We start from the raw sequence: 271,318 nt of genomic DNA, 5'->3' as shown, positions 1-271,318 counted from the left end.
GCTAGTGTGGAGGCAACTGGGGCTTTGGCACCAGGGTGACAAAACTGAGACAGTGTTAACAGCACTTGTGTTTATGCAACTTGGAATTGAGTTTAGCACCCAGCTGGCTGGCAGTCTAAAATGTCTAGAGTTTGGGACTTGGAGTAAGGAACACCTGATTTTAAATCCCATGCTGGTCCTCATTCTGTGACCATGGGCAAGTCAATTACTCAATCTCTCATCCTCAGGATCCTCACTAAAATAGGGAATAATACCTGTAGTGCCTTTTAAAAAAAAAAAGTTTATTTATTTATTTTTGGTTTTCAGCATTCATTTCCACAAAATTTTGAGTTCCAAATTTTCTCCCCATCTCTCCCCTCCCCCACCCCATAACACCTTGCATTCTGATTACCCCTTCCCTCAATATGCCCTCCCTTCTATCACATCCCCCCCTTCTTTCATCCCCATCTTCTCTCTTTTCTTGTAGGGCAAAATAGATTTCTATACCACATTACCTGTATTTCTTATTTCCCAGTTGTATGCAAAACGTTTCTCAACATTCGTTCCTAATACTTTGAATTCCAGCTTCTCTCCCTTCCTCCCTCCCCACTCATCCCCACTGAGAAGGCAAACAATTCAATATAGGCTGTATATGTGTAGTTTTGCAAAAGACTTCCTTAATAGTCATGTTGTGTAAGACTATATTTCCCTCCATCCTATCCTGCTCCCCATTTATTCTTTTCTCTTTTTTGACCTTGTCCCTCCCCATAAGGGTTTACTTCTAATTACTCCCTTCTCCCATTTGCCCTCCCTTTTATCATCCCCCTCACCCTACTTGTCCCCTTCTCCCCTACTTTCCTGTAGTGTAATATAGATTTTCATATCAAATTGAGTGAGCATGTTATTCCCTCCTTTAGTCAAATGTGAAGAGATTAAGCTTCACTTTTTCCCTCTCACCTCCTCCCTTTTCTCCTCCATTGAATAAGCTTATTCTTGCCTCTTTTATGAGTGATAATTTGCCCCATTCCACTTCTCCCTTTCTCCTCCCAATATATTCCTCTCTCACTCCTTAATTTTATTTTTTAGATATCATCCCTTTTTATTCAGCTCACCCTGTGCTCTCTCTCTATGTGTGTGTGTGTGTGTATACATATGTATGTGTGTGTGTGTGTGTGTGTATAATCCCTCCAACTACCCAAATACTGAAAAAAGTCTCAAAAGTTTCAAATAGTATCTTTCCATATAGAAATATAAGCAGTTCAACTTTAGAAAGTCCTTTATGATTTCTCTTTCCTGTTTTACCTTTTCATGATTCTCTTGATTCTTGTGTTTGAAAGTCAGATTTTCTTTTCAGGTCTGGTCTTTTCATCAAGAATGCTTGAAAGTTTTGCTGGGTAGGTGATTCTTGGTTTTAGTCCTAGTTCCTTTGACTTCTGGAATAACATTTTCCAAGCCCTTCGATCCCTTAATGTAGAAGCTGCCAGATCCTGTGTTATCCTGATTGTATTTCCACAATATTCAAATTGTTTCTTTCTGGTTGCTTGCAATATTTTCTCCTTGACCTGGTAACTCTGAAATTTGACTACAATATTCCTAGGAGTTTTTCTTTTTGGATCTCTTTCAGAAGATGATTGATGGATTCTTTCAATATTTATTTTACCCTTTGGTTCTAGAATATCAGGGCAGTTTTCCTTGATAATTTCATGAAAGATGATATCTAGGCTCTTTTTTTTTTTTTAAATTTAACTTTTAACATTCATTTTCACAAAATTTTGGGTTACAAATTTTCTCCCTTTTTATCCCCTCCCCCCCCAAACACCAAGCATTCTAATTGCCCCTATGACCAATCTGCTCTCTCTTCTATCATCCCTCTCTGCCCTTGTCTCCGTCTTCTCTTTTGTCCTGTAGGGCCAGATAGCTTTCTATACCCTTTTACCTGTATTTCTTATTTCCTAGTGGCAAGAACATTACTCGACAGTTGTTCCTAACACTTTGAGTTCCAACTTCTTTACCTCCCTCCCTCTCCACCCCTTCTCTTTGGAAGGCAAGCAATTCAATATAGGCCAAATCTGTGTAGTTTTGCAAATGACTTCCATAATAGTTGTGTTGTATAGGACTAACTATATTTCCCTCCATCCTATCCTGTTCCCCATTACTTCTATTCTCTTTTGATCCTATCCCTCCCCATGAGTGTTGACCTCAAATTGCACTCTCCTCCCCATGCCCTCCCTTCTATCATCCCCCCCACCCTGCTTATCCCCTTATCCCCCACTTTCCTGTATTGTAAGATAGGTTTTCATACCAAAATGAGTGTGCATTTTATTCTTTCCTTTAGTGGAATGTGATGAGAGTAGACTTCATGTTTTTCTCTCACCTCCCCTCTTTATCCCTCCACTAATGAGTCTTTTGCTTGCCTCTTTTATGAGAGATAATCTGCCCCATTCAATTTCTCCCTTTCTCCTTCCAATATCTTTCTCTCTCACTGCTTGATTTCATTTTTTTTTTAAGATATGATCCCATCCTCTTCAATTCACTCTGTGCACTCTTTCTCTATGTATGTGCGCGTGTGTGCGTGTAATCCCACCCAGTACCCAGATACTGAAATGTTTCAAGAGTTACAAATATTGTCTTTCCATGTAGGAATGTAAACAGTTCAACTTTAGTAAGTCCCTTATGACTTCTCCTTGCTGTTCACCTTTTCATGGTTCTCTTCATTCTTTTGTTTGGAAGTCAAATTTTCTTTTCAGCTCTGGTCTTTTCATCAAGAATGCTTGAAAATCCTCTATTTCATTGAAAGACCAATTTTTCCCCTGAAGTATTATACTCAGTTTTGCTGGGTAGGTGATTCTTGGTTTTAGTCCTAGTTCCTTTGACTTCTGGAACATCCTATTCCATGCCCTTCGATCCCTTAGTGTAGAAGCTGCTAGGTCTTGTGTTATCCTGATTGTATTTCCACAATACTTGAATTGTTTCTTTCTAGCTGCTTGCAATATTTTCTCCTTGACCTGGGAACTCTGGAATTTGGCCACAATGTTCCTAGGAGTTTCTCTTTTTGGATCTCTTTCAGGCAGTGTTCTGTGGATTCCTTGAATATTTATTTTGCCCTCTGGTTCTAGAATCTCAGGGCAGTTTTCCTTGATAATTTCATGAAAGATGATGTCTAGGCTCTTCTTTTGATCATGGCTTTCAGGTAGTCCCATAATTTTTAAATTGTCTCTCCTGGATCTATTTTCCAGGTCAGTTGTTTTTCCAGTGAGATATTTCACATTATCTTCCATTTTTCCATTCTTCTGGCTTTGTTCTGTGATTTCTTGCTTTCTCATAAAGTCATTAGCCTCCATCTGTGCCATTCTAATTTTGAAAGAACTATTTTCTTCAGTGAGCTTTTGAATCTCCTTTTCCATTTGGCTAATTCTGCTTTTGAAAGCATTCTTCTCCTCATTGGCTTTTTGCACCTCTTTTGCCAATTGAGTTAGGCTAGTTTTCAAGGTGTTATTTTCTTCAACATTTTTTGGGGTCTCCTTTAGTAGGGAGCTGATTTGCTGTTCATGCTTTGACTTCATGTCTCTCATTTCTCTTCCCAGCTTTTCCTCCACCTCTCTAACTTGATTTTCAAAATTCTTTTTGAGCTCTTCCATGGCCTGAGCCCATTGGGTGGGCTGGGACACAGAAGCCTTGATTTCTGTGTCTTTGCCTGATGGTAAGCGTTGTTCTTCCTCATCAGAAAGGAAGGGAGGAAATGCCTGTTCACCAAGAAAGTAACCTTCTATAGTCTTATTTCTTTTCCCTTTTCTGGGCATTTTCCCAGCCTAGTGACTTGACCTCTGAATATTTTCCTCACACCCACCTCGCCTCCTGATCCTCCCAGCCAGCGTTTGGGGTCTGAGATTCAAATGCTGCTTCCAGCCTCAGGGCTTTGGGCGGGGGCAGGGCTGCTATTCAGTGTGAGATTAAGTTCAGATGGTCAGGTCGGGGCAGGGCCACCTCTCAGGCTCAGTTCCCTCAGGGAGTTTATGCACAGACCTTCAACAATGGATCCAGGCTCCTGCATGCTTGGAGAGCCCCGGTCTGCCGCCCCTCAGCTTCTGTCTCCCGAGGGGGCCCGAGCCATGGGGGCACCCCACTCCCCCCTTGACACGCCAAAGAGACTCTCTCACCAACCCCCGTCGCCTGTGGGTGGAGGGACTTGTGCGGCCGCTGGAGATCCCGTCCCTGAAGCCTGCTCGGATCTGTTCCTCTTGGTGCCGCGGCCGCGGCAGGGCTGTACTCAGCTCCCAGTCCCGGCGCCCAGTCCGCAGCGCGAAGGACCTTTTGCGAGAGGTTTGCAGGTCTCTCCGGAACAGAAATCTCCCTTGCTCCAATGTTCTGTGGCCTCTGGGTGCAGAATTCACCGTGAGTTACTTCTTTGTATTTGTTCTATGGGTTGTGGGTTCGGAGCTATGTGTATGTGCATCTTTCTACTCCGCCATCTTCTAGGCTCTTTTTTTGATCATGGCTTTCAGGTAGTCCCATAATTTTTTAATTGTCTCTCCTGGATCTGTTTTCCAGGTCAGTTGTTTTTCCAATGAGGTATTTCACATTATCTTCTATTTTTTCATTCTTTTGGTTTTGTTTTGTAATTTCTTGGTTTCTTATAAAGTCATTAGCCTCCATCTTCTGTGTTCTAATTTTTAAAGAACTATTTTCTTCAATGAGCTTTTGAATCTCCTTTTCCATTTGGCTAATTCTGCTCTTTAAAGTATTCTTCTCTTCATTGGCTTTTTGGGTCTCTTTTGCCATTGAAGTTAGTCTATTTTTAAAGGTGTTAATTTCTTCAGCATGTTTTTGAGTCTCCTTTGGCAAGCTGTTGACTCACTTTTCATGATTTTCTTGCATCTCTCTCATTTTTCTTCCCAATTTTTCCTCCACCTCTCTTACTTGATTTTCAAAATCTTTTTTTTAGCTCTTCCATGGCCTGAGACCACTGCATATTTATACTGGAGGTTTTGCATGCAGAAGCCTTGACTTTTAGGTCTTCCTCTGAAGACCTAAATTGTTCCTCCTCATCTGAAAGGATGGAAGAAAATACCTGCTCACCAAGAAAGTAACCTTCTATGGTCTTATTCTTTTTCCTTTTGGGGGCACTTTCCCAGCCAGTTGGTTGACTTTTGAGTTCTTTGTCAGGGCATAGCTCAGGGCTGAGATTCAGATCAGCTGCTCAATTCCCCCACGGACTCTAAGAGGAGGGCTCCAAAAATGGAAGCTGCAGCTGCAGTGGCTACTACCAGGGTCCAGACCCCACGCTCCCCTCTCCTGGTTAACTGTGCCCTCCTACTGACCTTTGAAGCTATCTGTGGCATGTGTAGGTTGCACAATCTGGGAACTGCTGCTGCTGGTGGTTCCCCGAAGTCTGTTCAGGGTCCTGCCCCTGCCTCATCAGGCTGCAGTCAATGCTTTCTGGGCTGCACTGCGTACACTCCACCCTGTAGTGCCTCTCTTGAGTAGTTGTGAGGCAAAATAAGCTAAAGTACTTTGCAAATCATAAAATGCCATCTAAAATTGAGTGGTTAAAACTAGAACTCTACCAAGTAGTATCTTTCCTTCTCAGCTTCTTGAGAGCTAGAGCTTTTTTTTGGTACTCTAAACAAGCACTTAGCACAAGGCCTGGAACAGAGTAGGTGTTTTAAAAATGCTGAGTAACTGCCCCTGAGTCTCCTTTATTTCCCCAGTTTTCTTGAGTGCTAAAGTTGCTATTTATTGCTCTGTTAATTTATATTCATATGGCACTTAAAAGTTTTAAACTTAAAAGCTTTAAAAATATGCACAAAGCTATGATCTTCCTGGTTGTTAATCTTCAGATTCGTGACTTTAAGCCATAAGGATTGTTGTTTGTTTGACCTTTCTTCTGGAAGTCTTGACTTGCATGTGAATTGGATTTAAGTGAAGCAGAACTGTACAAAGTTATCTGCCTCACTCCCCCAAGGCATCCGAGTCAAGTGGCAAGATATATAGGTCATGACTACTGGTGATGCAGAATGCAGTGTTAGACCTTGGCCTTTTTAGCCAAGGTCTTTCGCAGATCTCAGTTTGAGACTCACCCATTCGATAATTTAAAAAAGCCATAAGGAAAATGGAAAAGATGAAGGGAAGGGATCCATAAGCCTTAACGAGCACTAATTACACACATATTCAGTGCCAGGCTTTGTGCTACACACAAAGGAGGCACAAAAGACAAGTGCCCTTGAGGGGCTTTCTATCTAGAGACCTAAGTATACCAAACATATGAGGTAAGTGGAGGACAAGGTAAGGTGAATTGCAGAGCTGATATGTTAAGGGGAGGTGTACAAAGCTAGAGGTCATTTGAAAGAGACTCAAAGAAGCAGAACCCTGAAGTTCTCATCAGACCAACTAATAAAAAATCCAATGGAAAACTACAGTGATTTCTTTCACCAATAGAACTGCATAAGGAGGAAGATAAAGGGTCTGTGAAGTGAGAGGATCTCTTCTTGGAGTAGTTGGGAAGATAACGAGAGAGAAAGCAGAGCGATTTGATTCTAATTTTGGAAGTGACAACACAAAAGATAACCTCAAGATCAATAAGGAGATAGTAAAGCATCTAGCTGCCCTTCACTAGTGGCAAGCATCCCACAGTTCTGAGTGCCGTTGTTGGAAAGCCACAGCCCCCCAGAGGCTGAGGGAAAGTGGGTAGGATGGAGAGACTGATCTGATTGATCAGGGAGTAAGTAAGCATTTAGAAGTGGGGTATTTCCTCCTAAACTTTCTTTCCCCCCTTTCTCCAACATGGCATGTGAAATGAAATGTCTCTTCTGGCTTCTCTTTTAAGTACCAAGTCATTAAAAAAATGTCATTAAAGTTGTAAACTTTGTGACTGACCATTTCTAGAATCTAACATCTCTCTGGCAGTGTTCTCCAGTTCAGGAATTGAACGTTCATACATAGAAATGTTTCAATCTCTTGCAAAGATCAGGGTATGAAATTTGCAATTATATAACACATACTCCAAAAGAAACATCACTTTCAGATAACAGGGGAATGCTATGTCTCATTTTCATTCTTTTAGATTCACAATTTATCATTGTGTTGATCCAAGTTCTAAAATCTTTCAAAATGTTTTCTTTATAATGTTACCATTGTATAGATTGTTCCAGTTCTGTTCATGTCTCTCTGCATCATTTCATAGAGGTCTTCAGTTTTCTCTGAAATTAACTGTTTCACCATTTCTTATGGCATGATAATATTCTCTTACACTTACATGTTACGATTTGCTTAGCCATTCCTCAATAGGAAGACAGACCCTTAGTTTCCAGTTTTTGACTACCGAGAAAAGAGTTGCTATACACATTTTTGTGTATGTGCATCCTTTTCCTCTTTCTCTGATTTCTTTGGGAGTATAGTAAGTCGTAGTAGCCTGCTTAACATGTTAACTTTCACAGTTTCTGCTTTGGTCATAGAGAACTCTGGCAAGAAAATTATATGCAGTGCAAAGCAATGTTTGACCCACAACATCTTGGCAACTCTAAAAGTTTTCTATCGAGTCCTTATGCCCTTTGGGTGAAGTGGTTACCCCTAAAATGTTGCTTATATTTTTCCTTTCTCGTTCAAGATAGAAGAAATCTATAGACAAACTCCAGTGACTTGCTGGTATGACTGTTCTGTCACAGCTTTTGTTCTAATTTGATTAGGGAAGAGTTCTTGGAAATGGGAAGTTTATAAATTGTGGATTGAGCTAAGTTATTTCTAAGTACCATAAAGAGGGAAGTAACTAACCAGAACACTCTGTTAAGGGGTCAAGGATACTATATATGGATGCATAATCAGACCCAAAGAAGGGAAGAGTGGTTTGTCCTGGAATCAATCAAATCAATCAATCAATCCACAGATATTTACTAAGCACCTACTATGTTCCAAAGAATAAGATGAGCACTGGGGAAATGAAATAATCTCTGCTCTCAAGAGATTTACATCTAATAGGAGATATGTATACATGTAAGTATATGTACATGTGATTAAAGAAGAGGCATTACCTTCAGTGCTCAGTGTGCAGTGACCTAAGGACATGGGACCTAACCATTTGACTTGTAGCTAAAACTTTCCATATGTATTATCTCCCCCATTTCAGTAGGCACTGTCTTACTTTTTGTATCCCCAGGACTTTGCACATAGTAAGTGCTTAATTAATTCAAGCTTATAAAAATTATATAAAAATAAATATATAGTGTTGAGAAGATAGGGAAGCATTAAAAGTCAGGAGTTTTAAAGGAAGTGACCGTTGGGTTAAGCTTTGAAGGACACTTGAAATTCTAAGAGGGGACATGAGATGATGTGTTATATGAGGAACAGCCAAGTCAGTTACCCTGGCAGGAGGAGTGTGTGAGATAATAATGCTGGAAAAGGAGGTTAGAGATAGGAAGGAAAAATCTTTAAATGTCAAAGGAGTTGGTATCTGATCCCAGAAGGAGTAGAGAACTACTGGACCTTTGGGAGCTGGCTGTTGATATAAGACCTATACATTAGGAATAACATTTTAGTGATCATGTGGAAGATTGATTGGAGTGGGTAGAGGCAGGAAGACCTATTAGGAGGCTAATTAATCTAATAGTCCAGGGGAGAGGTGATGAGCTACTGAGCTAATGCTGGATACCTTCAACTGATATCATTTCCCACCTATGTGCCTTTGCAGAGGTCATGTACCCTGCAAACATTCCCTCTTCACCTCTACTTTTTAGAATCCTTAGCTTCTTTCAGCTGATCAACTCAGGTGATGTTTCCTGCAGGAAGTCTTTCTTGCGCCATTAGTGTTTTCTCCCTCTTCAAGTCATCCTGTATTTTTTTCCACTTATAGTTAAGTGATTTGCCAAGATTCACACAACTAATAAGGCAGGATTTGAACTCAGGTTTTCTTAGTTCCAGGCCCGATGCTTTATGTACTGCATCACCTCGCTTCCCAAAGGGTAAGTAGAGTTGAAAAAAAAAAGGTTTTGAAAGCCGCCCAATTGTTGTTGTGTTTGTCCTTCGTGTTCAAAGATGACCATGACATCAGAGAAATGATGACATGACTTGCACTTGACTTTATTTAGAGTGAGGGAGGGCTGTGCAGGTCACCAGCCTCACTTTTACCTCCTAAGCCATCTGGATTCAGGTGATCAGATATTCATCAGGGTGACTGGAGATGACTCAGGGTGCAATGGGAGAGCTGAGCCTTTTAGGATAAGGCCTGTTCAGGTACTCACTTAAAGTGAGGTAATGCCCATTCAGTGAATAGACCTCTTTAAGAAATAGCCAGGGGTTGGCCCCTTTAAATAGAAAAGAAAAATAAATAAATAAATCAAGTTGGGAGGGACCTTAGGATCCTCAGGGCTGTTGTTTCAAAGAGAAACAGTTACTACTGACATTCACTCTAAGCTAGGAGGGTCCAAAAAACAGCCACTGAGTGGAGCTTGGGCAGGGACCCATTGTTCAGTCTATGGGCTTCAGAGAGAACTGGGTATAAGACAAGAAAAAAAGAAAGAATGAAAGAAAGGAAAAAAGGAAGGAAGGAAGGAAGAAAGAAAGAAAAAAGGAAAGACGGAGAAAGGAAGAAAGAAAGAGAAAGGAAGGAAGAAAGAAAGAAAAGAAATTTAGGTAGTAAACCCCAAGTTAACTGGACAACTTCTGCCCATCAAAATTTACCTTCTTTTGGAGAGGAGAAGGAAGGGGAGAGGAAGAGGGTTGAGAGAGAGGAAAAGCTGAGTTATCCAGTTAGTTGGGTCCCCATTCAGATAACTTGGTCTACTCACAGGTTGTGTTCCTCCTTCATTTTCAAAGAGGACCATGACATCAGAGAAATGATGACATGACTTGCACTTGACTTTGTTTTGCTGTGCAAGGTCACCAGCAAGTCCTTTTGTATATACAACATGGCCATGGGCCTAACATTGAAAATGTACTGATTGGTCCCAGGTTTTCTCGCTGGACAAAAATCATAAAAGAATAGCATTTCTGTTGAAGAAGAACCATTCTTGCCCTCTCTCTCCTTGCCCCCTCTTTTCTCTCATCTCCAGCAGATGGCAGCAGCAGCTTGGGTTTTGTAGACTGAGGAGTGGAGGGGGAGGAGGAGCAGCAGGGAGGCCAGTGGCTAAAACCTAACAGTTGTAAAGAAATGTTTTCAGTAGGAATGTTGTCCTAGGAATAGGAGTTCTCTAGGAAGTGTTTGCTTTCTTATAATTTGTGTGTTGAATCAGTTCAGTGAGAGATTGTACCCATTGGTATAAGGGTGATATTTTCCCCTTTTTACTTGCTTTGTTAATATATCTTAGTTTAACCTGATTTCTGGTTGTTCTTCTCTTGGGAGAGAATTGCGGTGCTTGAGGCTTGAGCCGTAGCTGTGTAACAGGAGACTGGCCAATAAGCCTAGTACTTGGGAGCCTGATATGATTCTCTTGTGGACTTTGGACGCTGGACTTTGGAGCGCAGGGTCTGCTGTACATATGGTAAAGAGGAACCTCTTGGATTGGCCATAGTTAAATATAGTTGCAGCTAGGTGGTGTGGTAGGTAGATAGAGCACTGGGCTTGGAATCAGGAAGACTCATCTTCCCATGAGTTTAAATCTAGCCTCAGACTGTTACTAGCTCTGTGACCCTGGGCAAGTGACTTAACCTTATGTGCTTCAGATTCCTCATTTATAAAATGAGTTGGAAAAGGAAATGACAAACCCACTCTAGTATCTTTGCCAAAATAACCCCAAATGAGGTCATAAAGAGTCGAACACAACTGAAAACAATTGAACAGCAAAAATAGTTATGTAGCCAAAACTAGGGTGCTTTCAAAAGGAACTAGTCAAATAGAAGCTGATCCTTCTTTCGGTTTAGTCCTTCCTGCCTGGTGGTATTCCAATAAGAAAAGAGACACAGTGCTCTAAGGTCATTTACCAGTTAACAAAAGGAGATTTATTTAACTGTAGCAGGATAATGATATCCAACAGGGTTAGACTTTAAGGACACATGAAGTTGATTCAGTTCCCTTGCCTGGGTCGCTCATCCTTTCCCACCAGCCAAAGCGTCAGAGAGTGAGCCTAGAGCACTTTGAATCTGTTTTGTCCACAGGCAACCAAGAAGTGATATCAACAGTCTGAACTTTTAATCCCCTGAGCCAACCAAGTTGAGAATGGTCATCCTTTTAAGGAAAAACTAGCCTAACTTACATGGGGGCAGGGGTTAGGATATCACTCCTATTATACTTGATCAAACTTCATAATTTTTCTTGCATCATTCAAAATGGTAGGACCAATTCACAGCTCCACTACCAAGGCAACAGTGTGTCTCTCACTCTTCTCTCCTCCCCCATATCCCCAAGATCATTGAATTTTGAAAATATTTTATCATCTTTTCAATTAAATGGGTGTGAAATGATATGTTAGTATTGTTTTCATGTGCATTTCCCCCATTATTAGCAATTTCAAGTACTTTTAAGATGTTGATAGATTTAATTTTCCCTTTTGAGAACCATTCCCCCCCTCCAAAAAAAAATCCTTTGACTACTTATCTATTGGGAATGAGCCTTTAATTTCACATATTTCACATCTTTATGTAAATTTTCTGTAGTTTTTTAGCCTTTCTTTCAGAGACATTTTATTCAAAGACCAAATGTACATCTCAAGCTCCAACCTTTCTTCTCTGTTCCAGATCTTTATTTCCAATACCTACCAGACATTTCCATCTGGATAGCCTGTCTAGGTATCCCATCTGTACCTAGAACTTAATACTATCTAAACCTAAACTCATTTTTTTTGGGTCAAACCTGTGATTTCATTATTGTCCAGAGCTTCCATTCTACAAACTCTGTCCATGGTTGCAGACCAGTAATTCTTCTGTAGCTTCTAGTATTACTGAGTTGCCTACAGCACTTGAAAACAAAACAAAAGGAGATTTATTTAAGTATAGCAGGATAATGATATTCAACAAGGTTAGGCTTTAAGGACATTTGAATAGATTCAGTTCCCTTGTCTGAGTTGCTTCACATGTTGAAAATTCTGAAGATATCATGTGTCAAAAGTAAAACTTGATCCCAGGGCTTCTTGAGTTTAAGGCCAACTGATTTACTACTTTGCCATGCTACCTCTCAAAATTATCATCTTACTCCAAACTATATCCTAACCCTCCATGTTTTGGTTAATGGCTATTCATTAACTTAACCCTCCCTCACTCAAAACAAAGTCAAGTGCAAGTCATTTCATCATTTCTCTGATAGCATGGTCTTCAGCAACAAAGGATGAACACACACACACACACATTCATTAAGTATTGAATCAAATAGTCAATTGTCACTACTTGACAAAGCTTCTGGAAAAAAGTGGCAATAAAATATATACTACCAAAAAAAAAGAAAAGAAAAAGAAAAACTAGATAACAGTCTGATATAAATCTCTAAAAGATTCCAAGCATCCCTTTGTGGATTCCTGGGTTGGGCCTATGAGTCTAGTGATGATTCTTTCTAACTCTTAGTAGTGATTCATCTCTAGTAGACCCCAAGTGAATGTTTGGGAGAGATTTGGTCAAAGTCATAGCCCATGATCATCTTCCCACAATTCCCACAAGTTGTTTCTTATGTTTCTCCTTCTCCACCTGTTGATATCCTTCTCATCCTTAAGGCCTGGTTCCCATCCACATCCTTCATAAAGCCTTTCTCTATCTCTGCAATCAATCAAGTATTTACCAAGCACCTTCTATGTGTGTGCCAGGCATTGGGAATACAAGATAGGAATGAAATTGTCCAGTAGGGAGATATATAGGTAGGTGTGTGTACTTGTGTGATATCTGTATATCTATCTGTATCAATAGGTAATCTCCACATTATCCATCAAGTTTATTTATGTATTATTTCCCTTTATTAGAGTGGGAACTTCTCGTAAGCAGAAAAGTGTCTCAAATTTTCTCTTTGTATGCTCAGCATGTAATATAGTGCTTGGCACATAGTAAGCACTTACGACATTTTCCGATCAGAGTATTTTCTATTATATTCATTTAACAGAATTTGTTTAGCCATTTCCCAATGGATATTTACAGTTCTTTAGTACTATATTTATTTATTTATTTATAGTTCTTTCTTTAGTGCTATAATGGGGACCCCATCCTCAGAGCATGCACAGAGTTCTCTGCCTATTGCTAGACCTATATGAGAAGTTTGGAAAAGAGGAACATGGTGATGTGTGATGGAGGGTTCCTGCTTTATTCAGAGCATGGACAGGTATTCTGTGACTCTAGTTTGCTTACTCCATGGTAGAGAAATGCTCTTTAACTGACTGATGAGCTGGACCTGAGAATATACAAAAGGCTCTGATGGAGAAACTTCATCTTTCTTTCCTGGTAGAGATCAAGGCAAGTTGTATGCTAAACTTCTAGGTTGGGAGAGAGAGAGGCCTTGGGCCCTTATGTATGCCATGAACCCATGGCTTGCTACTTTTTCTACCCTTGTTGTGTTTATTCCTTCCTTGTATAAAACGGGGTATGGAGACCCAATGTTCCTTCAGTCTTGTGAGCTTGGAAGAGCTGAAAGGAATCAACCCAGAGGAGTGGCCTGTTTGGCCCAACCCAGCCTGGATCAGCCCAGCAACCAAGACACTGTGGTCTGCAGATGAGGGAATAACTAGCAAATTTGGTGGTGAGAGGGATATTTTCAATAACTTTCTTAAAGTTTGAATCCATTCTCCCCAAGGTGAAAGTAGGGGAGGATGTACTCCCAGTTCATGCTTTGTTTTCATCTTCTGTTCTTAGATGAGCCTGACTCAACCCTGGGATTTTAGGTCCAATACTGAAAAAAATAAGACAATGGCACATAGTTGGCACTTACTAAATGTTTATTGCCTGAAGTTGTAGGTCACTTACAGTTAGCAGAAGGAGATCATTTAGCCATAGCAAGAGAAGGATATTCAATGAAGAAGTCATCTAGAACCTCTTGAGTTGACTGAGCTGAGGGAATCTCCCCTGCCTGAATCATGCATCACAATCCAATAACCAAACCTTTGAGCATTCCTGGAGTTCCTCATGCTATTTCACAACCAGGCAACTAGGAAATGATGTCAATAGTCTGAGCCCTCAGTCCTCTGAGCCAACTAAGTCTGGAGGAAAGTCTTAATACCATTTAAGGACAAATTCGCCTAGCCTGCAATGGGGGGGAAGGGAGAGGTTTAAGATATTGCTCCTACTCTATCTTTTCAGTAAATAATTCTTTTAATTGATATTAGTTGGTTATCAATTATATTGAAAAAGATACCAGCACATTAAATGATATTGAGGTGCTGCTCACTAATGATGGCAGTGGGAGGAACACACTGGTTGGAGGCTTGAGCCAATAGCATTAGAAGATTCTGTTGCCCTTGAGGGTTACCCCTTGTACTCTAAAGGGGAAATGCAGCCAGATGCATTGTAGAGACCTAACTTGCTATCGCACATGTGGTTTGAGAGTGGAAGTCCAGAATCTTACTACATTACCATGAGGAATATTTTAAAGCTGAGTTCCTGCCACTCATCCAGAGCTCTTTCTACTGAGCCGTGCTATCTTTATCACTCAGAACTTAAAGATCATATAAAGTCTTTCTCCTGTTTGATCTGAAATATAAAGAAATCCCAGATCTGATGCAATTTTCTTAGAGCTATGTGCTGGGCTGCGAAGAACTGTAACACCTAGGGTACCCAGAGACAGTGATGCATCTCTAAGTGACTAACAGAAGATACTTGGGGGGAAATGTGGTCTGTGAGAGATAGCTGGTGATTGGTTTCTTCTGCAAGTCACTTCCTTCAGTTTTCCTCATTGGTTAAATGAAGAGGTTGAACTAAACAATTTCTAAGATCCCTTTCAGTTTTAAATCCTATGAATAATCAGTTCGGGGACTGAGGTTTGAGTCTTCTTTCTCTATTAAGAAAAAAAGCACCTTCCTTTTGAAATATTACAGCCTGTGTACTGAGTGAAATTGATGCCAGGACATAAGAGTTACTTAGTTCTGAGAATTCCCACAAGTTCTTTGGGTGAAAGCTTGAGCCAAAAGAAGTAAATACCTTTCAACATTCACCTCTTTCTCTCCAAGACATCTCGACACAGGACATCTCATTTATATTTTTTACAATGATAGCTGTATACACAGTGTCCTACAGTCAATGAATCAACCAGTATTTATGAAGCACCTAACATGTGTCAGACACTATGCTGAGCATTTGGAATATAAATACAGAAGTCAAATAGTTTTATACTTGAGAAGGGAATGGTTGAAAGAGTTAATGGGATTCTCAAAACTTCCCTTGCTAAATTCTCTGATGAGCTAGGTATCTGTGGCCTAAAGCCCTTGCTTTAGCCCTGCTAAGCCTTAGTTCTAAATTGTTTGGTTCCCACAGGCTCAGTCCCTATGAGACAGTAACAAGATGCCCAATGCTACTGGACCTGTGCGTAGGAAGCATAACAGCCAAAGGCTCCCTCCTACAATTACTATATTGACTCACAAAATATCAGAGACTTACCAACTTGTCTCATACTCTCATTCTTAAGAAATTCCACCTGGGACTCAGCCCCTGATGCAACCCAGTGACTGGGTCTACTGGAAATGTCATCTCTGAAAATACTCCTTGGAGCCACAGGGGATAGGTCCCATTGAAGTCCTGCTCACCACACCCACTGCAGCGGAGCTCAGGGGAGTGGAGTCCTGGATCCAACTATGAGACCTCAAAAGGGCAGTACCACCTACCTAGAATGTGGATCCCACAAGTGACTTGATCCTAAAGATTGAACAGAGTCCGAAGCAGAGATATCTGAGGTGGACAGCTCTTCCAAGACCCCAGGATAGGAAGAAGATGACATCTGGTGCAGATCACCAACCCAAGACATGACATGGGCTGAGGTAACTTCCTCTAGGAACTAAGCCTTTTTTTCTCTTTGTTACTGTCCCTTCAATCTCTCAGTGTTCATGGAAGTAGCAGTTGTTGTTTTCTTTCTTTCCATTTTATGTTGTATTAATCTTGCTAAGTTGTGATTAATGAAAACTTTGCTATTTAAGGTAAAAAATTCCTGGGATTGTCATTTGTTTTGAGCTTTGATTGCAGAGATAGTCGTCTGAATGACCACAAAGCCAACAACAGAAAATAGCATGTGTGACAGTCTGAGGACTGCTAGGGTAGATATCTGTGCCTGGCTGTGGGGATACCCTAAGATGCAGCCTGGGTAGGATGCCCCTGTTTTTATTTCCCCCATTGTGTTATTTCCTTTCTGGAAAAGAAAAATTCCCACTTGGTTAATCCTGAGCCTTGCCTTTAATACTTTGTAACTATATGATTGGCTGTCAGATGCAACTCATGCCTGGAATCAAACAGAGCTAAGAAAGTTTTCCTCCTATTATATGATAGCTACGTCCCTTTTTTCCTTTTATAGCAAATTTCTATAATCAATGTATTTTTCAAAATCATGTTTCAAATGAATATTCCTCATCAGGCTTCAAGGGTCGTGATGACTTTTATGGCTGAAAGAAGGGAATGAGAATGGAATTATGATTTTTTATATTAATCTATATGATATATGTAATGAATGTATTAATAATTTAGAATTCTCAAGAATTTCCTTTTCCAGCTTGTGAGTCAGAATTAACAATGCAGTTTGAAATGATCAATCAAACCTTTAACAATCACTGACATCCTTGTGCCTGTATACCTGAAGTTAAGCGATTCAAAGATTGCAGAACCAGTTCCCATCACAGAACTCCAATTCTGTGCCCTGAGGAGGGGAATTATGACCCCCAAAGACTTGACTCTAGATTTCTTGTTGTATTGTGAACTTGTGGGCTGGTTGTGTGAGACAACACTGGTACTAGAAATGATTGTTTGTAATCTATATTCCCCTCTACCTTCCCATTTGTGATTTATGTATATAATCTCTGTCTTCGCTACAGCAAAGTTGAATTCTGATCAGGAGAATTCCTAATTTACAAATCTGTTCCTCATAATGAAACTAATTAATTAAATGACTATCTGATTACTGGCACTTTGTCTCTGGCCTGCTGTTTTGTCATTCTCAGGTTAGAGACTGGTTAAATAAAAAGCCTATTAAAACACTCAAGGAGATCACATTCAATTGGGGAAAACAATTTGTATGCACATAGGTAAGATATAAAATATAGACTAACTTTGGTGAGTCAGTACTACCAGATTGTAGGGAGGGAATCAAAAATATCTCATATGTAGAAGGGGAATTGATTTCATCTTCCAAAGAAGCTAGTGAATCTAAGTGGTAAAGCTGAAAATAAAATGCATTCCAAGCCTAGGCAAAAACATAGAGATGGTAAATAGGATGTTTCATCTGAGACTCAGCAAGAAAGGCTGACTGGATTGAAGATATGTTGAAAAGACAGGTTGGAGCCAGAGATTGTAGAGATTTAAATGCCAGGTAGAGGAGTTTTTATTGGACCCTCGAATCAAGAGAGAGTCACTAAAGCTTTTCTGGGTCAGGGACATGACGTGCCTGTCTTTAGAAATATCACTGACAACTATGTGAAGGATAGTTGGAGGGGAGATGCTTGAGACAGGACGACCAATTAGAGGGCTATTGCAATAATACAAGTAAGAGGCGTGACAGTCTGAACCAGGTGGTATCCAGGTGAGTGGACAGAATGGGGCAAATGAGAGATGTTGTGGAGGTATAATGGACAAGCCTGGGCACCTGAGTCAATATGTGGAGTGAAGGAGACTGAGGAGCTGAAGGTGACTTACGGACTGTAAATCTGAGAAAATGGTGGAGTCCTTAACAGAAATAGGGACTTTTAGAAGACAGGTGGGTGTGAATAGAAAGAAAATAAGTTTTCTTTTGGACATGTTGATTTTGAGATAGCTCAAGAGCATCTTCAAGAGTTAGGTAGCATAGTAGATAGAGTACCAGGCCTGGAGAGGGGAAGACATCATCCTGAGTTCAAATCTGGCCTCAGACACTTACTTGCTGGGTAACCCTGGGCAAATCACATATCCTGTTTGCCTCAGTTTCTTCATCTGCAAGCAGGAGAAGAAAATGGCAAACTACTTCATCAAAAAAACTTCAAATGAGATCATAAAGAATCAGGCATGACTGAAAAAGACTAAACATCATCACAGGGCATCCAATGAGAAATGTTTGCTAGGTTGCTCTAGTGAACAAACACTAGAGGGTCCTTCCTATTTTTAGCTATGATAGCCTAATTTGTTAATGTTTGCTAGGTTGGTGATGCAGAACGGCAGCTCAGGAGAGGAACTTGGGCCTGGAAGATTTTTCACCGGGGGCCATGCACGTTGGGATGCCAATGGAATCCATATGATGAATCTCACAGAGAGGACAGAGAGCTAGAACATAAGATCCTGGTTAGTGAAAGGAGACTGGGGAAGGAACAACTGGACAGGTAAAAGAAGCGTCCATAAGGAATGATGTCACATAAAAACCAGAGAGAAGAGATTATTCAGGAAGTGTCTAATGGTGCAGAGGGGTCAAAAAAGAGGAGAACACCATATTTGGCAATTAAGGATCATTGATTCCTTTGGAAAGGGAGGTTTCAGTTAAGTAGTGAGCTAGGGAGACAGATTGCAAGGTCTTAAGAAGCAAGAGCAAATGGAGTGAAAGCCATAATGGTATACATTTGTTAGGAGTTTGGCTGTGCAAGAAAGGACAAAAGAATTTTTGTTTGTGGGGATGATTGGGTCCAATGAAGGTTTCTTAAGTGGAGGCACCTGCACATTAAAGAAGGAACCATTACACAGAGAGAGCTCGGCTGTTACATAGAGAATGGGAATGATACTGGGTGTTTACTTCCAGAGGAGACAGGAAGGGAAGGGATTAACTGACAAAGGGTTAATGAGGTATAGAATATGGGAGAAGAGTGAGCTCATGGCACCTCTGTTCTCAATATGAGGAAAGTTCCTCTGCCAAGAGGGAGAGGAGAAAAGCGATGATGAGGAAGACTTGAGGAGACAACAACAGAATAGAAGACAATGTGAGTTGAACCCAGGAATTAGGGTCAGAACAGGAAGAGGGTTCCAGGGAGAGGAAAGCAAGAGAGAGAAGGATACAGTGCGAGTGATGAAAGTGAATAAACACTAGAACAAACAAACCCTTCCTATTTTTATCTATGACAGCCTAATTTGTTAATGGTGTATCACCCTATTATCTTCCCAGCTAAGAGTTATGTCCTTACTGTGATTCTGGGGAAGTCACAGAGTCAGCAATGAGTTGCTTTTGGGATAACTTACCATGGGGAGGAAGGGACCCCAGGAGTGGCTTCCTTCCTGAGCTACCCCAAGCCATTGCTTGGATTGCGGCTACCACACCGAGGACCTCACGGTCATCTGGCTATTTCACTATTTCAGCTCCCAGCTAATCTCTTGTCCCTTCATCCTCTGGGGGCCCCTCAGCTACTAATCAGTTTATGAGTGTATATGTGGGAGATTATGGAGATAGCACCCGGGGCTCTGTGCTATCTGTGTCTTTTCTTCCCCAACTGGGGGGCCAGTTGGTAGAGGAGAGAGGCGAGGATCTGAAGGGGAACTCAGGGCTGTAATCTCCACTTCCTACACCCCCCAGGAAGAGGCTAAGTCCTTGGGAGCCACTGGTGAGTGGAAAAGGTCCCATAGAAAGAACTGGAAAGAAGTTAGAGGCATTCGGAGGTCAGATTCTAGCCTGGGATAAACCCTTATTATTTTAGATTGGGGGAAAGGTAGCTGTTGTTGGAAAGGACTGGCTTTCCAAGAGAAGTACTGGGAGAAAAGGGATACAAATAGAGAAAAAGAAAGTTATACCAAGGATAGGAGCAGTGTGGGTAGATGGGTGGGGGGTGGAGGGGAAATTTTGCCAGTTTTTTTTTTTTTAATTTTCATCTTGCTTCTCATTTTTTCTTCAGATTCCTTGTTGGGTGTATGTGTGTGGCGGCAGGGGGTGGGAGTGTGTGGGGTGGGGAAGAGTGTGCTGGTGAACTTCCATAGGGGGTGGCAAAGGACTAGCCTGGCCTTGAAACACCAAGGGATTAAGGGAAGTAAGAAGATGGGAGAGTGGGAGGGGGGTGGAAGGTATCAGTGGTGGTAGGGAATGGTTTGGGTGGAAAAGGGTCCAAACTGGATCTTTTGTGATGGTTTTGTCCCTTCCTTTTTCTCTCCTACTGCATAACCTTTTCCTTTGATTTTTATCTTTTCTGTCTGTCTCTCAAGTTGTCCCACCATGGCTCCCTCACCGTCTTCTCCCTTGTCTCCTTGACCCTATTACCCTTTTGTCCCATCATGCTGGTCCCCCCCATAAATGGTCTCTCCTATCACCCACCATGGTGCTTTCCTCCTCTCCCTCTTCCGCTTTTCTTTTTATTTCTCCTCTTCCTCCCGGCACCAATCTTCCCTGCCACCTTCACAGTGGGTGTCCTGGGCCCCTGGACCTGTGACTCTATCTTTTCCCGGGCCCGCCCAGATCTGGCTGCCCGCCTGGCTGCAACCCGCCTGAACCGTGATAAAGCCCTGAAAGGTGGTCCCTGGTTTGAGGTCGTCCTGCTTGCAGAGCCCTGCCATACTTCAGGTTCCCTGGGGGCCCTGTCTCCTTCATTAGCTCGTGTCTCTGGCCTTGTGGGCCCTGTGAACCCAGCTTCATGCCACCCTGCTGAACTGCTGGCCCAAGAAGCTGGCATCCCCCTGGTGCCCTGGGGCTGTCCCCAGGGGGAAGCTCGAACCACAGCCCCTGCCCTGCCCCTAGCCCCTGATGCCCTCTATGCTCTGTTGAGAGCATTCCGCTGGGCCAAGGTAGCCCTAGTCACTGCCCCACAGGACCTGTGGGTGGAGGCTGGCCAGGCCCTTGCTGGGGTGCTCCGGAGCAGGGGCCTACCTGTAACCATGGTGATCTCCTTGGAGACTACAGACCTGGAAAGTGCCAAGAACACTCTAAAAAGGGTCAGAGATGGTCCCAAGGTCAAAGGTATGGAGAGATCTACAACTAAAATTTTTACAAGCAGGGACAATTCTTGGACCTGGGGAAGCTTGGATAACTTTGTACAGGCATCATTTCACTGACAATGGGATATGGCCTGTCCCCCAAGGAGTCTATACAGAACCACTGCATCATGGCAAACACTCCTTGAACTCCTAACCCCTGAGAAGAGCTGGGGATGGGGGCAAGTGGTCGTGAGAGAAGATAGGCAAGCCCTAGCAGAGGAGCAGTGCAGCCACAGGGTCGTGGAGGTGATACCCTGGGGCTGAGTGAGGGAGCTTGTAGATGGAGGACCTTCAGGCATGGGAATGGTGGGTCCTCCCTCAGTTATGGCTCTGGGTATGGTTATCTAGGAGGGGAAGGTAGTTGAGAAGATGAAGTTGAGCCAGGGGCCAAGGATGGGGGAACTCCTGAGTCAAATAGAAAGAATTCAAATTCTGATGCCTAAGCCCCTCTCTACCCTGTCCTGGCCTGCCTCCACAGTGGTGATCATGGTGATGCATTCGGTTCTACTGGGTGGGGAAGAGCAGTGGCTGCTGTTGGAGGCTGCTGAGGACCTGGGCCTAGTAGAAGGCGAGATGGTGTTCCTTCCCTTCGACACCCTACACTATGCCCTGCCCCCTGGCCCTGAGGCCCTAAAGCCCCTCACCAACAACTCCAGACTCCGAAAAGCTCATGATGCTGTGCTCACTCTAACCCGCTACTGCCCTCAGGGGAGTGTGTCAGCTAGCTTACGCCAGGCTCAGGAGTACCAGGAGTTACCACAGGACCTTAAACCCCAACAGGTAAGGAGAGATGTGGGGACTCAGAGGGTATAGACAAGGTAGAGGGTGGGCTGGGATCTCTAATCAGGAAGACAGGGTCCTGGAACAATGGGTAGAAGAAATGGGGTAGATGTAGAAGCAGAGAGGTGATGAAATGAGAGAGCATGAGTATAAGGAGGTAAAGGAAAGAGCAGTAAGAAACTGAGAATGGATGTCTAGCGATCAACAGGAAGACAGGATTAAGCCTCAGTCCCGGCAGAGGTCAATAGGGAAGATGGATTCCTGGTTGGAGAGATAGGCATGGCTCTGGTCCAGTCTTTCTCTTCCCTTCTTCCCTTCCATCAATGACTTACTCAAATGCATGCTTATCAAACTTCTGGATGATACATACTTAGAAACTGGGATGTCCTCCAAATTGTCAATGTCCTTCTTGAAATGTGGTAGCCAGACTTGAGCACAATACTCCAGATGTCAGATTAGACTTGAATGCATTAGGATCATCCCCTCCCTCATTTGGAGCATTGGGTCCAATTTCAAGGCTAGGTAATGCTTTGGATAACAGCACCGGGAATCTAAAAGGACCCTAATGGATTAGAACAATGGGCCATTGTTAACAAAATGGAATGTAATTGGGGGAAAATGTAATGTCTTGCACTTTGCAAAGACCAAAACAGTTACATAAAGACTAGGGGTTGGGGAAAGCATCTCATGTGAAAAGAACCTGGGGGTTTTAGTGGACCCCAGAGTTTAAAATGAGTTTGCCCTGTGACCCACCTGGAAAAAAAAAACTCCCAAAATGCCTGTAGGCTAAGTATGGCAAAGTACAGCATCTACCAGGAAGGAGTTCATTGTCCTGCTGTGTTCTGCTTTGGTCAGAATCCTATCTGGAGTGTTTTAAGAAGGACATTGGTGAAGCGGTGGGCATGCAAAGGAAGGTCATTGGAATGGTGAGGGACATGACTATCTGACCATATCTGAAGGATTATATATAGATGAGGAATTAGGCTTGTTCTTTTGGGTTTCAGAGAACAGAACTAGGGATGTTAATTGGAAATTAGATAATGAAGAAAAATGTCCTAACCATAAAAGCTGTCTCAAAAGGGATATGGGTGACCTTGAGTTCCCCATTACTGGAGGACTTCAAACAGACTGGATGACTACTTGTTAGGGATGGTGCAAAGGCTTGGTCTAGATGGCCTCTGCTTCTGTCATTCTTCAGGTATCTCCGCTCTTTGGCACAATCTACGATGCTATCTACCTGTTGGCAGGGGCTGTGGCTGGAGCACAAGTAGCTGGGGGTGGCGGATGGGTCTCTGGGGCAGCAGTGGCCCGCCACATCCCCAAAACTGAGGTTCCTGGCTTCTGTGGACACTTGGGAGGAGCAAAGGAGCCTCCTTTTGTACTACTGGATACAGATGGGGTGGGGGACCAGCTACGCCCCACTTATACACTGGACCCAGCCCAGGGTGTCCTCAGCTATGCTGGTAATCCCATCCACTTCCCTCATGGTGGCCAGGGACCTGGTCTTGACCCTCCTTGCTGGTTTGACCCCAACGTGATCTGCAGTGGAGGTGAGGTTCTTTCCCATTCTCCATCCCTAAGACTATATATAGCCTATGTAATTCTTCCTGGGATTCTCCAGTTTCTCCTCAGCTGACTGTCCCACCCGTCACTTTAAAATATCTCTCTGAACTCCCCTTCAGACCTCCTAGAAACCCCAAGTATCTCTCTCCTAAAAATATGCTAGGACCCCCTGATTCCTTATAAAGACCCCTCCCTTATGACCATCTCAAAAGTTCCTTCCCAGGCCCACCAGACCAGAGATCCTACCTTGGCACTGCCCCTTTGAGTTTATTTCTTCCATTGGAGTATCACATTTTCAGATTCTCTTTCCCTCTCTGCCCCTCTCCCCCAATAAACGCTGCCACCCTCAGCTTCTCTCCATTTTTCTCTTGCCCTCAGGAGTAGAGCCCAGCTTCATCCTTCTTGTCATCCTCATCATTGTGGCTATGGGGCTGGTGGTTGCCACACTGGCCTATTACATTAGGTAAGCTGAAGGTTGGAAAACAGGAGAAACAGGATGGAAAAGGGGAGCAGGACTTACAAGGAGTAGGGGGTAGTTCTAGAAACTGATTATAGGGATTCAATGATGAGCCAACTCTCCTCTCTGCACCTGGCTCTGGGAACCATGTATTTGGATAGCCTGGTTCTACCTTCCATTACTGAGAGTGTAGAGAAAAGAAAATGTTCATCAGACCAAGGACAGTGGATCAGTGTTGGGGTTGTAGTCAGTCCCCAGTCAAGTGGTGTGGTAGAAGAGGTGCTAGAAGGAATTGGGAGCTCGTCCACCATCACACTCTATTACACAGGAATAAACCTCCCTCGTTTCCTATCCTGTACATGGGGTGGTCCTTTCCTTCTCCCCATCACTCTCTCCCCAAGTTCCCCTTTTCAAAATGACTCCTCTGCTTCTGGACTCTCAGACGCCACCTCCTCCATGCTCAAATGATGTCTGGTCCCAACAAGATGATCCTGACTCTGGAGGACATCACTTTCCTTCCTCGACAAGGCAGCAGCTCCCGAAAGGTATGGGAGTCTAGCTATGTGTGGGGAGGGGGAAAGATCTGGGTAACAATCTAGTTCCAAGAGACTGGGAAAAAAGGTGGGAGACTCTAAAAGATTTTTTGGGTATGATTTCAGCCCCTGGCTGCTATGTCCTGATTCTCCTGGCTCTTTGCCTCAGTCTATTATTTCCCCCATTGTTTTATGAGAAGTAGCATGGGGTAATGGCCAGAGCTCTGGGGTCCTAGAATCCCATGTGGTCACTGCTACTAAATTATTGTGTGACTTTATGGGAAATACACTCCATTTACCATTCTGGACTTCAGTTTCCTCCTCTGTAAAATAGGGATAACAATATTATTACCTGAGGACTAATTATCTCAAAGTAGTAAAGATATAATAGGGGAAAGGATGTGAAAGGGTTTTACCTTATAAATAGCTATACATATGGAAGAGTGATTATTTTCTCCCTCAATACCTGGCCCCTACCCTCCTCCTTCCTTAATGCTCAACCCCTACCTGATTTCAATCACAGCCCAAAGTTGCTGCCCCTTCCCCTCAATTACTACCCTGTCATCTTATACTTCCTCTGACTCTTTCTCTGCCCAGGTAACAGAGGGGAGCCGGTCAAGCCTGGCTGCCTACAGCATATCTGACATGCGTAGCATCCCTGGCCAGCCCCAAGAGAATTCCAACATTGGCATGTATGAAGTGAGTACCCTGCCAAGATCCTTCCTCATAGAGCCAGCTTTCCTCTAGCTATAGATACGTGTTTAAAAATAATATCAGCTGAACAATGGCCTGAGGGAAAAGTGCATGAAAATTCCGTTTTATCTGTCAGTTACATTAAACTGTGTTTTGGATGATCTAGAATGATAGTGTCAAACTCCAGCAGAAACGAGGGACTACTAAACCATAGTAGGCAGCTAGGTGGCACAGCAGATAAAGTGCCAGGCCTGGAATCAGGAGTTCAAATCTGGCCTCAGACACTTCATAGCTGTGTGACTCTGGGCAAGTCACTTAACTCTGTTTAATGTGCCTCACCTGTAAAATGAGCTGGAAAAGGAAATGGCAGTAACTTTGCAAAGAAAACCCCAAAATGGGTTTAGGAGGAGTTGGAAACAACTGAACCACCACAACAAACCATACATAAGGATCCCTGGGGCTGCATACTGACTGATTTGTAAATGTAATGTTATCTATATTTTGTAATATACTTGTTCTGATAGCTATTTAATTTGATTCTGGTACACTATGGAGTATTGCAGGCAGTAGGTAGCTGCTTGGTACCTCTGATCTAGAGTATGACTTTAAGGGAAAGATGTCTTTTCTTATTATCATGAAAAGAAATCTCTCCAGCAAATCAATCATGATGAACTAGAGGATCTTGAAGGTGGACTTGGCAGATTGCCTGGCCAACAGCCTCAGGCAAACACCCCTCTCCATCCGTGAACCTATAATGATTGTAAGCCCATGTGGAAAAAAAAAAGAGTAGATTCATTTTCTGAAAAAGGCTGAATACCTTGATGCAAAATGTGGTTTATCTGGATTGTTGTCAGTGATGCAAAATGTGGTTTATCTGGAATCCTGTGCAAGTATTTACAGTGAGAATATACCCGCCAGGGGACTGTTGTGGGTTGTGCAGGATGGGAGGTTTCTACATCAAGTGGTCCCTAGGGCAGTAATCTTCACTTACACGACCAAAATGGCAATTGTGGATCCTGGCTTAGGGTTTGTGAATGTTGGGCAGGTGTTTTCTGTGGTGTGCCTTTATGAAAGTTAACAGAGTAAGGTAGGAAGAAAGTCATGAAACCTAGGTTTCTAAAGGGGCTCCAACACTCAATACATGTGTTTAATTAAGTTACTTCATCTTTCATCTCTGTGACCACTAACGCCCGTTATGTGACTACTCAGACCACTGTGGAGTAATGACTAGAGCTCAATTCAATTTTAATCCCCATGGGCAGTACTGAATATTACTCCAGCTCTCAGAAAACTGGCTACTTCTTTGACTTTTCTTCAGCTTCTTCTTTTTTTTAATATATAATTTATTTTTTCAGTTTTCAACATTCACTTCCACAAGAATTTGAATTCCAAATTTTCTCCCCATCTCTCCCCACCTCCCACTCCTGGACATTGTGTACCTTATCTACCCCTAAATGAGTCAAGATGGGGAAGGGAGGAAAATGTAGCCAGTGCAGTAGGTAATAGTAACTTGGGAAAGAGCTGAGGGGTAGAGGAATTGGAAGTTGTGGTGAGAAAGAGTAGGGTTTGAAATAGCAAGGCAGAGGGAGAAGTGAAATGACAAATCTATGACTAGATAAGGGAATTTCAGGGTCAATGAATATGAAAATAGAACAATGGTGAGTGTTGGTGAGATCAAAGGATGATCATCTCTGTGTGTAGCTACAGTAGGAGTTAAGGGATAGTCTAAAGATTTGTGTGGATTTATTCAATCAGATTCCAGGGAAAAAAAATACCCTTCTCATTCCCCAGTTTACACATAATTTATTCAACTCTAACTCTGTTGTAATAAGCATTTAATCTGCAGCAGGCAAAGGAACATTAAAACAGAGGCATTAATCAGTATGTAACAAAGACAAAGATTATACATTCCATTTGATCTCTGGATCATAACCCCTCCCAAAGCAGAAATGTGTTGGGACTGAAATCCACCTTCTCTTCTCTCTCATTGCCTAGGGGTAAGGGCTAACCTTGGGTAAAGACTAACCTGGAAGTTGAGTTCTTAATTGCTCCCAACAGGCAGCTTAGTGACAAGAATTTTCCACTGTACATTTGGTATCAGGAATGAGACTTACTATTGGTGGGAGGTAGAAACTTAAACAGCCTCTTGGTCCAGTTTGAGCAAGGAGGTGGTACCACAATTACCTGAACAGTCACTAAGCCCTCATTCTGGTGACTCTGTCCTCATTCCTAATTTCATAAGACCACCTGACATCTTCAAGGCTTCTCCAAGTGACTGGAGAGGAAAAATTGGCATCCTCCTCCTAGCTAGTTATCATTTGCCCCAAGTCTCTCACTATGTTCAATTCCTCTTTTTAAAATCAACTGCCTTTCAATTTTCCCCATAATCTTCCATATGTATAGTTTTTGTGTGTGGAAGGAGAAGCAATACACAACAAAATTAGAAATAGATTTTGGCCAGGTTTTGTAGGAGGCTGTTGTAATAATCTAGGTGCAAAGTGGTTGTTTTGTACGTCCTTTGTTTTCGAAGAAGACCATGATGTCAGAGAAATAATGACATGACTTGCACTTGACTTTGTTTTGAGTGAGGAAGGGCTGTGCAACGTCACCAGCCTCACTTTCTCCTCCTGAGCCATCTGGATCCAGTGACCAGACATATATCAGGATGACTGAAGATGGGAGACCTTAGCCTTTTTAGATTAGGCCTTTTCATGTACTCACTTAGAAAGAGGTAACGCCCATAGGATGTGACTGAATATGATAGCTGTGTGAGAGGAGAGAAGGGGTCAGCTGCAAAGGATGTTATTAAGGTAAAAATGTCAAAAATTAGCAACTAGGGGAAACTAGGTGGTGCAGTAGATACAGCACTGGCCCTGGAGTCAGGAAGACCTGAGTTCAAATGTGACCTCAGATACTTATTTACCCTGGGCAAGTCACCTAACCCTGATTGCCTCCCTCTGCACCCCCCTCCCCCCCAAAATAATTGGCAACTGATGGGATATGTAGAGTAAGGGAAAATGAATAGTCCAGGAGAATACCAATTTTACAAATCTGAGACACAAAAAAAGGATGGTAGTATTTTCTTTTTTAAAAAGTATAATTTATTTTCAGTTTTCAACATTCACTTCCACAAGATTTTGAATTCCAAATTTTTCCCCATTTTTCCTCTTCTCTCACCCCAGGACAATGTGTACCCCAACCATCCCTTTCCCTGATCTGCCCTCTCTTTTATTACCCCCCTTCTCCCATCCTCCTCCCCTCTATTTTCCTGTAGAGCAAGATAGATTTCTATACCCCATTGACTGTACAACTTATTTCCCAGTTGCATGCAAAAACAATTTTTAACATTTATTTTTTAAAGCTTTGAGTTCCACATTCTCTCCCTTCCTCCCTCCCCACCCACCTTCATTGAGACAGCAAGCAATTAGATATAGGTCAATACTTCCACAGTCATGTTGTGAAAGACTAACCATATTTCCCTCTATTCTGTCCTGCCCTCCATTTATTCCATTCTCTCCCTTGACCTTGACCTTTCCCCCCACAATAAAGTTTGCTTCTGATTACCCCTTCCCCCAATCTGCTGTCCCCTCTATTATCCTCCCTCTCCTATTCCTTTCCCCCCTGCTTTCCTGTGAGATAAGATAGATTTCAATACTCAGTTGAATGTGTGTTATTCCTTCCTTAAGCCAAATTCAATGACAGTAAGACTCACTTATTCCCTCTTACCTCCCTTCTTTTCCCTTCCATTGTAAAAGCTTTTTCTGGCCTCTTTTATGTGAGATGATTTACTACATTCTACCTCTCTCTTCCTCTTTCTCCCAGTACATTCCTCTCAACATTTAATTTTATTTTTTAGGTATCCTCCCTTCATATTCAGCTAGCCCTATGCCTTCTCTCTCTTTCTCTCTCTCTCTCTCTCCCTCCATATATATATGTATACATACATACATATATATGTATATACATGCATATATACATAAATACATACATATATACCTACACATATATAATATACACACATATATATATTGCCTCTACCCTAATACTGGGAATGATCTCATGAGTTACAAATATCAACTTTCCATGTAGGAATGTAAACATTTCAACTCTAATGAGTTCCTTAGGGCTTCTCTTTTCTGTTCACCTTTTCATGTTTCTCTTGATTCTTGTATTTGAAAGTCACATTTGCTATTCAACTCTGGTCTTTTCAACAAGAATACTTGGAAGTCCTGTATTTCATTGATATTAGGATGGTAGTATTTTTGACAAAGAATAGGGAAGTTTGGAAGGGGGTATGTGACTTATGAGACAATGAGTTTAGTTTTAGACACATTGAGTTTAAGATGTCTCTAGGATATCCAGTTTCAAAAACCTAGTGAGCAATTTGTGATTCAGGACTGAAACGCAAGGGGAGAAATTGGGACTAGATATATGGATCCTAGGGATAATCTGAATAAAGATGATAGTTAAGTATATAGGGACTGACAAGGAGAGAGTAAGGGGGAAGAGAAGAAAAGAAAGGAAGAGAAGGAGAGGAAGGAAGAGAGGGAGAGAGAAGAAAACAGAGAAGCAGAGAGAGGGGACAGAGGGAGAGAACAGAGGGAGAAGAGAAGAGGGTCCGGGGCAGAACATTGTTAAGCATTCACGGTTAGGTGATGGTTGGGTACTTGGTGTGCCAGCAAAGAAGACTGAGAAAAGGAGCAGTCAGACAGTGAGGAGGCAGGGGGTAGCATCATAAAAACTTAGGGAAGAAAGAGTATCCAGGAAGACAGGGTGGTTAACAGTATCAAATGCAGCAGACAGATGAGAAGGATTCGGACTGAGAAAAGATCATCAAATTTGGCAATTAGAACATTGGTAACTTTGGAGGGAGCGGTTTTAGTTGTGATGAGGTAGGAAGCAGGATTGCAAAGGGCTAAGGAGTGAGTGAAAGGGAAGGAAGCAAAAACAATGAGTATAGAGGACTTTTTCAAGGAATTTGACTGAAGAATGGAGGAGAGATATAGAACAATCTGTTGAGGGGATGGTAGGGTCTAAGGAAGCTATTGTTTTTAAAGATTTGTAGTGATTTGGGCATGCTTAAAGAGAAGGAAAGAACCAGGTAATAGGGAAAGGTTAAAGTTTCAAGAGATTAGGGATGCAATCTGCTGAAGAAGACAAGAGGGGATGAGATCAAGTGCCAATGTAGAGGACTTGACCTTGGCAAGGAAACAGTCCTCTTTGCCAGAGGCTGAGGGAAAGGAGAGAGTGGGAGATGATGTCATAGGGTTTTGAGATGAAGAGAATGGGCAAAGAGGTTACTCCAGTTGAATGATCTTAATTTTTTAGGTTAAATAAGAGGCAAAATCCTCAGCTGGAAGAGAGATGGGGAGAAGTTGTTGAGAAAGCAAGAAAAAGTTGTAGCTTCTGTTGAGCTTGAGATGGGAATCAACTAAAAGGACTTAAAAAGGATAAAAGGACTGTCTTGCTACAGTGAGGACCCAGTTGAGGTTGGATAACATGAATTTGTAATGGGTATGTTATAATCCAGGGGTGAGGAAACTGTGCCACATGTGACCTCGAGGCCACAGACCCTGTTATAGTCAGTATAAGTTGTGGATTTTCCTCCAGCTTCATTCAGCTTCTCATGAGTAAAAGGAAGAGGAGGAAGGTGAGAGTGACGGGACTGAGTATAACGTTGCTATCACCCTCTAATATGTGAAGCTATTAATGATTTTAAAGCGTTATATAAATGCTAGCTGTTATGATCATTAACCCAATAAAACATTTTTTTTAATGTTGCCATATTATGCTGCTGGCATCACATTACATTATATTGGCATTTTAGTCCACCAAAATCCCCAAATCATCCAACCGCTTCTGCGTCAATCTAATTCTATTCTCCTCTTCTACAAGAATAGTATATTTTATAAAAAAAACTTTGCTAAAATATAGATAAACCAATTCTACAGTTCCCTGCTTATCAACCAGCTTAGTAATTATGTCCAGAAAAAGAAATGAGGTTAGTTTTAGATGACCTATTCTTGATGAAGCAAATGCTGACTCTCTATAATCAAAATGGTTCAACGACCAAGTTGGTTCATCTCTTTAATTATCGGTTATAGAATTTCCACCATAATTCATCACATCATCACCACTGGTGATTCACCAATCAAGCTGGTTCATCTCTTTAATGACCCATTACCGAACTTTCCTGGTAACTAAAATCAAACTTCTTGGTCTATAGTTTGTAGACACTTTTCTTTTCTTTTTTATTTTTAAATGATGACAATGTTTGCCAGTCTCCATCTTTCCCATTTTCCATGGTCTTTCAAGTGTCATTGACAGTGGTTCAGCAATCGTACCTGCAAGTTCTCTCAATACCAGATAATATAATTTATCTGGAGCAGGTAACTTTCCTCTGATGAGAATGGGTGATCAGGACTCTGGTATCAGGTATCAACTCTCTATTTTGCTTTTTAGACTTTAAAGTGTCACATGAATATTTGCAGTTATTAGTATATTTTGTTCTCTCATCTCCAGTACGAATGCCATTTTCTTTGTTGTGGGAAAAGCAGAAGTAAAATAACAATAAACAGTTCTGCTTTCTTTCTGTTGTCAGTCGTCATCCTGTCTACCCCAACATCCTTTTCTTTGATTCTCTCTTTTCTCCCGGAATAGATTAAAAAAAAAAAAGACCATTTTTGATTGCCTTTAGATTCTTGCTACCTTCCAAAGTTTAACATAGATATTATAGGAAGGTACTACATTCTTATATTCAAGGTCACAAATGACAATATCTTCCTTTACCCTCTCCCTCCACCCCAACCTGAGGAGTTGATGGAAAGGAGCAGCCCATGTCCTATTGCTACTAAAGAGTCCTCTCCTCTTTCCCATTTCAGGGACTCTTCACATGAAGGAGAGAAAAACTGAAAATTATAGGATAGTCCAACTCCCATTTTCTCTCCTTCACCCTCCCTGTTCCCCCCACCCCAAATTCTTCCCCTCTAAGACATTGGGAAAATCAGAGTAGTTCTTCATGAGGAAAAGGTTGAGTTTCCTACCTAAGATTCTCTCTGTCTCTTGACCCTGCATATGGAATTCTACCATCTTTCTTTCTTTGGCTATTCTCTCTCTTCCATTTTGTCTGTTTCTTCACCTTTCATCTCGTTCTCTTGATAACACATGTTCTTTAGCTCTTTCCAGCTGCATTCTGTAGGTTTCATTCATCCTCCTAGTTCAGTTAAGCTCCCTCCCACCTCCTCAACCTACTTATACAATTCTCTTTTACAATAACAGTGGTACCTCTTCACAATACAGTGCAGAGCCAGGAAGGATCTTGACAGGGATATGTTGGAACTAGCTCAAACAGGCTTGGGAGCTGATTGAGAAATTTTCAATGATTTTATATTTATACCTCAGAAATGATGCAAATTAAGGTTTAATTTATTATTTCATTCATTGTCTAAACTGTTAATAATACAGATTAAACGTAAAAGCATATGTGCATAGATTCCCCTCTCCCCCCATTAAACATTTCCCAGTTCATTCTTGTATTGCTTTATGAACATTTCATGAACTTCGTAGAAGGGCAGTAGAAGGCTCAGGGAATGAAGTCATCACCAGACTGGAGCCCTGACGATGACTATAATGATGATAAGTTGCAAATGACTTTATATTCATTTGAGCCTTACATCACCCCTGGATCACTTTATAGAAGAGGAAGCAGAGGCCCAAACTTAAAAACTTTGGGGATAAAAGTTATATAGGAGATTATAGAGATCTATAAATCTGATAAATCCTAAAGGACATCATAAAAGTAGGGTCACATCACAAAAATGCCATTGAGTACTATCAAATGCCAAACCATGTGTAAAATGGAAAGGGGACCCTACATGGATTGTTGACCCATTCTGGTTACAAAGAACTGTCTAATGCCTGACAAGCAGCAAATGTCAATTAGACAAAACTGCACTAACCCCCTTTTCCTCTCCACAAGTTTGTTTCCTTGTTAAGTTTCTCTCCAGGTTCAAAAAGGCAGTCTGTGATATATACTGTAACATGACTAAAATTGTAGAAACTCTATTCCTCTGTCTCTAGTCACATTATCCTTACCCTAAGCTGAACTATGGAAAATTTCTCCCTTTTGGGTAGCTTCCTCTCTCTTAATCAAACTTTAATAGAATCATCGTATATCACAAAAATGCAGATATACATTAAATGAGGTATATAAGGCTACAATATGATAGGCAGCTGATCCATTCATCCCTCCACTCAGGTTGGAAGGGAAAATAGGGAGACAAATAGTGGTCAGATTCAGCAATCTGAGGTTACAAGGGCAGGAGAGGGCCAAGAAATGAGCTGAATTTTACTCTCAACATCCACTATAACTTCTTCTCCTGGTCTGGCCAGGCCTTGCTTCTGTTGTACTTGCTTTTGGTGTCAGGAGTGCTGGTGGGTTGTCTTTAGCTCCCTAATAGACTTGGCAAGATGAGTAACCCCTGGCAGGACCATTCTTCCTCCTCCAAGATGCCATCTGGTTTTTCTCCAAAAGGAAGCTCCATTAAGGTAAAAAACAAACCCAACCCGCAATGAAGGGAACTCTGGCCACCAGCATGCCTGCATCCCTACAAACCAAGTTTCTGCGGCAATGTCTACATAGAAGGGTCAATATCCCACAGGGAACTTGGACTCCATACAGAATAAAGAATTGTAATGGCCTTCAGAGGTCAACTCAGATACCTGGATTTTGTATGAATTCTAGTTTTACCATTTATTAGCTATATGATACTTGAGTAATCCCTTCTCTACTTTGGGATTTAGTTTCTTCACTTGTGAAATGAGGAAGTGAGACTAGATGGTGTGTACAGCCTTTTCCAACTATTAACTTCTGAGCCAGAACAATTAAACAAGCATTTGGAAGTCAATCCTCCCTAAGGGGAGTGGTTCTAATATTTACTCAGTTAGAAAAAGGACAAATCTGGAGGAGTATGATAGTCATACCTCACTTAGGCTAAATTAGTTCCAGATCCTAGAAGAAAGAAAATGATTTCCTCTGCCCCTAAAATTTCCAGGAATAGGCTTCTAGAATTTAACCAGCCTAGTCTCAATGATTGTCCCTGAAAGAATACAGGACAAGTCTGCCAGAAACAATTTTTATTAATTTAACATTTCTCTAAATCCAAGTCATTTCTAGTTTAAAGCGGTGTCCAAATTGATATGAATCCCTCTCCCTCCCACCCTACTACCCCAGAGGCACATGCCTTTCTACCCCAAAGATGATTTGAAGTAATATTTAGAGTAATCTTTAACAAAGAAAATGTCATAATGTATTAAAATACATTTTGGGATTAATATTCTACTGCAGCAAATAGAATAATATTCACTTAATAACTATTCAAGTCCTTCCTTGACTACCATCCTCAAGAATGGAAAGGGTGTCCTTCCCTGTGACCTTATCCAGAATCCATTCTGAATAAGAAATAGAATACTGCCCTTTGAATGGAGAAGAGAGCTCTTCTTTTAAGTAGGCAGCAAGACAATCATTCCAGGGGTTGGGAAAGCCAATGAATTTAACAAGATAAGGTTTGTTCAAGGTTTGCTTTCTAACCTTAATCCATTTGCCTAAAGAAAAGTATTCTGTTCTTAGATTACATGTTTTCAAACAGAAAAAAGTCTGAAAAGAGTTTTTAGACTAGAAAAATATTAATTTCTTGATTTATAGAGAAATTCAAAAGGAAGTGTTTCATGTGCTTTGCCAGAACCTTTGAATCAACCTTAGGGGCCCTCTAGTCTAGTCCAACCCCCTCATATGAAACCTAGGGAATGTAAGTACCCAAGGTCATGCTACTATTGAACAGCAGAATGAAGACTTGAACTTGAATTCCAAATCCAGTTCCCCTTGGTAAGGTGAAGGTCATGTATCAATCCTTCTTCTCCTTTATTATCTCAAAGAGTCTAAAGCTGGTATATTTTCAGAAAAACTTTAAGGATGGATATAGTATGATTTCAGGAGTCTTTTGCTTGATGATAATGGAGATTCTTTAATGAAAGATATTTCTAAAATTAAGCATATCTGTGAAGAAAGTAATATGTTGTTGGAAATTCAATCACATTTAAGTGTAGTCAGTTAGTATAAATGATAGGGATAGAGATTGGCTCTATGATGTTCGTGGTACAGGGAAACCTCTAATCATGCAGGTCTCCTTACAATTAGAAAGTTGCCTAGGGCAGAGGCGACAAACATGCAGTTAGCTGCCCCTGTGCAACCTACAACATCCAGGAGAGAGCAGACCCAGATTGAAATGTAATTGAGAAATAGTTAAGAAAATAAATAAAAATACAACAGAACATAGATAATATTAACATGTGATATTCTAAGTCAGTATGGTCCTTATAGGGATGGTTCATTGCTGTTCAGTTGTTTCAGACCCTTTGTGACTCCATTTGATGTTTTCTTGGCAAAGGTACTGGAGTGGTTTGCCATTCTCTTCTCCAGTTCATTTTTGCAGATTAGGAACCCGAGCAAACAGGGTTAAGTGACTTGCCCAGGGTCACACAGCTAGTAAATGTCAGGTCAGATTTGAAGTCAAAAAGATTAGTCTCCCTGACTGCAAGCTTGGCACTCTACCCGACCAAGAGTTAACCTTTCATTTATTTATTTTTTAACTTTGAATTACATAAAGGTAAGAAGATACAGGATTATTTTTCCATGTGACCATGGTGACATTGAGCCATGTGACACATGGCAGTGCTGCTTTTCATGATTCATGAAGATCATAGGATCACAGATTTGAAAATGGAAGAAATCTTGCTTCCATTAACTTCCTTCCAAACTAGAAATCATCTAGTCTTCCTCTTACAGTGACTTAGGTTAAGTAATTTGCCCAGGGTCACACAAGTAGTAGGTAACAGAACTGGGATTTGAACTGGGAACCTATAATTCCACATTCAGTTCTTTCCATTGTACTATGGTTAAGTTTATGGGCCAACTTTTCTATAAAGGAGTTGCTTCATAGTAGTACCCCAGGGTCCTAATGCATGATAGACTGATACGTTCACATTAACCCTCACTGACTTTAGGATACCTTATGTTTTAAATACAAACCCCTCTGGCCCCACAATATATAACCACTTTTATGAAGGTGAATGGCTGTTTGCCAAAAACCAACTAAGGGTTCATTCCATGAATCCAGATAAGATATGATATGGCTAAGGAACAAGTTCCTTATATGTTGGGGTCATCTAGACATAGGGACTGACTGTATAACAATAACAATTTTTTTTCAATCTAGATCTGTGATCAGTATAGGGAACTCCTGATGAAGAAAAGCCCTCTAATTCTGGCACCTGCTGGGCAACTTACAGCCTTAGAGATGTCTCATTGGACAGAGTGTTAGACTTGTAGCAAGGGAGACCCAACTTCAAATTCAGTCTCAGGCAATCACTAACAGAGTGACTCTGGGCAAATCATTTAAGCTCTGTTACCTGACTTCGTAAAGTGGGGTTAACACTATTATTGGAGAGTTGTTTGTTCAGGACATGGAGAAGCCTCTCAAGGAGTCTCAGCTGTTCTCAAGGATACTGTATTTCAGAGGCAGGACTCGAACTCCAATTTTCTTAACTCTGAAGCTAATTATTGTTGATGTTAATAAACACAACAGCAAATTGGTGGTTAGAATTATACTTTCCAGAAACCAATGTCTTTCATGGTCTAAAAGACAACAAATTCCTTTCACTACAAATACAGACCTCAAAATATCCTTGGTCAATCAATATACTGTACTGAACCTGGAGTGTTATCACAGGATGAACTGTTGCCCATTGTTACCCAGACATAGCATTAATCCGTAAAATCTTAAGAACAAACAGTCATTGTTCTTAAGGAGAAAATATTTTAAAACATGTTGTCATACCAAAGACTCCTATGTCCAAAATGTGTGGAATGAAAAACTTTCAAAATGCAGGGACTTAGATGAAGAAATAAAAATCATTTAGGAACAGGTTAAAGAACATATCACCCCTATGATTCTATTACTGGGGTTGTCCCAAGGATTCGTTCACTGATCCTACAAAGATGAACTTACATGCTAATTCTAGCTAGAAAAAGCAGTGCAATAGCCCATAGAACAGTAGATATAAAAGAATACCAGTAGAATACTGACTTTTCTTTCTTTAATTTAATTAAATTTTATTTCCATTTTCAAGCATTTCTTTTTTTCCCCTTCCATCTCCCTCAAACCACTAAGGGGAAAAGGAAGAGAAAGAAAAAGAAAACAAAACCCTTGTAACAAAAAGCACAATCAAACAAAACAAATTCCCACGTTGGAGCTTAATGATTTTTCCCAGAACTGTTTCTGTCTGAATTCCATTGAACACAATGAAAGCAATTTTTCTATGACTCTAATAATAATTGCTTACATTTATATGGATAAACACTGGACCTGTGATTTCATTAGTATAGGAAACTCCCAGATGAGGAATTTCCCCCTACTAATGCAGGTCAGCACCTCCTCTTCAACAAAGAGGCTTAGAAATCTGCCTAGACCACTAAGAGATTTAGTGACTTGACCAGGGACACACAGTCAATATCTGTCAGGTTAGAAACTGACATTTATACAGGGCAATGTGTTTTACATAAATGATTTAATTTGAATCTCACAACAGCCTTGTGAGGTTGATACTACAAGTACTATTTTATAGATGAGGAAACTAAGGCTCAGGGACATTAAGTGATTTTTCCACAGTAACCCAAGTAACACAGGCAGGGTTTGAACCCAAATCCTTCTGACTCTAATATAAATTCATGAAGGAGAAGAGAAGCCTCAGAGATAATTTACTGGCCTTTTATAAGAGCATAGAAATGGAGAGGAAAGCTCCATTTTATAAGGGGGGGAAAGGGTACAGTTAAAATGCTGCTGAGCTCAGTTTTAAGTTAGAGATGCTTGCAGAATGGACATACATGTGGAGCTCACAGGGGAATATAATGAAGGCTGGAAAGAAACGTTAGTTTTCTTCCCTTTCCACTTGTTTTGATTTTTCTGCCCATAGTTTTAACCCACAGATTCAGAACCAACAAGTGGAATAAATCAGTATGTAATAGAACAATTTTCATGTGGCTACGTCTTCAGACTTTGATTGCCAATAGCCCAGGAGTTTTAGGAAAGACACAATTCTGATGTTTAGTCCCTCTGACTGCTCCTCCTCTCCCTCCTTCCATCAGGAGGGAGCAAAGGGGACCAAACCCCTTAACTTTTTGATGAAGAAATTAAGGCCCAGAGAGGTCAAAGGTAAAGGCATGAAGGATTCAACTTTAGATTCTCTGATTCCAAGTCTGGCATTCTTTCCCCTTTTATTATTGTTCAGTTGTTTCATCATGTCTAAATCCTTTTGACCCCATTTGGGGTTTCCTTGACAAGGATACTAGAATGGTTTACCATATCCTTCTCCAGCTCATTTTACAGATGAGGAAACTGAGGCAAGCAGGATTAAGTGACTTGCCCAGGGTCACGAAGCTAGTAAGTATGTGAGGCCAGATTTGAACTCAGGAAGATGAGAATTCCTGCCTCCAGACCTCTCACTCTATCCACCACACCATCTAACCTCCGATCCCATGTACCATAATACATCTCAGTAGCTGGACATATGGATCTGGGGGTTATCCACACAGAAGGAATAATTTGATGAAGTTGCAGGAAAGGATGGGATTGCAAAGGGAGAGAGCACAGGGAGAAGGTCGGAGGGTTGAAGGGGGAAGGAGATAGGGGAAGTCCAGAATAGCACGCTTCAGCACCACAGAATTAGAAGTCATTTAGGTCCAATTCTTCATTTTACAGAGGGTGTGGCTGATGAGTGGGGCAGTGACTTAGACATGATCATAGAGCTAATCAGTGGCATAGTCAGGATCAGCATCTAGGTCTAGAACTCCTTCAGAGTTCTTTCTGCTGGGGTAATGAGCACAAGATAATGATGATGATGATTCAGTAAGGTGATGATTAGGATGAATTATAAAGGTTAAGTGATGGGCAGTGTCAGAGACGGCCGAACACAAAACTCTCTTCTTCTAGGCTGCCTCTAGACTGACGATGATTGATAACTCAGTAATAATCAAGTAGCCCACAGATGATAATGATGTGAAAATTATGGTGATGATTACTATGATGATGTGTGAATCCAGTTCCCAGTAATCTGTGTAATGAATGTGTTCCAGACAAGTTAGTTGGTTGTAAAGCAAAATTTTAGATATGGAGCCCCATTTTCCCAGGGCACAGGAGGGAATGGGGAAGATAATAGAAGAATCATCATATTATTAATTCCTATTATTAAATAAACAACTAGGTGGTGCAGTGGATAGAGTGACAGATCTGGAATTAAGAAGATTCATCTTTCTGAGTTCAAATCTGTATGACCCAAGTCACTTAACCCTATGTGCCTCAGTTCCTCACCTGCAAAATGATCTGGAGAAGGAAATGACAAATCACTCCAGTATCTTTACCAAGATGACCCCAAGTAGGGTCATGAAGAGTCAGACACTACTGAAAATGACTAAACAATAACACCTACATAATGGAATGCTATTGTCCATAAGAAATGATGAAAGGGACAGTTTCAGAAAAGTCTGGGAAGATTTGTATAAAATAGTACAGCAAGAAACCAGTAGAACCAGGAGAATAATTTCTACAATAACCACACTATAAAGACAAACATGTTGGAAAGACATAAGAACTCTGATCACTGCAATGAGTAACCCTGATTTCAGAGGAACAATTGTATGGCTAACCCTCTCCTGACATAAAGGCCTTGGCCAATGATGGTTTTGGTTTTTTGTTTTTTTGCTTGACTACACATTTGTTACAAGGAGAAAAGAGGGAGAGAAAACATATTTTCAATCACTGAAAAAAAATGAAAAAAATTAAAGAGATTCCAAGGAAAAATGTGGAAATTTTGCATCTCTGTCCTTTGGCAGAAGGGTGCTTAAATACTGATCCCCTCTTCTCCACTTCCTCTGCTCCAGGGAGACTGGGTTTGGCTGAAGAAGTTTCCAGGTGATCAACATACTGAAATTCGTCCTGCAACCAAGACGGCCTTCTCCAAGGTGAGGAAAGGTTAGGGAAGTAGGAGAGAGATCCAATGTTCCCAAGGCATCATTGAATGAACTAATGAATGGATGGATGCCCTGTGCCCTGAAGGAGTTTACAATCTAGTAAAATAGGTTTAACTGTCTAATAACACAACATCTTCTGCTGAATTAGCAAAATCTAAGATTAGAAGGTAGGAAAGAGTTCTACCTTCACCTTCTGTCCCAAGCCTCCCTTTATTTGCCCTTCCCCCCTATAAACCCAATAGCATCCTGATGGTCCTCCTTCCTCCTTCCCCTCTCATCGGGACTTTCACAGAAAGCTTTCTCTCTTTGGAAAAGGAATCTGTAGTGAGAGACTTCCCACACATCTCTCTCCCTTTTTCCTTTTCCCTAAGGCAGAAAGTCCTTTGGCAGTCTCATTCTCCCCTCCCTAGCCCCATCCCTAATCAGAAAATCCCCCCTCCCCTAAAGTCTAATTGCCTTTTTTCTTTCCAACTCTCAAATCTCATAGCTACGGGAGCTCCGCCATGAGAATGTAGCTCTCTATATGGGGCTTTTCCTGGCTGGGAATATGGAAGGGACTGGATCAGGAGGTCCTGGAGGGGGCATCCTAGCTGTGGTTTCTGAGTACTGCTCTCGAGGATCCCTCCAAGATCTGCTCACTCAGAGGGACATAAAACTTGACTGGATGTTCAAATCCTCTCTTCTGCTCGATCTCATTAAGGTATGGGAGTAGGAAGGAGAGGTGTTCTGGGAGGATGCAGAGGAAGGGACTTAAGGGAAACCAGAACAGTCAGGCAGTGGTGATCCTGAGTTGGGAACTAGGGGCTGTGGTTATATCCACCCCACTCTCAGTGAACCTCTAATGCTTGCTGCTTCTAAGGGCATACGCTATTTGCACCATCGTGGGGTTGCCCACGGGAGACTCAAGTCCCGGAACTGTGTGGTGGATGGGAGATTCGTGCTCAAGATCACAGATCATGGTCATGGACGGTTGCTGGAGGCTCAGAGAGTGTCCTTGGAGCCTCCCCAAGCTGAGGGTACAGGCCCTTCCCAAATGTCCCCATATTCCTTGTTCCCTAACAATTCCCCTTCTCCTTGACCCCAGGGACCTTTTATTTGTCTGCATTTCTGTTTTCAGTCACTCTTCCAAGTGCCTTTATCCCTTCCAAGGTACTATTCATAGCTATCCCACAGCGATGTTATATTAGAAAATGCTCTGGAATTAGACTCTAAAGGTCTGGGTTTGATTTTAGTTCTGTTACTTACTGCTTGCTTACTACACTGGACAAGTCAACTTCCCTTTCTGGATCTCAGTTTTCTCATCTATAAATTAAAGAGATCAAATTGAATAATCTTTAAATTCCCTACTAGTTCTGAAACTATAATGTGTCCTTGTCACTCAACATCCTTTTGTACACCCCAAGACCACAACCAGAGAAGCCCACTGAATGGGCTTTTACTTCCAAGGACCTTTCCTCAGTTCCCTAGATCCAGGGTAGGAATTCATCTCCCCCATCTCCAAATCTCCTCAAAGCCTAACTAGAAAGTGAGAAGTCCCCAGAGTTTCTCATGCAACAGTAAAGGTGAGCTTAGTTCCAGAGCAGTTTAGGAAAAGGGGGTACTATGCTTCCCCTTATCAATCTGCAAAAAGCAAAGGTGAAAGACCCAGCTAGCCGGAAATCGGGAGATTTGGGTCCTATTCCTAGCTCTGCCACTGACCAGCTACACATTCTCAGGCAAATTAGTTTCCCTCTCTGTGCCAAGGAGAACAGTAATAACAGACATTAAAGTCATTATTGGGAAGGGGAACTAATCTGGCTGAGCAGAGATAGAGCTCAATTCAATTCTGCAAATTAAGTGTCTCCTGAGTGTAGACATCAGTGCTAGATATGGGAAGAAACTATGTGTATCTTTTGGTCTGGATTAGTGATTTGATTGATATGTGCGTTTGGAAGTCTCAGTGTAGAATCCCCCTTCACTAATGCTGACATGTAACTTTTGTAACTTAGCCTTTCACAGAGTTGCTTGAGGAAACCAAGTGGTTAAAGGGGACTTACCCCTGGGCACAGCTTATATCCTTGGAATTGAAGAACCTAGGTCTACTTGACAGTAAGGGCAGCTTCTAGCCATTACACAACACTTCCTCTAGGAAGGAGATATAATTTAGAGACAATATTGGTCATGATGGAATCTACAGTCAGGGGAAATACATATGGGATCCATATATTACTATAATATGAACTAGTACAGCTAAGCGTATCACTGAGGTACAAAAAAAAAGTCGTCTCTTTAGTCTGAGGGTAATAAGATTATTGCCCACTTTGGGGCCATGGAAAGCTTCCTTGAGAAGATAAGTTCAGTTTTTGACATGATGAGAATAAGGGGCTGGCACGCCATCTAGGTAAAAATGACCTTAGAGATCACCTAATCTACCCATTTCCCCCTCTACTCCTTTCTTTTTACAGATGAGGAAATCCTCAGAAAGGTAAAATGAGAAACTTGGAATAGATCATTAAGTTTCCTTTTTCTAACATCTTATGGTCTATGTCTAAGGGAGTGAGGACTCCCCTCCAGTGGAAGAGGCTGTTAGAGAATTTTGGTGCAAAGAACACCAAAACATTCCTTAGTTTCGACTTAGCTATGAAACATCTATGACTTTAGGCTGGGTTTTTTCCCTCTCTTGGCTTCAATTTCTTCCTCTGGAGAATCAGGGCATTGGACCTGATCATCTCTGAGGTCTCTTTCCCCAGCTCCAACTCTCTGATTCTAGGAGAAACAAGTCTCCTGACAGTAGTAAAAACTTATCATGGGACCTGGGACATTAGTGAGTTGGGGAGAAACCGGGAGTGATATCCTGGGATCCTGATTTTGACTCTCAATCCTATGTTAAGAGTTTTCCTTTCCCTCCCTATCCTGTGACCCCCCCCCCCCCTTCCCACTAAGATCGCTTGTGGACAGCTCCTGAACTCCTTCGTAATGAGGCTTTGGAACGACAGGGGACTGTGCAGGGAGATGTGTTCAGCCTGGGCATCATCATACAAGAAGTAGTATGCCGCTGTGAGCCTTATGCCATGTTGGAGCTGACTCCTGAGGGTATCTTCCCCGACCTCCATTTGGGGTTTGTTCTTTGGGGAGGAAGTCAGCAGGAAGACCTCTTCACTTACACAGGGACTTTCCCAGTCCTGCGGTCTAATTGGGCACTCCCTTTGACCTCCCTTCACTCCCAGGGATACTAACCTGGAACTCATCCCTAAAGGCATAGACACTACCCCTAACCCAATGAGCCTTTTCAAACCTTGGAGCCCCATTTTCTCACTCTTTCTGAGGCCCGTTTCCTCACACTGGAGCCTATCTCACTATTTGGGAACTTTTGGGGGGGAACTGTGCCTCCCTGGATTGCTAGGATGGGGTATAGGATCTCCATGGGGCAAAGTTAAAATGTAATCCTCACTTCTGGTTGGGGACAGGCTATCTTAGAGACATTGGGAGTGTTGGGCATTACCAGCCTCAGCTGGCACACTAAAGCATCTGAGCCTATCCTTGGCTAGACCTCCAAGGCCAAAATGACACAGTGTCCTTAGGGTCCCCACACCCTCACATACAACACACACTATTGAAACTCATCTACAAAGAAGTATCCCCCAGAACCCCAGCTCCTAGCCTTATAATGTCCATTGGTCCCTCGCTATCAACTTTCCAATCTCCCTCATTAGGCCCCTAACCTCCTCAAAATCTCAATCTCTTTTCAATGGATCTCAAAAACCCATTTCCCTTAACACCACACTCACTTCTCTATCATTGTCCCCAGCCTTTTCTCATGCATACTTCCCAGAAGTCATTCTTAGATGAGTTGGGATCAGGGATGATTTTGGACTGGTACTTAGATTTTGGATTCTATGCTCTCTTTTCCCACAGAGATTGTCCAAAAAGTGCAGAGCCCTCCACCAATGTGCCGGCCCTCAGTGTCTGTAGACCAGGCCCCTATGGAGTGTATCCAGCTCATGAAGCAGTGCTGGGCAGAGCAGCCAGACCTAAGGCCCACCATGGATAAAACCTTTGCCCTGGTCAGGGACTGGGGGGATCCCAGGAATATATAGCCCCTTATCTCATAGCCAAGGATTAGTGTAATCTTGCACTCAGCCAGTGATTGGGGGTTGAGGGAGACATTAAGGTAGATGGTTTAACAGGTGTACAGCACATGTCTAGTGCCTCAGGGGGGAGGCCCAGAAAGTTAGAGTCAAGACTAGAAGTGGATAGGTTAGGTAAGGTAGGCAGCTGCCTAAGTCACAACACATGGGTGGAACAATAGGGGATGCTTTTTAATATCCCTTTTTGTAAGTGCACATATTTTTAATGGCAGAAAATTGTGTTCTCTGTGCCCATAGGAACTTATTTTATGCTATATGTGTTGTAGTCACAGCTGCAAGCCATCAGCAGACAGTAACACAAGCAATGAAAGTGGAAGAGAGCACAATTTTCAAACAAATGCTTTATCCTGGCTAGGCTCAAAGCTTGTAGACATAAGGAAATCTGTCTGTGAGAACAGGAATTGATAGGAGAGAAAAGGAAGGTCTGACTTTACTGGTTAAACTGCTGGGGAAAGGGAAAAAGGGAGAAAAATCCTTGTTGGAGTAGGGGGTGATGGAGTAAGACGAGGAGTTTGAGGTTGGGAGAGGATTAGGGCTGCAGCCCTTGGATTGTTGGGAGACTGAGTCCCTACCTTCTACCTTCAAGTTCAAGAACATCAACAAGGGCCGAAAGACAAACATCATCGATTCCATGCTTCGGATGCTGGAACAATATTCCAGCAACCTGGAGGATCTGATTCGAGAGCGGACAGAGGAGCTAGAGCTTGAGAAACAGAAGACTGACAAACTGCTCACTCAGATGCTACCTCCGTGAGTGGCTGTGCGGGGACACTTTAGTGAATGGCTGTGGGTGGAGGACATGCCAAAGAGCAGGGTGAGGACAGGGTATGAGGGATGGGTGAGCATGAATAACAGGCACCAGGATCAAATAGACCAGATTCAATCTTGGAACTTCTCTAGCAGTTATGGATATTTGGATAATTTTGACTAGGGTTCTCTCTGAGAAGCATCAGAATTTGACTGCATAGCTGGATCCTGATTAATGCAAATAATGAATCCCATGAGGTATCAGCATGTATTTAATTTTGGGCTATTCAAAGTTATAATTATGCAAAATATGATCATTGGTTCAAGCCCAATGGAAATATGCAGTATGAATTCAAATAATGGGAATGTCTCAAGATGTATTATTGGCGCTAAATGGGACCTAGCTGGAAAGAGGCAGGAGGTTTTGAATATATTGAAGACAGCTGATCACAAGCATCCAGGGGAATGATAGGAACATGGGTAAGTGGGATGAGTTAAGGCTTGCTTATCTGAGAGTCAGTAATGCTAAAGAAAATGCTCTAGATATGAAAATTAAAAGACCTAAGTTCAAATCCTAGCTCTTCCTGTGCTTGCTACCTCTAGGATGTTGGGCAAGCCATGTCATTTTTCTTGGGTCTCACTTTCTTCAGGTGTAAAATGAAGGTGAAGGACTAGATGACCTTTAAAATCCTTTCTAACTGTGAAAATTACCATGTGATTCTCAACCATCCATCATGTGGCTTCTGCCTTGAGCCATACCAGGACAGGGGCTCAGACTTTGAGGACAGGGATTCTATCTATATTCCTCACCTCAAGTCAGTGGCCAAGTCCTTGAGGATAGATCACCCCTTGCGCTTTCTTTGAACCATAGAATATCTTGAGCTAGAAGGCACCTTGGAGATAATTTAATCCAACTCTTTCCTTTTTCTTATTGTCCTCTCCCATGGAGATGACTGAGGTCCTAGATACAACAACACTCTGCCTTAACCGTCCCACACAGATACAAGCTATGTATAATTCCCTCCTCCCTCAGGCAAACTAGATTATTAGTTGCTCCTTAAACATATCCCACATCTGTCATGCTGTTTCCTGTGACAGGTAGGTGCTCCCTGAGATCTAGCTCAGATGCTACATCCTCCATGAAGCCTTCCTTGATCTTCCCCATTAGGGATGATCTCTGACCCTTCTGAATTCCCATAGCACTTTGTATGACATCTTGTCTACCCTGTTCTCATGGTGAGCTCTTTGAGGGCAGGGGCTATGTTTCCCAGCACTTACCAACAATGGTGTTTGCTGAATGGACCCCTCCAGCTCTGTACTCACTGTGCTCTCTTCCCCAGGTCTGTGGCTGAGGCTCTGAAGCTAGGAATCCCAGTAGAGCCTGAATATTTTGAAGAGGTCACTCTGTACTTCAGTGACATTGTTGGTTTCACCACTATCTCAGCCATGAGTGAGCCCATTGAAGTTGTCGATCTGCTCAATGACCTCTACACACTTTTTGATGCCATTATTGGTTCCCATGATGTCTACAAGGTTGGGAACATGGAGCGATAGAGATGGGGAGTGAAGGCCTTAGAGAAAAGGACCAGAGGGATGCTACATACTCAGGAGACCCAGTTTTCTTTTTGATTCCATAGCAGTTGTGGGGGGAGTGAGTGAGAACTTCAACTTAAGCAGGGGAGTGGGATCAATATTGACTATTTGGGCCTGGAAGGACCTATGGGATGGAAGAAACCAGAATAGAATGGAAGATTCTATGGAAATCAGCCACTAAGCAGGGAGTTGGGGATTGCTCATTGTTGGCTGTCTTGTTCCCTGAAGGTGGAGACAATTGGTGATGCCTATATGGTAGCTTCAGGGTTACCCAAGCGGAATGGGCAGAGGCATGCAGCAGAGATTGCCAACATGTCACTGGATATCCTCAGCTCTGTGGGCTCCTTCCGCATGCGCCATATGCCTGAAGTTCCTGTACGCATCCGCATAGGCCTGCATTCTGGTAATCACCTCACCCACCAAGAACTCCCACCCATTGCTAATAAACTTTTTTTCATCTCCAGAGCTCCCCAAACTATCTTATTGGGTTCCACACCAGGAATAACCTTTCTACCTTAGCCTCTCCCAAATCCCCTTAAAATCCACTGGTTCTGTTTGCTAACAACACACCTTCTGTTCTCTCTCTGTTCCATGTCTCTATGAATTTCTATGACCTTGTGCCACCCTGTGTCTATAATCAGGCCCATGTGTGGCTGGAGTGGTGGGCCTCACCATGCCTCGCTACTGCCTCTTTGGAGATACTGTCAATACGGCCTCTCGAATGGAGTCCACAGGGCTACGTGAGCTGGGACCAGGGTGGAGGCTTGGACATCTTGGGGGTGGGAAGCGAAATAAGGAAGGCTTGCTGTAATCAGGGAAGGGGTAGAACTAAGAGAAGTGTTTTAAAAAACCAGCTTTGGGAGAAGCAGGAAATAATGGGATACTAAGGAGGAGTTTGGGGTTAGGGATTTTGGAGTGCGTTCTGCACTCTTAATCTGCTTTCCCCTCAGCCTATCGAATCCATGTGAACATGAGCACAGTGAATATTCTTCAAGGTTTGAATGAGGGATTCCAGGTAGAAGTCAGAGGCAGAACAGAACTCAAGGTAATGCCTTACAGAAGTAACTAGTGGTACAGTGGAGAGTGCTGGACTTGGTCAGGAAGCTCTGAGTTCAAATCTTCCCTCCTCCTCCTCCTCATCATAACTAACACTTATATAGTACTTACTGTGTGCTAGGCATTGTACACTAGTTGTGTGACCTTGGACAAGTTACCTACCTTCCATCTGCTTGTTTCCTCTACTATAAAATGGGGATAAGAATAGTACCCACTTCCCAGGTTATAAGGATTAAATTAGATAATATTTGTAAAGTGCCTGTAATAGGTGCTTAATAAATGCTTGTTCCCTTTCCCTACTATAGAATTGCTCCCATAATGGGACTGCCCCCTCTGAAAACCTTTGGCCTGACTGCTACATCTTCCCTAGAGTTCATGTCCCCTCCACCTCTTCTCTCTCTGTGTCTAGCTATCTCTCTGTCTCTCTTGTCTCTGTCTCTCTTTCTCTCTCTCCAGAAAAGCAAACAATATTCTTTTATTTTTTTAAAACTCTGATGAAAGAATGAGCCTCTACATGAAAACCCATTTTAAAAAAGAATTGTACATTAACCTGCTTCTGAGTTAGTCATATTATGCAGACTGCATCCTAATTTTTAAAGATGCCTAAATAGTTCATGGAGTGTTTGCAAACATATCAGGTAGTATAGTTTCATTACAATCTTTCTAACTTTTTCCCTAGTATTCTCAATAAATATCCAATCTTCTTCCTATCCCAGGTACATTCCCCAGGTTACCAGACCACTCTTGCTCCCTCCCCTCTCCCCCAACACCTCTCACATCCTAGACCACGAGTGGGGAACCTGAGGCCTTGAGGTCACATGTGGCCCTCTAGGTCCTCAAGTATGGCCCTTTGAATCCCCTTAGGATTTGTCCTGTGAAGTTTGGAGTCAAAGGGCCGCACTTGAGGACTAGACAGTCACACGTGACCTTGAGACTGAAGGTTCCCCAGCCCTGCTTTAGACTAATGTAAAGTCATCTTCAACCTTTGCTTCAAGATAACACCCCCGTTGGTCTTTGGGCTAGCCTTGCCCCCTGGTCTGAGACTCCTCCCTGGCTACTACTCTCCACTTCACTGGAACCCACTCTCCCCTATTCCTACTGGCTTGGAACTTCCTCCCCAGATCCAGCCTCTTTCACTGTTGTCCTCAGAACACTGTGCTAACCTTCCACCTAATCCCAGACCTACTCTGATTGCCTTCCCACAGGGAAAAGGCGTAGAGAATACCTACTGGCTTGTGGGAAGAAAAGGATTTGACAAACCTATTCCTACCCCTCCTGACCTGCAGCCAGGGTGAGTGGGCTTGGGCCACGGAAAGGGTGGTTGGGTTGGGACCCACAGAGATGTCAGGATTGTAAGTGCAAAAGCTTGAGGGAGGATTTGATGGTCCCCTCTCACTATTACCATCCTCTCTGATTTCTCTACATCTCTCTTAGAGGTCCCTGAGCATAAATGTTGGGAAATAAAAGAACTAGATAATCTTCGGGGCCCATGATCTTATGGACAGAGGCTACTGCCTTTGTACTTCCTGTTCCCTCTGCTCCACTCCATCTCTATCTCCCTTCACCTTCTGATACTTCTACTTCTCCTCTACCCCAACCACTGAACTAGGAGTCAGGAGACCTGGGTTCTAATCTAAATTGTGTCCTTGGACCAATTATTTTTCTCTCAGTCTCAATTTTACCATCTGTAAAATAGAGATAATAAGTTACCTCATTAGTGTGTCATGAGAAACAAAAGAGATAGTGTATGTGGAGGTGTTTAGAAAGTGTAAAGTAAAAAATAAAATAAATAAATAAAATTTTAAAATAATTTAAAAAGTATTAAGCCCTCTCTATGGATGTAAGAGATTATTCTTTTTGTTATTTTAATTTCCCTAGGGCCAGTAACCATGGTATTAGTTTGCAAGAGATCCCTGCAGAAAGAAGGAAGAAGCTGGAGAAGGCACGCCCAGGGCAATTATTGGGAAAATGAGGCCATGGCCCCAAGAACAGGTGACCCCCTCTTTCCTAAATCCCATGATTCTCCCTCTATGGCATCCCCTGCTATGAGTCCTCTCCACAAATGCCTCCTTTGTGGACACCGGGAATTCATTTCATGACTACTCCTCTATGACACCATTTGATGGCCTTTGCCGTCACTTTATTTTATTTTTAACTTATGGAATAAAATAAGCATTTACATAATACAATACAATAAAAAGATGATTGCACATGAAGCTGCAAATCTACTGTGCACAACCCTCTATTCCTTTCAAATATACAACAAAAATATTATATAAATTTATATATTATATAATTTATATATTTATATATAAATATATTATTATATTATATTATATAATTATATATAATTTATATTATATAAATTTCTTTTTTTCTCTCCATCATCTTATTAGACACAAATAGGTGTGTGTATGTGTGTGTGTGTGTGTGTGTGTATAAAATTATATATATATACTTTTATTTATCAGTTCTTTCTCTGGATGCAGATAGCATCTTCCTTCATATGTCCTTTACAGTTAATTTGGGTATTTATAATAGACAAAATAACTTAATCACTTAAAGTCATTCTTAAAACAATATCGCTGTTACTGTATACAGTGTTCTCTTCATTCTGCTCATTTGCTCTTTGTTGAAGCTTTTGAAAATAATATTCAGTAACATTCTAAGTTATAATTGCTATTTGTGAAATCCCCTCCATCTTATTTTTACTCATTATTTTCCTTCTCAGTCTCTTTTCATCCTATTCCTATTATCTTTTTATCCCATTATTCCTTATTTTACCCTTCCCTCTAAAGATCCCTTCCTTTTCTATTTAACCCCACCCTCCTCGGCTTAATCAATATACCCTTCTAAAAGCCCCTCCCCTACCTCATCCCCCAGTTTTCTCACCTCTCTAGACATATGCTACTCCTCTTCAGATATATTCTTTGTTCCCTCCAGTGTTACTAGCCCTCCACCCCTACCTGTTTCCTCAGTATTAGTCACACCCAGTTTACTTTCTAATACCTCTCTCTCTCTCTCTCTCTCTCTCTCTCTCTCTCTCTCTCTCTCTCTCTCTCTCTCTCTCTCCTCCCCCGGCCCTTAAAGAGGAATATGGTTTATACTGCTCCTGGATGTCACACTCCTGTGGTTCCCTGGAGTCACTGAAGAGGCATACTTTATGCCAGAACCAAAAGATTCTCAGGCTGGAGAATACCTGACTACAAGTTTGTTTTGTGACTTTTGACAAGTAATTTTCCTTCTCTATAAAATAAGAAAGTCAGACTGGACAACTTTTAAGGTCCCATTTGTACTCTGACCTTCTAATGCTCTGTGTTTTTGTGATCTCAATCCTGAAACATTAGAACATTCATTCCTGTTGGATTTCTGGAACTCTAGAACGTCCTACTCTGAAGGCTCTTCCAACTACAGAAATTTCTGGGGCTTCAAATCAACTAGCCACCAAGGGCCTTAGACCCTATTCAAACTGAGGATTTTAGCCATTTGAATTTTCACCTTCAAACAGTTCTGGAACATGGGAGGTCCCAGGAATTCAAGAGGATTTTGGGATATCAGAACCCACAGCCCCAAATGATTCAAGGACTTTGGAACTTTAAGCATCAGAAGATCCCAGAGGTTTGGAAGGGTAGCATGGATGGACCTTCCAGGGAGTGCCAGTCCTTGGAGTGAACTTCAAAGGTTTCCTTCCTGGTTGCAATCCAAGTGACCATGTTAAGACCATATCTCAGTCTGGAGAAAGCTATTTTCTGGTCACTCGGGACCAAGGCCTGGTGCCGTGGGTTGGGAAAAAAATGTCTTCTACTAGACTGTGGAGCCAGAAGAACTGATGACTCAGTGGTTACTGAACTGGGACTGAGAGTGTATAAAAATGGAAGCAGCCTCCCTCACTCTTGCAATCATGACTTGCAACCATGTAAATGATTGCAATCATGAGTGATCTAAGAACATAAATCATAATATACAATTTGATCTTGAAAAATGATTCCAATTGTAGACATTCTTCATGTTATTTTGCCATCTTTAATGATCACCATAGCTGTCCAAAGATCATTCCAAGCTTGGTGTAACATTTGGAGACAATTGTTATTCAACAAATTTAATACATCTTATCGATGAGATGCTCAGCAACTGCTTCCCTCAGTCCAGTGGGGAGCTCTTCACCATGTTTATGTGAAACCATTGTCTGTTCAACTCCTCAAAATTCAAACCACTGTTATTCTCATGCTGGCTCTCCTTGAATTGCATTTTTGAGGAGATCCCAAATACTCTTTAAAGGTTTCTCATCCAGAGTCATCAGAAAGGTCCAGATCTACATCTTAGTGTTAGATTCCACATGATTCTCCTCTCCTTTTTCTCCAGACTGAGAGTATGTCAGCTCAGGTCTCAGGGGAGAGAAAGATGCCAGCTATCACTCCACAATGTCTCCAGACCTAGCAATATTCGCAAAGTCAATGCCTGGGCATATCCATCTCAAGTTTGCTGCTCTATCACTTAATTGGGGAAGCAAATATGAGACAGCGGTGGTAGTCATGAGCTCACAGCCATCATTGTCAGGGTAAGAGATAGGGAAGCCCTTCCCCCATCCAGCTCCTGAGAGGTAACTCAAAAGTTGCCTTATTATAGGCACAAAAGAAAAAGAAAGGAGTATAGTTCTGTCTCTGCAACTCCTGAGTCATCCATTTTTCTGGCTTCTCAATTATAAGACTTTTAGTCACTTCATAGTATCAGCCTGTTGGTCCTAGATGGTTAGAAACCAACTCCCCCCAAATGTCCACATGGTTACTTGAACTAAAATCAGGCAGACACTATCTGAACATATTTCTAGGACTGAGCATCACAGGCCAATGAACCCATGCTACACAAGCATTGGGATCTCTGAGAATCTGGGGAGTCAATGCCTTCTGCTTCCTTCCAACTATCACCCCCAATACAATCTACCCACCCAGGGATCCTGGGATTTGAGCTCAAGCCAAATTACAGAAGATAATGTGATTAGGTGCTGTGACCTCAGAGGATTCTAAGACTAAAGTCCTCTACTTCCCACCTTGCTGGGAACATTGACTGTCGAGAGGTGCTGAGGTCATTGCTCTCCAAAGACAGAGGATAAGCTACTGAATAGGATTCCCTTCAACACCCCAGGTCGGGGGTGGACAGTGGGGGTTGGGGGGAAGTGTAAGTGTTTTGGGGTGTGTGTGTATGTGTATGTGTGTATATGCATGTGTACGTGGTGGGAGTGGTGAGGGGTTTGGGTTTGTCACTCAGGGCTTAAAAGATACCTAAGTGCACACTTTAGGGAATATCTTAAGCCACTATTTAGAAACTGATCCTTTTGCACATGGGAGAGAGGCAGTGTGGTAGTGAGCAAAGAGCACAGGACTGGGCATCCTGAAACATGAAGTCAAGTTCTGTCTCTGCTGCTTTCTTAGCTGTGTGACTCTGGGCAAGTCCCTTTACCTCTCTGAGCCTCAGTTTCCTCAACTGTAAAACGGGGATAATGATACTTGCACTACCTCCCTCATAGGGCTGTTCTGAGGAACATAGCTTATAAGCTGGAAAACACTATAAGTTTCAGTTTAAGGGCAAAAGATGACCTGCCTAAGGACACAAAACTTCAGAGCTGGAAGGAACAATCCAACTTGTAACTGAGCAGAATTCGCCTCTTCAATGTCCCCAACAGCTTCTGAATAAAGTCCTCCAGTGAAAGGGACCCACTCCCTCCCATTCCATAACTGGACAACTTCACTTGTTAAAAAGTTTTTCCTTTATTAGAAAGCCATTCTACTGAATGATATCTGCCTCTCTGCAATTTCTATCTATTTTGTTCCTTTTGGTGCAAGAAGAAAAAATCTTATCTCTTTTCTACCAGTATATATTTGAAGACTGCTTTCATGTCCTCCATCCTCAGTCCCCTTTTCTTCTGTCTAAACATTTGTAATTGTTTCAGCTGGTTCCTGTATGGGATGGTCTCCCTCTTACCCTCTTGGACATCCTCTTCTGTAATTGTCCTTCCGAAATAATGATGTCCCAAACTGAACACAATACTTGAGACTTAGGTTGACTAGAGAACAGTACAGCAAGATGCTCACCTGCCTCTTTCTGACCACTTTCCTTCTCAGTGAACCCTAAGGTCACATTTGCTCTTTGACTTTCATTTTGCCCTGCTGACACATTCAGCTTGGATTCAAAGAGGCTGGTTCAGGGCTTTAGAAAACAAAATGGAGTTCATAATGAGAAATTACCGTGAATCTATAGTGAACCAGAATGCTTGGGGAACAGAATGTTCTATTTAAATTTCTTCTTAACCAGAGGGTGTAAAATTCAAGGCCACCTTCTTGCTTATCTGATTCAGAGCCTCATAATTTTCTATGAGGGTGGTCATTCTGAGCAGTAGCTCCCAGGATGTAGTATTACTTAACTCAGCTAAATAAATTCTTATTAAAATGAACAAAGAACTCTACTGGGCAATTAGAACATAAATATAAAAAATGAATCAATCCTTGTACTCAAGGAGTCTAATTATGCAAAATATGTATATAGTCCCTTAAACACAATAGAAGCTCACTGTTTGTTGAATGTGAATAAGCATATTACAAGATAAAGAGTGATAGGGGCACAGGAAAAATACAAAGTACTTTATAAAGATTTGAGGAAGGAGAGATCACTTTTGGTTGAAAGGACCAGGGAAGACTCCATGGAGGAGGTAGCAGTTGGACCTTGAAGAAAGAGAAAAGTCTTTAACAATCAGACCTAAGGGTGGACTATATTCCATGTTGGAGAGGCTAAGTTAAATTTGGGAACAGTGAGCCATTCATTTTGAAAAATAAAGTACATGAAAGCAAATAGTATGAAATAAGACTGGAAAGATAGTCCAGTTGTGGAAGGCCTTAAAATACCAGGCTAAGGAATGTTACATTTCATCCTGTCATCAGTGAGAGCCCATTGGTAATTTTTGAGCAAGGCAATGATGATCAGAGACCTGTGCCTTAGAATCACTTAGAGTTAACAAGGATATGTGCTGGTGATTGTCTAGTCTACTCATCCCCCAAAGCTCCAGTACCTTTGGATACTGAACCACTCCAGTATCTTTGGATACTGGTCACATAGCTAGTAAGCAGCAAAGTTGGGATCCAAGTCCAGATCCTCTGACTTAAAACCCAGGATTCTTTCTGCTATACTGGATTGGAGAGGGGGAAGACTGGAGGCAAGGATGCAAGTCCAAAGGTTTTTATAATTGGCATATAAGACTGGAAGTAGGTTGTGGCAAGATCAGTGTCAGGACAAATTGGAAAGATTTTTTGAAGAAAAAATTGATAGGATTTTGGCAATTTACTGGATGTGTGGGTAAGGAGTGAGATAGAAGGAAGGGTCCAAGGTTACTTCTAGATTTCAAACCTGGATGATTAACTAGAAGGACTGTGGTACCATTGAAAGAAACAAGAGAGTTGAGAAAGGGGAAAGGAGATGAATTTGGTTTTGTTGAATTTGTAGTGCTACTGGAACTTCTATAGGGAGAGGTAATATGGAGTTGGAAAAAGGGCTCTGGATTTGAAATCAGAGGACCTGGATTTGAATTCTGGTTCTGTTACTGACTGTGTAACCTGAGGCAAATTATTTTACCCCATTGAACTGAACTCTAAGGCCACTTCTAATTCTAGAACCTCTAGAACCGTGGATATTTGAAAATGTGGGACCCATTGCTCAGGGTTGTGTCTTGGAAATTATCCATGTACAGGTGATAATTGAAATCTTGAGATCACCAAGGGAGAGAAAGAAGAGAGCAAAGGACAGAGCAATGGGGGATTAGAAAGATGATCTTGCCAGAGAAGTCATCGTCAGTCTTTTAGGATAATGAGCAGAGAGCAAAGTCCTGGAAGCCAGTACTCTAATGTGGATGCTGAAAGAACTTTTCAACAACTAGAGCTGCTGAACAATGAAGTGACTTGCTTGGGGAGATGGTGAATTCTCCACCACTGGGAGAAGTCATAGAGGGGATTCCTGCATTGAATGGAAGGTTGGACTAGAAAACCTATTAGAGGTCCTTTCCAACTCAGTTCTAAGATGCTATAATTCTGTAGAAAAGGTAAAAAAAAACAATGGGCCAAAGCTGTATGTTGAGTATTAGTGTTTCTGGGATTAATCAGATCTCCAGGCCTCAGAAAGAAATGGCTGAAGATGATTATGGGTGTTTCAGTGAGTTTGTTGCCAATTCTCTTAACTCAATATACCAGAACAGAGCACAATATCCCTCCTGACTGGGATGGGGAATAAAGCTGGTGTCTAGAGATTCTACTGTTAAATATACTTACATTCCTTTACTCTATACCCCTCCCAAGTAATCTAGCTTCTCTCTCATTCTCAATTTCTCCTTCTTAGTCTCTTTATTTTAGAAAACATCCTAAAGCAAGGCACTATCTTATCTGGGAGAAATAGCTTAATGTTTGGCAAGAACACTAGATTTAAAGACAGGGGATCTAGGATTCCAGTCAAAGCTCTGCCAGTGACTCATTGTCACTTTGATAATACCACTTTCCTCTGTGGACCTCAGTTAACTGTAAAATGAAGGAGCTGAATTTTGTTCAGTTATTTTCAACTCTTCATGACCCCATTTGGGATTTTCTTGGCAAAGATACTGGAGTGGTTCGCCATTTCTTTCTCCAACTCATTTTACAGATAAGAAAATGGAGGCAAACAGGTGTTTTCCACAGGGTCACACGGCTAGTAAAGGTCTTAAGCAGAAATTGAACTCTGAAAGATAAGTCTCCAGGCCAAGCACTCTATCCATTGTACCACCAACTTGCCTGTGGAACCTGGGTTAGACGGTCTTTAAGGTTCCATCTGGATCTAGAATTCTATGACCTGTGATCTTGGGAGGGTATTTGAGGGTTAAAGAATATAATGTATGCCTACTCTGGGTCTCCTCTTGACTCTCATTCTACACATCTGGGGTAGAATTGAAACTAGCTGACAGAGCAGGGAAAACACAGGTTAAAGACATTAAAGGCAAACCCTTTCCTAACACTCAGGAAATTCCTTTAGTTTATGTATGGTGTTATTAGCTAAATTCCTGCTAGCAGCTTTTTTTCTGATGTCTTTCTGTATTCAATTCAACAAACGTAGAATCATGTATCTGCTATGTGCAGAGCACCATGCTGGGAGCTTAGGTGAGATACAAAACCCAGAGAAGCCTTCCTTTACAGGGCTTATAGTCTAGCAGGGGAATATGATGTTCTGGCCTACAGAATCATAAACAGGTAACAAAGATGCATAATAAGTAATACTTGGCAAGTGCGTATAAGAAATACATCACAGTGCTCATTCTGCTAAGAGGGGCAGATGGAGGAGTGGGGTAGGTAAAAAAAAAAAAAAAGCCCCAGCCTCCAATAGAAGAAAACACAGTAAATTGAGCTTTGCTGTATTGAGCTGCTACCTGACCCTGAACTCATGACCCCTCCTCTGTGATATTCTACAAGGAAATCTTTTTAAAAATTGAGGTAAGAGGTGCTGAGCTAATTAAAATAAAATAAACTTCATTTTAACTCAATATAAAGTCATTTTAGCTGAGTTGGTATTTAGCTCCCTTGGTTTGTAAATTCAATAAAAATGTGAGATGAAAACATAACTTGTTTTTTGTTTCTGCTGTTTTTGCAAAATCTCCTTTTATATTTGCATGTAGCTTCATGTCACCCAACAATTTTGCGGCTGGACTGGGCTGGACTCGACTCTGACATACATACTGTGCATACATACTCTGTTTCATTACAGGACTGTTACAGGTTGGACTCAACCTGTCACAGTTGTGATCAGGGAGCTCTAAGCCCATCCTTTACAACTGTCCCCAATGAGTGACCTTCTGTTCCTTGCAGAAGGTGTCCCGAGACAAAAAGGGAAGGGAAGGGAAGGGAAGGGAAGGGAAGGGAAGGGAAGGGAAGGGAAGGGAAGGGAAGGGAAGGGAAGGGAAGGGAAAGGAAGGGAAGGGAAGGGAAAGGAAGGAGAAAGGAAGGAAAAAGGCAAGGAAAAAGGAAAGGAAAGGTAGACATGCTTCTACCACTTGAAGCATTTCATACTATACTCTCCATTGCTCAAGGATTTAAAAGAACAACTAACCAATTTTTATTCTTTTTCTTTCCTCTCTCCACTCAGTTTGTCCTTTATTTCTTCCTTGGCTCTCTCATCCTTTAAATTTCTATTGCTATCACCCCAGTCCAGGCCTTCACCATTAAGCCCCCTGCCATCACAGAATATCCAAATTGGAAGGTACCTCAGGGACCACCTTGTCCAACCTGTCCAAGAATGTCTCCTATTATTTCCCTTAAAAGTAAGTATACACTTTGCTTGAGGACTTCCAATAAGGAAAAACTCACTATCCCCTGGGATAGTCCATTTTGCTCATGGTTAGCTCTAATTTTGAGTAATATTTTTCTGGACATGAAGCCTAAAGATGCATCTGCAAGTTTCCTCTGCTGTGCCTCATTCTGCCCTCTGTGGGGAACTCTAATCTTTCCTTTATCTGCCAGCCCTTCAAATACTTGAGTGTAGTTTTTCTGTCCCTACTAAATTGACTCTTCTCCATGCTAAATTATCCTCAGTTCCTTTGATCAAGTTTCCAGTCATATGAAAATGTGACTGTTAACAAGCCTATTTTGTAGCTCCCCAAATTGAATATCCTTTCTCTTTTTTCCATGCCTTTACCCAGTCTGTCTTTCATTTCTGGAATATTCCCTTTTCACCTTCCAGTTTCCTTTAAGACTGAGCTAAGGTGCCATTTCCAGTGGGAAGTGGTCCCCTCAGTTGTCAGGTTTCTCTCCTCTCAAATTATCTTTATTTGTGTATGTGTACATGCTAACTTCCCTCAGTTAATAGATGCTTAATACATGTTGGTCGCATGAACTGATGGTAAAATCTTTCACCATTTTGATCACCCTCCTCTGGTGAAATTTCTAGCTTATCAATATCCTTCCTAAAATACGTCACTCAGAATTTAGCACAATATTCCAGATGTAGTCTGACCAAGTCAAAGTACTTATGACTGCACTGTCATCTCCCTTATCCTGGAGACTCTTCTAGGACAGCCCAAGCTCTGGTTGGCATTTCTGTCTACCAAGTACCATTACTGACATGTAGGCTTGCAGTCAATTAAAATCACCATCTCTTTTTCAAGCAAATTGCAGGCTAGCCCTGTATTTGTCCTTTTGAAGTTAATTTTTTTTTGTACCTGTGTAGCACTTTACAATTTTTTCTTCATTTTATTTTATTTTTTATTAATTAATTGATTTAGTTTTAGTTTTCAACATTCACTTCCACAAGATTTTGAGTTCCAAATTTTCTCCCCATCTCTCCCCTCTGCCCACTCCAAAACAGAGTGCATTCTTTTCCTAATCTGCCCTCCCTTCTATCACACCCCTCCCTTCTCTTATCCCCTTCCCCTCTATTTTCATGCAGGACAAGATAGATTTCTACACTCCATTGCCTGTATGTCTTATTTCCCAATTGCTTGTAAAAAGAATTTTTAACATTCATTTTTAAAACTTTGAGTTCCAACTTCTGTCCCTTTCTCCCTCCCTACCCACCCCCATTAAGAAAGCAAGCAATTCAATATAGGTTACACATGTGTAGTCCTGCAAAATGCTTCCATAACAGTCATGTTGTGAAAGACTAACTATATTTCCCTCCATCCTATCGTGCCCCCCATTTACAGTTTTTCCTGTTAAACTTCATTGTACATTTGGCTCAATTTTTTTAGTCTATTGAGGGTTGGTTTTGTTTTGGTTTTTTGATCCTAGTTCTGTAAAAGTGAAGCTTTAGCTATCCTGTGACCTATGACACTATACTGTTGTTGTCTTTGGTGGGGGGAACCATCTGTCCTTTTATATTCCCAATATATTAAGAAAAGTCATTTGTGTCAAGAAGTTGTTGGGAACAGAGACTAGCTAAAAAGATAGTATTAGAAGGGGATGACTCAAGTTCTGAACCTCTGGGTGGGAACACTCCTAAGAAATGGAAAAGGGGAGGGGAAACAGAGAAGAGAACTGTATTCTTGGGTCTCAGTTTACATAATTATGCAACCCTAGTATCCTGAATCAATTTTGGAGGGAGAGAGTATTGATAGTAACTTAATAATGTGAGGAGCTAGGACAGAACCTTCCTATGTAGGTGAAGAACATTTAAACACCACCCTCTGTTTACTCTCCAGTGACTTCAGGCTCTAGACTGATCAGTCTGTATCAGAGGCAGGACTTTGATCCAAGGTCTTCCTGTCTTCCTTAGGTCTTTACTATTACATTGCTTTTCTAATTCTAATCAATGACAAGGTTAAATTTCATGCATTTCTGTAACCTTCATGACCTTGTTTTAGGATAATATGTATGCGTAAACAAGTTCATGTTACTTTCTTAAAAATTTCCCCATTTTTCCCCTTTATAGTGACTCTACACTAATCTTAAAGTTAAACTTCTAGCTGGCTTAATCTGGATCCAGAAATAGCCATTTGTCATTTTAATAGAATAGGAAGATCTTCCCTGCCCATTAATAGGTCAAACACATGGAGCCTGGGTCACATGGAGCTCAGACTAAGAGGAGCTTATCCAAGGAGAGAGAGAGAGAGAGAGAGAGAGAGAGAGAGAGAGAGAGAGAGAGAGAGAGAGAGAGAGAGAGAGAGAGAGCAGAGAGTGAGAGCAGTCAGAGCAGAGAGAGAGAAGCAAGTTGTGAAAGGGGTAGAGGGAGAAGTTTGTCTAAGGGAACTTCATTTTTTGTGGGGAAGCCTGAGAGAAAGAAGGTTTAAAATGTCTCACCCCCTAGATTAGTGATAAGTACCCTCTTAAATCTTACCTCCTGGTGTTCTAATGATGTCCCAAATAAACATTTTGGTTTTGCCTTTGAGGAAGAGAGTTTATTATATTTTGTGAATCTGCCCTGGAAATATGCAGGCATATTCATAAGGGCTACTATGGGTATTGCATTGGCATTACACCATCAAAGACATCCTCCTCTTCCTTTTACTCATAAGGCCTTATTGAACCCTTAGTTTCTTAACAATAATTTGGTTTTCTAGCCTATGGATGAAAATAGAAAAATAGTAAACTGAAATTTGAAGAACCAAATGAGAACGGAAAAAAGCAACAGCTAAGCTCAAATATTGAGATAGAAACTAAAAAAGACTAAAAATTATGTATTATAAAGATGGATGTTCAGATCATAACCCCGAGTTATCAAAAAAAGGCTAGCTAATATTCCATTTCATAAAGCAAATAAATCTGTAAATGTTTGTAATGATGGTTAATCAAAAGTTTTGGCACTTCATAAATTTCATTGAAAACTACTTACCTTTTCCAAGGGGTTCCTAACTTTTTTCTTATACCTAACTAGTTTTCTTACACCTTACTCCCCTCTGGGACCAGTAACACTGACCTCCATATTGTTCCTCAAACAAGATTTTAATGAGGGGAATTATGATTTTCATATGTGTAATGAATATATTAATAATGTAGGTTTTCCAGAATTGCCTCTTCTGGTTTGTCAATCAAAAGCTTACAATGCAACTTGAAATGATCAATCAAACCCTTGACAACATTCTCATAATCACTGTACCTGTGTACCTTAAATCAATATAAGAATTGTAGAACCTGTTGCTCTCATAGAACTCTGGTTCTATGCCCTGGGGGGCACAGAAAAATTTGAAATAATCCAAGAGTTGTTTCGTCCTCCACCTGTAAGCTTGTAGTGGGAAACCTCTCAGGCCCTGAAAAGGATTGTTTGTAATTCACCTTCCCCTACTCCTTCCCCACCTGTGATTTATGTATATAAGCTATCTATCCTAGAGATCATTCCTTACACTGAAATTGATCAGTTACTTCATAACTGGCACTCCTGTCTCTAAGTCTGCTTTGTGCAACTCCGAGAATTCCCAGGTTAAAGACTGGCTCAGTAAAATCCTGTTAACACATTCTATCTTTTGATTTGGGACAATTTTTCTGGCTGGCTTTCCTCACTTCCATTTCCTGCTCTGCGTGGTTTCCTTTAAGTCCCAGATAAAACCCCACCTTCTACAAGAAGCCTTTTCTCCATCCCATTTAATACCATTGTCTTCCTTCTGTTGATTATCTGCATTTTTTTCTGTACATATCTTGTTTGTACATAGCTATTTGCATATTGTTTCTCCCATCAGAAGGTGAGCTTCTCGAAAACAGGGACTGTGTTTTGTCTGTTTTGCATCCCCATCCCTTAGCTGGCACACAGTAGGTGCTTAATAAATGTTTGTTGACTGGTATAGAATGAGTTTTAGTTCAAATACAAAGCAGATGGCCTTTGAGATCCCTTTACAACTAAGATTTTATGATTCTGTGAATTATGTCCCCTTTGACATCTGTGGTTATGAAAATACAGTATAGCTTTAGCAGTAATATCCTAAAATAGCTATCCTCCAAGAAAGTCTGTCTCTGCGTCCTCATTCTGTCGGGGTACCTTTGTGCATCTTGATTTCTTCTTTGTTTCTGTCTCTATTTCACCCTGCCCATTTTTATTTCACACATTCATCCAAGAGATATTGTCCTCGTGCTGGGCACCATGGGGGATCCCATGAAAACTGTAGGTCTCAGTCGTTATAGTTTTACTGAAGAGATACTCACAGAAGTACACACACACACACACACACACACACACACACACACACACACACACACACGCACACACACACACACCAGTTAAGCAATAAGACAAAACATAATATGATAAAATTTTCTCCTTCTCTCTCCTTCCCTCCACCTCCACCTCCCTCCAATCTAAGCCTAAATTTAAATTTGGATTCAGAAGACCTTGGCCAAGTTATTTCTCATTTCCTGGCCTTCGTTTTCTCCCTTGTAAAATAAGGGAGTTGGAGGTGATGATTTCGAAGGTCTTTCCAATTCTGACGTTCTGTTCTATAATTCTGCTATAATAACACAGAGCTAAACTTCTTTTCTTACTTGTGGTCATGGACTAGATTTCTTTCCCCTATTCTTTTTTCTTAATCTTAAAATTTTTATATATGCTATTTTTGCTTTTACATTGTTTTCATTTCTTTGATCCCCAAACCCTTCATGAGACCATTGGACCAATGACTGTCAGAGTTGGAAGGAATTTTAGAAACTATCTAATCCAATCAATCCTTTTTAACATGTGAAGGGTTAAGGAAGAAAAGTAATTCAGGACATAACAGAAAGCTTTTTACATCATTTCCTTTAAAACCACTAATTAAATTATAACTTTGTCTACCTCCAATTGAATACTAGTTGACAAATTGGGTGCAGGGTGACACTTTGTGGTATAGCAGAAAAAGAGGCTCAAGATTTAGAGTCAGAAGATCAGGGTTTAAATTTGGATTTAGCTCAATGTGTGACCTTGGTGAAGTCATTCCTCCTCTCCATGCCTCAGTTTCCTCAAATGCAAAATGAAGAGTCTGAACTAAATAATCTCTAAAATATCTTCCAGCTTTAAAGCATGTGACCCTGTAACCCAATCAGAGAATTAAATGCCTTAGATGCTTAAGAAACATATGTTGAATTAAATCAAGTACAATATTCTCCTCTTGGTTTACTCAGTGATGTGACATTTAGAGAGGGAGTCAGGAAAACCACAAGTATTCTTGGGCAAAACTTGTCACATTGCCAGAAGACAAGGATCCAAATATATTTTAGAATTATAGAAGTTTGGAAAGAACTTAGGGCTGATCTAGTCCAATCCCCTCATTTTACAAGTGAGAAAAATGAGGCCCATTAAGGATGTACAATATTCACACTTCCCAAAAGGCATACAAATATTAAATGCCGAAGCCAGAATTCAAGCTCATGTCTTCTAACTAAAAATCCAGTACTTCTCCCCTGTTACCACACTGCCTCTCCTGCCTCAATCTTCCCAGTAGGAGCCCAAAGCTTGGAAGTGGTAATATAGAATGACAGGGCTCTAGAATGCACAAAAGATCAGGTACCAGTTGACAAGACAATGATGGGGTTACTGTATAGTTCTCTGTGTGGGAAAGTCATTCGAGAACTTCTAAACCACACAGACTAGCTGAGGGCAACAGCTGGGATATACTTTGACTCTGTGGTCCTAAACTTGCGCCTGTTTTGTCTCTGCTGACTCTGCAAGTTCCCACAGGAGCAATAGGCTGTTGACCTGGGAGCCAAAAATATTTGCAACCTCTGCGTGTCCAAAAAAGGTAAAGGCTGGTGTTTAGAGGATGCTTGACTTTATTTTTCATCTTTCAAGGAAAATAAATTGATATACTTTGTTTTCTCCAACAAATACCCAAACACAGGCATTAATAAGACTTCTCAAGTTTTTCCCTAACAAGTTAGTTTATTAATTGTTAACAGAAAGGAGTGCTGTATCAGGATGGCACTAACATTGGGTGTGATACTTGACCAGATTTTTGTTGCTTTCCAATGTTTATTTTATACCCATCATTATTGTCATTGTGTATATTATTAGTCAGTCTCACCTTTCTGAATTCTCCCTGCCTTGATTTGTCTCCACATGTTTTTTTTACTGAATTCTTCATATTCATCATTTCTTCCAATAGTCATAACATTCCGGTGTATTTCTATGCCACAGGTTGTTCAGTCATTCCCCAATCTTTGGGACATTTTGTTTCTACTTTTTAAAAAATCATAAATAATGCCATTATGAGCATTTTTGTATATGTTATATTGAAACGGGCTTTTATGACGACCACTATCACCATCACTCAGACTTTTGCAGTGGCTTACAAATGTATTTCTTTGACTTTAATCTTTCTCTAATCAGATCCTCTTTTTAAAAGACATTCTCTCTCTCTCTCTCTCTCTCTCTCTCTCTCTCTCTCTCTCTCTCTCTCTCTCTCTCTCTCTCCCCCACCCCTCTCTCTCAAGTCTTATGGAGAGTCTTCTTGACATTGCTCTCCCAAAGAACCAAAACAAAAGCCAATATCCACATTTGACAATATATGTCTCATTCTGCACAGACAGCCTACCACTTCTCTACTGAGAAGAGGTAAGCATAATTTTACCAACTGCCTCTGAAGTCATGATGGTCCCTAAGATTGGAAATCTCAGCTTTTTGATATTTCTTTCTTTTGGAGTAGAGTGGCCATGTTGCATGTCCTTCATTAGGCACCAAGGCAAAATAGTGAATGGAGTCCTGACCTTGTAGTTCAAATCCCATCTCAGACTCTTACCAGATGTGTGACCCTTGGCAAGTCACTTAATCTGTTCCGGCCCTAGTTTTTCTATTTGAAAAATGAAGATAATATTTCTTTCTCTGGCTCATTTTTACAGATGAAGAAATAGAGGCAAGCAGGGTTACGTGACTTGGCCTGGGTCATGTAGTTAGTAAATGTCTGAGGCCAGATTTGAACTCAGGGAGAAGAGTCTTCCTACCTTCAGGCCCAGCATCCTATCTACCTAGCTGCCCCAATGAATAATAATAATAATAGGTCATATTTAAATATTACTAAGTTGCCTAAGATGCAGGCGCAGAGACACAATGAAAGAAGAAGAAATAGAGGCAGAAATAAGATAGAAAGACTGAGTAAGGGAGATGGCTATACATAAACTGTAAAGGAGAAGAGAGACAGAAGTAGGTGGGACTGTGATGACATGGTGATGGAATTTGGCAGGGCTTGGAAGGGGGAATGTGGGAACTTCAGGACCAGCTCTTCTTAGTCTTTGCTGAGGCTCTGTCTGGGTATAGGCTGAGCAGGGCAGTGATGACTAGAATGCAATATCTTTCTGTTCTGACACTTCCAGAGCTGAAGTCTAGAGAAAATTTAGAGGAGCTTTGTTATCCTCCAGTCTTCTGTTTCAATAAGATCTGAGCAGAAACTAAGGTGAGGGTGTGAACTGGGGTGAGCCAGAGTAGCTAGAGGTGGTTTTTTAACCAGAAAGCATTCTTATAAGCCTTCTATTTCCATGGGAGCTTTGTGGATGGGAGGCCCAACTATCTGGTACTTTCCGTCCTATGGCTGGTAATCTCCCTGTTCAATCAAGCGAGCAAAGCAAGTATTTGAAATTACGCTTCTCTGCTCATAGGTTCTTCTTTCTACTGGAAACTTGCCTAGGGACATGATATAAGCATGCCTCCCTTGGCTGGGGGATCTCCATGCAGCATTAGTCCCCATTCTTCTTTACTTACCTCAGGCCACACTAAATCAGAGATGTGCCTCTCATCTCTAAAGGAATTAAAGCTTCTTCCTGAATATCTGGTGTTGGCATTAATCATACCAGACAGATATTCGGTGTTTGATTTTCTTTATCCATAACTGAATAGAGGACATACATGACAAACCAAGTTGGGCTAGAGGCTGGGGGTATCATAGCACCCAACTTGATACTAAACTGAATAAATGAGCCCTGGGATGCTTTGGCCACAGATGGGAGGGAAGAGAGGGGGAAGAGATGTGCAGACTTTTGTCTCTCCAGTTTCTACATTAACTAAGCTGGAAGCAGAATGGGGTTAGCAGTGAGTGCCATGTCCAGCCAGAGTCCTGGAGCAGAGAAGGAAAGCTGGCATTTTGAAATCAGCCTTGGCTCAACCTTCCCAGTAGCACTTCCTTCTACATGGTACACGAGGGAGAAAGAATTCTTCTCTTTGGACTTCTTCCTCCTAAAAGCTATCAAAGCCAAGTCTGAAGATGTCATCAAACGGGTGAAGTCTGGGATAAGGTCTGCTTGATCTTGCAGCCCAGGTGTTACATATAGTTACCTGTATATATGTGGTATCACTTCTTCTTTCCCCCAGTAGAGCTCCTTGATTGTCTTTATTTTGCCACTTTATTCCCAGTCACTAGCACAATGTCTTAGATATAAAAGGTGCTTAATAAATATGGATAAGCTTAGATTGGACTGGAAATGAGGCAAAGTGATGACTCAGACTGAAGGGGGAGAGGCTGATTCATTGTTTGAGAGGAGGGAGAAAGGGGTGGGTAAAAGGCAGGAATCAGCAATTCTGAGCTAAAGAAAGAACAGTCACAAACATATGAACTGGGGCTGGCTGGGTTTGGGAGAAGTAAGGGATCTTTGATGTTTGCTAGGGCAGTCAGAAATAGGACTTGTTTATTGAGAGTGGAGAGGGAAATGGAGATGTTTATCTCCTTTTCGAAAGAAAGCACTGACAGGACTGGTCTGGTCTGGTGTTAAGGCTAGATATGAGACAGGCTGACCTTAAGAGGGACTTAACCCAAGTTTCAAACCTGGAACATATTTGCTTAAGACTCTCTCCACTGTTGGAGAGAATGATGACTCAAAATCTCTAAGGTAGCGAGCTGGAAATCAAGGACATGTTGAGGAGCAGGATATCCCCTACATGTCTGTTTTCCAAAGAAAGTTTTCTTTCTCACAAGGTCTCTCCCAGAAGAGAATCTGGAACCACATATGATTTTTCTCTAGAAGCAGAAGGAAAGATTCTCCCTTCTCCCAAGCTCTAGTCCCAACTATCCTCCCTACCCCCATGCAATCATGTTGAATCATCCTTCTCTTCAACAATGATTAAAATCTTGAGCCTATGATCCATGAGCCCTGAGTTACACTCCAATTCTTACTTGACATCTTGACTTTCTTAGTTTATGATCCCTCCTGGGACGGTTAGCTAAGATCAGAGAGAACCTAGACAGGTGGGGCTGTCTAGGTTCCAGCCCCTCTACTTTCTTTATAAATGGAACAAGAGGCATGAAACTGAGGCAGAGGCAGAGAAGACCACAGCAAGGTCTAAGAGGACCCCTCAAACTTCCAACCCTACCTGTTATCTGATCCCAACTCTGGACTGACCTTCATACTCATTCTTCAGTCTTAACCTTGAACCCATTCTCATTTGATCTCAAATATAGCATTTCAACACCATCTCAACTAGCCCCCTTGCCCTGATTCCTTGGCCCCTACTTTCCTTTGCCTTCTTCCCTGTCCTTATTCCCATTATCAGTTAGAGTAGCCACAGGGTCCTTTCTGGGAGTAGCATCCTGGGACAATATCTCAATCAGTTTGGTGGGGATAGTAGGGGAAAGCCTTCCCATGCAGCTGAGCAACTTTGGGAAAGAGTTCAACCAAGAGTTGGTAAGTAAAAAAAAAAAGCCTGATTCTGATCTCACTCCTAACTCTTGATCCTAAGGTTCCTGTCTTGCTCCCTCTACCCCTAACAAACCCTTGTATTCTCTGCCTCCAGGAGGAGGATTTTAAAGTGAAGATCCTCCAGGATGTGGGTTCTAAATTGCTGTTGTGACTTCACAAGGCATCCCCAGAACAGCCCAAGTCCTTGCCCTCTTTGGATCCTGATGCCTGCTTCTATCAATGGCTTCAACTCATTTCCACTAAAGGTCCTTCTTTCCATTTCCTCTGTTACCAGTGCCCAGAGGGCACAGAGAGCCTGGTGCTTCAGGATTGAGCAGGCAAGGATACCCCTCCTCACAAAGAGACTGGGAACTCAGACATCTGTGCACCTAACGTTTAGGAGGGAGACAGAGAGACAGACATGTAGAACAGACACATAGCACAATGCCAGATAAACAGAAGGCACAAATGTTGAGAGACAGAAATGGGGATGCTCATGGAAGGAAAGACACATGAACAATTGGCTGAGGATCTCTGGGATCAGGGATAGGTTAGGGTCAGACAGTGGCACTAAGGCTTTCTTCAGTGTAATCATATTTTAGAAGGAATCTAAGTGTTCTTTCAGTTTTAACATTCTTTGATTTCTGATTCAGGTTGAAGTTTTGAGTCAGGATCAGTTTTTAGTCAAGGTCACTGTGGGACTGAGGTTAGGGGTATTAAGGTAAGGTTTAGGGTCAAGGTTGAGTATGATATTAGGGTCAAGTTTAGGGGTAGAAGGGAGGTTTCCTTTCTCCTCTCACTGCCCATTTTCCCCCATTCTCCCTTAGCCAAAGTGATCTGGACTGACTTTCCCAATCTTCCTCGAGTAGCATGGTTTGGAGCTCATAGAAAGACAACAGAAGTACAGGTGAGAATAGGGAATCTGGAGATACTGTGGCTGAATACTATATTTGTTGAGGTTTAGACCCAGGGACACCAAAAACTGTTGAGGTTTCAACTCTGGGACACCAAAAACTGTTGTGGTTTCAAGATGTGTTGTGGTGGAACCATCTCAAAGAATTCAGAATCAGACCACCTCTAATTCAAGTATAGGCATTTATTGAGATTGTTACCTCTCATAAAGCAGGCTAAGTTCCAAAAGGAACCAACAACTTTAGAGAGAGCAGGATGGATTTTTACAGGGTAAAGATGCAATTACATAACATAAATTTACATAGAATATAGGAATATGATTAATATTATAAAGGCAGGAGGAGTTTGTTAAAGGATTAGGTAATGGAGGAGGGGTTGCATCTATGGTTTGATGGTTAAACATTCTGGCCATGATGCCCTCCAATTGTCTAGCTATTATGGTCCTATCTGGTCCAGATAGATAGGTATTGTGATCTTGTAGTGTAGATGGATGATATGTTTGTGATTGACTACAAGAACACACCTGTTCAAATATGTGGGAATGAATCTGGGGCAGTAGCTAGGTAGAGGCAGTGTCTGGGTTCCCATCACATGGGCAACACCTGCTGTCTCTGTGGGAACTAAAAGTTTAGGGACACACCTGTTGTTCTAGTGAGCAGTAAGGCATATATGAAGAAGTTAGGACATTGGTGGGGGAGCTAGGTAGGTACAGTGGGACTATAATGAAGTTGGAATATCAGGACTGTGGACAGTTCTGTTAGGACTCCATCACATTGACTTCTCATCTTGAGGATGGGCTGACCCCTATGTATTTAGAACCCTCCCAAATCTATTAACTGGGTATAGTCACAAATTTATGTGCTCATACTTTTCTGATTCACTACTGCACTCACCCATAGCTCTGGAATTTGGGGCAAGAGCCCTGTTTGTGGAGGAGATTCAGTATTATCTGAGAGGAACACACATTGGCTGTATGACTCTGGGCCATTTACTTAACCTCTTGGTGACTCAGGTAATTCTGTAAGACTACAAATTATAAACAGCTGCCATTTGCTTTGGTTTAGGTAATTTCCTCCTCAGGGATTCCTTTTTACCAATGAAATCACAGGCCTAGTCTAAAAGCAAACAAACAGAACAAGAACTGCACTATTGGAGAGGTGTCTGGTCCTCCTATATGTGTGCAGGCCCATGGGTACTTTGGGGGCCTCACTAGGGGAATGTGGACCCTCCATAGCCACAGAGAATGTCAGTGAGTATTGAAAGGGGATACATTTAACCTTTCAGCATCCTTCCTCCCCAGCCTTTCTTTTGCCCTTATTCCTCTTCCATGTACATTTTCTCAGTCCTTTAGTTTTTATTTTCTCTCTCCCTCGAGTTTCTCTTCTCTCTGTCCTTCAGTCTTGCCTCTCTGCCTCAGCAGGCAGTTAGTGGTACAGGACCAGAACCAGATGGAATTCAGGGGAGAGATTAGGGATGGATGTATAGATTTGTAGGTCATCTGCACAGTGATCATAATTGAACCTGTAGAAGATGATGTGAACCCAAAGGAAGAGACAAGGCTGATGGTAGGACAAGGGGGCCAAGGGATTCCAAGGTAGCTGATACTCTATGGTTCAACCATAGGGTACATTGATGTACCACAGAGTCATGACTATCAAGGGAGAGGAGGAAAATCAGTACATGGGTAATGGACCAGGAGAACAGGGAGGAATACAGGAGCCTGATTTTGTGGTAAAATCAAAGAATATATTTAGGAGAGGGACAGATGGAAGGATAGGACACTATACTCAAATAAAAGAATTTCAGAATTCTAGATAATGGAGGTAAAAAAATTGGGGGTGATGGGATTAAAGGTGTGATCAATTCTGTGTGTGTGTGTGCCTGAGGTGAAGTAAAACTAGAAGTCACAGGAGTTGAGGGAGATCAGGGCTTCTAAGGAATATCACAATGTTTTATTAAAGTCCCTTAAGCTTGAAGAGAAGAAGACTGTAAGCCAGGTACTAAATTCTTTGAGAAAGGAAAGAGGAGTTTTGGAGATTGATACATGCCCATCACAAGGAGATAGAATGGGTGCTTTAAATGTACAGCATAAACATCAAAGAAGAGGATGCTGAATGATAATGGCAAAGAGAGAATCTGGAAGTGAAATGAGAAATCAAAAGTATGTTTACCTCCTCTTCCTGTCAAAGTGCTTGAGGATGAGAGGATCATCATTGGCATGAGAGAGTGGTCAGGAATTCAGTACCTTTGGGACAGACTCATGTTTTTGATTACCCAAGATGACAGAAAGAACATGAAGTGAAGAAATCTAGGTTAAAGGAAAGTTAATAAAAGAGCAAGGGTTCCAAGGGGCACAATGGAATAAAAAGGCTGAAGCCTGTGGAGTGACAGGGTTGAGATGGATTGAGATGAGAATATAGGGAGAAAGAATATGATCACACGTATTGCTGTTCAGTCATGTCTGACTCTTCATGACTCTAAGGATCATAGCACAGCAGTACTGTCTATGGGCTTTTCTTGGCAAAGATACGGGACTGGTTTGCCATTTTCTTCTCCAGTGGATTAAGTCAAACAGAGGTTAAGTGACTTGTCCTGGGTCACATGGCTAGTAAGTGTCTGAGGTCACATTTGAACTCAGGTCTTCCTGACTCCAAGTCCGGTGCTCTATCCACCTAGCTCATACATCAATCATACATATGGGACTTGCCCAATTTCAAAGAGTGTATTATTAGCAAAGCTTTGCAAAGAAATGTCAAACCCCGTTCTTGACTTTTGTTTTGAGAAATATTGTCATAATATTTCCACCTGTCATTCTCTTCCTGTCCCAAATGCTCATTATTTTTTGTCTCCAATACTCCTCTTACTTCTGTCCCTGCCATACTGACTTTCATCTCCATATCTGTCACAAACATGGGACCTGGAATGGACCAGTCGTCTTCTCTCCTTTCTCAATCTCCTCTGGCTCCAGGTAGAGTGAGTATTTCTCAGGGTTGCCTCACTGTCTGGATGCTGATAATCTGAAGGAGCTGCACCCAAATCTTCGATCCTTCACCAGCAAGAATGTCGTCCTCAAGCTTTGCACCATACCCCTGGGAGACTGCTTTCCTATCTCCATCCTCATTCCCATGCCCCATCCAGCTGTCCCCCTCCTCCAGCTTTCTTTCATGAATTTGTTCATTCTTTCTCTTCCTTCCTTCCTTCTTTCCTTCTTTCCTTCCTTCCTTCCTTTCTCCCTTCCTTCCTTTTGTTAGAAACATGCTTGACACTAAAAAAGTATCAAGTAAAATTTATTGCAGCAGAATTCAGAGGAACTGAACACTTTGGCTAAAGCAGGCCCCCACCCTCTTTTCAGGAGCAGGGAGCACTGAATACAAAAGTGAGATGAGCTATATACCCTTACTCCAAGACAGATCTTCCCACCAGGAGACAGATTGGTCCATTCTCCATTAGGTCACTGCTCGGCCTAATTGCCGTGGGCTACCTGAGTCTTCTTACCTTAGTCCAGGTCTTCAGTGGCCAGCTGGATAAACGTATTGAGAGAAGAGACTTTCCAGAGTCAAACAAGCGTTAGGCTTTATTCAGGGTCTTAGTTACATATCCATATGCAGGGCGAGTTCTTCCCCAGGAGAAAGGGACCCCCCTCCTCCTTAAGGAGCAAGGATCATGCAGCGAGAGGACGGACGTGGAAGAGGGGAGGGACCCCCAGAGGGGACCCCACAGCAAAAAGGGGCCCCTCAGGCTTTCCTGTCCCTACATAAGCTCTCCCAGCCGCATAGTTTGCACATGAATACCATGCGTGCTCTCAGCCCCTAGCTAATTAACAACAGGTGTGCTCAGACCACGGACCAATCTCAAGGGTGTGATGCTCTCCCCAGCAAGTTTCCACTGAGAAGAGGTGGAAAAACAAGAAAGCTCGTGTTTCACTCCTCAATTCCCAGTTGTTCCCTGGGGGGCCTCGTGAGAGATCTGAGGTTTAGAAGCCCTCACTTTTACCTGCCCAAAACCATTCACGTGAGAACTGAGCTTACACCCCAACAGGTCACCATCTTCTCTACATGCCCATTATTTAACCACCCTTGGTATGATCCCCCTCCCAAACATGCTTTAACATAGGACTCATGATAGAAAATGGAGGGATAATTTTATATGGGGTGTGTCTGTTTATATACACAAGGTTCACTAATCAAGCACGGTGAAGAAAAGTCTTCTCCAGGTAACTTTAGGTTATTTTTCTTGGCTAGTTCCAGTTAACTGTAGATTTGGTTCCTTTATCAAAAACTTTGTAATTTTCTGAAGGTCACTGTCTGTCTTTTGATTGGTTGAGTTCACCTGCAGTCTGCTGGCCTTCTTATTACCTAACTTATTCTCAGTGACTTCATCAATTAACAATAACTTACTGTGGAAACTTAACTTTTGTTGTCTCTCACATTTTCTTCCTTCCTTCCTTCCTTCCTTCCTTCCTTCCTTCCTTCCTTCCTTCCTTCCTTCCTTCCTTCCTTCCTTCCTTCTCTTCTTTTTTTCAGACAAATGAGATTGAAAATGAAGGAGATGATGGATCACAAAGATCCCTGGAAGAATCTGGATGAAATCCATGAAATCTTCATGTTCTTGAAGTCCAAAGTTTCAGGTCTGCCACCCTGAGTATGGTGGAGGGGACAAGGACATATAGATGGAGCAAAGCCTCAGTCCCATAGATCTGAGGAGCAGCTCTGGCCTCCAACAACCATGGCCAGCCTACAAATCTGCCTTCCATTCTAAAGGAAATCACTTTCCGTATTCAGTGGCTTACTTCCTGTCCAATATAAACTCACATCCTGCTGCCTTCGTTTACCCCCTTTCCCCTCTGGGCTAATTTTATATCCTATATACACCACTCTTCCTATCTTGTACAAACTTATTTCCTGATGTGACCAAGAGCATTTCCAATGGGTTTTAAATTACTTCCTGTCCAATATAAACTCCAAAGTTCTCCCTCGGGTCTAGTTTCCACTATCAATTGTTTTTTGAGGCATACAGAAAGATAGCCTTGTTCCTTCTTCCTCATCCCCCCAACCTGGCCCTCATCTCTCATAGGTCTGTTAATTGAAAGGTTCCTGGCAAAAATTCTGTAATACAAATGCACAAAAAAGGCACAAAGTGTTGAAACTGACTTGAGCAAGAAAAGATTGCTTTGATCTGTGGGCATAGGAAAGGATCCATAGTATGGGATCTGGGTCTTCAAAGATGTTTAAGCCTCTAACAGTGAGATATTAGATATTAGAGATGGGGGTAGGGAGACAGTGCAGGGCAGGAGTTTATTCTAGACATAGAAGATTTGGGTGAGCACAGAGGCAGGAAAACATGGGGTTAATAGAGAGAATAGTTGAGTATTTCAGTTTGGTTTGTACTATGGACAAAGGATAGTATAGCAGTATAAAGTAAAAATGGAAAAGTAGATTGAAACTAGATTGTGGGGGGCCTTATATGCTAAACTTTCAGGAGTCTGGGCTTTAGTCAATAGTTAATGAAGTTTGAAGGTTTTAGAGCAGGGGGAATGGTGTGATCAGACATACATTAGGAAGATCATCTCTGTAGGGGATCTATTGGGGAAAGAATAAGACAGGAGTCAGAGAGCAATTAAGGGACCTTCAGACTATTTCTATTGCAATAACTCCTAGAGAGGAGGTAAGGAAAGCCTGAGAGATTGGTAACCACATGACTGGACAGAACAGATGGATGAAATGTAGAGGTAAAATTGATAGAATTGGTAACATTATATGGGGGAGGAAAAGGGAAGATAATTTAGAGGTTTCAAGCCTAAGTAACTCAAAGAACAGTGGTGCTATTCACAGAGCCAGAGTAGTTAGGACAAGGAGCAGGTTTGGGAACACAATAATGAGTTCAATTTTATAAACTGGATGATAGAATGTCAGAGCTGGAAGGGATCACTTCTACTGGAGGAAACTAGGACTTAGAGACATTACAAGGACAGAATCATATGTTGAGTTTGAAGGGACACTAAGTCATCCAAGAAGAGATGTTTAGTCTGAAGACTGAAGTTCAAGGGAAATATAAAGACCAGGGTTTATGTGCTGTTTACATAAGAGTGATATCAAATCATGAAAGTTTATGAGATAACCAAGAGATAATGTATAAGTAGATAACATGTAGATAATGTAAAATATGGGTATCAAATCCAAGATAGACTTTATTTCACTACCACCAAAAATGGTTTGGTTGTTATCCTTCATTCTCAAAGAGAGCCAAAATGGCATCACTATGCTAGAGTCAAGTTACAGTGTGTCCGATTATGCCTGATCAGACCAATACAAACTCGGAATGCTCTACCACAGGTCAGACACAAATAGTCCTTGTGAACATTTGGGATACCTGCTCTAAATCTGAGCATCTTGAGTCTTTTTTGAGCTATTTCAATTCTGCTTCACTTGTAGAATATAACACCTTCTCTGATGTGGGCACGTCATACTGAGCGTATGTCTCCCATGTCTCCCATGTCACAGACCACCAAAAATGCATAAGATGCAAAGGATTCATAAAAGCCCATTGACCAAATGCAGCACAATAAAGCACTCAGTCCATTAATTGAAAGAAATTTGTATGTTTAGCACAGAAAAGAGAAGATTTAGTAGACTTACTACTTGTCTTCGGGAATTTGAAAGTTTGTTATGTGGAATCAAGATCAGACTCTGAATTAGGAGCAGTGAATTGCAGAGACTCCAACTTAGGCACTAAAGAATGGAAATCACAGACTCAAGTTCATAAAACCAATGAGTGGCAGGGCCAGGAGGGAAGCCTGGGTCTTCAAACTCCCACTCCCCTTCTCACCTCCTTCTTCTCCCTACTTTTGCCAGTAACTCTCTCCTTTTTAGTTTTCTGATAAGGTCACTTCCTTTCCTATTATGACTGAATTTGAAATCTCTTCAAATTCTCTACCATCTCCCTTCTTCCTCATCCTAATTTAACGTTCTAGTCAATAAGACTGAGTTTGCCTCAGAAGCCATGATTTTACATCATGGATCAATCAATCAGCAAACATATATTAAGAACCTACCTTGTGCTGAGCCAAATGCTGGAGTTTCAAACACAAAAATGAAACAGTTGAAGCCTCAAGCAGCTTCTATTCTCTTAGGATAGCTGGGAACGCCTGGATTTCAGAAAAACAGGTAGAGACTGGGTTCCTTAGAACAGTCAGAAAGACTCAAATCCTTTATTTTTCCAGGGAAATCAGCAACCTATTAAGCTGTATGGAAAGAAACCTTGTCTTTTTGTCCTGCTAGGAAGCCAGGAACTTGGGTCCCTAAGAAGGTTGGGTGGTGACTCTGGTGCTTTCTAGCTCCCAAAATACATAGCTGAACATTGGCAAGAAGACACTTTTTTGGCCTCCCAGTTCCTGAATGGCCTCAGTCCTGTCTTGATCCATTGCTGCCATAGCCTTCCAAACAACTTCCCTGTCACTAATGACATGGTGGCCCTTATATTATATGAGGACCAGATACCAGCCTGCAGGAGGAGTTGGAGGTGAGGGACTCAATCATCCAGATCCTTAGGTCTTCTTAGGTTCTTATCCCTTTCTCCAGCCACAACTCTCTAAGAATATGGGCATCCAGTCCTCAGCTAAATTTGCCAATTCTCTTCTCACAGAGAATATCTGTGTTGTTTACATAAGAGTGATATCAAATCATGGAAGTTTATGAGATAACCAATATAATAATAATATAATAACCAGTATAAATAAATAACATATCAATTATGTAAAATATGGGTATCAAATAGAAGATAGACCTTATTTCACTACCTAATGGGCATTTTTAATCTGTGACACTAAAAGCAGAGAGGACAGCACCAGGTTGTCCAGGAGTTCATATGTAATCCCCCTTTAGACAATTTGTGATTTTTGTCCTGGGAATGACCTTTGTAAGATGACGAATCAGTTCACAAACTCATTCAAGACGCCTTAGCCATTTGTCATCAGTTTTGAGCTGGAGAAGTATTTCTTGATGTCCATAGTTAGGCTAACAAATGGTTTGTTTGAGAAATTTGCAATAGGGTAAAAAGCTGATTTGGAGATCCTATGAGAGACAGCATACATAGTAGGATGAGGAGAGGGTTAGCCTTAGAATTAAGAAGTCTAGGGTTCAAATCTTGTTCCTCATACATATTAGCTAGGTAGCCATAGTCTAGTCACTTTTGCCTTACTGCCTCCAGGCAACTCTGTAGGATAAGTTGCAAATTGTGGATCTGCATCCAAGGAGGGATCTCCATATTTGTGAGTCACAACTCTGGCTCTCCCTATATACTCCTATTGACGTAGCCTGGGGCTACCCCTCTAAAAGTTCACCATAGGCTAGTTAGTTTGTGGGAAATGTAGGAGAACTGGTCTCTAGTCCTGACTCTAATTAGATATGTGACTTCAGGCAAGTTCTATTCCATTCTGAACCTGTTTCCTCCTCTGTAAAATGAGAATCACCCCAAAAGTCCTTTCTAGCTCTGCCACTCTGTGATATAAATCTATGACTAAGATGACTTTAATAACAGTGATAATAATTGTTGTTGCTGTTTGGTCATGTCTGACTCTTTGTGACCCCATGGACCATGGGATTTTCTTGGCAAAGATACTAAAGTGGTTTGCCATTTTCCTCTCCTGTGGAATAAAAAAAACAGAAGTTAGCTGGCTTGCCCAGCTAATAAGTATCTAAGGCTGGATTTGAACTCAGGTTTTCCTGACTCCTTGCCTAGTCTTCTGTCCATGAAACCATTTAGATACCTTGTGATAAAAATAGTAAACACTTATATCATATTTGCTATATGCCTGGTGGTACTCTAAGTGTTTTACAATTATTATCTCATATCTTATAACTCTGGGAGGTAGGTGCTATTATTCTCTCCATTTTACAGCTGAGGAAATTGAAACAAATGGGTTAAGTGTCTTTCCCAAGGTCACACAACTATTAAGTGTCTGAGGTCAGATTTCAACTCATTTCTTCCCAACTCCAGGTCCACTATACCTCCTTGTTCCCAGTCATACTTACCCCTTCCTTCTGAGTTTCCTGGAATCAGACTTCATACAGTTTGAAGGCCTATCCTTAGCCCTTTGCTTCCTTTTAGAAGGGTTCTCTGTACCTGGTGGATCATAGCCTTCTCTCAAGTCTGTCTCCTGGTCTCATTGATGGAAGATCCCAATTTGTGGCTGCCCCGGTGACTCTGCTACACCAGAGACCAGATGGTGGGCCACTCCTCCCTCTTGCCATCCAGATGAGAGGAGTCATAGAGGTGAAGAGATGTGTCACGGGGTGGACTGGGAGAAGATGATGCATGTAAATGCATTATATAAATGTGTTATGATAATTTCTACCACTGAAATCCTTTAGAGGCATGGATTTGACGTCGGAATCTCAAAGACTATGCAAGTGGAACACGAGTGGTATATCTATGCTGGGCTAGCTAAGCTTGAATAGACTTAGTACCAGGGACCATCAGGTGACAATTTGGGGGAGGGAAGTGCACAGCAACTCTTAAAAAACTGCTTAGTAAGGCACTGAGAGGCATTGTAATGGGAATGTCCACATAGATGACATCACAGATCTTTTGAAAGATCAAAGCACTTAAAAGAACTTTGTAAAAGATAGTAAACTATCTTTTGGAATTCTTTGCTATGAGGAGTGACTTTCCTGGGGAAATATTAGAAGTGAACATTTTATCGAGAAGTTATTTTAAACATGTTTTTAAAAGGAAGAAGATGGTGATGACTTTTTTTTTGGTACTTTATGGAGCGCTGAACTGGAAGCCAGAAGGCGTGAGTCCTATTCCTGACTTTACCACTAATTACTTCCCCTCCCCTGGTCTCTATCCGCTGTTCCATCAGGGGGCTGGATTAGAGGATCTTTGAGATTTCTCCCAGTTCTGAATATCATGTAGATTTATGACTCAGGAAATGTCTTTGTTGACCTCTTGTGATGATCAAAGGCTTAGAAAACATTTCTTCCATCTGTCTTTGTCTCTCTGGCATCCCCTTTGCTCTTTGCTCAACCAGACTCCAAGCCCCAACAATCCCCTCTTCTTGCCAACTGATTTAGAGGAGGACTGGCTTTTGGCCAAGATCTGGGTCCAAAATTCAGAGTTCCTCATCCATTAGATGGTCACTCACCTGCTCTGCACTCACTTCACTTCTGAGGTTTTTGCTATAACCACCATGTGTCAGCTGCCCATGTGCCATCCAATCTTCAAAGCCAGGATTATAATAGATCCTTGCACATTCCCTCCAAGCCCCAGTCATCTGATTCTCTCCCCAATATATTAGGGACCTTCATGAGGGTTCAAATATTTAGAACTAGAAGGGACTTCTGAAATCATCTAGTCCAAATCCCTCATTTTACAGATGAGAAAACTGAGTCCCAGAGAGGTTTAGTGATTAGTCCAAGATCACCCAGATAGAAATGATCTAAGCCAAGATGTGAACCCTAGTCTTCTGACTCCAAATCCAATACACTTTCTACTGTATCACATGACTGAGACCTGGTGTAGAAAGGCATCCCCACCATCTTTCACTTTTCCTTCCCACACCTGCTCATCCCTTATTTTCACTCTGCATTTCACATCAATACTATAGGACAAATGGACCTCTTTGAATCCGGGGGCCTCATGGATAAGGTATGAGAAAGGAGAATGGTAGGGACTGGGGATAGGGAGGGGAGGATTTTTAGGATCTAGGCCTAGGCTGTGGGATTGATGAAGAGATTGGAGACATTAGAAGGGAGGGCAAATCAGGTGACTAAGAGTCTCTAAAGGTGACTAAAGAATCTGAAGTGGAATGGGGGAAGCTGGGGCAGGGTTCAAGGATAAGACAGAATCTAGGATTTTGGAGGTAAAATGGAGGTATGGCTAAGAATTGGAGGCCTTCCTGGAGAAAAAGTTTGAAGTGGGACTCTCTGAAGCTGAAAATAAGGAAACTGAGAGAGCATTGTCAATTGGAGTATAGAATACTCATAGATCCAGAGACTAGAATAATATTCTCTGTCTCTTTCTTCAGAGAACGTTGTAGAAATCTCTTTCATAGCACCAATCAGTAGGACTATAACTAGGATGTTAGCACCCAGGGCAAGAGATAGGAAAGGCAAACCCAGATGTTGAGGCCTGAGGTGGGGTAGAGTAGGGAGGGAAGAGAAAAATCAGAGGTTTAGAAGTAATGTACCCTTGTAATCATCTGGTAGCTTACAATTTAATATAGTACAACATGCATTTATTAAATGCCTTTCTGGGCACCGGGGATTATTACTAGTATCATTTTATTTGGACCTAGATTTGCCAGAATCCCATGTGTCACACTCAGATATTGAGATCAGGTTTTCCTGGCTCCATGGCCAGCTCTCTCTCACCTCTCTACTCCATGTTACCTTTCAGGCACTGAGGATAGATACAAAGACAAATCGAAAGTCTCTGACCTTAAGGAGCTTGTATTCTATTTGGCGGTTACATTTATGCAGCTAAGCATATGCATAATCATTTGAGGAAGTAGAGAAAACTAACAATTAAGAGGTTGATAAAAAAATGTTCTAAGGGAGTGGAACATGAACTGAATTTTGATATTAAACAGATTTGTGCTGATTAATATTTATTTATAAGTGGCTCTCCAAAAAAAAATTCCATGCAACACATTTTCAAGTTTAATTTGCATTTATTAACATTTTCGTTATCACTTTCTTAAGTCTAGACAATCAATGAAACAATAAATCAAGCCTTGATTTGTAGCGTTTGCCCATTTCCAAGGTGTAAAGCTCGCTGAAAATTTAACAATCAGTTCTGGAATCTGGAAGTTTAATGAAGATGATGTTGGAATAGTCTGGGGAATATGTGATGAGGACCTGGTTGCATGGGTGGAGAGGAGAAATATCTAAGAGATATTAAGGAGATTATGCAAGATTTGAGAACTGATTGTATGTGGGAAGGGGGAAGGCAAGGAAGAGTGGATGGTATTTTGGTGATTGGAAGGCTGTAACTTGCCCTCAACAGAGAAGGAGTTTTGGAGGAGGGTTGGGTTTGGGAAGGCGGGAGAGAGAAGATATACCTAAAAAAAAGACTGAAAAGCTGTAATTAGGCAAGAAGGAAGAGTAGGCAGGAGGGTTGGTCAACAGTATCAAAGGCTGGAAAAAGGAAGGGAGACTAAGAAAAAGCCATCGAGATTTTGTCACTCCGAAACCCACTATCATCTTAAAGAAATCAGTTTCAGGCCAATGGTGATGTCAGAAGCTAGGTTACAAAGGCTCAAATAGCAAATGAGAGGAAAGGAAAGAAGAAAAGATGGAGGTGACTCTTTCTAGGAATATGTCAATGAATGCCAGGAGAGAAACCTGGAGTTTGGGTGGTCCAAACCTCCTGGTGTTGCATTCGCATTCCAGCAGCCCTCTCTATTCTCTAGCCCACCCATACAGAGCAAAACCCAGTAAGTCACTGGCCACCACACACTTTCCAGGACCTCTGCAATCAAGGTCCCCCTTCTGAAAGTAACAGCAGATTCAAAGTAATGTTTCCTTCATACACAAGAGTACAATCTCCCACCTGTGGGAGGAGACACATGACCAGGACCGCTCAGGGTGGCATCTCTACTGAAATAAAGACCTCCCTGATTCCAGCAGAGTTTGGCATGGGGGTCTGTTCTCTCTACTGTGTTGCCATCTACTGGTGTATTCATCCGCCGAACTATTCTCCAGCTGTCATTGGAGTAGTTTGTCGGTTCTTTTAGCTCAGACCTAAAGGTTATCGCAGGTCTTTTAAGATTTAGACTCCCATCCACTATACGTAATGGAGACAAGGGATTAGAGTAGATCTTAGAAGATAAAATGGACAATCTTGATTACATAAAATTGAAGAGGTTTCGCACATACAAAATCAATGGAGTTAAAATTACAAGGGAAACTGTTAACAGAGAAAAAAAACATTTTTGCTACAAATTTCTCTAAGATCGGATATACAAGGAAATGTTCCCCTCCTATTTTTAGCCACCCCGTGAAAATCTCCCTTTGATAATGTAATTTAGCAAAACTCAAAAGGAAGGGTGGGGCTAGTACTTTTTGTACTTTCAACCCCAAATTCCTTTTTCTTCTACAGGATTATTTGTCCTTATCTTATCTCCTCTTCTAGATTGTCATATCTTTGAGGGCATCTTTGTATTCTCAGTGCCTAGCTTGGTGCTTCCTGAAGGAAGCAAAGGTAGGGGGTGAGGGTGCTTGGAGTCTTGAGCAAGTAATAGGAAGAAGCAGGTCATATAGATGCCCTTTGCTCCAGATGGGGTTGGTATCTCTGCTTTCTTGTAGTCTACGAGTCTAAGACACCTGGGCTGTCTTCAGCTGGTAGCCAGAGGAATGAAAGTCCTCACCTACTATTCCCTTTGCTTGCCCCACAACTCCAGAATCTTGCCAATTATCACTATTGCGATGATGGACTACAGATGCGGGATGCTGTGGAAAGGTGAGGATAAGGACCCATGGGTACAAGATCCCCTCTCTGCACCAGCCCTCGTCCAACCCTTTATACTCTACAACTTTTAATTCCCTTTAGAGACCTAGACTTTGGCACCATTTTCTACCTTTTAAACTCACCATATGTCCTATTCTCTTCTTTGATTTGCTTTTATTGTCTATTTCTATTTGGTGGAACTATCCTCCTACTCACTCAGGTTTGGAATATCAGTTATCTTTTGATTTTTTCCTTCCCCATCACTCCCCAACATCCCATAAGACACCTAATCCATTGATTTTTCCTTCAAAATGTCTCTCATGGTGGTCTCTGCCTTTCTACTTTTTACTAGCACCCTAGTTCAAACTCTCATCCCCTCTCACCTAGCCTGTTGTAATGGCTTTGTAACTGATTTCCCTGCTGTCAGTCTTTCTCCAGTCCATCTTGTACAAAGCAGTCAGATTAATCTCCCTGAATCACTATTTTCATGTACCTGCTCAAGAGCCTACTTGTTTCCTACTACATCCAGTCAAACATCATTTGATTTTTCAAATCCCTCTGTAATCTGGTCCCAACTAAAATCCCACCATCTACAAGAAGTTTTCCCCAACCCCCTCTTCATTCTGATGCCTTTCATCTGTTAATTACTTCCTATTTATTCTGTATACAGCTTGTTTGGTATGGATTTGTTTACATGTTAGATTAAATAGAAGGCACCTTTGAAATCCCCTTGAGTGAAAGGATTGTCTTTTGGCTCTTTTTGTATCCCTAGAATTTAGCATTGTATACATAGTTGTACATAGTACACAGTAGGCTCTTAATAAATGTTGATTGATTGATTGTTCCCAACTATCCCAACCAACTCTCCCATGACTACCCAATATACATCCTGTACTCCAATTCAACAGGACCATTCTCCTCATTCAACACACGTTAGTGTTATTAACTCTAAGCCTTTCTTGTAATGCTTTTCCCTCACAACAGCTGGGCAAGTGTCCTTGGGTAAGCCATGTTGCCTCTGTTTCTTTACCTATAGAATAAGGGCTAGGCTAAATTTCTCAACACCAGCTTGCTCACTGATTAGTTGATCAACTCTCTCCTGTACTGGGTACACAGTAGGCGTGTCAGTGCTTACTAAATATTTGTTGACTGTTTCAGATTTGTCTCAGATATTATTGGCGTCTACTACCCAGAGGACAAATCTGTCCTCAAGGACTCAGAGCTCCAGGCCTGGGTCCAGGAGATCTTCATGGAAGGTTTTTTGGGCTGAGAAAACTCAGGTATAGGTTTCTGCTTCTAGTACCTCAATTCTCCCTTGTCCCCCCAGAATGGGTTCCTCTCTGAAATAGATATCCAACCCCTTAGTTCCCAGCTCCCTCCTTGCTCTACCCCTCCAGGTGTCCCTGCTTGCCTCATGACCCTGCAGGACCTGGTTCAGTATCTCACTATGATTATTTTCAACTGTTCTGCCCAGCATGCTGCAGTCTGTAAACTTCCTTTCTTTGTGTCCCTGAAAGGGCCTAGTTGCTCTTAAGCTGAGGACAATGAGTTCCTGTGAGCTCAGATCTTGGAAGAATAGGGGCATTGACTTAGGACTGGGTAAGGCCCTGGTCTTCTAAGAACTCAAGTCTAGGAGGGGTGTGGGAGTGGAAGTGGGAGTGGGAGTGGAAGAAGATTGGTGACTTGGAACTGGCAAGGGAGGCTCCCTAGGTCCCCTGAGGGGAGCTGGAAGCCTTGGGTCCTGACAACTATCTGGGGGGGCGGGGCAGGGATCAGTTTGACTTCAGTGCCTGGACACCCAATGTTCCCACTTCCATGAGGCTGCCTGCACCTGTAACCAAGGGCACTGCAAACCTTCTGGGATCCTTTGGGGACATCATCTCAGTTTGCCATGCCCTGGTACTCTTCTGGGGTGTCAGTGGCCAGGACAGAGATATGGTGAGCCATGCAGTAGAGTTGGGGATGGGACCTAATCAGAGGGATCTCAGATTCAGGGGCAGGACCAAAAGGATTGATCTTGACCTGATTTCCAGATGGGTGAGGCCAGAGTGTGGGAGAGTTGGGAGTACAAGGCTGGGGGAGGAAGGGAGAACCTCAGGTGCCTGGTCCTACCTGATTCTCCCCTGTCTTCAGAGGCTCCTGGTTACCTACCCAGATGTGCACTTCACAGAGGAGGTCCCCAGGTAAAGCCAGAGTCACCTGGTCCTGATCTCCAGGTACATCCAGGAACAGAACAAGGATTTAGACCTGCCTTACACCTACCTTGATCCTCTCCATATAGAGAACAGTGTTGCATATAACAGAGCCTTCTCTCTACTCCCATTCAAGAGTTATCAGCCTGTCCAGCATAATAGTATGATGAGCCAGAAAACCCAGAAATCCTAGTCCCTATTTACAATCTAATCTTGGACCCTTAGCATTCCAACCTTGGATCTGGGAATTCCAAACCCTTATCACTTTCTTCTCAGTCCTAAGTCCCCAAGACTCCAACTCCTCCACCCCTACAAAGTAGGTCTGTGTCTTCTTTTGTTCTATAGCTTCAAGAAATGCTCGTGATACCAGGAGATGAGGTCAAGGCCTAGCCCTGTCCCACTATGCTTTGTCCAACTCAAACCTCTATCACCCCTAAATAATACACATTGATACAACTAGAAAGTATTTGATCTGTTTGTGTGTGCATGTGTGGGTGGGGTTTGTTTTTTGGTTGTCGTTTTTGTTGTTTTAAGAGCAGAGTTCAAGGTGTGCTGGGTGGTGGGAAGCAGGAATCCACAGAGCAGGAAATAGTTTCTCCCTCTAAGAGCTAGGTCAGTGAGGGTAGGCAAATGGGTTTCCTAGCTCCTCAAGAGGAATCAGGGCTGGGGACACAGTTGTTTGGTGCCCTGAGTGGGATATGTGTTCATGTACATACATACATATGCATGCATTACAGTAGAGGACCAGAAGACATCTAGATGGAAATGCTGTTCTCAATTAAGGCAGGATCTAGATAGTTGTAGCCAATGGGAAGGTTCTTGTTCCTCTCTTTGATGTTGCAGGAAATTTGGGCCAAACGCTCTTTCAAATTCTGAATGCACTTCCATGGTGTTTCCTCTACAAAGTGAATGTCAGGAAAGTGACCCAGGGGCCGCTGTGGGTTGAAAAAAATAGAAAGAAGTTATGGGATTCAAAGGTCCAGTCTCCTAACTCGGGAGTTGGGCTAGGCTTGGTCCATGCTCTACAAAGCCCCTTAACCCTACACCCTTGTGCAGAGGCAGGATGGGAGCTAGACAAGGTAGACAGTCACCTAGAGAGTGACACCTAAAGATATGACTTTTTATAAATTCATTTTTAAAAAATATTGGACAATCTTCTTTATGGCCTTATTTCATACAGTCAGTTGGTCTATTATACTAAAGCAAAAATGAAGTAGATAGTAACACAAAGGGCATAATTTTAAAATCTGCCTGAATTCTTATTCTGCTCTACACATACACTGTACCCTACAGGTGTCTTGGCGTCACCCACCCAGCTCCCTCCTCTTCCTTCATTCCTCCCCTCCAAAACTATTCTCTGTAGGGAGCTCCTTTCATCCTTTCTCCCCAAGCTCCATCCCAAATTTCTAGCTTCCTTCAACCTGCCAGTCCTGGCCACCCTCTTCTAGGTCCAATTTAACTCCTGAAAGCCCCATGAACCTATGCATCACTTTCCCACCCAACATTCCCCCACTCAGCCTCCATCCTCCTTCCTCTGGTACCTTGTCATCAGGTTCCTTACTAAGGGTCCAGAGTACAAGGAGCACAATGCATGAGGTTTTAACATCAGGCAGTGATTCCATAAAACTCTCTTCAGTGGTCAGCCCCTTCTCCTGCATAGGTGGGCACCTCATGGATGATGGGAAATTGGGCATCCAGGATGTGTACTCTAGCTGGAGGGAAAGGGAAGAAAAGGAGATCTGCTGTTGAAATGAAAATCTAGTCTCCAAATGACCCAATTGCCAATCCCTGTGCTGGAGTAACCCTTAGCATTGTCCCCAGTTCTGGTCATAGGATTGGAAGCAGAAATAAGGCTGTGAAGGAGTAAACAAATTTTGCGGTTCTCTCCCCAATACCTGTCCTGTATTGACAGCAGCATGCTTAGCTGAGCAAGTGTAGATGACAATGGTGATGTATCGGATGAGCTCAGGCACTGTCCTTATGCAGGTGGGGAATCCTGGAGGTTGGAAAGGATATGGGGTCACTTCCATAAATCTCCATAGTCTGATGCCACCTTAACATTCTGAACCTTATTTCATATTTCCTCCCCTCCGTGCCATTTATACAGCACTCCATGTGGACTACTGCCTGTCTCTCATCAGGGTCTAGGTTCCTTTTACCTGGAATACTATCCTTTAAAACCCAGTTTGAATGTCTCCCTTTTCAGAAAGTCTTCATTGATCTCCCCTATCAGTAACAATCTTTCACCTCAGAACTCCTGTAGCACTTTGTTTTTAGCTTCCCTTATAGTCATTCACTATTGATGTCATCCCGCTACCAGACTGTGGAAATAATAATAATAGTCTTAACAATAATTAATGTAAGAGCTTTAAGGTTGGCAAAGTACTTTACACACATCATCTTATTTGAACTTTACAACAGCCTTGTAAGGTAGGTGTCATGATCTCTATTTTACAGGTAAGGAAACTGGGGCTAAGGGAAGTAGTGAATTTTAGATGAGTCACGTAGCGTGTATCCAAGGCAGGATTCAGAGCCTGGTTTTCCTGACTCTGAGACCAGCACATTCCACTCCCTCTAGTTGGAGCTTATCTGTATCTCCTCTAGGGCCCAGAACAACTCTGGTATAGCGGACAAAAAAATAAATAAAAAAACATCTGTTAAACTGAAATGCAATTAACCCCTTTGAACATCCATCCAAGGATGTTTGCACTCTGGGGAGTAGGTAGGAGTGCAAGGCTTGATTTAGGGAGGAGAAAGTTGGGAGTAGATTCTGTACCTGAGCTCTCCCGACCCAGGAAGCACTCAGTAAATATCTCCCGCACCCAGGCTTGTAGCTCGGTGTCACCTTCCACAGCGGCATCGCTCCGGTAGTAGTAATTGATGATCTCAGACACATACCTATAGGGTAGGCAGCAACTCAGTCCTGGAAGCAAAGTCCCTTCCCTGTCTCCATCCGTCCGTCCTGAGTCCGTTCCTCCCCCTGCCCCTGTCAGTAGCACCCTCATTTCTCCAGGGGCAGCCTCTCTAACTATTCCTAGGATCAACAGAAGAAAGTTGTTCCAAAATCCCAGGCCAGGTTTGAAAAGCGGATGTTACTGTCCACTAGGGGGAGGCGTTAAGCTCTTCCCAGTCTCACAACCTTGGGAACTTGCCTGCAAGAAATAAACCTCCAAGGACAGAGGGATTTCCTAGGATGAAAAAATGTCTATTTTTTAAAACATGTATATATAAACACACACACACATATACACCCCTTTTTGCATCAGTCCCCGACTGTGGGGTACCCTAGGTAGCCACTTAATTTGCTCTGCAGCGGTGGCTCTAACTAGGCTAGCAGGGGAAAGACCCTTGCATTTGGGTCCAATGGACCTGGGCTCAGTTCCCTGCTCTGATGTTTACTATCTCTGTGACCTTGACAAAACATTTAACTTCTCTGGGCCTCGGTGTCCTGCTCTATAAAATAAGGAGTCGGGAGCAGACTACAAGAATTGTGGACCCTTTCAGAGGTTCAAAATCTCCTGAGGCTATCTGGCTCCGAAAGACCAAGGCTCTTGGGATGAATGTGCATATAGCAGAGATGGACCAAGGAACTTTGTTGGAGCACGTTGGGAGAGCTGTCCAAGATTACTGCTGAGCCAAAGGTGCTCACCATGCCAACTGGTGCAAACAGATTGACACCTAGAACTTTGGAACTGGAAGTCCTCAAAGATCATCTAATCCAATTCCATCATTTTACAGATGTGGGATCAAAGGCCCAGAGAGGAGAAGGACCTTGTCCAAAGTTGCACAAGAAGTAACAGACAAGTGACTAATATTCCTGGCTTCTAGTCCAATGAGCTTCTTTCTTTCTTTTAAGACTGAGTCTGTCTATCTCACCCAGGTTAGAAGTACAAGAGCCATTGGCAAACCCAGTCCCCAATACTTACAGGCATTTGTGCTTTGAACTGCTTTCTTTCTGACCTTAGACAGCCTGGTAACTATCCCTTCCCCCTCCACCTCCTAGAGGCTTACCATAATTGTGCTGTACTTAGTACTTAGTGTACTTAAGTGCCCAGCATCAAAACTCCCTAGTAGCAGGAATTACAGATGTAGAATACCATCCCCAGAGTCTGGTGGTCTTTCTATTCTACCATAGCTCCTCTAGAATAAGGCCCAATGTATATAAATTTATGTATGAAGATGTAGACTATCATTCAATTGACTTTTCATTTCCATTACATTCTGGCAAAATAAATCAGTCTTCATTTAAAATAAAACCCACATTCAAGGTCCTTTTATGTAGTTGTGATCTTCCCCAAACTCCTGCTATATCCAACATCCCCCATTACCCACACTTCCCATCCTCTTCTGCTTCTTCTTCCTTTCAACTCCTTTCTAAATTTATTTCTGTCCCCTCAGTTCTCCATCCACTCACGTCTCAAGAGCCCCCCACACGGCCAGACAGTCATCTCGATAATAGTATCGAGGCAAGTCCTGTACGCCACGACGGATGAAGTCATTAGGAAGGTAGAGATCCTCGTATTTTGTCTCAGCTAGAGCTCTGCACATCACCTCAGCAAAACCTGCTAGTCCTAGAGACATTGCCTGGGGACAAGGAGCCCGATATGAGAATCTGACTCACACACAACAATCCCTCCCATTATTCCCACACACTCCTCCCCAGAGAAACACAGGGAAATGTGGGGAGGGAACCTTCCTAATATACCCCTTTCCCTACAGAGAAATGGACAAGTAACCTCAACTTTGGACTAAGTCAAGAACTTGCCTCCACCATGAAACTCATCATCCCTGTTTTTCTCCAGATGCTGCTCACAATCTTAACTATTCCTCTGTTTTCCCTCTACTTCTAGTTTCAGAACCTTCTCTGCATTGATCAGCCCCAGACACCCTTCCACAAAACAGGTGGAAAGTCCATCAATCTAACTTTAGTGTCTTCAACTGCTGTAGAGTTTGGGTTTGGGGACTCAAAATCAAAGAAAAGCTATCTGACCCAGGATGGTTTGGGGGACTGAGCAGAAGAAAAATAAGGAGGAAATTTAGGAAAGTCTGGACAAGAAATTCCCTCTTACCCTGTCAGACAGGCCACCCTCGTTCAGGAGGAGAGCACGACCAATGCTGTTAATCTGGATGGTGTATCGAGTGTGAGGAATGATGAGCTGAGGGGAGACAAAGTAGAGTTGATGGGACCAGAGGAAGAACTGGGAGACCAGCTATTCAGAATTATTCATCTCACCCAGGCAGAAATGACTCCATTGTTGGTGTCTCCATTGCAGACCATTAGAAAATCATACCCAGAAGCCCTTCTCTCCCTCTCTCCCTCCCTCTCTCTCTCTCTCTCTCTCTGCCAAATAATTTATCCTCAAATGGCCAGTCTTTCAGTGATGAGACTCTCTAGACTGGTCTTTGTATGGTAAACTGCTACCTAACTAGTGCTGAAATTGGGCAACGCTCACTTGGCCTCTGTTGGCATAACCATTGCGAATCTAGGGACACTTCTATGTCATGATGCATTGTCAGAGAAAAATATTAATGGAGTGTGAGTCCCAGAGCTATATATTTTGTCCCATCTCCTAGTTCACCATCTCAACTACTGTGATACCCCTCCTACTCCTGCTATATCCAGCACCCCCACTGCCCACACTCCCCATCCTCTTCTGCTTCTGTAATATTGAATATTTCAAATTGGATGCCCCATAAATGTGTCAACATACCCAACTTATTATATTTATCCTTCAAACCCAACCTCTTCAGAACTTCTAAGTTTCTGTCCAGGGCAACACCATCCTTCCAGTTTCACAGATTCACAACTTTGCTAAGATCCTCACTCCCAACAGAAACTATTTCAATTAATCTCTTCTCTCTTCAATTCTCTGCATCCCCAATCCCCCCACCTTCTCTAAAGGCACCAACTATTACTTTACTGAAAAAACTGAGGTCATTAGCTCTTTCTCTTCATCTTAAAACTCCTTCACATCATCACCCATTCTCTCCTTTCCTCTTGTCTCTAATAATGAGACGACCCTTCTCCTACCAAGATCAACCCTTCCTCTTCATGTGTTCTTGATTCCATCCCCTCCAATCTCCAGCGGATTATCCCCTCAATCATTCCTCCTGCCCTTTCTCTCTAATCTACAATCTCTGTCTTCTGGTTTCGTCTCTACCATCTTTAAACATGCCCAAATTTCCTCCATCCTTAAAAAAATATCTTCACTAGGCTCTACCATCCCCTCCTACTATTGTCCTATATGACTCATTCCTTTCTCAGTTAAACTATTAGAAAGAACTGCCCATATTCATTGCCCCCACTTTCTCTCCTCTTACTTATTCCTTAACCTTTTGCAATTGGCTTCCATTTTTATCACTCAACTGAAACTGCTCTCTCCAAAGTTACTGAAGACCTCTTTATTGTTGAATTTAATAGTCTCCTCTTAGAACTCATTGTTCTTGAGTTGATCACTTTTGATCACTACTGATCACTTTCTCCTCCTCTTCTCTGGGCTTTTGTGACACTACTCTCTCATAGTTCCCAACTCTACAGTTTTAGCTGCCTGTCTGATTGCATCTTCTCAGAGTCCTTTGCTGGTGCATCTCCCTAACTATGGGTTTTTCCCAGTCCTCTGTCCTGGGCCCTCTTGTCTCTCTTAAACTTTCTCTTAGTGACCTTATCCACTCTACTGCTTGTCCTCATCATTCTGCACCTAGACTATTGCAATTGCCAATTGAGGCCTCTCTGCCTGAAGTCTCTCCCCATTCCAGAGCAGTATCCACTTAGCTGCCAAAGTGCTTATCTTAAAGATCAGATCTGACCATGTCACCACCACCCCAACACACTCAATCACACTCTAGTGTTTCCCTATCACCTCCAGGATCAAATATAAAATCCTCTATTTGGCATTTAAAATCCTTCAAACCCATCCCCTTCCTATTTTTCCAGTCTCCCCTCCACATACTTAACCATCCAGAATCACCTGCCTTTTTTATCCTAGCACAGCACAAATATCTTGTCTCTCTTTAAAATTTGAGCTCCATGAGGGCAGGGTCTATGTTTTTGCCTGTCTTCATAACACAGCAGAGTGCCAGGCTAAGAAATGCTTGATGATTTACTGACTGATCTGACCAAATGCCCTCTCCCTCCCTACACCATGTTTATTTGTATTTATTTTACATATCTACTTAATATTTATTCTCTCCCTAAATAGAAGGTAAACTCCTTATGGATAGGAATCATTTGAATTTTTCATTTATATCCACAGTGACTGGCACATAGTAGGCATTTAATGAGTATTTGTTGATTGAGTAACTCACTCTACCTCACCCCACATAGACAATGAGTTGTCATCCAAATCTGGTAATTTCAACCTTTAACCACATCCCTCTAATCCAACCTGTTCTCATCACTCACACAACCACTCTCCTAGGTTGGTTTTCTCTCATATAGGTTATTGTAATAGTATCCTAATTGGTCTCTCTGGCTCAAGATTCCCCCCTTCATCCTTGAGACAAATGCCAAGGGGATTGTCCTTAATTCAGGTCTGACCATGTAATTCCCCTGCTCAATAATTTACTTACGATCCCAACTGCCACTACTATAAAATATAAACTCTGATTGGTCCCAATCTATATTTCCAGTCTCAGCACACAATACTCCATGGCCCAACCAAACCAGCTTTCTTAATGTTCCTCACACACAATATTGCATCTTAGATCTTTGTGTTTTTGCACTGACCAACCCCCATGCCTGGAATGGACTCCCTAATCTTAGTATTTTTTTACTTCTTTCAAATTTCAGCTCAGTACCTTCTACATGGAACATTTCCCAGTGTTCCCCGTCACTGGTGCCTCCCCTCTCCAACCACTTTGTACCTATTTTGTATGTAATCTGTACATACATACATACATCATTTTGTCTCCCCTGTGAGGCCCCTGAGGGCAAGGTCTGTTTCATTTTTATCTTTGGTTGCCACAAAGGCCAAGTGTTTCCTAATGAGCAGGAAAAACATTGAGATTTCCTCATTTTCTGACCTTGTAAAGGGGGTGACACATGGGCAGTTGCCGAATGGTGGCCAGGCTGAAGGCTTCTGCTATCAGATGAGTCTCCAGCAGGTGGGCAATGGCTTCATGGCAGTAGAATTCCGCATAACGCACCCAGGTCTTGGCGAGGAGCCAATCCCATTCAGGGTCAGTGGGCAGGAAAATGGGGCTGTCAGGGCCAGGGGTCTGACTGAGCTGGGGAGTAGGAATGAGAAGGGGGCATTAGTGATGTCCAGAAAGGTTGAGACAGAAACGGAGAGAGAGAGAGGAGAGAAAAACAGAGCTGAACCATCTACCACATATCCTTCCTATTCCCCACACCTACCCTTTCCTCCCACAGTTGTGTTTTCTCCCCATCCCCTCAAGCACCTGAATAGCAATTGGCATCATGTCCCCTTCTGGCCCACAGTGCAACAGGCAGAGTGGAGCACAGTGGTATTGCTGCTTTCCATTAAGCTGTACGGTGGGGATGCCCTCCAGTATTTTATAATCTGCCAGGTATATGTTTCCCTTCTGGTGGGAGAGAGGGGAAAGGGAAGATTAGATTAGGGGTATAAGGTATGAGTGGAGAGAGGATATCCAAAGAGAATCCAGGGTTCAGGATGGAGCCCAAGAGTCTTGAGACAAGATAGACAGGGTTCTGTCTATCTAAATGGATAAGTAGGAAAGTTTTTCTGCCTTCCATGCTGGTGATTCTTGTATTAGGGAACAGGAGGAGAAATGGGAGAGAGGGATTCTAGGAGAAGGGGAGTGACCAAAAGTGCATCAGCACAAGGAAGATTGTGAGATAAGAGGGGAGGTAACTTCCTAATGAAGCATGAAGGAATAGGATGAAGAGAAGTGATCACCTCCAACTCAGCCTGCAGGCAGGTGCCTTCACCCAAGGATGGGGCCACCATGTCATCAGTCACAGGAAATTTCTCTGGGAGGCAGAGGCAGCGTTTCAGCAGGCCAGGATTAATGCCATTGAGGAACTGATAGCCGAAGAATTGATCTTCCTTCCAGTGATTATACACATATTCTGGGGGAACAGGAGTGTGCTCAGAAGAAGGGATCCAAAGGCAGGGAAAGGCACAGAGACTGTCAGAGAGAAACATGGGACAAACAGAAAGAGGATATCCAGCAGGGAGAAACACAGAGAGACACAGAGACAAAATACAGAAGCTAAGAGAATGAGACAGAAAAAGAGAGTTCAGGACAAAGGAATTACAGGTTAAAATTGCAGAAGCAACCTTCTAATAAAGAGCTCTGACCCCTCTTCTACTGTAGCTGAGTGAAAGGATTACTGCATCTAATTAGTGCCCTCAGAACCTGGCTCCATCTGATTTCTTCCTCTGTCAAACCCCAAAACTACTGAGATTTTTGAGAGCACTTCTTCCCTGCTTATAGCCCTTCCAACATGTTACTCATTCTCTGTCTCTATCTATCTCACTGTGTCTCTGTGTGTGTGTATCTCTTTCTAACTCTGCTTTTCCTTTCTTCTTATCTCCCTGTTTCAGTCTTTTTATTCTTTCCATACCAGAGATGGCAGTCTTGGTGGCAGGGAAGATCTTGCGGATTTCCTTTAGCCTTTTCCATGACCTCTTCTCATCCAGCAATCCCCGAAGTTTCATGCCCAGGGACCTGGGAGAAGGAATGAAGAAGTAGGAGAAGATACTGGTCTTTCTCTTCAATCAGAAGGTACTCTCTCTCTCTCTCTCTCTCCCCCCCCCTCCATCCTTCCCTCCCTCCCTCCTTCCCTCACTCTCTCTTCCTCCCTCTCTCTTTCCTCTCCTCTCCTTCCCTTTCCATTCCTCTTCTCTCTGTCTCTGTCTCTCTCCTCACTCTCTTTCCATGACCCAGTATCTATAACTGTCTCTACTTTTCTCTCTCTCCCTGTCTTTGAGTCTTCTTAAAGCTGTTTCTGTGCTGGAAGGTCAAGAAGAGAGCCAAGATGACAATACAGGAGAGTAAACTTGAGGTGATTCCCTCTAGGGGTTCCCATCCTTTCCCCAGCCCAGGTTTTTCCTCTCCTTGCTCCTCTTTCCCCACTCACGCAGGCCCCAAGCGGAGGAAAAAAGAGGCTGTCTTCACAGCAGAGAATCTTAGATTTGAGCTCAGGAACTTGGTGGCTTTAATATTGATGAGAATTGGGAATCCTGGGATGTAGCCATTCCATCTATGGAGAGAAAGGAGAAAGGAGAACCAAGGACTGAAGGGATTCTGGGGTGGGGATAGGAGCCAGGGTAAATTGGGATGGGACATGGAATGTGGGGCCATATGCATAGGTCACAGGTAGAGAAAGAACTAAGGGTTGAGTGGGACAGACAAAAGGGCTCCCAAAAATGACAGAGCTGGGTTAGGGCCATGGGCCCTATATGTATGCTGGTCCTTACTCTGGCCGATCAGGATTGCAATGCCGAACAGGAGGATGATAACTGGGGATGTGCACATAGTTTGGAAGTCCAGGAACAAAAACTCTCCAGCTAAAAGGAGAAGAGAAACCTGGGGCTAAAATGCCTGAATTTTACCCCTATAAGTCAGTTTGACCATAAGGGAAGCAACCATGGGGTTTACCTACCCCTCCTCCCCCACCAGTCCCTCTTAAGTCTCCATGATGCTCTCACCGATAGAAGTCTTGTTTGGCTCTAAGCTCTTCCTGACGATGGGTCACCAGGATAGGGAGGTTTTCATCTAATACCGTCTTCCCTGTTAAGAAGATGGAAATGAGATTGTCTTATATCCAGGCATCTGACCACTCCACTGCCAATACAAGGATCTATCTCCCTTAAACTTCTGCCCCCAACATAGAGAGACCCAAGCACTGATTCCTTGGAAGAAACTTCCTGACTCTAGGGGACAGAAAATGTGGAAATAGGACAACAGAATGCACTGGGGAAGGAGGCTTGCCAACCCGTTGGCCAAATGCATTGTCCTTGAAGGGTGATTTTTGATGTTGTTCAGCCACATCTGACTGTGACCCCACTTGGGGTTTTCTTGACAAAGATATCGGAGTAGTTTACCTTTTCCTTCTCCATCTCATTTGACAGATGAGGAAACTGAAGCAAACAGGGTTAAATGACTTACCAGGGTCACCCAAGGTCAAACCCAATAAGTGTTTGAAGTGAGATTCGAATTGAAGAAAATGAGTCTCCTTGACTCTAGGCCTGGCACTTTACCCACTGCACCACCTAGCTGCCATGTTGATAGCATGTCCCATATCAATGGTAGGGACATCCTTCAAGAGAGACCATCCAGTCTATTCTCTGGAAACCCCAGGCTTTCGCTGTGGAAATTATAGACTGGATAGAAAGAGAAGACTCGAATGGGGACAGGGGTCCCCGAGAAAGAAATCTCTGTTATTCAAGACCAGGAAGGAGAAATCTGAGGCTGGAGGAGGAGGCCTCAGGGGAGGAGTGCTCTGTCTGACCTTTTTCAAATCAGATTAAGCTATCATTCTGCCACTCCCTTACTCAAGGCTAACTCCCTCTTCTAGTTTCACTGAAATCTACCAAGGCTACTTTAGCCTTTTTCCCTCCGAGAAGATGTGGGAATGAATAATGGACTTCCCTTTCTTTCTTAGGCAGTGTAGCAGTCACTCCACCCCCAGCGCAGGGGCACATCTCTACTCCCCTTGCAAATCCTCTCCCATCCCTCTCTGTCTCCTCCCTAGGGCAGGGACCAGGGTAGCCAGAGTACTCAACTGATGACTCAAGTCTCTTTGCCCTGGTATGGCAGAAGCAAGCCCTGCCAAGCCTCATTCTTTCCCTGCCACCCAGCTCCTGGACATATCCTGCCTAGTACCCTGCTTCCATGATGGACTGTTTTATCTCTAACCCTAATAGGAATCTCTGGAAAAGATGCACACGTGCTTCTCTTTTCTTTCTTAGCGTTCATTAGTGTCAGGAAGATGTCCTTTTCCTTATATTCATCAGATCCCACCCTCACCTAGTTATCTAATTCCCAGATGAGAAGGATAAAGGTTCTGGTGGGAACCAAAGATGGAACCTAGAAAAAAACTTCTTGACCTTCAGGGAAAGGGGATGTGAAGCAAGGAGATCAGGGGCCTTGCTAGTTTGCTTCCCAAATGAAGCATCTGACAGGAATGAACACGACCCTTCAGGATCTTCAGGAATTACAACCTAGCCTACCTACTGAGAGCCCCAGGGTGGCCTGTGGGAGAGCCAAGATGTATCTTGTTCCATCGTAGACCCGCCAAGAATCAGTTGCAAGGAGGTACTTAAAGGTCATCTGCTCCAATCCACACATTTTATAGAAAACTGAGCTCTAGCAGGGAAATAACTTGACCAAACTCACCCCAAGAGTAAGCTTGAGAGCCCAGTTCTTCTGATTTCCTATCCCCTTGTCACCAAAGAAACCCTTCCATAGACCACTCCCCAACAATTAAAGCTTCCTCTCTTCAATGAGCTTCCGATCAGCCAAGAGTGACAGGCAAGCTGGCAGCAATAGGGCTGAGCTGAGTTCTTGCTTGTTCTGGATTAGGCCTTGCTTTCCCAAAATTCTGAGTGGAGTAGCACAGCTTGGGCTGAAAGAGTCTGATAGAGGACCCTCTCTCCCAGGGCCATGATCTGGGATCAGCTGTCCCTGCTTGAGCTCTTCTGAGAATAGGGCAAGTAACTTTGGGAGCTAGGTTCTGAAGAGAGAGGAGGGATTATAAAGGCGTTAGCAGTGAAGGGTTCCCAATAAAGTCACTGGGGAGTCCTGGACTCCAGTACCTCGGAGGGATATATGAGAATAGCCCTGGATGGATGAAGGACAACTAGATTAGATGAATATCCCTCCAAGAACACCCGTACGTCCCAAAGGCTGGTATTTTAGCCCTAATAAGCCATACTAAATGTCCCAACTGGCTAGTCTCCTGAATAGGAAAGTGAATATTGGCAGAGAATACCAACGGGACCTTCCTCTAGGGATCTAGGATTGTTCCCTCAACTAGAGTTCTCTATATCCTAGACAGCAGCTGGGCAGTCTTAAGAAAGAGGGGCTTGTCAGGGCAGGGCCATCTGAGTAATAAGACATCCTTTAGAAGTGCTAAGGACTATGGAATAGTAAGAGGATGGCCTGTAGAAGTGTAGGGCAGTTCCTAGGACTAAATGGGTAGTAAATTCTCAAAAAGCAAAAGAGATGTTAAAAATCATCAGGTATAATCCCTCATTTTTCACAGAGGTATCTAGGTGGCATAGTAGATGGAGCACTGGGCTTTGGTGAGCTGTGTGACCCCAGGCAAATCACTTAACACTGTGTACTTCAATTTCCTTAACTGCAAAGTAGGGATGATAATACTTACCTTCCAGGGTTGTTGTGAGAAGCAAATGAGACAAGGCTGGTGAAGTGCTTAGCACAAAGACAAGCACTTATCAAGTGTTCCCCCCTCCTCCCCTTACAGGAGTATATTGAGGCCCAAAGCAGGGAAGAGATTTGCCCAAGGTAACATGGCAAATTAAGTAATTTGATTCCTTATAGCCATGAGAGCATACCCTGTAAAGAGTAACAGAGCACTCTGTTGCTCATCTCGGTATGGGAGAGTCACAGAGTGTCACAAAGGAGGGACAGTGGGTTGTCACCTTGGGTGTGGTGTCCCCCACCTGTGCCCTCTCGGAGCTCCAATGTCTCATAGCCATCTAGCCATTGGTAGACAGGAAAGTGGTAGGTGGTGCACGCAGGAGTGTAGATCTGAACATAGTTGCAGTACCAGGAGTTCTTAGGGAAAATCTTAGAACGCTCCTTATGCAGACGGATGAGAATGAGCTCCCCCAGGTCCTGATCACACTGGATAGTGTACTTGTCGATCTGGAGGGGAAGAGGCAGGGGCATGAGGCCTGCCAGACTCAGGACCTTCTTGCTCCTTCACCCACCTCTCACAGAACAGCTTCTTTGCCTTCTCTCCCCTCCTGCTGGGCCTTCAGAGACAGGAGGGGCTAAGGCTTCAGAAACCATTCAGAGTGCCCAGGAACCAAACAGGAGTTGTGTTTCATCTCAGGTTTCAAAACGAAACAAATCTATATTTAAATCATCATTGATATACCTTCTTAATATGAAGAGAGAGGAGAGGACAAAGAGAAAGAAAAGAGAGGGAAATGGCATGAGAGAAGGAAAAAGACAGGCATTGAGGAGGAATTTAAAGAAAGGAGGAAGGCTGAGGAAAGGGAAAGAAATCTGGAAAATGTAGAGGTTTAGGAAAAGTGAGAGGGAGAAGAGGAGGAAAAGGTAAAAGAAAGGGATAAAGCCAGGGGAGAGGAGAAGGCCTGGATAGATAGTTGGAGAGAGGGAAAAAAATAAAGAGATAGAGCTACTATTAGTATCAAATGACTAGTTCAAAGTTAATGTACTCCCTAATAACCCCACAGCCCTCCCCAGTCAGCTTCTAGATTCTTTTTTCTCTATTTCTCTTTCCTTCTTCCCTTCCAACCTAAGCCCCTCTCCATCCTTCACAGAGTCACTTTTATTTTCTTATACTTTCAAGCATGATCAAAAATCTATTTTAAAGGGAACATTATCTTATTATTAAAGTCCTGTCCTCACAATGCTAATTCCCTTCCTTCCTTCCTTCCTTCTTCCTTCCTTCCTTCCTTTCTTCCTTCTTTCCTTTCTTTCTCTCTTTCCTTCTTTCTTTCCTTTTCTTCCTTCCTTCCTTCCTTCCTTCCTTCCTTCCTTCCTTCTTTCCTTTCTTCTTTCCTTCCTTCCTTCCCTCCTCCACAACAGCCTCCCCACTCACTGATCCAGCAGCAAAGTCTCTCCCAAAATGATCCAGTCGTTGCTTGTTGCTCTCTCCCAGAGTTCCCACTATGGTCAGTGAGATGCAATCAAACGTCCCAGACATCAGGTCTTTGCCTGTGGACACCCTGACTTTGTAGGTGACCATAGTGAGAATGGAATCAGTAGCACGGGACAATAGAGGCAGGGGGTTGGCCTCTGTCACTTGGAAATGAAGGATCCAGGCTGGGACAAAGAGATAAGATTTCTTGGAGTAGTGTCGTCCTCAGCTCTGTCAAACCTTCTGTCTCTACAGAGAGGACTTGATGATTTTTCTGAAAGAGGCTGCAATCCAGTGAGGAGTGTGATCAGAATCCAGGGATGGTGTTGGTTGATGCCTCAGATCTGAACAGACATGAATGATCTGTCTCCTCAATGGAGGAGTCCTGGGATCTGGTGATAGTAGAGCTCTGGGTTTTGGAAGGTTTCTTCAGCTCTTTACTCTCCTTGGGACCTGTGGTTTGGAAGGAAGCTATGAGTCTTTCTGTCTGGTAGAGTCAGAGGGCGGGCAGGGATGGGTACCAGGAGCTCCTCCCTATACTGCCATGTCTTCCAGGGTGGGTGGGGAAGCCAGTTGGGCCTGAGTCTTGGGCCTTCAGGGAAATGTGTGTGTGTGTGTATGTGTGTGTGTGTGTGTGTGTGTGTGTGTGTGTGTTTGTGTGTGTTTATTGGGGGGGGAAAGCAGGGACTGGGTGGAGCACCCCGATTTTTATCAGACTAATAACCTCTTTTCTTAGTCTGCCTTAGGCAATCAAAGGAAAAGGAAGGTGTGAGGAGAGATGACCTGCATTGGCTCTGAAGTTTACCTAGGTTGCCTGAAGTATTCCTGGGTTTGAGGATACTTCAGGGGAATGGAGCAGAGAAAGGGGACAACAACTTACTATCTATAGTAACTTGGCTATCTATATACTAGCATGATGGAGATGAACACTGGGAAAGGAGATGGGAAAAACTGAGCTAAAGGTGAGAGAAGTAAGGTGGAGAAAGCATCCATAGCATCCTCTTTGCTATACTGGCTGTGCCCAGACACCTAGAAAAACCTCAGAAGATGGAAAAGGAGAAAAGGAGAAGTTAAGGGGAAGAGATGAGGTACCACATAGGGATGGAGGTGTGACCAGAATAAAGGGAATAAATTAGAATGGAAACGGGGAATAGAAGAATCAAAGGATTTAGAACAGTAAAGAACATTTGGAATCAGTCCAACCTGCTCATTATAGAAGAAGAGATGAAAACATTTGCCCAAAATCACACAACTAGTAAATAAAAGAGTCCGAATCTGAACTAGGTTCTACTGACTCCAAATCCAGGGCAGGTGCCTAAATTCCTTGGTTTTGTTTTTTGGGAGGTTTTTTGCTCTAGATCGAAATTAACCTTTGGGTCAAAGGAGGATAGAGAAACACACTGCTGTACCCTTATTGAGTCCTACTCTTGGAAGTTACCCCCTTCTTCCATCTGTGACTATTAGCCAACGCCTTGGAACTAGGAAATGCCAGAGCCAAATTGCTTTGTGAGGGACACTACTGGAGAGAGAGGCATTGCCAGTGCCCAGAGTCTCCCTAGAGTCTCCCTAGAATTTGAGTAGTTTCCCCAGTGCCATCTTGTGCTTCTCCCACTACCCATCTTGCACCAGTATTTATGTGAAGCTCAGGGAAGGGGTTAGGGTTCTGTTTAGGATTGGAGTAAGAACTGGGCTAAGATTAGGATTTAAGGGTAAAATGAAGGACAGGGATGAGATTAGTTTTAGGATTCAGGAAAGGAATGGACTTCTCTTGAGGTGACTCTTAAGATTAGGGTTATGTGGAAGTGAACGACTGAAATGGCATTAGGAGTGAGGGTGTAGTTCCAAAAGACTCACAATGAAACATGCTGTCCACCTCCATATATAAATCTGCAGGACTCAGTGTACAGATTGAAGCACATTTTTTTCTCTTTCTTTTCTTATGTTCTTTTTTTTCCCACATGGCTAACTATACATATTTGCAATGGGTTTTGTTTTTCTTGGCTTCTCAGAGGGTTGGGAGGAAGGAAGAAGGGTGAGGATCCAGTATTGAAAATAAAATAAAATTGGAAAAGAATAAAAGTATTTGGTTAGAGCAAAGGTCAGCAACAGATACAATAAATACTAGGTAAAACTAGCTTTGAGATTAAGATACTTTTAAGAATAGGGTAAGGATTTGAGATGGAGACGAGGTAGGAAGAGGTTAATATTAGGGCTCTGCTTCAGCATGAGGATTAGGACAAATCAAGGATTTGGGTCAAGATTAGGAGCAGGGCTTAGTGATAGTGAGGGATAAAGACATATGCATGCATCTTTGACCATGTACTTGGGGCTGGCTCTGGAATGTCAGGGAGAAGGAGGGAACTCAGTCATGTCAGTCATGCTCTCTATGCAGTTCTACTCACCCCATAATTGATGATGAGAGCCTGGGAATCCCCAAAAAGCCCTGTAGCACTACCAACATAGTTCACTTTTCAAGATGCAAATCCTACATAATGTGTTTGTGGTATCCTCCAGGCCTTTCCCCTGCTTTTGAAGTTTTCTCCTGACACCATATCTGCCACAGCCCTGGTGCCAACACAGAACCCCTTGTGAGGGTCAGAGCCAAGGAGGGTGTGTTCCCTATGTTTAGAATGCATTACAGATAGGCAGATCATGTAGCTCACTTCCCTCTCCCCAATATTTCTGTACATGTGAAATCCGGTTACAATAAGCTGAGGAATGCACTGTTGCAGAGTGGTAAGAGAAATATTTTGTAATTCTAGGATGTGTGTTCAAATCCCAGCTCTTCCACTTCCTATGTGACACAACCATTCTGGGCTATTTTCTTATCTGTAAAGGTCTAAGGTCTGTTTTAACTCCAAACTATGGTCCTGTTACTGCAGTACTAGGCACAAAGTACCTTCTTCATAAATTCATGTTGGCTGATTGCTTGAAGGCATCCTGGAAAGGAAAAAAGGATGCCCACAAAATGACATTGTAAAGGACATTCTGTGAAAATGCTACCCTTTTTCTTGGATGCAGGAGGGGACATTTAGAGACATCTCCAACTCTCTCAACCCTGTTGATGCCTCCTCAAAATAAAGGCCTAGCACAGGACGCAACAAGGGATAGATAGAGCCCTGGCTGACCATGTCAATATACCAGAAGCTGGGAATGTTTCTATATACAGTTAGTGCTTAGATCAGGAATAAAATTAGTATGAGGGAGAAAGAAAAGATTAGGATAGAAATAGAGTTAGAGTCAATCAATAAGCATTTATTAAGTGCTTGCTATGTTTGAGGCACTGTGCTGAGTGATGGCAATATAAGACACAAGGTCCCTGCCCTCAAGGAGTTTCTATTCTAATGGTAGAGATAACGTGCAAACAGCTATCTACAGCTAGGTGGTGCAAGGATAGAGTGCCAGGCCTAGAGTCAGAAAGATGGAGTTCAAATTTGAACCTAGACACTTACTAGCTATGGGACTCTCGGCAAGTCACTTAACCCTGTTTGCCTCAGTTTCCTCACCTGTAAAATGAGCTGGAGCAAGAAATGGCAAACCACTCCAGTATCTTTGCCAAGAAAACCCAAAATTGGGTCATGAAGTCAGATAGGACTGAAACAACTGAACAACAGCATGTACAGACAAGATATACAGTGACTAGAGGAAGATACTATCAGAGGGAAGATACCAACCCTGGGGTGGAGAATAGGGGGAACAGTGGAGGAGGGAGAAAAGTCTGTTACTAAAGGTAGGATTTGTGCTGAGTCTTGAAAGGAAGTTAGAATAGACTGATATAAGGAGGAAAGGCATTCCAAGCATGGAGTACAGTCAATGCAAATATGTAGAAATAGGAAATGGGGAGTCCTGTACTAAGAACAAGAAAGCAGGTGAGTCTGGATGGTAAAGAATGTGGAAGGGAGGAAAATGTAAAAAGACTGGAAAACTAGAAGGAAGGTGGGTTGTAAAGGACTTTAAATTCCAAACAGAAAGAGAACTTTATATTTGCTCCTGAAAGTAATAAGGAGAGAACGGTGTCTATTGCTGATATTGTCAGGGCAAATCACATAGCTCACTTCCCAGTCCCTCAGATTTTCTGTGTATGTGAAATTTGGAGTTTATTGAGTGAGTGAGTATGTGTGCATCTCTGTGTGTGTTTGTGTGTGTGTGTGTGTGTGTGTGTGTGTGTGTTGTATGTGTTGTGGTGAGGGGGGTGCCATGATCAGACCTGCTCATTAGGAAAAGCACTTTGAATGAAGAATGAACAGGAGTGGGAGAGATACCAATCAAAAAGCAATTGCTATGGTCTACATGAGAGATGATGAAGGCTTATGCTAAAGTGGTGTCTACGTGGAGAGAAGGTCAGGGTATGATATGTGAAGGTAGAGAGAGAAAGAATTGGCAACAGATGGATATGTAGAGTGAGTATGAGTGAAGAGTTGAGAATGACATCAAATTTGTGAGGCTAGGTTACTGGGAGGATGGTCGGTACCCTCAAAAGTAGTAGGGAGTTTCAGAACAGGAGTTTGGGGGTAAAAATAAAGAGTTCTGTTTGGGGCACATTGAGTTTAAGATATCTGGGGAAAATCCAGTTACAGTGGTGTGATGTGAGACTGGAGCTCAGGAGAGAGTTTAGGGCTGGATATAGATCTGGGAATCATCTGCAAAGAGACAATAATTGAACTCTTGGGAGTTGATGAGATCACCAAACAAGATAGCACAGAGGGAAAAGAGAAAACGGCTGAGGACAGATTTCTGGGATATATCTATGGCTAATGGGTGTCACCTAGATCAGAAACTAGCAAAGAAGACTAAGAAGGACTAGTCTAACAGGTAGGAGAACCAGGAGAGAAGCATGTCACAAAAACCTAGAGAGAAGGGAGTAACCAGGAGAAGAGGGTGATCAACAGAGTGAAAGATAGGTCAAGGAGAATCTCTTTCTGCCTCAAGAAGACTGAGGCTTGAGAAAAGGTCATAGAGATGGGGTTCGTGGTATGATAGGGTAAGGAATGGGATTACAGTTTATTCTGGAATTAAATTTCGGGATAGGGATAAAAGATTGGGTTAGTGTTAAACTGTTAGGCTTAGAAAGTTAAGACTGGGGATAAAATTAGAAATGGTTTGAGCAAGAGGGATAAAATTTTTAAATGGGTCTTGACAGAAAGTAAGGTCCCATATACAACAAAATATTTCTAGCAGTACTTTTTCAGATAGCAAATAACTGGAAATAAAAATAATTCCCATTAAGTGGAAAATGACTAAACAAATCGAAGTGAATATTGTGGAATATTACTGTGCCATACGAACAAAACCAGATATAAAGAATTGGAGAAGCATAGCAAAGCTTACAAGAACTGATACAGAGTAAAGTAAGTAGAACCAAGAAAACAATATACTAGCAGTGTGATCCTGGTCAAGTCACTTAACCTCTCTCTGCCTCAGTTCTCTCATCTGTCAAAAGAGAATAAAAATAACACCTCCTTCCCTCCTTGGATTGTTGTGAGAATAACACAAGATAATATTTGAAAAGTGATATGCAAACATAAATGCATATAATGCTAGCTATCGTTATATGTACAGATCTCCTTGGGTCGCTATTTGGCACAGATCACACCAAAGGGTTGGGCCCTGGTTAATCATACTTCACCATACCCTAAGGATATTTCTACATAGGGTCTTGTCCTCACGTAGAACATTGGAGTAATGGATTACTAAGATGCCATTAAGATGAACTGGTATGAGATACACAAATTAATATGGAAAGATCAATATGAAATAATGCAGAGTGGAAAAAAGTTCAGCCAAAAGAAATGGAGTCCAAATTAACTATGATCTTATAAAAAGAAAAGTGAGTAAGAAGGAAGAGGCAAAGCATCCTTTTGAGGACTTAGAGGGCATGACTAGAAAATTGTTATGAAAATTAGTGCATTGAAATTAATTCATTTAAGTGTAGATAGTTACTAAACAAGTTTAGTTGGTTATATTTAAGTTTAATGTTAAGGTTTTGGATAAAGTACTCTCAAGAAGAAAATGTAGATTCCTTTCTTCTGTAAAATTTCCTTTTTGGACTGTGCATTCCACAATCACCAATCCCAAACAATGTAAAGCATTAAGAAAAACAGGGAAGAGGAAGGAACAAAAAACTTCTGTTAGGTAGAGAATGTAAGTACAAAGGATGGTGCAGTGGATAAAACACCAGGTATAGAATCAAGAAGACCTGAGTTTAAATCTGCCCTTGAACACTTACTAGCTGAGTAACTCTGGCCAAATCACTTAATTTCTGTTTGTCTCAGTATTCTCAGTTGTAAAGTGGGGATAATAATAGCATCTCTCTCCCCATGATTGTTGTGGGGACCAAATGAATTACTCTGTAAAATGCTTAGTTACAGTGCCTGACACACAGCTGGTGCTTAATGAAAGTTTGTTCTCTTAATTCTTTTCCAATAAAAGAGATATCTAGTAATGATTAAAATTCCTTAAGCTACCAGGGTTAATCAAATCAGGGAACTCAAGGAATTGGAGGCAGGTGATGGCCCCCAGGATGGATCATGTTAAAGGACTTGAGGACCCTGGGGACATTTGGATCCTTGGGTTCCCTTATAGTAAAGATATTATTATATCCTTTTTTGTGGACCTCTTCGGCCATATGGTCCCTTTCCCAGAATAATGTTTTTCAATGCATAAATTAAAATCAATTATATTGAAATAAAGTTACCTGTCTGTATAAATGTTGCTAACTTTATTTCATCGTAATTGGTACATATGTGGTAAAAACAAATTGTGGCACATTAGTGAGTGTGTTATGTGTGTGTGTATGTGTATACATGTATATACGTATCTATATAACAAGTTCATGGACCCCTCAAGTTAAGGACCTCTGCCTTATAGGATGGTGTTATGATTAGGTATTAGTTAGGATAATTTTAAGGTTAGTAACCCTAAAGTTAGGGTAAAAGATATATAGGATTATGATTAATGTTGGAGTATTCATAGACTGGTGGACAGGAAGGTAGCTGGACATAGAGTTGGAACTCACACATGTGTGAGTTTAAATTATTCTATTGTCTCAATGTATGACCTTGGGCAAGTACTTCTCTTTTATGGATCTCAGTTTGCTCATCAGTAAAATAAAGAGTTTGGACTAGATAACGTGTAAATTCTCCTGTAGCTCTGGCAGTTTATTTTTCTCTAATTAGGGTTAAAAATATAGTCAGATGGAAGGTTGTTTGGGTCTATTTCTCCCTGTTAATGGCTCATTTCCTTATTAAGTTTCTATCCAGGTTCAAAGAAGCATGGGATATGGATATGTTCGAAATTCTCTTTCTAATAACCTTTCCCAATCCCAACTGGTTGGAGGGGAAACCAGAAGTGAAGGGGTTAAGTTGGAGATTCAGGATTTTCCCCTGGCAGTACTCCAGGGAAGACAGCCACTGTGACTAGATGCTGGTAGTTTCAGCAACATCTGTTTGATGCTGTGTCTTTTGGTAAACAATCATATCTCCTTCCATCTCTCTCCTCATATCTCATGTGCACTCTGTCAAACCACAAGGTCACCTGCTTTTCTAATTTTCTGTTACCAAGGCAGTTCCCAGAATTTAGTTCCCCAGTTTTTTAATGGCTTATCAGGAGAAGCAGGGGGATCTAGAGCTGCTCACCATCCTCCTTCTCTTTCCCTGTGTCTACTGAATGACTTCACAACAAAAAGTAATTTTTCAATTTTGGAGTCAAAAGTTCCCCAGAGACTTGGAAAACCCTGAATAAAGCGCATGGGGAACTTTGCAAAGATATTCCCTTCCACCAATATCCATATGCATAGGGACTACACAGATTTGGGGTCATAAGTTCAGGCTTGGAGCAAGAGGAGGGTTGAGACTATGGAATTGGGCCTCTTTGACCTTCATTATCATCTGATGGGCTTTATCCTGGAATTTCCACATTTTCTGCCAGCCTAGTTCCCCCTTTCTCTCCATACCTGTACTGCCTTTCCTCTTCTTCCACCTGCATGCCCCCATCTCCAGCCTTATCTTAAGTGTCAGGGCATCCTCCCATGTCACAACTGACATGTTGGCACCATAGTTCCTGAAAGAGGCCTAGCTGGACTCTGGAACAGGTTTTCATGTGCCATGGAGGTGGAATTCAGAGAAAAGGGGAGGAGAAAAGTTTAAGTGGATCTAATTTAGCCTCTGGGGAACTACCCTGAGGTCAATAGATTCCACTTGTGCTCGCATGAGGGAGGATTCATATCTCCAAATACTGGTTCTAAGGAAACCTTCCAACCGGGACAATCTAAAATCTGTCACGAGAGAGCAATGTGGTTCTCTTTTCCTCAGATCATTAGGTCCTAACAGCCATAGTTACAATTATTCCTTTAAACATTTCAGTTGCTACTAAGCACAAATGCTTATCAGTGCTAACAACTTGTACCTCAGCCATTACAGGCTTTTTGTATGCCAGTATATTCACCTGCCAACTTCCTTCTAAACAATAGCTTTGTGGCAAATGAGGATCCAAAGTTTCTTTCCAATGACCTGCATGAACTCAGTGTTGAAGACACAAGTCTGCACAAAGCATTTTCTTCAGGGTCCCTTGATAGCCAGCTTTAGTAGTAGGGACATACTGACTTGAAGGCTTTTCCTAGCCGTCCCTCACACTTGAAATGCTCTCCCTCCTCACTTCCACCTTATGGCTTCCTTCAAGACTCGGCGCTAATGCCATCTTCTGCAAGAGTCCTTTTCTGGTTCATCATCCCTCCACACTGCCCCCCTCTTTCCATCCAGTGCCTCCCATTTGTACAGTGTTTATTTTGCATTAAGACAACCTGAGAAGGGGAGAAGGAAGGGAGGAGCATAACTGGAAATAAATATAAAAGCAAAATAAATTAAGATTTGAATTTAGCAGTTAAAAATGGAACCCAAATAAAAAGTAACTCAATTCCTTTAAAATCTAGGTGATTAATTAAAAAATTAATCTTTGGAGTGTAAAGCACATTCTGAAAAAGTTTTGAAGCCAGATTCCCGAGTTTAGTTGTTCTGTGCTGGATCCATTCAAATATTTCTGAATTCAGGACACACTCTACAAAAGGTCGTAGAAGCTCAGAGTTGTAAGGCAAAGGTGTCAAAGATTCAGCTATGGGCTACATGCTGCTCACAACATTCCTATGTGGTTTAACCCAATTAAAATGTAGCTAGGAAATAATTAAGAAAAAAAATAAAAATACAGCAAACTATAGATAATATTACATTTTAAAACTAAGTCAATATCAATTCATCAACTCAAGATGAAAAATGCTATCCATGTTCAGAGAGAGAAATGATAAACTTTGAGTACAGAATGAAGCATGCTTTTTTCATTTGACTTTTATTATCTTTTTTTTTTTTTTTTTTGCAATATGGCTAATATGGAAACATATTTTCCATGACTTCATGTGTATAATTTATGTCATATTTTTTATCTTTTCAATGGGTAGAGAGAAGCTGGAGGGAGAATTTGCAACTCAGTTAAAAAAAATTAATGTTAAAATAAATTATATTTGAAAAATTAAGTCAATATGTAGCTCCCAAGGATCTTTATGTACTGTTTAATGGCCCCTATTTCTATTTGAGTTTGATACATCTGTGGTAGGGAATCATCCAACTGAATGGTTCTCAAAGTGCAGTCTGAAGATTCTCAGCTTTTCTCAGATTTTCAGAGGCTTAAAACAGGTTTTATAATAACACTAAGACATTTTCATTTACAATGGTAAATATAGATAGATATAACTCACATAAACCCAAGTTATTGGCAGGGAAAGGTCTTCATTACTTTTTAAGAGTATAAAAGGGTCCTGAGACCAGTAAGTGTGAGAACTGTTGTTCTAGTCTAACTTCTTTATTTACAAAGAAGGGAAATGAGGTTTAGGGAAATTAAATTATTTTCCCAAGGTTACCCTGTAAGTTAATAAGCAGAACCAAGGTCTCCTTACTCTCAGACTAGTACTCTAAGAAGTCTCTCAAACAAGGGTTAGAGATAGATGGTGGGATAGGCAAAAAGACAAATATTGACACAGAGGAGAGAGAGGTTTTACATATATATATATTTTAAACCCTCCTTAAACATTCTGTGTAGTCTAAAATAATCCCTCATTTGCTTGGAAAAAGAATAATCCTAATGTAATTATAGTTGTTTTGTAATTACAAATAAAAATTTGGGAGTAAAAGATCACCCCAATAAACAGAAACAGAGCAAAAAGACCACAGAGAGGACTCCAGAGCAGAAAAATGTGAACCTAAAACAAAAGGATAAGAAGGAATTAGACATAAAGTAACAGAGCTGAATGGGATTTGATCCAGGCAGAAAGGGTAGGGAGTGAAAAATGGATGACTGAGGACAAGAAGGACCTAAAATGGAGTCCTGTGGAGAGGCAATGAGGTGTCACATGACTATTAAAATAGTACTAAACACTGTATAATTATAATAACCAAGTTTGGCCACAGAACATTAATTAGAAAATGCATCTCCCTCCTTTCATTGAAAAGATAAGAGACTATAGATGTGGAATATTGCAAATACTGTTAGACATGGCTGATGCATTGGCCAATTTTGCTGAACTTTAAAAAATCTCTGTTAAAAGGGAAGACAAGCTAAGTAGGGAAGAAGTAAGGGAGGAGCATAACTGCAAATAAATATAAAAGCAAAAGATATAAATAGATTTTTTTTAATTAGAAAATTAAGACTTGAATTTAGCAGTTGAAACTTGAACCCAAATAAAAAGTACCTCAATTCCCTTAAAGTCTGGTTGGTTAAAGAAATTAATCTTTGGAAAGTAAAACACATTCTGAAAAAATTTTGAAGCCAGATTCCTGAGTTCAGCTGTGTTGTGCTGGATTCTGAGACTGAGTAGCATTCCTATCTTTTTCCTACCAAGGACATTGTTTGTATCCTGCGATTTTCACATTTTATTAAAGTAGATTTAGCACTCTAAAGAGAAAACTAAGAAAGTTTGGCCCACCCTTTCTGTCAAAAGCCATATGCCAAAACTCAAAGACCAAATGGGAGCTGATCACATTAGAGTTTATTAAATCACTTTGGCTCAGAGATTGACGGATAGGAAATCCAAAAGAATGTGGACAATGAAGAGAGATTCTGGCTGATGAGTCCTCCAGAGTCCAAATAACTGTGACCTTCCAAAGAATCCTGCGAACCAGTCAAAGCAAGATATGGGCTATCTGGTCCCTGATCTCCTCTAAAGATCCAAGGATAAAAGTGGACCTCGTGACAAAATTCCATAGAAAGACAATCCTTCTATCTTTTAGTGACAGTGACTCTAGGCACTGTCAAATATTAATTTGAGCCTCACCTGAGGAGAACAGAGCTTTGAGTGGAGGGCTATATAGGAAGACTATGGCAGGGAAAGGAGATAGAGTGTGGGAAAAGGCACAGAAAACTAACTTGGGAAAGGGAATATTTCAGGTCTGGGGGAGGGAAAGTCTCCAGGTTAGGAAATCCATTGTTCCTATTTACCTCATAGGAGCGATGATGAGGTTTTTTGACCAGGATAGAGTACTTATCTGTGTCTGTGTGTGTTTGTGTGTTTGGCGGGGTAGGGTGGGGTGTGTGTGATTGGAAGAGGCCTAGTACTGAATGGCAGAGAGGCAAGAGGATAGATCAAATGACCTTTAGAGATCTGTTAGACCTAGGGGTAGGCGATGGCTCTTGCTACACCCAAGTTAGTGTCTTTCTCTCCCAAGGGCTAGAGAAGGATGAAGACCATCATTCAGAGATCCTGTTTGCTACTACAGACATAGAAGGTGGGGTGCACTATATGGAAACACTGTTCTCAATGAGGGGAGGGTCTAGGTAAATATAAGGTAGGGCCAGGGTCTTGTTCCGATTCTGGATGTCCTGGGAAATCTGAGCCAGGCGATTTTGGAAGGCAGCAATGCTTTGCCTGGGGGCCTCTTCTGTGAAATGTTCATCTGGATAGGTGCCCAAGGGCCTCTAGGAGAAAAAAAAAACAAATAATCAGGAAAATGGACAAGGAGGAGCAGGGACAGAGACAAGGATAGGGAGATATGGAAACAGGGGAAGAAAACTCAGAAATGTTAAGGCAGGAACCAAGAAGGAGGAACAAGGACAAGGACAGGTAAGGAAGAATTAGGGACAGAAGAAGAGAAGAAGGGAGAGATGACAATGGAGTCATTGACAGGAACAAACTTGGGACCCCATTCCTCACCAAACATACATGGCTACAACCAAAACACATACCTGGTCCTTGGGTTCTTGGCTTACCAGCCAGAAAAGAAGGAGATTATTACAAGTGATGTTCACCTCAGGGATAGTATCCAAATAAGTCTTAAGGGTAGTTGTACCCTTGGTTTGGGGTGGAGGGTTCCTCATAGATGATGGAGCATTGGGCATCCAGGCTCCAAAATCATGCTGTAGAGAGATAGAAATGCCCTGAGAAGGATGGAGAAACCAGCTCTCTTCCCACTTGATGAAGAAGGAGGAGGAGGAGGAGGGAAATAAGAAGGAGGAAGAGGAGGAGGAAGAGGAGAAGAAGGAGGAGGAGGAGAAGAAGAAGAAGAAGAAGAAGAAGAAGAAGAAGAAGAAGAAAAAGAAGGAGAAAGAGAAGAAGGAGATTCTTTCCTAATCATATTGGGAGAGTAGGTCAAGAAAAGGATTAGGGAGGGAAAAGGATAGGGTAAGTGGGAGTAGTGGGTCAGGGGCCCAGTTCATACCTCCCCACTCTTCCTACCTAGCATCTACAGCTGAGTGAAGTGAGTCATTGGGTAATGAGGAGTCATCCTGACAGAAGAAGATATTGGGAAAGGTCCCAGGAATGGTCTGTCATGCAGAGGAACCAGAAGCCCCACCCAGACTCCTGTTCCTCCCCTGATGCCTAACAATAAATCTCTCAACTCAGCCTCAGCCCCTGTCACCACCCAACTCTGACCCCAGCCCTAAACCTAACCCCACCCATCCAGTCTCAAACTCCACCCCAGTCCTGACACCCCCAGAGTCTCAGCTCTCCAAACTCTAACCATAATGCCATGTCTAGCCTGGCTCGTCTCCAGGCCTCTCACCTGCCCACTGTTAACAGCAGCATGCTGGGCAGAGCAGTTAAAGATGATGGCAGTGAGGAATTTCACCAGTTCTTCAGTGGTATTCAGGCAGCTTGGGAAACCTAAGGTTGGGGTTGGAAAGGGAACAAGTGATAAAAGAGCAGGACATCAGAGTGGGAGGGACTTGTGTCTTACTCAAGGTCACTCTGATAGTGTGTGTCAAAAACAGGATTGGATCCCAGGCTTTCCTGTCTCCAGGTGTAGCCACTACAATACCTCGCCTCTTTTAGAAATCACCTGATCTCACTTTTATTTGACAGATATGAGAACTAAACCCAAGAGGGATAAATGACTTGTACAACATCTGTCCATAAGTAGGAAAAAATAGACACACAATTAGAACTCAGGTCATCAGACGCCATATTCAGGGTTCAGCAGCTGAATATATGAATATAATAATAGATGATTAAGTGAGGCCTCTAATATCATGCAGACTCAGAAGATGTAGACAGTATCATGGGCTGGAGTGATCAAGAGAGGCTTCACAGAAAAGCCCTAAGCTCTAAAGGGTGGAGAGTATTTGGAGCCACAAGAGAAAAGAAAAGGTATTTTAGTTTCAGGGGAGGGGAAGAGTTTGGAGAAGAGTGTGAACCCAAAAAGTAAAGAAGGGGAAACAAACAACAAACAAGTAAAGAAGGGGATGGAAGTGGGGGGAAGTGAGGAGACAGCCCTAACTAAGTTGCAGAGGTTGAGACACAATGATAAGGTTGGGGAGAAACAGTAGGCCCAGAGTATAGGGGACTTTGAATGCTAGGCTCCTAAGCTGATTCCATCAGCATCAGGAGATGCTAGAAGAATAAAATTTAAAGAGGGAAAGGACCTTAGAAATACTCTAGTCCAGTCCTTTTAGAGAGGAGAAAATGAGTTCTGAAGCAGTTGAGTATCTTATCCAAGGTCACACAAGTAATAAATAGTACGTTGCTGTTCAGTTGTGTCTGACTTTTCATAGACCTGTTTGGGTTCAACTCATTTTACAGAAGAGGAAAGTACCCAGGGTCACACAGCTAATAAGTTTCTGAGGCTAGATTTGAACTCAGGAAGATGAATCTTCCAGACTCCAGGTTTGACACTATGCCATGTAGCCTCCTAATAAAGTAGTATAGCCAGGATTCGAACTCAAGTTTTCTAACTCTACTAGAACATACTGCCAGGAAAATGATAAGACAGAGGAAATTTTTTAGGAGGAATAATCTAGAATTAAAAGCAACATTAAGATATCACCTCCTACCCATCCAGTTGTTAAAGGTGATAAAAGATATAGAAGATATTGTAAAAGTTATGGAAAGACAGGCTGTTTCTTGAAGACATACACTGTTAATGGAGCTATAAATTGGCCCAACCATTCTGGAAAACAATTTGGAATTACACAAGAAAAGCCAGAATCCCATTACTGGGTTAATTCCTAAAGGAAGTCAATGAGAAAAAGAAAATCCCACATGTACCAAAATATTCACAGCAGCAAAAAGTGGCAAAAAGCTTAAAAGCAATGATAAAACCATATCATTGTAACCATTACTATAACCATTGATGAGGGTTATAAAACTGAGGCATGTGAATGTGATGGAATATTATTGTGCCATGAGGAAGGGCAAGTATGAAAAGTTCAAAAAAACCTGAGAAGACTTATATGAACTAACAACATACAACAAAGAAAGTGGGGAAAAAGGGATTTAAATAAAGACAACCCTAAAGGCAAACTAATTCAGATCAAATAAAGTGGTCAATGTTGATTTCAGATGACTAAGGTTAAAACACATTTCTTTCCTTTCTGTTAAGATGTTGAAAACGATGAAAACTGAGTTATACGTGCTGTCACCACAAATATACTACATGGCTTTGCCTAACTTTTTTTTTTTAGAGGAAGATTTTATAAGGACTGGAGGGAAGAGGCTACTCATGAGGAAATAATTGCTATGTCAAAATAAAATGCATCTCCTTGTTAAAAAGAGTAATACGGCTATGGTATGAAGCCTCTTGCAACAACCTTAATTTCAAGATGATGTAATAAGGGCCTGGATTAGTGTGGTGACAGGGATACTAAAAAGGGAAGGGAACAAGGGACATTTCAAAGAAAGAATTAGTAGGGTTTGGTAACTAGTTGGAAATGATACTCAAGGAAGAGGGAGAAGGATGAATCATAGATGACTTGAGATTTCAAACCTGACCTAGTAAAAGAATAGTGGTACCACGTATGGTGACAAGGAAGTTTGAAAAGAGCTAATTTGGCAGGGAAATAAATTTGCTTTCAAACATGTTGAGATGAAGATAATGGAAATACGAAGTTTGGTAAACATCATATAGCTAGCTTCCAAGTAGTAGGGCTGGTCCTCAGGTCCTTTAAGTTCAGTGCTCTTTTACTACACCTTCTGCCTCCCAGATACAGAACTAATTTCATGGAAGTTGAATAACAGTTGAGTGGATCAGTTCTACAGAGAGTGGAAGAGGAGAGAATCATAGGCAAGAGCCTCAGTCGACCACCACAGGTTTGAGGAAGGAGAAGGAAAAGGAAGCAAAGGAGGAGACAATAGGGTGGAGAACAAGGCAAGTACTTGAAAAGTCAAGGTAGGAGACCAAGAAGGGGCAGAACAAAGAAAACACTTGAAAGGAACTTTTAAAAGGAGAGGGTAGTTGATCTTAAACTCAATAGCAGCTGAGAGATAGCCATTAGATTTTGAATTGGGAGGTCACTGGTGACTTCTGAAAAAGGTTCTGTTCAATGCTATAGATAGAAACCAGCTTGCAAAGGATTTTAGAGTTGACGAGAATATTAGAGATTGTCCATTCCATACCCTTCATTTTATAGACGAGAAAAGCTAAGGCCCAGAGAAGTAAAGTAATTTACCTATAGTCCCACAAGTAAAAAGCTAAGACTTGAACCCATGTTGACTAATTTCAAATCTGAGACTCTTTCCATTATGCCATATTGCCAATAAATAATGAGGAAATAAGAGGCAGCAGGTATAGACTCCTTATTTAAGAAGGTGTAGTCACAGAGGCAGTGAAATATCCCAGAAGGAATACTAGATAAAGATTCAGGAGATTGTCACCTCAGCAATTACATCTCAGTTAACTACATGACAAAGGATGGGTATTGTTTTGTTTTGTTTTAGGATAGGAAGATCTTGAAGCATTTGAAGGCAGGAGAAGAATCAGTGGTGAGGAAAAGGAACAGGATTTAGGGCACCAGTGGAGAGCTTAGCCTTGGCAAGTATGGCTACATCATCCTCTTAAGAGAAGAGGAGACTAAATAGAAATCTACCAGAGTGGGCTCACACTGGCAAGCCTCAACTTTAATAATGTAGGAGACAAGACTTGCAGAGACTGGGAAAGGAGTAGTGAGAGACAGGCTGGAGGAGAGAATACTTTGGGATGTCCACCAGGGAATCAAAGAATAACTGACAGAAGCAAAGTTAATTCTGCCTTACATTTTTTCTTGTTTCATGTGGGCTTTCCTTATCTCTACAGTCAGGCTGTAAGTTCCCTCTTGCACTTCTGTTTCCCCTACATCCACTAACTGTTGAAATGAACTGAAATAAAGGGACAAAGAGTTAGGGATGTGAACAGGTCATTAGGGACAAGAATGGAGTATATGAGGTATGTTAGGAATAAGGACAGAAAAAGAGTCAGAGTTTAAGACAGGAATAGGGTCAAGTTTAAAGTGAAAATAGGGTTAGGGACAGATGTGTGGCCAAATTTGGGGTTATGTTTAGCCTTCACATAAAGCCTCTGTAGGTATGGTATGATTGGGCACTACTATTAGAGATACCTGAACTTTTCCTGCCCAAGAATGCCTGGGTAAAAATTTCGCCCACCCAGGCCTGCAGCTCGGAATCCCGTTGCACAAAGATGTCACTGGGGTAGTAGAAATTCACAATTTCATTGACGAAGCTAAGGGAGAAAATAATAATAAGAGTTAGTATGTATATAGTACTCTAAGGCTTGCAAATCGCTTAATAAATATTATCTCATTTTATCTTCACAACAACTCCTGTGGGTAGGAGCTATCACTTATCCCCATTTTATAAATGAGGAAACAAAGGAAAGCAGAGGTTGAACATGATTTACCATTGATGACATAGCTAATAAGTATGTGAGGCAAGATTTGAACTGAGGTCTTCCTGACTCTAGGTTCAGAATTCTATCCACCACAATGTCCCCCTAATCCTTCCCTCTGAAATCCCTTCTTGTCCATTCTCCTACTTTCAAGGATCATCCCCCCCACCCCCAGGACAGAGGAACTGGTTCTCTGACTCTCCATTCACCTAATGGGAGAGAAAGAGTTAAAGATATTCCATCAAAATGGCCAAGACCCCTTGGTGATCTGACTATTCCCTTACTTCTCAATGGCTTCCCATATCTTCAAGCCATCATCTCGGTAGTAGTAGTTGGGGATGCACTGGACCCCCCGGGCCTTCAGGTTGTCTGGGAGGCAGAACATGGTGTAGGTGAGATGTTGTAGGCCTGTACTCATCAGGTATAGGAGGCCCGGCCTCCCAATGGATGTGACCTAAGAAGTAATCATAGGTTATCTTCCTGAATTAACCAGTACCTTCTGCCTCTGATGCAAAGCATCATCCCCTAGGTTCCCTGGATTTAGGGATAGGACTAGGAAACGATAAGTAAAAGGTTAAGATTAGAAATATCTATTGAGAAAAAGTTAGGGTTGGGGTTAGGTTTAGGGATAAGGGAACATGTAAGGAAATAGCATTGAGTTTGTAGCCAGTACCACACAACATGTGTTTGATGTTATACTGATCTTTGGGTCAGAGATGGGATTACTGCCTGGAAAGGAGCTATGATTTAGTAGAAGGGTACTCTGGGTATTTGTGAATACATGTATAGTTTCACATTTTGTTGTCAGTAACAAGGTAAGTTTAAGATTCTGTGACAGAGCTCCTGAAAATTAACCAACAGACAGTTGATTGGTGAGTTCAACAGGACTAGATACAAGGAAAAGCCTAGCCCTCTGGAAACCCAAACCCATACCTTGTCCACCAGACCCTCAGGGTTCAGCAGGGTGGCCCTGGCAATGGTGTTCACTTGGAGTGTGTATCTTGTATGAGGGAGCAGGAGCTAGGAAGGGGCATAGATTTGTAAGTGAGGTGGGTAGAATTCAAATTCACCCATCTATGCCCCAACACCTGACTTGAGTCAAGCTTGCCTCCCCCAGGCCCACCTTGTAGATCGGGTGGCAGAGGGGAAGCTGGCGCAGGGTAGCCATGGCAAAAGCCTCGCAGAGGAGATGGGTACAGAGGAAATGAGTATTGTTCTCATGGATGAGGAACTCTGAGTTTCGCACCCAGGTCTTAGCCAAGATCCAGTCCCATTCTGAGTCGCTGGGCAGGAATATGGGGCTGTCTGGACCAGGGGTCTGGCTGAGCTGGGAGGAGGGATTGGAGGGAGGGTATTAAGATGAATCAGAAACAGACATGAGGCTACATCTCCCACTTCTGTCTCCAGTTCTCTCCCATACTTTTAGTTTCCTTAATCTCTAAAGCTTTTCCTTCACCATCCAATATCACTCCCTCTGCCACTTCTTTCATGTCCCCACTTTCCCCTCCCCTTCCTTCAGCCCCTCTGGGTCCTAGACCCTTCTCATTGATTAAACCCAAGTAAGGTTCACCTGGATGGCCAAGGGCAAAAGAGCACCCTGAGGGTTGAGCCAAAGTAGGCAGAGTGGGGCAGTCACATATTGCTGTCTGCCATTCAGATGACCCACAGGAGCACCCCCAAGGATCCAGTAATCAGCCAGGAAAATTGATCCCTTCTGGTTAACACATAATACACAAGAAGAATCAGGGCAAGAGTTTTCCCTAGTCTCCCACCACTTCCCCTTCTCCCCTCTCCATCTCACTTCCTCCAAACTCCTGTCCCTAAATGCCTCCAATCTATAAACACCAACCCGAGCTGATCTACCTCTTTACTGCCTTAGCCCTAGCCATCCACTTTTTGTCTGCAAGACTTCCTGTTTCCATCAGTCTCTAGTTTCTCTGTCTTCTTTCTCTATCTCCCTGAAAGCCTCTTGAATCCCTTCCCCTGCTTGGAGCCTGAGAGATTAGTTCCCCCACAAAAAAGATCTACATTCTGATGACTTCACTCTGCCTGCAATGCCAGGAATGTGACCTCATGGATTCCCATACTCTGACTATGATTAAAGCACGTAACTATTCCAAAGGCTCCTGGATACATCTTGGCCCTACCTTGCTTCCCTACTGAGCAGTGTCTCATGATAAGGGACATGCCCACTAACCCTCTTGCTACCTCATGGTAGCAATGAGATATTCTCCCTAAAATCTCATCTCAAACTTTCCAGGTAACAACCAAGTCAACTCAAAAGAAATAACTCCAACCCTAACCCTGACTCCATCCTTATCCTCTAACTAAATTTAAGCCTTCATCTAGCTCTAACCCTCTATTCCTACCCCCTACCCTCAATACCAGTCCTTCAGTCACATCAACTTCTCATATCTTATCCTGTCTTATCTCATCCCAAACCCTAAACTTATCCTTTAATCCTACCTTAATAATAATAATGATGATAACAGCAAGTATTTCTATAGAACTTTAGCATCTCCAGAATACTTTGCATATATTATCTCACTTGATTCTCACAACAATCCTGGGAGGTAGGGGTTATTATTAACTCCATTTTACAAATAAGGAAACTGAGGCACACAGAAGTTAAATTACTTGCCCAGGGTCACAGAACTAGATTAAGCTAGATTAAAGGTTAGATTTAGTGAAGTGATAAGGACAGAGTCAGGGTTAGGGTTGGAGTTATTTCTTTTGTGTTGACTTGGCTGTTACCTGGAAAGTTTGAGATAAGATTTTGGGGAGAAGTGTCTGAGGTAGGATTATGAACTCAGGTCTTCTTGACTCCAAGTCCAATGTTCTCTCCACATAATTCTGAATCACATTTATATATCACTTTTAAAGTTAACCACAGCCTTTTCCTCAGAACCAGTCTATGAATTAGATAATTTATTATGTATCCTATTTCACAATTGATGATCAGCTAGTAAAATGAGTTTTAGGTCCAACCTACATCTCCTGACTCTCCTATCCTAACAGCTACAGCCCATCAGACTGAATCCATCTGCCTTGTTCAAGTGGCTATTTAAAAACAAAAACAAAACAAAACAAAAAACCTCTCACATTACTATTTTAGGATTTACAAAGCACATTCTTTGAGGTAGGTACTGCATGTATTATCCTCATTTTAAAGGTGAGAAAACTGGAGTTTTTGAGAGTGATCTGTCCAAGGTCCCACAGAAGTTAAGTGTCAGAGTGAGAACTTGAACTTCTCTGGCTTCAGGTCAAGTACTCTTTCCCCCTCACCAGAGGTGTCCAGCATGAGGCCAGCTGGGCACATTGGGCTGGCTGCTAACCATGTTAAACTATAAGAGAAATACTTAACAAAATAAATAAGAATACAATAGAACTTGGATGATGTTAATATGTGGTTTTTCTAAGTCAAATATGCCACCAGGGATCCTTATGTAAGGTATAGTAACTTCCTTGTGTTAAAGTTTGATATGACTCCCCTACACCCCACTGCACTCCAAGGGGCAAGAAAGGACATGGGGGGGGGGGCATCTAACAATGTTTTTTAAAAAGGGGAGAGCCCCAAACATCCCTAGTTTTACTTTCTTCTACAAATCAGATCTCTCTGGAGCCTATGAAAGTGTTTGGTCTGTGTCACCTCTTGGGATACAGAGTTCTCTAACTATTTGCTGGGTAAAGGAGATCTTCCTTAAATCTAGCTTTAGTCCCATCAGCTGTGAGGTGTCTTTCTAAAAACTATGTCCACATCCTCAATATATGTTCGCCTCTCTCTCTCTCTCTCTCTCTCTCTCTCTCTCTCTCTCTCTCTCTCTCTCTCGCTCTCTCTCTCACTCTCGCTCTCTCTCTCTCTCTCTCTCTGTCTTTTCTCCTCTCCTTTCTTTCCTCTCTCTTTAGATAGCTATTACTAAGATTGAAGGAAAAAGAAAAAAGGAATGGCAGAGGATGGGATGGATCATGTTGTATCACGGGAACAACAATCACAAACTTGGACAGATTTCAAGAGATGGTGGGAGGTAGAGTTGCCTGGTATCCATGGAGTCGTAAAGAGTCAGACATGACCAAACAACAACAATCTATTGATCTATCTAGATATCTATCTATCTCATTCTATGTAGAAATCTCTCTCTAGATAACTCTTTCTCCAACTAAATCAAGAGATCATATTTATCTTGTAGGTGTAGATGGCTTCTTTAGTGATGAAGTAGTAATATGCTATAGTGGATAAAGCACTTGACTAGAAAGACCTAAAGTTCAAATCCCACCTCAGATGCCTTCTAACTGTGTGACAAGTTACTTAATTTTTCTGCATCTCAAGTTTCCAAATACGTAAAATGACTGGGATGGACTCTAAGATCATTTCCAGTTCAAAATCTATCATCTCATAATTAAGGGATAAGGGGAACTGATGAATCTTTCTTCCTATAGGTTTTGAGCTTATTCATTTTTACCTCCCTCCTGCCCAAACCAAAAGATCCTTATTTTTCAAAGCTGCCCAGATTCCTTCCTCTGGAGTATGAGTGCCGAACTCTTTGAGGGGATTGGACTAGATGATCTCTAAGAAGCCTTCCTGTTCTAAATATGCTGATTCTATGGTTAGAAACAATCGTGTTCTTTCTTTGTCCCTATCCCAGAACCAAACCCAACTTCAATCCTTTTTTGCCCACACCTAATTCTATACCTCTTCTTCTAGATAGTCCTAATCTCTCTCTTCCTAGACTCAATACTAACTCTCACTTTACTTCCAATCCCATTGCCTGCTTTATCTGTAGCATATTTTCCCCCTCCTTTCCTCTTTCTTTGACTATTTCCATAAACCTGTCCTCACTCTCTCCATAATTCTAACTCTTTCCCTCACCCCATCTCCCCTCGGTAGCCCCAGTCCAGGCTCAGTCCTGGAGGATGGCCCTAGCCATCCCTTGCCTCCAGCTCAGCCTGCAGACAGGTGCTGGGACCTAGGGAGGGAGCCACCATGGAGTCAGTGATGGGGAAGTTGCTGGGCAGGCTGGAGAGTCGATGGATCATGACAGGATTCACGCCATTCAGGTATTGGTAGCCAAAGAAGTGGTCCTCTTTCCAATGCTCTGTCACATACTCTGTAGATTGAGAAAGGCAGGAAAATCATTTCTGTTAAATCCCTGTATGCATAGGATACCTAACTCCCCTCTACCTAATTTTCTAAGGTTGTACCCAGTTCTCCTGACTCCCAGGACAAGACCCCCTCCATTTCCATTGTCTTTCCCTTTTCTCCAGATACAATATGCATAAACTGAGAATGCTCCTCAGTCTCCCCTTCCCTCCTCTATGACTGGGAAGGGAAGGTGTCAGAGGAGGCTGTTAATGCTATACTTGGGTTTCTGAGGGTCCCATGAAGTTTGGGTGCCTTTATGAGGTCAAGTGACTGGTCAGATTAATGGAGCAAGAAGACGTGAGGGTAAGTATAAGGAGCTGGGACACCTCCCCCACTCCTTACCAAGAGGAAAGCCTGAGGAGGGAAAAGGGAGAAGGAAGTTGGCTTCTCAAGGGCCTAGAGGAGATGGAAAATGCATAATACAGAAACTAGGATCTTTCCCAGACAAAAAGAAGCAGGAGATAGAGAACAAAACCAGAGACAGAGTGAAACATAGGTAGAAATTGAGTTTGAGCACCAGACTCTCCCCAGTTTCTCTTACTCACCTGAAGTAAATGTCTTGTGGCACCAAAAGATGTTTCTGATGTCATCCAGCTTCTTCCAAGAGCCCTTCCGGTCTATGAGGCCTCGGAGCTTCAAGCCCAAGGACCTAAGAATGAGTAGATATAAGAAGAATGTGAAGGTCTAGGGGGCAGCAGAGAGGTGAGGGTGGGAAGTCATATAGTCAGCAGGAGGTAGAAGCTTTGGGGCAGTTATGCATAGACTAGAATGTGCTCCTGGTATGATCTAAGGGACATAGAAAAAGTATTCCCTGAATCATTATGTCACCCCTTCCCTGCTGTGGTATCTAAAATCCCACCGGTTTTGTTATCGTGCAGATATACTGTGGGACTGAGTACAGAAGAGACTGGGAGACAAAGAGAGGGAAGTCTGAAGGGCAGAGTGGAGAATAAGGGAGAGAGAAATGAGACTAAGGGAGAAGATTGAAGGACAGAGAAAGGAGAGAGAAAAAAGCAGAGAAGGGGAGACTGAGGAAAAGGCAGGAGATACTGAAGGAAAGAGAGAGAAAGAAAGTGAAGAAGGGAGAGAGGAGGGATATTGAGGGACAGAGAGAAGGGATACTCAGGGACAGAGGAGGAAGTATGAGGAACAGGAAGACTGAGAGATTGGGGAGGGGGGTGATAAACTGAGAAGATAGATAAGGGCATGGTTTTAATTATCAAATCTAAGTATCTGCCTCCACTGGAGGTACTGTGGTATGGTGGGAGGCATTGATTCAGGAGTTAGAGAACAAAGGTTTAAATCTCACCTATGATGCTTACTACCTGATGTGTTAGTACTATGATGCTTACTGCTTGGATCTCACTGTCCTCATCTGTAAAAGGGTAAGGTACAACGTGGCTTCCAAGTATCCTCTAGGTCTAGATTCCACGACTCTCAAATTTCTAGCTGTTATGTCTCCTACTTTTCAGTCCCAAATTTCCAAATTCTTGCTGGACAGCACCATTTGGATATCTCTGACATTTCAAAATCAGCATGCTTACTTCTCTCCTCATTCTCCAAACCTGCTCTTTCTTCTGACTTCCTTATTTCTAGGGAAGTTATTGACATTCTCCCAGTAACCCAAACTGAAAACCTTAGAGATCAAAGTCTTAACTCTTTACTTCCTTCACCTCAAACATTCAAACATTCACTAAGTCCTATAAAATTTCCCTCTGAAAATGTCTCTTGAACCTCGTCCCCCACTGCATTTCCCCTTGCCATCACATTCTTTGAGGTCCTAATTACTTCTGGCCTGGACAGTGCAAATACCCTAGTAACTATTCTTGCTGCCTCAAGTCCCTTCTTTCAATGAACCCTGTACAGCCTTGTCACAATAACCTTTGTCATCCTCACTGCATCACTCCAATTTAATTTAACTACTAAACCTGAAATGATTCTCCAGTGGATGGTATTAGGTCCACATTCCTTAGTCTGGCATTCCCCACCCTCCACAATTTCCCCCAACCTGCTTTTCCAGCTTTAAGTCTCACTTATTTCTTATGAGTAGTTGGATGGAGTAATGAAAAAAGTGGGAAGAGCTGTATGACACCCTAGACAACCTTTCTCAGTTTCTTCTTCTGTAAATTGGGGATAAATATAGCAACTCCCTCACAGGGTTGCTGTGATATGTTGAAATAATATGTGTAAAGTGCTTTTCAAATAATAAAGTGTTACAGAAATTCCAGTTATTCTTGTTACAAAAACATCCATTCAAACGGATCTCTTTCATTGACCCTTGAAAATACCTGGGCTTTCTGCCTACAATGTCACCCATGCCATTTTTTCCTTACTGCTCCTACAGTCTGGAATGTTCTCCCCTCTTTTTCCCATCTGTCTAAATTCTACCATTTTTCAAGACCCAGTTCAGATCTGACCCCACTGTAAACCCATCACATCTGAATCAATATTCTGTAGTTCCCACAGTGTTTTGTCTCTACCATCCCTTTGACCATAAATTAACTCTTTTCCCCTTCTCAAGCCTTTTCTGTGGCTTTCTGTTGCCTCCAGGATAAAATACAAACTCCTCAGCTTGGTATTTTAAAAGCCCTTCAGAGCTAGGCTCCATCCTGACTTTCCAAACTTAATTTACATTACTCCTTGGATTCAGTTCCAAAATCCTGTCTCCTTACCTTTACACAGCTTGTCCTTACCCTTCCAATGTCTGGAATGTCTCATCTCCTCCACTGGAATTCTTCCAAATCTTAGTTCCATCTCAAGTTCAACTGAGGTGCCTCCTCCTAAGAGAAGCCTTGCCAGCTCTCCTCCCTTTCACCCCCACCCCCAGCATGTAATCTCTCTCCCTCTTTAAATTATTTTGTACTTTATTATCAGTACACGTGACACCCTCCAAGTTTAAGTCCTTGAGAGCAGAGACTTTTTAATTGTGCTATTTCCCCAATGTCTGGTATGGAACCTTGCTTGGTTTAGGATTTGGTTATTTTGTTTTCTTTTGTTTTGATTTTTTTTTTAACCAGACCTTTAATTTCATTGTTACAAGGAACTCCCAATGAGAAAAGTCCCACTCCCAATGCAGACCTGCACCTGCTCTGCAATTCATGATTTCAGAGAGCTACTTGGGTCACGGAAAGATTCAGTCACCTTTCTGGGCTATACAGCCAATATGTGTCACAGTCTTGAACTAGATGTTCCTGGTTCTGAGGCCACTGTCCCATACTGCTTTGCTCCTTTCACCTACACTTAATCCATCCTTGATAAACTGAATGGAATTATGACCTCTCTTGCTGCATATATCTAAACCTTGTGCTATTAACTTTTCATGTGTGTGGGCATCCCCTACGATGTAATGACTGTGAGCTTGAGAGTAGGTCTTCAGTATTATATTCCTAAGGCCCACAAAGCACCTAGTGCATTGCTTTGCACTTAGCATGAATTCATTAATTCTCAGTTGATTTGATTTTGTTTTGGAGGAAGGGAAGGAGGACAGAGGATCAGAGGTGGAGGAGGGGCATAGAGAGACTAAAGACCTAGATTTGAATCTCTCCTCACACACTCACTAGCAAATTAGAGGTTAAGCTCTCTTCATCTGTAAAATATCAGGGTTGTGTTCAGTCTTCTGTAACCAATGTCTTGCAATTATAAATAAGGACAGAGAAAAGTGAGAGAGAGAGAGAGAGAGGGAGAGATAAGATGTCCCACAGCCAAAATGGTAAAATAGAAAGAAATAATCCAGTCAACCACAGCCCTATAGCTACTCCAGAAAGATCTAGAAAACACCAAACTGAGTCCTAATCTGAAAATGGCGAGAAAGGAAACATCATTTTGGAAGCCCAGGTCAGCATAGGGAGCTAGAGAAGTCTGGGGTCACTGATAGGGTCTACCCAGGAACAACAGCTTGAAGCATTCTAGCTCAGAAACTAAATGAGAGCCAGATAACCTATATGCATCAGAGTAAGTAGAAGTCTCACACGAAGCACGCAGGAACCTGACCTTATGCAAAGAGCAGAAAGAATTGACAGCTGTCAGGATAACACATTGCTGGGTCACAAATCCAGTGGAGGACTGAGGAAGGGACCAGTGCATCAAAGCTGATGGTCCTGGGCTCTGTACTGAGGGCGAAGTTGACGAAGCATAAAACAAATGAAAAATGAAGAGTGAGGAGCTGAACGAAGCAGCAGTATGACTGACCCAGGGAACAGAGTTTGGTGTCAGACCAGACCAGTTTGAAACCTGATGTGGAATGATCAGAACACTAAACCCAAACCAAAAGGGAGCTTGTGGTACTGTCACTCGGAACCTTCAAAGTTTCCAGCTGGCTGATGGTGGCTCAATCCAGCAGCAGTCTACTGGAGCTCCAGCCAGGCGCAAGTACTTAGTTGTGTTGCTTGGACCAAAACTAGATAAAAAATTTGCAGAGTTCAGACCAGGAGAGTCTGGATCAGACCACTATGGCCACAGTGAAAACATAGTTCTCCAACCTGAGCTGTCCCTGAGATCCTGGAATGATACAACCCTTAATACCCTAAGAAAGCCATAACAGGACTGAAGAGGACGCAATATGAGACCAAGCCTGGGCCAAGCCACAGAACCTGGCCCTAAAACAGAGTCCAAAGACAGAAAGTAAAATTGAAAAAACAAGCCAACAAACAAAAAAATTCCACTGTAAAGTGCTATTATGATGCCAGGAAGCCTCGAGATACAGCCCCAGAAGAGAATGACTCCTCTACCTCTACAAAGCCTCAAATAGAAACACAACTTAGATATAACTTCAAGCAGAATTTCTAGAAGCAAGAGGGGTTTTTTATGAGCTAAAATTAATTTTACAAATGAGAAAGCTAGATAAAATAATTGGAAAAGAAATTAGAGTGCTAGCAGAAAAAAATGGAAAACAAAGGAGTCATAGTCAGGCTCACAAGATTTAGCAGTTACCACCAGAAAGAAACAGAGAGTTTGGAATATGATATTCCAGAAGGCAAAAAGATATTGGCTTACAAGTAAAAGTAACTTACCCAAAAAAACTGAGTGTCATCCTAAAGGGGAATTTTTTTTTTTTACAAGATAGAGGACTTCTGAGTTTTCTTGATGAAAAAAAGAGAGCTGAATGGAAATTTTGAAATGCAAATAGAAGGGTAAATATGAGTGAGCATCATAAGAGACTAAACAAGAATGAACTTTGACATCCTAATATGAAGAGACGATACAGGTGCCCCTTCTATCACTATCAGAAGTCACAGAGAAAGGCTAATAAGGCTCTAATAGGACCTAGGGGCAGCTAGGTGGTGCAGTAGATAGAGCACCAGTACAGGAGTCAAGAGGACCTGAGTACAAATCTCACCTCAGACACTTGACACTCACTAGCTGTGTGACCTTGGGCAAGTCACTTAAACCCAACTGCCTCATCCTGGATCATCTCCAGTCATCCTGAAGAATATCTGGTCACTGGATTCAGATGGCCCTGGGGGAGAAGTGAGGATGGTGACCTGCATAGCCCTCCCTTACTCAAAACAAAGTCAAGTGCAAGTCATGTTGTTATTTCTCTGGAGTGGGGTTTTTAAATGTCTTGATGATCTTAGAAGAAAGGAAAGGGAGAGGAGAAGGAATACATTGGGGCAGGAAGCAGAATATGGGAGAGGAAATTTTCTTACATCTTTTGAGTGGGCAAGTAAAAACCATACAAGCAAGGAGGACTGAGTGGGTGTAGGGATGGCACTTGAACCTCACTTTCATTTTAACTGGTCAAAGGAAGGAAGATCTGATACAAACATATGCACACACCTATACACAGAAAGATGAAGAAATAAATTCATTTCACTAAATATGGGAACAGGAGGAAGGATAAGAAGGAGAGATTAGTCCTAAGTAAAAAAGAAAAAAAGAAACTACAGCCAAGGAGATCATGGGTTTTAAATAATCAGGGAGAGGGCTTTTTAATAAAGCATTAGAGACAGAAGGAAAAACGTATTGTGCTGAGCCCACTCCTCTTTCATGACCTTCCATATAAACAGTGAGGAAGAAATCCTGATAAATGTTACTTCCAACTTTTCATGATCTGTTTTGGGGTTTTCTTGACAAAGAAACTGAAATAGTTTGCTCAGATGAGGAAACTGAAGCAAACAGGGTTAAGTGACTTGCCCAGCTAATAAGTATCTGAGGCCAGATTTGAACTCAGGAAGATGAATCTTCCTGATTCTAGGCCTAGGATGCTATCAACTGCACCACCAGCTGTCCCTGATTAATGCAATGACTAACCACAGTTCCAGAGTGCTGAGTACTCAAGAGGAAACATGCTATCCACCTCCTGACAGAGGGGTGGTGTATTGGGGAGAGGGGGGGACAGATTGAGACATAATATATGAACATAAATATGTATATACAAAAATATGTATGTATATATACACATTTAAGTGGAGACATAGATGTGAACATGAATGTGCCCATATACAAATACGTGTGTATGTATATATGTATATGTATGTACATATATATGTATATATATCCAGTGGACAATGCCAATCTAAGAATTTGTTTTGTTTTACTATTTGTATTTTTAACAAGGGTTTTATGTTTTCTTTTTTCTTTTTCAATAGAGGGGAAGGTTGGAAGAGTTGGGGAGAATAAAAGGTGGATTTTTTGTTAATTAAAAAAATAAAATTAAGTTAAAAAAAGAAAGGTAACTAATAAAATAAGAAGAGGAGAGACTTCAGGACACAAAAAAATGGAGGGACAATGAGAAGACAAGTTCAAACAGAGAACACCTAAGTGGAAAAGAGAGGAAAAATTGAAGGAACAGAAAGGAAAGAGGAAAGGGCAGAAAGAAAACAGAGGGACAGAGAGAGAAATTGAGTGATGAAGTAAAGGAAAATTGAGGGAAGACTGGAAAGGGATGCCAAGGGACAGGGAGGGTGTTAACTGAAGAATGGTGAAGGGGGAACCAAACCCTCACACAGGTATAGCATTGGAGAGTAGAGATGCCGTCTTGGTGAACGAGTATCGAATATTTGGCTCCATGTGTAGCAGGGATGGGATGTCTATCTTCGAGGGGAAGCCTGGCAGGTAACGATTCCCACGGCTGTGAATGTCCCAGTATGGGAAGAGGAAGAGGAAAAGAGGTGGAAGGAGAAATGATGTCATCAGAAAGGGGTGTATCCCCAAATCCTGTTTTTCCCCTTCTCCCATTACTTCTGGAACCCCTTGTCCTCTCACTTCCATCTCTACTTAGGGTGTTTCCCTAACTTTGTATTCCCTTATTTGGAAGCCAGTGTCACATCTCTACCTGAAACATCCTACCCCCAATCTCCAATCAAAGCCATCCCTTCCCTCCTTCCCAATTTGGCTCATCTACAAATCCCTCCCTAGCTGGCCCCACCCTGCTTTCATTACTGCTTTGCTCTGAGCATTGGTTCATATCATACTCCATCATCCCACAATAATTAACTCTGTGACTTTATCTGAAACCCTGGTATGACTCCTAGCTTCTGTATTAGAGGAGTTTACTAAGGAAGATCAGGTCTCCTCCTCCTTCTGTATGCTCTAGAGAGATTCAGTTGAAGATTCAGTCCAGGACAAACCACTTGTAGATCCTCCTCTTCTATTGCCACTCTCCACCAGCCCTGCTACTGGTGCTTTCACCTGCAACCTTGGTCTGCAGAGGGTGTCATTTTTGTCAAAGCAAATTTTCTGTCTGATTCCATCTCCTCAAAGCTGTTAACGTCTATTATTCTGGGAAAGCCAGAGGCATAGATTTTCCAACTATCCAAAAAGAGAGATGAATAAGGGGAGAAGGGTCAAAGTTAGGGTAAGGAAGAGTCTTAGCATTTTAAGACTCATCCTACACCAGAACATATCAAAACCTACGTTTTGTATATTTTACTCCTAGCATTAATGAAGACCAAGGCTCCAGGGTGGTTAAGAGACTGTGGACACAATTCATAGAATGAAGACCCCATTTTCCTTCCCCTGAGCAAGTGTCCCCATGAAAGAACTGAATATTTAGGTTTTGGCTTCAACGTGCGTGCCGGGACTGTACTAGGCCTTTGTCAGGTTTGAAGTAAGGGTCAGCGTTGAGGCTGAGATTTCAGTCAAGATCTGTGTTAAGTCAGGGGTAGGTTTCAAAGTCAGAGTTGAGTTTGGGTTCAGTGAGGGCCCAAAGTTGGGATCAACATTAGGGTTAAAACTCAGGCCAAGATTTTGGGTCAGAAATGGAGATCAGAATTTAGGGCCATGTTAATGTTGGAGGAAGCCTGCTCTCACCGGTAACATTCTTGTCTGGCCCTGAGCTCCTTTTTCCGATGATCCAAGAGCAAAGGGAGGGAGTCATGGCAGATGATTTTTCCTGAAGGGAGCAGATATCAGATGTTAAGAGTTTCAAGTCAATGAAATCAACCCTAGTGCTTGAAGTTGACTTTCCTCACTTCAAACTTGAACGTGAAAACCAAACTATAGCACTTTTTCACTCAACTTCCTCTCTAATCCTAAAACTGACCAGCCCTTTCTTCAGTCTTATCTCTGACCGTAACACTGCAGCCACAGAGTCCTCAATGGCCAAACCAGGAATCAGAGTCCTGCTTAGTCCATAGAGGATCCTTACAGGGACTCTCACACAGGGGGGTGTCTGGTAAGTGAGATCTTAACAATCATGTGGTCCAAGTGCCTCTCCTTTTTTCAGGCCCAGGGAGAAATAGTAACTTCTCCAAGCTCATCTAGTATGTGTACTCTCTTGTGGCTCATCTAACAACTTGCCTGAGCTCACAGAATTCTACATAATAAGATCCACTTTGAAAATATCATAGAACTTCTCGGTGGATACACAATGCTTATGCCAACTAAACCCTCTACAAGTGGACAGGCAGTCCCTTCCTGCCAAAGATATCAAACTCAGTTTAATTCCCTATGAACCTATACTGGAAAAGCATAAAAGTCAGGGCAGACTATACCAGAGCCAGACAGAAAGAGAGATCCAGCCTTTTCCCCCACCTGCACTGATTCCTCTTTAGGAATGAATATTGCCCAACGATCAGTCCCTAACTCTGGGGAGAGAGGATTGGTAAAATTTCAGCGTAAGCCTTTACACCTCACAAATCTGCAATCCCTACAAATCAGGTTTTGGTTTAATGTTTTCTGGGTTGTCTAGACTTGAGAGTGTTAATAAAGCAGACTAAATTGACATTATTCTCTCCCATTGCGGGGAGGTTGGCTACCCACTTAGCTTTTTATTAGTAAAAAATTAAAAATATCCTTTCTGAAGATGTTTCCTCTGGGACTCAGAGTTTCTAACTGTCCTAACTCTAATCCATAATCATTTTATTAACTCTGTCCTTGCTCCTAATCCTGTCCTTAACCTAATGCCTTAACCAATCAACCAATAATCACTCATTAAAGGCCTCCCAGTGCCAGGAGATAGCTATATAAAGATGAAAATGTCCCTCCTTTCAAGGAACTGAAATTTGATCGAGAGACAACATATATGCAGATATGTGTGTGTGTGTATGTACACAGGCATGTATGTATATACCAAATATAAAATAAAACCCTTGGGGGAGGAAGGGTACTAGCAATTAAGGGAATCAGAAAATATACTATATATGTTATAAAGAAGTAAGGAAGGAATTTTACATTTTTATAATAATCAATATATGTGTAATGAATACACTAATAGATTAGATCTTGCAGAATTGCCTTTTCCAGTGAGTCAGACTCACAACGCAGCTGGAACTGATCAATCAAACCTTGACAAGGCTCCCAATCACTGTCATCCTTTTGCCTTCATATCTGAAGTGAAGCAAATCAAAGACTGTAGAACCTGTTTCCATCACAGAACTCTGGTTCTGTACTTTAGGGGAGATGGTCTCAATCTCCAAAGCCTTGACTCCAGAATTGTTGTACTGTAGGACTTATCGTAGGGTACTGTAGGGTTTATCCCGTCAGACAACTAAATGGTTGCTTGTAATCTACCTTGCCTGTAGTTGTGATTTAAGTATATAATCTGCACTTTCACTTCAGCTAAGAGAACATTCCTCACTCTGAAACTGATTAAACTACCTGATTACTGGCACTCCGGGATCTAGGCCCACTTTGTGTGGCTCCAGTTCCAAGCATTCTCAGGTTAGAGACTGGCTCAGTAAAAATCCTGTTAACAGAAGGCAGGGCTTGAGTTGAGACTTGAAAGAGAGAGGGGGTGGGTTCCAAGAGGCTGTGATGAGGAAGGACACAGCCAGTGTAGGGGAACAGAAGTAGAAGATGGAGAGTCGTGTGTAAAAGGCCTGTCTGACTTGACAATAATGTATGGGAAGAGGTATGATGTGTAATGAGGCTGGAAAGGTAGATTGGGAAGCACTCTAAAATGATCTCTTAGTTGTCAAATTCAATAGTTTCTTCTTAATTCTCCTTTACATCTCTGCAGCTTTTTGACACTGTGGATCCTCTCCTCCTGTCTTCTCTCTAGGTTTTTGGGATACCACACTCCCCTAGTTCTCCTACTACCTATATGACTAATCCTTCTCTGTCTCCTCTACTGGATTCTCATCCTGGTCAGGACTTCTAATCATATAGGTAGCATAGGATTCTGTGCTGGGCTCTTTTCTCTTCTCCCTCTTCTACTGCTTCACTTGATGATCTAATCAACCCTCATGGATTAATTACTATTTCTTTGCTGACGATTTTCAAATCTACCTATCTTGCTCCAATATCTCTGCTAACCTCCAATCTTACATCTTTAACTATCTTTTAGATATCTCAAACTGGATATCCCATGGACATCTTAAACTCAGCATGCCCAAAAAGGAATTTATTATCTTTCTCCCTAAACCCTGCCCACCTTGCTTATTATTGTAGAGGGCAATACCATCCTCCCACTCCCTCAGGCTCACATCTTAGAAGTCTTCCTGGATTCCTCACTTGCTCTCACACTTGTCTTCTATATCCAATCACATCCAATCTGTTGCTTTTGCAACATCTCTGGAAACCTACTTTCCTCTGATGGCCCTCATCACCTCATACCTGGACTATTACAATAGCCTGCTGGTGGGTCAGCATGCTTTGTCCCTCTCCACTCCAATCCATCCTCCACTCAGCATTTAAAGTGATTTTCCTAATGCTTACGTCTGACCATGTCACCCATGTGCTCAATAAACTCCGGTGGTTTCCTATCACCTCCAGGATCAAATATAAAATCCTCTGTTTGGCATTTGCAGCCTCCTACCTTTACATTCTTCTTACACCTTACTCCCTGACAGGTACTCTGATTCAATGACTGGTCTCTACGCAGTTCCAAGAACAAGACATCTCAGCTCCCTGGATTGTTTCTGGCTGCCACCCATGCCTGGAATGATTTTCCCCTTTCCTTGCCTGCTGGGTCTCTTGGCTTCAATAAAATCCAGGAGAAAATCACCAGCTTCTACAGAAAGCCTTTTCCAACCTCTCTCAATTCTAGTTCCCCCCTTCTAATTATTTCCAATTTATCCAATTTCCAGTTCATTTGGATACATTTGCTTGTTGTTTTCTCCATTCGATTGTAACTTATCTGAGAGCAGAGACAGTCTTTTGCCTATTACTGCATCCCGTAGCTTAGCAAAATACCTAGCGCATAGTAGGTACTTAATAAATGTTTACTGATTGATTGACTAAAATTAAAAGTCATACAGAGAAGGTTATATTTTATCCTGGAAACAATAGAGAGCCACTGCAGTTTTATTGGGTAGAGGAGTGATATGATGAGACTTCAGCTTAAATCTCCTGCCTCCCTCTAAGAACCCTGACCCTCCTTTCCCCTCCTTCTCCTTGCTCACCTGTGCCTGGACGAAGCTCCACAGTGCAGTAACCCTCAATCCACTGGTAGCAGGGAAAGCAGGTGACCACTCCATTGGGGTCAGTGACGGTGATGTAGCTACAATACCAAGAGTCTTTGGGGAAGAAGGCATATCGCTCTTTGTGTAGCCGAACCAGAAGGAGTTCCCCTAGCTCACAGGAGCTGTTTACCTTGTATTTATGAACCTGAGGGGAGTCGTCAGGAAAAGCAGGATCACCGACAGTGTTCAGAATAAGGGCAGGCACAGACTACAGTATAGACAGGGTTCAGGCACAGCGTCGATGTTACGGGCAAAGTAATCACAGATATGGTAGAGGATCCAAGCTAGGGGTAGTAGGATTAAAACTAGGAACAGGGTTAGGAATGGGTGCAAAGACAGACAGGGAGTAAACTTTAGAGCTAAAGACTTGAGAATTATTTCCATGGAAAATCTGATTAAAATCTTAGGGAAATTCTCCTCCCCTTTCCTCACACAACACCATCACCAGTCACACCTCCTGAGCCTTCCTTACTTACAGACCCTGGGGTGAAGTCCCTGCCAATGTGATCCAACAGCTGCTTGGGGCTCTCAGCATCTGTGCCAACCAGGGTGACAGAGATGGAATCCAGGGTCCCAGCCAAGAAGTAGGGGCCGGTGGCCACCCGGACTCGATATACCACCATGATTCAAGGAGAGCTGGGAGGCAGAAAGCAGGATAGATTATGGTTGGGTTTAGGGATAGGACTGATGCTTTGAAGTAAAGATTAAGGTTAGAATTTGAATTAAATTCCTTGGAGTGCTCGGAAAGAGGCGCACTTGGACTGTGAAGTCCGTCTGCCTCCCTGAGAGCTCTCCGGAATACTCCTCCACACCCACCCAGCCAGTTTCCTGACACCTGTTTTGCTCTCTGCCTCCCAGAGGGAGTACCCACCCCATAATGGGCCGGGTAGTGATGATTATCAGCGAAATGGCAGGGCCAAAGAGGCTGTGACTTGGTGGGAGGCATCTAGGACCTATGTGGAAGTGGGATGGGGAAAGAGACAGACAGACAGACAGAAGAGCAGAGCAGAGCAAAACAGGGGAGGGGAGAGCACAGGAGAAGAGGGGAGAGAAAAGAAAGGAGAGAGAAAAACAGACATGAAAATCAGATTAAGACACACAAGCTAGCACCTGCGTAGTGAGCAACCCTGTCCTAGAACTGTGGGTTGGAATGGAGCTCATCTGGTCCAACCCCTTCCTTTTATAAACACCCAAGGGAGCTAGGAAAGGGAACTGGATCTCCTGGTAACCCTTGTGATGCTCTAGCCAGCTCCCCAGGAGGTCCTGTCTTCTTCCCCCGCCCCATCCCCATTTCCTGGGCTCCTGCACCCTCCCCTCCCGGTCAGAGAACCCCAAATGTCATTGAAAACTCAGGACGGCAGAAATGGAAGGGACGCTAAAGATCTAGCCCAATCCTCTCGCTTCCCTGAAGCCCAGAGAGCCTAGGTCTCGGGCCCTTGTCCTCTCCGCGGGTTCTTTCCCCTACAGCCCGCCCGCATCTTGGGTGTTCTCAGTTTTAGCCTCTCCCTGGGTTCTGAAGACTGGAGATAAACGAAGATGAAAGCTGCAGGGGGAGCACTCATCGGTTTGCAGCGGCCTCTCGTGGCCGTGCTAGGAACTGCAGCCTCGCCCCCAGGACTCTATTAGGCCCTCGCCTCGGAGCTTTCCTTTGAGGGACTCAGCCCCAGTCAAGGGTGCACAGCGCCTGCGCTAGCGTGAGTTGAAGGCTGGAGAGGTCTCCCGATAGGTAGATCAGCTGCAGAGTCCTGCAGAAAGCGGCGCAGCGGGTACAAGTACAGACACAGGTCACAAGACCCAGTGCTCTGCGCAGGCGTAATTCGCTTATTCCCCCCCTCCCTCTCCACGCTTCTTTGAATAGACAGGTCGATGCAGCACAAACTCTAGTAGGTTTCTGACGAATCCATTGCATAGGGCCCGGATAGCTCAGTCGGTAGAGCATCAGACTTTTAATCTGAGGGTCCAGGGTTCAAGTCCCTGTTCGGGCGCGCTTTCTTTATTTTAATAATTCTTCTTTCCTCAACATCGGCTTTTATTTTTTCAATTATTTCGTATAGAAAATGGTAAAAATTAAAGATCAAAATTAATAATTTTTAAAATGTGAGTGTACTTTCTTTTTCCAAATTAATAAATATTCATTTTCTCTTCCGCCCTCCTACCCTCTGAAAAAATAAACAAAACTTCTGTAATATTAAACATAGTCGAGCAATCCAGATTTTCAAAGCACATTTTTTTCATTTTAGGAAAGCGGGAGAGTGGACGTCTGATGACATTTTGTCGTTCAGAGGGAAAGCTTTTTGGTCTGCCTCTGAAACAGAGAAAATGGGAAGGGAGAAGCAGAAAAAGGGGAAGGGGATAAGAGAAAAAGGAGAGGGAAAAGGATAGAGAGAAAGAACAGGAGACAAAGTATCTTTAAAAGGAGTCTAGGAACCACCGTCCTTAAGGGTGGTTCCATGGTGTAATGGTTAGCACTCTGGACTCTGAATCCAGCGATCCGAGTTCAAATCTCGGTGGAACCTAATTTTGATCTACAATTCCAGAGTTCGCTTTCAATGTGGAATAAAGATAATACAAAGAAATTTTTTCACATCCCAAATTTCAAAAAACCGTCATCCTTTCAACGTAAATCTTTCAAGTCAATTCAATGGAATTGAACTTAACTGAAATTGAAATGATTGCTTAGAAGGAACTTGGAAGAGTCCAAAAATTTGGTAATGTTTGGATTATTGGGAAGAATAGGAAACCTAAAATTTGGTTTGGGAATTTTGAGAAATTTGGAATTCATCATCTTTGCATGCAGTTAGTTCTTACAAACAAGCATTTATTAATTGCCTACTACATACCAGACCCTAGGGAATGAAACAATATTTTCAAAGAGTTTACATTCTAACCGGGAGACAAGTACATATATAAGTGCCTATAGAATACATACAAATAATACCAAACAGTTAATTTTAAGGAGTTTTGGAGGGGAAGGCACTAGCAATTGAGGGCATCGGGAAATGTAGTAGGAGAGGATTGAGCTAATTCTTGAAGGAAGATGGTGTATGAGGCAGTGGGATGTGAGCCCATTTCAGGAATGGAGGTAATCACAGAGAGAAGACCCCTTGGACCTCTCACAGAGCCCTAGAGGGAAAAAAATAATACACAAAAGCATTGGGAAAATAGGTTGAGGACAGAGTGGGACGCAAAATGGATGAGTTTAGATTTTATCGTAGAAGCCAAAGAGAATCACTGGAGGTTATTGATTCAATAAGGGAGGGTCATGATCAGATTTTCACATAGTACCTGGTCTGGGCTCCCTCTCTCAACTTGTAACTTTTACTCCATCTCCTAATCTGAGATCCCTAAAGGGTGGCTGCGACCTCCAGTCCTAGAAGTACCCCTGGGGCGCCCAGTAACTCTTTAGCCATCACCAGCATGTTTCTCTTTAACCATCTTTTGGTAGAATAAATCAACTTTTAGCAAGAAACTGATAAACAACTTTCCTCCCAAAGCCTAGGACTCTCTAGTGCGACAGACACCCTATACATGGAACCCATGTAGCAGGAAGTCTTTTCTCCTTTCACAGAATCCTTTAAAAAGTCCCCTTAGATTCAGCTCTCTGAAGTGTAGAGACAAAATAAACCAAGTAATGCCCTGGTTTTTATAGAGTTTGAAAAGGTCCAAGGAGCCATGAGAAGTGCATTGATGAGGATCTGTAGCCCACCGTTCAGGAAGCCCCAGCAGCAAAAGCTGCAGGAGAGTCAGTGCTGGTGAAAGTGATGTTTCCTTTGCTTGTAGAACACAGTGCCCCAGCTCCTGAGACACTTCCCTCCTGAGATGGCTCATGAAGGATGCTTCTCAAGGATGACTTAGCTGATGCTACCTCTGCTATGGACTTCAGTCACAGGTCATAATGTGGTCCATCCTATTTCTGTTAATATGAGGAAAGATATTTTACAACAGTGATAGAAGAAAAAGAGGTTGCTCTGTTGGAAAGATAAACCAGCTGGTAGCCATGACTGCTACCTTTCTTTGAACCCAGTGCCTTATAGCATTTTTTTCCTCATTCAAAAGCCACCTGGGAGAGGGATTTCATCTGCTAGTGACTTTTGAAGGCATCTAGTTCCAGCAGTCAATTAAAAGACTTTGTGTCACTAGGAGGTAAGCTGACCAAAAAAAGTGAACGCTTACCTTCTCTGAATAAAAGCATTCCTTTTCTTTCTTTAAAAAGCCAGGTCAAATGCCAGCTCATCGAGGAAACCTTCACTCTCAGGCCTCACAGAGCACTTTCTTTTTGTAATTCTCTGATGTCTTTGTAGCATGCCCTCTGTAATCACCCTCCCTGTCCCCACTTGCACTGACAGTTGAGGTCCCAGAGGGTGTTATATTTTTTTTTCCTGACCTTATATGAATGAGGAGCATTCCCAGATGGCAGTGCCTGAGTGCCTGGGAGACTGGAAGACCCATCAAAACCATCCAAAGTCTCATTAACAACTGGGGTCCCATAATTAGTAGCAGCAACAGCCAAAACAGCAAGCAAGTCTGATAAAGGCTCACATAATTAGGCCAGAGATGTGCTCTTCACAGATTAGCAGGAGATTGACAGCACCCCCCAAACTGCACCCCCCCCCCCATCCTGGCCCAAATATCAAATTCAAAAAGGAGTCAGCCCAGCTAAGCAAGGAAGCAAAGAATTCCTATGAAGATTCCTTTCTCTGAAGTTAACTTTATACTCTGGGAAGACAGAAAAGGTCTCCTCAGGGTTCTTGGGGTATCTTTGAGGTATTGTGGCAGCCAATATAACTGTTAATGAGTTCCTATCCCATGTGGCCATTCTCATATCAATCAATCATTTGACATCAATTAGCTTTTACAAAGGGATATTTACTAAGAAGGTACAGCAAGAACAGAAGTTACAAAATCAAGACATTTTTGCAAACCAGGATTTTCACCGTAACACAAGATCACTGTGGAGAGTATATTCAGGCTTATAGTAGTTGAAACAGACGATCTGTTCCAACTTGGAGGCACACTCTGTCCCTCCTACCCCTGCACATTGACTTTGTGTGAAGGAAAGAGAGATTATGAACTTATTATACTGGTGAGGCACATGTTTATGTAACACATTGTAAGTAAGGCAGACTTTGTCATTCTTTCTTAGAGTTAGTTTCCCAGGATCCATAGCCATAACAATCTCTTGTTTCTAGGTATTAGATTTGAGCTCTCACGATTATAGTTCAAAACGTCTCCACCACACTTGCTTAGGGTTATATAATGAAAAATAATATAAACATTTGTGCTTAAAATTGTAAATATCCCCTGCCACTGCGCAGTGAGATACAGGGATGAGGTAACATAAAATTGGAGGCTATTGCTGGCAATATGCCTTCTCTGTCTGTTGCCCTATTAAGCAGGTGGGCACTGATCAGTGAAGGGGGAACCCTTAGGGTGGAATGTACAAGCTGGAACGCTGTATGTGCCTGGACTGACCCCCATCAAGTCTTGGGGGGAATATATGTTTGCCTCAACTGGCCCCCATTGAGGCTTGAGGGGATTTAGCACAAGCTATGCCTGTCTTGATTGACCCCATTGGGACGTAGGAGTAGTTGCCCTCCAAGCCCCTCTTACCAGCTCCTGCAAGAAGGGTGATTAGGGAATGCTGTAGGAGTTGGTGCTCCCATTATCAACAACTCTTGTGAAAAGACTAGACTAGAATAAAGTAAGATTATTAATCCCTTCGAAGCTGTCTTAGTGTCTTTTCTGTCTCACCAGATCAAGAGTGAACCCAAGACAGCAGCCCTCCTGTGCGCTAGCGTTTATCTGTCTTACATACATAAGAGAGAGTAGTATCTCTAATTTCCTGGACCTGGGAGATCTTTTCTCTCTTTTCAGAGTCCCCATCAAGTTAACTTCAACGAATGGAATTTTTATAAAAATCCGTTTCTCTCTTGCTCAGCTGCACTGGCTCCTTTTGGAATTTGACATCTAATGTGTGAACAGCGGGTCTGTGGCCTGCACATGTGAGCCTTTATCAGACCTGGTTGTTGTTGTTGCCACTAACTAACTGTGGGACTCCAGTTGTTGATGGGACTTCAGATGGCTTTAATGGATCTCCTAGTCTCTCAGTCACCCAGACACGTCCATCAAAGAATACTCATTCATTTATACAAGGTCAGGAACAAAGAAACATAACAAAAATAGAGGAGTCATACACTCAAGGACACATGGTAATTAGGGAGGGGAATAAAGCTTATCACTACCCCTCCTCCATTCCTTCTAACAAAGAAAAAAATGTAAGCAAAAGCAACATATCTACCTTCTCTAAAAAGATGGACTGAATTCCAAGTCCACAGTTCCCACTTATCTGCTGAGAGAAGAAAGATTTGCTTCTAATACATTTTCTAGTACTGAGATTATTCATTAAAGTTTATCAAAGATAATTCAGTGTTAGTACTTCTAACATTTACATTCTTACAGTAATTGTGTAAGGGGTTCTTTTCGTTCTATTTTCTTCATTCCTCATTCAGGCAATAAGCATTTATTAAGTGCCTGCTGTGTACTAGGTGCAGTTACGCTAAGCACTTCGGATAAAAGAAAGGCCCTCCTCTCATGGAGAGCTCACAGACTATTGGGGGAGATGACATGCAAACAGCTGAGCACACACAAGCTATATATAGAACAAATTAGAAATAATGGAAAGAGGGAAAGCACTAGAATTTAAAGGGATTGGGAAAGGTTTCCTACAGAAAGTGAGATTGTAGTTGGGACCCGGAGGAAACCACAGAGAGCGGTAGATGGAAATTAAAAGCATCCAAGGTTTGGGGTATAGTTATGTTCAATAATACCAGCTGCAGTGAGTCAATAAGTATCTGGAAGGCTTCTAGTGCCTTCCCTCTGTTCATTATCTTGTATATAGCTTGCTTTATCTATGTTGGTTGGTTGATGCTAAGTGCCTACTATATACCAGCAGCCATAAGCAGTATTGGAGGCAGCTAGATAGGTCCATGGAGAGAGCATAGGGCCTGAAATCAGGAAGACCTGAGTTCAGATTTGATTTAACCGTTTACCTTAGTTCACTGGAGAAGGACCCATATCTTTGCCAAGAAAACCTCATGGATAGTATTGGCATGCTATAGTCCACTCAACTGAACAACAAATATGCCAGGCACTGTGCCAGCCCCTGAAGGCAAGACAATCTTTGCCCTGGAAGAGTTCACAGGCTAATGAAAAAGCGCAAGCAAAAACAATCTAACCACAAGATAAATTTGAAATAATTAAGAGAGGAAAGCAATGTATTGTGAGAGTGGAGGTGGATAGATTCAGAACTAGTGGAATGACCAGACCACCCTCAAGATAATCATAAATGGCGTTCCTCACCACCTTTGAAGTCCATTGCCACTGGAAGGCTGACCCTGGAAAGTTTGGCTCTGTGGTGTTTACTACTTTTACCTGTGACTTGAATAAAGGTACATATAGCATCCTTGTGAAATCCAGAGTTGACACTAAACTTGGATGAATAAAATTTACTTCAGATGACAAAGTTGAGATTTCCCCAATACTTGTTGTGGCCAAAATTAGTCAAATTAAATTTAAGAGAAATAAGTGTCAAAAAATATTACAAATGGCCTTAAATGGAGCTAGACTTCAAATTGTCTGATAGATGGGGCTTCAATGGACAGCTAGGTGACAACTCCAAAAGCTAATATGATATTAGGAGTAAAAGAAGATGTAGTCTCTTCCAGGACAAAGGAACAACCTATGTTCTCATCAGATCACATCTAGAAAGCTATACTTGCTCTGAGCTTAGGTTTTAGGAAGGATGGTGATAATCTGGAATATATCCAGAGGAAGGGGACCAGAATAGTGAAATGATATGAGAGTTAATAGAAGGAACTGGAAATATTTAGCCTCTAGAAGACATAGTGATGCTGAGATAGTTGCCTGTCTTCAAATATTTGAGAAAAATTCCTGGAAAAGGGATTAGATCTAGTCCCATGTGCCCTAAAGGACACACTGAGAGGTCAGAAGTGAAAATGAAGCAGATTTAAACATACTGTAAGAAAAACATTTCCCAACACTAATAGCACAGATTTCTTTTTCTCTAAATTTCGTATAAATGTTTTTTGCATATTTTCATACATTCCTGATCTAGACCTCACGAAGTCTTTATCACCTCGTGCTTGACTGCAAGCTCCCTTGATAGAAAGCGGGGGGGGTCTCTGCTCTGGGTACATCATTTTAATAAGTAGCAGATTTGTAACATATGGAGATGATCTGGTAATGGACAGAGCACCGCCTTCTGTTACCACCATGTGTCTAAAACATGGGCAGCACGATCCTGGAAGGCAGAGCCAGGAGACATGAGGTTCTGTAAAGTACCACGAACCCCAATAGTTCTCCAAGGCAGAGTAAGTAAAGGAATCTGGAGGGGCGGGGGTTGGCCGTAAAAGGGCAGCGCTAGCTAGGACGATGAAATGATCTGAATAACAAAACTATAAAGATTTTGGCAGCGGTGGGATTCGAACCCACGCCTCCGAAGAGACTGGAGCCTAAATCCAGCGCCTTAGACCGCTCGGCCACGCTACCTGCGCACCCGCCAGCGCTCCTCGCTGACTTCCTAGAGGTACCAGGAGAGTGTGCCGGGACCAATCAGTGCTTCAGGATCGTCCTTTTGTCCTTGGGGTTATATCAGTCATCTGAGTCACAGGTGTGACTAAAACGCCGGAGACCGACAAGTGGGGCCTAAGCCATCGGGAGGGAAAAAGGGAAAAGAACCAGACGTGTTCGGGAGAATTCAAAATGGAATCAGTTTATTGGAAGGGGAAAAGGGGCGGGACGCAGAGGGACAAATGGGAGGAAGGAGCTATACCGCCCCCGGATCCGGGCTGGGCAGGAGTGCAGGGAAGGAGGGGGCAGACGCGGGCAGGCCGCGCCCCGGCGAGCCTGCGTCCCCGCGTGGGGGGAAGGGAGCTTCCCACGCCGACGTCATCGGCAGCCGCACCGACCAACAGACAGGCAGACTGGGGCCCGGCCGACACGCGGACACGCTGCCGGCCACACGTAGCCACGCACAGACAGGCAGACGTGCGCAGACGCACGCACACACCACGGGCACGCAGACACGCAGACGTACGCAGCACACACGGACGCACGCTGCATGCACACAGACAGACAGGCCGCACACAGCCTACAGACACACACACACACACACCCCCTACACCTTCACCCCGAGGCACACCGGACACACACCCTTCTCAGGTCGCCGGCCCCGCCCCCCTGCCCCGCCCTGCCCTCTCTTCTTCCCGGTCTTTCTTTTCCTTCCCCTCCCTCTTGCCCATTCTCCCTTAGGCGGCGATGGTGGCGGCTGTAGGGCGCGAGCTGCAAAGGCCCGGCAGGTGGCTCTGTGGCGCAATGGATAGCGCATTGGACTTCTAGTGACGAGAAAGCAATTCAAAGGTTGTGGGTTCGAATCCCACCAGAGTCGCTTTATTTTTTTCCCCTCACGGTCTTTGGCCAGCTGGGCGAGCGAGGAACTGGGAGGCCCGTTCAGATGTTCTCCCACTCCCTCCTGCCCTCCCCGCGGCTCTCTCGGCTCACTTACCTGTCAGCTCGCGGCATGGCCCGGGGAGGGGAGAAGGGGGGGACGGAGGGGAAAGGACGCGGAGAGAAAGGGTTCGATCACCACTTTATTCCATGCACTAGGGGGCTGGGGGACGCGGGGGCGGGCGGAGAAGGGGAGGGACTTGGAGGAACGGAGGGGAAGGAGGAAAGGAACGGGGGAGGAAAGGGACAAGGGGAAAATATATATATATATATTTATATAGATACTATATATAAACAAAACTCTCGACACGACCACAGCACCTGCTATCCCCACCTCTCCCCGCCCTGCGCCCTCTCTCCCCAGACGGCATGCGTTCCCGCCCCGGGACACCCGGGTCCAGAAGAGGATGCACCCAGACACGAGCCCCTCCCCCGCCCTCCAAAGCGGAGTCTTCTCTCTTTCTCTCTCACGCCCCACCCTCCCCACCACTTCCCTGCGCCCCTCTCCTCCCGGCCCCCCTCCTCCGGCCCCCAGCGCCCTACCCCCCTCCCCAAAAAGCTCAGGGCCAAGGTCTCCAGAAGGCGGGCGGTGGGGCAGGCGGGGACTTGCCCCCCGGCGGCGCCCTCTCTTGTCTCTGTGGAGGGCGGAGTCCTGTGTGGGGCGCCCGTGCGCCCAGGTTCCTCGGCCAGGTTGTGCTGAGCGTCTGGGACCAGGCGGAGCGGGGGCTGGTGGGGGGCAGGAGAGGGTGACGGTGGGCAGGGGCAGGCATCGAGCCTGGCGGCAGGGCGGCGGGGTCCAACGTGGGGCGAGGAGGCGGGCAGCGGGGCTCCCCAGCGCCGGGCTCGGGCCGGCTCTGCTTGGGCCGGAGGTAGCTGTGGAGGGTGGAGAGGAGCTGGGCTCGCGATGCCGGGTTGGCTTCGTGGACGTAGGCTGCCAGACGGAGGAGGCACTCGCGGAAGCCGGACAGGTAGCAGCTGGTCAGCGCCTCGGAGTCCTGGGTGGGGGATCGGGGGGCGCCTGGAGCGGGGGATGGGGGGAGCAAGGGAGAGGGGGAATCAGGGCAGGGAAGTAGCGCCAGTATAGGGGGGAAGACAAGGGGGGGGACGCGTGGTGACGTGCGATGGGGAGGCAGAAGGGGAGCAAGGAAACATGGGAATGGGGAGAAGAAGGTCGACACCGCCACGGAGACAGAGATAGATGAAGGGGAGGGGTGGGGGGGCATATGGAGACAAATGGGGCGCATGCAGACAGATGTGAGGGTGCATGGAGACAGATGAGGGGCGCACGTAAATAAGACCATAAAGAGAACCGGGGGCATAGAGGCGTGGGGAGGAGGAGACAGAGGGGAGGGGTCGTAGGATCAAGGAGAAGGGAAAACCAAACGGAGAAAGGAGGGCACCAGGAGATCAGCGGATCGATGGCAGTGGAACACGTAGACAGAGACCGCGAGGGCGAGACACAGAGACAGACAGACGTGTGTGTTATTCATTATCATCACGATTACCTTCACCTTGAGGGGGGAGCCCTGGGGGACACACCATCTTCCCACCCTTCGGTCCTTACATCCCCCTCTCCGATCCCCACCGCTTATCTGCTCTCCCCTTCTCTGCTTCTCCCCCGTTCCATCCCGCTCTGCCCTCCCCGTCCCGGCAGCCCCGGCCCAGCGCGTTGTACCCGTTGTACCCGGGGGCTCGGCCCGGCTCCGGTCCCTCAAGTAGCCTACGGCGAACTCCAGGATCTCAGCCTTCTCCACTTTCGGGTTCCGCAGGTTCTAGAGGCATGATGGAGTAAGGGGAGAGAGACAGGGAGGGGGGAGAGAGGGGGGAAAGTGGGAGGGGGAAGAGAGAAGCGGGGCCCAAGAACGGGGATTCATTCCACCGGGACGATATCCACTGCAGCAGAGCAGAGGGGGGCGGGAGGGGAACGGAGGGGAGGAGAAGGAAAGGGAGTGGGAAGGGACTCGCGCGAAGGGGGCAGGGGGCCGGGGGAGGTCCGAAGATTGGGATTCCGAAACTGGGCTGGGGAGGGGCGGGGAACATGGCTTAGGTCACTGGGAGACAGATTTTTCTGGGGTGGGGGTTGGGGCAGCGAATTAAGTGGGTTCCCCAAAGGAAGAAAAGGAAAGTGGTGATATGGGGACTGTAGGGCCTAGTAGCTGGGTTACTGAGGAAACTGAGAATTGGAGGGACACAAGTGGGGGTTCCTATAGGGTCTGGGAGGACTGACTCCTGAGTCCCTAGGAGATCTTGAAGGCTGGAGAAGCAGACCTTTAGATCTTTGGAAGTCACTAAGTGCTAGGACTAAGGATCGGACACATGGGACCCTGAAGGTTCTGAGACAGGGCTAGGAACAAAACACCTGAGTCCCTGAGGATCTTGGATATTGGCATTCAGGATACCTGGGTCCCTAAGGGGATAGGAGTGGAGGAAGGGAAGGCGACTTCACTGACCTGGTCCCGGGTCCTCTCCAGCAACAGTAGCCTAAGCTCCTCTAGGCTCCGATTGATACGATCCCGGCGCCGCTTCTCCACTAGCGGTTTCAGCATCTGTGAGTGGGAAGAGGGGAGGCCGGACCGAGCCATACCCGAAACTCAGCCACAGACCTGCTGCCCCAACTACCCGCTCCGAAACTCCTCAGGGCCCAGAGGCTCTCCCACCTTATAACTAGTCCCAGCATTCTATACCCCTAGGCTCTCGGTGCCCTGTCCACCTGCCTCCCCCATTATGCAGTTCAGGATTCAGTAGTTCGTTCCCTTCTCGGCTCCCATTCCACCTACCTCAGTGTTCTGTGCTTTCACCCCACTCTTTTACTTCTCCCATCTCTCCTCCTCTTCCCCAGTCTTTACTTCCCCCCCCACTTGTCTGCCTGCCTTATTTTTGAACTTCCTTTCTATATTTTCATCTTCACGCCTCTAGTTTCCCCTTCTCTTTTGTCTGTCCCCTTCCTTTTTCTGTCCCCCCCCCCCGTTTTTCTCTGGTTCTGTCTTTTTAGTTTTCTTCCCCTCCATCTCTATTTTTTCACCGTGTCTTTCTCTGTCTCCCTGTTCCTCTCTTCCTCCGTCTGTCTTTTCCTTCCTTAAAATGGTGATATTTTTCTTCCTCTTCCTCCGTCTCTCTCTACCTCTTTCTCTACTCTATATCTCTATCAATCAGGCAACAAGCGCTTGTTCTGTGCACAACACTTTTTTTCCGTTTTTCCCTCCTGATTTATTGCCCTTAGCAAGACTCCCCCTCCGCCTTCTCCAACCTTTTCACCTCTCCTAGGTTTCTCCTTCTCTTTGATCTTTCTCTAAAACTTATTCCTAGTTTCCCTTCTCCCTGATCCCAACCCCTCTTTTCACCCGGACCCTCTACCCACCATCTCTTCCTAGCCATCGTCTCTTTCTCTCCTTCCTATCTATTCTCTGGCTTTATTCTTTCCCTTGGTCTCCCCTCACCTCAGTTCTACGGTCTTCCCTGGGATTCTCAGGTCTTACCTTGTGTTTCTTTTTCTCCCCTGTGCTCCCCCTCTTTCCTTGCTGTCTTTGTTCTCTGCCCCCTTCTTCCTCTTTTCCGCCTCCATTACTGGACCCCCAGGGCTCTATGGCCATGACCACCTTGCCTTCTCTTTTGGGTCCTTCTGGACCCTCCCTCCAAAAGTACCCCCAAAGTAGGAAACTTTTTCTCTCTGTGTCCTCCATTTGTTTTTCAAACGGCTTGGGTGCCTCCTCTTCCTTCCCCCTCTCCCTTACCTTGGGACTATCCCTGTTCTCTGCTCGATCCCGGGTCACCATCTCGCATCTGGACCTTGGAATGGAGCTGGTCAGCGCCCGCCCAGTGCTTTATATCAAGACCGAGAGTCCCTGGACACCGCCTCCCTCCAGCACCGCCTCCAGGACCCCATCCTTCTCTCCCCCTCTCCCCGCCCCTTCCAGGGCCTATAGTGCCAGGCCAGGTGTGAACAGCCAGCTCAAGACCCCCCAGATTAAGGACACGAGGCTACCGGAAAAAAAGAAAGTGTGAGGAAAAAGAGACAAAAGGAGCTGAAAGGGGAAAGGCAGCGTGCTGGAGACTGCTGTTTCCCCCAAGAGAATTTGTGAGAGTAGGGTAGGCTTGGTGTTAGAATCAGGAAGTCTTAGTTTAACAAATAGGTCCCAGGGAAGAGGTATGGTTGCAGTGAAGGATGGATACTAGCAAGTACCATTATCATCTCATCCTTTTTGGATGGAGTTCAGAGAGAAAATAACACATTCAGCTCTTATTTTTTATGCAGGATGGTTTGGATAGAGAGATACTTTTAAAGTCAGAAAGATCTGGATTCGAGTTCTGCCCATACTGGCTACAGTGATCCTAAACAGGACAACTGGATGCTGCTTTAATTTGGTAGGGGAAATTCTTAATTGGAAGCCCCCCGATACCAGTAATCTACACACATATTAATATGTAGGCATATATTTCACATAATAACACTTCACATTTCCAGAGCAATATCCTCCCAACAACCCTGTGAAGCAGGCAACTCAAGTATTCTTATATTCACTTGCAGATGAAGGAACTGAAAGTGTCTAAGTGCAGATAAAGGTGGGTGCCCCCTTCCCCAGCATGTCCACCAGGGTCCGGGAGTACAAGTAGCCACACTGACCCTGATACAAAATGAAGCCTTTCTTTTCCCATGTCCTTTATCCCAACCTTTTCTGGTACCTGTTCCCGTGTTTTGGAAAAACCTCATCCTTTCCCTGCTTCCCTTCTTTTAATATCTTTCTCTAGATTTTTTTACTTAAAAGCTCACATTTAATATAGTGCTTTATAGTTGACAAATCAGATGTCTCCAAATCACTGCTTCCCAATCTCATTCCTCAAAAATACTTCCTAGTTTTCCCACCACCAAGCCACCCTCCTCACTTCCATAGTGATTTTCACAGGACAGGAATGTATATTTGAACCAAGCTGGGTTGATGAAGACTCATGGGGGCAGAGAAGCAGTGCTCATGTCTTTACTGTGTGATAGTGTATATATAGTTACCCATGATACCCAACTGTAAGCTCCAAAGGGCAGGGATTCTCTTATCTGAACCAGAGGCTGTCTTCCCTCCTCCTGTGCTAGCTGAATTGTATTCCAAATCTTTAAGATGATAACAAAAGGAGCCACTACCTGGCCCTTTCCCCTTTCAATGCATGCATGCCACAGGTAACGACTGGGATGAATAGCAGCTAAAATGTATATACCAGGCCCTTTGCTAAGGGTTTTACAATAATTATTTCATTCAGTCCTCACAACAACCCTGGGAGATAGGTGTTATCATTATTTCCATTTTGCAGATGAGAAAACTGAGGTAACCAGAGGTTAAGTGACTTGCCTAGCATGACATAGCTAGTAAATGACTGAGGTCAGATTTGAACCCTGGGCTTCTTGACTCTATATCTGGCACTCTGTATACTGCCATAGAATATCATATAGGTATAGATATATAGCTCTATAGAGCTCATATATTTTATGTAGAGTTCCTATATATTCAAATAGAAGATCAGAGCTGAAGGAAATCTGAGAGCTTATCTAGTCTGGTTTGATCATTTTATATATGAAGAAACTAGGGTTCCCCAAAAGGGGCAGTGACATAATTTGCAAGTGCAGAACCAGTCAAACCTAGGTCTTTGGACTGTCAGTTGAAAGATCTTTCCAACCACCTTATCTTTCCCATCCAACCCAACTTGGTCCAAAAAGGAAAAATTTTATTATTCCTTTTGGAGAGATTAGAAAGATAAAGAGACAAAGACAGATACAAATAAACAGAGAAATAGAAAAACAGAAAGAGAAATGTAAGGAGAAAGTCAGTTTTCTCCAGACCCTTCCTAATACTCATAGTAATGCACAGCCTTGTAAATTCTGCAAAGAGCATAAATTTGGCCTCTTGAAAACATCTCAGCTAGTATAATCAGGGATGGGGTGCCCTCCAGACTATAGACTCAGACTCCCCAGTGAGGCCAAATGGGATCGCACAGATGTTAAGGGGGGAACCCAGTTGAAGGCTGAGACCTTCCCCACCCCCCTGGGAATTTGGGTCAGGTTTGTGGTTTCCTTTTCACCAGAGCCTGGTAGAAGAGGGAAAGGCTATTCACAACCAGGTGTGGGTCCAACCCCTGGCCATATGGGGTGGCCTTAATGACCCAGAGTAGCCTGGGTTGGGAGCAGGGGGCCAGGAAAGGGACCTTCTCCTCTCTCCCACCACACTCCATCATCAATTCCTTCCCAGACCACTTATCAAAGTGCCCCAAAGCCTCTGTCTGCAGCCTGGGATCCAGTTCTGACCTGTGCTCAGTCAGGCCCTACCTATCTGCTGGGACCAAGTTCCTCTAAAAGGGAGAAAAGACTTCAGAGTACCTACCTTCTCACCTTAATTCTAACCCTAACTTTGACATGTTACATCCCCAAACTGTGTATGTTTCCTCTGTTTGCATTTGTTTGCATGTTTTCTCCCCTATTAAATTGTGAGATCCTTAAGAGCGGGAACTGTCTTTTGCTTCCTTTTGTATCCCCAGAAATTAGCACAGTGCCTAGCACATAGTAGGCTCTTAATAAATGTTTTTTGAATAACTGAAGGAAGCACCTCTCAAACCACTAGTCCTACTGTCTCCTGGGGAACTGTGTGTCCTGGACCCAGCCCTAGCCTGTGGATCCCCTACAGCCTAGATGTCACTGGAGGAACTTTGGAATCACTTATTTATGGAAGCAGCAGGTAAACATTTGGTTCATTGGTAGGCAACTGGTTTCTATTATAAAGGAGAGCTAGCTTTGGTTCGTGTCCAGAATATAATTTTTTATCTCTTTTTTTAAAATTAGAAGTATTTTAAAAAAAAACTTTATATTTTATATGAAAGCCAGACTTCTATCTGGCTCCTGAAAAAGGAAAGGAGAATGCTCTTTTAACCAGTATGTTGTAATGGACAGAACACCAAATCTGGAGTCTGGAAGTACTGGTTAAAAATCCCATCTCAGACTCTTAAGAACTGTGTGACCCCAGGAAAAATCACTTACCCTCTCTGAGTCTCAGTCTCATTTGTTAAATGAGGATAGTAATAGCAACCAACTTTGCAGGGTTGTTGTGAGATAATAAATGGAACCTTAAAAACACTAAAATAAATATCAGCTATTATCATTAACCTCTTTCTCCCTCCATTTTTGCCCTTGGCTCTCTTTCTCTTCCATCTCTTTATTTTCCTTCCTTTTTCTACGTCAATCTCAGCTCCTCACTTCTTTCACCCTCACCCCATGCCTTCCTCAGGTGCAATTCTGAGAAAATTCCTTCTCCTCTGATCCCCAGCCAGAGGACAACTGGGTGGGAGTGGGGAGGGGTAAAGCAAGAGGGGGAGGAAGGTGATTAGGAGAATGGGCACCGGATGCAGAGGGGCAGTGAAAGAGTTTTGCGCACACAGCTGCAGGCTCTGCATTGTTTCTTTTCTAGGGATTTTTCTCCCAGTCTCTTATTTTCTCTCCTCTCCTTCCTCTCTCTCTGCTTTTCATCTCATCTCTGCATTTTTGCCTCAGTCTCCCTTCCTTTTTCTGCCTTTGTGTTCCAGGTATCTCTCATTCTCCCCTTTCTCCTCTCTCTGTTTTCTCTCCAGGTATCTATCTCTCAGGCCTCTCTCTCCCAGGCTCTCAACCCCTGGCTTCCCTGGGAAGGTTATTGACACTGGGAAGTTATTGACACCTTCCCTCCTGGCAGCTTTCCAGGCCTCTTTGATCCTGCACGCGCCTGGACCCTAGGCCCACGGGCCAGATGTATCGGCCACTTGTGAGAGCTCAGCAGGCATGCCTGTGGGGAAGAAGACAGAGTTAGGAGGATGTGGGAACAGAGGGAGACACCCCGGCCACAGAGCACCCCCCCTTTGTGTCTCTGTCTCCCTCGGCTTGTTTCTCTCTCTGTCTCTGGCGGTCTCTTTTTCTTTCCTCTGTGCTCTCTCTTTCACACAGACTATCTTCCCTGCTGCTGCTTCCCCAACTGCTCTTTCCATGCCGTGAGAACAGTTTATTTGGGCAGTAAGGTGTGAAACAGGAGGTCCTTGGCTGAGGGTGGCAGGGAGAAAGAGTGGAGGGGGAAGTCACCAAATGGGGGATAAACAAATGGGGCAAACTAGTTGGAGAGAAAGGTGTGGTAGAAAGAGAGAAAGGGAAGGAGAAGTGAAAACAGAAACAGAAAAATGGAAAGTGGACTAGGCAAGAAGAGTCGTAAGGCCTGACTGAGATTTTCTGAGAAGGAACCCACAGATTGAGGCCACAGGTAACCAAACAGGAGCTGGACCTAGAGGCTCCTCTCACTGGGACAGTGGAGGCCTGGACTCCTGGCTGCAGGCTCCAAACTCTGAGGCTGCCTTTGGTCTCTCCCAGGCTAAGATCAAAAAAAAGGTCACTGTCTTGGGGTTAGTAAAGGGCTGTGATAGGGGTAGGGATTGACTAATGGGGTCAACGATGATCTCTGACTTGCCTTTCAGGCCCTGAGACGCCGGTCCACACTTCTGAGTTTTTGCCTTAAGCAGTTTACATATGCATGGTTATATTACAGCCTCCCTGGATCCCAGACACCTGGCGGGTGTCTTTGGCAACTACGGGGGAATGGGGAATGCAGGGGAGGGTTGTAAGCTCGTGTCTTCCACGCGTAGGACACTGCAGGTCGGAAACGTAGCACAGCTGGTCAGGTGTCACCAATTTCCCCCTCCCTTGCTGTGAAGCAACTGTAGGCTAAAATTCCCAGGCCTAACTGCTCCTCCAGTTTCGGTTCTTCAAAGGAAGGGTAATGCAAGGGTGGGAGGACCTACTTTTTTTCTCTGTCCCTAGAGTCCTGGTTTCCCTGAAAGTCTTGGGAGCTAGGAGAGTGGGGGGTAGGAGTGGGAGGGGATGGGAACCTATAGATTTAGTGCCACATCCTTAAATGTGAGAAAGTGCAGAGTAAGTGCTCCTCCCTACTCTGTCCCCTGGGAATAATCCCCTACAGCTCCTTCCCCATGATCTTTCTCTCTGGCTCTCTACGATCTCCTCTAAACTCTCTGTGGCAGCCCCTTCCTGTGGGATCCCACAGGATTGAGAGGCCTAAGTGGGGAGAGAACAAGGAGATGAAAGTCCTATCCATTGGGATGAGTGGGCTGGGATGTAAGTCACAGCTCTATAGCAATTCCATTGTTTCTCATGTTGCATTTAAATGAATGAGGACACTTAGAGAGGTGAAGTGGTAACTCAGCTAGTAGGTGGCTTCGTGAAAATATTGTGGGGGCACATAAAAACACCATCACTAGAGCAGTAATGAGGGCAGAGGAAAATTCCAGCCGAGACCTAGATGTTCCCTATATGACAATTCTCCTGCCTTCCCCTTAAGCCTCCCTCCAACCCATTGCAATCCCCTACAATGCTCTAGTGTGGTCACATTTCTGGACCTGCCTTCCTTGGCTCTCCATGCCATCTCTTATATAGGTAAGGCCCTGCAAGTTAAGAGCTGGGGGATGGGAGCTTAGTATTTGGGTGCCGGAGACTTAAGAACTTGCAGGGAACAGGGAGGGGCTGGTACAGGAGGGCAAAGTTTCTTTAGGACAAAAGGAAGGAAAGGATGAAACTGAGGTGGGGGAGGGGAGCCCAGAGCTCAGTAGTTATACGAAGGGTTTCCCACGGTCTGAATGAGATCAAAGTCAAGGAGAGAGCCACACTGGTGGGGTGCAGGGAGGAAATGAGAATCTGGAAGAATGTAAGTAAAGTAATAGGATCTGAAGACAGGACACTGGACTGGAGAATACTAAGGGCTAACATAACAATAGTTTCGGAGTTTGTGTAGCACTCTACAAGTATCTCATTTTACCCTCACAACAACCCTGGGTTGTAAAGTCCTGTTATTTCCCCTATTTTATAGATGAGGAAACTGAGGCAGACCGTACTAATAAGTGACTTGCCCATGATTACACATATATTTGAGCCGTTCAGATTCAGACGGAGGTCTTTCTAACTGCAGGTCCAGCGCCCTATCAATTTCTCCACCTAAGTGCCTATAGATAAAGCTAAATATCCAGATTTTCAAAAGAGGTAGTAGGATATCATTTGGAAACTAAAAGACCTAAAAGTTTGATATTGGATTCTGGCAAAATATTAGAACATTATTAAAGTGATAGTTTACAAAGATTTAGAAACAGAAGCAGTGACCATTAAAAGCTGACTTCATTAAAGGTCAGTACCAGATTAACCTGATTGCTTTTTTCCTCTGAACAGGTTTAATACAGTGGTAGATCAGAGTTTATCTTTAATAATAACCTACTAAGGTTAGCAGCTTGGCAAAAAACTCTGGTATTTGAAAATCTCATTCCTTCTAACGCATGAGTGACTTATCTTTCTCAACCCTGTAGCTTGCAAAGACAAAGTCAGAAATCTTTTTTAAAAGAGTAGTGCCCTAACTTTGCATTTATCTGGCATGGATATAACTGTAATCAGGACATTAGGAAGGCCAAGCCAAGAGGCTGCTGGAATAAATGGAAAATATAGACAAATCATTTTTGTTGTTGTTATTGGGTTGTTTGGTTTTTTTTAATGTTCCATTTTACTCCCCAGCCATTTTCTTACCAGATGTCATGCTGCCCAGTATATACCCTCAATCCCTACCACTTCACACCTTTTCTAAATCCTGAAACATAAAAAGATCAACTCCAATCTTGAAAATGGTTTGTCATTTTACTCCCCTAAGGGGCCAGCTACCACCCCTGTAACTCCCCTCTGCCCCAAATAGCAACCTTTTCCTACCATTCTCCTATTTGTATTGCCTGCCCAATTTGAGGTCAGGGAGTGTTTTTAATTTTATATTTGAATTCCCAGTGTTTAGCACATGGCAAGTACTTAATATAATTAATTAATTAATTAGTTCTCTCATGCTATCTTTAAGAATCAGCTGGAATAATGTGGGCCAGGTTACAATTATGTGGATTCAGGTCTGATTCCCAATCAGACACCTGTCTGTATATATAGTGATGTGCCTCAGGGATCTGTCCTTGGTCCTGTGTTGTTTAATATTTTGAATAATGACTGATGTTTATCAAATTTGTAGCAGATATGAAGCTGAGACTAATACTTTTAATGACAGAATTCAGATCCAAAATTTTCTTGATAGCCTAAATCTAATAAAGTGAAATCAGACAACTCTGCAGCACTATAAACCTCAGGGCACTTGCCAATCTGCATTAGAAAAAAGGAGTTTCCTCAATGAGAGCTCTTCTGTAACAAACCCCAACCCCTCCCCACCCAAGTAGTAAAACTTGTATTCAGAAAATCAGCTACATATATTGGAACAGAAGCTGTGGGAAAGATTAGGGTGGAAGGTAGAGAGCTGTGAAAATCTGAGTCAATATTGTGACAAAAGAGACAAAAAAGCCAACACAATTTTGTATTGCATCAAGCAAGGCATACCTTCTAGAGCTGGGGAATAATCTCACTGTGCACTGCCTTGGTCAAGCCATATTTGAACTGTTGCACTCAGTTCTGGAAGTCACTTTTTAGGAAAGGGAGAAATCACTATGGTGGTACAGGAACTGATTGAAGAGACAATTTAGGTGGGACATATCTGTCTTCAAAAATCTGAAGGGCCTTCATGTGGTAAAAGGATTAGACTTGGTCACCTTATCCACAAAGGACTCCAAGTTAGGGAGGAGGGAGGGAAAGTTCCTAAGAATTACAGCTGTGTAAGAATGAAAGCAGCATTCTCAAGACCTCAAGATGGTTTCCCCCCAGTGGAAGACTTCAAGGTAAGGCTGGATAACTACTTGCAAACTTTGTAGAAGGGATCCTGTTCAGGTCCAGATTGAACTAGATTCTGAATTCTTTCCAACTCTGATATTCTAAGGTTCTGGAAAGGTGGATCAAGGAACTAGGAAAGCAGTTTCCACTTCTGTAAAATTAATGGGCTGTACAACAATATTTATAACCCCTCTTTTGTTAGTGGCAAAGAGGTAATATAAAGGGGGTGTTCCTCAACTGGGGAATGGCTGAATGAATTGTGATATGTGAATGTAACGGAATATGTGACATTTAAAAATTTGCGACAATGGAGTATTGTGACATTTTTTAAAATAAGGAAAGGGATCATTTCAGAGAAACCTGGGAAGGTTTATATGAACACATGTAGAGTGAAGTGGGCAGAAACAGGGCAATTCATGCCATTGTAAAGACAAACAATTGTGAAAAACTTAAGAACTCTGATCAATGCAATGATTAACCATGATTCCTGAGGACTGATGGTGCACCATGCTATCTACTTCTTGACAGAGAGATGATGGACTCAATTCTCAGAATGAGATATATGTATTTTTGGTCAAGACCAATTCAGGAATTTGCATTGTTTTACTGTGCGTGTTTGTTACAAGGTATTTTTTTTTCCCTTTTTGCAAGAGTACAGAGAGAGAGAGAGAGAGAGAGAGAGAGAGAGAAAGAGTTGGGAAGGAAGGAAAACAGAATTTTGTTAATTGGAAAAATTAATTTAATTTTAAAAAAACACTGGATTTGGATTCAAAAGACCTGGGTTTGAGTCTCTGTTACCTATTACCTGTATAACTTGGGCAAATCACAGAACCTTATTCCTCAGTTCTTTCTCTGTGCAAATATAAGGGTTAGACTAGATGACTCCGGAGTCCTTTCCAGGTCTGAATGAAAGATCCTTCTGGCAGAGAGGTGGGGGACTATGGGAGTAAAATATTGCATTTATTGACTCCGGAAGTTAGTTTTAATTACTTTTTTTTTCTTGTTTTAAGGGAAGGTTTAAATGCTGGAATGGGTGACAAGGATCTATCTGGAAATGACTGATGTAAAAAAAGGAAAATGATCACTAAGAGCATTTTCATCTTTAGAAAGGTTGAATTGAAGAACAAACAGTGTTCTTTCTCGACAGAAGAACTCGAGACAAGAGCTCTGCGATAAAGGTAGAGAGATGGACGTAGGGACCGGACCCCCTGACCCCTACCCGAGAAGTAGGTGTCCGAAGGCTTTAAATCACCAGCTTTAGAGAGCGTTTGAGATTACAGTATCGATATCACAAGTGAGACACATCCATCCGGGAAGCTCCTTGTTTCCCAAAACATCCCGGAGTCGCTGTGAGCAGGATTCGAACCTGCGCGGGGAAACCCCATTGGATTTCGAGTCCAACGCCTTAACCACTCGGCCATCACAGCTCCGCGCGTGCCGGCCGTCCCCATCCATACCAACCTATCAAAGCACCTTCTTTCCCCCCCACCCCCCCACCCCCCCCCTTTAGCTTCCTTCCCTAGTTCTTTGGGGCATCTCTGCGGAGGTGTCCTGGGTCGGCATCCCCGACCCGGCCGCTCCCAGCTCATCCCAGAAGGCTGCCCAGCGCCTCCAGCGCCCTCCTGCGCCTCCATCCATCTGCGAGGCGTTCCCTGGGCAACGGGCACACACGCGCGTGGGCCCTCACGGCGTGGCGATGACAACGGGGCGCCTCGGTGGAAGGAAGCTCGGGGGGATGCATCGGGCACCAGGGTGGGTCTCATAGGCTTGGCTCCCGAGGCCCACGAGCTGAACTCAGCCATCGGGGCGGGGAGCCCTTGCCCATCTCAAGCTGAGCCGGGGTGTGCGCAGTAACCAGAGGCGGCCTTACACCGAGAAGCAGCGCGGCCCGGCTTCGAACCCCCGGAGCTGCGAAAAAGCCACAACAGACGCAGAGGGGGAAAGGCTCATTTAGCAGATTGGATGCCTAGGATTCCTGGAGAGCTCGAGGGACCGTCCAAGGGCTCCGGGGAGCCTAGAAGTGCCTTGCGCATGGTTGGCATTCACTACAGTGTTTCTGGACCTGAATGAAGGCAGTCCTTTCAAAGCTCCTGCCTCTGTACGAGAAGCCCCATTGCCAGTCTGAGACATAGGGTCATTTATTTCCATCTCTCATCTTCCCCCTCTCCATACACATACACTCCCCCCATATTCCTTCTCCTCTGGGTGATAGGACCCTCTGTCGATTCAAGCCACTCTCACACTTAAGGAGAATTCCATGCTCCCTCTCTGCTCTCATTGGTAGATTCCCTTTCCCCCTTTAGCCACAAGTTTTGGGGTTGCTGGTTCCAGAGTCTACCCTCCTCCTCTCCAGCTAGCACATGTCAATTCTGAGGAGGTGGGGGTGATGTCAAACACGGGTAAGTGAAGTAGTGTTCATGTTTGGGTGAGTGATTCAGAGAAAAAGGTGGCCCAGCACTGCAGTGATTAATAGATCTAGAACCCTGGCTTCTGGGGTCTCAGGAAAGTGGGAAGAATGTTAAATGTGGGAGTCCAGATCCTGTTAGGAAAGGAAGGCAGGAAGCTGCTCCAAGACAGGTCTCCTCAGCAGGCTCTTGCTGCCTGCCATCATGGCCAATCTCCATTTACTTATGTCACCAGAGGCAGAGCAAACGGGTCTGCTCCTACTCACCTGAGGGTTTGTGCTGAGTGTGGTGGGAGGTCATGGTCTCAGTTGTGCCCCTCACTAGCTGTGTGACCTTGAATGAATCACTCCCCGGGCCTCAGTTCTAGAATCTCAGCCCCCTTTCAGTTTGAATTAAACTATGATATTAGGATTAGGAACTCTGAAACTATGGATATCAGGATTTGGAATCCAGTTTTTCCTCCATACCCAGCCCCTCCCCCCAGCTAATTGATTTCTTCTCTATGCAGCTGTAAACTCCAGGAACCCCAGCCAGCCCAGTACTGGTACATCTCTGCACACACCCCTCCCCCAATTAGACTATAATCTTGAAATTATCTGCCTGGTAGATATTTAAATTTTTGTCAAATTGAAAAGCCCTGGTTCCCAACAGACTTCATGCCACAATGTGTAGTTACAGATTTTCTGTTTTATATCAAAAGAGACAGACATGACTATCAAAAACACAAAATTATCACTATGAGGAGTGGGGGCACAGCTGGACACCTGGGTCCCACCCTTCGGGGCGGCAGCACCAGGGGGAGCCAGGGGTTTGGATACCAAGGTCTTGTCTGTGACTCAGGTACTTATTCCCGGCTGCCCAAGGGAGGGGGTGATGGAAGGGAATCAGGCCTTTGAGAAGACAAAGGGAAAATTCCCAAATAAATAAGTATTATTAAAGTCCCCACACCTGAAGCAGCAATCAATGTTCCTGCTCAGCTGGAATTTAGAAAGATATCCTACTCTTTAAGCAGGATTTACTCTTTTGTTGCTGGAAGTGTCTCCAATAAGATGAAGAGAGAGACTTGGCTGGTCCCTAAGAAGCCCTCAGTTGTCCCTAAAGAGGAGGCAGGGCTGTGACTGCTTAGTTTGAGAGGGCCAATATTCAGGGTACCTGTCCCTGGCTGCCTGAAGGGCAGAGGCAAATCTCAAAGTTGGAATTGGTATCTTGAGGATAAAGCTTTTCATGTATTCCTTCCCCTATTTCACTGACAGAGGGAAGGCAAGGACACTCTCAGTGGCCCCGAGATGAGAGTTTAGCTGGTGGTTTTCAGAGCAGGTAACTCTGAAGTAGTTGGCTCCCCACCTTGTTCCTCTTCATCCATGGCTGTGTCTGGGGAGGCCCCACCCCCATCCTCCTCCATCGGCTCTAGCCCCAATCCATCCAGCTCAGGGAAAAGTGTGTCATCCGGATACTGTGGATCTGGAGTGCTGCTGCCACAATCTACACAAGTCTAGGAAGGGAAGAAGATGGCATCAGGGTCTCCCAAAACCTCTCTCACTAGTCCCCCCTCTTACTTCCAACCCGTAGAGAGGTTACCCCTCTTTCTCACCATCACATCCAGGGCCTGGGGCAGCTGGCCCTTCCGCACCCAGGCATGCACAGCACCCAGCTCCCGACGCTGCTCTTCTGAAAACCGAGGCTGTTGTTTTTGCATGGCACGGAGCCTCTCTCGGTCCCGTTGCAGCACTGAAGCCGTATCCCTACAAGCATGGGAAAGGATAGACAAAATAAGGTTTTAAGTGTAGTGTCTAGAAGCCAGGCCACTCACATCTTCCAAAACTTAGGAATATGTGGGTGTCTCTTCCCCCTAGGACCTTACCAGTTCTCTATACATAAAACTCAACTTGCTACTGCCCTCACCATCCTCTAACTTTTCCCTCTTCATATTTTATTCCTCTTTCTTCTCAATTTCTCCTCCTTCTAGGACTGACTTCCCCCTTCCTCCTTTTGCCCAACCCAGGTTTCCTACCTGGAGGGCACTTGATAGGTCATCATGACCCTATGGTCAGCATTAGCCATGAGTAGCCAGATGGGATCTTGCAGAACATACTTAATGACCTGTTCGCCAGGCCCTGCCCCTGGATCTACCCCAATCTGGGTCCCTGTTGGCTCAGCCTCAGAGGAGTCAATACTCCCAAAATACTTGCTGGTGTGGCTGCTCTGGCTGCTGCCTGAGGAAAAGGGAAAAGAAGAGTCAGAGAGGTCAAGTCTTCCTGTTTTAAAAGGGAAAGAAAAAAGAACAAATGACTTCAGGGGAAGTGGTGGGGTGTGGCTGGGGAGCCAGGATTGTTCATCTTAAAGGAAGATGATTAAATGATGACCCCCTCCTAAAAAGGAAAAGAAGTCCCCTGTACTTACGAGTGATACTGGCTGAGGTGCTACCACCATGGGAGCCGGAGCCGGAGCCAGAGCCAGAGCCAGAGCCAGAGCCAGAGCCAGAAGCCAGGGAGCCCGATGCAGCTGAGCCAGTGCCAGATCTGGAGTCCTCCTGGAGCAACAGCTCCAACAGGTCACTGGAGCCTGACAGTGCATCCTGATTAGAGGATTCATTCATCTCCACCTAGGTGGGTTTGGGGAGGGAACCGGGAATCCGAGGCTCAGGCCTGGAGAGGGTACAGGTCAAGCTCTTCCTCCCCTCAAGCCCCTCTTCTCCCCCACCCAATACCCAAGTGACCGCAAACTCAGTATCCCTTCCCCAATTCCAGAAGCATGTTGTAAGCAATATTGTGACACTGGGCATACACAGACAGAAAGAGAAATAGTCCATGGCCTTGAGGGATTTGAGGAATCTCCAGATTCTCAGGAGAAAAAGAAAAGATTAAGGGACAAAAAAAGAAATGGGAGAAAAAAAGGAAAGAAAGGAGGGAGGCAGGCAGGGGTGGGAAACAAAGAGGAGAGTGTGTGTGTGTGTGTGTGTGTGTGTGTGTGTGTGTGTGTATCTGTGTGTCTGTGCGCGTCTGTGTGCCTGTGTCTGTGTGTCTGTGTGTGTGTCTGTGTCTGTGTGGGAGGGGGCACTAGGGGAAAGACAGGCTGGCATGAGAGTAGAAGGGAAAAAACAACGTGAAAGGGGACGGAAAACAAGAGACAGCAACAGATAGATCCAAAGACCCTGAGTTCATTACTAGCAGGGAGATGGAAACACTAGAAGGGAACAGGACACAGAGAAGATCTGTGGGCAGATGCTTACCAGTCCAGCTTCTGGCTGTGCAGCCTCCTTGCCAGGAGGGGGTGGCCTGGGATTGCTCCCAGGCTCCCCAACTGCGGCTCCTCCTTCCCCCCGGGTAGTCTCCTCAAGCTGCAGCAGGTTCAGCTGGAGTGGGGAACTGCACCGTGAGTTGAACAGGGGTGAATCAGGGCATTGGGGAGGGCTAGGGGGCAGAGGAGGTAAAGATGGGGAAGGTGAACAGGGTGCAGGAGTGAGAGGCCTATCTGAGAGAGCCTGAGGAGCCCCACAGGGGTAACTGGTGGGGGCAGAAGGAAACAAATAGTTGGGTAGGACCAAGGCTACCATAGGAGTTACCAAGGGGGAAGAAAAGGGAGAAGGAGATGGGGTAGGAGCTGAAGGTTGAGGGCAACCTCTGGTTGAAAAAATGGGGAGGGGGTAGGTTTGCACCACTGTTGGGAAAGCAGCAGATGTGGGTGGGGTGGGTTGAGAGGGCCATGGAGTGGTTGGAGGTGTTGAGGAGGGATGGGAGGTATAGCCAGGAGCCTCAGTCAGAGGAAGCTGATGGTGCCTCGAACGTTTGGCTTTTGATTTGCCATGGTGGCGGCGGCCAGAAGGAGTAGGACCATGGCAGAAGCCTGTGAAAGGGCAAGAGAGAGTGAAATTAGTGGACTTGCCAACCCTTCTGGTAAATGCCCCCCACTCACTACTGCTACCATCACAATGACCATCCATCCATTCATTCGCACTTGATGGTTTACAAAGACTCTTTATAAATAGCCCATGGAGTTGGAACTTCAAGTATTAGGTTTTACAGATAGAAAAACTGAGGCTAAGTGGGATTCAATGTCCTTCTCTGGGTCATACAACTAGTAAATATTAGGACTGATATGTGGATACTGGTCTCCTGGCTTGAGGTCCAGTGTTCTTTCCACTGCAACCCACTGCCACTACTCTGACAAGCTGGAGCTACAGCTGGGACAAAACCCAGAGAAAGTCCAAAGAAACATCACTTTCCAGTCTAGAAGGGCGAGGAGAGTGGTTCTAGGGAAATGAGGGGCAGAATTAGGAGAAGGCTATTCATTAAGAAATAGTAAGAATTGTAAGGTGTAAAATGAATAATTTTGGGGGGGGATTTTAAAAAATTTATTTAGCATTTTATTTTTCCCTAATTACATGTAAAAACAATTTTTAACATCAATTTTTAAAATTCTGAGTTCCAAATTCTCCCTTCCTCTCTTCCCACCCTCCTCATTGAGAAGGCAAGCAATTCGATATAGGTTATACACATGTGCAGTCATGCAAAACATACTTCCATATTAGTCATATTGTGAAAGAAAACACAGACCAAAAAACAAAAAATCTCAAGAAAAATAAAGTTTAAAAAGAATGTTTCGATCTGTATTGAGACATCATCAGTTCTTTGTCTGGGGATGGCTAGCATTTTTCATTCTAAGTCCTGCAGAGTTGTCTTGGATCACTGTATCGCTGAGAACAGATAAGTTATTCACAGACAGTCACTTAGAGTACTGTTGTTACCTCGTACACAGTACATTTCACTTTGCATCAGCTCAAGTCAGTCTTTCCAGATTTTTCTGAGAGCATCCTGCTCATCAGTTCTTATAGCAAAACATTCCACTACAATCACATAGCACAATCTGTTCAACGATTTAAAATCAATAATTTTGTAAATTAAAAACCAATAAAATAAACCAATAAATAAAACCAATGTAGCCAAGATTAAAAGAAAAGCAGAAAATTGGGGAAAAATTTTTTACAGACAGTTTTTCAGATAAAGGTCTCATATCTCAAATACGTAGAGTACTTTGTTAAATTGATAAGAATATGAGTCATTCCCCAGTTGACAAATGGTCAAAGGGTATGAACAGGCAGATTTTGGATGAAGAAATCAAAGCTATCTATAGTCATATTAAAAAAAAGCGCTCTAAATCACTATTGTGATGGCATACTGCTGTGCCAAAAGAAAGGATGAGCTTGCTAGTTTTAGAAAACAACAAGTGAAATGAGCAAAAACCAAGAGAATACTGTATACAGTAACAGCAACATTGTTCTAAGAACAACTTCTTAGGTTTTCTTCTACGAATAAAAATCCTTCCATTATCTCCTGCTGCAGTCTAGGACCCTTCCCCTCCAAGCGAGAAAGCAAGAGAGACTGGGATGGAGGGAGGTGTTCTCTTTCCTCAAACCACCCATTCTCACAAGCTGGGGTTCTACCCTCTCCTCCAAGTCCATCCAAAACCCTTCTTCTTATCCTAGGCTATCCCTGTTTCTCTACCTACCTCAGTACCCTTTAGTTCTGATGAACATGAAGCTATGTTAGACACCTCATGTTTCCTAGGGCTCCAGCCCATATTACCATTTTAGATATCTCCTCTTTCTGGGATACATTTATGAGCTGGTAGTGGGGAGAGGCCGAGGGATGAAATTACCTCGATCAACAGGGGGTGAAGGTCCCATGGAAGGGGTATCAAAGACACGGAGTCTGCTAAGATCCCGAAATCGGGTAAGGAAGGCCTGTTCCTCCTTCTGTGTGTGAAGTGACAATACAGCTTTGGTCAATCCCACAGGGCGATAGGCATCAGGAGTGGGGTCAGGAGTGGCCATTGTTGGACTGGGAGCTGGACCAGAGGTCAGGCCAGGCAACTCCTCCATCATGACAATATCTGTACGAGGTTAAAAAGAAGTAGAGGAGAAGAGATCAAACACGATTCATGCCTCACATATTCGTTCACCATTCTGACTTTACTCTCTCTCTCCTCATTTCTCAAATGTTCCAGCCCCCTTACCTCTGCCCATCCTCCTTACTCCAAGTCAATAGCCTAGCTCCCTTTTTACCCACAAGAATCACCACCTTTCCTCCTCCAAACACTTCAATTTGAATGTTTACATTGGTCACATGTGGGACAATCAACCTTGGGTCTAGCCCTGAGAAGGGCTTCTTCCCCATGCAAAGCTCTCTAGGGAAACAAGAATGTCCTGCTTCATTCCAGCAGTTTTTATCCAATTGAGAAGGTCTCCTCATGGCATCACTTTTTCCATGTCACTATGGGATTACACATTTTTTCTGTCATCACCGGAGGGGACATCATCTTGTTATTTCCTCTCCAGTTCTAGCCACTGTTACTTCTCTGATCTTTGATCTCCTGCTCTCTATTGCAATAGTTTTAATGGATAACAAATTCATAAAAAGAGAGAAATGTAAACAAAATGGGTAAGGGGTGGAGACTGGGAGGAGGCAAAGGCCACAGATAAGAAGCCACAGCCATACAGGGTTATGTTCTGAGGCTGAAATGAGAGGAAAGTAAGAGCAAGGATTAACTGAGAGGTTTAAAAAAAGGCACAAAATTTGGGGGAAATGCCAGTCAGGACCCCAAAAGATCCCCATTCCAATAAATTGATCCAGAATTGTATTAGAAATTATCAGAATACATGGGGGTGAAAGAAGAAAAACAGAAGGGCAAATATTCTACCCCAAAAGCATCAGAACCTAGAACTTGCCCAGCCAACCCATGGCTCTAGCCCACCCTCTTCAATACCCCACCCCCATACCCGACTCCGGGGGCTTCTTGTCTCCTACATGGACGATTGTAGAGCTGAAGCTACACTGACTGGTGATGGATACCACACTCTCTGCCTTATTGGCAAGGGTGAGAGGGGTCAGTGGACCTCCCACCACTGGCTCCTTCTGGAGGGGGGCCCCCTCCCGGGACAGTTCTTCTGGTGGATCTGTGCAGAAAGATAAGCACCAGTTAGAAGGTGCAGTGGGATGAAAGTGGGTATGGGAAAGGGAAATGCATTAATGGAAGAGGACAAGGAACCAGGGAGCAGATTTCAAAATGGAAGTAAAGAAGGACCACCAAAAGGATTGGAGGCAGTATGGGAAAACCACCTCCATGAAATGTATGGGGAAGGGAAAAGAAGCAGACCACACAGAAGGAAAGCAACATGAAGGAGCAGAAAGGGAAACCAGGAAGGAACAAGGAAAAGAAGAGGGAAAAAAGATGGCCACAGATCAGAGAGGATGTGCTACTGGGAAAGGGGAAAGAAAATACAGCAAGACTGGGCACAGAGTCAGAAACTGGACAAGGTGCATGGGTGGGGTTAGGGGGAAGAAGAGAAGAGGCCCGTGTTGGGAAGGCTGGGGGAGGGAAGAGAGTGGCTAGAGGATCCAGGGAAGGGCAAAGCTGAAGTACACGACTTCTTTACCTTTCTTGGGTACTCCAGGGCCCTGGCTTGTCTTCTGTCGGTCATCATCAGAGGTGGAGGATGCCGTGTGGGAAGAGAAGGCACATTTCCTCTTCACTGTGTTGGGGACATTACAGCTCTCTAGGTAGCTGAGGGGATGGAGAGAGAAAATGAAGCAAGCTGGAATTGTGTGTGGGCAGAGGCGAGTATGGTACATGGACAACTTAACAGAATGATATAAGGATGACAGAGTGGGAGAGGGGGACAGGAAAAGGCAAGCCATCCTAGGGGACTTAGAAGCACTGAGGGATGCAGTGTCCATACCGGATGATGCTGTCCAGGCAATTGATCTGCTGGTAGGAACAGCTGGATGGCTCTTTTCTCTCTGAATCCTCAGGGGCAGTACCAACCACAAGGGGCTGAACCTGGTTCAACCCAGGGCCTGGTTCCAAGGGTCTGCCTGGGAGGTCCCTGGTCTTGAAAGTATCTGGGGCTGGAAACAGCACAAGTAGAAAATTATGGTAGGTGTGACTATTCCTCGGGTATTGGTACAGGGTACCCCATTTGGTTTCTGCGCTCCGTCCCACCAAGCATAGCCATTTTCTCACCTGAGCATGGGGGCCAGTTGGGTTGGGACCGAGAATCAATGAAAAGCTGCTGACCCTGGTGCTTCACAAGATGCACATCTTTACAGATCTGCTGGAATGTGACCTGGAGGGGAGGGCCACAGAATGGGGATTATTTGGGGTATACCAAGAAACCACACACTGTAAAGAGAAGAGAACAGCCCTTGAGATGGGCAGTTGGTGAGAAAAGAGAAAGACCAGGAGCCAGAAAGAGAGAGTGACCAAATAATATTCTATTATTATTGATTATCAATGTCATCATCATCAATACTGAGGCAGGAGCAGGCAAGGCACTCACTGGAGCAGGGGGCCCGGGATGATCCGTGTCTCCACCATTGCTGTCACTGGATGACTCAGGGCTCAGAAAGGGACCTGGAGAGGTTGGAGGGCCTAATCCACATGCTCCTGTGGGACTCACACTATGGACTGGCTGGGGAGAAAAAAGAGAAGAAAGTAACGAGAAAGCTTAAAGCTTTCAAAGTCGGGGTGTGTGTGTGGGGGGGGCATCTAAGCCTGCAGCAGCTCCATTATAGTTCTATCTATTTCCTCTCACCTGCAGCAGTAGTCGGTGGATCTGTTCTGAGAGCTCCTGGATGTCTGGGTCCATAGCTCTTGAGGGGACTGGGACAGGAGCTGGGGCTGGGGGAGTGAATACATCCTCATTGAGGGGAGCCCTGGGGAGGAGTAAACAGAGAATCAATCTACCGGGGGAAATACAAGTTCACAGATACATATTACAGACACACATACACACAATGGCAATCTGGCACATGTGAGGAAGGACTGGATTCCAGACAAGGAGGACAGCCTGGACACAGAGGTAGAAGATGGAATGTCATGTCTAGGGAACAGCAAGTAGTTTGGCCAGTGCACAAAGTACACGAAGGGGAGTAATGTGCAATTATCATGGAAAAGATAAAGCAGATGTGGGATGTACAGAACTTTACAGATGAAAGGTCTTGGTTTAAACCCATGCATTTATATTTGACTCTATAGGCAATGGACAGTCACAAGCTTTTTAAACAAGGAAGTAACACAGTCAGTCCCTTAACTGAGATATGTTCATTTGACAGGGGTTTGGAAACAGAGAAGTCAATTAGGAGGATTAGTCCCAGTGATGAGGGCCTGAATTAGGGTGGCTGTGGTATAAGTAGAGAAAAGGGGAAGGCTGCAAGAGATGTAGAGGTGGAATCAAGAACACTTAGCAAATGATCAGATGTGATGGGAGATGGAATAAGTAGAAGAGTTAAGGAAGATGCCTAGACTGAAAATGATAGTGCCCTTGACAGAAATATGGAAATTAGGAGGAAAAGCAGAGTAAGGAGAAAGATAATGAGTGCTGTTTTGGACAGATGAGTTGGAGATGCCTCAGTAGAGTTTCAGATAGAGATATACAACATACGTGTTAATAAAGCAAGGAAAAAGATGTGGGCTGGATATACAGATTTGAGCGCTATCTTACATCAAATTAAAGTTGAGTTCTGGTGAGCTTCTGGGATTAATGAAACAACATAGAAAGAAGAGAGAAGGACCAAGGATTGGGGTCTGGGTGCACCCAGGAGTAGAAAGGGAGGAGTTACTCAGGATTTTCAGATGGAAAGGGATGAGGAGTGATAAGATAATCAACAAGAGGTTCAGGAGGAGAAGTTATCATAAAATTGAACTGCTAAACTAACGGGCCTAGATTTTGAAGGGGAGAAAGTGAGGCTAGGGCAAGGGCAACAGCTTGACGAAGCAGTGAGGATGGAGAGTAGCTTTAGAAAGGATAAAGGACAGGAAGAAGTAAAGAGAGTGTGAAGCTAGAATGCTGAAGGGCTCCTGATCCCAAATTCTTCAAGTCTGCTTAACTTTTGGGATCCTCTGCTTACCCATCCTAGACTGCCCCTTCCAGCTTATCTTCCCTCCCTCTCCCCACTCCATCATTCTTTCACCCTAACAGGATACTCACGTTCGAACTTTGTGTCTACCCAAAACAAAGGCTACTTTTCGACTCCAGGGATGGACAAAGCCAGCCCAACTGGTGTCCATGGTGACATATTCCCCATTTCGGGCACAGAAGCGGATGGGGGAGTGGTCAAAAGGTTGGCCTGATAGCTGCAAAACTGTAGGATGATCAAGAGGGAAAATAGGTTGGTGGAAACAATAAAGTAGAGTTATCTGGGGGTTGTAATATAGGGAGAAAAGGCATGTCAGAGACAGAGGTGTGCAGGGAGAGGAGCTGCTGGAAAAAAGGGAGAAAAAGCAGAGAGCTAGGCAGCAAAGACTAAGCAGTAAGAGAATAAGACATGAAGGAGACAGGACATAAGAACGGCACCATGCAGGAAAGTACTATCAAAGGAAAAAAAAAGGATAGCCCCCTTTGGGAACTTACTCTTTTTGTGGATTGCCAACATGAGAGGTCGGTCTTCAGGGTGTAAAAAAAGGAGCACTGGGGCCCCCAGCAGATCCTGGGGCAAGTATCCCAGCAACGGGGCAGCCCTGGAAGTTGAGGCATCATTGAAAGAGGAGCCCTCAGTCCTTAAAGCTTTATGCTCCCAAACACTTGATCTTCCATATTCCCAGGGGACCCCATTGTCCAGTCCTACTTAGCCCCAGGATCTTTCGTTATCATTCTAACCCCATCTATCTTCAAGGATCTTGGCACTATATCAGATTGCTTGCCATCTTGCAGAGGGGGGATAGGAGGGAGGAAAAAAAATTTGGAACTCAAAATCTTATAAAAAATGAATGTTGAAAACTATTACATGAAAACTGGAAAAAAATAAAATACTATTTAAAAAAAAAAGATCTTGGCACTAAGTCCCTCCCCCTCAGGCTTCACCTCTCATCTACATCTTGGAACAGACAGCTAGGTGTGTGCCGTGTCGTGAAGATCCTCTTGTCGGGGGGAATCCTGGGAGCTAGAAAAGGCAGGAGGGATCATCATTATCTAGAGTCTTCTCTGGCAATAATTCCAACACCAACCTCTCTAGTCCTATATCATCTCTGATAGCCTCTGCACTCCTAAAATCACATCTTAGTGCTAGAAAATAATTCAAGGGATTATGTGGTCCAATCCTTTACCTTGAAGCTAGGAGGGTCTTATTATCCCTCATCATACAGATAAGACCACTGAGGCACAACAGGCTATTGGACTTTCCCAAGGTCACAGAGCTAACAGGTGAGAGAGGGAAGATTAGAAAGTCAGGCATCCTGACTTCTAATACAGCATTCCAATGACTCTTAAGGAAAAAAAACGACCAATGAGAGTCGAATTCACCAGCTTTCAATGGCTCCTTCTATATTAGAAACCTGATGCATTCTCTTTTGTCACATATAACTAGATCTCCTTGGCCACAACATTTTATGCCCCTGATCTTTATTACCTAATTCTTTCTTGATTTCCCCGTTTTCTTTGCCTCTTTCCCTCCCTGGATCACCCCCCCTCAGTATTCCTTTCTACTTACCCTCATAGCCAGAGTGAATGCGTTCAGCAATTAGCAGACAGCATGGCTGTGCTGGGGCTCCATCTGAGAGCTGGATCTTAGTCACATAGGGAGTCAGTCGAAATGGCTGGTATCGGGGACTTGGTTCCCGATCTGGGCCACCTCTGGTTTTGGGGGCAAATGGGCAACAGGTAGCATCACAGGAGAAACAGGGAGAATGAATGGATCCTATCTCTCCCTACTCTCCATTCATAATGTTCATCCTCCCAACCACCTTAGACCACAAGCTTATGACCCCTGAAACCAAGAGACAAACAGTCACTGAATAAATAACCTTCCTGTTTTGCCCACTTTGTTCTATTTTTTCCTCCAACTTACCTGATCCTGCAGAAGACTGATTTCTCCTGTGTGAAATCCATGGGACCTGAACCTGGGGAGACACAGGGAAGCAGGGTAAATGCTGTCATGCCTCTGACTTCCAGACCAGGGATGCTGTGTCCCCTCTCGCTCTTTCATGCCTGAGACTCTTTACCTCCCTAGCTAGAAATTTCAGAGTCTATTAACCTTCACTCCTACTCTGGTTCCTTGACTTGGCTCTACTACTTCATTCCACATTTCACATTGGTACCACACCACCTCCAATCCAAGACTTCCCCAGTTCTCACCAGCAGAGGCCCGGGAACCCCACGTGGGTAAGCGAGAGGGGGCAGTGGAGCCATAGAAGACACCAACATCCTGAGGGGCCAACAGTTCTGAGAACCGGGCACCCCGGAAGACTTCTTTCTTGCAACGCAGAAGAATAGCTGCTTGATCCGAAATGTAGACAATCCGGCCAGTGAGAAAAGAGACAGCCACCGAGAAAGTGTCCTGGGAAGAAGAGAGGGCAGCCACAAAATGGGTCAAGGTCAGGAGCTGGCCAACTCAGCCATCCACACAATGCTGCCCAGTGAAGGGAAGGAAGAGAAAGAAAAAAAGAACTGAGAGGCAGGGAGAGAAGGAAGGAGGAAACAAGCATTTATATAGCAAATGCTATGTGACAGGCATTGTGCTAAGCTCTGGACCAATATTATCTCATTTGATCCTTGTAACAACCCTAAGAGATGGGTGCTATTATCATCCCTACCTTAGAGTTACAAGAGACACCAGACAGGTAGGGACCAAAAATATGTGAGAGAGGGAAAATTAAGACAAGGAAGGTAGAAAAGTAGAGGGAAGAAGAAGAAGCAGAAACTGAGGTCAGGTCTAGGGGAGGGGAAAAAAGACTGGAAGAAAAAAAGAAAAAAGAGGGAAGGGGAAGAGAAGGCAAAGGACGAGATGCTGACCTGATTTCGAAGAGTGTACTCAGATGTGATGTGCTCTAACTCCTCCAAGGTATAGCTGGACATGTCCATGGAGCAAGGCTGCCCCTCCTCTAAGCTCCACTGCTGGTAGTAATCTTGATTGGCTGCAGAGGAGGTGAGGCTAAAGTCAAGAGTGCCCTCTTCCCGCTGTGTGCCAGACACTGCAGGCCTCTGCTCTTCCACACGTCCCCTAGCTGCTGATTCCCTCATCCCCCCTTTCCTTCTACTCCTAGGCCCTTCTCGAGCCCATTGTCCCTCAACGTCCCCTACTTCCTTCCAAAGCCCTGGACTCATTGCCAGTACAATTACTGCTCTACAGTCTAACATCAACATCCCCAAGTTTTAGCTTACCCTGGACTTGTTTAACACAGGCAAGTGCATATTGCAGTGTGGCCAAAGTCCCTGATCGACCCTTCCCTCGGCGCTCTGGTGGGAGTCTACGTTTCAGCTCTCGGAGGGCAGTCATCAGCTCCTTCTGTGTTCGAGCTCGGGCTGACTGCTCACTGCTGCAGAGGGGAAAAGTGGTAGAGGGAACAAGAGACATCAACTACCAGGAATTCGGCGACCTATTACATCCAGGAGTAAATATAAAGCTCTTCCTTCTGGCAAACATTCTCCAGGAATCCAGGTCTATTCAATCCCCATCCCCATCATTACCTGCAGCCACTGGTTGAAGGGTTATCCTGCTCAGAGCTGGCACTCAGGAGGCTGTAGGCAATGGAACTGCTTGGAGGGGATGGGCTCTGAGAGTTGGTGCTGGAGAAAAAAATAGAAAACATAAAAATAAGAGTTCAGTCACTATTCATCACACAGTAGGTAGCATCCTAGTATGACAAGAACCTACTAACACATACCATCTTCTGCCCCCTCCCAAGGTATCTGACTGCCATTTTCCTAAGTTTCTCTGATTCTTTCCTTAGACTCCTCAGCCACTTCCATATTCATTATTCACATCGTTCATGATACCTAGGTTCCATCACCCCATCATCCTTCCTCTTACCTCTTGCTGCTCTCTGTCGTCTCCAGCAGGGCAGAGTCCTTCCCATGGCCAGAAGAAGAGCTGTGGGAACTATGCTGGGAAGTACCCTGGGACTCCGGTCCATTGGACTCATTGCCACTTGAACCATTGCTGTTTGCATCTGTATCATCCGCGAGGCCAGGACCAGGGCAGGGTCTGTGTTCGGGGGGTCCAGGGGATTGGGATCCCCCTGAATCAAACCCTTCACCAAGCCCAGGGCCTGATCCCCCTGCCCCACTGCCTCCCTCAATGGCGCCATTCATGGTGGTACCATGGGGAGGACAGGGGGAGAAAATCAGTGAAGGGGGAGAGGCCACCACGAGGGAATACAACAAGGCCCTTAAGGGCAGGAGTTTGCTTGGTTGGGAGAAGGAAGGGATGAAGTGGCAAAAGGTGATGTCAGTGAGGACTGTGGGGAGGGAGCACTGCTGGAACCTGGAGGATGGAGAAAGAAGGGGAGAAGAAGGAGGAAGAAGGCTTCTCACCCTCTCTCTAACTCTGCTCGGGCAGCCAATCACTCTTCCCACCACTGTGACCCTCAGGTCACACATGGACCCAGGGCCTCCCAATATCTAGTCCCCTCAATCTGGGGCCCAAGCTTTTACTCTTCCCTCTCTATTTTCTATATTGGTATAGCAACAGATCCTGCTCTGGACACCAAGGAAGGGTCTCCTCTAAACATACATACATTCATCATAGATCATGGGCTTTACAGCTGGAAGAAACTTTAGAGTACTAATTCAATATCCTAATTTTATAGATGAGCACATAGAGGAGTCTGAATAATTTGCTCAAGTTTACAGTTAGTAAAGAGAGCTGATATCTGAACCCAGATCTTCTGACTCCAAATCCAGTACGACAGGAAACTATCATACATATACACACACATATACGTATATAATGGTCCAAGAAAGATGATACTATCTATAATTAATTTTATGAACCTTAAAGTCCCATATAAATGTGACATTCTTTCCCTGATGATTTTCAGTAATGCCTGAAAAACTTTATTCCAGAACCGATGGAGACTGAAGGGGGACAAAGAAGGGAAGCTGAAAGCTGATGGGTTAAAGGCGTTGGAGAACAATCAATGTGGCAGTGGAAAGTGGCTCTGGGATGGGTTCAGATCCTCACCTCTGTGTGACCTCTTAACTGCCCAACTAAATGACCTTTCTCTTCCTTCCTCCCCTATCTGCATCCACTGACATCGATGATCCCCTGCTCCTCTTGGACACCCTCTCCTCTAAGTTTTCACTGCTCTCCCTTGCTTCTTGCTCGACCGCTCTGACCACCCCTCCTTCGTCTCCTTTGCAGGAGTTTCATCTAGGACACTCCTGCTAATCACAGATGTCCTCCAACAGTCTGTCCTTCTCCCTCTCTACTACCTTGTTTGGGGAATCTCATCAGTTCCCACGGGTTCAATTATCCTCTCTATGTAAATGATTCCCAGATCCATATATCCAGCCGGAGTCTCTTTCCTGAACTCCAGCCATCCACTGCCTTTTGAACTGGATGTCTCTCAGGCATCTCAAACTTAACATGTCCAAACCTGAACGACTTCTCTTTACACCCAAATCCTCTCTTCTTCCCAACTTCAATCATATTGTCCAGAGCAAAGCCATGTTCCCAATCATCCAGGCTCACAATCCTCACAATCCTCACAACCACTCTTGGCTCCTCGCTCATACTCACCCCATATATCCAATCTGTTGTAAATCTACGTGTTTCTCTTTTCTCCACTCATTCAACAGTCATTATCATCACCACACCTCTGGACTACTCAGTTGTCTTGAGTCTCTCCTCAATGCAATCTACCTTCCATTCAACTGCCAAAGTGATTCTCCTAGAACGCAGATCTGACTTTGTTACTCTGCCTACCCCCAAACTCCAGTACCTCCCTCTTATCTCTGGAAACAAATATAAAATCATCCATTCCACATAGAAAACTCTCCAAAGGCTCCTTCCTACTCTCCTAGTGCTGATACTCCTGATGATCCAGCCACACTGGCCCAGATACTGAACCAGTCTCTCTGCATGAGCTGTCCCCATTCTTAGAAGGTTCTCCTTCCTCACATCCACTGCTCAGTCTCCCTACCTCCTCCAAGGCTCAGCTCAAATTCTACCTTCAGAAGGTCTCTCCTTCCCACCTCCTGCCTACCTTCTATCTAGTGCTATATATATGTGTATAACATACATGCATATATATACATATGTATCTTATATCTACCTAGTTATTTAGAGGTTGTCTCCCACGTTAGAATGCGAGTTCCTTGAGGACAAGAAGACAGCATGCATTTAAGGCAAGTCACAACCTCCTGGGGCCTCAGTTTCCTCATTTGTCAAATGAGGGGGCTGGATTGGATGATCACTGAAGTCCCTTCTAGTTCTCTATCTGGGATCCTATAATCCTTTCTCCTGAGGTTCCTGACACAGCTAGTCTGGCACGAGTGAGGGAGCTGAATAAGAGCATCTCTCCTCAATTCTCATCAAGGTACTGACTTTGTGATTGGGTTATCTGTGGAGAAGAATCCACCTTTATTTGAAAGGGAAGTCAAACTGGGAGAATAGCTCCTATATTTAGGACTCATGGGCTAAATTTACCTTGGGAGAGGGAAGGAGATTGGAGGTGGGGCTGGAGGAGGAGCCGTCGGTCTGTAATGCCCATGCGCACACTACACCAGCCACATACTTCAGCTAAAGGCTCTATTGTAGCCGGGGCAACCTACGTCAGTGGCTGAGCTCAGCGGTTGCTAGAGGAACCCAGAGGCCCTGAAGAAGGAATGGAAGAGGGAAAGGAGGAGGAATAACAGGGTGATTGCTTTTTCTTCTTTCCTCCCATTCTGTGGGGATCACACCCCAACCCATGTGCCTCCTGCAAATACGTGTAGGAGTAGGCGCATAAGTGGGAGATGTGATCCAAATGCAGCCTGACTAAGACCCCAGAGCATTCCTAAGTAACAGTTAGTAATGAACCTTGTACACAACCCTTACTTCCCACATTTCTCAATCACTTCAGTGTACACACCATTTTAAGTGGAGAGTAGGAGCTATGGCAGACTGTGTTGCCTTGAGTCTCTAAAAAGCAGAAATAATGAAGGCTCGGAGAGGTGGTTGGGAGCAGGCTGTAGAAAAGTGGGAAGGGACAGGATGAATGCTTGGGTTCCAAGAAAACTCAGCTAAATCTTTACTTGAAGAAAACCCTTATCCACTCCTCCACAAGATTCTCCACCCCAAATAATCACAGACTATGTTAGTGGCTATTTTCTTCTCCTTATCTTCTAGAAATTCAGCTCTTATTTCTGTAGCCTATATAGATTTCCCCACTTCCTTTTCTCTACCTCTTCTAAAACCAAGACATTAAATATCACTAGGTCTGGAGTGGGAAGTTACAGAGCAAACCTCTATTGTCTGTCTAGCTTCCCTTTCTGCCTACCCCCTACTTTTCTGTCTTCTAACCATGTTTCTCTCTCAACCCCAAGTATTTTCAAAACCAGAGCCAGGAGAAGGAAGAAGGCTGCAGCCAACAGCAAGAACTAGGTCTGGGAACGGGATGTTCTAGCCTTAGCCTGAGCTGACATCACAACCGGCACTGGGCCAGAGATAGGGGAGAAACTGCCAAAGGGAGTTCCTGGTGCGGTAACAAAGGCAGGGTGCAGAAGGGGAAGAATTCAGTAGAGGAATACTACTTCTTGGGATCCTAAGAAAAGTTGAGACTCTCACATGGATAGTTGTGAGCCTGGGATAAATGGGCTTCTTGCAGGGTAACAAGGGTCATCAAGAAAATGGGGGGGGGGAAGGGAGGAGGTGGTTCAAGATGATTTGGACATTGAGAGACTAGATTCCTGAAGGAGTTGTAACCCTTAAAAACTGGTGCTGGAGGGCAATGATTACCATGGTCTTATGAGTCTAACAGGAACATTTACACAGTGTTAGAGATAGGGGTGCTGAGGGCTACTAGGCACAGGTTAGTCATGCATAAGTTCTGATGAGAAAAAGGAAGATGGAAGGAAGCTTGCCAGGGACTGGGGGGGGGGGGGGGGGGATAGAATACTTGGGGATTCAGAGAAGGGATAGAAAAAACAGACTTACTTGTGAGGTAGAAACCCTAGATTCTCAGACGATTCCGGAAGTAGCCCAGGAGCAGAGGCCCCGAGGTAGGCTGCCAGGGTGCTGCTGGGTGGTTCTAATCTCTAGTGCCCCTACCTGCCTAGTCCTTTTCCCTGCCGGGGGCAGAAGAACTTCTCTAAAAGCAGAGAGGCGGGTTGCATAATGACAGGCATTGGCCATCACTGGCTTCCTGCCTGCTGATGCATAAGCTCTAGCTCTGATTGGCTGAGGATCCCGGCAAGGTGCCTGGTTGGCCAGCCACCCCCACTGAGGTCAGGGCTGTTACACACACGGCTGCACGTGGACCTGGGTGCTGCCACTTGGGCGGAAAGGCCCAGTACACTGGGATAATATATAGTTTTATAAAGCAAAGCAGAGATGTATGTGCGTATGTGCGTGTGTGCGTGTGTGTGTGTGATGATCATGGCTTTGCAAGATTAGCTAGACACCTTGATACTGGAAAAAGGTAAAAAAAAGAAAAGGGGAACAGAGATTCGGATTTAGAATGGATAAGATACTGATTCAGGGGAGTATAAGAAAAAATGCATCCTTTGTCAAGCGAACAGACTGTCCTCTTCCAGGGATTTCAATTACCACTTCAAGCCCCTCGGGCACCTGGGGCCAGTGAACTGGAGAGGCTTGGAGGAGTGAAAGGTAATCCTAGCTAAGACCCCTGAGTCATCTCCACTCAGGTATGCAGGCGTGGGCAGAGCAGACACAATATAAGGGGCATCTCTAGCCAATCAGAAGTAGAAAAGGGCAGCTAGAACCAATCAGGGTTTGATGTACATATGTGGGGGGGGGATGGTAACCGGTGAGGGACATCTAAAACCAATTGGAATATAGTGACAAAGCATGCCCTCCACCCCCACTAGGAAAGGCAAGTGTCCCAATGGCCTATCAGAGAAAAGGTCTCTCAGCTGCCCACTCAGTGACTTCTGTTCTCTGCTTCTCCAGGACACCACACCGAGCCTGAGAAGGCTGGGAGGTTAAGAGCAGGATGTGAGATTCGCCAGGGAGGAAAGTGAATGGGATCTGGAAGTAACCAGGAAGGGAAAAACATTCATTGCATCTTTTCAGATTTTTTTTTTAAATGTGTTTTGCTAATTTGTTCTCTCTCTTCCTCTTTTTGAAAATACTCTTTGCTATATGGAATGGCTTTCTGCAAGGGGGGAAAGGGAAACAAACACACTGAAAACAAAAAGATATCAATAAAATTTAATTTTTTTTAAAACAAGAGGAGAAGACAGTGACAATACACATGTAGGTCCCTGAAGGTACAAAAAGAGGAGACTAAAAACCGAAGAAAAACAGTGATCAGGAGTCTGGATGCTAGAAATAGAAGATTTTTTTTTCAAGAATGTCTGGGTACTAGGAATGAATTTGGGATTTGGAAGGTTGTGAGAAATGGAGGTTAAGAGATGGGGTGAGAAATACAGTATGAGTGCTAGAAAATCTGCTTTTAAGGACTGAAACCACCACCCCCACCCCCCCCCCGGAAACACCGCCATATGTGGAGAAGGCCCCAGAAATGCTGACATAACTAGGCATGGGGTGCACCAATCCCTCACCGTCACATGTGCTGAGATTTCCTTAACAATGGTCTCCTTTCTATAAGAGGGGGTGGGGGTGGGGTAGGGATACAAGAATTTTGAGGTCTCAAGATAAAACGGAAGCTCAAAAGTTATGAAGCAATCCTGTGAGTCTCAGAAGGGTACAAAGAGAACTCAGGATCCTAAAGGTCTGGTCTCCCCTTAAAGAAATTCCCTGTACCCCAACACACACTCTCTCCAATGTTCCTCTTGACCAACTCCTCTTCTCTCCTGGGACCCAGGTATTTCTATCCCAATCGGAGTCACCGCACTCCCAATCTTGGCTCGTTTTAGGATCCTATCACTTTCCAGACTGGGGATTCTCCCCTCCCCCCCCCCCCCACACCATATCAAACGAGATCATATTTGTAAAGTTAGCACAGTGCCTGGCACACGGTTGGCACTATATACATGCTTATTCCCTTCCCCTTCACTTCCTCCCTCCTTATCCTCCTCCACACCCGCTCCCCCCATGCCCAGTTTACTTCTCTTCGGTCTCTTTGTTCCCACAGTAACCGAGCCCAGCTGCCATCAATGAAAGGAGAAGGGGCAGGTAAAGGAGTGACGTCAAAGCAGAGGAAGGGGGCAGGCTGCAGGCGGGGCCAAGTGGCTTGAAGAATGTGGGGCAGGGATCCTGGAAGCCTGGAGAAGCAGTGGTTTGGGAGGCAGCCAGTGGGAGGGCGGTGGCCGGGCCAGTGAGAACATCTTGTTCTTTTGGCAGTCAGCCTAGGACATGCAGCCGTCCCGTCCCGGTTCTCTCCTCACCCTCCCTATCCCCACCCCACTCCCTTCCTGTCCCAAAGCCAGGTGTTCCTGGAGAGGCAGAATTGGGGGAAATAGTCGGCCAGCTACAGGACCCAGTTGTCAATCCTTTTTGTCCTACAATGAACCATACCAGACCTTCAAGTTCTATCATCGCTATACCCCAAATTTGCTCACGTGGTCATAAAAAGCCAGGGTGTGGAAAGCTGGGTTCTATAAGACTAACAAGGCTTTGCTTCCTTGCCTTCCAAATGCCGATCACAGTGGCAACCAAAGGTTACGGGACAGAGGTACAGGTACAAGATAAGAAAAACAAAGCAAAGTGCAGACAGAACTGGAGAGACTTAGGAGAAGACCAAGGGATCATCTACTGTTCTAGCTGGAAGTGAACCTGGAAGGGACCTGATGGAGAAGAGATCTGGCAGTATGGAGCATTAGGTTTAATTAAGCATCTGGAAAAAGATAAGTAGTTGGGAATGGGGCTGAGTGAAGGGGGTTTCCAGGAAGAGAAGCCAAGGGCTTTCAGGAAAGACTTAGGACAGTTGGGTCTTAGATACTACCTTGCTCTAAATCCCTCACTTCTGTTCCTTTATCATATTTGTATATGTGCAGGAATGATGAGAATGTCCTTCCCAGGTGTAGGGACAAAAAAGAGTTCCCTACCCTGCCTCTGGTCCTGTTCCATATCTAATACTCTGACAAAAGTTCTTGACTCTAGTGTTCAAGGAAGATGTCACTCACCTCTCTAATCTTTGTGTCTGGTATATACCTAGGATTCTTTGCCATCTGCCTAATTTTCGGCCTAGTTCCTGGAACCCAGGTGTCCAGTCCCTCTCAGCCTAGGGACAATACTATATGATATATCCTTTTCCAGACTCAAGAATCTGGCCCTTTGGCATCCAGCTCTCCCTTCCTACACCCTGAAGAACCCAAGAAACTGTCTGTTCCCTTCTATCTACTAGACTCCACTTTATTCAGAAGCTAAGCTGTTCAATCTCTTCTCCACATCCATAATCACTATCCTCCTTTATCTGGAACCCAGCACTATTATTACAATTTTCTATACGTTGATATAAGTATAGATCCCTTAACTGGTGCTCAAACAAACAGGCCCTGGGATGTGGATATCATCACTGCCCCCCAAAGCAAAGTAGCTTACTGGACTAGAAGTCAAGACTTGGCTTCTAGTCAAAGTTCTGCCAAAAATTAACTCTGTGGCCTGGATCAAGTACTTTCTATAGGCCTCAATTTTCTGATCTGTAAAGAGGGGGAGGGGGTGGCTGAGATATTTTTAATTCTTCTTCCAGGTCTAACATTCTATTGATTCTATTATCTTTTCCCCTAAACACCAACATTTCACCTGGTAAATTTCCTTCTAATCCCATAATTAAAGAATTAGGATAAAAAAAGGTATTTAACCTGAAAAAGTATTTCCATTCTGTTAATCATATCTCTCATATATCTCCATTTTTCCCACCTTGTCCCCCAATCATCTCCAAACCTAAGACCGATACCTCCTCAAGAACTCCATTTAATTCAACTTTCTACAAGTTTGGATATTAGAACCCATCAATATTGGATTTATGCATCCCATGAGGTCATCTCTAATAGTCCAAAATCTAATAGTATAATAAACAGCATGCTTTTCCATGTTTCAATATTTTTTGCACCATTGCATAGGAGGTATGTATACATACACATATATGTGTGTATAAATGGCTAGGCTACATACATGTACATATTGTATACACACACACATTTTTAAAAAAATAGTATGATCTCCTGAAAAGAATAATATAGAATTGGGAGTCAGGAGAGGCCTTGGTTTGAATTCTATCCCCAAGGCTTATTAGTTGTGTGTGGTCATATAGGAAGGTCTTAATAACCTGTTTCCTCATCTATAAAATGAGAATAATACATTCTATAGTACCTATCACAAAGGGCCACTGCGCTGATAATAAGAATAGCTAGTGATTTGCGAAGTGCTTTAGAAATATCTCATTTTATCAAATGAGATAATTTAGGATTATCTTAAAATGTATTGTAAACTTTAAATGATAGATAAATCAGTTATTACGATCATCACAAACTCCAGCTTGATGCTGAAGGAACTTGCCAAAGTGCTAAGATGGTACAAGACACCCTTTTATTTTCCAAATCTCTACTTTAATCAGTCTTCTATCTAGTTCACAATCCACTCCAAGTCATTCAAGTTCTACCAAAAGACAAGTACTTAACCCACTCCTCCAAACGACCACCATACATCTGAATCACCAAACCCCACATAAAGTTGTGTTGCGAGTAATCCTACCCTCAAACTTCACCTAGTCCTTGAAGTTTCTCCCAACCTGACAAGAATAATTTTTCCTGTCTCAGCACTTTGTTCTTAGCTCTCATGCACTCATCATATAGCTCTGTATTATATAAGTAATTACCTACTTACTTATTCCAACTTCCCCCACCGGCCTGCAAGCTTCATGAAGGGGGGGCTGTGGTATCTTGTTCTGTAGAGCCTCCTCCCATCTCCCCTGGCAGGACAGTGCCCATCATCACACAACCTGACTGTCACAGAAGCTCACCCCAGATATATATGGACAGCCCCTACACACACACACACACACACACACACACACACACACACACACACACACACACACACACACACACACACACACACACACACCTTCCCCAATGGTGTGACATCCACTCCCACGGAAACAGGATCGCCCTTAAATCCCGACCCTGGGACTTTCTGTACAGGTCACTCAACTACTTTGTGCCTCAGTTTCCCCCTCCTCAGGGAGCTTGGAAGAAAGCCTCAGAGAATGTAATAAAGGACGCCTTGCCTACCAGTGTAACCTGCTCCCCTCTGCGCACACGCTGGCCCGTGCCCCACTCACCACTTCCCCAACCTTCAGTCGGTCCCGGAGCTCCGAAGATCCAGGCTCTGGCCTCAAGCGCCCCTTAGTACTCCTTCCCCACAAGGATCCAGATCCGTCCCACTGAGGCCAGCCCCCTACAGAGCCGGCGCGGGACAACACCGCCCAGAAGCCCGGACGCCACGCCTCTGATGCGCTCATTGGTCTGGGCGTGCCGACCCATGCCCCAATCCGCGTGCCGCTGCCCCGCCCCGCCCCGTCCTTCCAAGAACTGTTCCCATTGGGCCCCGTCAGCCCCAGCTGTCTCCTCATTGGTCCTGGAGAAGCCGAACTGCGTATACTCCACGTGCTCTCAGCCCCCTCCCCCACCTCCTAGCGCTGATTGCTAGTTTCCCGACCGGAAATCACGTAGTTTTTCCTTTCTCAATGGCCATTGGCAAATGAAAATTCCTTTGGTTTGCCTCGTCCCCTACCGCGTGAGGAGGTCCCGCCCCTAGACGATTCTCATTGGCCACCTTTGGGAGGAGCTGGAGAGGACACGTGCGGGGCGCCTCACGCGGCCACTTGTTTACCAGTACTCAGCTGAATTTTTCCGTGACGTGACCAGCACCCACGGCCCCAAGCATTAGCGCAGGCGCGGCTGTAAGGGGAGGGGGAGAGCGTGAAGGAGGAGCTTGGGGCTGGAGAGCGGCGGGAAGAGGTGGGGTGGAGGGGCAGACAGTTTTTAGGTGAAGAAAGCTGTCTGGTGGCTGCGCTGGAAGGGTGTAGTGGGGGGCAGTACAGGGAATGGGCCACGGCGGGCGATGTGGCCTAGGAGGTTCCCCACCGACCCCGCGGGGCCGTGGAAGGGATACATGGCTGTGCCAATCGTGTCAGACTCCGCGAATGCCACCTACCGATCCATCAGTGAACAGGCATTTATTAAGCCCCTACTGTTGTGCCACGCGCTGTCCATCCCCACGCCACACTTTCTTCTGCTCACGGGAGTTCACAGTCTAATGCAGATAGCTGTGTACCAGCAAGGTGTGTACAGGATCAATTAGGGATAATGTCAGGACCCGAGATGGAGGAGATGCAGCCTCACAGCGATGAGATAAAGTATAAACCTTGGGGTGCAGTGTGACTCTCAGAGATTGGGAAGGCTGACAGCCCCAGCTGTAGAGCTGTGTGAATATGTGAGATAATATGCCCTTGAGGGACTTGGGATGTGGGGGATGCTGATGATGGTGGGAGCTGTGTGAAGATGAGGAAAGTGATGACTGGAAAATGGGGGGCTCCGTCACAGGAACAGAATTTTTTTTTAAATCACCTCCAGTTGAGCAAATCTCTAGCAATGTAGATACTTACACCTAGTAAGAACAATACTGTGCAACGTAAAGTCTTAAAAAATTGCTCAACAGCCGCACTGAAACAAGTGTGATTGTGCCCAGGAGTCATATAGCCAGTAGCTGTACTGTCTTTAATGATTCTATTTACTGCTGCTTTTGCCTAGTGATAATTAAGCTGAGGTGAGGTGTGATAACCTGAATTTGAGAGAGGGGTGGTGGAACTCAGAATGTGGAGCTTGGAAAGATCAGAAAATATATGAAATGATCAAGGGGTAAAATGAACTAAGATTGGGGTATTGGAGTGTTGAAGTCACCATGTCAACCTCAATTCCTTACTCTCCCAAACCCCCAATCATTAGACAAGTCTTACAACATCTCTCCCATCAGTCTTCATCACCTGTTACCTGGACTACTGAAATAACTTGTTGATTTGTCTCCCTGCCTCACATCTCTCCCTTTCCAGTCCGTCCTATACATAGCTGCCAAAGTGGTACAGGGGTCTGATCATATCATTTCTCCGATCAAAAACTCCAATGACTCCCTGTTACCTCTAGTATAATATACAGATTTTACTATCATATACCAAAAAGTTCGGCATTCAAAATCTTTCGCGATCTGACTCTAGCCTACAGTTCCAAATTTACTGCATATTATTCCCTTTCTCATGTCCTGCCAAACAGACATACTTGATGTTCTTCACAACATTCTAGCTCCTGCCTCAGTGGTTTCAAACAGGCTTTTTCCCATTACTGGAATTCACTCTCATCTCTATGTCTTGGTAAGGGATTAAGTCAAGGGAATGGACAATGAAGGCCTGGTTGTCAAGAGCATGCTCTTCCTGATGTAATGACCTTGAGTGGATGCTTGGTGAGCCAGCTTTTGGGCATCTGTAATGGAAACCCCTCCTTTCCAAATCATGGGTAGATATTCTATGGCTACTTTCTATCCATTGGCTATGTGGTGAGGAGGAGTCTTTTGATTTGATGCTGAGCCAGAACTTGGTGTTTATACAAAAGGTAGTATCTGGCCAAATGGATCTTTTCCTTTCCCTGGGGATAAGCAAGGGAGGTGAATTGCCTTGGGAGTCCTGGCTTCATAGCAGCTCCAGGTGCTGGTGAATGTTAACCTTCAGCCTCACCTGGAGCTTCCGAGAAGCCAGGAGCACATCTGTCTTTGTGGTGTCTATTTTTTTCCTGCTCTTCGGTGAAAAATATCAAAAATGTCTTCAACCTTTTGAGCAAGTTACCAGGGGTCTAGAAGCTGTAGTCCATATCAGAATTTACAAGCAACTGAGCAGATGAAGTGCTAGTGCTGCCTGCCCTAAGGAGCAACCTGCCTGACAGCCCCAGCAGGGGATCAACTCAAAGTTGCCTTGTCCTTCTACATTAAGGGAACAGTGACTGTGACTAATTTGGAAATAAATTTATAATGCTTTATAGCAACCATTTTGAGTTTGAAGTCATTCTTCCCAAGGACTGAGGTGATGGAAGGAGGAGTATGCCTTCCTAGTGTTAGAAGAAATGTTCCTCTGATATTTGGGGAAAATGTTTAATAAATTCTGCTCATATGTTATCTTCTCAGGAAATAATTCTTTGATACTAGGATGCTAATAACTGGGTCAATCAGAGACAAAGGGAAGATGTTCTTTGTCACCAGCCATCGATATGGGGAGAAACAGCCAGAATGAGGGTTTAAGCTGATAACATTTTAGAAGAACTTCATTTCCTTTTAGAATAGCCCTAGAACTCTGGAGTAGAAGTTAACTAGCTTCTTGGGAACCCAGCTCACCAGTGAGAGTGAAAGTTGGGATGAAAACACCTGGAGACTTTTTATGTGGGCTACACATCTTAAAATACTTAACGTTCTTCAAAGTACAGCTCAAAAGCTACCTTCTACATGACATTTTTCTTAGTGGCCACTCAGAGATGCACTGGATAAACAATGGACCTGGAGTTGGGAATCCAGCCTCACACTACTACCTGTGTGACCCTTGATAAGTTACTTAACCTCACTATCTGCCTCAGTGTCTTCATCTGTAAAATGGGGATAATAGCAAAGTGCCAAGCATATAATTAGCAATTAATAAATGCTTTTCCCCCCTTCAAGCTTTTACTGCTCCCTCTCCATTACCTTTTGTTTACTTATGCATGGAATTATACCCTGACAAAATGTAAGCTACCGAAGGGCAGAGTTTTGGGTTTTTTTATCTCCAGAACCTAACATACATACCAGATTATATATGTGTTTATGTATATATCACAGGTATATGTATATACATATATATGACACTTAACAAATGTTTGATTAAGTTGTGATATTGTGGCAAGAAGTAAGTGGGATAGAATATGAAAGGATACTCAGGCACAGCTGGGGAGCTTTATGATAGTGAGGCAAGGCTTAAAATATAAAAATGATTGGATTTTGTCCAGTAATGGAGAGCACATAACAAGTGTTAGTAAGGATATAGTTGCCTGAATTCTTACACATGTAATCAAAAGAGTTTAAAACTAATATAAGGGAAGAGGAAAGTAGTACCTCTCTACTTCAGTTGGGTCACAGAAAGCCTAGAATGTATAAATTTACACATTTACAAGGTGTAAATGAGGTGTTTTCACTGTAAAAGATTCTTTTCTACCTTGGTTTCTTTAGGCAATAACAAGGCCTCTCTGACTAAGTCAAGAAGGGAACAGTTCAATTCTGCATCTGTCAGACAACAGAGAAATATATTTCAGATAAACAGGAACATAGAGAGATAAGTCCCCCAAGCTGCAAGGAGCAAGACATCTGGCAATTTAGAGTCATGCTGAGGAGAGAAGCCGCCCCTGGGAACAGATCACGAAGACTCTATGAAGAGAGAAAGACTTTTTGAGCCTTGTAACATCAGGAATTGTACATTACCTTTGCTACACATGTGTCCTGCAGGTGTGCCTCACTGCCATTGTATTTTAAATTTGAGTGCATTTTTCCCTTGGACTCTGTGTGTACTTGTGGAAGTGTACCCCAGGTTCATAGGAGAAATATTTGCATGCCACCTGAATAAATGTCCTTGCTAAGAGCTAATTGGCTACTGACTGTTCATAGAAAGCACACTAGTAGGGGCTTATGAGCTACAGAGTTAGGAGAATAGTCATACAGGATTATCCCTATAATCCTGCCTCTAGTGTCCCCCACCTTTCTACCCCCTCATGTGTCTAATCTGTCTCTTTGCTGGCAAGCTGTTTTCCTCTCTTTGAGATTAAACTTCTGTTTAATTCCTGATTCTGTATCTGACCTGCTCTGGTCATCCACAGGTTAGAGGTCAGTTCAGCCCAGTTGCCTTTAATTGGTTTCACAAGTGGGATTATCTAGAGGATGAGCATAAAGGATTATTGTTATACCAAACTCAGGGCATAGCTTGCTTGTTAGGCCTTAGCTCTGGAAAACAGAGTGTCTCCCAATATCTTGACATCTGAAATAGCAGCTCTTCTCTGAAGACCTAGCGTTGAGTGGGAGTGCAACTTGGGGGAGTAGCCAAGGGGAGGTATAACAGTGAAAAGAGTGGAGTGACAGACTATGCTAGATAGCATAGAGAGAAGCTACAATGTAGAAAGAAAAAAAAATAGATACGTACAAATTCATAGGAGACAAAATTCAAGAAAGGAGACGACAATAAAACCCACAGTATGTGTGTGTTCGTCCTTGGTTGCCGAAGAAGACCATGTCATCAGAGAAATAATGACATGACTTGCCCTTGACTTTGTTTTGAGTGAGGGAGGGCTGTGTAGGTCACCAGCCTCACTTCTCCTCCAGAGCTATCTGATTCCAGTGACCAGATATTCATCAGGATGACTGGAGATGACCCAGGATGAGGCAATTGGGAGTAAGTGACTTGCCCAACATCACACAGCTAGTGAGTGTCAAGGGTCTGAGGTGAGATTTGAACTCAGGTCCTCCTGACTCCTGCACTGGTGCTCTATCTACTGCACCACCTATCAAATATCTCTATATAAATGCACAAAGTATAGTTAATAGAAAAGGAGAATTAGAGATTCTAAATGCAAGAAGCAAATTTGACCTCAAAAGTATTACTGAGATTTTATAGACTGACGACTAGAATATGACACCAAAAGGACTAACTGTCCTTTATGCCTTATTCAAAATAACAGGAGGTATAAAGAGAGACAGAGGAACTTTGTCTAATATGCATATATATGTGTATATATATATATATACATATACGTATATATATTTACAAGGACATACAGGGACTAAAGGGGAAGTAGAGTGGAGAAAGTTCATTCAGCATATATTTTGGGTGCCGAAGCTCTGTGCTAGGCAGTGGGATTAAAATTTAGAAAAGTGAGACAGAGCCTGTCCTTAAGAAGCTTACATTCCAATCAAGGGATACAGCATCCAGGGAAATAGTAACAAGGGCACAAGATATGAGTGGAAACATAGCTTATCATGCAAGAACATTTAGGTGCTGATAAACGGTGACAGAAATAATAGTCCCATTGTTGTGTATTATAGACCACTGGGACAGAAAGATTACAAATATAAAAGTAGTGTTCCCATCTGCAGGAACTTTATCATGGCAGGAATGTTTGTTGACATAGCTACTGGATGTGTTATATCTGCATCAGCCACCAGATGGCAATCCAAGGTCAGACTGCCTGGCCTCCCTCACCACTCTAGGTCCTGGCCTTTAGTTGTTCCACATATAGTATGACACACTCCCTTCTCAAACCCTTGTCCTTGTTCCAAGCCAAGTCAGTTTAACCTAAGTGTATGAAAGTATTCCTGACAACAATTTGTAGTTTTTGGCTCAGATTCATAAATAAAATTGAAGACTATACTTCCAAAGAACTTGGATTCATTGTAAAGGGGGAAGGAATTCAGGGAATTTATCCCCATCTTACTGACATTTGAATCTCCTTCCCAACTTCCAATGACTCGCTAAAATGAGTTGCTATTATATTTATTAGGATATAATTACTGAATAGAATCTGGAGGTAGATTTAAAATCTCAGCTGCTCCTAGGTTTGTATCTTTGACTTCCACTACCCAATCCTTTGCACCTGGGAATCCATACTCAAAGACCATAATCATAGGGGATCAGTTCTCAAGCTGAAAGAGGACTGATCACTTATTGGTAAATCCCCTAAGTGATAGGGAATTTGTCGTCAAATTTAAAAGAGGGCTAGATGGTCTAATGATCATTATATTTGCCTCCTGTCATCTGTATGGACCTATATTAATGGCCATTTGAATTCCTCCATGACATCTTTATTAATTTTGAAGATACAAAAAAAGCCAGAAAAAAACATTTCTACCCAACCCCTTAGGGAAACACTTTCTCCCTATGCCATGTTGATCTCTGGGTAGAACAGGTTCAGATTTGACAGTTTCTGCATAGCATTAGTTCCACCAAATTTTACATATAAAGATTGCATCCCTGAAGGTAAGTGCTGAAGGCCAGCTGCAAAACCCAGCATGAACTAAATTTCTGGACTCTTAGATTCTTAGACTCAGTTTCTTGCCATTTTGAAACTCATAAGGTCATAGCCTCCAACTTCTTTCACCTAAAATGAGAGGATACTTAATGACACAAACAAAGGGAGAAATCCTAAGGCCTTATAACATCATCTCTCACTTGATGTCATTAGTCAGAAAGTGAGCTAAAGAAGTCAAATTAAGATTGCTTCCTCATTGTGTCCTCACTGTCCTTCAGTCAGATAGATGAGCATTGCAGAATATATCCCCTATTGAATATTGCCATTTCTCTGCCCTTTACTTGACCTCTCAGGAGCTTTTGATGCTGTTGTACATTTACTGCTCTTGAGTACTCTCTCATCCTTTGACTTTAATGCTACCTGTTTTGTTTTACCTGGTACATGCCAGTACCTTCAGTCTCCTTTTCTGAATGATGATCCATTCATCTTCTGCCTCCAAACTGCGTATATACTCAGGGTGGAAACAGTGATCTAAGCCTGTCTTATTTTGTTGTGCATTTAGAGAGCTTGATATAACTGTGAAGGCCTATGAGTAAACTGGGCATTGCTGAGCCAAAGAAACTATGGGTAAGAGAAATTTCTTTCTCATGGGAAAGGAACTTCTGTTTCTAAGAAAAAAAATTACAAAGTACCTGATCAGCTGGCTATAATTATCCATTAATTTTATCTTTGCTCAAAATATCCCCCCCAAAATCCACTTAGTCACCAACTCTTTCAGCCACTTAACTGATTCTTTCAGTTTTATGAATCCTTATCAATCTCTTGTGTACTTACCCCTCCCAGTTAACTGTCCTACTCTGATGTGATTTTTTTTTTTTGGTCTTCATACAGGTTATTAAAGTTCAGTCTTGCTCTAAAAGAAGGAGATTCTTCAAGACACTAAGACTCTGTGCTTCTATTTGTGATGCTACGTCCCTACATAATGTCTTAAGTCAGAAATGCAGACTATTGAGCGAAGTCTTCAATACCAGCCTAGTTCAGGCAATGTTTTAGTGTCTCCTTCCACAAGTTTCCAGCATATTTCTCTTGTACCCTCTCCTGGTGTCTTGTCCATAAAATAATGTGGCCACATTTTTAATTATTTCCCTCCTAGAATGCTAATTATTAGATATGAGGAGGATAGATTAGAGAAAGGAGAGACAAGAGATGATTTCTGAAGAGTAATGAAAGTCTGACTATAGGGTATGGGCTCTGTGAGTAGAGAGGAGACAGATTGGGAGAGATGGAACCTACAAGTCATTAGAACTTATTGGATGTTCATGGTGAGATAGAAAAAAAAAGTGAAGAGTGACTACAGGGTTGTAAGATTGGTTATCCGGAGGTCATGGCCTCAATAGGAATAAAAATTTTGGAAAAGGGAATAAGTTTAGGGGGAAATATTGAGATCTCTTGGATATTTTGAATTTGAGATGTCAGTGGGCTAGCCATAAGAAAATGTCCAATGGTGATTTGTTCAGGAAAGATAGTAAGACTGGACATATACATTTAGGAGTCAACCTTGTTGAGAAAATATTTGAAACTATGGAGCTAATGAGATCCCTAAGAGAGCACACAGAGAAATACACCAAGATCCTTTGGTGGCAAGAGATGGATGATAATTCAGCAGAAGATGTTGAGGAACAAACGGTCATGCACCAGGAAAAGCAAGAGAGCAATGTCACTGAAACCTGAGAAGACTTAAATGAATTGAGCAGAACCAGGAGAGCATTGTACACAGTAACAGTAATATTGTACAATGATCAACTGGGAAAGACTTAGCTATCCTCAACGCTACAGTGATCCAAGACAACTCTGCAGGACTTATAATGAAAAATGCTATCCACTTCCAGAGAAAGATCTAATGGAGTCTAAATGCAGATTGAAACATTTAAAACTTATTATTATTTTAATTTAAATGAAATTTTATTTTAATTTTTAAAAATAAAATAATTTATAAATTATATATAATTAATACATATAAATTATATTTATGTACAATAAATATATGGATTATGAATAAATTAAATTTAAGAAATAAAATTTTAATTTAAAACAATTATTCTTGAGTTTTTTGGTCTGTGTTTTCTTTTACAACATGGCTAATATGGAAATGTTTTGCACAACTACACATGTATAGTCTATATCAAATTTCTTGTCTCCCCAGGGAGGGATTGGGGGTGGGGAAGAAGGAAAGGAGAGAATTCAGGACTCAAAATTTTAAAGACCAAATGGTTAAAAATTTGGCTTACATGTAATTGAGGGGAAAAAATAAAAGTAATGACTAGAAAAAAGAAAGAGGGAAATGCCATTCACCAAAAAAAAAAAAAATCATATTGTATCAGTACATACAAGATAAAATTTTTATTGTTTGTTTTTTTAAAGAACAAGGGATACATGAGTTATTTATAGGCAGCAAGGAAGAGCCAGTAGATAAGAAGAGACAAAATGAGAGAATGAAGCTAAGTAGGAGAGAATGGAGTATTATATAGCTAGATTTTGCAATGTCAGATAAAGGAGAAGCAATATTATCTAAAACTTTTCAGTAATGTGGAGCTCTCCACTGGGAATGAGGGGATATTGTTGACTTTAGAAGTTTTTTAACAGTTGCTGTGGTGAGTGATATTCAACTAGGAAAGAAGTAAAAGGATTGCATGAATCCATGAGAGTCCAGTTGAGATCAGATAAATATAACATAAACACAGATTTGTAGTGAAGCCATCTGAGGTAGTTGTGTGCTTTTCTTCAGCAGAGCTCAGACTTTGAGTAGGAGTGGGGATGGGAGCTGTTTAGGGGAGATGAGGTAACCTAGGGGTAATGATTGGCAAGGTGTGTATGTTCATCCTTGATTGGAAAAGAAGACCATACCATCAGAGAAATAACGACATGACAACTTGCATTTGACTTTGTTTTGAGTGAGGGAGGGCTGTGCAGGTCACCAGCCTCACTTCTCCTGCAGAGCCATCTGAATCCAGTGACCAGATATTCATCAGGATGACTGGAGATGACCCAGGATGAGACAATTGGGATTAAATGACTTGCCCAAGGTCACACAGCTAGTGAGTGTCAAGTGTCTGAGGTGAGATTTGAACTCAGGTCCTCCTGACTCCTGCACTGGTGCTCTATCCACTGCACCACCTAGCTGCCATTTGGCAAGGTCTATCAACAAGAAGGAGGAGCCAAGGCATTCAGAAGCAGAGGACAGCACATGGTTGAAATGGTTAAGACTATGAAGGGAATAAAGTAAGGCTGGAGCAAATGTAATAGATTGGGAGAAGAGGTGGGGTAAAGAGAATGGAGGTTTGAATGAAAACAGAAAGCCAGTCAAGGGAGAAAAGAAAAGATAGGAGGCTATGATTGCAGAGAAAATCTTCAGAGCTCAAAATCATGGTGGCACCACAGTTCTGTTCAATGGTGACTTTGAAAATGATCACTGTGTGTATAGGAGGTTGGGTCTTCTCTCTTAAAGAAATTGAAGAGCTGATGAACTGGGAGGCTGAGGTGTTTAAAAGGACATTATTATGTATATTGAAGTCCACCAATATTAGAACAGTAGTCATAGTGAAGAGAAAGACTGAATCAGGTACTAAATTCTTTGAGAAAAGACATGGAATGAATTGGAAGCTGGTGAGTTTCATAGAGCTTCTATAGACCATTAAATCTGGAATCAAAATAGATCTGAGGTGCTACATTTTATTAAAAATATAGTTTCTTATGGGCAGAGCTAGATTTCCATTAGTTGCAGAAAATCCAAAAACATGAAAAAGATATCTAGCATGAACAGGATTGTGCAAATACAATGGGAGGTCTACAGGGTATAATAGAATGGGAGGGCAGAGAAACATATGGACCAAGAAGGCTTAAGTAAATGAGGATGATGGTTGAGGGGAAGGTTGTAGAGGAAGAGATTGTTCCTTCATCAAAGAGCAACTCTGAATCAAAGGGAAGCAGAAGATTGGAGTTTGCTTCCTTCAAGATGGGAGAAGGAGAAATTAATTGGGTTATCCAGTCTCAAGGGTCCTATGATCCTAGAGCTCCTGTGCTAGAATGGCACCATTTGCTTCCAAGGTCAGTCACTCCAAACACAAGGAAGCCAGTGGTGTAAGTGATCAGAGAAACCAGAAGATTCTCTGATTCTCTGGGTCAATAAATCATTGTTGTACAGGTACTCCAGGGAGGACTGAATTTATACTCAGTGACAGCTTCATTCCTAAAATGGCAAGGGACAAGGCACACTTGGAATCTGTTCTTGGTGATCCTTTATCTGTATCTTTGATGCCCTAAGGGGCAGTACCTTTGATGGACCTGCTCAAGACTTCAAATGGATGTGACTTCTCTTCAGTGAATGCTTTCTGTTGCCTTTGACTCCCTGAGACTTAAGATCTCTTATTAGTTGAGATCCATGAATCAGCAAATATGGTCACAGTTATTGGATCCCTGAAGACTAAATCAGACTTATACCTAGCACCAGCTCCATAGCTTTATCCTGAAATGTCAAGATATTAAAAAGAATCAGATTTGGAATCAAAAGGTCTGTGTTGAAATCCAGGTTTGGCACTTACTACTTAGGCAAATCACTTCTCTTTAGTGGTACCATTTCCTCATTTGTAAAATGAGAGGAGTTGGATTGAATTACCTTTGCAGTCCTTATACCTTTAAATCTAGAAACACAAGCCAATGATACTTTTGATGCCCTGAGACTTGGGATTTCTTTTCGATGTTAATAGGTTCAGACCCCATATTGCCACATGAACTATAGAGGATTCTGATCTAGAGGTCATCTGGTCTAAGAGCTTCAATTTACAGATAAGGAAACCAAGACCCAGAGAGGTGCAAGTATTATTTTCTCAATTTTACAGATGACAAAACTAAAGATCTGAGAGTTCAAATGACTTACCCATAACCACACAGTTATGATGTTCTGAGGTAGAATTCAAACCCTGGTGCCTACCCATTCAGCATACCAGGCTGCTTTTCTTACCCCCTTTGTAGTCAAAGTGAAAAAAAGTGCTTTCAGTCTAGTAGGGGAAGGCCTCAAGACACCCACTTAGTTCCTGAATCATTTTGTATATTGTTTGTTTGGGTCATTAGTTGGGTTAAGATATTTATAATAAAGGGAATTGCAATGGGGCGTTGATATCTCTCCCATCCCTATTTACAAAGCAATCACAATGTTTTCATCATTCAGGTTATGATATGTAAGGAGCTGAACTAGGCAAAAGATTGTTCATCATAGGAAATAAAACCAAAACACCCAGGCTGAATAGGATGTTACCCTCCTAAACAACAAATCAGTAAGAAATGTTTTTGTTGTATAGACTCACACGTCATCTTGAATAGAGTAAGCACTTAATGTTTAATGATTGAATGAGTTTCATCTGAGATATGTAAGCAGTATTGTGATGTGGAATACTTTCCTTGTGGTGGGATTTCTCCTCATGGAAGGATATGACCAGGATTAGATGCTTTCTAGCTGTAACTGTTGGTTCTTGAGTCTGGGAAGTCAGGTAAAAGACCACTGTAATAGTTAAGCAAAAGATGATAAAGGCCTGAAGTAGGGTGGTGGCCATAGGATGAAAAGGAGGAGAAACATTCCTGTTTTCCAGCTTCCCAAGGAGTTTTCCTGCTCTCTAAGAGTTTCATTTTATGGATGTGTATTTTTGTGTTTATTCAACAGGCACATAGAGAGGTAAATAAACACAAGTTAATTTTTTAAGTGAAAGAACACTAACTGGGAGGATCAGGAAATAGTTCCAATAGGAGATAATATCTGAGTTAAAGCTTAAAGAAAGCTGAGAATTCTTTTTTTGAGTCTTGTTGATATATTTTGGTTTTACATTACAAAAATTTATGTATTACCCCCACTCTGTTAGAGATCTCTTGTAACAAAGCTAAGAATTCTAAGAGGCAACCCTGGGGAGGGAATGATAATAACTGATATTTACAAAGGATATATTTGATGTTCACAAGAGCCCTAATTATTACAGATTATATTTCCATTTTGCAGAGAGGAAATGAAGGATCAGGAAGGTTAAGTGATTTACTTGCCCATGGTCACACAGTTAGTGTGAGAATGAGATTCCAAACTATGACTCTTCTCACATTACTTGCCTACGTATACATTAATTATCCTTATGCATAGCTTGGATCAAGTTACTCCACTGATTAAGATATGAGTCTCATTATTGCCTACAGATTCCAACCTAAACTCAAACTGAAATTCATGAACTATCACCATTTAGCTCCATTCTATTTTTCTAGCCTCCCTTTCCCATATCTTTTGCTCTATTGAAACAGGACTACACTTAGTCTGAAGAGTCTAGCCTTTTTCTACCTTAGTAGAAAAAACTCTGTTAATACAGTTTCTTACTCTTATAATATTCTTCCCACTCTCTCATCCTTCCCTCTCAAATCTTTGCTTGTAAAAATTATACCATCCTTACCTCCTCTGATGCCACCTTCTCCATGAACTCTTCTTTAAGTCAAGTAGTAGAACGTACTCTCCTCTGATCCCCTGTGACACTCTGCCTTATTGTGCTTACTGTGTGTTTTGATAAAGTCGGAGTTGGGTTTCTCCAACCTCTAGCTCTAAACCTATGACTCTATATCCAAAATTGAACTCAGGACCTTCCAGGCCCTCATTTTTTTCTATATTTTCTATACGTTATATATGTGCATGTTGTCTTCCCCTATAAAATTAAACTTGAGGGTTGGGGCAGCTAGATGGTGCAGTGGATAGAGCACCAATGCAGGAGTCAGGAGGACCTGAGTTCCACTCTCACCTCAGACACTTGACACTCACTAGCTGTGTGACCTTGAGCAAGTCACTTAATGCAATTTACCTCAGTCTCCTCCTCTGTAAAATGAGCTGGAGAAGAAGATGGCAAACCACTCCAGTATGTTTGCCAAGAAAATCCTAAATGGGGTTATGACACAAATGAAACAACTGAACAACAAAACTTAGAAACTACAGAAGATTACAGAGTGAGAAGGGTCTGAGAACCAGGAGCTGAGGACAAGATAAATACTTAGGTCCCTGAGAAAAGCAGTTTTTCAGTGTCCTAAGGGTTCCCTTATCTAGGTCCTTTCCCTGTAAGACTAGGCTCTAGACTCTCTCTCTCTGCTCTTGTATACAAAGCAGCCTGTATGTTGGGGGTGGGGGTGGGGTTAGTGAATCTTTCTCCATCACACAGAGAGGCACTGTGATATAATACAAAGAACACTGAACAGGGCATCAAGAAGCCTGGTTTGGAACTAGAAACAATGGGTGGAAGCTTCAGATGTAGATTTCAACCCTTTATAAGGAAAACATGGCCCAATTTAAAGCTATGCAAAAGTGAAACAGACTGCCTTAAAAAAGGTGGTGAGTTTGCCTTCTCTGGAGCTCTTGGAGATCTCACCTCAGACACTTGACACTCACTAGCTGCCTGACCTTGGGCAAGCCACTTAACCCCAATTGTCTCATCGTGAGTCATCTCCAGTCATCCTGATGAATATCTGGTCACTGGATTCAGATGGCTCTGGAGGAGAAGTGAGGCTGGTGACCTGCACAGCCCTCCCTCATTCAAAACAAAGTCAAGTGCAAGTCATATCATTATTTCTCTGATAGCATGGTTTTCTTTGGCAATGAAGGACAAACACACACACCTGGAGATACTGTAGAGGTTCGTGTTCAGGAGTTCATGACATTTGTGTTAAAACATTTTGATAACTCAATATGAATTGACTTCTTTAAATCCTAAGTATTTTATTTTAAAAACATTATTCTGTGAAGGGGTTTAATGGCTTCACCAGACTACGAGAAGTCTGTGACACAAAAAAGATTAAGAATCCCTCTTCTGGAGGATTCTTGTTCAGGAATGAATTGGACAAGATGGTCTCTTCAGGTCTCTGTTAACTTAGAATTTGTTTTTAAAAATATATGCTGTGAATCTTTTCTTTGCCAAGGCGACCTGTATGATCTTGGACAAATTACTGTACATCTATGGACTAGTTTCTTCATCTGCAAAGGGAGAATGGTAGACTAAATTCTCTCTTAAGTTCCCTTCAAGTTTTAGATCCTATCTTATTCCAAATCCTGGTTTTGACAATAAATAGCTCTGTGATTTTGCACCAATCCTACCATCTATGTGGACCTGTTTCCTCCTCTACAAACCTCAAAAGATTTGGAGGTGGGGTGAGGAAATCGTATAAGTTAATGGCTATGAAAAAAACTTTATAAATGTAAGGAATTCTCTTTATTACACAATTCTATGAAGTCTCCTTGTGGCCAGCTTTGGAGCTACATTTTCCTCAGCCCAGGTCAGGGCCTGTCTTCTGCTTTGCCCATTTTTTCTAGCTTTTTCCCCCAACAACCCCCTTTCCTAGCCTTAAGCCAAACATCCCTCCCTCCCTCTGCTGGAGTCTAACCCTTCTCACTCTCTGCATATATACATAGCCAACCCATGTTCCCTTCAGTTTAGAAAGTCAAGTTCCCCAGCCTCAACAAAGATGCACACACACTATCTAGTTTCTCATCACACATTTATTTATTGTACATTTTCACAATCTGGATTTGCCACAGAATTGGGGGCACTGAAGGGGGCAGGGTAGGGATAGGGAATGGGGGGGGTCTAAAACAAAGCCCCACCCCCACATCTCCACCACCCCCAACCCAGTAGGCAGCTCTCTTTCTCCTCAACCTCCCAGAAAGTGGAATGGGGGAACACGGAGATCTAGTGGCAAGTAAAAGGACTATATCCTCCCCTCCACATTCCCCCCAAATTGTGCCATTTAAAGAGACTTTTTGACCCTCCTCCTTCAACCACCAATCCCCCTCAGTCTAGAGGACCTCACAGGAACCATTCCCTTCTTCCCTTAGGGAGAGGAAGGGATAAAATGTCTCCTCCTCCCCCAACAACACATTCTGGCAGTGACTATTTCCCCCTTTTATGAATTCAGGGGGTCATCCAAGGGAGGTGGGCAATGACAGGACTTTGCAAACCTTCCCCAGAACCCCAGGGTGGGCTATCAGCTCTGTTCCCCACAAGGAGGTGGCTCAGAGGGGAGGAGGTCCATGGAGGACTTGTGAGGTGTTCCTCAGCCCCCTTACCAGACTCCCCACGGCAGTGACAGCCCCTGTTGGCTGGTGGCCTCCCCTCCTAGATAAGAATCGGAATGTAGCAGGGTTCCCCAATTCATCCCAGCTGGGGTGGGAGGGGCAGGTGAGGGGGACCCTTTTGAGAATGTCAGTGAGCCCCCCTACCAAATATGGGGAGTAGGAATGTGGAGACCCCCAAGTGGCAGAATTATTGGTCCATCAAAACATTTAACTTTAAGACACTTACATACCAGCTGTGGGGTTGAGAGTTGGGGAGGCATTTATGGGAAGGAGGAATTGGGAAAGGATGATGACAGACAAGAGTTAGAAGGAAATGGATGGTGAAAAAAATGGAATGGGGGGGAGGCCACAGGCCCCTATGTGTTAAAAGCAAAGGACCCCTCACTTATGTAAATGTCGTGCAAATAAGGGTAAAATTGAAGGACCCATAGGTGTGTTTAGTAATAGGTGAGGAGGCCCAATACAAGTCAGGAGGCAGGAATGACTGAAAAGCAAACCAAAAAGGGTGTGGTTATGTAAATGACATGCTAATTTAAGTGCTCAGAGCTCCCAGGAGACATAGGGGAGGGAAAGGTGGCTAAGGGAATCTTTGTCACAGTCCATAATGATTGGATAGTCCATAAATAAGGGGGTGCCCCAGGCTCCTGGGAGGAGAGAGATGGGTGGGAGAGATGAATAGCTAAATCCAGGCAAAAAGGAAGATGGAAGGAGAAGAATAGAGAATGTTGCATAGCAAATGCACATGAGGGGACTGTGGGTCAAAAAAAAAGGAGAGGAATGAGGAGTTAGGGGAAAAAAAAGGATGATGGGCAGAGGAGAGAAGTTAAGAACAACCAGAAAAAATCTTCTAGTAATAAAACTACAAACAGACCAAATATATATAATATTATATATGTATAAATAACAGCTGGCTATTTACAAGGGGGGATACACACGCAGACACACCGGAGGTGGGACAGGAGAAGGGGCTGGAAGATATGGCTGAGAGAGGGAGAGCCATGAAGGGAAGGGGGCCCTCTCCCGGGCAGGGGCAGCTCCTGCTGTGGGCTTAGGTGCTGAAATAAACTGTGGAGAGACCCAAAGAGTGTTAGGGTCAGATTTGGTCCATATCTCCCCAGTTGGAGGAACTCTCACCTACATTTAGCCCTCCTCAGTTCTACCCAGCCTCCCCCCCTCAGATGGAATTTCATCAGCCTTAGTTAGGAGGGTAAGTTCTGAGGATGCTGGTGGGACCCAATGATCCTACAAGGGGCAGATGGAAAGGAACTGTTTCTTTTTCCTCCTAGGCCATAGTATCTGAACCTCCTCCCTCAATTCCCCACTCACCAATGATGAGGATGAGGATGATGGCGCATATCACTCCAAGGATAATCATCATCTGGGAGGGTGGGGTGGAAAGAAGGAAGGAAAGAGGGAAGGGAAGGGAGAAAAAAAGGTGAGATGAGAAGGTAGAGAGAGGATGAGGAAAAGAAGAAAAGGGGAAAGGAAGAGAAAAGAGAGATGAAAGGGAGAGGAAGGAGAACAGGAAAGAAAGAAGAGGGATGGGGGGGTGATAATCAGGTTAGTAGGGGAAAAGGTCAGAGTATCAAGCTCTGCCTACTTCCCACCCTCCAAGCCATTTCCTGAAAAACTACAGTATATGGGGTGGGGGAAGGGAACCTTAGGGACCACCTAAGATAGCCCCTTCATTTTAAAGAGGAAGAACTGAAGTCCAGAAAGAAGTGACTTACCCAAGGTCACTCAGTTTTGATTTAGGGTTGATCAGGCCTACAGAACACTTTTCCCCATTCCTTCAGTCTCCTCTCCTAGCTAACACACCTTCTAGAACCTCCCTTATGCCCTCTTCCAGCCTCCTTACTTTGAGGTTTTTCCACCAGTATTTACGCTTGAGCTTAGCAGCACTTGTCTCAAACTGGGAAGCCCCAGCCTGGAGGGCATCTGCACGGTCATCTAGTTCTGATAACTTCTGGTCCCGCTCTAGGACCTTGTCCACATTCACCCGCATGATATCCACCACCTAGACAATGGAAGGCGAAAGTGATGACATGTTTATGCCACAGATTCACATAAGCAACATACCAAAGATATGTCACAAACTATGCCAGGAAAAAGCTTCAAGCATCACACAAATAGGACAACCCCCCCAAGGACATACATCTGACATATACTGGGACACAAACCTTGGACTAACTAACCTAATGTACAGGAGCTGTCAGACACACAAGAGTAAGTACTTCCAGGGACACAAGCTTAAGGCATAATGCATACACAGGACCCACTAGGGACACAAAGCAAGGGCATGCCAGCAGATAATCCAGGTACATGCCTTAGACATACTAGCAGAACTCACTGACACACTGCGTGTAGGTCAGAAACCTCCCCTTTACACAGAAAGGCATAAAACAAACAATGAGACTTACCCACCACCTACAAACCTCCAACATGCCTAATGTACAACAGCCCGACACAACAGGCTCAGACCTCAAAGGGTAAAGCAAAGGAACAACGCCAACTAACTTACCAGGTGGCCAGGGGCATGACAACAGTGACACAGGTCGCTGTCCAACACTGCTGACACGAAACATTTGTGCCTCTTACCCTAACCTCTCTCCCACCCCAATGTACTATCTCGAGGCACACACCAGTGAGCTGTCCATGGTACTGATCACGAGGCCAACCGTCCTTACCCCCTTCCCTTCCTTTCATTTCTCCGCTCACCTCATCCACCTGGGCCTGGGTTTGCTGCAGCCTCCTGTTGCTAGTGAGGTTTGGGGGGGCAGCAGGGGGGCCCCCTTCTCCTGCTGGGGCAGCAGGGGGCATGGCAGTAGCAGGAGCAGACCTGAGGGTGTAAGTGGCAAAAGTGTCTTGACACAAGGACATCCAGCCCTTCACAGCAGACTCTGCCAAGCCTCCCCTCTCCCGGGTCCCCAGCTCTCCCCCCAAAGAGAAGACCTCAGGCAAGCCCTTCCAGACTCATTCTGAGTCTGAGTCTCCTCTCCGGGCCCCCAGTTTCCCCCTGAAGAACGAGGGATTGGGCTCGAGCACCGTGGTAGTGAGACTCCTCACCTCCTCCTCTCAGGGCCCCTGGCAGCCTGAGGACTGGGGACAGGCCCCTAATCCTCGGGTCGGGGGGTTGGGGGGTAGGTTGGTGGAGGCTGCCAAGACCAGTGAGGCTTTGCGGGGCGGCCGGGGCAGGCATGTGAGGCAAAGACGCCGGGGTCCACCGTGCCAGGGCTAGTGACAGACAATCTCCAGGGGTGGGTCGGGTTGGCTGGGCTCGGGGCGCCCCATCTCGGTCTCCGCTCCCACCGCACCGCGGCCCTGCAGCCCCCGGGCACCCCTGGGGCGCGGGTATTTTTAGCTCCTCGTCCCCCACTCTCCGGAGGCCCGGGCAGCCCCAGCCCAGCCCCTCCTCTAAAAGCAAAAGCGACGCCCCCGCGGCCTGCCGAGCCAGGGGGGACAGAACGGACAATGCAGGGACGGGCGGGACGGGGCGGCGGCGGGGCCGGAGGCTGCGGCCCAGGGCTCGCACCTCCCTGCGGCACGACCGGGCCCAGTTCCCAGAGGGCGCCCGGGCAACCAGGGTGGGAACGGCCAGGAGGGCGGCTGCAGGGAGAAGGGAGGAGGAGGAGGAGGACGCAGTGACAGCGGGAGGACGGCTCCGGGCAGTGCATGGGGGCCCACCGTAGCCCCGGGGACGGCGCCAGGCGCCGGGCGGTGCAGACTCACATGGCGGGGGCGGGCGGGCGCGCGGGCGGGCGGGGACAGCGGCGGCGGCGGCTCCGGCTCGCACTGGCTCCGAATGGTGCTGCCGAGCCTGGGGACGGGAAGATGGCGGCCGCGCGTCACCCACATCCGGGCACCCGTGGGCCAGGCCGGGCGGGGGAGTGGGGAGGGGAGGGGGGGAGCTGGGAGAAGGGGGTTGAGGTGCAGCCATGTTGGATGCCCTGCTCCTTTCCTCCCCACCCCCTCCCTAAGATCTTGTCCTGGAAGGAGCTCAGGACCCTCTGAAATTCCTCTCTCCCAAGATGTTCAGGCTGTCCCTAGACACCTGTCTCCAACCCCCAAACTTCCCGGACCCCAGATCTACAACCCCAACCCATCAAATTCTTCAGTTCCACCCCCCTACCCCCAGATTCCCAACACTCCAGTCCCCAAATCTACACAACAACCATACTGCACACCAACACCCCAACCCCTAAACTAAGCAGCATCCCAACAATTCAACCCCTCCAATTTTCTCAAGTCCCAAACATCTTTAACCCAAAGTACCCAAGTTCCTAAACCTCATCTTTGAATTTCTAATGCCAAAACTCAGACCGCCCCCCCCCAGCCTTTAATACTCCTTCAGACTCCTGATACTCCAATACTGCAGAAGTTCCAAAGAAAAACTCTTGACATCCCTGCACCTCCAAACTTCACCACAACATCCAACATGCCAAACCTTAACACTAACCTCAAACCTGCAACATCCCAATCCAACTTTTCCCCAAACATAACACTTCAGTCTTCCAGTACCTCAGGGTATGGCACCTCAGGACCAACATTTCAAACCCCAACTCTAGAGCCTCCAACAATTCAATATTTAATCACTTTAAACTTCCCATACACAAAGTTCAACTCTGACATGACACACTTGAATTCCACTCCAGTGGCTAATAGACAATACTTTAAACCCTGATCTTAACACTGGAACCTTAACATTCCAACTGCCCTAGAATGACAAGACTCCAACTTCAGACAGTTGAACTCCCCAGCTCCTACCTCTGACATTTAACACTATACACCCTAACTTCAACATCCCAATCCCAATATATAAACATTGCAGATCATAACCCCATCTGACAATGCAGTTTCCCAAATTAGACCACTCCAATCTCTGACCTTTTTCATGCTCCATCCTGGATACCTTAACACAATGGACCCCAGCTACTCATAGCCCATTCTTTAAAACCCTAGCCTTCAACTGTATTGTCCTAAATGACTTAACTCCAACACTCCAAACCCCCCATCTTCCAGATCCAAAACAAAAAGACCAACCCACTCTTGCAGAAAGAGGTAGGTTGCCTTCAAGGGAGTACAGAAGGAAAAAGAAAGTTCAATTTGTCCCTAAGTCTGACTTCAGCATCCCTGTGATGCTGATCCCCACTCCTTCTCACTGTGACTGCATTGGCACCAAGAGGATTTACACCTGAAAGGGATTTCAGAGATCACTGCAGAGTGAGTGACTACAGAAATTCATTCATTTTACAGATGAGGAAACAGACCCAGAGTAAAGTGACTTATCTGAGGTTACCCCTCTAGTAACTGGCATCTTCAGGATTCAGATCTAGTGTTTCTGATTCATAGACCTAGACCTCTTGGTATATAGAAGCCAAAAGAAATTTAGATGAGAAAAGGGAAGGCAGAGAATGGAAAAGGGGAAAGTTTAAGAAATGTATGGGTTTGAATTTCTTACTGGTCAAAGTATCAAAACAGGGCTGAACTCACAATCAAAGCTCAATGTCTCTACTTGCTGGGTGCTAAGGGAGGCACCTATTACCTTCAAACCTACTAGTCTCTCCCATCCTTAAATCTTCACTAGACTCTACCATCCCCTCAGTCCTTTATCTTCCCGCCTTTACTCAGCAAACTCATTGAAAAATCTGACTCCACTCGAAATCTTTATTTCTTCTGTTTACTCACTTCTAGACCCTTAACATTCTGGCTTCCAACTTCATTACTGGACTGGAACCATTCTTTACAAGTTAACAGTGCTATCTTAATTGTCAAATATGACAGTCTTTTTTCAGTCCTCAAACCTTCTTAATTAATCTGCTCCATTTGATATTGCGGATCACTCTCTCCCTCTTCTCTTGGTTTTTATGACGCTATTCTCTCCCTATTCTCTTCCTCTTTAACCAGGGGTATTTTACCTTTTTTGTGTTGTGGACCCATTTGGCAGTTAATAAAGCCTATACATCCCTTCTTAGACTAATGTTTTTAGGCTTACAAACCAAAATACATAGATTACAAAGGAAATCAATCCTATTTCAATATAATTCAATTCAATTCAACTCAATACTTACCAAAACAATTTTTAAAAACAAGTTCACAGGCAGCTTTAATCTATCCATTTACTGCTTGGAGAGGATGGGTCTGAGACCCCTAGTCTAATTAATCCTGCTCAGTCTCTTTTATTGATTCATCATATCATAATAAAAGTAATAATAGCTAACATTTATTTAGAACTCACTACGTGCCAGACACTGTGCTAAGCACTTCACAATTATCTCATGTGATCCTTACAACGAGATCCCCACTTTCCAGTTGAGGAAACTGAGGCAAGCAGAAGTTAAGTGACTTGCCCAGCATCACACAGTAAGTGTCTGAGGTCAGATTTGAACTCAGGTCTTCCTGACTCCAAGCCTGCTGCTCTATCCACAGTATCATCGATGTCCCCTAACCATGGGTTATTCCCAAGTGTCCTAGTCCTTTCTTTACATTCTCTCCCAGAGATGTCATCAGTTTCTGTGAGTTTATTTATCTTTATGTCAATGACTCACAGATCTGTATATCTATTTCCAGTTTCTCCCCTGAGAGGCAATCCCACATCACCACTTGAATATTGGACATTTCATACTTGTCATTGTTATTGTTTGTTCTTCATTCTCGAAGAGGACCATGACATTAGGGAGGTGATGCCATGACATGCAAGTGAATTGGATTTAAGTGAGAGAAGGATATGCATAATCACTAGCCTTACCTTCTCCTCTGCAGCCATCTAGGTCCAGTGACAAGATAAGATCATAACTGGAGATGGCCCTGAATGAACTGGGAAATCTTGGCCTTTTTTTTTGTTGTTGTTGTTGCTTTTTTAGATGGGGGTAGGCAAGGCAATTGGGGTTAAGTGACTTGCCCAAGGTCTATTAAGTATCAAGTGTCTGAGATCACATTTGAACTCAGGTCTTCCGGACTCCAGGGCCAGTGCTCTATTCAGTGTGCCACCTAGCTGCCCCAAACCTTGACCTTTTTAAGCAAGGTTTTTAATAGGTCTCAGTTTGACTGAGGCAACACCCATTCAGTGATTAAGGCTAGGAAAGAAATAACGCAGAGAATGGTTCCTTTAACCTAGTAAAAAAAAAAAATCAGTCTGGGAGGGGAAGATGCTCAGGGTTTCTGGCCAAAACAGAAACAATTACTATTTACATTCACTTGGAGGGGAGGGGAAGGAGACTCAGGAGAGGAGGAAGAAGGAAGGAAGGAAGGAGGGAAGATGCTGCATTGCCCAACTGGAACTTCTCTTGGCCTTAGTTTCTCATCCACTGTGCCACCTACCTGCCCGATAGTTAGCACTTACATGTATTAGCTAATCTGATTCTCACAACAAACCTGAGAGGTAGGTACTATTATTAATCACATTTTACAGATGAGGAAACCAGGATGATGAGATGTCAAGTGACTTGAACAATGTCACATAGCTATTGTGTGCCATTGTCAGGATTCAAACTCAACTTCCTAACTCCAAATCTAATACTCTATCTGCTGTGCTACCTAGCTGTCTGCATAAGACCAACATTGTTGCCCAGGATTAAAATTCAGTTTTCCGACTACCACAATTTGATATGGTAGATACGTGACTTAGGCTTCAGTTTCTTCTGTGTTGTGTCATCACCAAGAAGCACTTGTTACTCCTAATTGCATGGTATAGGGCTATGCGTTATACTGTTGTGAAGGCATAAACAAGGCCCTTAAAACACTATATAAGTTAATAAGTTAATGTCAACAGTTGATAACATGAATAATACTGTAGTCTCAGGGCTGATATAGTGGTAAAGATGAATTTCTCTCACAATATATTTTAGTTTTGTAAAACATAGCTATATTCAAATTTGGATCTGTCACCTTAGGATCTGAAGGCCTCAAAAAGTCTTCTCTTACCTGGTTCCACGAATTCTGTCTACAACGTTCCTGGCAAGTGGCCATCTAGTCACCACTGGCTATCCTTAGTTGATGGGATAGTTTCTGAGGTAGCCCATTTTTAGCTTTCACTCATGGGAAGTTTTTTTCTTCTCTTGAGCTGAAATCCACAGTTTGTATGTATACATGACTCCTAAATCTATTCTATCCTGCTCTCTCCTGATCTCCACTTTGATATTCTCAACTATTTGTGGGACATAACTACCAGGATAACAGTTTAGCCTCTTCCCATTAAAATGAGATGGTATCCATGGCTTCCCTATTTCTGTCAATGATATAAACAATGATATTCCTACTACCTAGGCTAGAAACATCACTGTCTTCTCTCAGTTAAATTCAAGAGTGTTTACTAATGCCTGTGATGTGCACAGGTACTAAGTTAGTTCCTGGGGGATAAAGAGATGAAATAGGGCACGGTTATAACATCATAGAATATTAGAGTTGGAATTACCTTAGAAATCATTTAAACCAACCCCTTCTTTTTACAGATGAAGAAACTGATGCCCATAAAGGTGGTCATTTGTTCAAGGACACATATGTAGCGAGTGGCAGAGCTAGGATTGTCCTCCAGATCTTTTGCTCAAATCCAAAGAAGTCCACATTTTCTTAAGCTTATAATCAAATGAAGGCAAGAATAAGGCACTGTTCAAATAAATATATTTTTTTCTCTAAGTAACTATGTATTCTGTATGTTCCTACTTGTTTATGTTAACTTTCATTAGACTGTGAACTCCATGAGAGCTTTTGCCTTTCTTCATACATACAGGGTCGGCATGGAGCCTTGAATAAAGTGTTTAATACTTGTAGACTTGAGTCAAGAACGTAAATGGCTGAGTTTCTTACCTGACTCTTGTCTCCCAAGTCTAGTATTCTACCACATATCTTGTAGGGTGAATGGAAATCTGATGTATTATAGAAAATAATTTGGGGAGGTCAAGTAGTTTAGAGGGGTCTTTCAGAGTAGCAAATAGTTTTGGACTTAAGAGGCAGAAAGATCTAGGTTCCAGTTCTGCCTCTGACATCTACTAGCTGCACGACTCTGGACTACTTAAACTCTCATTTCTAAAACGGGTTAATAATATCTATTTCACAGGGTTGTCCTCAGGAGCACACGAATAATGTGAACAGAGAAGTGTTATGTAGACACAAGACATTAAGAGTATAGGAAAGACTGCTATATCAATCTTAGCATTTTAATCAGGATTCCTACCCTGACACACAGTAGACATCTAATGCTAGTTGTTTACTGACTATTAGCAAGTAGTTATGGTTACTGTTTTTACATTACCTCTGTTGCCCAATGTATTCTTCCCTGCTCCCTTTTTAGACAGGATTATGAGGAATGGCCATTCCTTTCTAAAGAGGGGGAAAAAAGTTTAGTAAAAAAGTTCCAAACTCATAGTTACCAAGCTCTTTTTGCCTTTATTTCCAAAGGTATTTGTAATATTCAGGGATAGAATAATGCCATGCTTGATCTTTCATCATATTTACTTTCACTTCAAACCTAAGATTCAGAAATTTAGAACTGGAAGTATCTGAGAGCTCATCTAAGCCAATGCCTTCCTTCTGTAAACGTGGAAACCACTACTATAGTAACGAACAAAACTGGAACAAAATTCAGACTCTGAGGCTTCTTGTGATCATATCTCATTGGCTCAAGGTGCTAAGCTCCCTTCCATTTTTTCTTGTCACCATTAATCTTTCCTAGGAGAGTGTCACTTATTCTTACCTTCTAGATTGGCATGTCTCACCTAATCCTGTTGGAAAAAGAGAAGAGTTGGGGTATACTATAAAAATGAACTCCCTAGTGGAGACAGGGTACTATTTTCCCATTTCCTCACAATAACTCCATTTTACACAAAGATGAGATTGAGAATGAAAAATGTTAAGTGACTTTTCCAAGATCACACAGCTAGTAAGTGTTCAAGGGTCCCCGGTTTGTGCACCATGACACGTCACTCGGATGGTAGTAAGTATTGCCCATTTCACAGATGGGAAGAAATTACATCCGTTCAGGGCATGCCTTACAAACAATAAAGAATATTTTCTGGGAGCTAAATGCAGGACATTCTAACTCTGATTTACCTAATGGATGGATACTGGGCACTGTCTTTCCCCAAGCCCATAAATAACGAAGGCCTATTCCATCCATCTGCACCCCAAACAATCTAAAGAAGCTAGTCTTAGCTTCTTCACTCAGGGTTCCAAAGCCTCCTGGTCCTCATTTGCATATTGTCCCAGGAATGACGTACATTGTCACTCGCATAAATCAGCCCCGCCCCTTCCTGGGATTTGGACCGTAATCATCGAAAAAGGGGCACCAGTAACTTTAAGGTCCTGGAATGGATGGGAAAACACCAGGCTCCCCTTGCGGCACACTCCTCTCTGCTGTGTCTTCCCTTCCCCTGTGTATGGCCAACATCGAATGTCCCCTGCAACTGGTGTCACCAGCTTTAGTTATGGTACAAAAGTGGGGTTTTATTATAAAATATTATATACAATGTCAATGTGCGAAAACTCAGGGGGATAAGAACACTGCCAACAGTCCCCCAAACCCTGTCGCTGGCAGTCTTCCCAGTTATTTTTCCAAGGACTGAGGGCTGACTTCAAAGCCTTCTCGGTCTTCTGCCCCACGTTTGTGGGAAGTGGTTCAGAAAGATTTTTTCTTTAACACGAAGACAGCGATGACCAATATTACTTCAGTGGAAGCTGGGAGAACACTGCAAGAGGAGGGAGGCGTGATCAAAGACTTTCTCGTAACAAAGACGGCCCAGTCCCAGCACTGACACCCTAGTCAGGACCAGCCCTTAAACCCAGAAAGCAGGAAAGCGTTGCCTCCTCGGGGGCAGCCTCTCGGAAACCTTGGATAGGTGGCCCCTCGTGCCGCACCTGCAGAAGGCGAAGATGTACCAATAGACGTAGCACTCCCAACCCTCGAAGACGAAGAAGGCCAAAGACACCGCTGCGCAGCAGTGCAGCGCGATGGCTTCAGGAGAGTCAGGGAAAAACAATGGAACTACATTTCCCAGCAGGCTTGGGAGAAGGGGGGGTGGTACCCAGGCAGGACCCGTCCTCGGCCGAGGAGGGAAGGGAACCTGCGCTTACTCTGCCAGCAAATTAAGCCAGGTTAGGAAGCGGAGTTCAATTCTCTTTCCTTCCTCGTCTCCCCGACCCCTGCTTATGTCACCACCATGTTAAGAGGGGCTCCATCTTGCGCCAAGCTCAAGTTAAACTTCAGAGATCCACACTTCGCCCCCCCAACCCCCGAGGCCTAGCACTCTTCCATTTGGGGAGCCACGCCACTGGCCACTGGGGGGAAAGAGTAGGTGGAAAGGATACAGAAGAGGCTCTGGGTGGAGTTGAACATGGACACGCCTGAAAAGAAACCTGCTAGTTCTATCAGGAAGAGGCCCAGGGTAATGGAGAGAGCAGTGACCATCCTATGTAGGGATAAAGCGGTCCTGGAGTCTACCCTTCGCAACCAGGGGCCTTCTCCCTCTCCAGGATGGCTTGACTCCTCCACCCCACCCCAAAGTGGAGGAGGGGAAAGCCTCCCCCACTGGCCCGCCCATCCCCTGGGTGGCTCACTTAAGGTCCTCCTCCTCATACTCCTCCGAGGTGAAATCGGGAGGCAGACTGGCCTGGACGTTGATGTCCTAGGAAAGAAGAGCAGGAGTAAAACAGGGTTTTTAAGCCAGGATGGAACAGAAACGGTAGCTGCAGGGCAGCCAGTGTTTGTCCCTTCCCCTTCTTCCCACGGAGCGTGGAAGCTACAGAGTGGGCCTTAAGAAACCACCGGTTCATAAAACATGCTGGGGAGGACACAGAGGTCCATGGACCCGCAGTCCCTAAAGTCACACAGCGTAAAGACTAAACCCTAAAGCTAGATTTCCTGACCCCTACGTAGGACCGGCTCGGGATGCTCCGGCCTGCGCTTGGGGAGGGCAGAAAGAGTAACTCATTAAGGGGGTAAAAGTTGGGGGGGGCGGGAACCTTTCTGTAAAGAAAGGATTACGAGTTGCAGGCGCAGGCGCAGGAGAAGCTAGGGGATGTAAAGGAAGAGGAGTCCCAAGCGCAGGCGCAGGCCGGGAAAGCGGGAGCTCAGGCGATGATCACCGGCACGGGCGACTTGCGTCACCCGCTCAAACCCTGGGCCGGAGACAGGGGGCCCCGGGAAAGCGAAGGGAAAAGGCTGGGATGGCAGTTAGGTTACCCGCGTCCAGAAGATGGTGACGACGATTACCAGATGAGCTAGCAACGTCAGAAAACGAGAGGGCACCAGCCCAGTGATCCGCCCCATGCTTTCCGAGAACATGGGTCGGCGGCCGTAGATCCACGATTCCTTCCGCACCTCGCCGCCGCCTCTCAGTTGCCACGGACAACCAGGGCATTATTTTTTTTTTAACCATGACGGTTGGCTAAACTACTCAGGAAATCTCGTGAGAAGTAGCAATGCACTGAGAGGGATTGAATTTAAAGGGACCCTCCCGTAGCTTGCAGCAAACCGCCGGCCTTAGCGCAGAATTCGTGCCTTCGCTTGCGGGATTGGAGATCCTGCGACCTCGAGGCCCTCCAGGTCCCTGGGTGCGGCCTTTGGACTGACAAATCCTTTTATTATCTAGGCCGCAGATTCCCCACCCTTGGCAGATTCTTCCCTGGAAACAAGGGTGCCTGACCTCCCCCCCAAACTTGTCCTTTTAGAATTTATCCTGTAAATAGCCATAGGGCTCCCCCCTCCATAGCATCTTCCCCTGGAGCTGCCGAGCCCGTTTCCAGTCCTTCTCCCCACGTTCCCTCTCTCTTTACACCCTTGTCACCCTAATTCATTTACATGCCGTGGTTACTGCCCTCTTCCTACTCAGTTCCCGAAGGGCTAGGAACCGCCTGACCTACACCTACCCCAGAATCCTAGCAGGGGGTCTCGTTCTGGGGTTTGTTTAAAGAGTGCCGAAGGAAGGAATATTACGCTTTCCCCAAGTATCTGGCAGAGTTCAGAGCTGGAAATTCGGGAAGCAAAAGACGAGACGTCCCCTGCTTTAAGGAATTTGCCTTCTAATAGGTGATGACGTTATGAATGAATGAATGAATGAATGAATGAATGAATGAATGGGCGCTAAGTACTTTGCTAAAAGTGCTGAACGCTAGCTGTGCGAATACAAAAAATGAAAACAGTACCAGATCTAGAGGAGCTTACGATCTTTTTAAGATTGCCTTTTCCTTTTTAAAAAAACAAAAACAAAAAAAACCAGGACACCTTTGTTGTTGTTTCATTCATCTGACCTTCCCAGTACTCACCCACCTTGGGCAACTTAAAAAATCGTACAATCGGACCAAAAAACAAATTGTTCAATATATATGTACATAGTCTGGCGAAACAAATTTCACACATTTAAATGTATGGCTTTTTAATGCCATTTTAAGTTCATCATCCCTCTGTCAGGAGGTGAGTGTCTTATTTTATCTTCATTCTTTGGGATTGGTGGTTTATCTTTGTAGTAATCAGAGTTCTAAAGTTTTTCAATGTTGTTTTCCCTTACTGGTATTAACAATACATAAATTATTCTCTGGTTCTGATGGGGATGGAATCTGAATACATAAAAGGAGAAGATCATGTCTTTGGGATCTGGACCCTCTAAAGGAAAAGCCCTGGGGCTTTTTCAGGTGGCCCACATCCCTGGTATGTGCCTGGGGCACTCAGCCCTTCCAGGTCTTTCTCTGTTACTGCTGAGGTTCGGGGTGCTGCGTACCCCAAAATACCAACATGATAGGTCCTGCTCAGATGAATTCAAGTCAAGCCTTTTTTAAGCCAAAGTAAAACAAAGTTTATTAATTCTTTAATCTTTAATTCGCCATATTGGGTTGACTTTTAAAGAGCCTAAGCATCTGGAACACTATATTAACAAGCGGACCAGATACAATCTCAACTAGACGGAGTCTGAGCTGGATTGAATCCGAGCACTTCCATGGAGGTGAGATGGAATTTACATATAGAAAGACCATGGGAAAGATCTAGAGGTGGTCTAGTAGTCTGGGAGGAGGGTCTAAGGAGGATCTTGATGGGACTAGGATAACTAGTGATATAATCCAGGATGGGAAACAGCTGGAGGCAATTGGGAGCTATCAGACAATGGAGGGCCAGGGTAGGAAGCAGGTGGGGCCATCCAGAGGTAACAAACTATGTTACCTTGGGTAACACTGAGGGTCGGCTAGATTAAGGGGAACAGATATGAGTATGAAAGGCCAGATAAAGTGGGAAGATTCAAGGAGGTTCCCAGAGTCTGTACCACATCATTACCTCCCAGTCACCCCAGACTACTTGGTCTCTCTTAGATCCTTCCCACAGTCTTTCTGTGTATAAGGTGCATCTTGCCCCCCATTAAATTGCTCATATTCCTTAAGAATCTGTCCCTGTTGAGGCTTAGGGGTTCTGAGACCCTGAAATAGCAACACGCTGGGTCCTGCCTGAGTGAATTCAACCCAAACCTTCTTTCAGCCAAAGAAAAACAAAGTTTATTAAAGATCCACCATATTGGGTAGATTCTTAAGGAATCTGAGCATTTGTGATGCTTGTGTTGAATCTGAGCATTTGTGCGGCTGTGGGTCAGATAGAATCTGAGCCCTTGTGATGAGGGCCAGAATGCACCTTGATGGAGTCAAGATGGATCTTATATACAAAAAGGCTGTGGGGGGGATTTAGAGGTGGCCAAGTAGTCTAGGGTGACTAGAGGAGGGGTTTACAGAGGGTCTTTATGGGAATGGCCTGGTCAGTAGGCTGGGGTAATTAGAGGTCAAACACCAGGAACTAGGAGAATAGGATTAAGTGTGGGAAGTAGCTGAAGACTACTTGGAGGTAGGAGACTATGGAAGGCTGGGCTAGTTTAAGGGTAACAGATTTGGGCATAGTAATAATGGAAGGTTTATGACCTCAGGCAAACACTAGAGCAAGTTGGAAGACTCAAGGAAAGTTCAAGGGGGCTTCTAGAGCCTATACCCATCTGCCCCACTTGCATTATCAATACAAAAGTCTCATATTCTTTACGTTTTGTCAATGTTCATATTCAGTGTGGCCCTCTTGATAATACAAGTGTCACAATAGGGCAGATTCTTAAAATCTTGCCCACCCAGACCATGTTCTAATAAGCCTTATTTCTAGCTGAAAGAAGGCTTGAGTCTAATTCATTTGAGGCAGGACTCTAGAGTTGTTTGCCCTTGAATTTCAGGGTTCCAGAAGCCCTAGACCTCAACAGTTCTGCTCACTTCACTAATTATCAGTTTAGAGAGGTCTTCCCAGTTTACTCTGAAATCATTCATTTCACTATTTTTATGGCACAATAGTATTCCATACATTCATATACCCCAATTTGTGTAGTCACTCATCAATAGGAGGACCTTCTCCTTCCAATTTTTGTCTTCCATAATAGAACTGTAAGGGATGATTGAATTTTGTTTCCATAGAAATTACATGAAACCTAAGAGGTTATACTGATGGCAAAACTGATTGTAGTGGAAGGGCAGTGGGGGATGTTGGCCACCTGTTAATCAACATATCTAAAAGCAGACTCTTCTTCTTTTGTTCTGAGAAGGCCTTTGTCCAGTGTATCAAAAACTGGCCAGTTGTGGTTCTCCAAGGATGGGGTCCATTAACCCAGATAACTGTCTTAGATAATGTGACTCTTTCTCATCGATATCCTGGGCCAATGTTCAACTCACAGCTTTTGTCAATTCTCTTAGCAATTGAGAAAATTCTTTTCTCATGCTATGGTGATCATAACATCTGATGCAGACAAACTAGGAGGATGTCCAGCCTAATTGCCGTGGGCTGCCCGGGTCATCTTACCTATCTCCAGGTCTTCGGTGGCCAGCCAGATAAACGTATCGAGAGAAGAGACTTCCAGGGTCAAACAGAAGTTGTAAGCTTTATTCAGGATCTTAGTTACATGTCAGCATGCAGGGCGAGTTCTTCCCGAGGAGAAAGGAACCCCACCCCCAGGCTTTCCTGTCCCCATTTAAACTCTCCCCGCTGCATAGTTCGCTCATGGATACCATGCATGCTCTCATCCCCTTAGCTAATTAACAAAAGGGTGTGCTCAGACCACAGACCAATCTCAAGGGTGAGATGCTTTCCCCAGCAAGTTTCCACTGAGAAGAGGTGGAAAAACAAGAAAGCTCGAGTCTCATACCTCAATTCTCAGCTGTTCCCTGGGGGGCCTCATGAGAGCTCGAAATCAAGAAGCCCTCACTTTTACCTGCCCAAGGGCGTTCACATGAGAACTGAGCTTACACCTCAAAAGAAGGAAACTAGAAGCATTTATTAAATAAAGTATAAAGAAAATGAAGATGAAAGGGAAGGGATTGAAATGTGGAAATGAGAGCTGTAAGCAGGAAACCATGTGGGGTTGGGGTTTAGGTGTTTTCAGATAGACTGTGAACCTTGAAATGCCTGACCAATGAGATGAAAAGGGAAATACTAATCAGAATGGGTTATGACTTTGTAATTGTCTTGAAGTGTGCCTGTGTCTACTAAGGTACCCTTTTCCACAAAGGGTTATAGGCAGGTCACCCATCCAAAATGAGGTGAAATAAAAATGTTTTTTTTCTAAATTCACTAATGGTCAAATGGAATTCTTGGTGAGATGATTATTTCTCACATTTGTACTGATATTTGTACTGATAAATGTTTGTACTGATAATCATTTCAAATCATTTGAACCTCAACAAGGCCAGAGGCTGAACTAATCAACCAGAAGAAGCACCTTGGCCTAACATTTCCCTTCTTCAATCTCTGAGTAAACCCAGAATTCCCCATCTTGTGTCAACAACTACAAGGGCCAAATGAAGCTAAGAGTATTCTTCTGTTTATGGCCATTAAGGATGAGGCCCTTAATTCAAGACACTATCTTGAATAATGGGACTTTTCTTATGGACACATACTACATATTATATCATGTTAATGGTAAAGAAAACACTAATATCCTGGGTTGTAATTTCAATTGACACTGTGTCAACTCTTATACTGTATTTACAATTTATTCAATTAAGAAAATCCCTTCCTCATACTATGGTTAAATATATATGGCAATTATAAATTTGAGTGACATAGACATTCTGAGTTGAGGTTGTTCCAAAATATATTTAATATTTCTCATTCTTTTTATTAGTCAGAATTTAAGTTCTGGCTCCATGCATGTATTCTGCTAGCCTTAAGGGAATAAACAATATGAATTTACATGTCACCTAGCCTGTTTGCCTCTTTTAACCAAACCTTCAGGTGGACAGTACATATAGATCCTTCTTCTTTGATTTCCTTGGGATGGTCTAATAATTGTATAATTGGGTCAAAAGATATACACAATTTGATAGCTTTCTAGGCACAATTCCCAATTACTTTCCAGAATACTGGATAATTTCACACCTCCACCAGTGCTACATTAGTGTGCCTGTTTTCCCCTGAAGGCTTTTTAACATTTATCATTTACCTTTTTTGCAATTTTTATCAGTCTGATTAGATGTGTGGTTGGATCTCAAAATTGCTTTTCATTTTTCTAAAAATTAGTCATTTAAAGCATTTTATATGATTGTTGATAGCTTGGATTTCTTCCTTTTAAATTTACCTGGTCATATCCTTTGACTCTTTATCTTTAGGAAATGACTCAGTCATAAATTTGAATCAGTTCCACATATATCTGGAAAATGAGGCCCTTATTAGAGAAACTTGTTGCAAAGATTTTTTTCCCGTTACCTGTTTTCCCTCTCATATTTCTATTAGTTTGTGCAAAAATGTTTAAATTTTATATAAAAGATTATCCATTTTATCTCGCTTGATCTTTATCACTTGTTTAGTCATAAACTCTTCCCCATTCATAGACCTGGAAGGTAATTTCTTCTTAGCTCCTCTTAGTTGTTTAAGATGTGACTTCTAATATCTATGTCATGTATCCATTTGGAGCTTATCTTGGTTTATGGTGGGAAGTATCTCCTAAACCTAATTTCCATCAAACTGTTGTCCAGTTTTCCCAGCAGTTTTTGTTAAATAGTGAATTCTTCCCCAATAACTGGGGTCTTTATCAAACACTGTACTTCTGTATTTGTTCACTCCCATATGTTGTATACCTAATTTATTCCACTGATCTCTCTCTCTTTCTCTCTCTCTCTCTTTCTCTCTCTCTCTCTTGCTCTCTCTCTCTCTTGCTCTGACCCCTTTCCTTCCCACTTTTTTTCAACATTATCCTTAAGATTTTTTACCTTTTTTCCTTCATAAGGATTCTGTCATTATTTTCTCTAGCTCTGAAGCAACAAAGTACCCCGAGGAGGAGGAAGTGAGCCAAAACACCATCACAACTTGGGCTATAATGTCCCCTCACACTTACATGGAGATAGCCTAGGACTCCTGGTCCAAAAGCCTTGGGAACAGCAGTACCCCTAAACTTGCCCAAAAGACTTTTATAGAGAACTCACACAGAGCAAGCACTCACGTGGTGGTCAGAAAACTTGATAGAAAGACTCTCTCATGGTCTCTCTTAAGAACTATGGAACTGATTGTGTGATGTGGGAGACACTGACACAGGACAGCCCAGTATGTCATGCCCTGATCAGAGAAGGTGCTATGCTCTATAAGCAAAGCAGAATTGAAGTAGTTCAAAAGAAACACACGATGAGCAAATTTAGAGAATCCACCCCAGATGTTCACATGAACTATTTGTGCCTGACCTGTGGTAGAGCATTCTGAGCTCTTTACCCCCACAGCAGTCTTCTGAGGAAGCCACTCTTTTAGAGAAGAGGTCACTCCCAAGGCTCAACAGTTGTTGCTGGTGGTGATGAGAAAAGTATCCACAATGAAGAAGGTCTCCCCTTCTCCACAATAATTTCTCTTCTTAATTAGGGCTGGAAGTAGTCCTGCTTAGTCTTATTCCTTCAATTTCTTTTTCTTCGTTTCATTGCTCTAGTTAGCATTTCTAGTACTAAGTTAATAGTAGTGATAAGGAGTTTACACTCTAATGGGAGAGACAATATGCATAAGGGGGCAGTGACCAAGTAGGGGTCCTTTGGTCCTGAAAGTTATCAAGATAATGAATGCGGGGGTCATAGACCAGAGTTGATTTGATCATGGTTCATGGTTCCCAAACTGGAGGGTGAAGGAGATGGTCTGAGAGAAGAGGAGATTGACTGGGACTTTTCTGAAGCAGTGGTTTGGGAGAGGCAATCCCCAATTAGAACAGGCCCCAAGCAGATCTACCAGGGCATATGTGAGCAATGAAGCCCTTGGTAAGAAGGCTGTGGAGGAGGTGATGGGAGAGGATGACTGCTTGGTGGCCAGGACAGAACATTTTTGTCATGGAAGTTATAGTATTGGTTACCAGTTGATATAGCTACCATGGGCTATTGAGAGTCTTCCTGTAGGTCCCTACACTTGACTTTCTCTTGCCTTCCATTTAACACTGACCTTTTGAAATGTCTTCTGCCCTGCTCCACTGGTGATGCAGAAATATTTATTCTCTCTCTCTACCCCCCAAACTCCCAATTCCTCTGAGTGGTTGCCGCTCTTCATCATCTCCTTCTTTCAAGCTTACTCCTCTTCTATAGTCACTACCTTAGTCTCCATCCCTCAATGAGGAGTTTCCTTGAACCTGTTCCTGGAAATGTGACAGCAGGAAGAAGATATGCCTGAGGCCAGTAAAGCACTTGTTTCTGAGAAAAGGGATTTAGCTCCCTACTTATAAGCTGATTCCCCCTCCTCCCAATACCATAGGGTTCTAGATCCTGAGGGACACATATAGCCTCTCTGGTTATATGATCTAGAGTTAGAGTATGTATGCTCTGTACGTTTACACCATCATTTGTTTAGGCATTTCCCTATTGATGGGCACCCCCTTAGCTTTCAATTCTTTGCTACTGCAAAACACTATGCTATATATATTTTTGTATTTATGGATCATTTTTATTTTAATTTGATCTCTTTAGGAGATAAGCCTAAAGGTGTGTCTGTGTGTGTGTGTTCATCCTTCGTTGCCAAAGAAGACCATACCCTCAGAGAAATGATGACATGACTTGCACTTGACTTTGTTTTGAGTGAGGGAGGGCGATGCAGGTCACCAGCCTCACTTCTCCTCTAGGGCCATCTGAATCCAGTGACTGGATATTCATCAGCATGACTGGAGATGACCCAGGATGAGGCAATTGGGGTTAAGTGACTTGCCCAAGGTCACACAGCTAGTGAGAAGCCTAAAGGTATTGCTGAGTTTTCACTGCTTGGTGACTTTCAGGGGTATAGTTCCAAATCAATTTTCAGAATCGTTATAGATTGCAATGATCCCTTAATTGTCCAATTTTATGGCCTTTTAGAAATTTTCATCCTTTTTGACTTCTGCTCCATTTCACATTAGTGACCCCCTCCCACTTTTCTTCTGGATACTTAATGCCTCTCTGTGTGGTGTCTATACAAGCTCTCCTATTTGTACACTTTAAAAACTCAGAATGACAATTTTCCTAACCTGGTTAAAAACCTTCCAAAGAGAAAATCTCAGGGAGTTTTGAACCGATTTTTAATATAGAAATGCTATACCTTCTGATTAGTTTATAAGATTGACATCAATGAAGCAATTCTTGCCTTTGGACCTACTTGCCTTTGTGCAGTTTCTTGTTAGTTATGACAGCCATTAAAACCCCAAGTATTGAAAGAAACTGAACTTAGATCAACTTAGACTTTGAATCGCTATATTACAAAGTGCTAAATCAACATTTAAAAAATGAAGTGCATTTAAACACGTCACTCTCATTATAAATAGTATCAATAATTTTAGTAGAAATAAAAAAGTTTTTAATGACTAATAAGATCATCTTTAAAATATTATTTCATCTTTACCTCATCTTTTTTTAAAATGTCAATTTGTTTTGTATAAGTTTAACAACATCAATGTTACCAAGCTTCTTAAATACATAATTATTAGTACAGGAATCCACTGGTTATATATTAATTTATAAATAATAAATACACAAGTATTCCACCTACATGGTGGTATATGCTAAAAAAAAAAGGTATTAATTTATAGAGGTTTGAAATCAAAAGTTTGCTGATCATTACTTGATAGGATTGTCCTTCTTAATCACCATCCAGGTCTTCTTTCCACTCCTCAAAATTCTTGATTTCATCCCTTCCTGTCATCTTCTGCAGATATCTTCAGGCCCTCCCAATCTAATTGTTCCCCACTGCCTATGAAGGATATTTGTCCCCTCCTTAGGTAACAGGGGTGTGGTAATAACAATAATCACATATAATAATAATAAATAATCACAATAACGAAAATTTGCATAGTACTTACTATGTGCCAGACATGATGCCAAGCACTTCACAATTTTCATCTCATTTGATCCTGATAACAACTCAGGGAGTTCAAATAAGCTATTATTATCTCCATTTTACAGATAAAAAAAACTAAAGCAAACAGAGGTTAAGTGACTTACCTAGAGTCACACAGCTAGTTAAGTGTCTAAAATAAAATTTGAATTCAGGTTTTCCTGATTCTTAGACCTGACACCCATTTACTGAAACACCTGCTTGACTGCCTGGTACCTCTGCAATGTGCTTCTGATGGGACCTCTCTAAGTGGACACTGGGAAACATACTTCCAGCAGAGTTGGGGTGACATGGAATGACAGGGCCTGGGAGAGACTATGGAACATTTGTAGTTATCCTGTAACTGGTGTTGGTCTATTAATCAAATGATTGAGAAAAAACTTGCAGTGTAGCTAGAACTTGGAACATCTTCAAAAGGGGTACTCTTTCTTTTTCTTGACCTCATTAAAGGGCCCATGCCCTGGTTACCTTTTAAACAGGCCTATTCAATGAATGGGTGTTGCTTCACCCTAAGTGAGTATCTGCAAAGACTTTGGCCTAAAGGGCCCAAGGTCTCCCACTGCATCCTGGGTCACCTCTAGTCATCCTAAGGAATATCTGGTCACTGGAGTCAGATGGCTCTGGAGGAAAAGTGAGGCTGGTGACCTGCACAGCCCTCCCTCCCTCAAAACAAAGTCAAGGGCAAGTCATGTCATCATTTCTCTGATGGCATGGTCTTCTTCGGCAATGAAGGATGAACACAATGCAGGTACTCACTTAGGGTGACATCATGCTCATTCATCAGCAAGTATTATTTGTAACAAGGAAAACCTAGAAGCCTTTCCAATAAGATCAGGAGTAAACAAGGATTTATCACCATTACTGTATTAGAAATGTTAGCTATAACAATAAGAGAAAAAAAGAAACTGAAGGAATCAGAATGGGCAATAAGGTAATAAGACTATCTCTTTTCTGCAGACGATATGATGATATACTTGGAATATCCTAGAGATTCAGTTAAAAAGCTAGTTGAAACATTTAAAAATTTTAGCAAAGTTGCAGGATATAAAATAATCCCACACAAATTATCAGTATTTCTATATATATCACCAATAAAACCCTGTGAGAAGAGATAGTCTATTTAAAATGACCATAGAGAACAAAAGTAGTTGGAAGTATGTCTTTCAAGATTAACCGAGGAACTACATGAACATAATTATAAAATACTTTTTATGCAAATAAAGTCAGGTTTAAATAATTGGAGAACTATTAGTTGTTCATGAGTACGTAGAGCCAATATAAAAATGACAATTCTTACATAAATGAATCTATTCATTCAGTGCCATCCCAATTAAATCACCAAAAATTATTTTATTCAGCTAGGAAAAATAATAAAATTCATTTGAAAGAACAAAAGCTAAAGGATATCAAAGGAATAAATAAGAAAAAATGTAAAGAAATGAGGTCTAGCAATACTAGATCTTAAACTGTATCATAAGGCAGTAATTATCTAAACTATCTGCTACTGGCTAAGAAATAGATCGGTGGATCAGTGGAACAGAGTAGACTTATAATACACAATAGTAAATGGTTATAGTAATTTCATGTCTGACAAATATAATGATTTAACCTTTTAGGATAAAAATTCGCTATTTGGTAAAAATTGTTGGGAAAACTGGAAAGCAGTGTGGCAGAAATTGGGTACACAACACTATCTTACACCATTTACCAAGATAAAGGCAAAATGCATACATGAGCTAGATATAAAGGGAGATATCATCAGTAAATTAGAAGAACATGGAATATACGACCTATCAGATTTATGGATAGGAGAAGAATTTATGAAGAAACAAGACATAGAGAGCATTGTGAGGTATAAAATGGTTAATTTTGATTACATTAAATTAAAAAGATTTTGTACAAATAATACCAATGTAGCCAAGATTAGAAGGAAAGCAGAAAATTGGAGGTGGGGGAGGGATTTTATAGATAGTTTTTCAGATAAAGTTCTCCTGTCTCAAATATTTTAAAGAGAATTTTGTCAAATTTATAAGAATATGAGTCATTCCCCAATTGATAAATGATATGAATAGGCAGTTTTTGGATGAGGAAATCAAAACTACGTATGAAAAAATACTCTAAATCATTACTGATTAAAATGTAAATTTAAACAGTTTTGAGATAGCATTTCACAGACTGGCTAAAATGATAGAAGGGGAAAATGACAAATATTGACAGGCATGTAGATAAAACAGAACTGTAATACTCTTGTTGGTGGAACTATGAACTGATCCAATTTTGGAGAGCAATCTGGAATTATGCCCAAATAATTATAAAACCATATATACCCTTTGACCCAGTAATACCACTATTAGGTCTGTTTCCCAAGGTAATCAGAGAAAAAGGAAAAGAATCTATATGTTCTAAAAATATTTATAGCAGCTTTCTTTGTGGTGGTAAAGACCTAGAAATTGAGGGGATATCCATCAATTGGGGAATGACTAAACAAGTTGTGGTATATGGTTATGATGGAATATTATTGTGCAGTAAGAAATGATGAACAGGTTGATTTTAGAAAAACATGGAAAGATTTGAATGAAATAACGATGAGTGAAATGAGCAAAACCAAGAGAACGTTGTATACAGTAACAGCAACATTGTTTGAAGAATAACTATGAATGGCTAAGGTATTTGTGAGTATTATAAATATTAAAACCAACTTCAAAGGACAGTGAAGATGCTGTTGACCTCTGGAGAAAGAACTGATAAATAAAAATATGCATAATATGATTTTACATATATATATGTATATGTGTATATATTACATGTATCTACATATATACTCACAAATATATATGTGAATATTATGTGTGTGTCAAATGGTGGCCTTCTCTAGTGCTGGATGGGGAGAAAGGGAAGGAAACAGCTTGGAACTTAAAATGTAATATAAAATACATAAATAACAGAAGAGACTAGGAAGAATTGCTATGTGACCAGCTACATTTAGACCCAATTCCATCATTTTACTGTTTAATTCTTCAGAGTTTGTAATAGCTTTGTCTTCAATCTTTGAAGCTGTTATGATCTAATATCAAAAATATACCTTTGCCTTTTTTCTTGATTAACAGTCTCCTTTTGATTTGCAGCTTTGATGCACATCTTGATAATATGAGGTGTATACACACACACATATATGTAGTTCTTATGTAACTTTTTACCAAACCTTAGCACCTATCACAATGCCTTCACATCAGAGATGATTAATAAATACTTGTTTCTTTTATCACTGATGAGAGAGGATCACTGAGGTGAACTTTGGGCAATGCACTTAACATCTCTAGATCTCATTTTCCTCAACTGTAAAAAGAGGAATTTAAATTAGATGATCTTGGAGGTCCCTTACAGATCTAACTATGATCCAGCCTTCTCCTGTGTCAAAGGACAAGGTTCATTCACCTGATACCTGCATTAGACAATATTTTGTAATTTTCTAGGGAGAGTTCTCTGTCACACATCCTGGAGAGCGAGAAAGCAAGAAAGGCTGAAGAAACTTTCTCCATTTTAATTGATGCGTTATCTCTACCCCCACCCCTCCCTTCCCAGACACCCAGAAGAGAAGAGACGAGGGACCATTCAAGGTTTTCTGTATCATCTCTAATGTCAATCTGTTCACCTTTTAACCTGTGTCTCTAGAAGTTAGAAGGGCTCAGTGCACTCTGGGATGGTCTCTATAGGTCCAAGGGGTGGAGCAACCCTGATTACACACATGTTAAAGAAAAGTTAAAGTTAGAGAAGTGTGTGTGTGTGTGTGTGTGTGTGTGTGTGTGTTTTACACTACTACTACCAACCTGCAACATTATAGTACAAGGGCTCTCCTAAAGGATTGTGCAGCAAGACAATAAGTGATGTACATTAAGAGGAAAGGGAGACCCTGAGTGACCAGGCAAATTGTCCAATAACTCTATCTCCACAAAGGTTAAGTTAGAATCGCGCAGCACGTGTTGTTCATGCTTCTGGGGCTTCACCTTTGGTAAGATGTGTGGACTGGGGTTTCTATTCTACAGTTACTGTGTATCCTTTTTTATTTCTTTCTCCGTTCCTGTTTCTGTACTCAAAATCCCCTCGACGTCACCCTTCCCCACCCCTTTTCCTTTCCTAGGATCCAATCTCGGAGGGGAGAGGGGGTCCTCTTGCAGTACCAATTGCGCGGCTCCTGCCCTCGATCCCTGGCCTAGGCTCGTGCCCCTCCCCATCTTCCTGTCTACTTTTCAACCTCTCTTTATCCATTGACTGTTTCCCTACGTTTAGGTGATTTAATTAAGGAACTGGGGAGGGCGGGGGCGGCAGGCTGGCTTCAAACCCCGGAATAATCACCTTGCGGGCGCCGCGTCCTCGCTCCGAGGAGACGCTCGTCCTCCTGGACCTTTCCAGGACCCCGGAGCCCCTCTTTTAAACACGCGGTCCGTCATTACCAGGGAGCTCGGATCACTCTGGCGGGAAGACGGAGACATTGCCTCCCGGGCACCCTTACCACCTTCTGTGGACGAGTGGGTGGAGGTGAGGCTGCGGGTGAACCCACCGAGGGGTTGTGGCCTCGGTGAACAGGCAGAGGAAGAAGTCTCGGTCTTTGGGGAGAGTCCTGCGTCTCCTCCAGAGATATTCTGGGAGAGAAGAGAGGGAGAAGGATCGCTTTGCTTTCTGATCCGAAGGCGGAAAGAACGAGACGTGAGAGACAAAGAGAACAGTCCTCTGGTGAGGCGGAGTGGTCCAGGAGCGGGGGACCAGGTAGGAGGGGGCCGGGACCTCTGGGGATTTTCCAAGAATTGGGAAACTTCCAGCGTCTCCGTTCACGTGGGCACGGAGAGGGAGCGCGAAATCTCTATAAATCTCTGCCCCGTATTCTCTATCTAATCTGTCTATCACTGGCCGAACCACCTGACCCACCAGTCTCAAAGGCCAGCCTCATTTACTGGCGTCCTAGGGACCCAGCTAGTCTGGCCGCCTACCAGTCATAAGCTGGCACGTCCGAACGTGTTCTCGGGCGACCTCGTGGCGCAACGGTAGCGCGTCTGACTCCAGATCAGAAGGTTGCGTGTTCAAATCACGTCGGGGTCAAGATACGTGAAGTCACGTTTTTTCCTCTTTCCCAGCTTCAGAGTATAGAGCTGGCTATCTATTTATTCATTCTTTCCCGGGGGCTAGACGCGGAGAGAATCCGGATGTGGAGGGGGTAGAAAGGGGAGGAGAAGGGTTCCCGAATTCTTGGATTGGATCCCTTTGAACTGCACTGTGAGTCAGAAGCCTGAGGAAGTCCCCACACTGGCCCTGGAGTCAGACTTTAGGGTCAAATACAACTTTGTGACCTTGGACAAATCATTTCGCTTCTATGGGCCTCAGTTTCCTCAACTGTAAAATGGGTTGGCCTCTGAGGTCCCTTCCAGTTATAGTTTCTAGTCCCACCACTGGCATGAGAAAGGAAATGGGGAAATCACCTTATTTTTCTGCAGTTTACCTTCCGGAGAGTACAGACTAGGAAGTTAATGAATCAACAAATTGCTTCCTTTGAGGGGGGAGGTCATTCCCACCCCCGCCCCCGCCTCTCCCCTCCCACCTTAACTCTATTCTAAGAAATACTATTTCCACTTAACTCCCTCCCTATCAGAACAGAGGCGGGCACTTCGGCTTTCAGAGAAACAGGGCGATAACAGAAGAAAAATTCCCATTCCTTTTTCCAGAAAGGGCTTCTCAGACTCCAGAGAGTATAGAAGAAAAGGCCAGTACGAGGACGAGGTGGCCGAGTGGTTAAGGCGATGGACTGCTAATCCATTGTGCTATGCACGCGTGGGTTCGAATCCCATCCTCGTCGGTAGTAGTGGTGGGAAGAGGAATATATTTTTAAAAAGGTGAGTAATTGCAAACAGTAGTTTTCACATCCGTCCCAGGCAGCGCAAACTCTCTCGTCGGTCTCCTCTTCCTCTTTGTCTTTGTGTTCGATGATTATGCCTTGTTTCTTGATTATATATTGTTGTAATCCTCAACACTGACGATGTTCTAGATCCAAAAGGGGTCACAAAACTTTTATTAAATCGAGTGGCGCCGTGGCTTAGTTGGTTAAAGCGCCTGTCTAGTAAACAGGAGATCCTGGGTTCGACTCCCAGCGGTGCCTGGAGGGCTTCTTTTCGTTCCACCCGTATTTCTTTTTTCTGTTGGAGGAACGAAGCGAAGTGTCTTCTCAGTTTATTATCTAAGCTCCCGCCCCCTCCGCCCTGAATTACTCCTGGCAGATTCCAGCCCTGCCATTCTCCAGGGGCTTTAGAAGACAGAAGGGGCAAGAAACTTGAGGGAGGGCAGAAAGGGGCGGGGTTCAGGAGCCTGAAAGGGATCCCGGGAAGGAGAGAATAGATCTCTTCTCCCTGTAGACTCGCAGGGGTTGGGTTCCCATCCTCGTTCTATCCTTTCCATCATTCCCTAAATTCTAGTAATCTCCTCCAAATTTGGGTATTCCTCCCCCGATTTCATCTTCTGAAACCCAAGAGTTCGGTTAAGCAGATTTTACTCTTTATTCTTAATCCCATCCATTTTAGAGGGCCCACGAAGTCCAATTTTCCTACTTTGCAAAATCCAACAGGATTTCAGAACTCCTGAAATTGCTGTAAACGGATTAGTGTAATTGGTTAGTGCTTTGTTTAAAAATCTGTGAGTTATTAGGCCTGGTTCCCAAAATGGGGAAGTTTTTGGCTTTTAATTTTGTCACCTTCTTTATATGTCCCTCCACTTTTTGTTGGGATCCATCCTTTATCTTCATTCAAGGATATATATTCAAATCAAGATCCAAGCCCTTTGGTCAGTTAAACTCGTTTCTGGGGACAGCAGTGTTTCCCAGCTTCCTTCCAAGAGTAGCTGGGGACTCCAGAATTCCTCCAGGTGAGCATAGGATTTGCAGGATTGAGGGGAATTAAGATATCTGAATGATGACAACACTGCTTTTGGCTAGAAAATAATGGAAAACTGAGCCTAGGTATACTTTCCTCCTTTACAGCCCTTCCCTGCATGAGGCTGAGGTGTTCAGTCTTGCCAACACTTGCCTCTCTTGGGTCCAGGCATTCAGTCCCCCATGATAGTACTACAGTGACTCCTTCCCTATAGCCTGGAATAGGTGTGTTCATCTCTAATTTTCTCTTGTTCTCTGTCCTATTTTCCCCCATCACAGAAACCCACATTTTACTTGTCCCACAACACCCTACAGAGATACAGTTTCATTGTTAACAGGAGCAGCATTTTAATTCCACACAACTCAGAAAGTCAAAAATGTTGGCTCATAGGCCAAGATCAGAAAACTCCACAACAAGTTCAAAACTATCAACAATTCTTGTATGAATCCTAGAAGGAATGAACCCAGGTCTTACTCCCTGCAGGAACCCAGATATTCAGGACGTGGTATAGTGAGCTACTTCTCTCTTCACCCTTGTTGAAAGCAAACCTTATATGGGTGAAGACAAAGTTTTGGGAAACAGTAGAAAGACTGGGGCGTTTCTTGCCATTACGTACAAGTTCATCTGAAGATACTAGTTTCACCAGCTGTCAGACAGCCCCTGCAGGAGCTGCCACAATAGGGTGGTCACAGCTTGAGCTGAAGACCCTTTTTTTGTCCCTGTTTCATGGCCAGGTCTTTTCACCTTCACACCTGGTCAAGCACTCTTGGGTGGATGTCGCCTCAGCTAAGGATTCAATAGGAGCAGCACTTAGGGACAGGACAGGACAGGACAGGGCAGGGCAGGACTGAACTACCACTCTTAAGAGGTCCTAGGTCTCATATGGAAGACATTCCCTCCCCAAGATACAAAAAAGCTTCCCAGTACATATTATAATTAGCTCTTATCCGAGCAACTTAGAAATCTCAGAGAATGGGAAGAGGCTCACTGGACATATGTGAGAATGAGCGGTTTCCCTTCTTTTCTTTGGCAGTGGTCATCTGCCTGAGGGTTTGAGGTTGGGGAGAGGGGTACAGGAGACTGGAAACAGGACCCTGGTGGTCTCACCCCCCTATCACACACACCAAACCACCCCTTCCCTGAGTGTGGAGGAGCTCCCAACCCTCTCCAGTCTGTCACTTGCAGAGAGCCTCCAGCACTTCTAGGGTGCGGCGGATGTCCCGGACTTGTCGGGCCAGTCCCTGGACTGGCTGCAGGGCCCGCTCCAGCTCCTCACATCGGGCCAGCAGCGTGTACATGCCCTTGATGCTCATGTCCACCGCCTCTCCCAGAGAGTCCACAGCGTCTCGATAGGTCTGGATGCAACCCACGCTCAGCGCCGTCAGCTCCTGCACTGCGCCGCCGAGCCCGCGAAGCAGCCGTTCCACACGGGCACCCAGCTCCCGGCTCAGCCGCTCTAGGTCCCGCAGCACCTCCGGATCTATCGGCGGGATGGACGGCGCGGGGACAGGGGCTGGCCGAGCCGAGGGCGGCGGCGGCGGTGGCGGCTGCGGATTCCCGCTCAGGCGGATCTTGAGCTGCAGGTTGTTAGCCACAAAGTGGGTGAGGTCTCCGTGCCGGCTGACGGTGCCCTCCAGCTCGAGAGCGCTGGAGATGGTGGCCCGGCGGCCCCCGCCAGCCCCCTGCTCCGGGCCGCCGAGCGGAGCCGTCCCGCCGCTGCACGCTCCGCTCAGCCCATCCAGGCTGCGGCTGTCCTGAAGGCGTCCGGCAAACGGGCGGCCCCCTTTCTCGGGCTCGCGCTCCTCCTCCTCCTCTTCCTCCTCCGGGTTCATCCGGCTGTTTCTCGGGGCTTCCCGGGGGGCGCTGCCTCCCGGCCTCTGCTTCGTCCCTTGGGGAACAGAGACGGGTCGGCCCAAGGGCCGAGGGCTCGTACGGGCTGGTCCACCAGGGCCCCAGCCGACCCCGGCTCCGGGTGGAGTTCCACAGGGCCTGGGTGTTTCATAGGCTGGCAGGCTCGGTGTCTTCCGGGTCCCTCCCAACTGGGTGCGCCCGCCCACTCCGGGCTCCTCCTCAGGGATCTCACCGGATCCAAGGCCCGGGGGCGGAAGAGAGGGCTGCTTTCCGGGCCTTGGTCCGAGAGGAGAGTTCTGGGAGCACCCGGAAAGTGGGGTTCTGGACTCCAACCCAGACTGCTCAGGGGCAGGCTCCATGATGAGCCCAAGGGGAGGGGCCGGGCTCCACCAGAGCCTATGAAATTGTTCTTCCGGCGGACTAGGCGCTACGGTAGGCTGTGCCTTTTAGAGGTAGGAGCATGGGCGTGCCTATTGGTAAGGGCTGATAATAGTGAGGCCACACTGATTGGATATAGGGGGAAAGATTCCAAGAAGGGGCGGAGTTGATTGGGCAGGGCGGTGCACGTGGACGTCAGAGGCGAAAGGGAGGAGCGAGGAATGACCGGGCGGGGCAGGGTGGGGCGGGGTACCAGGGCGGAGGGACTTCCTGTCTCTTGGCTTTGATTTAGAGAAAACCGGTGTTTTCAAAAATCGCTACTGTTACGTACCGCTAAACTGCAGGCTTTCCCCGCTTCTGTCCTTTATCCTTGCCTTTCAGGCCCTCCGCTTCTTTTTCTCCGTTCACCTAGTAAGCAACCCGGGACATTGCACAATGTGATGGAAAGAGTCCCAGCTAGGGGAGGCAGAAGGCGTGCACTTTTTGGAGAAAAGGCTGGGGAGTTTAGAAAGAATCTGAAAAAAGTCAGAAATTTACTACTAGAAGATGGTTTACCATGTACGGCCTCTTCTATGACTTGGTTAGCTTAGGGATGCCTTCCCAGCATCAGCGTTGATGGGAAAGGCGCTACGTGTGCATCTAGGGTGACTCAGCTGCGCGCGTGCCGCTTTACCTCCCTCCTCCATCCTATGTCACTTTGCCTCTGACAATGCAACATTGTTTCTTCTTTATCTCCATGTTTGTCTGGCACCACCCTATCTGTCTGGTTATCTCACAAATTATTTTATAAGTCTTCTTCCAACTCTAAATCTTTCCATAACGTAACCCTGGTTTCCAGTGGAGCTCCTACAGAGTCTATAGAAGCTGTAATTCCAAGATCTAAGGTTGTGGAGAAAAGCAGTTTTGAATTCAGTTTTTTAAGTCAGTTGCGAAAATTATTTGATATGACGAACCTCTCCATATGGAGTCAGGGAGAAGGTGTATGTGTGTTTCATCTCGCTGATCCATGAGGGTCTAAAAAGAATTCAGTCTCGAAGTGTGAGGAACTTTAAGTACAGCGAATTTTGGAAGGACTGTACAAACCGAAGAGAAAACAACTAGTCTTTCAAAGAAATACGAAAAAGATGCTTTAAAAAACTGTAATCATGATCTGAAATTTTGATAAATGACTTGAGACTGCTTTTCCAGACAAGTGAAGGAAAGTCAGTTACTGTTATTTTGAGACCTGTGACACTGGTCATAACCAAAATAGTGTAAACATTTTAAGCATATTACTTTTATTATTGATTCTATTTGTTTATATTTACAGTAATTTTTAATATTTATTGAATTATAAAAAATAAGCTTACTACTAAGAAAAGAAATTCCTCTAGTTCATTAAACAGTTAATATTTGATAAACTAGTGTCAAGGTTTGAGCTATTACCTAATGAGGAGGAGATAATAGTTAACATTTATATGGTGTTTACAATGTGCGGGGCTCTTTGCAATTGTTCTCATTTGATCTCAACAAGCCTGGGAGGTAGATGCTATTATTAACCCCATTTTACAGATGAGGAAACTAAGGCAAACAAGAGGTGATTTGTCGAGGGTTACACAGCCAGCAAGTGTATGGGGTCAAACTTGAACTCGGGTCTTCCTGATTTCAGTCCCAGCAGCTCTATCCAGGGTGCTACTTAGCTAAAAGATTGCAAGCTATTAATGAGAAATAAATTATCTGAACATACCCTTAGGTCAACCATTTTCAAAATTCAGTTCTCAAGATTAAAATTATTTTCATAATAATCCTAAGACATTATTTAGGGTTTTTTTATTCTCATTCTTTCAGTAGCATACAGTGGGTTTTTTCCCCCAAAAGGCTACGTTTATCTGTGAATTAAAGCTATGGCTGCAGACATGAAGACTGAGTTGATATCTTGCCTGCAGAATTATCCTTTTGCCTTACAATTGGACCAATCCACAGACTGCCAGAACTTACTGTTTTGCTTGTATTTGTCTGGTATCAGCAATAACTAATCATTGAAGATCTTCTATACTTGGCCACAAACACAAATAGGGCTGAAATACTCAAAATTTTGAATAACTCTTTGGACTGTCTTAGTTTATCCTATTATGACTGTGTTGACATAAGCAACTATGGGGCAAATGCAGTTTGCAATTTATATTTGCAAAAATGTAAAACCATGCCACTCTTTTTTTTGTTTTGTTTTGGAAAATATATTTTTCAAAAAAAATGTTATTTATATGAACATGAATGGGTTTATTATTGTTACTTTAGATTAATCAATAAATATTTTAAAATTTATTAGTTTTAATATCTAATATGATAAATACTGACAGATATAAACACATAAAAACTCTTCAGGGTCTTCAATATTTTTAAGAGTGTAAAGGTATCAAGAGACCAAAAAATTGAGAATCACTGCCCTAGATCAATATAAAGTTCTAATGTACAAATATAGCTGTGGCAGGCTAAGGGTTAGGTGACCTATAGGTAAGTGCAACCAGACGCTAAAACCTTGCTACACATAATATTGTATCTTCTCTCCAACTTCCTCTCAAACTTATCCCTTCCTCGTAAACTTATAGTCATTATTGATATTTATAGTCCTTTGAAGTTTGCAAAGTGCTTTATATGTTTTATATATAGAGAGAGAGAGAGAGAGAGAGAAAGAGAGAGAGAGAGAGAGAGAGAGAGAGAGAGAGAGAGAGAGAGCTGTTTCTTTTTTATTTATTTTATTTTGGGGGGTTAATTTTACATTCCAGGTTGTCTCCCTCTTGACCATGTACTAGAGAAGGCCACCATTTGACACAGATATAGATATTGATATTTTATATTTATTTATACATAAATATATATACAAATATGTATATGAAACCCATATTATGCATACTTCTATTTATCAGCTCTTTGTTTTAAAGTGTATAGCATCTTTCTTCATAGGTTCTTTGTAGTTGATTTAAGTATTTATAACACTCAGAATATCTTAGTCATTCAGTTTCTTCCTGCTATATACAAAATTCTCTTGGTTTTGCTCATTTTACTTTTTACTTTTCATTATTTCATGCAAATCTTTCCATGTTTTTCTAAAATCAACCTGCTCATCATTTCTTACAGCACAGCAGTGCTCCATCACAATCACATACCACAGTTTGTTTAGCTGGTCCCCAGTTGATGGACATCCCTCAATTTCTAGTTCTTTGCCACCACAAAGAGAGCAGCTATAAATATTTTTAGAACCTATAGATTCTTTTCCTTTTTCCTTGATTGCCTTAGGAAACAGACCCAATAGTGGTATTGCTGGGTCAGAGGGTATACATGGTTTTATAACTCTTTGGTCATAGATTGCTCTCCAAAATTGTTAGATAAGTTCACAGTTCTACTAACAGTGTTTTAGTGTCCTAATTTTTCCACATCCCCACCCACATTTGTCATTTTCCCTTCTATCATTTTAGCTAATCTAGGTGTGAAATATCTCAAAGTTGTTTTAATTTACATTCCTCTATTCAATAATGATTTAGAGAATTTTTTTCATATATAGCTTTGATTTCTTCATCCAAAATCTGCCTGTTCATATCATTTGACCATTTATCAATTGGGGAATGACTCATAGTCTTATAAATTTGATAAAATTCTCTACACAATATTTGAGATATGAGCCTTTTATCTAAGAACCATCTATAAAATTTCCCCCAGATTTTTTGCTCTCCTTTCAATCTTGGCTACATTGGTTTTACTTGTATAAAACCTTTTAAATTTAATGTAATAAAAATTATCCATCTTCTGTCTCACAATGCTCTGTATCTCTTGTTTCTTCATAAATTCTTTTCCTATCCATAAGTCTGATAGGTCATATGTTCCATGTTCTTTGAATTTACTTATGATAACTCCCTTTATATCTAATTCATGTATCCATTTTGATCTTATCTTGGTAAATGGTGTAAGATAGTGTTCTATACCCAATTTCTGCCTGACTGCTTTCCAGTTTTCCCAACAATTTTTACCAAATAGTGAATTCTTATCCCAAAAGTTTAAGTCTTTGCATTTGTCAAACATAAGGTTACTATAATAATTTACTATTGTGTATTATATGTCAATAATACCTGTTTCAAAAGCCTTTTCAACTGGGGCTATAAGAACTATTACTTTCTTTTTAAGGACAGACACCAAGAATTACAGTACTAACTATCGTTAGAGGAGATTTTTCTCCCCAGAAGTTCAGTGTGTCTGTCTGTGATCTGTAAGGATCTATGACATTAAACTATGGAGAAGACAGAAAATAGAAAGTGAGATGAAATTTCTTTGATGTAAGAATTTATAGGAGTTTACAAAGTTTAAATTTGCAAAGTTTAGAGAGTTGACCACGGTCAATTGCAGGTCACCCTTTGGCCTACTGTTTGATTTGTTTCCATATTTCCTCTTTATCAACTGGTATTCTAGGACAATTTAGGAGTATTTCTGTATATTTTCTTATTTAATAACAAAATTTCAACTTCAACCAGAGCCCCAACGCCACTTTAATAAACTGGAGAAATTTCCTTTCCCCAAATCCATTATTCATTTCTCCATATTAGATCCCTTAATTTTAATGCTAGGTGACACAGTACATAGAGAACTGGACCTAGAATCAGGAGGACCTGATTCAAATCCAGCTACAGACACTTACTAGGTATATGACCCTGGGCAAGTCACTTAATCTCTATCTTCTTCAGTTTCCTTCTACTATTATTATTACCCCTCAGCAAAATGAGATTAATAATAGAAGAGGATGAGTTAATATTTGTAAAGCATGTTGCATATATAAAGCAAATTAATATGTAAATGCTAGTTGTTATTAATAGCTACTAAGTAAATATTAATATTGAAAATATTAAACATGTAATTTATTAATAAATGAACTCTAGAATATATATTATATATATACACATAATTATTTCTAATACTTTAGCTATGAGAAAAATCACAGCCAGCATCACCTCAAACTTCCACTGTAATGGCTGATAACTTCTTGTCCGTTGTGTTCTGAAAACACATTTACCATTCATATCACTCCACACACTGATTAAAAACGTCTAAAAAATTCTCTTCATATTTCTTCTCAAGATAAGAATGCGAATTCCTTACATATTTCATATATTTCTTTTTTACAAAGTTGATGGAGGGAAAAAAAAACAGTTGATAGTTCTCAGAAGAAGACTCATCTCCACAATTTATGTCATAGGTCCTTATAAATGCAAATTAATCAGTGCTCTTTCTGATTCCATAATGTGAAGCACCTCACAAAGTGATATTTGGAAAAGTGATATTGGAAATCCAAACTGCCTTTCTCATGACATTCGATTTGACTCTTAAAGATATAATAACTTGTGACAAAAATTGTTCAGTGATTCATTGATAAGTACTGTTGCCAGTTGTGCAATCAATGGTGCAAAAAATGGGAGAAAAACCCAACTAAGTTTATTATACTCAGAGTGCAGGAATCCATGAACAAAAAATCAGTGAACCCAGGACATCCATTTCAGCAATTTTATATAGGTTTTTTGATTTCTTAAGGAGGATAGGTACAATGGAATTTTAGGGAAAGCAGAACAGGAAGGGAATGATTTATACATCAAAGATCAGATGGGAGAAAGGAAAGACCTATGTTAGGTAAGATAGGAAACCAGTGAGTTAACAGCAGAAATATAAGTAATATCTTAAGCTTGAATTTGCAGATGGGTAGAGTAGGAAATAATACCAGGGTTATAGTTACTGCAGATTCTACCTAGTTATATGCTATGCTAGTTATCTAAAGACACTATCTAAAGTCTTTGTGTTAGTTAAGAACATCATATCCACATTAAGAGTAAATACAATATCACATAATGACGTATTATTAAGCACCTTTGACAGTGCTTTATGTAAGGAGAGAATGTAACGAGTGGTTTAAGTAATGAAAGAATACAGTAGTAATAATAAACTTGAAACAGAATAAAATAGACATGAACAATAATAACAGATAAGCAGAACAGAAACATGTGTGACTGCATTTGAGATTCAAAAAGTACATAGTAACAACAGAAATAATTCTTTAACAAGAATAACATCTGTCTACATGAGTAACTACTTCTCCGGTTTTCCCTGGGCCGTCATGTTAGAACTGTTGCAGATGAAATTGACCTAGTTCTTCTATGACCTATTGGCCTGTATGCCTGTATCTCTGAGTTTCTTGATGATACAAGTCTTCATAATTCTCATAAGACCTGTAGCCCTGAACTTGTAGCTAACCCAGGCTAGCTAGCAGTGTACTGCTACTCAATGGAATATGACTCTACCTTAAGGATGCAGCTGTGAAACAGGAGGTAAGTAAGATTTAATCCTTCCACTACCACCACCTTCTTGCTTGAACCAAGGTTATCATCATCATCCTTAAGCAAAATTACTGGGTGCCTATGCATAGTGCCTGCTTTTACTCCCCAGAAGCACCTTTCTCAGCAATTCTCTTTGCTGACTGGAAAATCTGCTAGATTACCTTGGGTAACAGCTTCCTCTGAACCAGATCTTCTGACTGCATCTGATATATTTGTAGCCAACTACTCCATGGTTGTAATAGAAAATTCCTACTTCTCTGATCACAGCTTGATGGTGTTATTATATCAAATTGTTGTCATCTAACTGATGATAAGTTCATTCTAACTCTTTTCAAGGGTCTAAGGAAATCTCCTTCAATGGCTCCATCTTTGTTTCCAAATGTTGATTCTTGAGACCTCAGTGTCCATAGTTTCATTTTCTTTGTGAGAGCCTTCAGTCTGCATGTGACAATCTACTTTGCAATTGTGGTAGAAGGTAGTTTGGTTTTCTGATGATCTAATATGGTTTTTTATCTTTTTGTATCCTGTATTCATGGCCTCCATTTCCATTCCCATTCCAGGTAATATACTTTTTTTACTGCTCCATCTTTCAACAAATTATAAACTTTTGTGTTTGAATCTGTGCTATCAGTGTGATTCTGACCTATATGCATATAGGACTTCCCAACAGGAATTCTTCTTAGCAGTTTGTGATTACTTTTTATTGCATGAAATGTTTCTAACAACTCTTTAAAATCTGGTGTATTTTGTAGAAGTCCTTGATTGCCTAACTGTAACAATACAGAATTGACAGGAACCTAACCCCAAAAAAGAAAGACACATTACGTAGAGTCTCAAAGGAGCTGTCTTTGGGCTTGTGGGATGCTTAATGTCTGCCAAATCTGACATCACATCTCATGAGCCTGAGTTCTAGTGTAATCCAGGGGTGCATTTGAATTTTTAACAATTCAATAATAAAACTTATTAACTAATAAGCTTCAGTCCCTACCTGTGTTCTTAGAAGTGAAAAGAAGTAATCTGCTATTATAGTGAAAGGATTCAAAGTAACTCTGGATTTGATTATCATCATAGCTAAAATATTGCAAATAATTTTCATTGTTTCTGTTTCATTATTGATTTCATTACTAATGTTGTGAGAGCTGTCTCCCACACATAAGATGAGGGAGTCAGTATTTGACTCGAAGTAAAACAGAATAGACATCTCTAACCTCTCCTTCTATCCTTCTCCAAGAAAGATTTTATTTCCTGCCAGGATGGGAAGCAGGAATTTGGTGCCAGAGACTGCCAGTCTTTTCTCTGCAGAGAAAGTGGTTACCAGGTTAGAATTATATCTATATGCTCCCTTAAATATTATTAGTAGAGGATATTATTTATAGGTTCAAGTTAACTTCTTATCATTGTTTCATGATTAGGAAGGAAGGAGGAAGATAAGCTTTACATCCAGGGCTTGACCCCCTTCCCATTAAATACCAGTTCCACAATGAACACACATAGTAATTATCAAAGAAACCTATTTATCTAATTTGATAACAAAACAGAAGTCAGAGAATGTATGCATGTAAGAATATGTAACAGACAATATAGAGTGAAGGAGCTTTCCCAATGGGAATGAAGTAATTCAATTCAACAAGAGGGGGAGAGGGAGTGGGAGAGGAAGAGAGAGAGGGAGAGGGGAATGGGGAGAGAGAGAGAGAGAGAGAGAGAGAGAGAGAGAGAGAGAGAGAGAGAGAGAGAGAGAGAGAGAGAGAGAGAGCTCACCCAAGAGGAAGTTCCCTGAAGTCTCTGGCAAGTTTGGGATAGGGACATGATAGAGACTGCCAACTGCTCTCTTGTTGGCTTCTCCCCAGCATCTTTTCCTTTAGCAGCCTGAAGTGGAGTTGGCATCTTCCATCTTCTCTCTTGAAGCTGGAAGACAGAAGCACCCAAAGTGACTGCAGAAACTGAAGAGACTCTCAAACTCTATGAGAGTCCCGAGAAAGCTAAGAGCTCTCCTCTCTTCTGTTCTCATCAACTCTACCCTGACCCTGATGTTGGCTTTGATCTACACCAATAAGAAGAGAGTCCCATACCAATGGGTTTTGGGACTGGAGTTGTATTAATATGATATATTCAGTAAATTCAATATTTAATTCCGGGAAATAAAGGGATTTAATATATAGTGAGATATGAATGCTGCTATCACTGGGAAAGGTTTCTTGGTTTGTTAAATAAATAATATTTGATGGAGGCTCACTTTAGTTGATAGAGAAATAACGAAATTATATTAATATTAATTTAAAATTGTATTTCCTTATTAGTAAGGAAATATAAAAGCAAATATCTGGATTATATTAGATCTTGAGATGATAAGATTAAGCATAGGAGTGAGTCAGGGAGCAAGGTATGATTCCTTGTAATCCTGTTACATGTTGGAGGTTGATTCTCACTACAGGTATATCCCCACATGATGGGGCCTGGGATCAATCAATCTCAAATCCTTATTGTAATGGCAGATGCCTTTACTCCTGAAAACATAGTCCTATACTACTTAATTCATTTAGAATAACAAATAAATTCTCTTCACAAAAATTTTCTTCATTGTCTTATGAAGATAAAAGTTACAATAATTTTATAAGGAAAGATAATATCTCTATTTAAATCTCCAATTTATCCCAAGACATGACAAGAAAATACTCAGTTCTCTCACGGTTTCACTATTAAAAATTAAGTATGTTTTTCAATGGTCAAGCATTTATTTTTTTCTCCCTCCCATATTCCCCATAGCTGGGAGTGGGAGAAGAAAAGAAAGGAAAACCCCTGTGAAAAGAAAACATAGTCCAGGAAAATAATGTCCAAAAATGTGTCTCATTCTTCATCACCTCTGTTAGAAGGTAGGGAAACTTCACTATCAGTCATTTATAATCGCGATTGCAAATACATAAAGACAGAATGAGAGACAGAGTCACAGAATGAGAGATAGACAAAGAGAAAAAGAGAGAATGTACTTAAACACTCACTATATGTCAGGCTCTGTGCTAAGCTCTGAGGATATTAAAAAACACAACAACAGTATGATTCATACTCTCAGGGAGCTTACATTCCAAAGGAAGAACACCACAGATAAAGGGGGTGGGGGAAAGAATGGAAGGGAGTATCCAAACTAGACCAGACTGCTGGTGTGTCACTGGGGCAGACCAACATGGGACCGAAGTGGGCAGTATGGCTGAAACTTCTGATCACATGACCATTCTGAACAAGGACTCACTAATCATCTAATCATCACCAGGCTAGAGTCATCCTCAGCAGGCCAGGCAGCTGACATGTAGGCAGCACAGACTAGAGGACGAGCTGGAAAGGAAGAGTTAACAAGATGAACCAGTAACAGAGAAGGGGAAGGGCAGATGTGGCTGTTCCCAGTGTAAAATAGCACAGAGCTTTATGTAAGAGTCCTCTAGATTTTTTGTTTTTTTTCTTTTATGGATATTACTTCTTTCATGGTGAACTAACTGTACTTCATAGGGCTATACATTCGAAGTTCCTGTCATTGTTGTGTTTGATAAGAAGGTATTTACGTGCCCGAATGGCTTATGCAGATTTAGTGGATATTGTTTGCCTATTAATACACTAATTGCTGGTATATGTAACACAGGAACTATGGTAGGACCTTCAAGTGATTTTGTGCATGTTATTTGTATATACCATTCATTTGTGTATCTGTCTTACCCTTTTGTTTCCTGCATGTAAATTGCATACAACTCTTGCTTCATTTTATTATTGCATAATGCTGTCTGTCTAATGCTTAGTTTAGCATTATTGGTTTGTGGAGGACAATAGTAATTTTATGATTACCTGAAAGTAACAGAGACTGGTTTCTTTGATAAGTATTGTGACAGAGGTCTAGAACTGAGTGGAGCCTGAGTGAAAAATAATGACATTTTAAGAAAATCATTGAAAATAGCTGGAAAAGAATTACAGGGAGATGTATAGTGATTTATAGGAGATTCGGATCAGGAAAAACCACTTAGTTTGTATTTTTTGAATGACCAGACTCTGTTAATCATTCAAAAATTCCTGATACAGTAAGTAAGTGATAATGTAACACCAGTTTCAATAATCTCTTTCTATGCATGTAATTATTTTTTCCCAAAAAAAGGTTAGTTGATATTTTTTGTTTGTACGTTACCTATATTTTTAGTGTATCCCTCATCCCCTTCCAGAGAGTAACCCCTTACTTCAAAAATAAAAAAAATATTTAAATTTAACAAAATTACTCAATATGTTCAAAAAGTGTGACATTATATGCATTATTGCATATCTCAAGTCCTCTAATTCTGCCAAGAAAAATGCGAGGCACTGACTTCTTATATCTCTTCTTTGGGGCCAATCTTGACCATTATAATCATGGGACATTTAATTTAAATTGTTTTGTAATTATAGATATTTTAGAAAGGAATGAAATCTTAGGGAATTATTATTTAGCTTTCTGTGAGAAGGCTGCTATTTTGTTCAGCCTAGTGACCGTGGGCTACCCGAGTCTGCTTACCTTTCTCCAGGTCTTCAGCGATCAGCTGGATAAACGTATGGAGAGAAGAGACTTTCCAGAGTCAAACAAGGTGGTAGGCTTTATTCAGGGTCTTAGTTACGTATTCATATGCAAGGCAAGTTCTTCCCCAGGAGAAAGGAACCCCTCTCTTCCCACGGAGCAAGGATCATATAGCAAGAAGATGGGAGTGGAAGAGGGGAGGGACCCTCTGAGGGGACCCCGCAGCAAAAGAGGGGCCCTCAGGCTTTCCTGTCCCTACTTAAGCTCTCCCAGCCGCATAGTTTGCACGTGAATACCATGCGTGCTTTCAGCCCCTAGCTAATTAACAACAGGTGTGCTCAGACCATGCACCAATCTCAAGGGTGGGATGCTCTCCCCAGCAAGTTTCCACTGAGAAGAGGTAGAAATACAAGATAGCTCATGTTTCACGCCTCGATCCCCAGCTGTTCCCTGGGGGGCCTCGTGAGAACTCTGAGGTTTAGAAGCCCTCACTTTTACCTGCCCGAAACTGTTCACGTGAAAACTGAGCTTACACACCAACACTATTTAACTGTGATTCCGAAGAGAATATTAACTGTCTAGAATTAAGAGAGACTGAACAGAGAGAAAAATAATAAATTCCTTTCTGAAAGACTGAGAGTTATCGAAGAAATATTAGAAAGAGAATTCTTGATAAGAGTCTTTAACTGCTATTCTGAGAAAGCTGAGTGTTAGACCACTGTTGGTGTAGAAGTCCTCATCATTGACAGTTAAGAAGTAACCCCTGGCTATGTTACCTCTTCACTGTCAATGGAAACATCATTATGACTTCTACACCAAAAGTGGTCAAATACCTTGTTGGAAGCTGGGCCACCTCCAGTTGTCCTGATGAATATCGGGTCACTGGACCCAGATGGCTCAGGAGAAGAAAGTGAGGTTGGTAACCTTACCCAGCCCTCCCTCACTCAAATCAAAGTCAAGTGCAAGTCATGTCATCATCTTGATGTCATGGTCCTCTTGGAGAATGAAGGACAAACACAACCTGTGAATGAGTAGCCTCTCCTCTCCTGTCCTGTCCTGAGGTGCTCTACCCAGGGGAAAGTACACCCCCATGGCCAAAAGTTGCCTTTTTTCTTTTTGGTTTACTGGCTGTATTTCTTGCTCAAAAAACAAGCCTTAAGCTCAGTTTACTCTGGAGTTCATAGATTGGACACCCATCCCGACCATTTAGCACAGAGTGAATGTAATTACTAAATAGTAACTATTTCTCTTTTGCCTAGCTACCCTAAGGGTCTTCCCCTCCCAGTTTGATTTTTTTTTTTATTTTTTTGTTTCCTAAAAGGGACCATCCCTTAAGTAACTCCTTAAAGAGGCTTATCTCACTTTGAGTGAGATATACCCATTAGATATACCCTTAGCCTAAAATGACCACAGTCCCACATTGCATCCTGGGCCACCTCCAGTTGTCCTGATGAATATCAGGCCACTGGACCCAGATGGCTCTGGAGGAGAAAATGAGGCTGGTGACCATGAACAGCCCTCCCTCCCTCAAATCAAAGTCAAGTACAAGTCATACCATCATCTTGATGCCATGGTCCTCTTCGAGAACGAAGGATAAATACAACAACCTCATTGAAATATTTTAATTTTCTTATTTTTACTCGTAGCACTGTTAATGAATTATATACCTCATAACATTGGTATTTATTTAAGTCTGTGAGATGAGAATGGGAGGGGGAAGGGGGAGAGAGAGAGAAGAGAGTGAAAATTCATGGGAGAAGAAATACATCCAGTTTATTTCATATTTTATTTAATGAACTAGAGCCAGGCATGATAACACATACCTATAATCCCTAACACTGAGGAAAGAAACTGGCAGAACACTTGAGTATTCTGACCTGCAGTAGGCTAAGCTCATCAGATATCCATACTATAGTCCATTATCAATATGGTGAGTTCCCTGGAGCAGGTGTGATGCAACTGGCTATGTAAAAAGGGTTAGAAACATAGGTCAAAGTGTCCATGCCAATCAGTAATGGGATAAGACCAAAAGTGGCCATTGTAATTCCAGCCCAGGCAAATTAGGGAGACCTAATCTCAAAAAAAAAAATTAAGCTGGGTTAGGGGTTTGGACCTAATTGATTAGTTAATTGGAAATATTTCGCTTTTCTATTAATTTGTGAAGTAATTTTAAAACCCATCTCTTGGCTGCTTTAGAACCTGGGATGGGGATTATTTAGGAAAATGAGCAGTTAGAGAGAGGTGACTGTCCCACCTAGGTTATATGTGGGATCTTCAACGTTAAAACCATATCATACCAAGATGTAATTTCTAAATTTAGCAATACCATTCAGTGTGAAGGAGAATCAGCCCCCAAATTTGTGATGCAAATATGTAACCTGCTATTGAGCCTGATAGAAAAAGAAATGGTGGATATACTTAGAATGACCTGAATGGTCAGAGCACTATACAGATGGTATGAATGAAAGGCACATTTATGCAATATCAAGAAATCATTATTTGTTTTGTAGGCAGATGCTAGAAAAAGAGAACATAAGTATACCCAGTAGCTCAGCTTCAATTCTCTGCAACATCTCTATATGTAGGAACTCATGTATGTGTCTCAAGCAAACCAAGATACCTCCACTGCTCAAGGATATGCATGTCTACAGAAATCCTGTTGAGAAATGGAACTATGGTGAAAACCATTATGCTTGGAAAGACAAAGGAGCCAGAGGACAGTGGCCACAACAGAGTTATATTACCAAGCACTTCCTTTAAGTGGTTAGCCTAGGGTGGCCATAGCATGAGTGACAAAAGGTCAAAGAGCTACTTTGACTAAAACTGCAATGTAAATGGTTACATCGGCCCTTCCTACCACGGATGTGCAAAAGTTCTTTGTTCTTGTTTGCCATTCTTCTGATCTTGGAAGTATTTGTTTCTTTTACTGTTTAGTTTTTTTTTTTTAACTTAAAACTGCATATAACTCTGACCCAGTACTTTCTCCAGCCTACCTACTAAGATAGAGGTTTGAAGTAATGTTAATCTGAGTATAGCAGCAGTGGCTAGTATGGGGGTCGGGGGCACCTGACAGTAGTATCCCCCTTGTACTTCCTCCTTTCCTTCTCCAGCATCACAAGGATTTTATTCATTATCTTCTGCACAATAGTAATTAATTCAACCATATATTGTAGTAGTCTCTCCTTTGTTTCTCTCCTATATATGTGTCCTTGCACAAAGAGTCATTATAAAGGCAGTTATGTAGCTTAAAGGACTGTGGTAGGAAGAAAGGGATACTCTGTGAATTATATCCTCTCTGATTCTCTGAATAGACTTGTTTGCACATTGGTACATTGTTCACTTCTTTTTTTAAAGATAGTTTCCTAGATTTGATTTGATTTTTGTATTTTTTATTGATGTGAGAGACAGAATTCTGAACCTATCCTTATTTTTATTGACAAAATATTTTTTCTTCCCTCTATGTGAATGAGAGATAGACTGGATAAGGATCCATCTTAGAGTCAGGAAGACCTGTATTCAGATCACATCAATGACTAATACAAGTTATCCAATCCTAGGCAAGTCACTTAACCTCTTATTGCCCCCAGGCAGCATTCTAAGAACAAGTACAAAGGAGTCTCCTCATGAAAAGTTCCATATGCCAATAAGGTTAAGTAAAAAATTGTCTTATCGACATATTTTGTTTTTCTATCACCTCTACTTCTGAATGTCTCTCCTCCCTCCCCTCCCTGACAAGTCATTGCCTTGTAACAAAGGTTTTAAAAAAAGAGAAAATGCAGTTCAGCAAAATAAATTAAACCCCCAGTTGGAGCTGATAGTATACGCAACATTCCTAAAGATTCTGCTTCTGCCAAGGGGGGGGGGGGTGGGGGGGTGGAGGGGGCGTGGAGAGAAGGTGCATTTTCCTACGATTTCTCCAGGAAAAGTGTTACAATGTAGCTTTTTTTTTTTTTAGTTATTTCAATACTATAATAGATCCAAAATCTCAAAGCTATAGGTACTCCTGCATGGGATCATAGATTTACAGCTAAAGGAGAACAGAAATCATCTAGTGACCCTCTCAGTTTACGGATACAGAAACTGAGGCTTTGGTTAAGTCACCACAGTTACCAGTAGGGATTGCTACCTGTCCACATTGACTCGTCCCACATGCTTCTTATCTATGCCTTCCTTCCTCTAGTGATATGCCCAATCCACTGGAGGAATTATATTTTTTGTGTGGCAGAGGTACACTCCTTCTACTCCTAAAATCTGGCAGGGAAAATTATATTCATGAGACACTGACAACTAGAGACATGGAGGAAAATCTAAATTAATTAAATGGCATAAAGATCCCCAAATCCTCAAATTTTCTTTTCTTTGCCCCTAGTAAGACTTCCAGTTGACTGTTCTGATGCTGGAGAAGGAAAGGAGAAAGTAAAAGGGGGATACTACAGCCAGATGCCCCCGACCCCCATGCTGGCCACTGCTGCTATACTCAGATTGACATTTTGGGGTGTGGCCATTATTACTTCAAGCCTCTATCTTAGCAGATAAGCTGGACAAAGTATATGCAGTTTTCCCTTCCACATTGTGACTTTTCCCATTATAAATTTCGATATATTGCTGGCCAGCATAAAAAACTAAATGGGAATTTGGGGGGAGTTTTGAGGAAGCAGCATATGACACAGAAAAAGTTGTACTGCTGCATAAAATATATGTATATTCCACCCAAATTTTTCAATAAGGCACTGTAAACACCCCATAAAAGAAGAAAAAATTCAGACTTCTTCTCTGGTACGAAGGGAGGGTCAAAAAATCTTAAACAAATTTTCCACTGTGGAACTAACCCCTGCAATATGGAAGGTATTAACTGTGGTTTGTGGAAGAGAACAGATTTGAATAAAACTCTCTTTGGAATTTGAACACTTTTTCCACGCCGTGCATTTTGGGCCACATAAGTATAAATCTTTCTTCCATAAATTTAGGGGTTGTGGGAGTGATGTTTCCACACATTGAGAAGTAAAGTTGGTTGTGAAGATCAGTGGAAGGCAATTGGCCAGAGCACTCCACTGAGTAGCTCTTAATAAGTTTATTTTTTCTAATGTGGTAAATATTCACGTTCTTTGTAAAAATAAAATGTGTGTGGTTCCAGTATGGGTTACTTGTGTCATATAAAGGGATTCATTGTATTTGAAGGAAATTTCCTAGAATACGAAACTTTTTATAGTTTTGTCAGGGTTTTTTAAAATTTAGGGTAATATTCCATTTTTGTTTACCCTAGAATGAATTTTGAACCAGGCTAACAAGGATAACTAAATTTTTCCAGGTAGGAAATGGTAGGGAGAAAGGATCTTTTGCCAAAGGATTAGGAACATCTTGTCCAGAACTAACCCTATGGTTGGTAATTGGAATCACAGATCATTTAATGGACAGATTACACATTAAATTCCTTTGCTGGTTAACTAATTAAATAAAAATCTGGTTGGGGGGCTTGGTAGTTTTGTAGTTAGTAGAATATGATCAGGGTGCTATTGTGGAGGTACTTCAAGTGCCATTAACTATATATTCAACATGCATCATAGTGACACTTGGCTGTCAATGTCTCTTGCTACATAATCAATTTACATCCTTTGCCATTAAGTACATGTATTCAGAGGCACCTTTTATATACACAAGTCACTATTTATACACACAGTGTATAACTCCACTGATCTAAAATTTCAATTATTCTGAGAGATTTCCAGGATGCAGAGTCATCTACCATGGGTAGAAGGACATTCATATTAAAAAATATTGATTTGTGTTGATAGGAAGAAACTTGTGATTATTGAAAGTACTTCTCAATTTCCTAAATTTGATCCAGAACGAAGCAGACTATTTTCTCTTTTGTTATGCTATGTTTTGTTTATTTTGGTTTTTCTCATGGTTTCTCCCATTCGTTTTAATTCTTCTATGCAACATGACTAATGTGAAAATGTGTTTAATAAGAATGTATGTGTAGAACCCATATAAGATTGCATGCCATCTTGGGGAGGGAGGGGGAGAAAATTTAAAACTTATGGACATCATTATTGAAAACTGAAAACAAATAAATTAATTTTTAAAAATGAACTCATTGGGGTATTAGCCTAGAAATGAAATCTCTGGGTCAAGGAGTATGGATATCTTAGTAACTTTTTTCTGCATAATTCCAAATTGTTTTCCAAAGTTGTTGTACTGATGAGTCAATATACTAGCACGCTTATCTTCCCATAACGCCTCCAACTGTAACTATTCTCATCTTTAATCATCTTTGCCAGTTTGCAGAGTATGAGAGCAAATGTCAGGGTTGTTTTGTTTTGCATTTCTCTTATTATTAATGATTTGGAGCACTCTTTCATATGGCTATTAATAGTTTGCCTTTCTCCTTTTGAGAACTATATATGTTTTTTAACCATTTATCTATTAGACAAGGGCTTTAGGTTTTATATCTATCATATTATTTAATATTTTATATTGTTTACATATCTTGGATATCAAAATCTTTTTGAAAAAAATTGATAAAAATATGTTTTTCCCATTTGATTGCTTCTTTTCTTATGGTAGGTGCATTAATTTTGTTTGTGGAGAAGCCTTTCATTTTCATGTAATAAAACTTATCTATTATATCTTCTGTAATTGCCTCTATCTTTTGTTTTGTTAATAATATATCTCCTGTCCATGGTGGCAAAAAGTATATGATCTGCAGTTAGTTGGTACAGTTAATAGAGTGTTGGGCCTAGGGTCAGGAACCCCTGAGTTTGAATCTTGCCTTAGACAGCTACCAGTTGTGAGACCCTAAGCAAGTCACTTAGTCTGTATTTGTCTCAGTTTTCTCCCTTGTAAAATGGGAATGATAATAGCACCTATTGAGATAATAATACTCTAGCTCTCAGTGTTGTTGTGAGGATCAAATTAAGTGCTTGGGAAATCTTAAAGCACTATATAGACCCTAGTGATTATCATTCTAGTTTTTCATAGTATGAACTTTAATATTAAGGTCATGTATGCATTTAGAATGTTTTGCATCAGGGAGTTTTTATAAAGGGGTGTTTATTTTTAAAAATAAAACAAGAAAAAAAATACAGACATTTTGCCCAATACATTGGCAGAAACACTCTTGTTTCTCTCAACCTCAGTCTTGGGAAAGAGTGGGCTCAGTTTCACATAGTTCACCAAGTTCAAGTCCAAAAGTCAGACCATTAACATTAGTCCCTATTCTCAGTCATCACTGGGCTGGGTTCTGAAAGTTATTCTTTGTTTCTTTGAACATTGATGCTGAGCTGGCTACAAATCACAGCATTTTACAATTTCCCAAAAAGTCATTCAAGCTATGAGCCACTCAGAGTCTGAAGTGAGCTTTGCAGCCTTATATTCTCCCCTAGATGAAAAATTTTCAGTCCCTGCAAGTCACCTGGAGTACACTAAGATATGTATGTATTATGGCTAGCACAATTAATCTCAATGCAGGTACCTAAATCATGGGCATCCCCAATATAGACAACCAAAATATAAGTTTCTGTCATATGTGACACATAGAATACATAATAGAATCCCATATAGCAACCTGGTATATCAGACACACACAAAAACACAGGCTACACACATACCACAACAGTCTATCTCTAAGATTACACATAGAATATGCCCCACAGAAGCATATATCAGTATAGACAGAGCTTCACATATCAACAAACAGATCACCATTGCATTCTCAATAATAAAATAAAGTTTCTGTGGCATTGGCTATGGAATAACTACCTTTCTCATTTTTCTTGGATGATGAGTTAGTTGGGTCATTGGCTGAATAATTGTAGAATTGCTACCAGAACTTTCTGAACTTATGGATGTCAGTCACTATCGCTAAATATGCTGGAGTTTTACCTCAATCCTGAGGTTATTGGTGACTCAGGCTGTCCAGCATATCAGTTTCCTATGAGTATCTGCTTTTTCTCAGAGGATTCCACAACTGGAATATTAGGTTAAACAGGAGCTACCTGTGTGCTGACCTAGAGTTCCAATCATGAGTTGAGTTGCCTGATTTTCTGGTAGGTACCAATACCTAATTATGCCTCCATCAAAATGCCATCTGAGCTGTGACAGTTTCTACGTAGCAGGCAAGGATGCTTTTCTGCTCAGAATCATTTAGCTAATGGTCCATCACTTTTACCTCAGAAAGTCTGAGCAATTCCTCAATAGGAAATTGGTGTTTTCAATGAATTTCTTTGTAGATCCCTGGGGATTCTCTGGGGTATCTTGGAAACAGGCAAATTGACCAATCTCTCCATAGTTTGATATGGACCAGACTTCCAATAGTCTTCTATCTTGTACATTCTCTGGACAATAAGACTTCTTGGCAAAAATTTTATCACCTAGATGGAGATCTTGTAACAAGCCTTACTGCAGCTTGTTTCTATCAGAGCTTTTCTGAGCTGAGGCTACAACTAATTGAGAAATGTTTTTTTAGTCTATCTCTCAGTCAAGTTACATACTGGATTTAAGTCTCTACATTTCTATTTTCTGAAACTACAGAGTATAAATCAATAGACAAACCTAGTGACAGAAGAAGGTGCAGAAAGGGACGTATATTTTGGGGGCATTACCATTGTATTAATTTGTTTTCCTTGAATATATGTGTGTATATGTATATGTATGTATATGTACCAACTTTTTTCCACATTTTTTAAAATGCACAAAAGAGCACAAAAGGAAAGTCAGAAGGAAACATAGACATAAAGAGTTTTTAAAGTAATATGTGAAAATTATAATATAGTCATGAAATAGAGATTCATGGTCTTTTTTGTGTTCTGCTGTATATACGAAACTGTTTTTTTCTGTGTATTTAAGCTCAATATTTTATGCAATAAAAAATAACAATATATGTTTCTTTCAGAGACTTTGCCACAAGGAATGCATTGTCAAGAAGGTGATTCTTTGCTCCAGTTCTCCTGGCCTGGTAGGTAGGAAGCCTCAGACTTCATTCTAGTTTTTTGAACTCCATTCCCTGTTTATTGGGTCTTGGGTCTCCACCAGAGACTTCTCTTAGCTTAGATCTAGCAAATATATGGAGTTTCTATGTGATACCCCATTTTGAATTTCTGTGTTCCTAATAATCAACCAGTTTGAGGTTTCCCACCTTCTCAGTAACAGGGTTGTTTTGGGTTGGTTTTTTTTTCCCTCCCATGCAAATAAGTGGGAAGGGAAAAGGTAGTGGAATACAAATAAGAGGCAAGATATTTTCTTTAATCTTCCCATTGATTAGCCTCATTCCTGCCTTTATTGTGTACAAGTAAACCATGAAAGTATTTAAGGCTTTTTGAGTCCAACTTTCAAGCTTATCCTTGTCAGAATCAATAAGGCAATTAATCAATCAGAGTTAGAGCTGGAAAGGATCTTTGAAGTCATTTAGTATAGCTCCTTCATTTTTCAGGTGAGGAACTAGGCCCATACAGGTGACTTGTTCAAACAGGTGGGATAGGAAAGGACACTGTGTTAGGGTTTGGGGATCTAAAAATTAAAACGGTTTCTTTTCTGAAAGCTTAAACTCTGGGTGGCAACCCCATATGAGGTTTAAGAATCACTGAAAAAGGTTGTGAGTGGAAAAAGTTTAAAAAGCCTTGCATAGATAACATATGGCAGCTAAGAGGTGCAATGGATAGAATGTCAGGCCTGGAGTGAGGAAAACTCACCTTCTTAAGTTCAAATCTGGCCTTAGAAACTTACTAGTTCTATGATCCTGGGCAAGTCACTTCACCCTGTTTACCTCATTTTCCTCATCTATAAAATGAGGTGGAGAAGGAAATGGCAAACCATTCCAGTATCTTTGCCAAGAAAACCCCAAACGGGGTCACAAAGAGTCAGGCATGACTTAAAACAACTAAACAAAAAATGTAATGTGTGCGTTTGTGTGTGTATGTGTGTGTGTGTGTGTGTGTGTGTGTGTGTGTGTGTGTGTGTGTGTGTAGGATGGAAAGGATGTTTAGTCCCCCCTACTCTTTCTCTTTGAATTGACCCATAACATTCTGAAATTATACTGGGAGGTCTGGGTTTCCTAGAGGGAGGTATGCTACATATGGATATGATTCACTACTTTCTCTCAGGATCGTGGGGGTAACCCTAGTATAGAAAGATACAATCCTCCTCACCAGTATAGCTCCTGAACTCCTACCAGTGTGCTTTCCATTACATAATATCAATCATCATGACACCATTAACAGAAGACATTTCTCAAACAACATGGCAGAAGCAAGAATAGTAATCATAACTTTTACTCAACAGAAGGCAAAAGCAGGAATAATACAAACATCACAATCCACTCATTAACCTAGGCCATACTCTCACTACTAATGAATAAAGTGAGAGAGTGGTCGTACTTATGGAAACATAGCTTAAGGAAGTCCATGTGCCTGGGGCAACTTGAAACTGCTTTTTTGGGACTAAAAGTCTTGAAGTCTTTGGTTCCTTCTGAAACAATGTGCACCACACAAAACTTTATCTCAGCTAGCTGCTCCCTTTGTAGCTGACAAAGCAGTAACAAGCTTTTCTGATCATAGCCACCTTAAAACAGGGCATAAAGATAGTGTAGTAGTGACATGCAGTTCCTTTAATCTAGAAGACCGCAAATTTCCTCACATCTTCAAATACCAAGGAGCTCTACTTTGTCTAGTCACCTCCAAGCCTTTTCTGACAACAGAGCAGTCACAGTAAGACAAATGAAAAGCTTGACTTCGCTTTGCATCTGCCTCTGTCTCTCTCTTTCATCACAGAAGGTGGTATGGAGCAGACACCCTTGAGAAAGTTCTCCCTTTTTCAAATTGTAGATGACCCTCCAGAGAAATAAGCCTGCACAGCTCTACGTAGGGCAGAATTCAGCTCTTTTTCAATTAGCTTTGAGCAACAACTCCAGCCTTTCTTCAGGCAATCAGCAAAAAACCCCTCAAAAAACCTCTTTCTATTCCAATCAGCAAGTTCACATCAGAACAGTGAAAGAATTCCAGCTGTCTAAGCTGGGTGTTCTCTATCTTCTAACAAACTCACTAATACCTTCCATTTTCAGATTATTTTCCATTTATTCTTTCTATCTTGTATGTGTAGGAGTTTGAACCATATGTCAAAAGACTAGGTGGCCAGTTTGTATTATTACGTATCTCCAAAGGAGATTTTCATTTCCGTTCTTGTGGAAAGTATGAGAATGGATGGTGAGTGGACAATCACTCTTTCCTTTTTCCTATCTTCAAGAGAGGGTATTGGGCTGAGATTATATTGTCATATACCAGACATCTGCAGTCTTGGGATACAATGCTCTTTGGAGGTCCATGGAAAAAAAAACAAAAAAAAATTTTCTTGGATCCTTCCAGGTGGGAAGTAGTCTGGCCTCAGAATGGGAGGGTAACAATTAGCTTAACAAACAGCTTAGCTACCATCCATCAAACATTTGTTATCCAAAAAAGACAATCAGGAATAACAGGCAAACATATTCATCAAAGCAAGCAGTAAAACAGGAACTGGGAAAATTATACAGATTTGTTTTAGTGAATTCACTATAAAGAATCGTCATGTACTGCAAGTTGGGGACAAAATGAAATCTCAGTTCAACCAAGGGGAAGAATGACCTCACCCAAGAAATCCCCTGTTAACATGACTAACGTGGAAATATATTTAACATGATTGTACATGCATAACCTCTATTGGATTGCTTGCTGTCTTTGGGAGGGAGGAGGAGAGGAGGGGAGGGAGGGAGAAAAATTTGGAACTCAAAAATCTTGTAAAAATGAATGTTGAAAACTATCTTTACATGTAATTGGAAAAAATAAAATACTATTAAGTGGGGGAGGGGAAGAAATCCCCTATTAGTAAGCTCTGTCAGTATAGGTGCTGGTAATCAAGAGGATCTCAGATTTCCCCAGCTCTAGGGAGGCCTTCTCTTTGCCATTTAAAGCGTATGCCTTTTGTTGGTGGAGTTGTGAACTGATCCAACCATTCTGGAGAGAAATTTGTAACTATGCCCAAAGGGCTATAAAACTGTGTATACCCTTTGTTTCAGCAATACCACTACAAGATCTGTGTCCTAAAGAGATTTTTATTTAAAGGGAAAAGGACCTACTTATGCAAAAATATTTCTATTAGCTGTTTTTGTGGCAACAAAGAATTGGAAATTGAGGGGACGCCCATCAATTGGGAAATGGCTGAACAAGCTGTGGTATATGATTGTAATGAAATACTGTTATGCTATAAGAAATGACAGGCAGAATGGTTTTAGAAAAAAGACTTACATGAACTAATACAAAGTGAAATGAGCAAACCAGGAGAACATTGTACACAGCAACAGCAATATTGTATAGTGATCAACTATGAATGACTTAGCTATTTTCAGCAATACAAGGATTTAAAACAGAATATCCCAAAGGGCTCCTGATGAAAAATGTTGTCCACATCCCGAGAAAGAACTGATGTAATATGAATATAGATGAAAGCATGCTTTTTCTTCCTTTCTTTCCTTCTTTCTTTCTTTTCTTCTTCCTTCCTTCCCTTCTTCCTTCCTTCCTTCCTTGTTTCCTTCCTTTCTTTCTTTGTTGGAGTTTTCTTCCACAAAATGACTAATATGAAAATATGTTTTACATGATTGCAAATATATAACCTATATCTGATTGTTTACCATCTTGGGGGGGTAGAGAATTTGGAATTCAAAAATTTTAAAAATGAATATTAAAAATTGTTTTTGCATGTAATTAGTGGAGGGGAATAAAATATTTTTAAAATATAGAGTTATGTACCTTTGCTTTCCTCCTCTCCCTCTCAGGAACTCTGCCATTCTTCTTTCCTAAGACTCGTAATGAATCAGGAATCATATTTCACTATACATAAACAGCTGGTAGCCTCTCTGGGCTTTGGGAGATCACCAAAATTCACCTCAGTAGGTGTGTTCCATTTACATGTTTATTTACATATTGTCTCCTCCACTAAAATGTCTCCTTCAGGATGGAAGCTTTTTTGAAAAACGTTTTGGTGTTTGTTGGGTTTTGGTGTATATATAACACTTAGCATAGTACCTGGCACATAGTAAATACTTAATAAATGTTTATTGATTGACGGTCTCTTCCTCTCTTGTTTTTTCCCCCTTATATCTTATTGTCAAAACTACTTTCCTGGCTTCTTAGTTTCTAATGTTTCAGATCATAGGCTCCTTATAGTTAATGACTCATTCTTATCTTTTAAGGCAAAACTCAAGAAATCTTTCAAAGTCCTTACATAGTTTTCCAGTTGTTCCCAAACACTATTTGATTTGTAATTTTGTCAGTTTTAAACTTTAAAACTCCAAAACCATTCACATTCCAAATGAGCTGATGTACCACAATGCCCTGCAGCTATTGTCAGCCTCAGATATTTCTCTGCTTTTAAAAAGGTGCTTTGAGAACATTTATTTGAGGGGCAGTTTTCTCTCTGGTCCTCAGAATATTCTGTGTTATCAGAATTTTGTGGAAGAGACTATTTCTTTATAAGTTGGTTTGATCAGTTTTTATTACCCCAATGTTCTTTTTCTGCCTTTTCAGCAACCAAGCTGTTCACATGTGAAAGAGATAATATCTTACATAAATGTATGCTAAATAAATACAAGGTAATTATGGGAGGAGATGAGGTGGTATCAATTAACCCAGTCACTAAGAATTTAAGTTAATTCTTAAGTTAATTAATTAATTTAATTAATTAAGAATTAATATTAAGAGCCTAATAGATATAGTTGGAGGCCTCCAGAAAAGTCTGATTTAGGAGGTCACCATTGAGCTGACCTTTGATGGAATTTAGGGATTCCAAGAGTTAGAGATAATAGCAAATAAAAAGTAATAGCATTCATATAATTCATATAACGTACTTCACATTTGTTATCTCATTTCATTCTTCATTACTCTGTGAGGTGGGTGCTATTTTTATGCCTATTTTACATATGAGGAAACTTGCCTGGAATCACACAACTCAATCCAAGTTAGAGTTTGAATTTAAATTTTACATTCTCCAAGTCTAGCACTCCATCCATGAAAGACATTCTAAGCATGGACAGATAGACTATGCAAAGGCACAGAGACAAGATGCAAAAATGTCTTGTTATGAGGAGTAGCAAGGCCAGGTTAGCAGAATCACGGAGTCCGTCCTGGAAGATGGCTTCAGACCTGGAACTCTCACCTGGGAAGTACACTCTGCCCCTGGGTCCCCTCCCTCTTTTTGGAGGGTGGAGGATTTTTCTCCAAACCTCCATTTAAAGAGATCCGCAGGCCACTATTTTCCTGCTAGACCATACTCCTCAGGATACTTTCATCACAACTGGATACCATCTCTTCCTCTCCTCCCTTTCTAGCTTCCTCTTATATGTTTTCTTCCCCATTAGAATGTAAACTTCTTGAAGCCAAGCAGTATCTTTCTTTTTGTCTATACTGGTCTTCCCACAGTTTAGCACTATACCAGTCACAGAGTAAGTGATTGTGGACTGTTTGCCTAGAGTGGAGTAATGTAAATGTAAGGTAATTTCTTTTTAATGTACTCTTACTTCATATGGAGAAATTTGTTGCTGAGTGGTCTGCTTTGACAATCACTTACTTGACTGGTGGGACTTAGGTCAGCTCAGTTCTGACACAGTCGTTTGCTAATTTTAAATGTGACAAGTTGTGTAGTATACCGCCATGTAGCACCAGAAGTCTTCTCTGATTATGGGGCAAATGTAATTTATCTGATTCTTTATTGAAGATGATAATTAGTATAGAATAAGTTAAGGTGAGGTCATTCACAGAGATGACCTAGAGTCTGAGCTCAGTAAGATAAGAGGAGAGATAGAGGTGAAAAGACTGATTTCAAATAAGCTTAAATCTGGAAGTGATGGATAATAGTTGTTCATGAGGAGTAAATCCAGCTGAGCAGAGCATCCGCTTAAAAGTAGACAAAAAGAAAAGTCATCCAATGAAGCAACTAGTTTGGCTGAGATTCGTGCACCAATCGACACAGAAGTTACATACATCACAACATTTTATGAACATTTTTCAAATAAAAAGAAGATATTGAAATTTATATTTCCAGGGTTGTGAGTTACTCTTAGCACATGGATTTTCTTCACTCATGTGCCTTCTTGGCAGATTTCTGTGTTTGCCCACTCTCCCTCGCAAATATGGAGTGCCACTAGTCGGAAAGTGTGACTCAAGTTTACGTATGCATTGTGATATGTTTATTATTCTTGCATTTGTTCTGAGTACCTGAGATAACATTTGTCTTCTAGTATTATTAAATATAACCCAACCCCAAAGCTCTTCAGTACAGAACTCTCCTCACTAGGAGCATCAATGCCTTGTGCCTGCATAAGGGGTGGGGTAGAGTTAGTGAAAGTGAGAGAGAAAAGAGAGTCTCTTCAGTCTCTTTGGATGCTTCCAGCTACCAGCTTCAAGAGAGAAGATGAGCCACTTCAACTTCTCCCAAGAGAGAAGAAGCCAACATGTAAGACCAATCAGGATCTCATTCCTAGCTTGTTACAGTAGACTTTGGGGGATTTCCCTTTGAATGACATCTGAAATTCTCTCCCACAGTTGAACTGAGAAATCTCTTTCCCACTGGGAAAGTTCCTTTGGTCTGGACGGTCTGGTATATACATTTTCATATGTATACTTTCTGATTTCTGCTTTGGCATCAACTTGAATAAATGGGCTTCTTTGCTATTTGCTATGGGTGTTCATAGTGGTATCTGATGAGGAGACCAAGTCTTAAATATAAAGCTTGGGGGCCTCATTTCCTGGTAAAGAAGTGATTAGGAGCTGTAGCTTGAAGCTTAAAATTATTTTTCCTTTTATTTTAAGGAAGCAGAGAGAATATTGTAGCCCAGTATTTTTCTCTCTGAGGAGAGCAGAATGTCATCCTCTGAACCCAACCTCCTGCTTCTGCTCTTGCCAGGAATCAGTCTCTCTTAGAGAAGGGTAGAAGGAGGATGCTAGAGATATCTATTCTTTATCCTACAATGAGCCATATATTTCACTCGCTGTCACACTGAGACAATCACATTACGTAAATAATCAGTTATGTTTAAGATCTAAAATTCTCATTATCTTTTGAGTAAAAGGAATTCTATCCCTTGGGGTTTGAGAGCTGAACTGGTGCTTAGGAAGAATATAATCTCCCACAATAAGATTACAAATAGGGCTTTCTCTGGGAACTTTTCACTAACTTCACAGTTAAGGCAAGTTGAAATGAATGAGCAAGCCAAGAAAGTGAGTAGATATCTGCATTCCCCATGTGAAAAGTGTGAGGTTTACATTATGGATGGCCATTCCATGTATATGTTATACCTAATAAGGCTAGAAAAGTGTTTGGAGCCAGATTTGAAGGACTTTAAATGCAAAACATTATAGTTAGTATCCTAAGTTGATCCTAGTGATAATAGTTAGCCAGTGGAGTTTGTTGGCAATGTAGCGTAAGAGACCTGTGATTTTAAAATATCACTATGGCAGTTATGTGAAGGATGGATTGGAGAAGGAAAGATTAGACACATGTTATCTGTTGCAATAGTCTACTGTAGATAATAAGATCTTAAACTAGGGACTATGGCTATGTGAGTAAAAAGAAGAAAATAGATGCCAAAACCTTTGGGATGATACACTTGATTGGACTTGGCAACTGAATAACAACAACATTTTTTTAGCATTTACTACATATCAGGTACAATGCTAAATCCTGTATAATTACTGGATACAACAGTCCTTGAGGTAAGCACTGTTATTATCCCCATTTTATAGATAAGGAAACTGAAGCAAACAGAGATCAAATGATTTTTCTAGGGTCCCACAGTTAGTAAATCTCTGAAGTAGGTCTTCTTGACTCTAGAGCCAATGCTCTATCCACTGTACCACCAAGCTGCCTCTCATGGAGTGAGGGTGAGTGAAGTTTTGGCAAAGGGTGATGGTATCCTGAACAGAAATAGGGAAGTTTAGGGGCAGGGAAAATAATGAGTTTTAAACTTGTTGAATTTGAGAACCCCAGGGGATCATTTTGAAACATCCAATAGGCAATCTAAAGCAAAGGAAAGAGATTAGGGCTAGATGAACAGATCTGGCAATCATCTGCATAGTGATACTAATAGAACCCATGGGAACTTTTGAAGTCACAAAGGGAAAGACTATTAAAAGAGGGCTCCAGACAAAGCCTTTGTGATACGCCCATGGTTAGTGGGTTGTTCATTCTTCATTTTCAAAGAGGACCACTTACATCACAAGTGTGATGTCTTGACTTGGATGTGAATTGGATGTAAATGAAGCAGAGCTGCCCAACTTGATCAGCTTCACTCTTTCCTCCAGGGTCATGGAAGTCCAGTGGCAAGACAAAAGTCAAGAGGACTGGCCCTGGCCCAGGATGCAGGGGTGTGGGGGGGAAAGGGTAACCTTGGCCTTTCCCAATTAGGTCTTTCCTAGATCTCAGTTTGTGGAAGGCAACACTCGTTCAGTGACTAAGGGCTAGACCAAGATGGCCCAATTTACTATCACAAAACTAACAATTTGGGTAGAACATGGATGAATATCTGGCAAAGGAGATGGAAAAGGAACAGTCAGAAAGGTAGGAGTAGACCCAAGGGAGAGCAAAGTCTGGAAAACCCAGAGAGGGGAGAACATCCTGGATGATAAGGTGGTCAACAATGACCAAAAGAAGTGGTTGTTTTATTGGTTACTTTTGCTAAACTGTTTTACTTTGTTACAAGGGGAAGGTTCAGTTGGAGTACAGGACACACTACAGTGTGGCTGTAGTCTTCAGAGATGACTGTCATCATTTGAAAGCATCAATACAATGTATTTTTTTAAGTAGTATTCAAGGGAGGGACCCTGTGCATCTTATAACGTCTGGCAAACAGTAGGGACCTAATCAATGCTTGTCGATCGACTGAATCGCAAAACATTCGAGGGAGAAGAACCAGGCTCAGAAGAGGAAAAGTTGCAAATGTCTAAGCCCCTTCCTATCTTAAAGGCAACATAATAGCCTATTTACTCTTCGGCAGGAGGTCAATTTCAAAGTGCTCAGAGGTCACGCAGATAATAAGGTTATTTTTTAACGGGTCAATAAAGAAACCTCGTTTTGGTTAGAAATGGGGTAAGGCAAAAGTTTTGACCCCGACGTGATTTGAACACGCAACCTTCTGATCTGGAGTCAGACGCGCTACCGTTGCGCCACGAGGCCACAGCGGCCTCTCTTTCTCACTCAAGTATATGGAAGGACGAGAGATGGGTGGAATTTCTCAAGTCCCGCCTTACCTTTCCTGGCCCGTTTCTCGAGCCTAAGTCCGGTGGGAGCTGCGGTGAAGGGAAGCCGCCACGCGCGCTTTAGCGCCTTTGAAGGAACACTCTCCCTCCTTGGGTCTCGCAGCCCGAGATTTTCTAGGCGGGATCGGGCAGGTCGGGCGCGCTCGTGTGTGCTGCGGCTGGTTGCCATCCCTTCCTTTCCTGGTCGGCCGGGCCACTCTGGGAATGAATCACAAACCCTAACGCTCAGGCTGTTTGTAGGCTTGTTTGTTTTCCATTCTCTCTCCCTATATCCTCCCTCTAACCGAGAATGACCAAAATATTCTATTCTCAGTCGCCCTCAGAGGTTCCCACGTCAGGCTTCACAAGGAGAGGCGCGAAGTGCTGGGTGAGGAAGGAGAGAAGCGGGTACTAAGTTACAAATCGCTGCTATCACCTGGAGGGGAAACAAATTTAGGGGGCTGGGAGTCTGGAGGAAAAGGTAGGCGGAGGGAAAAGAAAGGGTCAGTCAGGCGCCAGGTATTTACCAAGAGCCTATCATGTTCCAAACACTGATCTGAGTGCTAGGGATACAAACACATAAAAATCTTTTTCTTTTTTTTGCTCTCTAGAACTCACAGTCCAGTGGAAGAGATAACGTGCAGGCAACTTTGTAACACAAATAAGCTCTAGACTGCCATGTAAAGTGAAGGTCATTTCAGAAGGAAGACTAGAGGGCGCTAGAGGGAATGGCTTCTTGTAGAAGATGGAGGCCTGCGGGAGATGTTTGTGCACAGCGACCGCAACATTGTAACATTTAAGTGGCAAAGATCTGGCTACTCTGATCAGTACCATGATCCAAGACAATTCGAAAGGACTCATAAGACAGAAAGAACTGATGAATTCTGAGTGCAAAATAGAGTATGATTTTCTCACTTTATTTTACTTACTTTTTAAAGAAAAAGTCTAATCTGGAAATATGTTTTACATAATTTCACACGTATAATTGATATCATTGCTTGTCTTCACAGTGGGAAGAAAGGAGAGAATTTGGAACTCAAAATTTAAAAAGAAAAGAATGTTTAAAATAAATGATAGTTAGTTAATTTTTTTTTTTTAAGATGCAAGCTTAGCTGAGATTTAAAGGAAACCAGGGGAAGCCAAGAGGCAGGGGAAAAGAGGGGTTTTGGTATAGCTGGAGTGAAAAAATTATGGGTCATAGAACCAAAGAGCAAAGCTTAAATCCCACCTGTGTAGCCCACCTCCAGTCACCCACCCCACATCCATATGTGTGAGACTGACAGAGACTCTGACTCCAACCCAGATCGCAGGGACGTCTGGAAAGTCACCTCTCTGAGCCTCAGTTTCTCCCTTCCTTTTACTGCTGATTCTCTGTCTTTCTATGGCTCTAGGTATTCCAACATTCTCCATCAGATCTCTCATTGAACAGAAGAAGATATCTTGGATATCTGTGCATATCTTTCCTGGTGGTTTTTAATTTGAAGAAACTGAATGAGGAGAGCTCTAGATTCTAAATCTGGAAAAGAATCTCTTTGACATTCTACTTAGGAGTATTGCAGCTAGCTGTTACAACCCACTGAGGAAGAGTATGGCTGGAGCCAACTAATACTTGTAGAGCTCTTCTCTCTTTGAAAGCTGATAAAGGGCTCTACTTCTTTCCCCCTTCTCCTTCCTTTTTACTGCCACAGAGGACAGAGGTAAAATCCAAAACTTTTTTTCTTTTAAGTTGTTTAAGTTCTCTTTTAATTAGCATCTAGGTTGCCCAGTGAGTAGACTTCTGGAGATGGGGTCAAGAAGATCAGAGTTCAAATCCTGCCTCACATTGTGACCACTTTGACTTCTGCCTCTTTTCTCAAACTGTGAAATGGGTATATAATAGCACCTACCTCTCAGGGTTGTTGTGAGGATCAAATGAGATACACTGGTAAAGCATGGTGCTTAGTACCACTGATTTAGATAAAGGATTTACTTCATTGTTTGTGAAGGGAAAGGCTGTGAGAACTGGGGGAGTAACTGGCAGATTATGAACAAAGAAATAAAAGGGCAGAGCTTCTGTACTAGTTGGGGGCTCCAGAACTAAAGAGAGAATCTTATTGATGATTACTATTTTTATAAATTCCCTGAACAACATAACATCCCAAGTGAACTCCAACTTCATGGGTTGTTCTGGGCACATGAATTTAAAACTGTGCAACTAGATCCTGAAAAATCAAAGGAGAGATTAAAAACTAATAAATAAAACTAGAAGCTGGTTTAATAAAAAAACTAATATGATAAATAAACCACTGGTTAATTTGATTAAAAAAGGAAAGAAGAATATCAAATTACTAGTATTCTAAATGAAAGGGGTGAATTTACCACCAATGAAGAGAAAATTAAGACAATTCTTAGGAGCTATTTTGCCCAACTATATGCCAATAGATTTGACGATCTAAGTGAAATAGATGAGTATCTACAAAAATATAAATCACCCAGATTAACAGAAAGAAGAAATAAAATAAATAACCCAATCTTAGAAAGAGATTGAACAAGTCATCAATGAACTTCCTAAGAAATAATCCCCAGGACCAGATGGATTTGCAATCAAATTCTACAAAACATTTCTTTAAATGAATTCCAATGCTATTTAAATTATGTGGGAAAATAAGCAAAGGAGTCCTACGAAATTCCTTTTACATCACAAATGTGGTGCTGATACCCAAAACAGGAAGAGTCAAAATGCAGTAAGAAAATTATAGATAAATTTCTCTAATGAATATTGATGCAAAAATTTTTAAATAAAATACTAGCAAGAGATTACAGCAATATATCACAAAAATAATACAATATGACCAGGTGGGATTTATACCAGGAATGCAGGGCTGGTTCAATATTAGGAAAACTATTAGCATAATTGACCATATCAATAACTAAACCAATAGAAATCAAATGATTGTCTCAATAAATGTATAAAAAGTCTTTGGTAAAATACAGCACCCATTCCTATTAAAAACACTAGAGAGCATAACATAGGGAGCATACCATAAAAGGATAAGTAATATTTATATAAAATCAGCAAACATTATCTGTAATGGGGATAAGCTAGAAGCCTTTCCAGTGAGATCAAGGGTGAAACAAAGATGCCCATTATCACCTCTATTATTTAATATTGTACTAGAAATGTTAGCTATACGAATAAGAGAAGAAAAAGAAATTAAAGGAATTAGGTAATGATGAAACAAAACTATCACTCTTTACAGATATGATGGTATCTATACTTAGAGAATCAACTAAAAAACTACTTGAAATTATTAACAACTTTAGCAAAGTTGAAGGATATAAAATAAACCCACATAAATTATCATCATTTCCATATATTGCCAAAAAAGTCCAGCAGCAAGAGACAGAAGGAGAAATTCCATTTAAAATAACTGTAGACAATACATGGGAGTCCACCTGCCAAGACAAGCTTAGGAGCTATATGAACACACCTATAAAACACTTTGCACACAAATAAAGTCAGATCTAAATAAGTGGAAGAATGTCAATTGCTGCTCATGGGTAAGCCAAAGGAATGTAACAAAAAAGACAATTCTACCCAAATTAATCTGTTTATTCAGTACCATATCAAACTATCAAAAAAACTTTTATAGAGCTAAAAGATAATAAAATTCATCTGGAAGAACAAAAGCTCAAAGATATAAAGGGATCAATGAAAAGCAAATGAAGGTGGTCTAGCCATACCAAATTTCCAATTGTATTATAAAGTGGTAATTATCAAAACAATCTAGTACTGACTAAGAAAATAAAGTGGTAGATCAGTGGAATAGATTAGGTACAAATTACATTATAGTAAATGACTATTGTAATCTAGTAAATGATAAACCCAAAATCCAAGCTTTTAGAAGAAAAACTCATTATTTGATTAAAAACTGCTGGGAAAACTGGAAAACAGCATGGCAGAAACTAGGTACAGACCAACATCTCACATCTTAAATAAAGTCAAAATGAATTTACATGATTTATACATAAAGGGTGATACTATAAGCAAATTAAGAGAGTATGGAATAGTTTATCTGTCAGATTTATGGATAAGGGAAGGATTTAGTACCAAAGAAGATATAGAGAGCATAACAAAATGTAAAATAGATCATTTTGACTATATAAAATTAAGGAGTTTTTGCACAAACAAAATCAATGTAACCAAAATTATAAGGAAAGCAGAAAAATGGGGGAAAATCTTTGCAATGAGTATCTCTGATAAAGGCTTCACTTCTCAACTATATGGAAAACTGAGTCAAATTTATAAAAATACAAGACATTCCCCATTTGATAAACGGTAAAAAGATATGAACAGGCAGTTTTCAGACAAAGAAATCAAAGCTATCTATAATCATAGGAAAAAATGCTCTAAATCACTATTGACCAGAGAAATACAAATTAAAGCAACTCTAAGGTACCACCTCATACTTATTAGAGTAGCTAATATGACAAAAAAGGAAAATGTTGGATGTTGGAGAGGATGCGGAAAAACTAGGACACTAATGCACTTTTGGTGGAGTTGTGAACTAATCCAACCATTCTGGAGAGCAATTTGGAACTATACCCAAAGGGCTATAAAACTGTGCATTTGATCCAGTAATACCACTGCTAGGTCTATATCCCAAAGACATCCAAAAAACAGGGAAAAGGACCTATTTGTAAAAAGTATTTATTGCAGCTCTTTTTGCAGTGACTAATAATTGGAAATCAAAGGGATGCCCATCAATTGGGGAATGACTAAACAAGCTGTGGTATATGATTGTAATAGAATATTATTGCACTACAAGCAATGACAAACAGGATGATTTCAGAAAAACCTGAAAAGACTTATATGAACCGATGCATAGTGAACAGAACAAGAGAATGTTGTTTGCAGTATCAGCAATACTGTATAATGAAGAATTGTGAATGACTTAGCTATTCTCAGCAATGTAGCGATTCAAAACAATTCCAAAGGACTAATGATGAAGCATACTTTCTACAAGAGAAAGAGTTCATATTGACTGAATACAGACTGAAGCATGCTATCTTTCACTTTCTTTCATTTTTTCTTTCATTCGAATCTTTTTGTACAAAATGACTAATATGGAAATATTTTACGTAATTTCATGTGTATAACCTATATCTGATTGCTTACTGTCTCAGGGAAGGGGGAGGGGAGGGAAGGATAGAATTAAAAACTTAAAACTTTAAATAAAAATGTTTTTTTAAAAATGGGGAAAAAACCTCAGCCAAGTTCACTTCATACAGTGTGTGTATATATACATATGTGTGTATGTGTGTTTATATAGGTATGTATATGTACATATATGTGTGTATACATGCACACACATACACACACGTGTGTGTACATACATGTGTGCGCATGTATGTGTATATACATACATACATATACATGCATATATATATATATATATATATGGGATTGCTTCAGAGAACAAAGAAAAGAATTAAGGTAAAATCAAGCGTCTGAAAGTAGAGTTTGGGAAAGGGTGGCTCCAGGAAGGTCATCCAAGAGAGTGGTGGTACCTAATGGCCTTTCCTCCCATCTTCATCCTTCTTGACCTCTCTGAAGCCTTTCACACTGATGACGATCACCTTCTTAATATTCTTTTCTCTCTAGGTTTTCATGACACTTTTCCACATTTGGTGAGGAGAGCTGCTTTCATTGGAGGAAAGCTTTGATGGTGGTTGCTGACTGGAGAAAACAGAATCCTAAAAGCTGACTTTCTGTATAGTACCACCTGTTATGGTGGTTATTGGTTGTTGAAGAAGACCATTACATCAGGGTGATGATGTCATGACATGTAAATAAATTGAATTTAAGTGAGAAAGGGCTCTACAAGGTCACCAGCCTCACTTTCTCCTCCGAAGTCATATGGGTCCAGTGGCCAGATGTAGATCAGGACAACTGAAGATGGCCCAGGGTGGTCTTTAACAGGTCTCAGTGTGAGTCAGTGCCCATTTAGTGATTAAGGCTTAAAAAGAAAGGGACAACCTAGAGCTTGTAAAAAGAGCTTGTAAAAACCTCTCCTTTCCTCCAAGTCCCCTGCACCCTTCCCAGCTCCTTCTCTGTGGTTCAAGAGGAAGAAATTCCTTGAAACCAGAGATGTGCCTCAAATAGCTTTTCAGATTCCAACTTAAGCAGAAACTGCTTTTCGTTGAAAGTACATACTGTTCCCTAAACTGGGTTGTAAAATGATCTGGGAACATGAATTTCCCTCACCTTTGAATTTGTGCCCACTCACCCAGGGATATTGTGACCTTGGTTCATGGGTGGATTGTTATTATAATTTTACATTGTTTGGTCAGGGTTTATTGATTTAATGTGAATGGTACCATCTTGGTTGATATGATTAAATAGGAAGGACGTCAGTGGAAATCTAGGAGTTATGTTTTGTTGTCCGGTAGTTTCAGTAGGGTCTGACTCTTTGTGACACCATTTGGGATTTTCTCAGCAAAGCTACAGGAGAGGTTTGCCATTTCCTTCTCCAAATACCATTTCCTTCTCCATTAGGAATTAGAGTAGTGACTAGTAGATGTCTTTTCCTTTTTCAGCCTCCCCACTCCCTAAATGTGCGCTTACCCCTAGTACTCTAAGACTGAGTTGTAGCTGTATAGCCACCCTCACCTAGGGAACTGTTCCAGTCTGCCAGTGGAGGTGCAGGTGGGTGATCAAACCATCTCCAGCCCAATGAAAAAGCCTGGAGAGAGTTGAGAATTGGTTTCATGCTCCACACTTACTATACACATAGTAAGTGTTCTCTATCTGTACAATGATGAAGTGTTCTCTATCGGTACAATGATGAAGTGTTCTCTATCTGTACCATGAATCATGTCCATCCAGAAAACCTACCCAATGTGTTGTAGGCCTTCCTACAATTTATTTTACATTTCCAAGGTACTAGTATAATTAGATATACGTGACCCCAACTCATTTTCCACCTATATATTTTCTGTGTGATTTGTTTCTCTTTTTGCTAATCAGGTTCAGGATTTATCTCATGAGAGGGTTTATTGGTTGGTTGTCATTCATCTTCGAAGAGGACCAAAATGACATCACCATTGTAAAGTGAAATTTCAGCGTGTCTAACTGTGGCTGATCAAACCAATACGAGCTCGAAATGCTCTACCACAGGTTGGGCACAGATAGTCTGGGTGAATATTTGGGGTGGATATTCCAAATTTGCGCATCCTGCATTTACTTTGTGCTGTCCAGGTTCTGCTTTGCTTAAAGAGCACAGTACCTTTTCTTATGTGGGCACGCCATGCTGAGCAGTCCTGTGCCAGTGTCTCCCATGTTGCACAGTCAAATTCAAAGTTCTTGAGAGAGACCTTAAGTGTCCTTGTATCGTTTCTTCTGGTCACCATGTGATCAGCTGCCCCATGCCAGTTCTCCATAAAATAGTGTTTTTGGCAAGCGTACATTTTGCATTCAAACAACATGGCCAGCCCATCGGAGTTACACTCTGGGAAGCATAGTTTGAATGCTTGGCAGTTCAGCTCGAGCAAGGACTTCAGTGTCTGGTACCTTATCATGCCAGGTGATCCTCAGAATTTTCCCAAGACAGTTCAAGTGGAAGCGATTCAGTTTCCTGGAGGAAACCTAGAGGGTTTATTAAGTACTAAACAAACCACCCCATCCCAACAACCAAAAGATCTGAGCCTGAGATGAGTAACAGTGCTTACAGCTATCAGAATTGGAAGAAACCTCAGAGATAATCTAGTTCCAACCTCATCACTCCCTCTAACTACAAATCAGGTAAAAAAAAATTTTAAATTTAAATTAAAAAAGAATTTCTTTCTTTGCTGAGGTGGGTCACCAAAGGTGTGGAACACAAATATACTGTTAGATTCTGTTGATGCGCTGATTACTTTTGAACTGGTTTTTTTCCTCTTTCTTTTATGTTCTTTGTTATAGGAGTCATAGAAATGACTCCTGTCAGAGAGGGATATATTTAAAAATGTGATGTAAAAATAAAAATTAATTTTTTAAAAAAGTTTATAAGTGCTTAAATTAATTCCACATTGAAATTAAAGAGTAAAATCAGAATATGGAAATTAACTTGAAATGTTAGGGCAAGAGAGTGGGAGGGAGGGAATAAGCATTTAAAATAGAGCTCACTAAGTGGCAGACTGTGCTAAGCACTTTACAAATATTATCTCACAACAACTCTGCGAGGTAAGTGCTGGAAAGTGGTTTCTCAGGCCAGGATGTTAACTCAGGTTTGAAAGTGGAACAAAATGAAACACTCAGAGATCATCTGACAGTTACCAAAAAAGATACTCATGCAAAAGAATCTCAACAAACAGACAGACCTCAGTTCCTTTAATTTCCTGAGCCTGTGTTGTCCACTATGGGGGAAGCTGCTGGGACTCCTTGTGGCCTTTTTGTACTCAGGTGGCCAAGAAGCTTTGTCAGCTGCTGGAACCTTTAGTCTTCTGAGTCAATTTTTTTAAGATGAATTTTTAAAAAATTTGTTGCGTGGGGCAAAACACAGTGGGGTGCTGAACTGGGTGGGTGGGCGGAGGCCAAGGGATAACGAGTTAGTGGATTTCTATGGAGATGGGATGGGGAAGAATATCTGAAATTCTTCCCAGCCAGACATTGAAAACCATGTTACTATGAACTGCAAATGTCTGCATGAGTAGCAGTGAATAATAGCTAACATTTATATAACGCTTTAAAGTTTGCAAAGAACTTTACAGGTATTATCTTATTATTGTTATTATTAAACTCTAAGTTTCCCATTTTACAGATGGGAAACTGAGGCAGACAGAGGTTAAATGACTTGCCCAGGGCAAGTGAGTAAGACTGAGGCAGAATTGACTTTGTCAGCATTCAACTGTGCCAATTAGCCTTCTCTATTAGAAAGGATTATAAAATAGTAAGAGCATTTTATTTCCATAATTATAATTGTTCTCCCTGCATCAAATCTTGCCCCATTCCAATCCATTCTCCGCTCAGCTGGCAAAGTGATTTTTCTCAAGCGAAGTTCTGATCTGTAACCATGTCATCTTACTTAGTAAACTCCAGTAACTCCCTATTGCCTTCAGAATCAAATATGATGTCGTCTATTTGGCATTTAAACCTTAACCATTGGGGCCTTTTCTACTCCATGGACTTGAGGATCCAACTCCATTTGCCCAGGCTCACCTTCGTGACTGGAATGCTCTTCCTCCTCTTGACTTTTTTTCAGTACTCTGCTCACATCCTACCTTCAGTAAGAGACCTTTCCTGGAAAGACCCAGCTGCTAGTCCAACTGTCAAATTACCTTCCATCTACCCCTGTCTTCGCATAGTTATTTATGTGTTGTCTTTCCTCTCTCCCCCTAGCAGAATGCAAATGCTTGATAGATGCCAGGACCATACAGTGTGTCAAGAGGAATGCTGTGAGATCTTGAGCAGTCAGATCAATCTTCCCAAAATATTGAGTTCATTATATTGTCCTTCGGGTTGAATTGGTTCCCACTAGCTAGAGAATAAAGCACAATATCCTTAGGCTGACATTTAACGCTTAATCACAATCTGACTTCTTGTTATGTAGCCAACCGTACCTTTTACTCTTTCATCTCAGAAATTCTCTGCCCCTATCACTTATGATCACTTTTGTTATAGCTAAATGCTTCCCATCTCTACCTAAATTTCTTTTTTTCCACGTATTTCCACTTAAGTCCGTCCTCAAGATCACTTCACAGCTTCTTTCTCTAGCACTCATCACCACATTTCCAGGTTCCCTGGAGTCTATTAAAAAGTGAAGGACCCAAAATGGGCTCGTCCGGGATTTGAACCCGGGACCTCTCGCACCCGAAGCGAGAATCATACCCCTAGACCAACGAGCCGACGAAAGGTCTGGACCAGAGAGAAACTTCTGAGGCTGTGTGTGCAAGGGTGTGTGCGCCGAGAAAATGAATTCTTGGGGTCTCTGGATAAAGGGCAAAACTGCAGAACAGAAAATTGTTAATACGGACGCCTGGCCCAGAGCTCAGACTCCGGGCTACAGCTCCTCCCAGAAAACAGCGCGTTTAGAGAAGTTGGAAGGAGGGAAAGGGTCCTCAACTCCGCCCCTTGTGTGTTTCAGTCCGTGTGTGTGTGTGCGCCTGTGTCTGTGTGTGTTTCTGTGTGTCTGTGTCTGCGTCTGTCTGTGTGTCTGTCTCTGTCTGTCTGTCTTCCCCTCAGGTACCCATCTCTTCACATCATTCCCTGTTTAGCGTCCTAGGACCCCCAGATTGTACCTGGCCTCAGTCCAGCTATCCTTTATCCTGGGATCTCCGTATTAAAGTCCCCTCCCCACTCCACCCTCTTCTGTCTCTGTCCTTTTACCTCCATTCTAGCTATTTCCCAGGATCCCGCCGGGGGGTCCAGCTCCTGTCTCTGAGTGCTCAAGTACTGCCCCGGTTTCCACAGATGACCCTGACCTTTGAGGATGTGATCACTTACCTCTTCCCAGGAGAATAGGGACTACTTGGTCTAACACAAAGACCCTTTTCCTGGGCTTGATGAAGGAGAATTATCGGGCTAGTCTCTAATTCCTATGTGAGTGAGACTCCCTCTTACTTCTCTCTTCTCAACCCCTCTTGAGGCCCTGGGAACTAGGAGCACCTAGAAAACAGACTAGAAAAGAGGACGGAGATAGAATGAGAGGGCTTCTTTCATTCCTGTACATAGATGTTCGGTGCCAAGGATTCATACAAAGATGACTCGAAGACGGCCTTCATGGGACTGACAGTCTGATTGGGGGAAAAGAAATACATACAGCATGAGAGTTATAAGATTAGTACGTATATAGGAGCAGGGGTAGGTGGGGGAGAGACTGAGCATGGTGTACTAAAACAATCAGGGGAGGCGTAGGGTCAGGGATGACCCTTGGGCTGAGAATTGGTAGAATTTTGATAGGCAAAAAAGGGCCTGGGAAAGGGCATTCCATTATGTTATATACCTACCTCTCTATCTTTTGCCCACATTAAGAGAACTTTTGATTCTTGACCTAAACCAACTGGATTGAAAAAAGGTAAGAGATCCCCAGGGGAACCAGGAACCCTCTTGGACTTCCCTCATCCTATACCCCCATCTTTCCTCATTTTCCTTCCACTGAAAGGAAAAATTAAACTGTTCTACTTCGGTGAAGAACCTTCACTCAACTGTCACTAGTATCTCTCCAGGACAGTGAGACGTACCCTGAGCCTAGGCTCACAGGCTTCCCATCAAAGTAGAAGTTCATATTATCATTCTGTACTTTTCTAGTTCTTTGCCCTTGTGTCTGTTCAGGATAACACTTCTTGAATTTGCCAACAATCTTCATCGTCCCAACATTTCCAATTGTCCTCTACTTTTCCTGCCATTAGAGAGACAATATGCTACAATAAATGAATAAATAAATGAATGAATTCATTAAAGAGCATTTATTAAGCCCTTCTTGCCAACCACTGTCCTAAGTACTGGAGCATAGTCAATAAAGCCAAGTCAATCCTTGCCCTCAAGGAGCAGACAACAAATACAGGGGATTAGTGGCCAGAGAAGGGACACTTTGTTACTGATAGTTGCAGGGAAAGTTATAGCAGGGCCATAGTAAGTAATTGAGATACTTTTGGGGGGGGGGGGGGAATGGAAGAGGCGATTTAATTATGGTCTCAGAAATAAAGGAGGAGAAGAGTGTAATGGTTATGAACACAATAGCAATAAGCTTAGGGAAGCTGTAGAAAACATGAAAGCAGAATAGGGAGAGAAGTGGAGTGTGGTTAGGGCATTTCTGGAATAGTAGACTAGGAAAGCCATTCACTAATAAAGACAGTGGAGTCCCAGAGATTAAAGTAGAAAGAAATGGGTTTGGGCTCGCTTTTAGCTATGTGATTGTGAGCAAGTTATTTTATATCTCAGAACCTCAGGTTCCTCTCCTGTAAAATAGGAGATTCTAATACTTCCTTAGGAGCATGGCATAGTAAATAGAGAGTCAACCTTGGAGTCAAGAGAATCTAGTTTTAATCCCACCTCTAACCAATACTAATTACATGAGAAGGCACATAAACCTTATTATTATTAAATTAATTATATATTAAATGTGTGTGCATATGTGTATATATGTATAATCCCATAATTATATGAGGTAACATATATACCCCAGTAGCCCTATATGAGAGTTGAACAACTTCACTAGAGTGTTTCCTATCCCTATGGCATCAGGAGAGAAGAATGCCTTTTTACAAAATTTAACAACCCCGCCTCCCAACTCCCAGCCTTAATCCTTGTAGGAGATAGAATGAAAAATTGATTTATAGAGTCCAAGCAGGGCAACCCCAAGCTTCCTTTTGCTTGACTGGGATGCCAATTTAATATGTTTGGAGAGGAAGAAGGAAGGAGGCTATGTATTTCAACCAAGGCACTAAGTGCACTTAGGGATGCAGTAGACAAGCATGTCAATCTGCCTTTGAGTCTTGCCTTGAGGAAGATCTTCGCTCAACTGAGGCCTCAGACACTTACCTCAAATCTCGAGCAAGTCACTTAACCCCCATTTGTTTCAGTTTCCCCATCCTAAAAGTGGTGATAATAATAACACTAGGTCTCAGGGTTTTTGTGAGCATTAAATGACATAAAAATTGTAATAGTAGTGTCTGGTAGCAGTAGTGCTATGTAAATGTTAGCTATTTTGTATTATGCTAGTTCTGCCTTGAGAGTCAGAGTATACAATTTTGAGTCTTACACTTGAACTTTGAGTCTTACACTCTGAGTAACTATAGGTTCATATCCTTACTTAACCTTGCCTCAGTTTCCTTATCTGTAAAATTTAGATAATATCTACTGAGATTGTTGTAAAGATGGAATGAGATAATGTGTAGCCCTTACTTTAAATGCCTATATCCAGAGACTACAGGTGGTGTTATTGTAGCTTCAAGAAACACAATGTTTGGAGAAAACAGTTTGTTTTGACAATTTGAAGAAGGTTAAAAAATGGTTTGATGTACAACACTTCTCTCTACGGAGTAAAAGAAAAGATGTACGTTTTCTCTCCGATCCCTGAAGAACTATGAAGAATTTGTACTATAGTATACTTTTTGGATGGAGTCAGGGAGTATATATATGCTTATCTGTGACCCATGAGGATAGATGCAGAATCTGTGCAACATATTTGTTACAAGAGTTTTGTCTTTTTTTCAGTTAAGATTGGGAGAGGTGAGAAGAAGCTAGGGAAAACGTTTTAAAAAAAAGGTCATTGAATCATTTTTTAAATGCACAGAAGAGAAAGATCAGAAGAATTAAACAAGCAGAACTGCTTAGAAAGTTAGATGCTGAAATTATTATATACTTAAAAAAGAAAGGCAAGTTGTATATAATATTCAAAGTTTCATGTACTAAATAATAAAGAGGAGAGTGGGGGAAATACTTTCATTATCTTCTCTCCCAAAAAACTAAGAAGTAAAGAAACTTTTTAAAAAATGAAAACTGTTGTATTATTTCCTGAGGAAATCCTGAAAAAGAAAAACATCAAGCAGTGTATGTAAGGCACGCAGCAGGGCACCATATTGCTTCTGTGGTACCCAATCTTATCTATGGAGGAACCAGATCCAGCTGAACTTCCCAGGGAAATACAATCAATAAAGACTGTTTCTCATACTGAAGAGATTTTGCCATGGAGTAGGTAGAAGCTTCATCTCCAGAAAAAGAGGTCTCCCATTAAGATTCCCCACTCCCTTGACTCTGTTGGCACCAGAGAAGTCCCTGAATATCTAGATTCTTTTCTTTCTTTTTTTTTATTTCAGACTAGATCTTCCAATTTTGCCCAGGTTTAAAATACGTTTACCACTGAGTCAACCTGGTAGCCTTCTCCTCTGAAGGGTTCACTATATTCATGCCCATCTCATTGTAAATACCCAGTTGGCTTTAGCCCTCTGAAATTCAGAATTTTCAAGATCAATCAAGCCACCAACCAAAGTCTTAAAAGAAGTAAGAACTACAGTTGTTTTCCACCATGCCAAATTTCTTCTTCATCATCATCATCATCATTTTGTAGTTATTTCTGGGAAGAGAAAAAGAAAACAAGAAGTAAAGATTGTTTATTGAAGTGAGATCTAGTTGTGCAATGGAAAACTAAACCCTTGCTATTTCTCTTGCCCAGACTCACCCATGAGACCCGGAGCCCTTCCCCTTTCAATGACCACGCTGCAAGGGCAGTTTTTAGCCAGAAAGAGAGCTTGTACAACCACCTGCTCTCTACAAAACTGGAGTATTCTCTTTTCTATGCAGTAGGTGCCAGAGCAGTAGGTTCTTTGGTCCTCAAAAAGAAAAAAAAATCAGCAAAACTGATCAGTGCATTGAAAATGTCTGAAAATATATGCAATGTACCATACCCTTGAACCTCTCATTACTACAAGAATACGAGCCTTGTTTGTCTAGTCCAGCTCCTTCATTTTATTGGGAAAGTTGCCTTAACCAGAACCAGAATAATTCCTTCACTTACCTGGACCTCAGTTTCTTCCTCTGTAAATGTATGAACAGGAGTGGGGAAAGGAGAGAGGAATTTCCATTGATGAGTTCCCACAGATGCTGCTTTACAAAGGATGGATACCTGTCTTCTAGACATGAATTACTGTAAATTACTGTGTAAAATTAGGATAACTGAACTAAATGACCTAAAAGGTATCTTTTAGCTCTGGAATTCTATGGCTATCAGCTGTAAGAGTGCATTAAGTATAAGTTGTCCTTGAAGCATTAATTCACCCTTTATTGCACCTTCAGCCTCTCTTTTAACATCTTCAGTAATGGGAAGCACCATCTAGCGACATGGCAAACCATTCAAATTCTGGATACCTCTGATTGTTGGATTATTCCTTTTGATAGCGAACCAAAATCTGCTTCTCTGTGATACAGGAAAATTACAAACCCTATCCCTAAAATTTGCCTTCCCTGCTTTCCCATGGTATTTATAGTTTTATGTTCTGTATGCTGAAAATAGTCTAACTCCATGCACAAAATTGTTTCCTGTGTTAGAAATAAGAAGGATCCTATTTGACCCATTTTATGATGAAGAGAGAGAAAATATATTATATGCAGGCTTGCAAAACATAAACTGGATTCTTAGATTGCCAAGGCATTGACTGTCTTCCCCTTAAGTTTCCATAGATGTTGGTCACCTACTTTCGAGATATGAATAACTGCTTCCTCTATCTGCTTCCATGTAGCACTCTTGAAGGTGCCCTTATCTCATCTGGGAAATTGAATTACGTAATCTAGTCCCAAAGTTCTCTCTTACTCAACGCCAGTTCCCAGATTGTGATCAAAGAATGAGGTCACAATGTTTTTGAAGGCTCCTACCTTCTCCCGGCTTCTGATCTCACTAGTCACTTGCTTCCCATCCTTACATGACTTCTCATATGTCTGTAATCATATAAACAAGCAATTCTATTTGCTAGAACTTTGGGATCCGTTTCCCTGAAAAGAGAATCCATCATTGCTGTTCACAATAAACTGTGATTAATTTATTATTTAATTAGATTTGTGGTCATTGTGTCATCTGTAACTTCTGCCTTTTTGCCTAGTTCTGCCTTTAGGATAACAGAATCAGATTTAGAAGTGGAAAGAAACTTTGAAGTCATCAAGTCACTCACCTTCATTTTACAGATGGGGAAAATGAGATACAGAGTTTAAATTTGTCTTTCACTTGACAGTTCACCCATATGACTGTCATTTTCTATGTCTTTTGATATTGACTCTAACCAGTTGTAGACTCCCTCCTACACTTCATATTTGTGTTTCAGTCTTGTCCCTCTTCTCACCAAGGCAGTTCCATGAATGCAGGAGAATTTGTCCTCCTTCTTCCAGGTCCACTACCTTCCCTTCTGTCTTTGGTACCTAGAACTATTGTAAAGGAGGGACTTTTCTCTTAATGTTTGTGGAAAATGTTTGCAACTGTTATTGTATGTCTAAAAGTAATTTTGATGTCATAAATCTGTGGCAA

General features: G+C 42.6%; 8 protein-coding genes, 4 long non-coding RNA genes, 10 other non-coding genes and 1 pseudogene across 35 annotated transcripts; 11 read left to right on the top strand and 12 right to left on the bottom strand.

The window, feature by feature from the left end:
* Positions 1-20,057: 20,057 nt before the first annotated feature.
* Positions 20,058-51,670, top strand: GUCY2D (guanylate cyclase 2D, retinal). Of its 2 annotated transcripts, XM_072641133.1 has the most exons (19): positions 20,058-20,899; positions 21,395-21,696; positions 22,895-23,246; positions 23,638-23,722; positions 24,159-24,261; positions 24,847-24,948; positions 39,935-40,015; positions 40,512-40,724; positions 40,884-41,040; positions 42,947-43,096; positions 43,919-44,067; positions 44,738-44,901; positions 46,239-46,431; positions 46,720-46,894; positions 47,133-47,231; positions 47,442-47,536; positions 48,753-48,838; positions 49,426-49,539; positions 50,638-51,670. In XM_072641133.1, the coding sequence occupies exons 1-18, from the start codon at positions 20,221-20,223 to the stop codon at positions 49,517-49,519; spliced, it is 3,279 nt and encodes a 1,092-aa protein (XP_072497234.1). In that variant the 5' UTR covers positions 20,058-20,220; the 3' UTR covers positions 49,520-49,539; positions 50,638-51,670. The 2 variants fall into 2 exon arrangements, with proteins under 2 accessions (XP_072497234.1, XP_072497233.1); XM_072641132.1 differs by lacking the exon at positions 50,638-51,670 and having other exon boundaries at positions 20,059-20,899; positions 49,426-49,752.
* A 21,367-nt stretch (positions 51,671-73,037) lies between these two features.
* Positions 73,038-83,229, top strand: LOC140522678 (polyunsaturated fatty acid lipoxygenase ALOX8-like; annotated as a pseudogene).
* Positions 80,162-99,419, bottom strand: LOC140525600 (arachidonate 12-lipoxygenase, 12R-type-like). 2 transcript variants are annotated; one of them, XM_072641130.1, is made up of 15 exons: positions 98,898-99,419; positions 97,747-97,972; positions 94,789-94,870; positions 94,558-94,647; positions 94,218-94,340; positions 93,702-93,805; positions 93,031-93,203; positions 92,552-92,695; positions 92,174-92,377; positions 89,221-89,307; positions 88,566-88,735; positions 86,928-87,049; positions 86,047-86,147; positions 85,693-85,863; positions 80,162-85,086 (listed from the first exon to the last, which is right to left on the bottom strand). In XM_072641130.1, exons 1-15 carry the CDS (start codon positions 99,042-99,044, stop codon positions 84,907-84,909), a joined length of 2,124 nt encoding a protein of 707 aa, XP_072497231.1. In that variant the 5' UTR covers positions 99,045-99,419; the 3' UTR covers positions 80,162-84,906. The 2 variants fall into 2 exon arrangements, with proteins under 2 accessions (XP_072497231.1, XP_072497232.1); XM_072641131.1 differs by having other exon boundaries at positions 97,768-97,972.
* Positions 99,420-109,943: 10,524 nt separating this feature from the next.
* Positions 109,944-134,027, bottom strand: LOC140525599 (hydroperoxide isomerase ALOXE3-like). 2 transcript variants are annotated; one of them, XM_072641128.1, is made up of 16 exons: positions 133,923-134,027; positions 133,528-133,687; positions 132,992-133,196; positions 129,459-129,540; positions 128,838-128,957; positions 128,152-128,277; positions 121,754-121,857; positions 121,001-121,173; positions 117,639-117,782; positions 117,192-117,395; positions 117,002-117,088; positions 116,353-116,522; positions 115,782-115,903; positions 111,977-112,077; positions 111,159-111,329; positions 109,944-110,891 (listed from the first exon to the last, which is right to left on the bottom strand). In XM_072641128.1, exons 2-16 carry the CDS (start codon positions 133,672-133,674, stop codon positions 110,712-110,714), a joined length of 2,136 nt encoding a protein of 711 aa, XP_072497229.1. In that variant the 5' UTR covers positions 133,675-133,687; positions 133,923-134,027; the 3' UTR covers positions 109,944-110,711. The 2 variants fall into 2 exon arrangements, with proteins under 2 accessions (XP_072497229.1, XP_072497230.1); XM_072641129.1 differs by lacking the exons at positions 128,838-128,957; positions 133,923-134,027 and having other exon boundaries at positions 133,528-133,773.
* Positions 134,028-134,963: 936 nt separating this feature from the next.
* Positions 134,964-135,036, top strand: TRNAK-UUU (transfer RNA lysine (anticodon UUU)). Its single transcript has one exon. It is a non-coding gene; the product is annotated as a tRNA-Lys (tRNA).
* A 459-nt stretch (positions 135,037-135,495) lies between these two features.
* On the top strand, positions 135,496-135,567 carry TRNAQ-CUG (transfer RNA glutamine (anticodon CUG)). Its single transcript has one exon. It is a non-coding gene; the product is annotated as a tRNA-Gln (tRNA).
* A 5,970-nt stretch (positions 135,568-141,537) lies between these two features.
* TRNAL-UAG (transfer RNA leucine (anticodon UAG)) lies at positions 141,538-141,619 on the bottom strand. Its single transcript has one exon. It is a non-coding gene; the product is annotated as a tRNA-Leu (tRNA).
* Positions 141,620-142,430: 811 nt separating this feature from the next.
* Positions 142,431-142,517, top strand: TRNAR-UCU (transfer RNA arginine (anticodon UCU)). Its single transcript is given in 2 exon segments — positions 142,431-142,467; positions 142,482-142,517. It is a non-coding gene; the product is annotated as a tRNA-Arg (tRNA).
* Positions 142,494-146,354, bottom strand: HES7 (hes family bHLH transcription factor 7). Of its 2 annotated transcripts, none has more exons than XM_072641126.1 (4): positions 146,308-146,354; positions 145,027-145,122; positions 144,252-144,348; positions 142,494-143,594 (listed from the first exon to the last, which is right to left on the bottom strand). In XM_072641126.1, exons 1-4 carry the CDS (start codon positions 146,347-146,349, stop codon positions 143,137-143,139), a joined length of 693 nt encoding a protein of 230 aa, XP_072497227.1. In that variant the 5' UTR covers positions 146,350-146,354; the 3' UTR covers positions 142,494-143,136. The 2 variants fall into 2 exon arrangements, with proteins under 2 accessions (XP_072497227.1, XP_072497228.1); XM_072641127.1 differs by having other exon boundaries at positions 144,261-144,348.
* Positions 145,115-153,076, top strand: LOC140525598 (uncharacterized). Its single transcript, XR_011974067.1, has 2 exons — positions 145,115-147,136; positions 148,807-153,076. It is a non-coding gene; the product is annotated as an uncharacterized lncRNA (long non-coding RNA).
* A 2,579-nt stretch (positions 153,077-155,655) lies between these two features.
* Positions 155,656-155,737, bottom strand: TRNAS-CGA (transfer RNA serine (anticodon CGA)). Its single transcript has one exon. It is a non-coding gene; the product is annotated as a tRNA-Ser (tRNA).
* Positions 155,738-157,382: 1,645 nt separating this feature from the next.
* Positions 157,383-180,092, bottom strand: PER1 (period circadian regulator 1). 7 transcript variants are annotated; one of them, XM_072641122.1, is made up of 23 exons: positions 179,897-180,092; positions 170,518-170,970; positions 170,175-170,273; positions 169,869-170,023; positions 169,500-169,621; positions 168,843-169,044; positions 168,556-168,607; positions 168,199-168,341; positions 167,574-167,652; positions 167,124-167,230; positions 166,701-166,854; positions 165,306-165,426; positions 165,051-165,182; positions 164,735-164,837; positions 164,451-164,619; positions 164,148-164,275; positions 163,491-163,667; positions 162,371-162,604; positions 159,945-160,558; positions 159,116-159,317; positions 158,727-158,928; positions 158,307-158,457; positions 157,383-158,207 (listed from the first exon to the last, which is right to left on the bottom strand). In XM_072641122.1, the coding sequence occupies exons 2-23, from the start codon at positions 170,796-170,798 to the stop codon at positions 158,010-158,012; spliced, it is 3,825 nt and encodes a 1,274-aa protein (XP_072497223.1). In that variant the 5' UTR covers positions 170,799-170,970; positions 179,897-180,092; the 3' UTR covers positions 157,383-158,009. The 7 variants fall into 7 exon arrangements, with proteins under 7 accessions (XP_072497223.1, XP_072497221.1, XP_072497224.1 ...); XM_072641120.1 differs by lacking the exon at positions 179,897-180,092 and adding an exon at positions 174,625-179,637 and having other exon boundaries at positions 170,518-173,304; XM_072641123.1 differs by lacking the exon at positions 179,897-180,092 and adding an exon at positions 174,625-179,637.
* A 363-nt stretch (positions 180,093-180,455) lies between these two features.
* LOC140525594 (uncharacterized) lies at positions 180,456-184,258 on the top strand. Its single transcript, XR_011974066.1, has 2 exons — positions 180,456-180,898; positions 183,853-184,258. It is a non-coding gene; the product is annotated as an uncharacterized lncRNA (long non-coding RNA).
* Positions 184,259-195,177: 10,919 nt separating this feature from the next.
* Positions 195,178-199,612, bottom strand: VAMP2 (vesicle associated membrane protein 2). 2 transcript variants are annotated; one of them, XM_072641118.1, is made up of 5 exons: positions 199,501-199,612; positions 198,490-198,610; positions 197,630-197,788; positions 197,098-197,149; positions 195,178-196,836 (listed from the first exon to the last, which is right to left on the bottom strand). In XM_072641118.1, coding segments are annotated over exons 1-5 (351 nt in total). In that variant the 5' UTR covers positions 199,503-199,612; the 3' UTR covers positions 195,178-196,819. The 2 variants fall into 2 exon arrangements, with proteins under 2 accessions (XP_072497219.1, XP_072497218.1); XM_072641117.1 differs by lacking the exon at positions 199,501-199,612 and having other exon boundaries at positions 198,490-198,666.
* Positions 199,613-205,132: 5,520 nt separating this feature from the next.
* TMEM107 (transmembrane protein 107) lies at positions 205,133-208,161 on the bottom strand. Of its 3 annotated transcripts, none has more exons than XM_072641114.1 (5): positions 207,944-208,161; positions 207,319-207,386; positions 207,070-207,170; positions 206,620-206,716; positions 205,133-206,450 (listed from the first exon to the last, which is right to left on the bottom strand). In XM_072641114.1, exons 1-5 carry the CDS (start codon positions 208,043-208,045, stop codon positions 206,381-206,383), a joined length of 438 nt encoding a protein of 145 aa, XP_072497215.1. In that variant the 5' UTR covers positions 208,046-208,161; the 3' UTR covers positions 205,133-206,380. The 3 variants fall into 3 exon arrangements, with proteins under 3 accessions (XP_072497215.1, XP_072497216.1, XP_072497217.1); XM_072641115.1 differs by having other exon boundaries at positions 207,974-208,129; XM_072641116.1 differs by lacking the exons at positions 206,620-206,716; positions 207,070-207,170 and having other exon boundaries at positions 207,944-208,131.
* Positions 208,162-222,103: 13,942 nt separating this feature from the next.
* On the top strand, positions 222,104-222,175 carry TRNAW-CCA (transfer RNA tryptophan (anticodon CCA)). Its single transcript has one exon. It is a non-coding gene; the product is annotated as a tRNA-Trp (tRNA).
* Positions 222,176-222,844: 669 nt separating this feature from the next.
* TRNAS-GCU (transfer RNA serine (anticodon GCU)) lies at positions 222,845-222,926 on the top strand. Its single transcript has one exon. It is a non-coding gene; the product is annotated as a tRNA-Ser (tRNA).
* Positions 222,927-223,152: 226 nt separating this feature from the next.
* On the top strand, positions 223,153-223,226 carry TRNAT-AGU (transfer RNA threonine (anticodon AGU)). The gene has a single exon. It is a non-coding gene; the product is annotated as a tRNA-Thr (tRNA).
* A 1,088-nt stretch (positions 223,227-224,314) lies between these two features.
* BORCS6 (BLOC-1 related complex subunit 6) lies at positions 224,315-226,217 on the bottom strand. The gene has a single exon (XM_072641113.1). It carries the CDS (start codon positions 226,200-226,202, stop codon positions 225,168-225,170), a length of 1,035 nt encoding a protein of 344 aa, XP_072497214.1. The 5' UTR covers positions 226,203-226,217; the 3' UTR covers positions 224,315-225,167.
* A 28,996-nt stretch (positions 226,218-255,213) lies between these two features.
* On the bottom strand, positions 255,214-255,285 carry TRNAW-CCA (transfer RNA tryptophan (anticodon CCA)). Its single transcript has one exon. It is a non-coding gene; the product is annotated as a tRNA-Trp (tRNA).
* Positions 255,286-255,393: 108 nt separating this feature from the next.
* LOC140525591 (uncharacterized) lies at positions 255,394-256,147 on the top strand. The gene is made up of 2 exons (XR_011974065.1): positions 255,394-255,735; positions 255,959-256,147. It is a non-coding gene; the product is annotated as an uncharacterized lncRNA (long non-coding RNA).
* An 8,992-nt stretch (positions 256,148-265,139) lies between these two features.
* Positions 265,140-265,211, bottom strand: TRNAP-CGG (transfer RNA proline (anticodon CGG)). The gene has a single exon. It is a non-coding gene; the product is annotated as a tRNA-Pro (tRNA).
* Positions 265,212-268,814: 3,603 nt separating this feature from the next.
* LOC140523564 (uncharacterized) lies at positions 268,815-270,592 on the bottom strand. The gene is made up of 3 exons (XR_011973422.1): positions 270,499-270,592; positions 269,486-269,636; positions 268,815-269,380 (listed from the first exon to the last, which is right to left on the bottom strand). It is a non-coding gene; the product is annotated as an uncharacterized lncRNA (long non-coding RNA).
* Between the last annotated feature and the right edge of the window lie 726 nt (positions 270,593-271,318).

The sequence above is a fragment of the Notamacropus eugenii genome, chromosome 2 (assembly GCF_028372415.1).
Source record: "Notamacropus eugenii isolate mMacEug1 chromosome 2, mMacEug1.pri_v2, whole genome shotgun sequence".
Taxonomy (NCBI): Eukaryota; Metazoa; Chordata; class Mammalia; order Diprotodontia; family Macropodidae; genus Notamacropus; species Notamacropus eugenii.
This window is presented reverse-complemented; position numbering and strand designations above follow the sequence as displayed.

Coding starts and splice junctions, on each gene's coding strand:
- GUCY2D (XM_072641133.1), top strand. CDS start 20,221: ATGCTGGTCCCCCCCATAAATGGTCTCTCCTATCACCCACCATGGTGC. Junction 23,247..23,637: donor CAACGTGATCTGCAGTGGAG/GTGAGGTTCTTT, acceptor TCTTGCCCTCAG/GAGTAGAGCCCAGCTTCATC. Junction 24,262..24,846: donor AAGGCAGCAGCTCCCGAAAG/GTATGGGAGTCT, acceptor TTCTCTGCCCAG/GTAACAGAGGGGAGCCGGTC.
- LOC140525600 (XM_072641130.1), bottom strand. CDS start 99,044: ATGGTCACCTACAAAGTCAGGGTGTCCACAGGCAAAGACCTGATGTCT. Junction 94,341..94,557: donor TGCAATCCTGATCGGCCAGA/GTAAGGACCAGC, acceptor TTCTCTCCATAG/ATGGAATGGCTACATCCCAG. Junction 92,696..93,030: donor GCCTGCAGGCTGAGTTGGAG/GTGATCACTTCT, acceptor CTCTCCCACCAG/AAGGGAAACATATACCTGGC.
- LOC140525599 (XM_072641128.1), bottom strand. CDS start 133,674: ATGGTGGTATATCGAGTCCGGGTGGCCACCGGCCCCTACTTCTTGGCT. Junction 128,278..128,837: donor TCTGCAGACCAAGGTTGCAG/GTGAAAGCACCA, acceptor GGACATTCACAG/CCGTGGGAATCGTTACCTGC. Junction 115,904..116,352: donor ATATGGGAAGCCATTGAGAA/GTAAGGGAATAG, acceptor TTTCTCCCTTAG/CTTCGTCAATGAAATTGTGA.
- HES7 (XM_072641126.1), bottom strand. CDS start 146,349: ATGGTGACCCGGGATCGAGCAGAGAACAGGGATAGTCCCAAG. Junction 144,349..145,026: donor TGGAGAGGACCCGGGACCAG/GTCAGTGAAGTC, acceptor TCATGCCTCTAG/AACCTGCGGAACCCGAAAGT. Junction 143,595..144,251: donor CGAGCCCCCGGGTACAACGG/GTACAACGCGCT, acceptor CCCCCGCTCCAG/GCGCCCCCCGATCCCCCACC.
- PER1 (XM_072641120.1), bottom strand. CDS start 171,086: ATGTGTGACCTGAGGGTCACAGTGGTGGGAAGAGTGATTGGCTGCCCG. Junction 169,045..169,499: donor AGTACACTCTTCGAAATCAG/GTCAGCATCTCG, acceptor TCTTCTTCCCAG/GACACTTTCTCGGTGGCTGT. Junction 158,458..158,726: donor ACCTATCAAGTGCCCTCCAG/GTAGGAAACCTG, acceptor CCATGCTTGTAG/GGATACGGCTTCAGTGCTGC.
- VAMP2 (XM_072641117.1), bottom strand. CDS start 198,651: ATGTCCTTGTGTCAAGACACTTTTGCCACTTACACCCTCAGGTCTGCT. Junction 197,789..198,489: donor CCCAGGCCCAGGTGGATGAG/GTGAGCGGAGAA, acceptor TCCATTGTCTAG/GTGGTGGATATCATGCGGGT. Junction 197,150..197,629: donor ACTGGTGGAAAAACCTCAAA/GTAAGGAGGCTG, acceptor CCACCCTCCCAG/ATGATGATTATCCTTGGAGT.
- TMEM107 (XM_072641114.1), bottom strand. CDS start 208,045: ATGTTCTCGGAAAGCATGGGGCGGATCACTGGGCTGGTGCCCTCTCGT. Junction 207,171..207,318: donor TATGAGGAGGAGGACCTTAA/GTGAGCCACCCA, acceptor ATCCCTACATAG/GATGGTCACTGCTCTCTCCA. Junction 206,451..206,619: donor TACATCTTCGCCTTCTGCAG/GTGCGGCACGAG, acceptor CTCCTCTTGCAG/TGTTCTCCCAGCTTCCACTG.
- BORCS6 (XM_072641113.1), bottom strand. CDS start 226,202: ATGGAGCCTGCCCCTGAGCAGTCTGGGTTGGAGTCCAGAACCCCACTT.